Consider the following 288,358-nt stretch of genomic DNA (forward strand, 5'->3'; position numbering starts at 1 on the left):
GTTAGGGTTAGATGTAAAAAATGCTAGATGTAAAAAATTACAAAGGCAAAAAGGATTATGCTTTGTCTACTTCCATACAGTAATAAGGAAAAGTATGAAATTATTGGTTGCAAATGGTCTCTGGTATGAAATTTAAAGTTGTACGTAAGTACATCAAGATTGAAGCTGGAATCTTTGTGCATGAAAATATTATATAGTATAGTACCTATAAACTTGGTTGCAGTTCCATTTAAATAGAAAACAAAAGGTTTTACAATCTTATTGCCTAAAATGTAAGAAAATGAAATATATGTTTAAATGCTATTATAGCAAATATGTAGCATGCTGTAACGAATTAATCTATTGAGACAATCCAACAAAGGAGATCCCTGTAGTTACTGACCAAATTCATTGTGTAAATGGTTGCCAGTGTGGCATTAGGTTATGGGACTTGACTAGACTGTAAACCTATGTTCAAGTCTGCCTTAAACCTTGGACTTAATAATTAATTTTGGGTCATTCTTTTTTTTTTTTACAGCCCAATTGACCTCCCATGAAAACCACACTGAGACTCTGGAGGAAATGAAGATTATATCTGTCACAAATACAACAAAATAGGATGTGTCAGGAATGGGATAAAGATGAAGAAAATAATAATAATAGGTTCACCAAATGAGGGTATTCATGCATTATGGGAACCAAATATTTGGATTTCACTTCTTAGAATGGACAAGATAGTTCACTGCCTGCCATTAGAACTTGGAAAGAAGAAAACTTGGAAAGGCCAGTCTATTGTAAGAGAGAATGAGGGAACTTCTAAACTAATTCTAAACTACAAAACATATTTTTCCTGTTACAAAGATGCACTTCACATTTGTGAATTAGTGATAGGCATACTGATAAGTCTGAAAAGAATTGTTCACAGGTATGGTGGATTTGTTTTAGGTTTCCTATGTTATTTATTTATTTCATTATACTACTTTATTTATAAACATTAACAATGATGTCACTTATTAGGCAGATTATAAATTCAATAAACAAACAAACAGCAAACGTGGAAAATAGAAGATCCCACATTCTGTTCCCTGAAATTTTAAAAGGCGTCTCTGTGAAACCAGATATGCAATTTCCTATTGTCAATTGACAACAGACTATCCTTCCCCTGAGCCACAGTGGTGCAGTACTGCAGGCTATTTCTGCTGATCACCGGCTGCCAGCAGTTTGGCAGTTCAAATCTCACCAGCTCAAGGTTGACTCAGCCTTCCATTCATTCGAGATCGGTAAAATGACAACCCAGATTGTTGGGGCAAATATGCTAACTCTGTAAACCGCTTAATGAGGGCCATGAAGCACTATGAAACAGTATATAAGTCTATTGCTATTGCTTCTTCAACCAGGTCACTCTTGGTGTGTTGGACCTCCTATATGTAGACTTGTCAGTCAGCTTAAAAGACAACAAAGACACTCCTTTGGGCAAGCCAGAGAGCTTGTGGACCAGGACAGGTAACACACCAACCAAGCAATAAAGAGGTTTGCTCCACTCACAAAGAAACCCGAGCAGAGTGTTAAACATGTACTATGACATACTGGAGATTTAACAAGAGATCTTCTAGGTTCATGCACATTTTTATTGAGTAGTAATATAAAATGCTTTTTTTTTTCATTGTTACAAGTGCATGCTTTGATTGCCAACATTTCATAAGTCAAATTACAAAGGCAAGGCTGTAGGCTGTAGTGAATTACTTGGGCACTTATACAATTGATAAAAAATATCAGTGGACTGTTTTGTTGGTTTTTCCTCCTCCTTTAAGACTGAACCAGTTGTAACCCGTAACTGATATATAAAGGGAAAAAAAGTGAAAAAAAAATCACACATTTTGTGGCACATGACAGAACGTAACAAAATGACTAACTCATCATGACGTTAACAGTTCTCATGCATTTAGTTTCACATGTAACTACAAACTTAGTTTAAATTTCACAAGGTTTGCTAAACATGCTAACCATCTATATGTGCACTGACAAGCTTATATTAAAAACTTTTAAGAATACTCTCCCCCTTAGATTTTTTCAAAGCTTTTTTGATTACAAAATTTCAAAGGCATTAGCATTTTCTTTTTAGAGAATATAAAGTACGCCAGTATACATACATTTCCAGTATAAGTCAGACCACTAAGCGCATTACAGTCCCATACAGGCCTATACAGCCAATTTTTTCTCTTAAAAAACATGCATAGGCAGATTTTTTACAGAATATAGATGCTTTCACTGCACTTAATATGGTGTCTTGTTCACTATACTTAAAAATGCACCACTCATAAATATTTAAATTCAGCAAGCCACAACCAAGACTTGATTTACCAAAAAAAGGAAAGAAAAAAAAAGAAAAGAAGAAGAAAATAATCCTAAATATAAGCTGAAACTAGTAAAAGAAAAAAAAGGATATCGTTATTCCAGTTTTTTTTCCTTAAAAACATAAATGAAAAAGATTTCTCACTGCCAAATTAATTAAGGTAAATGTTATAATTAAAGAAGGGTATTCAAGCACACTAAAGAAACCTGAGGTAAGCATAATGTGTACAAAATTAAATTGTCTTTTTTTTTTGGCATTTTTAACAAATTTGCAACATTCTCTTTTTCTTTTATATATCTTTTTAAAGATTGCCTAATTTTTTTTTGTTTCATTTTAGATAGCCGTCGTCTGACAAGAGTAGCAAAACATTATCAATAAATAGTCTCCTTATTTAGTTTGTACATCACTCTGTTAAAAATGGTTTGGATGTTGTCCATGTATAGTGCTGCAACTGTAAACGTACAATAGTTAGTAAGAAATCAGACAAAGTTGTCATGTCCAGTAACATAATAATAAAAGGCCTTTCAGTTAACATATCTAGAGGTTTCCAATGCAATAGGGAAACATGTTCATTCCCCTAACTTTGCAATATAGACCAACAATAGCTTTCATTTATTTCTCTACAAGCATTTTAAAGGCATGTCCAAGGAGGTGTTCCACCTCCACCCCCACCCCACCAAAATAAAGTTTACTATCTCTTCTTAGATGATATTGTAAACTGAATCCAACATCTGGCCCCAGAGCAGGTAAGCTACTGTCAGAGGCAAGAAAATCCAACTGCTGTTGAGCAGCAGTTCCACGGTGCCCTGCTCAAAAACAAAAAAAATATCCCTGCGAGTCAAAATGGGTCACTGGATATTGCTGCTGTTACTGCCATTGCTGTCGGTGCCGTTCGTCTCTGAAGAGATCCCCTTGTTGATGGAATTCAGGTTGGCATCAGAAGGCATGGCATCCCTGCGTGGGGGCATCCTCTCATTGATCCGGTCCAAGCCTTTGGCTTCTTCAAAGCTTGTGATCTTATGCTGTGGCGAGAATCCTTTGATAGCTGAAGAGAAAAAAGGGAAGCGGGGAAGAAAAGAGCAACAACAAAACAAAATGGGAAAGAAAGTCAGTTGGGACGAAGGGCTGGGCTTTTCTATCAGCTTACTGATCAATGAGTGAGAAATTCCTTCAAAGTGAAGAAAAATAATAATAATAATGACAACGCAATTTAAAGCTTCTGGATGTAGTTGGAAACAGCTAAAAGGTGAACAGCCAATGTCTCTTGAATGATTAATATGCTCCCAACAAAATCCAGTTCTGGCATTTTGTTCTGCAGTTTAGGCTAAATGAACAATTTTCAGAACAAGTAGAGTTCAGAAAGAGCGAGCGAGCAAGAAAAAAAAACCCTATAATTGATTTTCTTAAGATCTGGAAGCCAATTCTCACTAGAGTTTTCTTTGGGGGGGTGGGGTGGGGGGTGGCAGGAATTGATGAACACAATTATTTTCTGTAGGAAATTTCATTTCTTTCCATAATGGTAGCTGGAATTATAGCAAGAAATCTGTTTGGTCCTAACACTGAGATTAACTCAGTCTGATATCAACAATAAACTGTGAGTATGAATGGAGACACCAATTTGAAACGAGGATTTTAAGAATATTTTGAATAAAGTGATAGGGTTTTTTTTTTAACTGGATTGCCTTTAATAGATTCTTGAAAGGTCCTCATGGTTTCATTTGTGAAAGAATTGATGCTGATTTCATAGATTATTTTTATTTCTTTAAAATAAAAGGATGGAATTTAGCAATTTTGCTATTCTTAGCAACTTTCAAAGGCTTTAAAACAAATATTAAGATCTCAAAAGATAAGTCTTCCAATCATTTTATAGTCACGCTCCTAAATGAACAAGCTTGCTATGCTGCTCTCTATGGAAAATCCAGAGGGAAAATATAACAAATAGTTATATTTTCAATCGGTATTAAGATAAAGGGTCCAAGCGAGAGGTGGGTTCTAGCGTTACTGCCGGTTTGCTCATGCGCGCCCTTTGCATGCTGGATGCACAGGCATGCGCAGTTCAATGGAAATTTTTCTGTGCATGCGCAGAACTCCCCAAAAAGATGGTGGCAACGGCTACCAGGGAACCTGTTCCAGGGCGTGGCCAGCCTCAGTTGCTGCCGGTTCTGAGACCCAGGCCAGCATATCACTACCGGTTTGAGTGAACTGGTCCGAACCGGTAGGAACCCACCTCTGGTCCAAACTACAAATAGCATCGATTCTTTTGATCTTCTTGCAGGAATTATTCACATCTATTAACTGCTGTGTTAGAGCCAAGATTTTAAAAAATCTTAAGGCTTTTTAAAATTGGGTTTTTTTTATTAAAGATCCTGATTAATCTAGAAGAAAGCCTTTTATTCACATCAATATTATTATGGAAGCCACATTTAACTGTTGTTCAAACAGAATTTCTTTTTTTTTTAAATGAAAAAAAGGGGTTGCTGAGTTGGTGGCATACTACGCAACATCTGGATTTCTTTATTGTGGTACACTGACTGCCCCGTTAAGGAATCTGCGTTGTATCCCTAAGATTTATCACTGAAGGAAATTTTTTTACTATATTGTACGGAAGACTTTCAATGTTTTCAGCATAGCAGAACTGATTGTGTGCTATTCAAAAACAATAAACCTTTGTCAATCCAAGACAATTATAAAGTATGGTGGTTGTTCTATGTGCCATGGACTCTGAATATAATTGTTTTAGCATATTTGTCATTCTTAGCTTTGAAAGTGTAAGAACAGGAGAGAAGGTAACTGAATTTTAAAAAGGGAATGAATCTTCCATTTAGCACTAGCATTGAGTTCCACATTGCTCTCACTAGATACTGCTTACTTTCTGTTCTCTTCAAGGGCTCCATGCAAACAACTTTTCAAAATGAAAATGGGGAGAATTTTGGGAGCCGATCTGTTAATACTGCTTAACTTTTCAATTGCTGCTATTCTCCATGCTGCTTTTTATTTCAATAATATTAAAATAAAATGTTTCATATTAGATTTCAAAAATGCTTGGTTATGTTTATTTCTGTTCAGTTTTTTTTAAAACTGAAGAGTTTAAAAAAGCTAGTCCAAACAAAAACACAGGGGAAAATTATTGGATGGATGTGCATAAAAGAAAGAGTGTAAAGAGATCCAATTTTTGTTGATCTGTTGACTAATCAGATCTATTTTCTATTCGAGGGAACGAAACTTCTTTTCTGAATTTTGAGATGATTTTCAATTTAGGTGTCCCTGGTATTATTAAACTTGGGTAAAATTTTGCAGAGCTCCTCTCATGCTGATGTTTTGCTCACCATGGCCATGAAAATGAGAACAGCAGAAAGATCTGGAAGATTGACACCTCTCTCCCAAATTATGTGGTTATTGTTTTTTTATTCATTGTCAGATGAAATCCACAACATATTATGCCATCTGAAATGGCATTCAGTTTGTGAAAATCCCAACAAATTGCTGATGGATTGGATTTAAAGAACCAAGAGTGAAAAAGAACTTATTGTTTACTTCTACAAAATCTTGTCCAAGAGACATTAATAATTACTGTGTTTCCCCAAAAATAAGACAGGGTCTTATTTTCTTCTGACCCCCCGAAATAAGCATTTGGGCTTATTTTCAGGGAGGTCTTATTATTTTTTAGGTGCAGGAGGCGGCGAGCATGGTCACCTCATGGCTGCTGCTGTGTTGCAATATTTTTAGGGAGGGCTTATTTTCTGGGGAGGGTTTATTTTAGTGCATGCACTCAAAAGTCTTATTATCCAAGGAGGTTTTATTTTTGGGAAAACAGGGTAAGTTGTTATACCTTTACTTGAACAAGAATTTGCAAGCACACACATATATGTATGAATTTGCTTCTAGTTCTCTCAGGGAAGACTTCAGTATGAAGTATAAACTGGAACATATTTTTCACATATGGAATATTATTTCAGTCCAGTACTGGATATCAATCCAATACATTTGAAGTTTGTACACTGGCTTCTTTTAGAGAACATAGTCTTTTGTGGAAACTGTCAAAGGGCTAAAAAATATCCTGTTTTTCCTGGCATTCTCTTTTCCCACATTTCACTCAAGTTTATAATTTCACCCTTTGCCCACCAAATTTCAGAGATGTTTCAGAGCTAAGGGAAGAGTGAACAATAACTCTTCAGAACATTTCCTTTAAACGTTCACCAGACAGCTGCCAGTTATGACCCATTCAGTTATGAACCAGGTGTATGAAGAATGGCAGTGAGGTAGAAGTGATCTATTTCTGTGGCAGTGTATGTTGCTATTGGAGGTGTCCTGTGGCCTGGAGAGGCCACTGGTGAAGCTATATTTATAATCACATTCTCTATTTGATTTCCCAAAGGAGAAAACCATTATAAAATAGCGATGAAGTAAAACTTCCATTACAGTGCAAGCTAATACTAAATAGAAGTTTAATCTGAACAAGATATATTTCCAGAATGGGAAGCATACTTTAAATTAATCTTTATGTCAAGAAGACATATTTATACATCAGTGTTGAAGAATGTGTTCTGCTGCTGGTCAGACAATGATTATTAGCAGTTTACATTGAGAGTAATGCTAGAAACACAACACAGTCACACAAATCACAGGAAAAAAAAACAGCCAAACTGTCAACAAGAATGCACACTGCAGAGTAGAATTTGCCAACAGGAATAGAGAATTCCAATGTAAATAGCAGCTTACTCACTGCTATTTAGAAAGCAGTTGTATTTTCTCTTACTTATTTCTGTGATTCTTTTTCCACCTCTGTAACAAAAACTTTCTTAAAAGCAAAAATAGATAGGAGAAGCCAAAATGGTACTATTACGTCTTGCCAGAAAGCTAATACTTTTTTTTCCTTAAGAAAAACTCACATTTTTATGTGGGCAAGAACAAAATACAACTGAATATGTTTGTTTTGTTTTGTTTTAAAGGGGAATTTTAGAGAGTCTTCTCATCTTGCAAAACAATTTGAAATGTTAATTTTCTCATTGCACAGAACATATGTCATCATAAAAAATTGGAGACCTCTTAACTGCATGACTAACAGAATTTCATAGGTGTTGAAAATGAAAGGTAAGAGAGGCGGCTTAACATTTTGCATTCAAACTGCTCTGAGACAGTAATTCATTTGTGCCAGAAATCCTGTAAAATAATGCTGATGTTAAGGGCGGAATTACAGGAAGTTCCCAAGGCTTGAAAAAAAATACTGTCTTACCATCCTCTCATTGTTTTAATGATTTTTTCCCCTTCCCCCAGAGGGTATTTTAAAATGTGTTGAATTACAGAGAAGACCCATTAACTTTTCTATGGACTTCAATACAGGGGAAATTCCTTTCAATTTTACTTATATACTCTCTTTTGGGAGCTAGCTAAAGAGAACATGAGGAACAGATTGGTCCCCTCAAAGAAACTGCTTGTTTGCCAAATAACTTTAATTGGATTGCAAGCTTTCTTATCCTTCTGTGACACTGATTCAGCATTTGAAGCTTCATGGACACATATCAGAACATTTTTGCAACTTTTAAGAAACAACACCACCAACAAAAGAAATACTTTCCCCTTTAAAGCAAGTAAACTTAGGTTAATACTGAGCCACAATTGTTAGCTCAACACCCACACACTCTATACAAGCTACAGCAAAAAATGAATACACCCAGCAGAGCCCTTATCTGTTGTAAACACAACAGAAAGGGATCTGGCCAATTTACCTTCATCAGCCTCAATAGCCTCAACAGTAGCTGAAGAGAAGAAAGGGGTAGCAAAATGAATGAGAAAAATGAGCAGAGGATTTAACTCTCAGAACAAGTCAGTGAATAGCAAAGGAGCTAGTACACTTAAAGGTTACTGTAAGTGCTGGATTTTGACACAGAAGACAACACAAAAGGCCACATACAGAAACAAACACAGGTATTGTAACTTGCAGGCAATAGATTTCTTGTTTCCTTTTTTGCAGGGGGTGATGAAGAAACATGTGATCAGGTATTTGAAAATGACCACAGTGGCTAAATAGAATATACATTGGAAGTTCCAATGATTCAGTCAATTTAGGACAAGAACAATTGCCGTATTTGATGGGTCAAGTTAAACAGAGGAGCGCCATATAGAGAAAACAAAACTTTTAAGCAGGCAGAAGAAATCACCACCATTGCTGAAACAGCATTTCCTCTCAATTCCACTTCTTGGTAACCTTGAAAATGCCTTGGATTTCATCTCCCATTAGTCTCAGTAATTTGGGAGTTGAATTCCAATGCATTCAAAGGGCATAGGGTTGTGGAAGGTTGGATTTAATAGCAGTTTTTTTAAAAAAAGGAATATGCTATTTGTAAACTTTGGTGAGCATCTTTCCCCCCATTTTCTGTTCATTCTCTATATACTTACACCAGTGTCCAACATTTTGTTTAACGTATTTCTTATTATATTTGAATGCACTGATCATATTTTGACGTAATCCATAAATGGTTGAAGTTCTAACAAATGTTAGAATTCTACATTCTAAATGTATCTATATGCACATTTTTGAATGGAACTAAAATATTGGAAAACAGGCTGTTTCATAGTTGTTGGTAGCGTAAAACAGATTTAAAATTTGCCTTTTTAAAACTGGGCTTAAGAATATACAAGCGGAAATTAAAAATACTCTTTGTTAGCTTGAATTTCCTTGGACAACCAGTTGGGTCTAACATGCCTGAGTCTGACCAAATCAGAATATTGCACTTTTGCAAATGAAATGTTTAAATTAGACATCTGTGATATCTCATTAAATGCCATATTGCATCAAGGGTATGTTCCCCCATAGAATCTACAGCCTTTTGTTGTGGCAGGAAAATCAAATAATAAAAATAAATATGCATAATCAACATGAAAGAGGGAAAATAAAGAACAAAGATGAGCAACTAGATCTAAATTGCATGGAAATGTTGAAAATAATGACTACTAAGAATGAGCACATTTCACAGAATATATTGCCCATATTTTCTGTTAATTGCTCTTAACAGAAATTATGTGAATTTCAGTATATTTGATGGATGGTGCAAGATATTAACTAATGGGTGGGTATAGTAATGTTCTACTAGATTTAATACTGCAGTATTTGCCAGTGCATAGTTTTAATGAGACTTTTGAATGATGTGACAGAAGGAAATTTTACTTCTTTAACTAGGACTGCAGTATTTTTGGTAGACCAAATGATCTGAAAGTCAAATATCCTCCAGGCACTACAAATTGCATCAGTGTATCAAAAATATTCTGTCATACTGCAGCATTTACAAAGCAGAACATTACAATATGTGTAACACACAAGCCACCAAAAAGAAAGTTTACCACAGAATACCTGAATCTTCTAGATAAGAGAAAAAGAGACAAAAAGGGGAAAAGTACAGGGAAGAAACTCCAAGAAGAAATGGGAAAGTTAGAGGCTGAGATTGAGTTACTGGAAAGGCGAATGTCCATGTCTCATGGTTACTAAAAGTTGCATCATAATTACAGTAGGACACTCATGGGTGCATGAAATATATGTTAAAAACAAATAACAAAATAACAATTATATACATTAATGAATTTGATGGTGGCTCCTTACTTCCAGAGGTTTAGCCTACTAGCTATGCTCTATAACATAGTAATTCATACAAAATATGGTTTGATACAGTCATGGGAAAAAGGCTTTCCTGCTGCATTTAGATCAAAATCACAGTCAATTAATGAATGCTTTCTCAAGTTCGTTTTTGACTTCCCCATGTATGAATTCGTGATTTATTAATCGCTAGATTTGCCATTAGATTTGTACCTATGAAGGAAACCTGGGTTCCAATTCAAATGTGCAGATTTTCTTGAAGAAAAATAAAAATAAAGGCACACTGTGGGCTGGGAGGAGGGAAGGCAGCATTTGCTGTGGAAGGAGAAAAGGATGACATGTTCCTGGAAAATACTCAGATCTGTATCGCTGTATTGAGCTTTCTTCCCCCAAAATATCAGTATTCCTGAATCTTTGCTCCCCAATCTGCTCCTTGTGCTTATGAAACCACAATAGGCTCAGCCATTATGCTAAACGTGGGGCTAAAAGAAACCCCAGCCTATTGGGAGGCAGTTAAATGGAACTAGATAATGTGCTCACTACACCAGTCATATAGACTTGACTTTCTGTTTAGCATTGCTGCAAGAAAGAAACATATCAACAGCAGCAAGCCTAAGTGGAATACTAAGTGGAACCACAGAACAGAATACTGTTCTGTGGTTGGCCTTGCTCACATACCCGTTTTAACTTTCTCACAATACAGTGCTTATCACATATGCACTGCAAACACTGTCTGCTGGTAAGCTAACAATGATAGCTAGGCCAGCCAGACAAGCCAATAGGGACAGAACTCCTGTCAGCATCCCACCAGGTCAGGGACTCCATGTGTGTGCTTGCTTACGGGAAGGAAAGTTTTTCAGAATTATGCAAGTTATTAACAATACTACCCAGATGTATTCATGTACAAGGGGAATATCTCTGCATTTATAAATGGAGCACTCAGTCCCACTTTGTACTCTGTCTCTTAAATGGGTGCAGAGTTACATTCTTGCTGCTTAAACCATTACATAGTAGATTAGGGAAAGAGCCTGGTTTGGTTTGAAATGCTCCCCAGGCATTTAACTATACTATACTTAAATGCTCCGCAGGCATTTAGCTATACTATAAGGCAGATGGATTTTAGGAAGCTAGCACAGATATGAATTAGACATACTTTCCCCCAAGATTGTGGTGCTCCTTCTACAAGAGATTCCTTTCCGTAAATTAAGAAATAATCTATTTTTCTTCTAAACAATATCAAGAGGGATAAAACTGGTTTGAAATTTAGACTTGTCCTGTTTGTGTATGTGTGTGTATGTGTGTGCATGTGTACGTGTGTGTGTGAAACCCAATTTTGTGAACTACGTTTCAGCTATGTGGTCTTTCCCTCAATTTTCTCTCTCTTGAAAATAACCATATTGTTATAATGGAAAGAGGATGAAAAATTTAGTTCTATCATAGAATACATGTGCAAAAGCACTTACCACTTTGTAGAGTTTGTTTTCCTCCAGAAAGCACCCCGCTGGGCAGCATTCCTGTTGGGGTCAACCCTTTCAGTGTCAGGACACTCTCACTCTCTTCCCTGATAGGAACAGAATGAGACGTCAGCGGTGGCTAGCAACAGACACAATCAGAGGAAGCAGGTTGTACAGCTGGGCCCCTTCTAACACTTGAAGAACACTTCTGTACTTACACCTTTTTTTATTGCAGCAAGCTGCTTTGGACACCAGTCTTTTGAGTTAAAAAGCAGGACCACGTATAGTAAGCAGAACAAAATCCCCACTAATACAGGCCCAGGAGCTATGACATATTGTATACAACTATACTGTCTGAGTCAGGGGTCTCCAACCTTGGCAACTTTAAGACTTGTGGACTTCAATTCTCAGTATTCCTCAGCCAGCTTGCTGGCTGAGGAATACTGGGAATTGAAGTCCACAAGTCTTAAAATTGCCAAGGTTGAAGACCCCTGGTCTAAGTGATTATAAATCTCAAGTCCATCTTGGTGAGTAGACGATTTCATCTAGAAATGAGGAGAGTTTAGATAGTAAAAGCACTTTTTTTAAAAGAAAGAAGGTAAGAACACCTGACTATTAACCACACCATTATACTGGTGAATGTTCATATCACACTTTTTTTTCCTTCCATTCAATTGTGACCGGTTTTCAGCGACTGCCTGGACAAGTCCCTTCTTGGCAAGGATTTTCAGAGGTGACTTACCACTGCTAGGGCGGAGAAAAAGTGATTGGCCCAAGATCACTCAGGTGGCTTCATGCCTAAAGTGGGACTAAAACTCATGATCTCCCAGTTCATAGCCTAATGTCTTAATAATTCATTCAGTACAGCTTTTGGCCTCCCAAATCCCTGGAGGAAGAAGTGATCTGCATCAGAATGGCCTCTAAACGAAAACATGTTTGCGCACTTATGTGGGTGAATATTTGATTTTGTTTTTGGCTTCAGGCAGCAAAACGTCTTTGAGTAACTTCTGCGGTTCAATCATCTGGCACAGTGGTTAGAGTGCAGTACTGCAGGCTATTTCTGTTGATCACCAGCTGCCAGCAGTTTGGCAGATCGAATCTCACCAGGCTCAAGGTTGACTCAGCCTTCCATCCTTCCGAGATCGGTAAAATGAGGAGCCAGATGGTTGGGGGCAATATGCTGACTCTGTAAACCACTTAGAGAATGCTCTAAAGCATTATGGAGTGGGTATATAAGCCTAAGGGCTATTGCTAATGCTATCTGGATTGTTCTAAAGCTTGCAATATATAAAAATTCTGAGATGGCAAACTATAGTTAGTCTTCCAACTTACAAACACAACTGAGCCCAACATTTATGTTGCTAAGTGAGACAGCTGTTCATATTTGGCCCATTTTATTACATGTCTTGCTATAGTTGTTAAGTGAATCATGGTGGTTGTTACGTTAGGAATATGGTTGTTAAATGAATCTGGCTTCCCCATTGATTTTGCTTGTCAGAAGGTCTCAAAAGGTGATCACATGACCCCAGGACACTGCAATTGTCATAAATGTGAGCCAGTTGCCAAGTACATGAATTTTGATCACATGATCATAGTGAAAAACATTGTGAAAAATAATTTTAAAAAACCAGTGCGAAAAACAGTCATAAGTCACTTTTTTCGTTTTGAAATGCCGTTGTAATTTCAAATGATCACTAGATTGATGGTTGAAAATCAAAGCCTACCTGTAGGTCTATTCAGAGATTGTATGACCTATCCGTATTGTGAACATACAACTAGCAGAAGGCAATTTCCTTTTTTAATGAAGTTGATCGGGTAAAACCCTGAGGGAATGCATGGAAATGTCTTGTTTTGTTTTGGAGCCATGGTGGACTAGTGGTTAGAATGCAGCCAGGATTTCAACCCTGAATAGCTCAAGGTTAACTCAGTCTTTCATCCTTCTGAGGTCGGTAAAAGGAGGACCCAGATTGTTGGGGGCAATATGCTGGCTCTGTAAACAGTTTAAAGAATGCTTCAAATCAAGGGTACACAACTCCTGGTCAGCAGCACACTACCGGGCCATGGCCTATTCGGAACTAGGCCATGTGAGAGGCTGACTGGAGTACGCATGTGGCAGGCTGTTGGACACTCGCTTGCATGCATGCTGGTCCGCACGCACACTTGCGCGCACCAGCCCGCCCATTGTGTGGCCCCGTTCCCATCTCCTCCACCCAACTGGGCTGCCAAATCACAAAGCTTGGGACTGCTGTTGTAAAGCACTATAAAGCAGTGTAATGAGTGCTATTACTATTGTTATTTTGCTAAGGAAGGAATGAACAATAATGTCTAAAATACACAGAAGCCCTACCTCAGTACAGAAAACACTCGAGCCATTTTCCCTATCGCCCGGATCTTGTTCCGTATAACCTCTTTTCGAGCTGCAGCTGTGGCTCCTATAAGGAGAAAAAAAAAGATATAAAAATAATTTTAAAATTATTTTAGAATAATACCTGAACTTCAAGAACCCACAATAAATACATTTCATCTTCCACAAGTCTTTCCCCATAATCCTATAATTTTATTTTAATATAGTTCATGTGTGCATAAATTACCTCAGCTATGCGCTTTCTCTGTTTATTACAACCTGGATTTAGGCTTTGAATTATTTTTATTCTTTTACAAGATACAAATAATTGACCGCAATGGTTCTATGATATAAGCTGTCACTTTTAAATTTTAATTTAAAACTGCAAGTTAGAACACTTTAGAATAGTTATTATCTTTCCACTTGGGTTATATGCAGTTAAATTATATATAATACTCAAACATGTACAGTTCTATTGATTCTCGGAATGCTTTCCCCTGCTTTTTGAAATATTTTCCCATTCCATTTATCAGTCTTTATTTTAATACAAATGTATACTAATCTGCCACTGAGAAAGTATTTTTTATAAAGATTTTTTTTATTTTTGAATAAACACAAACAGACAAAACCTACAAAAAACCCCACAAAACCATCTACCATTACAAATGGTAGAAAGTGTGTTGATTGGTTACAAAAACTTCCGTGCATCCCTTCCACAGTCATCACCTACAATTCATAACAAATCATATATTTTAAATCAAATATATTTATATATGTTACTATCATCAACCTTCATTTGACTATAATTGTTTTTATGTCCTTTTATATAAAATATTCCAGATTTAAAGCAAAACCACATAATGGCATTCCATTAGCTCTTCCCAATATCATCCAGTAACATTACATCTTTATAACACGTTCTAAATAAAAATTGGTTATATTTAATAACAGAGTTTCTAAACCTCCTTTCGTAGTCACTATTTGCAATTTATATCAAATTTCCTCATCAAACCAATACATATATATGCATTATTATCATTATCAATCAATTATTTAAATATATCCATTATCACTTCATTTTATACATAATGCTCTAAATTTAACTAAATTTGACTTAATTTTTTATTATAAGCTTTCATTACATCAACCTGTGTTTTTCCAGTAATAGTGCTGTCTTATGTCTCTTGCCATTTGTGGCATTAGTATTCTGGTTATTTCCTTAGTAAGTTTTGTATGGACTTCTCTTCTCAACTTATTGCTTATTGCATATCTTGTATAAGCTCGAAACCCTCCATCTGCTTCTTCTATCAGCTTATCTTTGGTTATCACTAGTGCTTCTGACAAAATTTCTCTTCTTAGTTCCATCAATTCTTCTCTCTTCTCTTCTTCTATACTTTGAAATCTGGGTAGAGCTCCAGTCCATCTATCTCCCCTTTCCATATTCCACTCTTTCCATTTCCAACCACACTCAGTTCACTGTCAGTATCAACAATTTTCTTGTCTCTTTATTTTTCCCTTCAGTTTTTAGAACTCTGACCTCCACTTTCTTCATTTGATGAACATCCTCAATTTTTCCATCAAATTTTACTGTTCTACGATCTTTGTTCTCCAATCTCTTCTCAATTTTCTCTGTTACTTCTAATAATTTTTGAATTTCAAACATAATCTTTTGCAATGTTAAAGTTTCTTTTTCATTTTCTGCCATTCTTCCAACTTGTAAACATTGTCACTCTGGCATTCAAAACTTTTTATTAAATTTAAAGCAAGTTCATTTAAAATCTTTCAAGACAAGGCTTTGTTTTCACTCCACTCCAGCTGCCAATAAAGCTCCCGAAGAGCACCCGTATAAACAACCCATGGTGTTCTCACTAGCACTCTCTGTAAACAAGCTGAGGAACCTTGAAATGCAAAATCAAATAATCAAAGAGAAAAAAGAAAAGACAATATTTCCAAGGCTTTCAAGCCTCCAGTCTCCAAGTGGCAGTGTTACTTCCTTTCCCTCTGTTATTACAGCCCTCTTTGTATTCCTTTTATATCTTCTTTATATTCCAGGCTTAAAGAAAACAAAATTCTTAACTAGAGCAAAAAAAAACCCCATCCAATCCAGCATTATAAAAATAAGGAAAAAGATTTTAATCCATAGGTATAAAAAAAAAGAATATAAAAAGTAGTAGAAGAAAAACTAATCCATTCAATTTAAAGAATCGGAAACATTTGCAAAAGTTCCATCCGTAAAAGATTTTTTTAAAAAGGATAACACACTGTCTAATGTAGCTTAATTTTGCTGCTTGTTCTCTTCTGTTTTCAAATTTAATTTAGCTTTACTTTTTTTTGGAGTAGTCTCTTTTATAATAATAAGATTTCCTCACCAGGTGGACACACTTTCTCTTTCCGTTTTCCTCCCATTCCGGAGCTGCCCCAACTTCAGCAGCTTCAATGGCTGCACTTCTGTTGCTGGCAAAAAGAGATTCTCCTGGATCAATCAGGGACTTTGCAGTGTCCCTGAGATCAGCAGGACATACTCTTCCCTGTCACCATCTCTTTGGGACAGTTTAGGTCCGAAAGGACCGCCCAGTGGCAAAAGTATCGACTGCGATTTTGGAGCTCCCAGATCGCACGTTGTGTCGTTGCGACATCAGCTCCTCCTTTTCACTGAGAAAGTATTATAGTCTACAATTTATACTGCAAACATCTGTGTCTATGTGGTATATATTTAAGGAACTGACATTAAGGGTTAATTTTAATAGAAGAGAAAAATTGGTAACCTACAAATTATTTTATGAGGCCTACTGCTTCTGTAGGACACCTCTTTATATCTATTTCTAAGGTATCTTGTCAGGTGGCTTCTCAGGAAATGCTTGCATATCAACCGTAAATACTTTGAAAAAGATGTTCTCTAGATCTAACTGGGAAGAAGCATAGAACTAGCTGCTTTGCACATTACATGAATATGTAACGTATAAGGCATCTAGCTTACAGTTTTTAGAAGAGATTGGACATACATTTATATGAAATAATATAGGGTTTCCTGCCTGAGCAGTGGTTTGGATTAGAAGACTTCCAAGATCTCCCATTAGAAGACCTTCAACCTCCAAGACCTTCCAATTTTGTATTTCTATTATTCTAATGTATTCTATGTACCAGTTCCTGATCAAATGATTCTGTCCTCCCTGCATTTTTTTTATCAAAAATGCTCAGAAAAATAATGTTTATTTTTGTCCAGTGTCTCGGACCATACATGAAAATGAATCTATCTAAATGTTTGAACATAGTTCTCAATCACCTGAAAATATATACATAATGAATTATTACAGAGCACTAGTTCAAGATCAGATTTTAATGACTGAAAGAAAAACATGAAAATGTTTGACTTCTGAGTTGGCTATCTTTATGGCAAATGATGCATGTCAACAATGAGAAATTACACGGATAATGTTCAGTCAACTAACTATCAAATTACCTGTGCCTGATTAATTTTAAACAAGATTGCATTTAGAGATGGAAAAAAAATCTCCATGTATAGCATAAAATAGTCTGTAATCTTTAAAATACATGTTTGAAACAAGGTTACTATTGAAAGAAAAAGGAAGTTTTAGAAAAAAGACTAAGCTGTAGAAAACAAAAGGAATTTCACATTATTTGGTAACTTTGGAGTATAAACTATCTTTATGGCCTTTGCAAATGTTACTGCTTTTCTCTCTATCAGAAGAAATAGATTTTGTTAATAGTCCTCTAAAATATAAAATATAGAATATATCCTTTTTTATGCTTGACATTTATACAAGTAACAAGATAACATAAAACAACACAAGAATGGATAGGTAATTATTACTGATTTGTGGCATGCTCTGCAGTTATGTCAAATAACCAGGGACATTTATGGGGATGGGAGAGGATCACAGGTTAGGAGCACTGCAATATCACAAAGAAGCTGCCACATTTTTACATCATTCTAGTGTTGCATTTACAGCTGAAAGGCATAATTCCACCCAGAGTTACTTTGAGGTAAGGTGGACGGCCTATAAATCTGATATATAAAATTAAATAAGATTAGGAAATAACTTGATTGGAGCACTGAAGGTGCCTGCTGCAGTATCTTTGGGGATACACACACACACAAACAGTGATCAAATTAGGCTCTTTCCTAATTTTATGTGGGTGTTTAGGCAACTATGCTGATTTGGACATTATCACATCCTCATCTTTTTTGTATCATGCCAATGGGGGTACATTATAAAAGGAGAAAAAATGGCAGTGTTGCTTTAGGTACAAAATTCTTTTCTATTCAACATAGAAACATGGTTCGTAAAATGGAGAAGTGATCTGTGAAAAAAAAATCCTGGAATAATGGAAATGGTAAAGAAAAACCAGTACGCTACTGTCCAGAGATAAGGATACAGCTACATAAACTTAAGGATTTAAGTCAGAAGTTAAAGAAGGAAGGAAGGATATTTGAAACTAGATTTGTTCTTGAAGAACTGGAGAAGTTAGTAACAAAAGAATTCCTAGACCAATATTAAAAAGTTTGTGAACTAGAATGTGAATGATGTGGCATTTAGAAGAAGATGAGTTTATCCCACTCCTTTCTTGAGCTCCCTTGGAAAGATTTATATGCTTCCCAATAAAAGAAATTGTAAAGGCTTTATAAGCAAAATGAATAGATATAATAATTTATTTTTTAAAAGTGTAATTGTGTAAACCACAGATAAAGCCAAACAATTTGTTATAATTCTGCAATTCACACAAATTAAAATAATGAATAAAATAGTAACTTTTTCATTATATATGGAGATAATATGGTAGCGATGCAATAGAAATAAATCATTCATTTCTTTTCAAATAAAATGTTATCCACGATAATGTGCAGTATTTAAATGGACATGCATGTAATTCATGGAGTCAACCAACAGCCATGTTGAAATATTTCCATTTCAAAAACTGTATACATATTGCATACATTTGAGCAGGAAGGGAATAGAGAGAGAGAGAGAATGAATACTTGAGAAAGGTAAGTAAAACATGCATATAGAATATTAAGGAAAGTTGCTAAAACATGCAAAGTGCATACATCAAAGGAAATGATCCACCACAAAAACCTGTGAGTTAATTTATTTTGTGCGGAAAATGTAAGACTAGCTTCTGAATTCAAGCCGAATTGACCAAGATTTAATTTGATCTGCATATCCTTAAAATACAGTATTTTTTATTCTTAATGTTATCTGTTAGAGGAAGTTTAAACATTCTTAGGGCAAATCAAATTCCTACAATGAACTAGAGATTCACAGGATTTACAAGTGCTTATTGTACTAATAAACTGCTGAACAATTGTATATGTAAATAGTTAACAAAATCCCAGATTCACTTTTATGAAGATATGTTTAGATAACAAAATTATCTCTGTTTTCAAATGCTTTATTAAGTGATATCATACAAAACCGAAATACTGTAGATGGAAAGAAATGAAACAAAAATTATTATCACGGGATGTTATAATCCACATAAGAAATAATTCCACATATCTGTAATCATCCTGAATCAAGACTTAAAAATATGGTCCAAAATTCTTGATATACCTCTAAAATGTATATTGTAAAACTGTATGTTTTCTCTTAATCTCTTGTAGTGAACCACTTACCTTCTGCTCTTTAGAAATTTTATATGGGCAGTAAATTTACCAAATAAATTAAAGTAGGTACAAAATATATACACAATGAGATAGATCTAGACATGAAAATGGAGACCAGAATTTGAAAACGTTTATAGAGGGCCTATTTAGGACTGCCATAAGTAAACACACTTTTAATAATATTTTTAGCAGAAAAAATAAGACTAAAAAAAGAGTCAGAGAGAAAGAAATCTATATGAAAATCATGTATTGTTTATGAACAAACCAGTGAAAATGTTTGGATATTTTGTTAAACAGGGTTAGATAATTTTGACTGGCATCTAGATTTACATTTGGAAAAAGTTGGATTTAGGTCAATTCTATGGAGATTCTCAGTCATCCAGGTCATGGTATTCATGACCACTAATTGAAAAAAAAGTATCTTATACAGTGGGGGGGGGGGGGGGGGGAATGGAATTGCAGCCAAAATTGTTAGTCATTAATTTCAATATGAATAGATAGAATCCCTGTAAAAAAAATATGGTTCACTTTTGATGCATCTAAAATACTCTTTCACAAATGTGACTAGGCTATTATCAAATGCTGTATTATTGAGTAGGTACAGTATGTAATGCATATGATAGTGTTAGGACAGATTTCTCTTTGTTTATATTTTTGCATAGAGAAAAATCTGAGAATAAAGTATACTGTAATGTGTTTTGGATTAGGTTGTTGATTGAAACAGTATAAATAGTATTAGAACAAAGAATAAAAATAAATTGAAATTTCTAAAGAAATCACAACCAAGTATTATTCCAGCTCTGTAGAGATAAAACATTTGTTGGTTAAATAGCTCAGGAAACATGGATTATTTGCAATTATTTTCAAAATTCAAATTGATATTTTTTATCTACTTTTACAAATGAATTGGTGAAATGAAGATGTTTACCAATACATACTAAACAAAGAAATGATTAACAGAAATAAGATTTAATATTTACAAAGCTGGTCTAAAACAACAAATATAAACCAAAGTTTTAAAGACATAAATATATTTAGACGAAGCTAAAACTGATTTTCAGGGTAGGATTGGAAAAACGAATCATAAATACATCAAAATAATTGATGCAATTTTTTGTTAGTCAGAGAATTGGAAAATAGGCAAAGTATTACACAGGAAAGTTGAAAGAAACTAGAAGATGCAGTTAAAAGAAAATTGCAGATATCTCTGAAATATATATTATAGGAAAGATAGACTAAAAACAGGATTATATAAAGGGAAAGAAGGATGCCTTCTAGAATCTAATTTAGACTGAACACTTAAAATTGAAGATAACATTAACTTTTACATCATGTTGACTGATAAAAGCAGGTAGCTTTTCTTGTGCAATATTTCATTTCAATAATTTCATTCTGTAATAAAATCTACAATGATTCCTTAGTGGGTTTTTTTTAAACTCTACTTTCAGTAACATCCAAGAATTACTTTAGCTTCTTAGCAATTTCTCAACAATAACAAAACCTCACTATATCTTTGTCCTACCACTAAGACCTCTATGCAGTTTGGGACAAGAATTCATAAATGGTTTAAAAATTTGGTCTAGGCTCAGATAACACTGTAAACTGGATCTTATATCTTGATACTTCTTATACTGTGGGCAGACTAGAAGAGAAACTTAATATGGAGAAGACATGAATTGGACTATTTATTTGGGGTGGCGTGTAAATAATTACTTTTCTATTAGGGATGTGCAGAAGTCTGGATTTGTGGGGAAAATGGTCATTCTTACATGAATGGGACACATACATCATTCATGTCAGGATCTCCTTAAATCAGGCCACTATGGTCTCAGCATCATCTTTCCTAATCTGCCCAGCTCCTTTCTATAAATCCCATAAGAAATAGATAAATTAATGTCTACAGACTAATTTCCTGAGAAATTTATTTTATTATTTATTTATAAAAAATTATTGGCTGTCCATCTTACCATATGGTAACTTTGGGCAGCTTACAATCGTAAAAATCTATGCTTGAACAATCAAATCATAAATAATTAAAATCAACATTAAAACACAAGGAGAGGGTGAGGGTGGATCTGTTGTCATTTAATCAACTACCTCCACTGTGCTCTTCTCCCACTGGCAGAGCCACATCTTTAGGCCCTGATGAAAGGATAGGAGGGTTGGAGCCAACCTCACACTGGGGGGCAGGGAGATGTTTCAGAGGGAAGGAACGATAACAGAGAAGACCCTCTTCCTGGACACTGCCAGCTGTTAGCACGAGTGGCACAGGCCAATCCCAGTGGGGTGAGATGGTCCCTCAAGTAACCTGGACCCATGCCATGAAGAGCTTTAAAGGTGGACAAAAGTCTTCTCTATTGGTAATTTCCTGAGACTCTTGACTATCCAGTTGGATTTCACAGCCTACGTAAGAATTACAGGAAAGTAGAATATTTAAAGTAGAATATTATTCTACTTTAGAATACTGTAGAATAAAGTAGAATATTTATCTAGTCTTTTTATCAGGGACTGTTTGCAGAGATGGGAGGTTTGGGAGACTTAATGCAATGGGGAATGTTCAGTTGTTCTTTTCCTAGCTTTTTCTTCTCTAGAACAAAGGGAGCAGTGTGGGTTCCAGATCCCGTCGCAACAGGTATGCTGCAATGGGGCCGGGCATCCACCTTGTGCATGTGTGCTGTGCATGCATGCACATCGCACTGCCTGAAATGCTCCAGCTGCTCGGCGGAGGTCGCTCAGGCACCGTACGCAGTGCGCGCATGTGCAAATGGCCTGCTAGCTTAAAAAGAGGTAAGGAACAAGGGCGGGTGGGTGGGCCCAACGGAAACACCATTCCGGTATGGTGGCAGCTGTTCCCAGCGCCACCAGTATGCCCGTACTGGGGTGTACTGCCCAGAACCCACCACTAAAAACCGAGCATATCAATCTGTTGACCCCATTGCCAAGGGAACTGTACTTTAAACGCTACTGAGTAACAGCATTCTGCTGGAAACTCTTCTTCATCGCAGAGGAGGCTCATGGACAGCCTAAGAACTGGATGAAATAAAGCAAATAGTGATGGGAATGGGTGGGTTTTGATTTGATCCTTGTGCCAGAACTACTTTATTCTAGGAAATGTCAAATCTGGCCAATGACAAACAGGTGTTAAGTTAAAGGGTATATTCTGGATCCTGACACCAAAATGGCTCCAGAAGGTCTATGTTGTGCTGCTTAGTGAAAAGCTAGATTTCTATGCTAAGAAATCTTTGTAGCTAGTGCTGTATTGTGTTGTGTTGTAGACTAGTGTAAATTTCAAAAAGGTAAAGTTGCCCTGCATTGCTTAAAGTATTGCAAGTGTATAAAATGTATTACTGAGTACAGCCAAGCAGTATCCAGTACTTCAAGTATTCAATTGTTAAAGCAATTGGCAAATTTGTGTGCGCACTAAAATTTAATACTAAATGATATATATACTGAGCTGGTTTGTCAATGTATTAATTGCTATTAAACAAGAGCTTATTAACATCATAGCAATTGTAAGGTTTTTGGGCTAAAAGTTCTTCCTCAATTATTCAAAAAAATTCAGAAAAATGCCATGCAGTTAAAAACATTTATTCAAGTAGCGGTTTCCCTGGAAACAAATTTAAAATATCATTGTGCAGCCAACTTTTAGATCTCTTTAATTTTTCATAACCTCAACCAAGTTTCCTTCCATACCATTCATGGTGACTTGATAATATCATGACAGATGTAAAGACATCTTCATTTCCTAATGGCGTAAGTTACTATAGATAAGCTGCAGTCAGTAATTGTAATTTTGAGCAATTCATGCACAGAGTGGATAGTGGAAGACCACTTAATCAAGGAAGGCGAATCTTGCTTTAACATCCAATTGGTTAGGAAAAGGTACTATGTGGGGGATTATTTGTATCAAAGCTGTAGGTTTAATACAAATAATCAGCAGCCCCCATGCAGCATTTTTTTCTTTGAAGTGCATTTTCACACACACGCACACACACACACATTTTTAATTTGAATAAGGCAAATTTGTTTTAAGGATGCAAATATACTGCAATCAACTTGACCTTTACAGAATTTGTCAATAGTGATCTACACCAGCCTACTAGAGAATTGAGCAACCTGTTCTTCTCTACTTGATGTGTAACCAAAATTCCCATCAATTATGGACAATAGGGATGCTGTTTTCTTATTGTTTTACAATGTCTGGAGGACTACAGGATCCCCGTGCCTATTCTAAATAGTCATTTGATTATTATGAATTTAGAAAAGTGCACATAATATAGAACACAATTTTGAGAATTTGGCAGGAAGATATGAAATTGAAAATGTCTGAGAGTTAGCATTAGGAAAAGTTATACAACAGCAAATTAAATATAAGCCTTTCTTGACCATTTAATAATACCTTTCTTCTGTGCATAAATAGGATCTTCTTATGAAATTCCAGAGTAGGGGGGGGAAAGAAAACAGATCAGTGAAGATAAGAGATTTTTTTTAAAGAAAGGAGAACGAAGAAGAGTGTAATACAAGACAACATCAATGGGAAAGTAATACTTAAGTAATTCTGAAAAATAGAAAAGAAACAAATTAGACAGGGAACACTGAAAGAGAATAGAAAAAAGAATTATGAGAAGAAAAACACACTTCAGCACAGCTTTGTTAGTAAACTTTGCAATAAATTAAAATGCAGGAAGATAACCATAAGGCTGGTCCACTACTGGCCATGCTGCTTGGATCATGCAATGATTCATTTAGGAGATCAAGTATGACATGTTAACCACAGGAATTCATAGATATTGAGAAATAAGTTTCTCAAGAGGTTTTTTTTTTTTTTGCCATATATATCTCCCAGAGTAATTTATATATAATGTTGGGCCAGGAGCGGAGAGCACAGATTGATTTGTTCATTCACATCTGCATCAAGCCATGGCTTAGCACCAATCCCTGTCTATAACCCTGATCTTGCTCATAACATGATAGCTGAAGGGGAAGAAACAGCAGAAAGAGTGATGGAAAAAGAAACATGAACCTGTCTAAATGCCTTTAAATGAAAAACAGGAAATAAACACAATAATAAGGTTTAAATCCAAATGTATTCCTTTGGAATTAAGCAAACCAACTTCAAGGCAACCTATTCTCAAATAAACATGTTTGAAGATCAGAGTCTAAAACAATTTTTAAAAATGCCACAGCACCTTAGAGACCTCTTTGTGTATTCCTTCAACCCATTTGATTAATTATTGAAGCAGAGTCAAGGTTTTTTTTTCTTTTAATGATGGACTTCATAATACTTTTTCCAAAAGACTTATTCAGCTGTAATATCCATAATGATTTGCATTTTTGTGCTGAAGGACGGTGACTCTTTGGTTACTGAATAAAGTGGCCATCAACACTTTCTGACATCTGCATATTCAGCAAGATTCTGAAAATGAGCTGCAACATGTAGAATCCTGATCAAGTAATTCATTACCATCTAAACAACCATAAATCATATGCATCCTACTCTGGCAGGCATTTCAGGTCATGGCTTTTCTCTATAATTAGGCTCAATGACCTAAGAGAATAAATCTAAACTCTTTGATGATCATTCCTGGATCCTGGGTAAAGTCTCAAGGTAGCAGGAAGGAGATTTAGTTCAAGTATTTACTCAGCCAAAAAAACTCCCTGAATCTCTTCAATCAGTAATTAAGTCTCAGGGTTGTTAAGGGGATAAAATAGTAGAGATGAATACCATGTAAGCTTTCTTAAAATCCCTGGAGAAAAGGCAGGATAAATATACAGCATCGTTATGACAGTAGCTTTGAAATATAACTCTTCTTCCCCATTGTCCTACACCTAACCTAGTTAGGCTCTGTAACAATAGCATTTGGTATATTCAACTCTGAATTTATACTTCAGACTGCAACGTCATATCTATGTTCATTTTTATGGTTGCATTCTGGCTTTCTGATCCCCTTTGATTTCTCCTTAAGTAGTTTCGTTCCTTTCTACTTCAGATAATGTATCTGAATAAAAAAGCCACTAATGATCAAATGAACATTAAAAATTGTAGGCTATGGCCTTTTAAGATCCAATTCAGGATCTAGCTTTGACTTCTGTTTATTAATGCTGTACATTATAAAATACTATTTATATGTTATTTATATATGTCTATCATTGTCCATAGACCCTTTTTGTTCCTTCTTTGTCACATATAAAGTACAATAAGAACAAAATTTGTTTGCAACTTTTAATTTACATTTCCCAATTTACATTTCTTCCTGATTTAACTTCCGTTGACTACATAATCAATGACCAATGACACCATTTTATAGTATAGTGCCATCACTTATTTTGTTACACAACCTTGTGGTAATTTTCTTTAAATATTAATAAACAGATCAGTTAGTAATTTATTCAACTATTTTTCCTCAAATGCAGTTTTCTCCTTTCCGGCAAGTAATGATAGACGTTCAGAGGCATCAATTGATGAAAGCTACATTATGCACCATAACTTTATACAAATGCCATGATATTGCATGTATCTGTTAAAGGGGGAAAGCGTTCACCTTTTGACTTTCACCTTGCGATGCTTCTTCATAAGCTCACACATATCCCAAAGTAATGTTCTACTTTTGATTATTGTATCAGTATCAATAAAAAATAGTGAAGTGGTGTTTTTAACACTCAAGATATCAAACCCTCCAACAGGAATACTCTCTCACTTTCTTTGCTATTATGACAGCAAAATAACTACATTTCTAGCAATGTCATCTGGTGAACATCTGTCACAATTAAGTGTTACAGTTACATTTCAATGAAATTAATCTAAGGAACAAAAAATTAGGCCAGGTAATTAGCAAAATGTGCTTCAGCATTGCCGAGAGTGCAGAGAACAAATCAAGTTCTTTGCTATCAAGTTGTCTATCATGTAAGTGGGTAATTTTAATTAGTATTTAATTATTTCATTCATTTCCACCAAGTCAATATCCCTATTAATTAGAAAAGCAAGTCAAACTGTGAAAGCACTATATAGGCTGGTTTCAGATATCTCGGCAAATATGCGTGCTCTGTATTAATTCATAAACATTATATGCTGAAGAATAAATTAAATGGAATTAGAATCATTGTGTGTCTGCATTTATGTGCATTTGCACGCACACACATGTAATTGAAAATTCTAAAATAAATGCTTGCATTTAATAATATCTACAGTATTTACTTCTAGTCCCCAGTCTTGAATTATTAACATCTAAATCAAATAAGAGATTTCTTCAAATATGTGGCTCTTCTTGCATGGCATGGAATAATATTATTCCATCATTCAGCTACAATGTTGTTTGTAACTCGTTGACATTAAGTATTCTTAGGCTAAGTCAAAAGCTATTTTTTTCTAATGCCAATTAGCAGTTTGTGAAATTATTTCGATCAGAGCTGCATCTCTGCAAGTTTTATCTCTTCCTTATTTTCATGCTTTGTCTCACTTGTCTGTTTATCTGACCAGCTAGCCAAACTGTATGATTTTGCTCATAACATCATGACCTCCAGTGTGATAACCTTACAAGTACCTATAAACCTAATAATAAGGGTGGCCAAGGTCAATTAGATAAAATAATAATAAGAGCAAATGAGTCTGAAGATGATTAAAGCAATAACTAGGAAAACAACAAGATGAAAAACACAATTTCTTCTTTGGCTTGGTTTTGTCAAAAACATATTTGGCAAATCTGAATACAGGTAATTCTCGACTTACAACCACAATTGAGCCAAACATTTCTGTTGCTAAGTGAGACAGTTGGTAAATGAATTTTGCACCATTTTTTGACCTTTCTTGCCACTGTTATTAATTCAACCACTGCAGTGGTTAGTAACACAGCTGTTAAGTGAATATCACTTTCCCCATTGACTTTGATTATCAGAAGATTGCAAAAGGAGATCACATGACCCTGGGGCATTGCAACTGTCTGAAATATGAGTCAGTTGCTAAGCATTTGATCATGTGACCACAGGGATGTTGCAACAGTTATAAGTGGGGGGGGGGGAACCGGCATAAGTCAAGTTTTTCAGTGCTGTTGTGATTCTGAATGGCCACTAAACAAACTATTGCAAGTTGAAGAATATTTGTACTTACAAGGCCAATTCTTTTATCAAAAGGCAGAATTAGGACAAAAACAAATGACTTATTTTTTGACTATAAATGACTACTTAAATTGAGACATTTGCCTTCCTTTGTAGTGGGATAACCAAAAAAATGAGGATAAAAAAAAATTAGTATTCAGGGAATTAAACTTTTTATTAGATTATCAGAAATAGGACAATGAACATTATCTAACTAGACAATGTATAGCATGTGTGTGTGTGTGTGTGTGTGTGTGTGTGTGTGTGTGTCCGTTGTTTGCCTGGTGTGTTTGTGGCCTGCAACCTCAAGCATGCTATGCAAATGGCCAGTGCCAGCGCATTCCTTTTGATGTATATTCCTGTGTACCTTCTTACTCTTGTGTAATCCTTTATATTTTTGTAATCTCTTCCTCTCCAATAAATGTAAATCCAAACGATAATTCCCTTCCTGCTAATTAATCAGAGTAAGCATTTCAAAAGGTAGGGCAGTGAGAAAAAAGGACAGCTGAAAATAAAATTAATAAACCGTCATAGTCATGTGATTTTCCATGTAGCAACTATGTCACTTAGCTTTAAAGTTGTCACTCCCAATTGTGGTAGTTTAAACATGGATCACCTATACTGCATCTTATTTGGCTTTTCTGTATTTCATAGGAAATACAGAATTTGCCATATAACTTATACAAAAGAGTCAGTACAAATGTGCTATTCTCATCAGACTATCCAATATGGTGACCCCCAACTATGGCATTACAGCAAAAAATCTGATTACACTAGACCAGTGATGGCGAACCTTTTTTGGCTCGCGTGCCACAAGTGGGGGGAGAGCAGAGGGGTTCAGTGCGGGCATGCCGCACCCATAATGCAACATGTGACCACCCCAGTGCGCATGCGCGCAAAACGCGCAACCCCCCATTTTTACATGTTTTTTTTGCCCTCCCCAGGCTCCAGGGGCTTTATAGGAGCCTGGGGAGGGCGAAAAGAGCCTCCCCCAACCCCCCGGAGGCCCTCCGGAGGCTTCAGGGACTGTCCAGAGGCTTCCCTGAAGCCTTCGGAGCGCTTAAAACCACCCTCCAAGCAAACCGGTCCCTGAAGCCTCCAGGGGGGCGGGGGAGGCTCTTTTCGCCCTCCCCAGGCTCCTATAAAGCCTCTGGAGCCTGGGGAAGGCGAAAAATAGTGAACTTTAAAAATGTGAACTTAGCTGGCCAGCTGACAGGGCAGCGCCTCGCGTGCTCTGACAAATGGAAGTGGCACACGTGCCATAGGTTCGCCATCACGGCACTAGACAATAAAGATTTTGCTTTCTGAACACTTTGGGAAGTATATCATAGATTAGGCTGCTAATCACGAAAATAACCTGTAATTTAATCTATCACGTATATATATATATGTTTACTAATTATTCTTGTGCTTTGAATAACTAACCATCCTTTCAAAAAGTGTTATTTATTACTTTGGAATGTTTAATTTTAAAAACCTCAAGCAATACACTTTAAATCAAGAAAGCAAACTAAAATTGGTTTCTTGAATATTAGAGGAATAATAATTATCTCAAACTGCTGACTACTCTCTGAAAATGAGAGGCAAAGAAATAGTATCAGCCATTTTTCATTAGGAAAGTACAATATTCAATAACTGAATCATTTTAGAAGGCCTACCAAGCAGTAGATCATGAAACATCAAAAAGCTTTTTTAGGCTAATATGAGGGACCATGAGTATTAAGTAGAAAGGAAAGCATAGCTATGATTGTCATGTCATGGAGATCTATTTTATATTTTATGGTACTTCCACATGTAATATTTGAAACCTTGTTACTCCCATGTGGAAATTACACATTGCTGTTCAACATCTGCATGAAACTATTAGGGGAGGACGTTCAATAGTTCCGAGTAGGGTGTCACCAATATGCTTATGATACCCAGCTTACATCCACCATCTCAGGTAAAACTGGAAAAGGTGTGATAGTCCTGATCCAGTGCCTGAGTGGATAAATCTCTCCAAGATGAAGTTGTCCTACATAGGGAACTGACATGGCTTGATCTCATTTCCTTCCTAAGAACCAATTGTAAGTATGGACACTTGGGGGTCTACTTGAGCAGTCTCTGATCCATAGGTAGTAGGTAGCTGCTGCTCTGGCTGATTTACTACCTATGGACCAAAAGTTTCTCATGATATAAACCATTAGAATTTAGACTATTGCAATGTACTGTATACTGTATGTGATTTTCCTTGAAGGTGTGTTGGTGTAAAATGTAAGTGACTTGGCTACTACTGGAGAGGGATTCGTTTGATAGCATCTTACCAACTGTTGCAGTAGTTTAATGATAGGTTTGTGGGTCCAAGTGTTGTTTTTGAAGCCCTAAGTGACTTGGCTACTACTGGAGAGGGATTCGTTTGATAGCATCTTACCAACTGTTGCACTAGTTTAATGATAGGTTTGTGGGTCCAAGTGTTGTTTTTGAAGCCCTAAATGGCCCAATACCAACATACTAATGGGACTATTTTTCCCGAATTCTCCATCCCTTGTGAAATGAAGTAAGTGAGGCATTGGCAGCATGCCTTCTCAGGAAGACCTTATCTTATAGATCACTATAGTCCATGAAATAGGGAACTCCCATTTTACTTTTCTTTCATATGGAAATAAAAACCATTTTATTTCACTGGTTCCATAGTGCACATGATGGAAGTTGTCTGTCACTATAACTGTTTTGATATCAATGTGTTACCGTATTTTTCGGAGTATAAGACGCACCTTTTTCCTTCAAAAAAGAGCCTGAAAATCTGGGTGTGTCTTATACACTGAATACAGCATTTTTTCCTCCTGAAGCCCTGCCCCCTCCACCAAAATGGAAGTGCAGAGCCTGTAGAAGGCTTTCAGAGAGCTCCTGGAGTCTGGGGAGGGTAGAAATGAGTGGAAAATGTGCTGGTTCTTTTGCTCAATTTTGCCCTCCAGCGCCCAGGAGTACTCTATAAGCCTCCTAAAGGCTATGCATGCAATTTCTTTGACAAAAATAGGCCTGTTTTTACAAAAAACAGGCAGTTTGTTGCTCATTTTGGGGGGGGGACCTTCCAGGAGCACTTTGCAAGCCCATAAGTGCTATTCATGCATTTGTTTGGGGGACAAATGGGCCCATTTTCATGAAAAAACGGGCCGTTTTTTGAGAGGTTTGCAGAGTGCAAAACACTTTTTTAATTTAAGTATAAGGTACGTCTTATACTCTGAAAAATACGGTAGTTAGTTTTTCCTGCAATCGTACTCTATCTTTCAAAATAGGATGTTATACAGATATAAATACAAATATATGAATGCAAATTAATACATTACTTTGCTTGTTGTAATTTGAAGAATTATAGTTGGATTATAGTAGTAGACTGGAACAATTTAATGGGAGCAGAGTAATGTAGACTGTTTTAGCCATTAACCAGAAGCAATAGGAACTGCTTTTTAGACAGGCACCAGGAGCATGTCACCAACATCCTTAGCAAACTAGTATTAAAAAAACCACCCCAAGACCCTGCACTCTTTCTTACCCTTTTTTAAAAAACAAATAGCAGGAAACTATTTTTTTTCCTTAAGAGGACCCAAGGAAAGAAGAAAGAAGAAGCTTAATTTCATAACAGTATCTAAATATATCAATGTGAGTTGGTGGCAATCACAGATGGCTGTCAAAGTAAGGTCTCCCCAGGTCTATTTTTGCCATCTCTAGACAATCCAAAGACTATATTATTTGAATCTGATGACATGGTTTTTTGCATTGGGGGGGGGGGGTAAAAGTTTTAAAGTCAGTATATTTATTCATTGCAAAGTCTAGCAGATTTATTTATTTTTTCATTAAAAGAAACACAATTCCCACTCTTGCCTCTGATAGGTTGCTTATTTCAATTTGCTCCATCCCTTGAGCTACTGTTCATGCCACTTATATTATAGAGGGGTGATTGTGAACCTTTTTGGCACCGGGTGCCCAAACGAGAACACATGTGCATGCGTGCGCCAGAGTGCCAGAAACCCGAAGACCATTTGGCTGGTGCGCGCATGCCTCTTTTTGGCCATTTTCGGGCCATTTAAAGGTTATTTTTAGGGCATTTTCCAGGCTGTTTTCTGAACCATTTTTGGGTTGTTTCCAGGCCGTTTTACGGTGCTCCAGTGCTTGCGAAGACCAGCTGGTCAGCATACATGTGCACACCAGAAATCAGAGGAGCAGCTGCTGATGGTGTGCGTCAGCCTACAGAAAAGGCTCTGTGTGCTACCTCTTGGCATGTGTGCCATAGGTTCGCCGTCATGATTATAGTATATGAAAACTATGTTGGTTAAGGTAGAAGCCCATCACCCAGAAGAAAGCTATTACTCACACCTGAAGTAAGGCAAATCAAACCAAACTTTGAGGATCTCTCTTCGCGATTATATGTGAATTTCTAGGAAGAAGAAATGGTTGAATACTGCCTGAACTCTGTAATTCTATCTTCATAAAGGCTTCAATATTACATTTATTTCAAAGCAGGAATATTGTAACTGTATTTGTGGCCTTAACATAGGATTTCCCGTGTAAAGTATGAATTAATATATCCATTCTATTATCAGTCAAGGAACAGCACTGAGAGAAAAGCAATTGAAAGTGAAGCTGAGCACAAAATGTCTTAAGTTCTGAACAGATATACGCAGTCCTGTGTTCTTTTGCTCCTTTAACTTTAAAGGACATTTTATTGTAGCAATAAGTTTTAAATGTGAAAGAACTGACTGTATTAGAACGAGAAAGGAACATCACAAAACTGATTTGCTGTTTTGGATGATGTAGTCTCTTGAAATTGTTTGACATTTTCTCCCCTCGGAATAAACGTATCATGATAATATGGTCTATTTATTTATTTATTTATTTATTTCTTGGATTTCTAAACCGCCCCCTCTCCCAGAAAGGGACTCGGGGCGGTGTACAGTCAAATGCAGATAAAAATACAATAGTAATATAAAACAATTAAATACATTTGGATGGAGGAGATAAGGCTGTGCAAGAAATAAATAGACTATAAAAAACCCTAAAAACACCCCAATTAAAACCCAAACCCAATTAAGATATATCCCGGGAGGTAAACTAAGAGAGTGCCAGGCCAGCTGATTGAAATAGGTGAGTCTTTAATTTCTGACGGAAGGAACGGAGGTCGGTGGTAGTTCGAATGTCGGGGGGGAGGTCATTCCAGAGGGTTGGGCCCATCACAGAGAAGGACCTACTCCTAGGTGTCGCCCGCTGGCATTGCCTAGCGGACGGCACCAGGAGGAGTCCCTCTCTGTGTGAGCGGATAGGTCGCAGGGACGTGTGTAGAAGGATGCGATCCTGCAGATAACTAGGTCCTATGCCATGGAGCGCTTTAAAGATGGTGATCAGTACCTTGAAACGCACCCGAAAGGCCACAGGTAGCCAGTGCAGCTCGCGCAGGAGAGGTGTTACGTGGGAGTAACGTGTACTCCCCATGATAACCCGCGCGGCTGCGTTCTGAACTAGCTGCAGTCTCCGGATGCGTCCCAAGGGAAGCCCCATGTAGAGGGCATTGCAGTAGTCCAGGCGAGACGTCACCAGCGCATGAGTGACCATGCGCAGGGCACTCCGGTCCAGTAGGGGGCGCAATTGGCGCACCAGGCAAACCTGGTGGAACGCCCCCCTTGCCACGGCTGCCACATGGTCCTCCATTGACAGCCGGGCATCGAGGACGCCCAAATTGCGCACCCGCTCCACAGGGGACAGTTGTTCGCCCCCTATGGCCAGCGATGGTGTCAGCTGGCTGAACCGAGGTGCCGGTACCCACAGCCACGTCTTGGAGGGGTTGAGTTTGAGTCTGTTGTCCCCCATCCAGACCCCGATGGCTTCCAAACACCGGGACATCACTTCGACAGCCTCGTTGGGGTGGTTTGGGGTTGAAATGTACAGCTGAGTGTCATCAGCGTACAGGTGGTACTCAACCCCAAAACCACGGATGATCTCACCCAGCGGCTTCACATATGCGTTGAACAGGAGAGGCGAGAGGACCGACCCCTGTGGCACCCCACAAGTGAGTGGCCTCAGGGACGACCTCTGCCCCCCTGTCAACACACATTGCTTCCGGTCGGAGAGGTAGGAACCGAACCACCGCAAAACGGTGCCTCCGACTCCCATCCCCTCCAACTGGCGCAATAGGATACCATGGTCGATGGTATCAAAAGCCGCCGAGAGGTCTAATAGGACCAGGATAGAGGAACAACCCCTATCTCTGGCCCTCCAGAGATCATCAACCAATGCGACCAAGGCTGTCTCTGTGCTGTGCCCGGGTCGGAAGCCGGACTGGCGTGGGTCTAGATAATCGGATTCGTCCAGGTGTCGTGGAAACTGCTGCGCCACCACATTCTCAACAACCTTCGCCAAAAAGGGGAGGTTGGAGACTGGACGGTAATTAGCTAGCTCCATTGGGTTGAGCGAAGGTCTCTTGAGCAAGGGTCTCACCACCGCCTCTTTCAAGGCGGTTGGTAAGTATCCCTCACCCAATGAGGCGTTCACCAGGCCCAGAAGCCAGCCTCGTGTCACCTCCCATGCTGCCAGTACCAGCCAGGAGGGGCACGGGTCCATTGAACATGTGGTGGGCCGCAGCCGTCCACGTAACCTGTCCAAATCCTCGGGGGCAACAGAGTCAAACTCCTCCCAGAATGGTCTCTCAAGACTCGCTGTTGACGGCTCGTCTGGTCCACTGACGGGGGTCCATCCGCTCCGGATCTGATCAATTTTGTCCTGAAGATATTCCCCAAACTCCTCTGCTCTTCCCTGTAAGGGTGTCTCCCGCGTCCCCTGCGACAAAAGGGAGCGGGTCACCCGAAACAGGGCGGCAGGGCGGTTATCCGCGGACGCAATAAGGGCGGCACAATGTCTACGCTTGGCCGCTCTTATTGCCACAAGGTAAGTCCGCAAGTAGGCTCTTACCTGTGTTCGGTCAGATTCGGAGCGTGAGGACCTCCACCTGCTCTCTAGACGTCTCCTGTGGCGCTTCATCACCCTAAGCTCCTCAGTGAACCAAGGAGCCCGGGAGGGTCGATGCCACAGGAGAGGTCGCAAAGGCGCAACCCGGTCCAAGGCCCCAGTCGTCGCCCTATTCCAGGCAGTCACTAGGTCCTCGGAGCGGGAGCGGGACAGGGCTACAGGTATTGGCCCAAGCTCCGTCTGGAATCTGTCCGATTCCATCAGGTGCCTGGGGCGGTACCAGCTTGTAGGGTCTGGTTCCGCCTCCTCGCGGTGGGGGATAGCGCCAGGGAAGTCCAGCCGGAGAGATGAGTGATCTGACCATGACAGGGGCGTGATGACTAAGTCCCCTATTCCCAGATCACTCGTCCACTGTTCAGATACAAAAATGAGGTCCAGTGTGTGGCCCCCTTCGTGAGTGGGGCCCTGAACTAATTGGGTCAGGTCCATGACCGTCATGGAAGCCATGAACTCCCGAGCCACCTCAGAAGCCGCTCCCGTTGACGGCAAGTTGAAGTCCCCCATGACCAAAAGTCTGGGAGTCTCAACTGCCGTCGCTGAGATTAGCTCGAGGAGCTCGGGCAGGGCTGCTGATGCATAGCGAGGAGCCAAGTATACAATCAGAAAGCCCCACTGCCTCCCTGGGCCCCAGTTCACACCAAGGGACTCACACCCGGGTATCTGAGGGACAGTGAACTCCCTCGGCTCTAGACATTCCCGAATAACCACCGCCACCCCACCACCCTTACCCAGGGCCCGGGGCTGATGGAATGCCCGGAAACCTGGTGGGCACATTTCCACGAGGGGTAAACCACCCTCGTGGCCCAACCAGGTCTCCGTTATCCCTGCAAGGTCTAGCTCCCCCTCTGAGATCAGCTCATTAATGAGGGGGGCCGTGTTGGTAACAGACCTTGCGTTGCAAAGCATCAGCCGCAGGCCCTGGCTCTGTAGTTCCTGTCCACCTAGACTGCAGGGGTTGGTACAAACGACCGGGCGTAACCAGCAGCCACGGTCTCCCAACCGACCTTGGGATCTTGTCCTGTCCTCGCATCCCCTCCTGGTCAAAATATTATAATTAGTTACAAATACTGATCTTGTCCTGTCCTCGCATCCCCTCCTGGTCAAAATATTATAATTAGTTACAAATACTGTATACGTTTAATAGTCACATGATGGCCACATTCATAAATTAACCTGAATCTCATATATGTTAATACTGCTATATAGGTCTAGGAAGAAACCTTTCCTCTAAATTAAGCTAAATAAATCCTCTATGCAGTCTGTGCCATACATTTTCTTCCTCATGAATTGAGATTCGTTGGACTATCCATGTAGTATATAAAAAATGTATGCTGGCCTGATTCACAGAATATGTTAAGCCATACTGTGGTTTGCTTCATAGAATCATGCAGACCTAAAGACCCATAGTGAACATCTAATTCAACCACTTGTTCAGATCCATGAGAGAATCTCTGAGTTTTTGTTTAGTGAGGTTGCAACTTTAACCCATTGGTTCTGGTCCTGCCCTAACTCTAACTAACTCTACACTCTCTTTGTGTTACAATGGTCAGATAGCCGAAGACCAGGATCTACCCTCAGCTAGACTTTCTATTGTCTAAACAAAAATATATTAATTGGCACCCAGGTGTTTTAGTTTTCAGAGTCACTGTTGTATTGGTAGCTCTCTTGCAAACTTGCTTCAATCTGAACTCTCCCTTCTGAACTGTGGTGGACACGGAATCTGCATCAGATGTTATGTTTTTGGACAAATCTGTCTTCTCCAAAATATTTATTACCCTCCCAGTGTTGGCTGATCTACAAACTTTGAAAATGTACCATCATCCAAGTTATTGGTAACCCAATGCTGAAAAGCATATGGCCAAAAACAGAGCTCCACAATATTCCATTTGATACTACCACCAAGTTGAAGCCGAGTCATTCACGAACATTCTTTGGCTGCAATCCTTTTAGCCAATTGTGAAACTATCTAACAGCAATATTATCTAGCCCTTATTTTTTAAAGAATATAATGAAATCCTCTGCTGAAATCTTTAATAAGATCCAGGTACACCACAACTCTGATCTAATAATCTAGTAACCCTAGAAACATGGTTAGCCTGAAATTATTCATTTGGCTTCCATGCTGGCTCCTGTTAATTTTAGACTGATTATCTAACAGCTTATTTGTGCAGATTTTAATAATTTGTCTAAGACTTTATCTAGTAGGTACACCAAGCCTGCAGACCTGCAGTTTCCTAGATCTACCTTTTCCCTTTTAAACATGGGGATAACATTTGTTCTTTAACTTTTAGGGTTCTCCCCAGTCTTCCAGGAGTTTTCAAAGAATACCATTTCTGGAAATCACTTCTAGTCCTTTCAGCACTCTTAGATCTATGAAACCTTGGACTCTTGAATTCATTGAAAAAAATTGCATTCCCTCTTACCATCTCCATCGCTAGTCTAAGTGGCAGTAACTCCTTTTCCCTCTCACATTACTATGATCACCTATGGCTTAGCTTCCCTTCCTAGAGAAGACATGGAATAGAGGAGTAAGGAAACTAAGCTTTCCCATCATCGCACATTAGTACATTATCACTTTCTTCTCCCTATGGATCAACAGTCCTTTTGGCTTTCTTTTTATTTCTAATATATCCAATAATAACCCTTCTTTGTTGTTTGGGGGATTTGCTGAAAGCTTCAGCTCAATCTGACCGGTAGCTTTTCTGACTCAGTTTCAAGGAGACTATTTTCTATTCTTCTCCTTGTTCCATCTTTTTATTTCTTATTATGTCATCTTTTCTCTTCAACATTTTAGATAGTTCTTCATGTATCCATGCTAGCCTCTTTTAATTCATCCTGTTTCTTCTGGAGATTGTTTTCATTGCATTTTCAGGATCTTTTCTGGATGCTTTTCTGTTAAGCATTTGTAGACCCTGCATACAACGTACCTTCCCTCTGAATTCATGAAATATCACATTCTAATTTTAGTGTGCAGGTCTGACTTTATCAGATACTCTCCTCCTGTGGATATTACCTATTCAAGAATAACTTGACAATTTTTCTTTGAGGTACCAGTCACATTCATTTCTTCAACCAATCCCTCACTGTTGACAAGGATAAAGTCCAGTGGATTAAGTTCTTCCACTTTCTGACAACTGATGTCAGGAAGAGAGGACAAGAATTTATAGGCCCTTTGACTCTTGGAAGAATTTGATTTTCAGAAGATAACTGGACATTTGAAATCTCACATTATCAGTATTGCATTAGTCTTTTTGAAAGACTAGTCATCTCACGCAGAAATACCTATCTGTTTTTTCTGTCTACTCAGGCAATCTATAATAAACTCCCACAATAGTATATCTTTTTATTTCTTTCTCCTTTTATTCTTACTCCAATACTTCCAAAATAATTTCCACACTTTGATTCCAGAACTGCTATGCAAGTATTTTCCTTTATACATAATGCTTCTGTCTTAGTATGGTACATGAACCATATTTATTATTTAATCTATTATGTAAACCACCCAATTGAGATTAATGAAACATGGGGAAAAAAGAAAAGCCATAGCTAATGAAATGTGTGAATCAGGTCACCATGTATTTGTAGATGATGCTATTCTGTTCTCATAAGGACATAAATGGATTTTTTTCCCAATTTCAAATGTTCAAAGAGAACTATATTTCTAGCATAACCTTCTCCAATCTAACACTCTCAAGATAATTGTTTCTTTAGTTAGTGTTTCTAATATAAAAGCTTTAGAAAAATATAGTTTTTTGTTACATTTAATTCCTCTCAGAGTTATGGAAGTTATTCAGATGATGGTCATCTTATATTGAGTATTTGAGAAAAAAGAAGCTATACGGATCTACAGGAAATAAACTCTCTCCCCTGTATTTCTTAGTTTAAAACTTGAATTTTGCATAAATGCCAAAATTCACACAATATTATATCAGAAATTTAGTAATGGAATGCAGAATTCCCAGTTAGCATAGCCATGAGTCATATTAGCTGGGAACTGGACTTTTAAGCATCATACTCAAATAGCACTGGAAAGAGACAAGACAGAGAAGGCTGTCCTACATCATTAGTCTGAACATGTCGATTCCGGAAAACCTAAGGATTCTAAACATCAGACTTAACTTCTTGAATGATTCTCTTTATGTTTTGTCCATGTTCCAAAATACCTGTACTAAGTTTGTAATTTCTGCACAACATGATCTTCTGTACTTAGAAATCTTGCAATGCACAGCATAGTCAAGAAAAGGTATTTTAGTATTAAATGCCATTTTGATTTGAAAAGAAGCAAACAGAACATTTTATGTTCATTCTTTCTCTACAAACCATGCATAAAAGCAAACACATTATCCGGCAAGGATATTATTTGGGGAAGCATGGATGAAATGAAATCTAGACTCCTTCTTCTAAAAAGTCACCCTATGACTTTCCTTAAGATTAATAAACATTTTCAAGCACAAACATTAATCAAGGCAAACCACCTGAATAGAAGGCACAAGACACAATGCTTCTTACCATCAAAACCATCTTCCTCTGTCCCAAGTTCATCATCTGAGCAAATGTTCAGCACATTGACCAGCATCTCTGTTACTGTTAAGAAAATCAAGTGGAAGATGTGAGACAATATGAGACAAACTAGGATTCTCAATGTAGAATGGTTGGTTAAAGTCACAGCATAAAGTTACATATGCAACCACAAAGAGTTTAAAGCAAAATTTGTGTGAACATTCAGAAGACAAGGTCCAAATCTTTAGGCGATTAAGGAGAGATTACTGTACAGTTCAATGCTCAACGGAAGGGTTACTGCAAAAATACAACTCCTGTTTTAATAAATACACATTCATTCCTTCTTTTTTGATGTCTGGTTTATAAATAGAGGGAAATTCATGTCTCCTTTTGCTTCTGTCCCAAAAATCTTGATTGATCAGTTTAATTTGAAGCGTTTGTCAAGTTGTATTTCCCCCCCGTAAAGTTGTGCTACTCACTCGTCTCTCTTGCCTTCTCTCTCATGCACTAGGTACAAAGCTGAGGTAACTTAGCATTGCAACTTACACAAAATAAAATATTTTAATTAAGTATCCATAAATATTTAAACAGGGAAAAAAGACATTTTGGTCTACATGAATATGCTATGAAGTTAGCAGACCTGAACTCTAGGTGGCCATAAATGCAAGTTAATTGAATCCTTTAAGTGTTGCATATCGACAATCTTTCACTCTCATGGAAATGTGCTTATACTTCGTGATTTTACTGGACAGATAGGTAAGCCTAAAGGGTATTTATCAAATTATTTCTACTTGGAATAATTGAAAGAGAAGCAAAAACAATTTCTTTAACCCGTAAAAGAGACAATACTTATTTTTCCATAGCAACAAACTTAATTTGCTACTAAATGTACTTTCGGCAGGGAATTCAGCCAGTTACAGTTCTTTTCACAGTGGGTTAGTAGGATGTAACCATATTATTATAATCAGATATTGGTAACTTTTCCATTTCATATTTTTAGATTAAAGTTAGATTAGATTAAAGCAATACTAAACTGCACAATTTAAAAACTGCATGTGCAATAAAGATCATATTTTAGGACAAAGATAAGTGAGAAATTGATAATTTTGTAATTAGGTTTATAGAGAAGTTTTAAAGTTTTTAAATTAATCTTTTTATTGATTAAAATTCGTTTTGCAATAATTACAGTCAATTGAAAAAAATAACAACTAAATAAGGGATTTTTTGGGTGCATGGGTTAAATATTTTAAAAAGCCTAACTGGAAAATACTATGCAAGGTAAAGTTTGGTAGATAAAGAACTTATTAAGTTATAATTTTAAACCAATGAGTGATATTTTCATATGTGATAGCTTTTTGTGTCAGGAATATCAATCAGAATACAAATCAAAACTAGACCTTGATATATCTAGGATTTTACTATTCATTACACAATTTTTTAAATAAGATTTGATGGAAATTTGATACCCTAAAGTGCACAAGCAGAAGTTATTAGGAAAGTTATAATGCTCAAAAGTCATACATTTGTGGAATTAGGCAGAATACAGATAACCCTTGACTTATAAGCACAATTGAGCCCAAATTTCTATTGCTAAACAAGGCAGATGTTGTGAGTTTTGCCTCATTTTATGACTTTTCTTGCCACATTGTTAAGTGAATCATTGCAGTTGTTAAATTAGTAACATGGTTGCTAAGTGAATCTGACTTCTCCATTGACTTTGCTTGTCAGAAAGCTGCAGAAGGTGATCACATCACCATGTGCCATAAATATGAGTCATTTGCCAAGCATCTAAATTCTGATTATTTCACTTTGGGGATCCTGCAACAGTGTAAGTTTAAATAATAGTCATAAGTACATTTTCAGTGCAGTTGTAAATTCAAATAGTCACTAAAAATGGTTGTAAGTCAAGGGCCATCTATGTGGTAATAATATTCCAGTGATTCAAACAAACTAATTGAAATATAACGAAATGATAAAGGAGTGCAACTATATTAAAGAAAGGGGATAATTGATATACAGAATTATACATAGGCCAGGAAGCATATAATGGAACTATTGTACAACTTGCTGTTGTAGTTTGCTTTATTTATTTATTTATTTATTTCTTAGATTTTTAGACCGCCCCTCTCCCAAAAAGGGACTCGCAAACCTTCATCTCATTATCACACAATATCCTTACCACAACTTCTGGTATCTGAAAAAAAAACAGTCTATTCATAGTAGGAATTTAGCATACTCATACCATGTATAAATGCAACAATTTATGACCACCATTGATAGGGCACAAAACCATCTTCCTGGGAACTAAGTGATGTTATCAAATCTCTCAGTCAATATCCTGACGGCAAAGTGAAGATGTGCATGTATAATAACATTATTGGGGGATGTGAATTATTTTTACATTTGTGTTTTATCCTTCTGCTAAAATCAGGGTAAAATGTTGTTGTAGGAGAAAAGTGAAACATTAAATCTATTCTTTTATACATCAAGGTAAAAAAAAAAAATTATCTGGTCGACCTCACTGAAAGCTAACCGGTATAAAGTTACATATAATAAGGTTGCAGATCTACAAGGAAGCTGGAAACAAAAAATAATGGGAAAATGAATTACATTTGTTTTCTTAAGAGGGTAGATAACCTTCATAGCTCAGGAACTAACTGTTTTTCATTCCTGGATCTCATACAAACGTATCTCACACAAACACACATGCCTCCAAATAGAACCAAAGTCATATAGTCCAGATTTTGATCTCTAAAAGGAAATGGACTATATACTGCAATTAGCATAAATGATCCCAGTTTATTGGTTATATTCAGACAACTGCTGTTGACTGGATCTCTGCCTTTAGCCTGATTTTACACAGCCTCAAAGGGCAAAATACAAATGTCAAATGGCCAAAATAAAATGGACACTGCCCCCTCTCTTTTTCCTTTACATAAGCCCACTAAAGAAAGGAGAACCATCTTTTGATTTGCTTCCCAGTGTTTGATTTTTCTAGGCTATTAGGCCTTTAATCTTTTCAGTCTCTTGCCCTCCTGAAGTGAAATTCCCTTACATTTTATTTTTTTTACTACAAAGCCCAATTTGAAAAATTTCCATTTATCTATTCTTGTGCCCACATACATCTGCCATATAATTGTTTCTCTATAGAAATCCAAACTTCTGTTGGAAAATTATCTAGGTAGAAATATAGACTAATACCTCTACCACCCACCTCATAACAAGCATAGCAAAGCAACCTCATCTCACCTTTATCATTTGGCAACATCTGAAAAATGACTATGAAAAATTAAAACAGCAGAGAACATCTACAGTATAAGTGCCTGCCTAATTTCTCCTACCTACTTCCTTGTTTGCCAAATAGCCCTTTTAACTCACACCATCATAGTTTAACTGCGACGCTCCTTAGCAATTCATTGCACCTACTCTTAACATTGCTTCTTTTGTGAAGAAATTTCAGAAGGCCTTTTTTTTTTTTTAGCTTAACTAAGAAGTTTACAAACCTTTCTTCACAAAAGAAGCTTTGTTAAGTGTAGATGAATCGCCCAAATGAATTGGAGGATAAAAATTCTCATAATTGGAGTTGGATGTCAGCTGGGCAAATCCAGCTGAAATGACAGAGAGTTCTACTGATAGAGTTTTAATGGACAATAAACATTGACAACTCCTGCTGCTGCTACTAGCACTGTGGCGGTATCTGAGATCCATTTATGCTTAAGGATGTAGATAGAGTCTGCTGAAATAGAACTCAAATGTATATAGGAACAAAGAACTAAAATTAATAGATGTAATAACTATGTAGCAGTAGCAGCATATTTGCTGGTTAAACACCACCACTGATATTTTTTTTAAAAAAAGAAATAATATCTTTGGTCACAACTAGTTGTCTTTTTTAGAGTCAAATTCTAATCATTCAAGACACCATTACAATCAAAAGCAGCAATTATAATAATCATCTGAACATGCATATAAGACATAGCAGAAATTTTAAAATATCATAAAATATCTAGTGTCAAAATATGAAATATTCTCAAAAATATATTAACATCATGGCAAAAACTAAAAAAGGGAAATAATTTCACAAATACTGCTATGAAACAAATCATTGTACCACTTTAAAAAATAATACAGGTTATGAGAAATGTCAGTAATATGAATCAGGATACTTTAAAAAGTATCCTGATACATATTACTGACATTTCTCATAACCTGTATTATTCAGCATACTTAATCTGTAACAGAAATTTCTCCTTTTGTTTGATCCCAAGGTTTGGGTATTCCATAGTGCATGCTTGCACCACAGCATTCCCGCCCCAGCTTAAAGGCATTCACAGAATATTTGTAACACCTTTCCCCAACCTGCAGGCATTCATGTGGCACCATAACAATCTGTGTTCACCCCTCACGCACTCACTTGCACATCTCCTCCCCTCTCACTCTGTATTATTCATCTGCCCTCCAGCCTGATTGTGAACTCCCTGGACCTGCCAACTTCCATCAAGTTTCCCTATTGACTTTGACTTATGGAAATCAAGCAGGAAATTACCAGTCATGGATGGTTCTTGCTTAAAGACCCAAGAGTTTGGGGTCTTTAAGTTTATGGCAATGGAGACTCCTATTGATAAGCAATGTGGTCACGCTGCACTTTACAAAACCATAGCTAAACAAGGGAAATCCCAATCCTTAATTGCTCACCCCCACACTGTTGCTGGCAGTATTATGCATGGTCCATTGCCTTCACATAGTTTCCCCCTTATTCCTGACTCATTTCCAACATCCCTGAATGTCTTGGGTGGTCAAATGGGCCAAGCCCCTTTTCAGTAAGGAGTTATTCCCTTTTTACTCACCGACAAAACAATGCACATACCTTTTTCTCCCACAAATGGCAAAGACCAAGTGAAAACGTCCATGAAATTTGGAAGCCAGTATGGATGAGGAGAACAATTAAACTGTCTGATATTCATAACATTGTTTTCGTATTTCAATACTGCAGCTGCAAAAGAAAAAAAAATCATTTTGGCCATTTAATAATATTTTTAATGTGATCCAATTAGAAGAAAGTTTAGATGTACTAGTGCTTTTCTCATGCACTATTGCAGCATACATTGCAGTTATATATCCCGTCTTATAGAAAATTCCAGGTAAGGAATGTGATTTCTATGTAATGTTACTTCTTTGGATACAGACTTAAAAGGAAGCTCTCAAGTAATCAAGTTTTGTGCTACCATTTGTGCGATATGCTGCACCATTACTTAGATTTGGAACTTCTTGTAAAGAGTTTTATGTGGATTTATTTTAATCTTTATTCTTAATTATATATATATATATATATATATATATATATATATATATATATATATATATATATATATATATATATATAAAGAAAACAATAAGTGTAATAGAATTACGCATAATGTTTTTCTTTTATTAGAGATAAAAATGGTAATTCTTTACTACATATTTTGTTTGTATCTGGAGTTAAGCCTGTAATAAATTTTATTTGAATTCTCAGGTATATTAGTATATTTGGTATATACCAACTATATATTAGGTATACTATTTATTTCTTATTTCAATTTTAAGGCCACCAAACTCGATGGCACCTTTTTCTGAAACAATGAAAATAAAACAAAATGTAAAAGTAAAAAGTACAATTGAAAACCCCAAACAACAAAACAAAAAAACAATTAAAGTTAAAGTTGTTGAAGTCTTTAAAACAAATTATTATAGCTTCAAAGTTCCTGATAATGGTTTTAAGTCTCCTCCTTTTGCTATTAGTCCCTTACAAGACATCTTTTTTCAGCTCTTTACTTAACACAACTCTAAATTATGCATAAATTAGATTTGTTTTAAGTTAGGGGCAAAAACATGACAGGCTGTACTGCATCATATTGTTTTAACTCTCCATTAATTATCTCAAACTGAAATATTCTGCACTCCATATTTTCTGGAAAAGATACTTATGAAGTACACTTCATCTTTCAATTTTATCCATAAGCAATTTTGCAGAGGGTGGGGGTACCTTGCTTTTTTTCTTAAATAAAAGAGGAGGGAAGGAAGAAAGAAAGAAAGGAAGGAAAGAATGAATTTTTTATATGCATGTTCCTAGTAAGTTGGTACATGGTAGACGATATGCGTAGCCCAGTTGTTCCCCGAGCAACAAAATTTTCATTACCAAACTGGGCATCATCATCAGTTCTTTGACACAATTGTAAAATTCTCACACATAAAAACCATCCCTTTCGACCCTATTGCCACCACCGCTGTTGCTGCCAACCCGTGAAGCTGGAAAGTGACTCATATATATTGGGCTACTTTGGGGAATCATAAACAACCCAGAAGAAGGAATGAAAAATCAGTTTTGAAAACTGCATGGACAAATACTTGTAATCAGCATTCACTGACGGAATAATTAGGAAGACAATCTAAAATCTCAGGAAAAGATCAGTTAATGACAATGTTCCTACAATTTTAGAAAATAAGCGATTAAATGAATAATTCATCTGAGATTCTAAATACTACTAACATACAACACATTAAAAATTTATATTGCTGATACTGCAGTCCAATACTAGTGACTTTAAAACAACAATTTAAACTGTGTTTCAAAAAAGCTTCCTTTCTTATATAAGCCAGGGGCAAAAAGATAAAGCAGTCATTATCCCCCCCCCCCCCAAAAGTAGAAAAGACGCACATTTAATAACCAATTACTGTGAAAATAAACAGTTACAGAGTTGATAACTGAAAGCAACTATACAGGAGGAAAATAATTGAATTCAATATGTTCCTACAGTGTTGTTTTCCATTAAATCCATAATATTTAAGTACTGCCAATTTTCAAATATTATGTAAAAGATTATTAGGCTGTCTAATTAAACTTTAGAGGAAAACGTATCAATCCTTCCCAAATGTAATTCTAATCCAAACTACTGAAATGGACAATTGTGTTATGTGATTGTTTCTAGTATTCTAGAGCAGAAGTAAAATTACAATCATAACGGAAATTTTTCTCAGACCCTAGCATTGTTCACTTCCCCCTTTTAATATGGTGCTAGTGATACAATGTTATTTCAATTCCTTCTTTCTTTCAAATTTTCACATAGAAAGAGAAGTTCAGAGGTAATAAATTTATATGAGAGGAATGAACGTCAGCTGAGGTATTAGCATCTTTTTGTACTAAGGTTTTGAGGCAGGCCATGTGCCTATTCCTGAGGCTCAGTCTGGCTTTCTTATCGGGAATGTGTTTTATCCTGTTAATCCTGATGAAGTAGGCAAGATTCCAGTTGGTGTTGCAGAATGCAGAAACTGACCATTGGCTTACCTGAATGGTCGTTCTCTAGGCTCTGCGGGAGTGTCCAAGCATGGGTTAACTTCAGCTTGCTGCCCAAGGATTGAGTTCAAAGTTTGTGTAGCCATGCCTCCTGCACCCTTTAGAGGCTCAGTTTAAAAAACGAAGGGATTAGACTTTAAAGATGCTGTAAATAATAAAGGTTATGCCCATGGAGGTGATAAGTCACGCATCTGCGGTGACCCCAGTGCGGGGTTGGACACTCCCGCAGCGCCTAGAGAACGACCATTTAGATAAGCCAACAGTAATTCTCCTAGGTGCTGCTTGGAATGTCGAAGCATGGGTCATACCCAAGCTATGTAGTCCCAGGGTGGGAAGAAGGAATGTCCTGGTTAGCAGGAGCCGTGAGGAGCCGCTGTAAAACTCTCCTTCCAAACGGCAGAGACAAAGGAGTCTAGTCTGTAATTTCGAATGAACAAAGATGGTGATGACCAGGTAGCAGCCCTACATATCTCTTCAATAGACGCTTGCGTGGCCCAAGCGGCCATAGTCGTGGCATTCCTCGTGGAGTGTGCTCTTATACGAGGAGGAACAGGTCTATCTTGATGTTTGTAAGCTAGCTTAATGTAAGCACGCAGCCAACGTCCTATGATGGAGGTGGACTGGAATGATATAAAGAACGATTCCGACTTGCGAAAGGAAGCAGTCCTCTTCTTGTATACCCGCACAGCGCGCTGCACAATTTGTGCCAGACACATTCCCTGGGATGTCTGGGATGTGGGCAAAAGTCAGGGAGGATGACCTCTGCGTTCTATGGAATAAGCTATTAATTTTTGGTAGAAAGGCAGGGTCCAATCGCAGAATAACTCTGTCCAAATGTATAACACAAAGGTCCTCCGTAACTGAGAGCGCTGCCAGCTCCGAAATTCTGCGTGCTGAAGTGATGGCTATGAGAAAAGCCATGTTTTGAATGACATGTTTTGAATGACAGATGTAGGCTAATGGAGCGAATTGATTCAAATGGCGCCGATGTTAGGGTCTGCAGGACAATCGATAGATCCCAAGTAGGGTATCGGTGTACCATCGGGGGGCGTAGGTTGGTGTCCCCCTTCAAGAAACTGTGGACCATTGAGTGTCTGCTGAGTGGTTGAGAAGAGTCTCTGAACAAAATGGTGGCTAGAGCATCCGTCTGTCTCTGAGAATGTTGGGGGTGAAGCCCTTGTCCAAACCCTCCTGGAGAAAATCCAGGATTTGTGGAATGGTCGCTGCTGTTGCAACGATGTGATGGGACTGACACCATGAGGAAAACATAGTCCATGTTGCGTCATAGATCCGCACTGTAGAAGGTCGCCTGGACGCCTGGATCATGCGGATGACCTTGTCAGAGAAGTTGTCCTGCCTCAGGAGGTCCCTCTCAAGTGCCAAATGGCCAATTGGAGCCATTGAGGATCCGGATGTGGAATGGCCCCTTGGCTGAGGGAGATTTGCTCCTGAGGTATGCGTCAGTGCTTGGACACTGACAGGCTGACAAGGTCAGCGAACCAGGACCTCCTTGGCCAGTGCGGGTTGACTAGTAGCACTTCGGTGCCCTCCAACAAGATCTTCCTGATCACCTGAGGTATCAGGGAGAGAGGTGGAAAGGCATATAATAGGCCGGGAGGCCAGCGGCATCAAAGATGCCTGCTACATTTAGGGGAGGAAGGACTTGCTTGATTTATGTCTTCAGCTGCGTTGTTGGAAGCCATAGTAGCTGGACCAATCTGGCCAACACCACAGGACAGTTGTGAGGCTGAAATGGCAGTCAGTCAATTAAGTCTCAATGTTCTGGTCTCTGTCCGGGAACGATGGTGATGAGGCTGCAGCAGGTCAAAATGGCACCTTTGACAAGTTCAGTGCGCCCGCAGATCCGTGCTATTGTCAAACAAGGTATGGCCAGTTCAAAAGCCAAAAATCCTGTAGCCACTTGAAACCAGTCCTTTTGGGGAGGGGGAACTTGCCTGGAAACCTAGAACAAGGTCCTCGGTTTAAATAACTCCTCCCAGCAGCAATCTGCAGAAGGAGTCAGTCAGCGGCGATTCAAATGACCAAGAATTTTTCGTGCCCTTTTTAAACTTCAAAATGGCTGCCGTGTGGCTCGGAATGGCACTGGGGACTGCCTGCCATTCAGAAAAAGGCTTTAGGAGCTTCCATAGCTGTTACAAGCTCTCTGACGGCGTTTTGGGGCTCCCTAGCTTCCTACCTGGCCCCAGGTTCGCCAGCAGCCACTGAGCAAGCCCCCGCAGTGGTGCCTCAACCACGTGGTCACGGAAGGCAGCCTGGTTCTGAGCAGCTGGCAAAGAAGCTGACAGGAAAAAACTTTCAAACTGACAGGAAAACCTCTAAGCCTACCACTAGCACAAAAATAATAAAAAAGCTACACTAATCTAACAGTTTGGAGGGTCCAACCTGGTACTCAAGGACTGGAGCTCCCCAACTGCATCCTTTTAGGGTGACTGAGTTTTTTAAACTGAGCCTCTAAAGGGAACAGGAGGCGTGGCTACACAAACTTTGGACTCAGTCCTTGGGCAGCAAGCTGAAGTTAACCCATGCTTGGACACTCCAAGCAGCACCTAGGAGAACGATGGATTCCATGGCGCCTCCTTTGGGGAGTTTCCTCAGGGCTCAACAATCTGACTGATTGAGATCTTGGCATATATAATACACAGCTTTAAATCTCCCTTTCCCCCAACATGAACAACAGAGGTGGTTATTCAGCTGGTTCTGACCAGTTCTAGAGAACCAGTAGCGGAAATTTTGAGTAGTTTGGAGAACGGGGAAATACCACCTCTGACTGGCCCCACCCCCATCTATTCTCTGCATCCCGAGTCCCAGCTGATCGGGAGGGAATGGGGATTTTGCAGTATCTTTATTTATTTATTTATTTATTTATTTATTTATTTATTTATTTATTTATTTCTTAGATTTTTAAACCGCCCCCTCTCCCAAAAAGGGACTCAGGGCGGTGTACAGTCAGTGCATAAAATACAGACATAACAATAAAATACATTTAAAATACATTAGAGGGGGAGATAGACTGTACAAGAAATAAATATCTAAAAACATCCCAATTAAAACCCCAAACCCAATTAAAATAAATCCCCGGGAGGTAAAACTAAGAAAGTGCCAAGCCAGCTGATTGAAATAGGTGAGTCTTTAACTTTTGACGGAAGGAACGGAGGTCAGTGGTAGTTCGAATATCAGGGGGGAGGTCGTTCCAGAGGGTTGGGCCCATCACAGAGAAGGACCTACTCCTAGGTGTCGCCCGCTGGCATTGCCTAGCGGACGGCACCAGGAGGAGCCCCTCCCTGTGTGAGCGGATAGGTCGCAGGGACGAGTGTGGTAGGATGCGATCCTGCAGATAACTAGGTCCTGTGCCCTGGAGTGGGGAGGGAATGGAGATTTTACAGTATCCTTCCCCTGCCATGCCCACCAAGCCATGGCCACAGAACAGGTAGTAAAATTATTTGAATCCCACCCACCACTGATGAACAAGTGATGGAGTGGAAGACATGTTTCTGAGTGCAAATGGGATTCTGAATGGGGAAGAATAGGTTTCAGCTCAATCCTAGCAAGACTAAGAAGCTCTGGGTTGGAGGTTCTCCTGAATCTAGTGATCTTCCATTTTTGATTCTGGATTGTACCTATTAGATCGGGTAATGAAAAGGCACACTCAGGCTTAGGCAACAACAGCTCTTTATTGTAACCGAACAAGTATGTACAATCCAGCGAAGGTTCAGTCTGACAGCAGCCCTTTTATAGGGAGCTGTCAGACCCTTTGACCAATGAGATTAAACCTCTGTTCCCGCCGGAACAGAGGACCTTGGTGGAAACCATTATGACAGTTGCTAGTATCTAACAATACCACTCCAAACAAAACCAATGTTTGAAAGTGTTGATGATTATATATACTGGTAGTCAATTGACTAGTTCCAGTTACTAATATACCCAGATAAAGAATTGGTCAAATGAAATATACTGAAGTCCAAGTTGAAATGTAAGGAAAGTCTTGATCATTCGGCTACTGTGTAGACTAAGATGTGGTTCAATCATATCTGGAGTAATTCCAATTCCCCTTTTCTTCCTTTACCAAATTAATTCATGACCCATATAGTAAAATAAATTACTAAAGCCATACCTAAATAATGGAAATAATCATATTCATTTAAGCAAAAAAAAGCCCAATTTTTCAACATTAATTAATACTTTGTCATTATAAATTATGTCAAACTGTTACTGTCAACAAAGGAAGAGAAATAAAAGTAAAGGACTGAATTATAATGAAATGCATGCTGCGAGAGAGAAATGCTCTTACCTTTGTTATTGTATACATCTAGATAGTTTGGTGCTGAAAAAATTGTAATTAGTGATGGGAAGCCTGTTGTCTGGCTTTTCCTGTACATACGATACCTACAACAAATTGCACAAGACACTTCATTAGCACCGTTAACTAATTATTTAGTAATGTTATTTAGACTAACTGTAATGTATGCATGTCTGTTTCATGGATTTTGGTTAAATGTTTTTCATATTTCATATGCATACTTTGTATGCTGTTTGGATGGAAGTCAGTATATTATAATTTCAGTAAATCTGGGGATGTCTATATAGTTAGGGTCAAATTGAGATACATACATATGGATAAACTAAAATTACATTATTCATTTTAAAGGCATTTCAAGAAAATTCTGAAAACATGATGGAGAACACACAATTAAAGCTTCTTTCCCCTCTAGAACTAGCTATTAAAAAATAAATAGTAATTTAGTCAAGCTAAATGCTAAATTATTTATTTAGTTTGGCTCTCAAAAGTCCAGACCATAGATAAAACTGTTTACTGAAAAAAAAACCTATATCCAAAACCCAAATAAAAGCAAGCAAATTACCTGTAGGAGAATGAAGGTATGACTAGATACAGTTTAACTCACTACATCTACCTGGGTATCTTACATGACTTTCAGGCAGATTTTCAAATCTTGCAAAATAATTTGTGTTACCTTACTGCAGGAGATTATGAGCAGAGAGTTATCTGTTTAAAGTTTGCTTTTCAGGGGAAAACCAATGATTGCATTCAGTCTTGAAGTCTCAGACTGAACATCGCTTTTAATAGGGAGAAGGAAGGCATCCTTAAAAATTGTTCACCCCTCCAAATAAAATAGGAACAAAGGCTTGGATTCAAAGCTTGTGTAAACAGACCCAGGTACAAGAGGTGGGTTCCTACCAGTTCGCACTGGTTCGGTAGAACCGGTTCGTCAAATCTACCGAACCGGTTAGAAGAGGTTCCACTGGTGGACCCAGAAGTAAGTTCCGGAACGCCTGCCCTGGACCTGTCACTCACTCTCTCACCCCCGCCCGTCTGGAAGCCGCTCCATCGCTCGCTCTCCCCACATGTCCGCACTATCCTAGCCCCACCCACCGCTCACTGATTGGCTGGCTCACCAATCGCCCCGCCCGCCTCTAAGAACCCTATCTAAACCCACTTACCTTTTTTCCTGCTTGGCTCTCTATTGCTGCCTGCTGACTCTGAGGAGGTAAGTAAGCTGCAACTAAGCATGGGGCGGGGGGGGCAGCGGCAGGCCATCTGGAGTGGCCTGCCGCGGCCCTGCACTATAAGTGAACCTGGTGACCTTTTCCGGCCTTGCAAGGATCCCGGGCTCGCTTATAGCGCAGGGCCACCAGAAAACATGGGTGCGGGGGTGGGAACGGAGGCAGGAGCTTACACGGCACAGCCGGCGTCTTTGATAAGTTCGGGAACCTCACAAGGCCTTTGCAAGGTCCCCAGACTTGCCTAAGATGCCTGGCCACCAGAAAGCACAGGCGCGGGGATAGGGATGGTGGCAGGAGCTTACGTGGTGTGGACGGTCTCCTAGGACCTCCTAGGTGCCGGCCGCACCGCACTAACTACTGTCCATCTCCCCGTGCTCAAAAAAGCAACTCCCGGAAGGTCCTTTGGTGGTGGCAGGCATCCTAGAACCTGCCTCCTAGCAAAGGACTTAGCTGGGCTTTCTTTTCTGAGCACGGAGAATGGATGGTATTTTGCGCCGTCTGTCTCCCCGTGGTCAGAAAAGCAACTCCAGGAAGGTGCTTTCATAGCGGCAGGCGACCTAGAACCTGCCTACTAGCAAAGGACTTAGCCGGGCTTCCTTTTCTGAGCATAGGGAGACAGATGGCATTTTGCACTGTCCTTCTCCCCGTGCTCAGAAAAGCAACTCCGGGAAGGTGCTTTGGTGGTGGCAGGACTCCTAGAACCTGACTGCTAGCAAAGGACTTCCCGGGCCTTTTCTGAGCATGGGGAGACGGACGGTAGTTTGTAATGAGAGGTCCTGGATGCTCTCTGAGCTTGGTGGTTTTCTTGCAGACGTTTCATTACCAAACTAGGTAGCATCATCAGTGCTAAAAGGGGTTGGGGGGGGAGGAGAAAGATAGGACAAAAAGGAGAAAGAGAGGGAGAAAGAGGAGGTGGTGGATAGTGGGATCCTTGCTGCTTTCTGAGCTTGGTGGTTTTCTTACAGACATTTCATTACCAAACTAGGTAACATCATCAGTGCTAGAAGGGAGTGGGGTTGGGGGGGGGAGGAGAAAGATAGAAGGACAAAAAGGAGAAAGAGAGGGAGAAAGAGGAGGTGGAGAATAGTGGGATCCTTGCTGCTTTCTGAGTTTAGTGGTTTTCTTACAGACATTTCATTACCAAACTAGGTAACATCATCAGTTCTAGAAAGAGTGGGATATATTGAGAGGAGGAAGAGGAGTGTGGGGGGGAGGGAGACGACAGCGGGGTCCTTGGTGTTCCCTGAGCTTGGTGGTTTTCTTGCAGACATTTCATGACCCAGCTAGGTATCTCACACCAATGACAATAAAACATCTGCAAGCAAACCATCGAGACCACAGGACATTTATTTCTTCATTTATTAAATTTATATGCCTCCTGCCTCATGGTCATCACAAACTCCTCATCAGGACCTTGCACAATTAAACCGGCCTCAGAATTACATCTCCACAATCTCAAATTTTATTTGTTGTGTATAGAATATTTTTAATGGTTTTATTTTAATTTATTGTGTATAGAACATTTTAATGGTTTTATTTTAATTTATTATGTATAGAATATTTTTAATGGTTTTATTTTAATTTATTGTGTATAGAACATTTTAATGGTTTTATTTTAATTTATTATGTATAGGATATTTTTAATGGTTTTATTTTAATTTATTGTGTGTAGAATATATTTTTTAAAAATTATTTTTAGGGAATTTTTATTTATTTATTGCTTATAGAATGTTTATTACAAGAAATGTTATTCCTTTTTGCAAATGTTTTATTTGTGATGCAATATGTTGCTTTTAAGTGTACAGGTTGGTGCATGGTTTATGTGTATCAAGGTGGCTGCTTTTCTATGGGCAGGCCAGGTTGGTGCAAGGCAGCTTTGCCAGATTTTGTGTGTTTCTGTGTGATACCTGGTTGTTTAGGTAATTGTGAAGTGGTTGCTGGTTCTGTGAGCTTCCTGGCACTGTCCTTTATAATTTCCCACAATGCCTTGATGGTTTTTATTCCAGTGGCTTTGTCTTTCCTGTCCTTCGGGCTAAGGAAAAAACCTGGTTTCATTTGCAGTCTTTTGGGGGGAAATTGTTATTTTTTGGTGTTTTCCTGGCAGTGTCATACTTTGTGTGTGTGTAATGTTCCGCAGTTATCTACACATTAATAATGATCAAGTACTAATATTTCCTTATACATTTTAGTGACCTTTCCTTACATAATTGGTGTTTTCTTTCATACTTTTAGATTTCTAATTGCTGTTTCTGTTAGTTAGCAATTGATAAAACAAATCCCACATGAAAAAGTATTTGAAGCCTTCTTGATTTTAATTGTCAATTTATTCATTTCTGCACATTCTAATATTTATTCATTTTCATATCTTTGTTTTTTTCCACTGCTGTGCAAACACAATTCCAGCAGCTGTTAACATGTGTAAAATTAAATATGTATTCTATTCCCTTTGAAATACAAGTAGTAAGTAGTAAGCTACTTACCTTTTGTAAGTAGCTCTTTTGTTGTTTTGTGTACTTATTTTAATCTTATTTAAGTAGTAAGTGCACAAAATAATAAATTTCCTTTTTCATATCTTCTTTTTGTAGATCATCAATTGGGACAAAGAATTCAGTGACATCGTCTTGGCCACTCCCATCCGGTCACATGACTGCCAAGCCACTCCCACCCAGTCACATGACTGCCAAGCCACTCCCACTCGGTCACATGGCCAGCAAGCCACTCCCACTCGGTCACATGGCTGGCAAGCCACTCCCATAAAGCAGGCCACACCTACAGAAGAGGTTCCAAAAATTTTTGAAACCCACCATTGCTAGGTATACACAACAATCTTCCCATTCCTTCTTTTTTTTCGGAGCACCAAGATTCTTTAGCTACAGGAAAAAAATTCCTGGATAGAGAAGGCTGTGATAAAGGAATCTACAGGAAGAAGAATAAGTGCCAGAAATAAAATGGAAGGTTTTTGGCAATCAGATTTAGGCCAATGCAGTCCTAGAATTTTTTAAGATGGATTATGAAAATCAATTTTAGATTGTCTCCTTTCTCTGACCATAGGGGAAATATGTAATGTTAAAAGTGAGTTATTTCATGGGCTATATATATCTCAGTATAATTAGATTCATGCTATAGTCAATCTCTAGACTGTTAGATGCACTTATTAATGTCAACAGAAACATTAGTTTACATTGCTGATTATCCTGATTTTGTTTTATGTTTGAGCTGACATTTAAAAAAGAAGAAAACAAGCTTGTTTACAATTATATATGTGTGTGAGAGAAATGTTGTGTTTGTGTGAATATATATATATTTATTTGTGTTTATATACAGACACATGTAGAGATATCTATAAGTTTCCTGGTATGTAGCCTGGTGTCTATACATGTTCTTATGTACAGTACTTGTAACAATTGTTAGGATGCAAGGAGGCAAGGACAGATGAATCTCATAATGTCACAGCAAGTGTGATTATTAATATGCGTTTTTGTTTGTTTGTTTGTTTGTTTGCTGCAGAAGTTCATGAATGCTACTTCTGGGTTGGGGGCAGCATGATTCCAAAAATTATATACTACAGGGAAACAACTGGAAGAGGCTATGTTTCCATTCTTACTTGCAAGCCAGTCAAACTTCTTGTTGACAAAATTTCTTGAGCTGATTTAGAAGGGCTACTCTTATCTTCCTGCACGTTTCCTTTTGAAATATGTGAAAATATATATTTTAAAAAATCATCGGAGAGATGGTTTCATGTCTTTCCAAACTTTTTTCAATAAAGTTTAATAAAGGAATGACACTATGTATTCAAGATCCTTTTAAAGAGATGCCTGCAAGTTTCTTTGGAATTTTCAAAGTCCTCCCTACCGTCATGCCATATTTGCATAGAAGGTAGTAAGGATGAAACTGGGCCATTGGCCTGGCTGATAAATTTAAAATGACTTAGGTCAGAGTTTCCCAATTTTCCCAGCTATGCGGACCGGTGGGGGGAGAGGGGGATGGTTACAAATGAGCAGCCGGCCAGTGGCACAAGCAGCTTCATTTGTGCAAGCAGCATGCACAGCATGTGCAAGTGAGGATGTGTGCACACGCAGGGGTATTCACTGGCCGTTTTCGTGGTTGTAATCCCTTCACACTGCAAGTCACAGTTTGGGAATCCCTGCCTTAGGTGTTCCTTGTAATAAATGGTGGATATCTGAACAAGACAAATCTATATTCTCATCCATAGGTAGGTGTCTGCAATTTGGCATCTATAGGCACAATGCTTTATGCAACATCTCTAAACGGCATTATCCATTGATTCCAAAGTATTTTTTTTAGAAAACTAAAAATGATGGACTTCCATATTTTACAAGCACTCTGTATCCTCACAAAAAAAACCTTGTGGCCTTTTAGCCTTTCTAACATCATCTGAGTAGATTCCCCCCACCCCCGTTTTAATGATATTGAATCAATCATATGTTGTCAGAAAGATCTTTCTGATCTTTGGTATGAAATTAATATTTTACTTTAACTGAATTCAGACTATTCTCAATAGAATTCTCTTTACAAAAGCTTTATTTTATTATTCATAGGGGTGCCATTTTTATTCCTATCCAAAATAAAGCAATGCCCCAACATGTATTATCACAGCAGTTATGGGTATGTCCTTTTTACATATGATAGATAGTTTTTCATCTTGCAAACCTTTCTGTAGAAGAAATGTATGTTAATATGTTAACAGTCTCAAGAATCTTCCAACTGGAAGCACAATAAAGAAGTAGTAGTCCAATCCTAGGTTTACCTCAAACTGCTATTTTATTCCAATATAAATCCTTCCTGCATGAAGTTCTCCCTTTCCGAAATCAGTGAGGGATCTCTTGTAAGGGTTTCCAATATATTCAAAAAGGGGACATCCTCCTTCCCTGAATTATTGAAACAAGCATGTTTCCCAGAAGCTAAGATATGACTGTCTTGAATAATGCTCTTGGTTATCTGCCTGTGTACATATAAATATATCTACTAGGACAGACACATACAAACTTACAGAATATTGGAGACTTTGAAACAGCTACACTAAGACTTCCAGAGGACATGACTACTTTAATGCTTTGGAAACACTTCATTTGTGCAAATATACTTTGTGAAATGCTACTTTGCAAAGCTGTACTCATGTAGGCATTTCATCTTTGTCAGTAGCATTGTGAGAGACTGAGGTAAAACTGGGAGTCAACTGAATATTTATCTCATAGAAAGCAATTAAGTCTGCTGAGAGAGAAGGAAAAAATACTTGAAAGAGCCTCTGACATAAACACATTATAACTGAGACTGGATAAGCCCAATTGCACTTTTCAAGATTCTGTATATATTCTAAATTGGCAGTAAGCTACCTTACTAAAATCTGCACCATTCTTGCTTTCTTGGTCTTGCCAGCTATGTGGGAGTTGGCAGGTAGGTACAATAGGAAAACAGAATACCCACTTTCTCCGTGTCTCTACTAAGTTACTAGAGCTTTGTAGCTCAAAAGATCCATCTGGCATTTCATTTTCTCAAACTCATTTATTTTGAACGGTGTTTTAAACTACATATATTGTTAAATAAACATATAGTCTTGGCAGTTTTATGCCGTCTTGTAAGAAAAGCTGGGATACACATTAATTAAATTAAGTCACATGCTGTAAGTTTGTTTCATCAAAGGAGAAGAAAGAGTTAAATGTGGAAGATCTTATGCAATGATGCAACTCTTTAATTTAGCTTTTGTTTGTCAAAGTGTACTTCTTTTCAGAGGTGAAAAAAAAGATATTTTTCCTCCAAACTGTTTATCTGTAGGTCTGGAAAATTAACAGGCTGTAAAAAGCAATTATATTTTCTACTGCTACTTATCTACTGAACAAGGGAAGCCTCCAACATTACATCCTTATGCTTTTTATGATATTTTGAGTATAAGGCTATTTAAAACAGTTTGAACATCAGGATTTCATTTTGGATTCCTTGAAGTTAAGGAAGGGCACCTGACCTGAGTGTGTTTTGCTCAAAAATACGTAAATATCCACACTGAGAATGTAATTTCAAGACTGATGGACTTGATGGTTTACAAAATTTTGAAAAAGGCTAGGTAGTACTCTTCTTCCCTATTCATCCAAAAAACAAAACAAAACGACAACAATGTTGGCATATTGTTTAGACCAGAGGTCCCCAACCTTTGTGACTTGGCAGCACAGCAGGGGGGAAGAAGGAAACTGGGTCACACAAGTGGGGAGCTACCACACATCAACATGCAGCCCTTGTCTCCAAAAAGACCACCCCCTGGAAAACCTGGCTTTGCTACTTCTGCACCGACATCTGCAACATCCAGCCCTGCCACACAGTCAAAGATTACAGAATTGATGCAACCTAAGAGTACAGAGATGGATTTGCAACAGATGCTCCAGCAACTCATACAGGGCCAGGAAGAAATTAAGAAACAATTAAAAGAAATGAAGGAAGAAATTAAAGAGAACCAAGTTCAAATTTATAAGAACTCACAGAGACTGGACCTGGTGGAGGGTGGGGTGGCGGAGGCGAGAGGGGGGGGTAGAGGCTTTACAGAAGGGAAACAAAGAACTTGACATCCAACAAATGAAAACAGAGTTTGAGAGAATGTCCTTTTATCTTAGATTTCAAAATGTAATAGAAGCAGATGGGGAAAATATAAGGGACATTATGACTAATATTTTAGCTGAATACATACATAAAGATAAACAGCAGATGGAATCGGAGATAGATCTGGTCTATAGAGTGAATTCAGCCTATGCCAGAACACACAATGTACCCAGGGAGGTTCATATTAAATTCCTTAAGAAAAGCACAAGAGATGAAATCCTGGGTGTACAAAGGGGGCAAACATTGACATATCATGACAGGGAGATAACCATCCTGAAGCAGATCCCCCAAAAAATTAGGGAGAAAAGGAAAAATTATTCGCAATTGGCGAATAAACTATACCAGAAGGGGGTGTGGTTTAGATGGTTGATGCCTGAAGGGATGCTGATATTCTGGGAGGAGACAAGAATCAGAATCAATACACCCATAGAGGCTCAGGCCTTTATGGAAAAAAATAAAGCGAACCTAGAAAAAACAGAAGACACCACAATGGTCACACAGGACACGGGAGGGGCCGGAGCTCTGCCAGCGGGGGGTGAAGGGGCAACACCGAGAAAGCTCAGATCACAAAAATGAATAAGAAAACCACAATGTTATAAACAGACCGAAAGTTATAATGAAATTATATCTAGACTTTATATCATAACTACATAAATTGATTGAAAACTATCTTTTCTAGAATTAATATGCTGATTTTTTATGATTATGTATTAATGTTTTATATTTAGATGTATTCTATGAGTTTGGAGGGAGGGGGCGTCTGCCACACTTGCAACTGCCAAAATTTGTAACCATTCCACTTACCCTTTTCCTTATAAATGTTTTAAAAAACCAATAAAACTTTTTGAAAAAAAAAAAAACATGCAGCCCTTGTGTGACTCATGGGCTGGCACGCAGTGTGCAGTTCAACTTGCTTAAGTGGCGGGCCAGCACGTATATTGACTCCACTCACGCGGCCCAGTTCCAAATAGGCCACAGCCCAATAAAGGACTGTGATCCAGGGGTTGGGCACTCCTGCTGTAGATCCCTAAGAAATAGCTCCAAAGGCAGAATCCTACCCTGACACATCTGTATTTATCCAATTGCTTGGAAGACAAAACAAAGCCCAATGGTATGGGAAAGAATATATATAAACCATTTTAAAAAAAAGTGACAGTGTGTTACTACTCACCCAGCATCTTGGGCTTCATGAGCTCGGAGTATAGATAATAAGTTATTGTGCTGTAGGAAGTCACATACAGCAGGGTAACTGTTTGAGATATTAGAAGAAGAAAGATATTAGTTCATTTAAAATTTAAATATTAGATTAAAATACACACACATACACACACACACACACAAACCAGTCACTTTCTTCAAGACTATATAGATATAATCAAAAGTATTTGTGCACTTCCTTTTTTTTTTTACAAAGAGTCTCAGTTTGCCATGAAACAAAACTGAAAGTGACATTAATCAATGCCTCCTACAATTCATTATTCCATTGTCCATAAAGCAGACACTTTGCTTTTGATGTCTTACTCTTGTAAAGTTCTATTAAACATTTTTTTTTTAGTTTATTTACCACTTATGTATAACTTTCATTCATTCATTCCTTTTTTTCCCTACCAAACGCAACTACTTCAATTTTTAAATCCACATTTGTCATCAGGTCATGGCATCCATCTAACATTCACTGCAAATTATTTGAGCTCTCAGCGAACAGTGCAGCATCACCTACATCAAAATGCTTGCACATTCATGTTTCCAGCCAACAAAGGTCTAACATTGCAACACGTACACTTTAAATATTTATGCATAAATACATTATACTGTACTACAAAGTGGACACCCCATATATTATCTTGCTCCCTTTTCATTGTTCAACTATTCATAAAACATTCTCACAAATGTTTTAGTTCCATCATACGCCTGTTTCAGCAGCTAACTTCAACTCCACATTCGGGTAAAACATTCCATAATCAAGATGATATGTTTTATAATATGCTCTAAATTAAACAACATAAATACACTTTCTTTCTCATGTTTCTAATTTCCTTTGTGACCTGATGACAATAAAAACCTTGTCTGCACAGGCCTTCCCTTGCACAAAGTCAGCCTGCAGTTCCAAGGTTTTGTTCATTCTTATCCTTTCTCTTCACTCTTCAAACGCTTTCAACCCGAATTCTGCTAAGCACCTAACCAGATATGATTAATAAGCTTATCTCCCTGGGATAGTTACAGTACTCATTTTTGTTAACTTACCCTTTGTACAGGGGATCAATAATGTCATTTTTCCAATCATCCGACACAACTGAAATCTTCACACACGTTTAAACAAATTATACAGGCAGTCCATAAGCAAACCACAACACTGTTCCTATTACACTGTAAACACCTCATACCCTTGCAATATTTTCATAGCATTTCATTTGCTTTTCATTGGGGGGGGGGGGGAGAAGAGAGACACTATTTACTTATTTATTGAATTTATGGGCAACACAGTCTGTCATGACAAAAGTAAGGGGAAAAAACTATTTAGAAAATCAAAACATCATCCAATTTAGCTCAGGGCCTTAAGAGCTCATTTAAATGGAGCCAAGGTAATATGAATCTCAGAATGATATTCCAATAAAATGTATCTTGCAGCATTTCCTCACTTCAGAGTCATTCTAAATCATTTAAGCACTTTTTAATTCCATTTGTTCTGCTCCCTCTTCACCTACTTCCAAAAACCTTTTTATTCCCATCAAAATTGCTTTCTCTGCTTCTTCTTAATACTAACAAACTTATTACTTTACTACTTTTTTTGCAACTAACCATTTCTCTCAAAACCCCATTATACAATATATTTGTATTATTCTTCTTTTTTTCCAGCAAATATTCTCTCATAACCATTTTTCTGCATCCATTGTCTCTTTAATTTCATCAGTCCACCAAGCATCCTTTTATATAGTTCCAATTACTATAATTCCTCATTGTACACTGTTAGTATTATAGAAAATTAATATTTCCTGATTCATCTTGTTTCTTTGATCTATTCATATCACTTAGAAGAATAAACTCCCATCCCACCTGCAGCAATAATATACACTTTGCATTAATTCAGAATGTTGCACAAATACTTTTCAAACTCAGTCCTGGTTCTTCTCATATCTCTAGTCCCTGGAATGTAATATGTAATTGTCCTTAACTTATAGGATCTTAATTTAATTTATTTTCAACCTAGAAGACACTATATAATGCATATGTCACTCTCAGTGGTGGGTTCCGGATCCCGTTGTAACCGGTACGCTGCAATGGGGTCAGGCATCCGCCATGTGCATGCGCGCATGCGTACCCACTGCCCACGATACTCCCACTGCTTGGTGGAGCGTTGCACAGATGCCGTACATTCCGTGCGTGTGTGTGAATGTCCCGATCGGCTCAAATAGAAGGAGAGCAGGCAGGTGGGTGGGCCCTCCGGAGCACCGTACCGGAACAGTACCTGGTGCTCCCAGCAGGCACCGGTATGCCCCGGTCGTATCCCACCACTGGTCACTCTGCACTTTCATTCAGAATTAAACCTCTTCCTTACTTCCCTGCATGCATCCATCAACTCTACTTTAAGGCCACTTTCATTCATCTCTGTTACTCTTTCTTTTTTACATTTACAGTCATATTACATATCAATCTTTGTTTTTTCACTTCATTTGTTAATTCATGTTTTTCATCACTCATTGGAATTTTGTTCCAATTGTAATCTTTCACATGCCATGGTAATCACTAGATAGATTCACTGATAAAACCTGCTGCCAATCATTGTAGCTTTAGTTAGGTTTTAACATAGCAGTTTTAGTAAGCTAGACAAGATATAGACTATGGTTATTAAACTTAGTAACAGTTGTGCCACATGTAGCATCACTGTTAAAAATAAGGCAGTTATGGTTAGTCTAACTATGTTTTGGCCAGTGTCTCAAACTGAATGAAACCCAATTTTATGTCAAGAATGTTCACATTATTTATGTCAGCTAAGAACTCTTATATAGAACTATTTTGTGAGAAAATTTCACTGCTGGTGTGTACTTAGAATAACTTTATTGTCACTTAGAATGTACACTAATCGACATAGATTAAAATAAAATTTCATTGCATACAGCTCTCAAAGGGTCACCACCTCCAATATACACTACATAAGCATGACTAAATAAATAAATAAATAAATACATACATACATACATACATATACATACATACGCTTATAGCCACATACATTATATGACACAGAGAAACTACACAGTCTAGTTTGAATGCATACCAGAGCTGGGTTGCCAATTTTTTTACTACTGGTTTGGGCACGATCGAGCATGTGATGCTTTTGCGCCCATAATTTTCTGTGCATACGCAGAAGCATCCAGGCAGGTGGGCGGAGCCTCCTGCCGCTACTACCGGTTCGGCCGATCTGGGCCGAACTGGCAGCAACCCACCTCTGATGTATACATGTATCTGGCCCGAAAAATGGAGGAGACATATAAATTATACTCAGACAGACACATCCACACTTCACCAATAAGTGCAGATACAAACATCTAATTACGTGTAAGGCTGAAAAGTCAAATAACAGAAGAAGGAAAAATTGCCTGCCCCGAGTCCTGAATATGCCATGCTTACCATAGGAAAGTTACATTCACATGATGAGCCCCAGTTCAAATCCTGTGTACAATTGTGAAGTAATGTAGATTGAAATTGCCCCCCCCCCGCAATTGTGATACAAGTTGTATTAATTAGAAGGAAGGGCTTATTAGGGACATTCACATACTGTTTACTTCCAATTTTGGAAGAACATTAATAGGGCTTCCAATTAATGGAACATTAATTTAAGAACTTTGGGTTTTTTTCACCAACCCACTTCAAAAAAAAAAAAAAAAGAGAGAGAGAGAGAGAGAGAAAGAAATGGATAAAATCTCAACATGATCACTTTTTACTTTTCTCTCAATGTGCAAAAAAATGGCTAAGAATGGACAGATAAGGATTTAAGGATAAGAATATGTATAAGTATAATCTTTATTGTCATTGTACTTAAATACAATGAAATTGGTGCCAAAGAAGGATCTGCAATCTATCCACAGCATGCAATACTTTCTTACTCTGTTTCACTACAGCGGGATAAATGCTTTTCATGAATCTACCCTTAATACAAGCATTATGCTGAAGTAACTATGGTAACTGTCTCCAGTTATATAACCAAGAAAGCTACAGGTGACATGAAACAGAGAGGAAGAATTTCTTTCTTTCTACTGAAAATGCTTGACATTCACTTTTGTAGCTCTGGGGGCTTATAAGGATAAAATAATAGCAATGCTAAATGTGTAACACAGAAATGCAAACAGTAATCTGAAAATTCTAGGGAAACAAACTGTGTCTTAAAGACAATCCTGATTGTAATAAGAAAATGATCAAGACGGGTCGCAGTATAGAAAAAGCAGAATTTGCTCATGATGTTAATCATATCCATGAAGGAATTGCAAAAGTTGCCTTGGTAAAGACCAGAGAAAGTTATATACCAGAGATAGTACTATACAAGAATAAGAGAGTTGGAAGGAACCTTGGAGATCTTCTAGTCCAACCCCCAGCTGAAGCAAGAAAACCCTATATCATTTCAGACAAATGGCTATCCTAATCTTTTTAAAAGTTGCTTCATTTTTGGATATACTGTACATCTACAGATAATTGAAAAATACTTCATTAATGTACTTCCACTATAAAGAGACAGTCTTTTGAAGTAAACTTAACATATTCAGATATTCAACATTATAAATCATGAAATATAAGGAAAAATGTTCATTCTGGAATCAGTATATGTTTCCTACTTATTATATTTTTTTAAGATAAGGCTCTGACATAATTAAAGTACTGTGACATATCAGGCAACACTGCCCAGAATTAAGTCTGTTCATCTGAGCTGGTCATGAAGGGCTCTTCTTTCCACAAAAGATATGCTTTTTTCTGGGCTTCTGGAAGAACAAGTGGAACTGATGATAGCAGCAAAGAGGCAGCGATTACACTTGCCTTTGAAAACTCTCTGGACAAGGAGAGGGCTTGAGATCACCCAAAGTGCTCCTGACAGCTGCTCCCCATGAGGAGAATGCAAGACAGTGATCTCTGTGGGTTTAGAGCTCTGGGAGATGATGGAATCACAATATTATTCAAACTACAGTCAGTGCCTTTGAAAATATATTAAGGTCACAAACTTCTTTTTCTAATCACTTATGTAAATTGCTTGTTAACTGCTTTTCAGATATTATACAAATTTGTATCAGCAAATTTGTCAGCCTAGGCAAGATTCTCTTAACCCTTAGAAAAGTGTTAACTGCAACTTTAAGAAGTTAAAAAATATTATTTTAATATAAAACAGCAAAAGGAAGATTTAAAAGTTTGATTTTAGTAAGCTACAAATGGGTTTACAGGTCCAGATAGATTTGAAATAAGATTGTGGAATTAATTATAAAGAATCCTTCCTGTGGGAAATGCGCTTGTTTAATTTTTTTTTTTTGAAAGAAATAATGTGAGATTTTAAAAATTGGCATTACTTGCACATTGCAACCAATAAGCTGGGTCCACATTTTACCAACCTTGGAAGGATAGAAGATCTTGATCCCTGTGAGGATTGAACTCCAGGGTGTGGGCAGTTTGCCTACAATACTACATTTTACCCACTGCGGCATCAGGGCTCTTATTACCAAATCCTCTCATATTTCATGCAGAATTAGCCATCATATATACTGTATACAAAAGCACATGTGCTGCATATTATATGTTCTTTGAACATATAATATTCTTTCCTAGACCAAATTCAGGAAAATAGAAAGTGTAGCCTTAATGTAGTTAAGGAACTCATTTTAATCCTGAACCAATCTTCCAACTTTTAATATAAATAAAAAGTTAAATAGGAACATGAATTTTTATTTGAATGTGCATGTCTTTATTACTTTTTATTTTTAAGGAAAACAAAAGCATTGTTGAGGATGAATGGAGTGCAAGATAGTTCAATGTACTGGAACTGTGTTTGCCATCGGCACACCGATGATTGACAGAGGCTAGGCTTGAACTGCAGGAACTTCTGTCAAAAATCTTAGAAATATAGTTCTAAGGCAGTACACCATGGGCCCAGCTTGTTGTGGAATCACAGAGTCTGAAAGAGGCATTTGGGACATTGGATCTAGCCTCTGCTTAAAATAGGAATCCAAATTAAAGCATCTTCAAACTTTGGCTATCTTCCTGCTTGGAGAAAACCAGTGAGAGGATTATCATTACTTCTCTTGGTTCACACTCTTGGTTCCAGTGTAAAAACTGCTTCTACTGACAGGTTGCTTTGAACACTCAGAAGAGTTCAGAAGCAATCCTCTCCTTGTTCTTTAGAGGAGCTCAGCATGTACCCACAGTTTTGAAGCTTTTTCTATCGAATTCCGTTAAAATCAGATGTCAATTAAACAAGCTTGAGAGAATTCACACTTCACTCAAGGAAGTTATTTCAGGTAATGAAGTGTGTGCCTAATGCTCTTCCATGTTTTGAAGGAAGGCTTATAACAACTGAAATAACGGAATATTCTGCACATACTGTAGATATTGCGTGAAAGCTAACTTTCAGCCCCAAAGCCTTGCACATATTATTCTCCCAGAAAAATCCTATTCTTCTTGGAAACTCCAGATAAAAAAAAGTTAAGTGTAAATTGAAGTTCTCCAATGAGATGCCTTTAAACAAAGAATTACTGCCATTGGATTACAAACAGAATACACAAAGATGCCACTTAGAGCTTAATTGCAGATTTAATTTCAAGCCAGCATTATGCCTGATCCAATTTACAAATTAAAAAAAGTACTTCAGAGGACCTCCACACATCCTCCACATACGACTCCAGTCTTTCTTGCTTTCAGCCAGCAAGCCATTATTATCAGCATGTCCATCTTTGCAGCAATTTTATTTCCAATTTCTATTCCTTCTAGACCGGTGCTTTTTACAATATAGTAGGTATGCATGTTTTATACCATCATGCATATGCATGTAAAGGATAACATATACCACTTTGGTACACCCCATCCTCAATTTTGAACCATGGAGTTCCCCCAAATGTTTTTTTTTTAATTACTTTCTGATCATGAGACAATTTTTTTGTGGATTGGTATATGGTTTTAAAGAGCTACCTATACTTTTGTTATGTTCTACATAGTTGAAAGCTTTTGTATAATCAATGAAGCAAAATCAGATATTATTCTGGGATTTGCCTCTTGCATTAATCATCAGATGCTACCAATGTGATCTTAGGCATACTGCTTGTTTTGAATCCATAATATGTTATCAATCAATTATTTTTCTCTATACTGTTGAAATATGGATTGGAAATTCTTCGGCATAATCTTACTAGTATGTGGGATAAATACAGCTATTCAGCAATTTGAACATTATTCAGCATCCTTTTTTTGGGAGGGAGGACATTAGACTATAAATTGATCTTTTACAGTCCCTTGGCAGTGCTTTTCTTTTTTCTATCCCTGCTTGAAAATTGTGCACAGCATTTTAACACCAGTGGCTGTGTTTAGGCTCATTTAGCTCTAGTTCAATAGTCAAAATTTGATGTATATCATCAATTTGGGAAATTTTTTTTAGCACAATAGCAATAGCACTTAGACTTATATACCGCTTCACAGTGTTTTACAGCCCTCTCTAAGCAGTTTACACTGTCCACATATTTCCCCCAACAATCTGGATCCTCATTTTACTGACCTAGGAAGGATGGAAGGCTGAGTCAACCTTGAGCCGGTCAGACTCGAACTGCCAAACTCCAGCAGTCAGCAGAAGTAGTCTGCAATACTGAATTCTAAACACTGCGCCAAGATTTTCCATATTGTTGTTTTTGTTGTTCTTATAATTGTTACTTATTAAATTAGAAACTGCTTGACTCCAAATTCAGTCTGAATATGACACACATATTTTCTGTTTCAGTAGATCTTTTGTCTTCTTTGTATTTTTCTGTACCTATTTCTGCACAAATGGTTTCTGTATTTTTTTTAAAAAAAAACTCTTCCCCTGCCCATTATACTGTCATTATCAGTTATTTTCATTATTTGGAAATAACAACTTGCGTTTTCTACCTCAACTCTAGAACCTTCTGGCAAACTTTCCTCTGTTTTATTTTTTCTGCCTTTCTTCAGCTGCTTCCAGTGTTTCAGTAAATAGATAGTTTGCCTTCTTTTGCTGTTTAGAATATTTTTGTTTGCTTTGTCTTTAATGATGTCATAAATTTCAGGATATAGTTCCTCAGGAAGTCTATGTAACAAGTATAATGCATTAAAGCAATTATTTATTTTCTCAGCATACCCATATAGATTGCTGCTAATCTTGGTTTGCTCATCTATTTTAAGTTGTATATTTTCAAGGAGATAATGCAGACTAGTTTTGTTTCTTCTCGCTCCAGATTATATAATCAGCGTGATTTTGGGGAAATAAAACTGGTATGCCCATGTGTGGATATATCTTTTTGTCAGGTGATTGACAAAGAATCAGGACCATGCATTAAGTTCCAGTTGAATGAGCTGCGGTGGCGCAGTGGTTAGAGTGCAGTACTGCAGGCTACTTCTGCTAACTACCAGCTGCCTGTAATTTGGCAGCTCAAATCTCACCAGGCTCAAGATTGACTCAGCCTTCCATCCTTCCGAGGTCAGTAAAATGAGGACACAGATTATTGGGGGCAATATGCTGACTCTGTAAACCGCTTAGAGAAGACTATAAAGCACTGTAAAGCAGTATATAAGTCCTATTGCTATTATTCCTCATGCCTATGCATGAGGATCTAGTCAATTAATAGTCAGCACTAAATTGGTGCTAGATAAGAGTTAGCGGGATTCAAGTGGGGTTGTACCTGGACTGCTTCTGAGAATGTAAGGACTAGGCTGATTTTTCTTTGGCTTATGTAATGATCTTTATATAACAACTCTATCAATTTGTTTATTTCATATTAACTTTCATTTTATCATTGTATTTATCTGGAATATGTGGTTCTGAAGCCATCTCTCCATCTTGCAGGAGATTACACAAGTGAGGGTGTGAAATTGGTTGACCCATGTAATTTCTTTCTCCACATGTTCTACCTAAAGGTAAAGGTTCCTCGCACTTGCATGCTAGTTGTTTCCAGCTCTAGGGGGAAGTGCTTATCTCCGTTTCTAAGCCGAAGAGCCAGAGCTGTCTGAAGACATCTCCATGGTCAAGTGGCTGGTATGATTAAACAGCAAAGGCGCACGGAGCACTGTTACCTTCCCGCCAAAGTGGTCCCTATTTTTCTACTTGCATTTTTACATGCTTTCGAACTGCTAGGTTGGCAGAAGCTGGAACAAGTAATGGGAGCTCATTCCGTTATGCGGCGCTAGGGATTTGAACTGCCCACCTTCTGATCGACAAGCTCAGAGTCTTAACCACTGTGCCACCATGTCTCAATGTTCTGCCTACTTATGTGTTTTTATCCATTATTGTTTAATTCCTCATGAATTAGGTAATAACTCCATTGCATAGGAGTTAGTAACGATGGGAAAGGAATCCAGTCATTAGGATTATCTTGGGGAGCCTTCCTAGACTAACCTAAAAGCAGGTTGCCAAAATAATAAACTCATGTATACTGGATGTAGAATGACAAATTAGTTTCACTCCCTAACCTAAAAATCTTCTCTTAACAACTCAGCCTCTATGTGGAAACCAGCAGGCTTCCTGAACCGTACAACAATACCTAAATTTAGAAAGTTTCTCACTCTTCTGCTGTGATGCTCTACTTCTTTTCTTGAAAGAAAAATTCAGAAGAGTCTCTTATAATAACCAATTATTTCTTTATGACTTGAACAGAGTGGAATCCTGAAGCCATGTTTCATTATTCTGCCTCTTCTCCATAGAAATTAAGAACAGATACACTGTACCCCTTTTAATGGACTTTCCATGGTGTATGAACCATTTTTTAATACTTAACTATTGCTAGCTGATCTGTACTAAACTTACATCTCTGGCAGTGGACAAATTCTGCATTGTTACCTTTAAAGCCAAAATCCAAATTCTGATCTATTAGAAAAAAATATCTTGCCCCTGGATAAAAAATTCTAACCCCTTCCTATTTTTCACTATTTTTTTGAGCTGACTTTTAAAAAATCACAAAGAAAACATTTTTTCCTTTTGTTTTTCTTTCTCTATTTTAGTATATGACAGTAAAAAGTGCCATTTTCATTTTAATGTTATAAGTTCCTTGAAGTTAGTTTGTTGTAGAATTTCCTCATTTCTGATTTCAATGTTCGAGTGAGATTTTTAGCACTTGTCTATCCATTGCATGTTGTGTGACTTGAAGATTTTCTGCATCTGGTTTTGCAGGTTTCACCCTTCATATCCATAGAGCATTGGTGGAACAACCATAGTGTTGAAGGTGTTTCCTCTTGTCTTGAAGTTCCCAACTTTTCATACACCAAGGCCAAATTTTTCCATTGTTTAGGATGCCATTTTAGTTGTCAACTTTGGCAAACCCCATATTCTACTATTAGTGACTCATCTTTTTCGGAGATCTGATTACAAGCTGTTGCAATCCTTATTAGACCTATTTAATCTATGTTGCAGCACAGATTTGGTCCCTGTGGCCTAGTCAGATTCAAATGAGAACATTCTATCATATCTCTCTCTTTCTCTCACTCCCTTTATCGATATACATTCCATATTTTTATGACTTTCTTCTTTCAGCATAAGATCTGATGGTTCTCTGATGTGAATTGACCCACTCCATTTTATTTGACCTTGCTGATAAACCAGAATGTCAACATTGAAAGACAATAACAATTGTATTTCAGTTTATGGTTGCCTTATCAACAGCGGCATGCTCTTTCAACTTGAATCCCATCACAGCATGAGAAGAGGTGGTAATTGTATTTGTCTTCTGTCTTTCCCAATAGTTTACATTCTGAGATAAAAGACAAATTCCAGTATCATGTGGACATTCTCTTGTTTCTTAATGTCCATTTGCCTTTCTTTCTATATTCGCTCCAGTGGGATTATGTTTAGTCTAGGATCTATGGTTCATGACTGGTCTATTATACAGGATCTTTTGAGCATGTAACCTTCACAGCTGGTTTCTGACATGCATAATCAATGGAGGAAGCCTGATTTGCTTAAAAACTGCATGGTTCACTTAATAGCTGGGACAAAAAGATTGCAAAATAGAATGCAACTCACTTAGCAACTGTCTTGCTTAGCAATGGAAATTTTGGGCTCAATTGTGATTGAGACCAAGTCAAGGACTACCTGTAATTGGGATCGACCCTACACTCTGTTGGTTTTCAGCAGTATTAGAGTAAAACTGAGGAAGTCTAAATTCAAACTAATCCAGAATGAAAGTTATATCATAGAGAAATATCAATCTGTCTCCTTTTCTTTGTTCATTTGTTCCTCTTATTGTATTTTTTAGCATCTTTCATTTCCCCCTTTTTGCTTTATGCTTTTGCAAGATTCACATTAGATTCTGCTATTATACAATTTGTTGTTTTATAATTCTTTTTGTGGAAATTTTCAAATGTGAGTCAATATCTTAAGATGAAATAAAATCTCATTTGACATGCATCTTCTTTACAGCCCCCTCAAAGTGAATTTTTAGCCAGAAATTATACTTTTATATGGAGAAACCAAGATATATGTACATGCTCAAGAAATAATGATGGCTTACAAAACAGCAACTCGTATATTTAAAAAGTAACTATTCTCACCTGTAGAAGTATGAACACCCTCTGACTGTGTTGTGAGTGAAATGTTCCTGAGTCTTCTCATTTCCAAAGTCCTCTAGTGGATCTGACCAGAGGATGTCACACATAGGTCCATATGCAGGTGGTTCCTTGAATCGATCTAACTGAGAGAAAGAGAACATAAAGAGAAAGGCTAAGGGAATGTCTGGATCAAAAGAACCAAAGCAACTTTTGACTAGAATTATATTAGCATTTGTGCTGACATCTTGAATTTATACCTTTCTATCTTAACTACAACTGAGTCTTAAAGCCACAAGAAAGTGGTTGTAATAATATAGCGGTACAATGTTGTAGTGATTCATGATGCTGAAAATTTTAAGACATTATATATAGAGAGTACCTCACTAAGATGTCATAGTTAATGAAGTTGACACAAATCTTTGGGGACTTATATACTACAGTGTTTATATACTACAGATATTGACCTCACAACATTACAATATTCTCTACCTACAAAATTTTGAAGGAAAGCAACAAATTACAAAAAGAAATGTTGACAATATTCACACTGGATTGAATATTTAGAGAGAATGCTTTCTTGACAAAAGGATAGGGACCCCTACTACAAAAACATAATGACAAACTGTCACGGTCATACCATAATTTAAAAAAAAACACCAAAGAAACATATTAATTATAGTACTCCGTGCAACTGTCGACAAATCAGCCTGTCAGTAAGTAGACAGCAGCACCTACACACAACACCATAGTCACCTAGTCATATGTTGCTTCATCCTGTTACAAATAACATATTTGGAAAAACCCTTTGGGAACAACATATCACATACAATGTAAATTGGTCCATGAATTAAAATCCTTTGAATTTCTATTTCCAGGACACTGTATTGAACAGTCGAACATAACCAGAATTTTCCAAAACTCAAATGGATTCATGCATTTTAACCACTACTTTTACTTCAGTTTTTATGCTGCCCTGTTAAGGGTCTGAGCAGTTATATCAACCAGTAGAATTGAAACCAATAATCCATAAAACAGTAGTTATTGTAACATACCAGTAATCTAATTCATCCTCATTTGCAGCAGATAATTCGTCATCCAACTGCAAATGCTCTCCTAAAGACCCATCTCTTTCCAGCTCTTCCAAATGCAAGTAGGAAGGGACAGAATGAATATCTGGACCAAGTTGCTCCATTCCAAAGAGCCCAACAGTGAGATTTCTCTCTGACATTCCCTTAATAGTGGGACTCTCATTAAGCCTTTCCTTCCAAATCTTATTAGACAAGGCAGGTGCAATTGAGAAAAGGTAGTTTGAGAATATAGGTCTGTGCTACCTCAGATTTTCACCTGGATGATCCACCCCAACAACTACATACAGCTTTTTAACAGCAGGATGAAAAGGGCTAACATTATGCCCGAGGATACAACTTTTCTCCCCATGATTGCCACTGGTTATTCAGACAGAAGTGATTCTCAATCCCTGCAGATGACTGAGAAGACTTCATGGTGGATGGGACTGAAGTCTGATGAGATGTCCAGCAAGACCAGGAGGACTAATTTCCCTATCCTGCTCCTAACAAAGATCACCTAAGAAAGTAACCTATGTACTTTCTGTCCCATCCAGGCCGTATTTAAGGCTAAATTCTGACTGATACTTAAATCACTTTGACATAAAATGAAACAATTGATTTTTATAAACAACTGACATCAATAAAATATTTCTAAACCAGAAACATAATTAACTTAATACTAAAAAATAATAAATCAAAGAAGGCAGCCTTAATACCATTTAAATTTTGTTATGAGTTAAACAATGGGAACAACAACCACAACCATAACAAAGTAAAGTGCTGCAATTTATTTTAGGCAATTTATGTGATTTTTAAAGGCCAATTAAGACATAATCGCCAAAACGGTACTTCCCATTCTGAATGAATCCCCATCTAGAGCATATCATGAAATTGTGAACTGTTTCACATAGTGTCAAGAGTGAAAGGCTGTATTGGATGACAATATAGAACACTGAAAAATCAACATTAAGCCAGACCTCTCCACTTTGCAGCCATATTGATTGAGAAATTTGGATACTGCATTGCAAATTCATCTTGGAGAATGTGGCATTTCTATTTCATAACTGATTTCCACATAGCCTTTCTATTCTTTCATTGATCAGGGGAAATATAGAGGAAATCAATTCCATCAACGGAATAACTCCCTAGGTACATATTAATAATAAAGCTCTTTAATTCTATTTAAACCAGAACAACAGTTAAACACTGACGACTTGCTATAAATAAAATCAGATTTGCTTGGCTTAAACAAACTAATGAAGAAATATTTGCATAAAGAGGGCATCCCCTTGCTGAATGAAATATGAAATTATTCTCAGTTTTCTCTCCAATGTAAACCCTTTGCGATTGCAGAGGTTGAGGGCAGCTTTTATCTTTTATGTGCTTTACTTTTGGATATGGGCTGACAGAGGAGATAACAGTTGATACATCCAAAGCAAATAATAGGGAAACTTTTAAAAAATGTTTTATTAGATTTTTATTTTTAAATACACATCAATATCAATACATGAACAGTGTGGCCTCTGTGTATAATTCATTTTTATACAAACAGAAATACTACTACTACTACTACTACTAGTTGTTACAGTAATTAAACTTATATAATCCTTGTATTGAAATACATGTTTGTTTTATAGTAGTTATTCAATATTTCAATGTTCTATTTTAATGTCATTGATATTATTAAGCGTACATAGGAATACCATTTTTCAACCTCTAATCTTTTCATTTAATTAATACTTGTATTCTATTATATAAAAATTATATCTGCTAATATTTCCCCTATTTTTTATTTCTATCTATTCTAGCTTTTAAACAGGCCACCATTACTAATCCTAGTGTTAATACACATGTTTATATTAAGACATAGTCCTTCATTATTTGGTTGTTCAAAGTCATAATACACCATTCAAGAACCAATCATCCTATTATTTAAACATACCTAATAATACCATCTTTCAACCTCCAATCTATCCATCTAACTATTGCTTTATATAAAGGTGTGTATTCTTATTTCTACCTTTATTCTAGTTTTTAATAGGCCCATCATTATATTAGAAAAAAAAGGAAAAAAATCCTTTCTATCCATCATCTCTTGCCCGTTAATATTTCAATTCTTATTAATTTTTTTAATACTCTATACTTCTTGTTTGGATCTTTGTCTCTATCAGCATCTGTGTCTTCACCATTCAGTCTGAGTATTTCTCCCATTTCTATCCTTCTAAGCTGCCAGGTCTCCAGAGTGTCCACCCAAACCCCTATCTCCCTTTCATAAGTATCTTCCAGGTTATCCAATTCCATTTTTAAATTTCTAAAAGTACTTTCCCCTTGGTTTATTTCATCAGTCATTATTATCTTTATCATCTTCTCCTTCTCATCTTGCTTTGTTTGCTGGTTTGTCTGTTCTCTCTTTTCCTCCATTCTTTCTGCTGTCTCCTCTCTTTCCTGGACTCTTTGATCTTCATTTATTATCAGTTGTAGGATATTTTCTATTTTCCCATTTATTGCCTTGCAATAGTTTATTTATCTCTCTGTGATACTTTGTCATAGTATCCCTAATGCTTTGAAACATCAATGCCATTTCTTTTGAAATCTCACTCATTTCCCCCTGATGGAGCATCTTGTCTTATTTTAGTAAGTCCCGCTCTTAATAGTTCAAAAACAATATATTCAAGTCCAATGTTGCTCCTCAGAAAGTTTAACAATCATAGTTCTTTACATCTCAGGATTATTAATTGGTTCCATTTAAGTAGTTCAGGCAGCTTCCACAAATCGAAAGTCACTTTATTTTACTTAAGAATCTTCCTTATTCTCATAATAGAGTCTCCAGTAATCATAAAGTAGATAGTTATAGAATAGTAAGAATCACCACAGTCCTCCACATGAATGTTATTTATTTCTCTTATTAGGAATATTGCCAGGCTTGTAGGTGTATGGTATATTTTCCATTCACCAGTAGATGGTGCCTTATCTTAGGTTTCAGCATTGTTTCAAGTCTAATAAATTGATTAATCCAATTTTAGTTCAATATATGGAAGCAAAGTCGGCTATTCAAGTAGATAGTTCTAGCATTTTATAATGACTTTCCAAAATAACTCCTTCCAAGTTTAAACATCCATTTTTAATGTTTTAAAGGGTCTTTAACTTTTCTCCCCTTAGTTCCTTTCTTTTGGATCTAGAGTTTTTCTCTCTAGTGCTGTTCACTGCTTTAAGAAATAGTTCTAAGAGTCTCTGTTCCTGGATTTTCTTCTTCTTTTTTATTTAGGATCTAAATAAAAAAAGAATCTTCTCAACCAGATCCAGTCACACTTCATCTACACTACTCCTGCACATTTTTTTGTTGCCATGGCTGCCCCAGCCTCTTGACTCTTCTTGTCATGGATGAGAGGGAAGAAACCCTGGGTCAAGCAGGAGAGTTGCTGCTCTCTGCAACCTGGAGGGCACCCCTCTTTTCTTCACCACCCCTACAGGGTGGCTTTAGCTCCTTTCAGAGCCCTTCAATGGGGAGAACTGGCCATGGGAGCACAGAGACCTACTCCTAGCGTACAATGTCACCACGGCATCAGCTGGAAGTCCTAATTGGGAAACTTTAAAGTGACAGATCTTCAATTACATATTTCATCCCCAGCTTTTAGACAACTGGTGTGCTGGAACAGCATGACTTTAATCCTCAAATTCCATTGTAGAAATGGAAGAATTTTCAAAAGAGCAAGTAATTGCTAAAAGACAAAAAGGCCATTGTCTGTAACTCCTAAAATGATTTGTAATAAATCTTGAAACCGTTTAAAATATAGTATAAAGTATACTGGGTTGATTCCTTGCTGCAATCTACCATTCAGGCTGTGATAATATAGTTACTTAGGGGAAAAAATGAACTTTTAATGTAGAATCTAAAATTACATGGCATCCCTTTTAGTAATCTATGTCAACTGGATGTGCTAAATTAGATCATAATATAATATGTCATTGGAAACCTCTTTAGCAATAAACATTTTTACCCTGATCCAGAACAGGCATCCCAGATGTATACAAGGAGTATTTTGGATACTTGCTCTCCAAACTTACTTTTCTGATGTCATCTAAAGTATTGATCTCAGGAGAGAGGCCACCATGCACACATAGAAACTGTTGGTTCATCAGAGCAGCCAAGGGAAGGCAGTCGAAGGCATCCATGCAGGCATCATACACACGTTCTGAATACTTTATTTTACCTTTTGTAATGATAAAAGGAATAAAAAATGAAAATAAAGAAATGGAATATAAAGCTGGCCAAGAATGCTGGTTGTTGCTATCTACAGATATCACCTATGTTGTGATATTAGTATTAGCAAAGAGTCAGTCTTATGACAATATCTGTCTACATAAATAAAACAATTGAAAGCTTTTCTGTACAGGTAGTCCTCAACTTACAACCACAAGTGAGCCCAAAATTTCTGTTAATAAGTGAAACAGTAGTTAAGGGAGTTTTTCTCCATTTTATGACCTTTCTTGTCAGCGTTGTTAAGTTAGGAACACTCTGTCAAACGAATTTTGTCTTTGCTCGTCAGAAGGTTGCAAAAGGTGACCACATGCCCTTGGGACACTGCAATTTTCATAAATATCAGTCAGTTGCCAAGCATCTGAATTTTGATCACATGCCTATGGGCATGCTGTAACGATGCAAGTGTGAAAAATGGTCAAGTCACTTTTTTCAGGTGTAACTTTGAACAGTCACTAAATGAAGTATTGTATTTGAGGACTATCCGTATAAGCAAAAATTTCATCTCAATGAAATTTGAAATATGAATTTAATGTCTTTCTTGATGTCCTTGTCAAGAATCATATGAAATATGTTTTGTTCATGTGAAACATTTGTAGTTCATTTTGGTGACTTAATTGGGATAACTTCTCTGACTAGATTGAACATGATATGTAGCTCAGTTATAGATTTTATTCATTTTATATTTAGGTAAGGTGTATTTTTTGCTTGCTAGTTAACTTCCATAAATTTCCAGCTTTTTAATAAATTTTGCTGAGTTACTTTGAGTTTTGTTGAGTGTCATTCTGCAAAAGCACAATAAATTAAATTTAAAATTATGTAGTAATAGAAATTAATTTTATACACTATAAATAAGTCTTAAAATGTGTTAAAAGCTCCCACTAAAAGCTATTAATATTTTTTTAGTCAATGCAAAAGTTTCTTTCAAAAAACTAAATTTCTTTCCATATTCCATTAAACATTTTTCCACCCTATTTAAGGATAGGTCAGTTTCCAAAATCTCCCCTCTGCGTTTCTTTAATTATCTATACAATCATAGCTATAAATAAGTTAGAACATAAAATTAATCTGAAATGCTAACTTATAAATTATGCATAGTAAAGAAACAATAAATTATGACACAGTCAAGTAAATTAATAGACCTTTCATTCTCTGCTCATAAACTAAATACCACCGTACACATTTCCATAGGTCACAGCTCCCCTAATCTGACCACACCAGATTTTGATGAAACTATCCAATGAGAAAGCAATGAGAAGCAAATAGGAAAAAAGGAGGTAGAAAACAGTAAGGATTAGAGTGGGAAACCAACTCTTTAATGTTCTTTTCTTCAATTTTGGAAAGAACTACAATTTATGGCTAAAGTCAAATGCATCCTTTCAACATTTACTAATTTCTATGACTGCAGTCCCCATATCTTTTATTTGAGATCAATGAAAATGAAATATAACTGCTGTCCTATCTGTAATATTTTTTTTACTGCAGATGTATGCAAGCTTAATTTCGGTTTTAGGCTATTTTATGGATGAATTTGGATAATGGTGGAAATAAGAACAATTTGCTTTCAGAAACTCCATCCCTGTTGCACTCCATCACTGGATAACATAAAAGGATACATTTCTGAAACTTTGAGAACATGGAAAACCAGGAATTCATATGGTGCCAGAAGAAGATGGAACATTAATTCAGTCAAAGTAAACTCACAGGATCTTGATACCATTTCAAGAAGTATAATCACATTTGAAGATCAAGGGATGGATGCTTTTAGATGACAACTATCCATGAGCATTTTTGAAAAAATCTAAATGCATGTTTTAAAAATGGTATTTAGTTTACTTGTTTTATTCCTGAATGAGATTTTTAACACTCTCTCAAAAAAGGAACAGAATCAAAAGAAGACATTCTGAGTCATACTTACATTCTTGTTTAAATGTGAAATACTCTGTTAAATGTCTACATTCATGATTCCCACGCAGTAAAAACAGTGTTTTGGGATAAAGAATTTTCAAGGCCCACAAATAAAGCACGCACTGCAAAGGGGGAAAAAAGGTAGAAAGGTGATCAAGAATGAACATTCAAATTTGCTTTATACAGCACACATATGAAATATTAAATTAATCACTCCTGGCCACAACTAGAAGTTTTTCTAGGCTTTTAGATATTATGCACTTGTTCTATTTGCTTCAGCGAAGTCCAATACCTCATGAATTTTAATACATTTACTAGTGATAGACAAGCCATAATTCTTTCAGAAATGTTGCTTTCATACAAGGAAGAATGACTGAACTTGGTAATGCTATATACATACACAAAGATCAATTCAGTTGGGTGGAATGACATTCATTGAGAAGAAGGGAAGAAATACTCTTCCTCACAAGAGTTGCTTTCTTTGTTTAATGAAACAGACAAACAAACAAACCTTAACATTTTCTACTTTCATGAATAAAAGCCAAGTTATTTTTGTCATTAGCTTCCATTGCCTCTAGACAGGTGAGAATTTGACAAATGAGTCCTTTGATCTAACTGCTTTGATAAGCGTACTGAGCCTCGGTGGCACAGTACAGTACTGCAGGCCACTTCTGCTGACTAGGCTACCCGCAATTTGGCAGTTCAAATCTCACCAGGCTCAAGGTTGACTCAGCCTTCCATCCTTCCGAGGTCAGTAAAATGAGGATCCAGATTGTTGGGGGCAATATGCTGACTCTGTAAACCGCTTAGAAAGGGCTGTAAAAGCACTATAAAGTGGAATATTATTAATTGCTAAGAGCTATTATAGGATTTGCCATACACTAAATAAATAAGAAAATAGTTAATAAGAAAAATAAGAGTTACTTTGGGAAGTTCCTGTTTCTTTCAGCTCATTGATATTACAGAGGACCTGGATTTTCAGTTTTCTTAAAGATTTATAGCTAGTTCATTTTCACAAGGATAAACAGAATGGGTTTCTGTATTTGGGTAGGTTGGGTCATATCTCCTATGGAAATCTTACAATATTAAATGGAGCTTAATCAAAGAGAAGGGCACATTTCAATTAAAAAGAAAAAAATGTGACACTTTTGAACTAATTTTCTTGTAAACAACTCTAAAACAAATCTGTTATTATTTATTTAGCTACTTGAGAATGTGGACAAATACCTCCCCTAAGTTGATAGATGATGCTTGTTAACACTTCTTTCAACAGTTAAGTCAAGTTTAGAAAAATCTCAACAAATAATGAAAATATTCAGAAAAGCAACGTTTTACACATTTTTACAAATACAAAAATGCTAACAAGAAAAGTTTGCAATTTTGCAAAGTAACTTTCTTAGTTTTGAGGAAGGAGAACATAATTTTAAAGCAATACTAACTGCTATGCAAAGCTAATAACTGTTACACAAAATACCTGATGTAAGTTCAGGAAAGATCAGGTCTTAACCTATGGATGGGAATGGGACATTATAACACTAACCTCCAACTGTGATATATTTGGATACAGAAAAGTAGTCTTCAAAGCAGTGGTGGGTTCTGGATCCCGTTGCAACCGGTACGATGCAACGGGGCCCGGCGGCCATCACATGAATGTGTGCAGCGCATGCGCACAAGCACGCAGCATGCGCATGCATCTTTACCTCCTGCAATGCTTGGCGACTCCTCTGCAACGCTTCAGCTGCTTAGCAGAGCGTTGCACAGGCGTCCTATACTCTGTGCACATGCGCGGAAGTTCTGAAAAGCTCAAATACAGGTAAGGATGGCGGGCGGGCGGGCCCTCTAGAGCACCATACCGGAACGGTACCTGGTCCCCCTGGCAGGCACCGATATGCCCGTACCGGGGTGTACCGCCTGCAACCCACCACTGCTTCAAAGCATTGCGGCAAGAAGAAGAATGACTTGGAAAACTGATACTAAAGCAGAAGACAAAATCACTTTAAAAAATGCACATAAGAATCAAAATTATATTGAATAGCAAACAAAGCTAAATATTATTAGACACCCATAATTCCATTCAAGTCAAGTTAAACAAAGTGTGCTTAATTTAGTGCTACAAACTAATAAGTGGTTGAAATTGCTGTATAATCCATCATAAAATAAAAGATGCTACTTAGGCATGGTTATTTCTGTATCTAATACTTTCTATTTAACCCTATATAGTTTATTTACATCAGAGGTAAGAGGCTGTACATGAGTGGTGCAACAAGATACTACTAGGGCAGGGGTGCCAAACTGGCGGCCCACGGGCCGGAAGCATCAAACGCAGGCCACACCCACCCCAGCTATGAGAAGGGGAAAATGTCATGATACATCACATGACGGCAACGTGACCCCGCGAGTTTGACACCTGTGTTCTAGACAGGAAAAAACCAAGACTACATAAATACAAGGTGCTAATGGCCATGGACACTGCTTTGGAAGGGAGAAGAGAAATGGAAAACCTGAAGGAAAGGGGAAATTAAATGCAAGGGAGGACTATAGATGAGGCTAGTCTGGCAAATAAGAATCATTTTTCAGACTGGAATGGGTGGTGTATAAATTTAATCAATAAGTAACTTTTTTTTTTTAAAAAAAAGGCATATATAAAAGGAAGACACTATTTAGCATCTCTATTTTCGCAATCTATCTATTAGCAAAATAGAATGAGGCATTGATAGACCAAGTCCTCCCAAATTCAATTGAATCCAAATGATTTAATTATTAAATGCAAACGCTATCAGATCTTGGAACTCTTGCTAGTTTTAATCCCTCAACCAATCAACTAACTTTACCAATATAATCCAATACATGAAGTCCGGTTTCTTACTTTCAATACATTATTCTGTCACTGAGATATATCCACTGTGTGTGTCTATAAGAACCCATTACTCTTCCATATAAACGTGGTACTTACGGTAGTACCATATGGTATCAACAGCACTGCCATTCTCCAGAATGGATCAGAACCTTCAAAGGAACACAGAGAGCAAGCTGTCTTGTGCTATCCAGTTTGATATTTGATCTATACTTCACTTAGATGGACTATTATCTTCTCATAACCCAAACCTTAATTTAGCAATGGAAAATTGTACCTCAGCCCCATCTGGAAGATCATGGGCTAGCAGAAGTTCTTCATTTACAACAGATGCTAAGCTGAAGATCCTTAGCAATATGCAAATTAATCTTTTAAAAAATATATTTCTTTTATTTTTAACAACAGAATGCGATGCTTCATAATGAAACATCTAAAGTCTGTCAACACGTTCTACATAGGTCAGAGCGGTCTTTCATTGTCTGCTTTCAGACAGAATAATATGGGTGGAAGATGTGAATGAAACCCAAATCTGGAAGTTTTCATTATTTGAAGACATATAAATGTACTGGGAGTGCATAACAAAAAAGATTATTATTTTATAAAAGATTATAACGATGGGCAACTAGGATTTACAATCACAGATTGAGGGAATGTATTTGCTTCCTCTTCTAAACTTTTTTTATAAGTTTACATAATAAATAAAAAGGTTTAGTACATATAATAAAAAGGCTGATTATATTATTCTATGGATCGAGATTTAATTTGCCTTTTTTATGTTTGTCTTTTTTTGGTTTTATCACTTTTTGTTAATTAGTTTAGTTAAACTAAAGCAAAATAAAAAAAAGGAAAAACCCAGCTCCAACCTCAAGAATCCCTTCTCTTTCACAAAAGAAAATCCAACGGCCATAACTTTGAACTCAGAGGGAAAATAGCCTGTGGAGGTGTTAAAGGTATTTTAAAATTATGGTCACACACACAAGCTGGGTTTATGCCTCTCCATGATGAAGGATTTTGATTCTTCTCCTCATTTCCTTTGATCAGCAGACACCAGTTGCTATCTGATACGTTACAAGCTTTTTGTCATGGAAATATGTTCCTTTCTATTCTATTTACAAGACTGCACAATGCACTACACCAGGGGTGGCAAACTCAATTTCATTGAGGGCTGCATCAGCGTTGTGTTTGACCTCGGAAGGCGGGGTCGGGGTGGCCTGCTATACGTCACTCATGTCAAGGGTGCCTGAAAGATTTGCCAGCAAAAATGGGTTGTTTCTAGGGTGGCCCTATGGGTCAGATCTCAGCATCCTGCGGGCCGGATCCAGTCCCCGGGCCTTGAGTTTGACACCCCTACACTACACAACCCAGCAAACATCAAGGAAGTTATAGGTCATTTTTCAGAAAGGTTTCTTATTTGGTTTTTTTCTCTTGCTCACAGGAACCAGAGGCACAATACTTTGCTGTTTTCCTGGTGGGAGGCAAGAGGGACAACAGGGTCATTCACCATCTACCCAACAAAATAGCCATGCCCAGGTGGAGACTTAGAATATTTTGAATCTATTTCTTTGTCAACTTCCCTCTCCCACTTTAACCCCCTTCATTGTGATTAGTTCCTGTAAAGGTGACATTCCCAGGAGTACCTCTGGCTACTCAACAGGAAATTGAAGGTAGGTAGGTGTTCTGACCCCCTCCTCTTGTATACCAAGACACTCCGACACAAAGTCTCTTCAAAGATGTTTATTGACATACAGGTTCCACCTTGGCAGCAATCCAGACTGCCAAGGTCAAGATAGCACTCTGGGCAGCAATCCAGCTACAGCGACACCCCTTGGCAGCAATCCAGCTACCAAGCTCCAGATAATCACCTTAGCAGCCAAGGTCCAGGGAACAGATTGACAGTAATCCAGGTAAAATCTTTAGCAGCAATCCAGCCTGCCAAAGTACGACACAGATCTGAGCTTCTCCAACTCCAATGATCAGTTGATTCCTGCAAAGGGTGTGTCCACAAGCAGTCCCTTTATAGTCTGGAGAGGAGTCTAATGATCAGCAGCTGAGAGCCATTACCTCCGGTAATTGCTCAATTGCTCCTTACGCCGGGTAGCACGTCGGTAACGAGCATCTAATAGCTCACTGCTGTCTGACTCACTGTCCTGTGACTCCTCTCCACTGCTCCAAGGCATGACATCAGGAGCCCCCTTCCTTTGGCTTTCACCACTGCTCCATGCCTCAGGCGCCCCCTGGTGGCCAACCAGCCTCTCTGCGCCCTGCTCAGCGTCGGAACCCTGTCCAGGGTCCCCCACCTCCTCTTGAGCCGACTCAGAGGACACCTCGCTGTCGGAGTCTGGTGGCAGCGGCACCGGCACCGGCTGGGCCACAACAGGTAGGTAGGTAGGTAGGTAGATAGATAGATAGGTAGGTAGGTAGGTAGGTAGATAGATGATAGACAGACAGACAGACAGACATAAAAAACCAACAAATAGGAACGTGGTTTGCTGATCCATGAAGCACATCTATTCAACCTATCTGGCTTCTTTATGGGCAAAATATGTTCCCTTTTAAAGGCATGATACTAACATGGCATTCTGGATTTGTTTTTCAAACCCAATCATAGTTTGTGTTCCATGTTGCATATGATACTAAGATATGGGCTATCCTGAACCAATCCTGTAGTTTGAAAATAGAAATGGTAGGGGGGGGGATGGCAATTTTTCTTTAATCTTTTTATGCTGCTTTTTCTCTTCTCCTTTTGACAAAAGTTTTTTCCATAAGTCACCCTCCCTGATTCCTAGGCCCATTCACTTCTCATTAATGCACTGAATCATTTCCTAACATTCTAGCAGTAAGTTCTCTTTCTTTGTAGTAAGTGACAGCCTAAAATAGCGAAAGACTTTCATCTGGATGTCTTTCTATTTTGAAGTGTTTTTTTTTTCTATTTCCTTTTGCCGACAACTAATTGAGCAGCCTGAAGCAAGGTTGCAACTCTTCTTTGTATTCTAGTTTATACATACAACAAACTATAAATCATAACATTGATTTACTGCAAATAGATGCCATGAGGTTTAATTAAAAAGTTGTGTCTTCCTTTAGGCTATAGCCATGATAACGAACCTATGGCACGCATGCCGGAAGTGGCACGGCGAGTCATCTCTCCGGGCACGCGAGCTGCTGCCCATTGGTCTTCCAGGTTTCAGCGCACCGGCCACCTGGTCTTCACGCGCACGGGAGTGAAACAAAGCGGAAGGCCAGCTACCCGGTGGGCATGCACATGCTGGGCAGCTGCTCTTCTGGTTTCTGGTGCATGCATGTGCACCGGCCACCTGGTCTTCCAGTTTTTAGCGCACCAGCTTTCTGGTCTTTGCATGCGCATGCACACCAGAAACAAGAAGACCAGGTGGCTGGTGCACATGTGCACAGCGAAAACTGGAAGAGCAGCCACCCATCACGCGCATGTGTGCCGGGTGTCTGCTCTTCCAGTTTTTGGCACATGCATGCACGCACCCGTTTCAGCACTCGGTTGCCGAAAAGTTTTGGCAACACTGGGTAATAGAAAGTGCATGTTTTTTTTATATAACAATCATATGATTACTAAACTTTTAACAAATATAGAATGTAAAATATATATGTAAATTGCAATCTGAAATTCAATGACATTGTGACATAATAGAAATTACCAAGTTTTTGGTATTTCATCTAAGATCAAGTCTCAACTCCATGACAGCGTTAAGATACTATCTATTCCTTAGGTTTCAACAATACACTCTTTTCTACTACGCTGATTCTAGGTGGGAATTATGGGAACTGAAAGCCAGAAGCTACTCTGAATAATACTAGGTATTATAAAACTAAGAAAATTAAGCTGTTTCTCTTTTTGACAAAGCATAGCCTAATTTTTTAAAAAATGAAATAATCTTCTATAGTATTTTCTAACTGTTCATCAATCCTAAAACGAGAAGTTCTGGCTTCAATTGAATATTAAACTTCAAAATCCATTGTATCAATGTATGTATTTTAATCCATTTTTAAGATTTTTCACATGTCCACAAGTGGTGGATTTTCATTTTTTTAAACTACCGGTTCACTCATGTACGTGTGCACATGCGCAGAAGCTGCCTCTTTGTTTGATCCGGGTCGAAGTGGGAGCAACCCACCTCTAATGTCCAAACATTATTTTATAATAATTCTCCTTAAAATCGTAACATAATGAAAATTTCAACTCTTTTAAAATCATATTATCCCACGGATCCATCTGCATATTATAATCAAAAATAATCAGCTGACTTGTAACCCATTCTTCCTGTTTCAAGTGTCAGTGAAAATTGATACATTTTAGCAATTATATGTTCCTCGTCAATGCACAACAATACCTCAATTTCTGTCTTACTTTGTTCCGTACCAGAAGTCTTTTTATCCATTTTGAATCTTTCTGATAACTGTAAATGGCAAAACCATTGATAACCATTCTTCTGCTGTTAGTTGCTCTCTCTATAGATTGATTTTATATTCCTTTTAAATTTTTTCCCAATAATTCATGGTATGTTAACTATTTGTTTTTGCTTGCCCTATCGCTTCTATGTACTGTAATCCACAGAAATGTTTTCAGGCATAGCCTGGTTTTCTATATATTTTACACGCTCAATATGGCATATCTAATAAAATTGTATTTAAAATGCATGTTAATTTTAACTTTATCATAACATATATCCATGCCATCCAAACTTCAGGTCATGGTCATCTAACTCTAAAAGACAAAGAATGGGTTTCTCTGCTCAAACATCAAGCTGCAAAATACAATTTCAAATCCAATAAACCCCAGTTTTGTAAAACCCACTGATTATCTATTTTCCTTAATAATAAACAATCAGCATTCTCACTAAGCTCTGGTCTTTTATCTAATTAACTTTACTATTTTCAAAGACACTTTTGTCAGAAAAAAAGGTATTCTATTTTCTACATCTCCCACGTCTGTTTAAAACTTTCTTGAATCACAAACTTGTTAAGATTTTTACTTCTAAATTTAAATCTTTTAAGGAAGGATTTTCTACATCTTCTTAATTTCAAAAATAAGACAACATATTGACTTTGTTCCTTTTTTTGCAGTTCAGAATATCTCCTTTAAGTTGTAAATTGATTATATCCAAAAGGAGTTTAAGGAAGTAATGTTTTCGCTAGCTGTATCTGTAAAGCCTATACTGAGAATTTAGGTGTGCTGATATTCCCTTGTTTCCCAAGCTGCTCAATTCATGATCAACCACAGAAAGCTCAGTTCTTGTTGCATCCTCACAAGAAGCAGTTTTACAGAGATAAGTAGTCAGTCTCTTGATTGATTCTTTTGGCAGGGACATTTTTCTCAGAATCTGCTTCCTGGTTATTGATTTCATTATGGCACTGTCCCTGCTCACAGGGACATCTAACCCACCATAGGTCCTCATCCAGAAGCCTTTTAAACAACCTATTCCAAATATGTGTCTTTTGTCAGATCATAAATTCAGGAATAAATGTAAGAATTTTTTATTTCTCTCTTTTTATCATATTACTTGATATACTGTATGTTAACCATATGCATTCAGAACATTCAACATAGGAAAAGGAAACCGCAGTGGCATCCTTATGTGATTAAGCAGCTTGAGAGAATACAGCAGCAATCTTAAACCAAGCTGGTTGGGAATTTAAATGTTTAAGCATTGCAATCTCTTTTTTTCTGCAGTGCCTTAAGTTGGTGTTACATTATGACTGGTAACATCTGCCTGTTTTCTTTTACTCTCAAAGATCGTATTAACACTAGTTTCTTTTTCCATATGTTGAACATTCTTTGACTTATTTCTTTATGACATCTGGAAGCTCATTCATCAACTTTAGGATGGATAACTAAATTAATAATTCATTAAGATGATGATATGTAAAAAGAAAAATCCTTCTATTTGAAATGCTTCTCATTCTAAGAGATTCAGTACTAATTAACTACCTAGCTTTTAAAATAATATTTACGAGATCTACTGAATGCAAGATTTTTATATCGTCCATTTCATGACGACCTGATTTTAAATGGCAGTAAATACACATCAGTTAAATAAGTAAATAATGCTATGGCTCACTCTTTAACCAAATGAGATGGTATTTGGCCATTTCATAGCATTCTTGTTCTATTAGAGTATAACAATTTGAATACTGGTTTTGTGTACTTCCACTTAAAATAATCAGATCAAGTGTTGTTTAAATATGAAAATTAGAACATCTATAAAATCCACTGAGTATTATCTCATTAGCAAATGCCAAATAGGCAGTTGCTAATCCTAAATATGTGGTATTGTTCAGACAATTATCAGATTGCTACTTAGAGCAAAATTTAGACACACTGCACAAACGTCTCTATACTCCATTCATTAGAACAATTATTTTCAGATGATTGCATGAAGAAAAATCCAAATTCAGAATTATTTTAGGTTTCTTTTGAAAATTGGAGGATGCCCTTGTATCTGAAGTCCCTGTCCAATTTCAAAATTAATCCAGTTCTGCACTACCCAACCAACAGGAAACGTATCCCTCTAACTATACACATGTTCCATCATGCATTTAGAAGAACTTTGGAAACTACACAGGTCACAATTCTGTGTCTTGTCTTCAAATCCCAAAACATTTGAAACACGATACCCAGCATTTTAATTTAGAGTATATGTCAAGGCACAAATTAAGCAGAATGCTATTCTGTGCAAAATATTCAGATAATGGAAGGGGAATCCTTATTGCAGCCAGAAATATATTTTGCTTCCAGAAGATATGCCAATCTCTATTTACAAATCATATGTTGCTTGACCCTTTAATAAAATATGTCACTATGTAAAATTCAAAAGACTTTTCCAAGTGACATTCATCTGAAGGTCAGCTCTAACTTAAATATGCCTGAATTATAAGACTTATAGTATATAGGAGCTATAGTGGAAAAATGCATGAGAACGCTATTACTTCCAATTGGCACAGTCAGTTTTGAACATTTGGATGACTGGAGAAAAGCTAAATCGTGCAAATTTATGGACTTAAAAGATGCTGCACGTTTGGCTTCCATTCTAGCTGCTTTCTCAGCTATAAATCATTTGCCTATTTGAAACTCCTATTTAGATGATTAAAAGGAAAGACTAAGGTACATTTTTAAGGAACAAATAAAGTATGCTTTTAGATTTCTGCAGAAGAGAAGAACTTGAATAAGAGAAGCCAAGAGAAACCTACTGATAATTCCTGGAATGCTTTTCTGAAACAATCATTACTGCTTTTCATTTTTGCAAAGAAGTGAAACGCGACTGTTTAAAGATCCACCTATATCAATAAAGGAGAATATTTGTAGATCAGGATCGTATTTGACGTATTTCAACACTTGGTGCTGTCTGAGCTTGCTTGTTTTCTTCATTACCTTAACTAGATAACACCATCAGTTAGCGCTGATCAGCTAGCACTGATAAGGTTACCTAGTTAGGGTAATGAAATGTTTGGAAGAAAACAATCAAGCTCAGAGAGCACCAAAAACTCCTCACCAACCTGTTTATTCGAAATCAGGTTAAAAGAGGCTAGCATGGCAGAATATACCTCAAGTATAATCAAACCTGGAAGAACTGATATACTCCTCAGTATGATATGTAATATAGGAAAAACTAGTAAGCAGTTTCACACCATCAATGATAATCAGAGAGCTACCCACTCCCTTTCAAGAGGACAGTAACATTATTTTTTAATGTTTTTAAAGAACACTATTGGGGGGGGGGTGTCTAGAAAACACAAAAGGACAACATTTGGGGAAGAAATAGTGAACTGAAGACTGCTGTGCTAAAAGCATATCCTAGTCCATCTTAAAGAGCTGACACATGGTTATAAGATAGCTGCCCAATCATGAACCATTAGATGATCTTTTCCAAGACCATATGTAAATAAAGATTAACGACATTGTTAAATTTAATTCACAATTTCTTTTTTCTTCTTCTGATGTAAAGATATCAGTAACCAAATCAGAGTAGGTACTACTGGTTATGTCAGCTGAAGAACCTGCAAACTCCTAATCTGTCTTCCAGAAATGAGGCAGGAACTTTCTTGAGGTTCAACCTCGCAAGATAGAGAAGGGACAATGTCTACAGTATCCTCAACTCTACTGATCAAAGTGGTCAAAGGACTATGAAGAAATGTCCATGTCTATGGATATGGATATCTGGAAAAGGGTATACGCCTGTGTGCTACTGCTAAGAACCCCTTGAGTAAAGAAGTTAATGCTATACAAGCAGGAAGGACAATATAGATATAATGGACATGGCAGGAAGCTTATGAAAATGAGAGAATTGTAAGATATTGTCATTTCTGGACATAAATGATATTAGAAGAGTCAGGAAGCGTTGACTAGGAATTGCACTGCCATACATGTCAGGGAAGTTAAAATATCAAAGAAATAAGAAATCAGAAGTTTTAGTGGTAACTCCTAGACCAAAACTGATATTGTGATGCATCTAACACCACTGTGTGCAAGAATGTGTAAACTGCATTGTTTACCAGTATGTTTCCAGGTGCAATTCAAAGTGAAATCAGATCTAGCATAATGGGCACAAATGGGAGAAACCTGTCACCAGAGTATTGGCTGGTCAGGAATAAAAGATGGCCTTTTTCCTGAGAGGCCCATGATCAATGAAACATCCTTTCTTTGGAGAGGAGGATGTTATTTTTCACAAGGTCCTAAAAACTGGGCTATGTTCCGGATCCCGTGCTGAATGGTGCTGAATGTGTTAAGAGCCCCATTTCCTGGCTGTATTGCTAACTGGACAAATATTATTATTGCATGGTTAATCTTTGGTAAGATTCACAGCCTTTGAGGCTGGTTGGTATCTCAACAGCTCGAGTCCTAACCAAGGACCTAGGAACTGTTAAGGTAACGTCGAAGGATAAAAGCTGTTCCAAGTAGGGTGGTTTTTGGTAGAATCAGAATGTTCAAATCTGATAAATTTAAAATGTCCAAATAGCGAGGTAGTCCTTTAGGTATTGCTCCAAGGGCTCCAATTCCCCTAAAGGACTATCTCGCTGCTGCTGCTGCTGCTGCTGCTGCTGCTGCTGCTGATGATGATGATGATGATTATTATTATTATTATTTAATTATTATTATAATAATTGTAAGCCTCCCAGGGTCATTGACTGAGATGGGCAGCTAGTGAAATTGAATGAATGAATAAATAATGGAATGAATAAATAAATTAATATGAATCCTTCATACTAGTTCCAGTTGTAACTAGTACCTATAATGTCCTCCATGAAGTTATAATAATAATTATAATTATAATTATTATAATTCAAATAATTCAAATTAACTGTGCATAAAATATTCCGTTCTGCAACCATGCATTCTTCATCAGTCATAAATGAATGATCCTGTATTCTAGAATGAAGAAAAAGAAATAAGTCTTTCCATCAATTTTTTTCCCTGTAATGTTGTCTATTTTGTCTAAAACATGTCTATTTTGTCTCAGATTATTTGAGCATTAAGGATTCTTATAATAATTTATTTTGAAAAAAGTTGTCATGGGGTAACAATCTTCATATGATGATTTAAAGCACTTTGAGAAGATCCAAATAGGTCTTCTATAGGAGACACTTGTTCTCTTGCAGTGTTAGTACGGCAATGCAGAAAAGTGCATCTGGCACGCTCATTTTATTCCTCTTAATTTTTATGCTAAACTGAAGACTTAATTACTAGGCTAAACTGAAGTGTTATCTAACACACTCCCTTCAAAGGAAGAACTTTTTTTTTAAAAAAGAAAAAAGTAATCATACTTATAAAGTAAATGGTAAATTAAAGAAGAATGAACAAAGCCTAGTCCTAACTTATTTCTGGGGTGGAAGAGAAAAAGGACAAATTTATCATTAAAACAAAACACCAGATATTTTATTGAACTTTGCAGTATGTATGTATGTATACATACATACTGCAAAGACAGACACACACGCAAACACACACATATATATATATATTGTATGTGTGTACACACACACACACACACATGTACTATGTGTATGTACACACACACACATACACACACACAGATAATATGCACCCACACACATAGTATATATAAAAGTTTGAAATGCTTCATTTTCCTTTGCAATGCATTATTATATTTCTCCCACCCACCTTGTATAATTTCCAATTCTTGTTCCTAAAAATACAAAGGTTTTCTTCATGCACTGTTGTCTCTATTTGAAACAATTTTCAGGCAGCAGGCAATTCCACCCACCACAAAAAAAGACAGATTCAGAGAACTTAGAAGCTGATGGTCTAAGCCCTTAAAACCTGTTTGACTTTACAATAGATGCTGTCTTTTCCTTAATATGATTAAAAAAATAGAATGGCCTTAAGGAGCAGTATTAACCTACACAAAGTGTAACTTAACAGGGGCAGGAAGAATACATATTGCCCCTTTATTCATATTACTGTATTTTATAAGGAAGGAACATAATTAAATGCAAAATAACTGTTAGTCATCACAATTATCTGATGCTACTGCAAAAAAAAAGGAAGATAGCTTTTAGACTTGGCCCAATTACAAAGAAGTTTAAAATCATTTTAAAACTATCAGGAAGGTGAACATGAGTGATTTAAACTGCAAAGCGTGGAAGTCAGAAGTTTCGGTGAACCTCCCCCGAACTACTCATGACTTGCTTTTGAAGTTCCAACAACTGCTCCCCTAATTAAGATAAAGGTAAAGATTCCCCTCGCACATATATGCTAGTCGTTCCCGACTCTAGGGGACAGTACTCATCTCCATTTCAAAGTTGAACAACCAGTGCTGTTTAAAGACATTTCCGTGGTCATGTGGCCAGCATGAGTAAACGCCAAGGGCACAAGGAGCGCTGTTACCTTCCCACCAAAGGTGGTCCCTATTTTTCTACTTGCATTTTTACATGCTTTCAAACTGCTAGGTTGGCAGAAGCTAGGACAAGTAATGGGAGCTCACTCTGTTATGCAGCGCTAGGGATTTGAACCGCCGAACTGCCAACCTTTCTGATCAACAAACTCAGCGTCTTAGGCACTGAGCCACTGAGTCCCTTACTCTCCTAATTATCTGATGGCATTTATGGCAGTGAGCAACCATCCCACATTTGCAATGTTCATGAACACATGACCGCAAATTATGACATTTCTTTTGCTGCAAACCAATGTTTACTTCCAGTTTAAAGCAAAAATCACCCAATGGGTAAAATGGGCTCACTTAAGGACCACTCCATTCACATAACAACTGCCACTATAATGTTTATAAAACCCTATGTGGTCACATAATGACGAGTCATGAGTTGAGGTCTACCTATAAAATTTTGACCTTTTTGAATATGCAGTATCATTTGGTTTTAATGAATAATTTTTCAATCGAATAGGCTAACATTACATATTAGTTCTCAGTACAGGTAAGCAAAATAATTGGGACCAGAATTTCCATTGCTGAGTGATGTGGCTATAAAGTTTGAGATTATGTAATGTCAAATGATTGCACGCTTAACATTGGCAAGCCTGACAGTCTCTGTTGCCACTGTTAAATGAGGATGATGGGTCATTAAGTAAGTCCAGACAGCTTGCAAGCAAGCTAGCAGGCAGATATGTGGCTGCTGCCAGGTGGGGAGAGTACACAGGTGGTGCATAAGGCATTTGGATGGGAGTAACTGCTGCCAGGTGTGGGAGAATGTGAGTAATTTACCAGAGCTACTTGCAACCTTCCTTGCCAGCTTCCTGGTTGATTTTATTTGTGAGAAGCTAGCAGGTAAATTTATTAAATTGTGATCACTTGATTGTGGGATGCTAAAATTGTCATTAGTGCAAGCCAAGTGTCTAGATTGTGAAGGTATAAAAGCAGGGGTGTTGGACAGCCAGAAACGTCAAAGACAAATTGTAAGTACCATTTGTTCAACACCATTGTAACTTCAGTCACTAAACAAGACTTTTAGTGGACTATCTGTAGGACTATAGTGGACTATCTATCTCAAGGACTATCTGTAACGATTTCAGGACTTAACAAAATAAATTCAACTTGACTGAATTTAATAAATATGAAATATTAACTATTTTTTTAAAAAGTGTAATACTTAAGCTAGAAGGAAAAGACCAAATATGCTTGCAGTAATTCAATGGGATGCTTTCTACAGGACACCATGTTTGCCAAAGTGGCAGCGTGAAAATATACTTTTAGAATTATAATATAGTGAAAGAAAAAGAGAAACCAACATGCATTGCAAATTCATCTCATAACTAAAGAAGGAAACAATGCTTACTTCAATACTGAAGTATCCTCTGTCAACATAGTCCCCTAGAAAAAGGTATCGTGTGTTGGCAGGAGAACCTCCCACTTCAAACAGCTTCATCAAGTCAAAGAATTGTCCATGGATATCCCCACAAACTGAAAGAAAATGATGGATATAATCATTAATTATATTATACATTATAGAACTGTATTTATTTTCTAAATAAGTGAAATGTGACTTAAATCTATAATGTAGGATCTGGACTATTACTTTCTAACATATTACATCACTGACTTGCCACCAGGATGGACAACTATGCCAAAGTTCATGAAGGTGCCATAATTGCCCACTCCTGATAAACACTGATGACCAATAGCCCTCCAGTTTGCCATCCAAGTTTCTTTAACTGCTATGAAACATGGAATAAGGGAAGAACTATGGAACTGATCTACATCGCTATATGCATAGTTGGCCCAAGCATAACTTCAGGTGAAGCATATTGACTGCCTCAAGTTACAGATGTTATTAACTGGTAGCAATGTCTTGTAGAGATGTAACCAAGTTTGGTTTGAAACTAGATTAGAAATTATTTGGAATTGCATATATACCACCTTTAATAATGAAAGAAAGTAAGACTAATAATGCAACAACTATCAATCTGCACATCTGCAATTATATGTAAATATATTCCTTTGCACTTTCCACTGCGTGATATAATTTAAGGCACAGTCTTACCCAAATAAAACTATACTGATATCTCAAGATGTTTCGCCATTTTAAATTTAATATATTTAATAGTTATGGTATCTGAAATAATATAAAATAAGCTGGTTTATTAAAAACAGCTACATTTAATTTACATTAGCACAAGTCATACATCATTCAGGAATAATACTGAAGATAAAGTTTTTGTGTATATAATTCTTTACTTATATCAAAATATAATTCAATGAACTATTTTGTTTTGAATAACTGTATTAAGCTTTAAAAGAAGATAAAATACAAAACAACAAAAAAAGGGCAAAGGAAAAAGTTAAAATATGAAAAAAGGAATGATAGAAGATTATACAAATATGTGTGTGTGTGTGTGTGTGTGTGTGTGTGTGTGTGTGTGTGTGTATGAAAGAGTTCTAACTCAGTACAGGTAATCAGGTAATCTTTTAATCTAAGTTAAGCATAACATAAACTAATTACCAAATCATTAATTAAAAATACTTATTATTAAAAAAAATGTAAAATTAATCCCTAATTTAAAAACAAACCTAAGCAAAATCTTATTAATTTATTTTATCTCTATACATTATATTTACCTCACTAATATAATGCTTTAAAAAATCCTATTCAGAATTTCATTCATTCTATTCACCCATAAGACAAAATTCTTAATCACCACTGCACATCCATCTTTATATTCTTACATAAATCTCATTTAAAAAATCACCATAAAATAATAAAACCCAAATATTAATTCACTTTTTAAAAAATTAACTGTAAAATAACCATTATTAATATGTAAATCTCTACTAAAATCAATATGTAAATCTCTAATAAAAGCTATTTATCTAAACTCTATTATCAAATATATACCCTTAACAAATATATTCTCTCATCAAATATATACCATTAACAAATATTCATAATGAAATACACTCTTGAGCTATGTAAGTAAGCGTAAGAATGCAAGAGTATTAGTTTTTTTTTCTTTTAAGAAAGGTAATTTCATTTTCACTGAAAACTGAATTCAAGAATGTAACAGAATTACAGAATTTATCATGTACCGAAAAAAGTAAAGAAATATGGAAGCTCGATTTGATAATCACACTATCGTACTGTATCAACATCTTGTGTGTAATATTGGTTGATATTAAACTTACTCCCTTGTGTTTTAAAACTATGAAATTTTAATCAACAAGATTTCTACTTGTGCTTTCTGCTGATGTAGCTTGGTTCTTATGCTACATTTTTACATTATTATAGTCTTGTGCATGGACATTTCAATCTTCACCAGTCCCATATTTTCATAGCTTATTTGTGAACATGGAGAAATCTTTACTTGGACAACTATTCCTGCACCCAAACAAATAATAAATTCTCATCAGGTTTATTTACTAAAACCACGTGCTACCCTCCCGTGATAAAAACGTCAATGTATGACTTAGAACAAGAGAAGCCATTTTTATATAGTTGAAATTATGGTGTAGCAGAAGTTCTGTTAATACGATAGCATTAAAATTTATACCATAGTCATATTTTATTTGAGTATTTTTTTCACAGCATGGTGCCATATTATCTTGACTTATTCTCGAAGTGAAAACTGCAAACAAACTCCCTCGTCTTTGTCTTAATTGCTGGGATACTCTTGCTTGACAAATAGGAGAACTCAAGGTACCAACCCTATAGTCTTTATTCACACAGCAGAAAAAGCATGCTCCCTTCAGTAAGAATAGCTTACTTAGGTTCTTTTGCATCTCTACCTAGGAAACTAGTTTAAAGCAGTCTCAAATTAGATATTGCATGTCAACTATGTTCACTTCCTATGTTATAACAATACTTCTTGACTTACAGTCATTCATCTAGCAAGTATTCCAAGTTACAGCAACCGTGAAGAAAGTGATTTACTACTGGTCCACACACTTAGTGTATGTTCTTCACATCATTCCTACAGTCATGTGTTCACTTGGCACTTGGCAACCAGGATGCCTTTAGGACAATTGCACTGTCCTGGGGTCATGTGATCATCATTTGCAACCTTCCCAGCTGTCTTCTGATAAGCAAAGTCAATGGGGGAAGCCAGATTTGCTAAACTAATGTGGGATTCACTTAACAACTGCAATGATTTACTTAACACCATGGCAAAAAGGGTAGTTTAGTATGGTTCACTCAATATCTGTTTTGTTTAGCAATGGAAATTCTGGTCCCAATTGTAATTTTATGTCAAGGACTACCTATAACTCTGATGGCGAACCTATGGCACATGTGCCCGGAATAGCACATTGCCTGGCATGTGTGGCATTGCCCATTCCTCTTCCTGGTTTCTGGCATGCATGCGCACACAATGATCAGCTGACCTTTGTGCATGCAGCAGTGCCAGAAACTGGAAGAACTACTCTTGCATTTTCTAGCATGAGCATGCGCACAGCCACTTGACTGGCGCGTGCACATGTATGGCAGTAACTGGAGGACCAGAAGTTCATTTTACAGCATTCACATGTCTCCTGGGCATCTCCTCTTCCGGATTGTGGCCCAGAGAAGTGTGTGTGCGCGCTCCCTTTTCAGTACTTGGTGCCAAAAAGATTCGCCACCACTGACCTGTAACATTAAAGTTCACATCCATATTATTTTCGGTCGCAATATTTATCTTTAATTACTCATTTCTAAATTTTGATTATAATATAAATTGATTATATAAATACAATCAATGGATGGAATCTACTCATGTATTTCTGTTAATGGAAAGAAGCTTTGCTTCTTTCACAGAATCCCACAGCTGAAGGTACAAAGGTGTGAGAATTATTTATACAAGCCAGTTATAGCAGATGGAATATGTTACTCAAATCTTTATTTACTACAACAATTTTAAAAATGTTTAAAACGGTATGCTTTCCAATATTTATAGAAATATTTATAAACATCATGCTTCTTAAGACAGAAGGAACAAGTATGTACTTCTGGTTTAAATTTAAGTTATAATGGACATAGACCAACATGTACTCTAACATATTAAAACATATATCAGCAGAAAAGTAGTTTGTATACATATAAAGCTTTGGAGGAACAATCTAAATAAGAAAGTACCTGAAAACCCAGTGGAAGATTGTCCCACCTTGCTCTGAGCAATTTTCTAGTGCAGGATTTCTTTTTATTTAAACAAATTTTTTTTCATTGTTGCTATGGAATTTTAGAAATGCTATGCCCCTGTTTTTATCCATATTTTCTAAGGTAGCTTACAACATAAATAAAAATAAACATTTAAATACACCATAATACAAACATAAAAACTGTTGGGACAGTTTTTATAACATCAGAGGTACAATTTTCAAGTTGATCTTGAGAGTCAAGCAAAAATGTCTGAGATTTTGGTGCCAAGAAATGAAAGTTGAGCTGGCAGCTATTGGGGTCTGAAAAGATGTTCATAAAGCAGCTGCACCTTTCAGCATTTCTTAAAGAAGCCATGTTTTTTTCAGGGCTTGTATACAGCAGTAGCCACGGTAACCATTCCTGCTGCATCCTTAACTCAATATATGATTTTCTTAGAGCGTCCTACTAGGAGAGGGTACCATGTTTGACAGCACCAAAAGATATTGTGAGCTCTAGGAAAATCAATGGGCTCATATTCCCCCTAATCCTCTTGGCAAAGACCAATAAGTGACAAATAAGATATAAACAAAATCTAATTGAAATGGATGAAGAAAAAATTGACTGTCTAGATCTGGTCAAACATTTCTTATGAAAGCATCTCGCCATGAGACTCACCATGGGACTTCTATTCTTGGTGGTCATGTGATAATTTTTTCAGGAGTGCTTTCACTGTGGCTTCTCTAATTAAACTGGAAGTACTATTTCTTGAAAATAAGAATTAATATCCTCCTGCACTACCAGAACACCTCTTCCCTACACCATGCAATTAATCACAAGACAAGCTAAAATATATTGTCTCTTTCTCTCCCTTTCTGTCCAGGTTTTGAGGAAAACTCCAAAGGTATAAAATATGAATGGCAGGACACACATTAACCTAAGGAAATATTATAAAAAAGAAATCAAAAGAAATTATTCCTTTTCAACATTGGTTAAATATTAGCTCTGAATGCTTCCACAAAGGAATATTAGACAGAGTCCTGTTTTGGACATCCTTAACCAGAGAACTGGACGCAGTGGCTCAGTGGCTAAGACACTGAGCTTGTCGATCAGAAAGATTGGCATTTGGCGGTTTGAATCCCTAGTGCTGCGTAACGGACTGAGCTCCCATTACTTGTCCCAGCTTCTGCCAACCTAGAAGTTCGAAAGCATGTTAAAATGCAAGTAGAAAAATAGGGCCCACCTTCGGTGGGAAGGTAACAGCCTTTGACAATTAGTCATGCCAGCCACATGACCACGGAGATGTCTTCGGACAGCGCTGGCTCTTTGGCTTTGAAATGGAGATGAGCACCGCCCCCTAGAGTTGGGAACGACTAGCACATACATGCGAGGGGAACCTTTACCTCTACCTAACCAGAGAACATTGATGACATCTACTGATGCAGCAGAATTTTAATTGTACTTTTGTTTCAACTGAAACTGACATTTTTCTTTTGGGACTAATAGACAACTAGAAAAAAAGTAATGGAACAATGTATGTACCAGGGTGGATTTGATTTAAATTGAGTCAATTTAAATCACTAGTTAAAAGGCTTGATTTAAATCAATTTAATTTAAATCATAACTTTTAAAGAGCAACTGTCATCTCTGCCCCACAGCAGCTCCTCTTCTGACCCGCTGTTGATTCACCGACAGTCCTAATATTGCAGAATATACAGCCTTATGCTACATAACAAGCTTCATTTCATGCTGAATAAACTAAATTATTGATGTATCTTAAATAGAAAAGTACCTTTAGATAGATTTTTACTCCAAAAGCATTTTATTAAAATAAATTTGATAAAAAAAACCTGATTTCAATTAAAAAATACAATTTAAATTTTAAAAATGTGGGGTTTTTTGTGTTTTTTTTTAAAAAAAATAATAATCTCTTTTTATCCACCCTGGTATGTACACCCAAACAGACATACACACACACACACATATACAATAACTGCAATGAGGCTATTATATACTCAAAAGCAGAAAGGCTCAATGCTACCCTCAGTGGAGGAAGGGCTGGTGAAGATAGTGGAATTTGCAGAACTGGCTAAATTAACTTATTTTAGAGAAAAAGCAATATCTATATCCATGGTTGATTGGAAACCCCTTTAGACTTTTTGCACGAAACAGGAAAAGATGTGAAAAGACTTCTATTTTCTGCAGAAGAAATCAGAAACTTTTTTCTATTACTTTTCATTCTTTCTGCACATTTGATCTTTTCTTCTTTCTTTTGTTTCTTTCACTCTTTATTAGTTTGTACTGGTTTCTATGATTTTGTTATACAGCTTTTAATAAAATTTATGTATTTTTATATTAAAAAAAAATAACTCTTGGCAGAACCTTCATTTCTACAGTACCAGCATAAATATGAGGCTCCAGAGGCAACAAAGTAAAACATTACTGTCTACACACCATATGTAGAAAAAAGGAAGATGAGCTTGAATGTAACTGTCTGGTTTGGTTCTACAACCCAACAAGGCAGACACAGACTTCGGAGAATAATTAGAACTGCAGAAAAAACAATGACTACCAACCTGTCTTCCATTGAGGACCTGTATACTGCACGAGTCAAAAACAGGGCTATGAAAGCATTTACAGACCCCTTGCATCCTGGACATAAATTGTTTCGACTCCTACCCTCAAAATGACGCTATAGAGCACCGCACACCAAGACAACTAGACACAAGAACAGTTTTTCCCCGAACGCCGTCATTCTGCTAAACAAATAATTCCCTCACCACTGTCAAACTATTCATTAAGGCTGCATTACTATTACTATTAGTCTTCTCATCGTTCCTATCACCCATCTCCTCCCACTTATGACTGCAGGACTGTATTTTTGTTGCTTGTATCCTTACGATCTATATTGATATTGTTTCCTGATTGCTTATTTGTACTCTTATGATTACCATTAAGTGTTGTACCTTATGATTCTTGATGGATGTATCTTGTCTTTTTATGTACACTGAGAGCATATGCACCAAAGACAAATTCCTTGTGTGTCCAATTACACAATAGAATTCTATTCGATTCTATTCTAATTTAAGACAAACAAAGGAAGAATCCAATGGAAAAACAGCATAAACCCAGACCCAAGTACTACACAATGTCCACATCCTTCTCTTGTCATCCTAGGGTTCTCAACTCCAACTGAAAATCACACCATCCCAATGGTATGGATCGTGGCTTACTTATTTATATTTGAACACACACACACACACACACACACACACACACACACACACACACACACACACACACACATATATATATATATATATATATATATATATATATATATATATATATATAATGTGTGTGTGTGTGTGTGTGTGTGTGTGTCTATTTATGCATGTTATGTGATTCTTGTGTAGGCATCTTCCAAAAGCCACACTCTGAAAAAGACCAAAAGAAGGAAAACCCACTATGTAAATATCCTATATCAATTTCCTGAGACCCTAATCTTCAAAGGAACTTTCAGTAGCAATATCTGAATCCACTAGTATCCATTTGCTTTCAACTGCATTCCCCCCGTACCCAATAAATAGCAGGATTGTCAGTTCTTAAGAAATTATTTGGGGATGGGGACTTTATCTTCCAATTGATTTCAGCTAGCAGCTGAGACCATTGTATTACTTCTACAGAAAATTTCAATCTGCAAAGCTTATTTGGAGCTATCCATGGTTCTGGTTTCAACAAGCTCTTGAAACGAGAGCTTCTCTTCTGTTGACTTTCAACAGACCTTACCTACTTAATTTGATTGCATTCTACCTATCTGACTCAATTTCACCAGTTTAGATTATTCTATATAAACTGCATTTTCCAGTTTAAATCCATCTCTGTCAGGTGTCAGTAGCTTCTTTTTGAGCTGAAAATAATTGACAAACTTCAAGTAACTCTAAAATGTATTCTACAAGTTTTTTTTAATATAATCCCTTTTTATTGTGGACAATGTGTTCTATGGTATTTGCCGTAAAATCAAAGCCACTTTATAAGGTAAAGGTAAAGGTTCCCCCCGCATATGTGTGCTAGTCATTCCTGACTCTAGAGGGTGGTGCTCATCTCCATTTCTTAGCTGAAGACCCAGCACTGTATGAAGACATCTCCATGGTCATGTGGCCAGCATGACTAAATGCCAAGGGTGCATGGAGCACTGTTACCGTCCCACCAAAGGTGGTCCCTATTTTTCTATTTGCAATTTTATGTACTTTCGAATTGCTAGGTTGGCAGAAGGTGGGACAAGTAACGGGAGTTCACTCCGTTACATGGTGCTAGGGATTCGAACCTCTGAACTGCTGACCTTCTGATCGACAAGCTCAGCATCTTAGTCACTGAGCCACCACATTCACCTTCTAGATTCTAATATAATTATTGTAAAGCTTCATTAAAATAGGATATAATAATAGTTAATAATTGCATATTAAATTTATTTCTATTTTTCTAAAAAATATGTCAAAGCAATTTTCAGTTATTACCAACGTCCACATTATGCAATTGTCTGTAATAAAACCATTAAGTCCACTTTACCACCTAACCTCTCATTTAATATAATAAAAGTATTATATGGCACAACATTTTAATGGCATAACATATATTTTGAGGAAAAATCTTGTATAGTGGGTAAGTATCTGATTATATTACAGTATATCTATTCATGTTCTGATTCTTCAATGGCTGAAAATAGATCGAATATTATTTATTGACTTTTGAGATGAAAGCTTGCTTTGATCTCTAAAGATATTTATTAAAGGTTTTAATCTGAAAATTGAAAAAGATCCCAAGGGCCTTTTAAAAAGAACTCTCTCTGTTTAGCTTACAGAGAATTCTGTTTTGGGTGTTAAGTTGCACATTCCACCATCCCTGAACCACTAAAATAACACCAAATCAAGTATACCATATAGTTTACTTGAAATGTGGCATTCATAAACAGTCAAAGTAAGTTCTTTTAATGAACTCTCAGTAATCTACATAAAACTTGCAGAACCCTTTTCTGTCTTGAATGCCAGCTTAAAGATCTGTTGTTGGAACTGACAAAATAAGTTTTATATATAAAAAATCTTTAATAGTCCTATTTTACATGTTTCTGTGATTTAAAAAAAGGTTAAAAACCACCAGCTAAGTGGATATAGCTGTTCTATACAGAATCAGACCAGGAATTGAACAGATGGACCAGCTGAATGATTATTAAAAGCCACAGGCAGAACATTAATTTATTTTGAATATGTGCTTCAGCATCCATCTATTCACGCATATGCATGAAAATTTGGAAATACTTGCTTGACTTGATTTATATATGATGAAAAATTGAGTGAATTGGTACAGGATACAGCACTGATAAGAGATTTGTATGTAGAGCACACAATTATTTGCCCGGAGTGGATTTTGGGGTGGAAATAGGGTTGGAAGATAAGGAGTTATAAAAGAAACTAAAGGGAAAATAGAATGACTGCAGAAAGAGAAAATATAAACACTTGTGTTAAAAATATAAAATAGTTTAATTTCTGAAAGAGTGGGAAATGGATGGATGGAAGGAAGATGTAGAACTTGTTTGAAACAGAGGGAAAATATTTACGTTGCAAAGTATCGTAAAAATGCCTGATAATATAATGTAGTGAAGGAAACTGTGTATGAAGTAAAATTGTTCATAAAGATATGGACTGCTGTAACAAGGAAGCACAAGAAAAAGATATAATCCATATAAAAAATTAACATAATCACAGAAGCACAGTCAAAGAGAGCAAGACATAATTAAGACCAAGAGACACAGGAAAAGGCAAAGCTATTCTAAGGAAACACAAAATGTCTATTGGAAGTGGATGACAAAAGTCAAGCTAGGCTTCCAACCAAGAGAATTGATTTTTTTTAAAGTGACAGCGTGATATGGGAATGAAGGGAGGGAATGATTGAAGGGAATATTTCTCACATTCATAAATTTTCAGTAATTTGCTAAAGAACAAAATTCTGGCCTGAAACCAGTACATAAAACTGCTCTGCACTTCCAAATGTCACTCATTACTCTGGTTCTTATCAGAATTGTGCTAAACAATTGCCCTGACAGTAATACTTGTTTATTTTTGTATCACTCTTGCTATCCTTTTCTTTACATTAAGGAACAAAAGCCAAACATGCCAGGGATGTTGGTTCCCAGTCCCAACATGAGAGAAAGTCTGAAGCTTCCCCTCTTGCTCGTGGAGCAGGAAAGAAACTTCTCCAAGCCAAGTGGCCCTTTGTTTCACCATGGCTTAGACCAGCGATGGAGAACCTTTTTTGGCTTGCGTGCCATAAATGGGGAGAGCAGGAGGGTCATTTGCAGGCAGGCTGCACCCATAATGCAATGCGTGTCCCCTGCTTCCTCCGAAGCAGTCAAAACGACCCTCCGAGCAAACCGGAAGTCATGGAGGGTCGTTTTAAGCACTCCGAAAGCTCCAAGGACCTTCAGGGGGCTTCTCTGAATCCTTCGGAGCGCTCAAAACGACCCTCCAAGCAAACCGGAAGTCAGTTCCCGAACTTCCAGTTTGCCATAGGGCCGTTTTTTTGCACTCCAGAGGTTTTAGGGAAGCTCATAAAGCCTCCGGAAGGCCTCCAGGGGGGCGGGGGAGGCTCTTTTCGCCCTCCCCAGGCTCCTATAAAGCCTCTGGAACCTGGGGAGGGCGAAAAATGGCTTTAAAAAAGGGTGAACTCAGCTGGCCAGCGCCTCGCATGCCCTGACAAATGGCTCTGCGTGCCACAGGTGGCACATGTGCCATAGTTTCGCCATCACTGGCTTAGACATACGCTTTACTGCCACATCACTTTTTAATGGCAATTTTATTGTTTGTCACTAAACACTGGGAAGTTTAGTTTTCTGTTTGTTCACTAGTTGCTGTTCCATTTTCCTCCTCCTCTCTTACTAACTTCTACTCTCTTAGATGCAGAGGAAGGAAGCAGCTTCTCTGCATCTCCTCCACGGGCCTGTTGTATGAACATTTATTTATGCATTTTAATATCCATGTGACAAATCAGTATGTGATGAAGATAGAGCTGTGATGGCGAACCTGTGGCACGCAGAGCCTGCTCTGTGGCACGTGCACCATTGCCAGATGCTCTTTTGGTTTCTGGCATGCACATACATGCTGGCCAGCTGGTCTTCATGGGTGCTGGAGTGCCAAAAAACGGCCTGAAAAATAGCCCCCAAAAAGGCCATTTTTCGAGCCTTTTTCAGGTTTGGGGGCCTTTTTCAGGCTGTTATTCAGGCCGCTCTTTGGCTGCTTTTTTGGCCAAGATGGCCTGGAAAATGGCCAAAAACCAGGTCATTTTCAGGCCTTTTCCAGGTCATTTTTGGGGCCAAAAGTGGCCCGAAAAATGGCACGAAAATGGCCTGAAAATAGCTAGAAAATGGCCTGGGAAACACCCTGGAAAAGGTCCAAAAACAGACTTAAAACAGGAATCCGCATGGCAGCCAGCTGGTCTTCCGGGGTGTCTGGTGGCCTGGAGTGTGTGAAGGCCAGCTGGCCGGCTGTTCTGGTTTCAGCACTTGATCCCAAAAAGTTCACCATATTTCAAATGACCCACTATGTTCATCTCTTTTTATGTGAATATACTCATATAGCCCTTTTACTGGGCTTTATGTTTATGGGCATGTGTGAAGAACAGTCTGTAAACATATTCTAGAAATTCTTTCCTCGGATCAACTATAAACAAAGCTTAAGACAGCTGTTTTCTACTCAAAAATGTGGTTTAATAAATTGGAACCTATAGAAGACAAAAGACCTATTTAAAATAGTACAATCCATTTCATTATCTGCTCTAATCAGTTGTAAACAGGGAACATAACATCTTCATCATCAGTTTATGACATCTCTAAGTTGTTTTCCCAGTCTTAAAAATGAACACAATCCACATTTTAGAGTTAATTGCTTGATAATAAGGTACTCACTCTTGCTGTTCCTTTATTTAGCAGTACTGGAATTATAAAAATCTTCATATATAGAACAGATGAATTTTACCCAACTGTTGATATTACTATGCGGCAGCAAACTTGATAATCATAAATGACTATTTGACCTCCAAAATGTTTACTCTGTGCTCAAATGGTTGGGTTAATTCTTTGATCTAACTTTTCCAATACCTTCAAGGCATATTAGTCTAAAATTTTCAACATTTTGCAGTCAACAAAGTTGTTGACCTATGAGATTGTAATTCTAGGTGGCATAATTAAAGTTAGCTGGTCAACATTTGGTTCAGGAAAGTCTCTAAATTTAATTGGCAATATATCTGACAGTTAGGGAATCCAAAAAATGACAATAGACCAAATTATCTGCTATTTGCAAACTTTAAAAAAAGATGGCAGATTTTTTTTCAAAACTAATCCAAGTTCCAAACCTCGTTTTCACTTAATCTATAAAAGAATCATAAATGTGATTTGTTTGCAAGTAGCATAGTATTAATATTACTACGGTATGACCACGAAGTATACTATTTTAATTTACAAATCAAGTTTATACTGAATACAATTTATAGGTTGGGATTGGCAGAATTTGCCTAGAATTTATGTAACAATAATGAGTAAGACAAAGGGCCATAAGAGATGGGCAGAGTTCTCCCATTCATGAAAATATTTTAATATTGTAGATCTGAGAACAGAGCAAGGGTGAGTGACCAAGTATCGGCAAAAATGGCATTAAAATTCAAGGAAATGTGTGTCAGATGCTGATTCTGTTGAAAATAAGCAAAGGAATTTGGATCAAGAGATGCAAGCTTATATAAAATGTTTGACCCTCCTATATGAAAACAACATCGAATCATCAGTGTTCCCTCCTGCAATTCTGGCTTAGTTACACTAATAATACAGCAATATATATCAGCTGAACCTCCTGGCCATTGAGTCTTAGAACTGGATCCTAATTCTGATTTAAGAATTTAACTATCTATATTTTGTCCTCGATAATCGTTTTAAGCTTCAAAATTGAAAAGAAGGGTATAAATCACATTACAAATACATCTTCTATCTAATCTATCTGAAGATCTATCTTTTTCAAATAATGAACAAACACTGGATTTGAAGTTTGTTTGCTGGCGAGCAGCAGTGTTTTGTTCAATTAATTGAACAGTTGTTAAACTAAAAGGCTAGCAAGGGATAGTATGTTTCTGTATCTTCCCTCATAATGTAATCTGATATCCTTTCATTGAGTGAAGAGATGCACAGTGCCCATATAGCAAGACCGTCTTGAAAATGCTATATGGGATATAATTTTATTTGTCCTCTTCTATGACAGGAGAACCATAAACAGACAGCTGTAAAAAGCAGACTTTTGATGTTGCTGGTCTGTCCAATTTATAGAATTGCTCATAATCATCATTTATGTGATGGAATGCAGTAGGCGGTATTCCTAGGAAGGGAGTGGGCGTTTTTCAGAGGAATAAGAGACAGCTCAGTTCAGATAGTTTCTGTGAGAAAAAGAGGGTGAAGAAGACAGGCCTCCCTAATAGTTCTCAGAACATATGGTAGATGCAGAAAGTAGAGTGTTTTAGTTTGAAAAGATTCTGCCAGTGGGGGTGGAACAATGAAGAACTCACGCTTGGAAGCATCACCACATGTCTTTCTCAGTTTTGGGACTTGACAGTTTTCCCAGTGCACTGCCCTCTAGATAAGTTGATCAAATGATCTGGGCATTAGACAGTGGTGGGTTCCTGCTGGATCGCACCGGATCGCGCGCGCTCCCTTTCAGCGCTCCACCTGGCTTGCGCGCTCCCTTTCAGCGCTCCACCTGGCTTGCGCGCTCCCTTTCAGCGCTCCACCTGGCTTGCGCGCTCCCTTTCAGCGCTCCACCTGGCTCTCGCGCTCCCTTCCGGCGCTGAAACCGGAAGTACAGTCTTGCCCCGCCCCTGGCGAAGCAACGACGCCTGCCTGCGCTCCACCAGCTCGGCTGGGAACGGAGATGTTTCCTCAGCGGAGCGGAGCGCCTGAAAAGACTTTTCAGGCGCTCCGCTCCGCTGAGGAAACATCTCCGTTCCCAGCCGAGCTGGTGGAGCGCAGACAGGCGTCGTTGCTTCGCCAGGGCCGGGCAAAACTGTACTTCCGGTTTCAGCGCCGGAAGGGAGCGCGAGAGCCAGGTGGAGCGCTGAAAGGGAGCGCGCAAGCCAGGTGGAGCGCTGAAAGGGAGCGCGCAAGCCAGGTGGAGCGCTGAAAGGGAGCGCGCAAGCCAGGTGGAGCGCTGAAAGGGAGCGCGCGCGATCCGGTGCGATCCGGGAGGAACCCACCACTGGCATTAGAGCAGGTAGTCCAACATTTTCAATCTTCTGAAACAGACTCATTTGGTAAGGAATGCAATTATCATGTAAATACAAATTGAGAAGAAACTGTGAGTTATGCCCAAACACTAAAATCAATGAGTTAATACTAACCCATAAGACTATGTATGCATAACCTAAATCTATTTGATGGTGTGTGTGTGTGTGTGTGTGTGTGTGTGTAACAAGGTGGACCGATGACTTCAGCAAGTATTACATAACTGGTGAAAGAAAGCCATGTTGGTTGGAGACATGCAAAAGAGGCCACATCCTACAGTGGATAGAAAATAAGCTAGAACGATATATTAATCTATTAATCACAACATAGTTTAAGAAAATGTTCTTAAAATATTGATAACTGATCAATGATATTTCAGGTTTTCTCCAGGAATTAAATCCAGCCTGCTTAACACTATCACATCCAATCTTCCCCACAATAATCCTACAAGGCAGTTTACTACTCAAAATTGTCCAGCAAGGTTCCGTGATTCAGGGTGTATTTTAAACTGAATCTCTGCCATGGTCCAATAGTCATAAACATAACAACTCAAATCCTGTATATTAAAGTCACGAAACCCAACTGTATCTTTCTCTCTCTTTATAGAATCACAAAGTTGGAAAGGTCTACTTTAGCTATTGAGTTTCATTCCCTACTCAGCATCAAAATCCAAATTAAAAATCCATCATTCTGGGTTTCAATTACATTTAAATCTAGCAATCGTGAAGGCTGTTCCAAAACAATCATGTTTCTTTCCTGCAAGACCACGCTTGATTAGCAGGTATGTTTCAGATGAGTGTTTTGCTGAAATAACCAATCACTTTCAGCTTTAATTTCTTCACTGACCATGCAACATCATCTTTTAGGACATATTGACACTTGCGTCTTCTACCTGCACTTCGTTTTCTAATCCACTATCTTCCATACAACCAAAATCATAATAAAAACATCCCCATACTTAACAACTGACAAGATGCTATTTTTTCCCAAATAGTTCACCTTTTCAATCCAAATGCATCCTACATAGTTTTTAAACATATATCTGGGTTAAACAAATGTATTTGCAACCTTAGAAAGTTAGAACAGAACAGAATAACAGAGTTGGAAGGGGCCTTGGAGGTCTTCTAGTCCGGTGATGGTGAATCTGTGGCACTCGGAGCCATTTGTTAGGGCACGTGAGGTGTTGCGCTGTCAGCTCCAACGTGTATGTGCGTGCTGGCCAGCAGACTTTGGCCTACATTTTTGGCTATTTTTTGCCTTCCGGAGGCTTCCCTGAAGTCTCCGGAGGGCAAAAAATAATCCAATTCGCAAACCGGAAGTCTGTTCATGACTGTTGGGCCATTTTTCACCCTCCGGAGACTTCGGGAAAGCTTCCTGAAGCCTCCAACTGACTCTGGGGGTGGGGGAGGCTGTTTTTGCCCTCCCCAGGTTTCTAGAAAGCCTTTGGAGCCTGGGGACGGTGAAAAATGGGTCCAATCATGTGGCAAAAGCGGGGGAGTGCAGAGGTCGAGCATTATGCACAGGGGGTCACGCATAGAATTATGGGCGTGGGCACACCCACGCACAACTCTCTGGCGCTCCCCCTGCTTTTGGCATGCAATGGCAAAAAGGTTAGGCATTGCTTTTCTAGTCCAACCCCCTGCTCAGGCAGGAACCCCTACACCATTTCAGACAAATGTTTGTCCAATTGCTACTTAAAAACTTCCAGTGTTGGAGTATTCACAACTTCTGGAGGCAAGTTGTTCCACTCATTAATTGTTCTAACAGGAAATTACTCCTTACTTCTAGGTTGCTTCTCTCCTTGATTAGTTTCTATCCATTGTTTCTTGTCCTATCTTCAGATACTTTGGAGAATAGCGTGACTCACTCTTCTTTGTGGCAACTCGTGAGATATCTTACTTATTATTTTGTTTGATTGTTTCATCGGTGCAAACCCTCTCTTCAAAAATGTTTCTGGCTTATGCAGATTTATACTCTGCCTACAACAGCTTTTTGTGATCAGTCTGAAAGAAAAGATTTCTTCTGACAAATCTCTCATGCAAATCACTGTTGGCTAACTGTGGACAACAACTTACTTTTTCAGCAGGTCACCGTGATCTCTGTTTTTTGTTCTGCAGGACTAACCAGTATGCGAGCAGTTCTAGAAAGATTTTTCTTTGTCTTGCCATTACATCAATGACCCTGTGTTACTTCCATTTTTTTAGCAATGCATCACGCAGTGCAAATTGACAGCTGGTAGTGTTTACATTTTTTTTAGCTTTCCCTGTAATGTAATGTCTTCATTTTCAAATACCCAGACAGCTGTTTAGAAGACCCAACTGTTGTTGAAAGAAGACAGAGCAACAATCACAATCTGACAGGTTAAAAAGGGTCAGGTATTTGTGGAACTGTCTTCTCCTGTGGGTCAACCGACTTTTGCGAGCCTAACAAATTTACTAGACATTTAAAAAAAAAAAGCAGCAGTACTGAATCAAATGGATATCCAAGCTTCTGCATCTTTCACATTCCTCCCTCCACCCCCTTATTCCGGATATAGCTATAGTACATCAAAAGTTTGCAGTCTAATTTGTGGAAATTTGTTTTTAACTTGGTATCATTGAAAGGATGTGCCAGTTTCAATGGTTCAGAGAAACATACAATTGAAACAGGGATTCCTAGACATTTGCATGCCACTGTCTTTTGCAAATAAAATTTGGATGTTACTACTGAATGAATACAAACTATATTCCTATAGTTCAGTGTTCCTCAATTCTGGCAGCTTAATGATGTGTGGACTTCAATTCCCAGAATTCCCCATGTTGGCTGGGGGAATACTAGGCGTTGAAGACCATGCATCTGCGAACTGCCAAGGTTGAGCAAAGTTGTTGTAATTTTTCAGTCTCATAGTTCTGTAAATAATTCTGTACCAGCAGAGACAGACAGTGATAATTAGATTTAATAACTAGTTTCTCATTTTTAACTCCCTTCAGCAACATATTGTATTTAGTTACGTTATTCTTCTGATTAATAACATGCTGTGTGGGGCTTTTCTTGATGTCTGAGGCTTTGCACATTTTACTTTTATTACTAAGACTTCATTTTAGGGCCAAATTCTCCCCAAATGTATTCCCTATCCCAGACAGAAACTGGGCTGCTTAATGAAGTACATATGGACCACTCTTAGAAGGAGGAGGCAAAAATATATATGAATTATCTCCTACGCATGGTAATTAATATGATCATTTTTTAATACTAAAAAATGATAAATGTATAACCAATCTACTTGTGCATCTATGTAGATTTCTATAACAAGAAGGAAATCAAACATAGATTTTCGCCATCCATCTAAGAAGCCAATCAAACTGAAAAAAGGAGGATAAGGAGCAAGGAAATAAAAAGGCAATGGCAATATCAGTATATTTCATGAAAATATCAAATATCATACAATATTTTTTTTTAAAGAAGCCACACATTATGGACACATGTTTCTCAATGAATGCATGATATTGTGTAACAACTTTTGGTTCAGTTTCCCTGCCCAAGACAGACAATATTCTATACATATTGTAATCAGGGGTGGGCTTCAAAAATTTTAGCAACGGGTTCTCTGCCTGGTTGCTGGGTGGGCGTGGCCATGGTGGGCGTGGCCTAGTCGGCCTCCTGCACCACAGTGGTCTTTTTGCCTTCCCCAGGCTGCAGAGGCTTTCCTCGAGTCTCTGGGAGGGTGAAAACTACCTCCCCCGGGGTCCAGAGGTCTTCTGGGAGGCCCATTTTCCTCCTTTCCTGAGCCTCCGCGCGGACTCTGCACTTACCTTGCATCCAAAATGGAGACTCCTGGGAGGGTAGGGCGAACCCGGGCAAACTCATAGCAGTCCAGCCCTGATTGTAATTATACAGTAATGAATAGAAGATTTTCCAGAAATGGAACTTGCATATTTTCTAGAAACTTGCATGTTTTAATGTGGGTCTACTCTTTTTTTTAAAGGTACTATCCTCTCATCTTCAACTTTGAGTCCCTCAGTATTTTACAAATAGAAAGTCAAGTTACACATTGGTATCCAGCTAGCTGTTTAAAGCAATTTGCCTTTTTTTTTCCCAAAAATACAAATAGTCCTCAACGTATGACCAAAATTGAACCCAAGTTTTTTTTTGTTGCTAAGCAAGGTAGTTATTAAGTGCATTATGCCCCATTGTATGACCTTTTTTGTCACAGTTGTTAAGTGAATCACTGAAGTTTTTACGTGAGTCATATTAAACAAATCTGGCTTCCGCCACTGACTATTTATCGCAGGGGTGTCCAAACTTGGGAACTTTAAGACTTGTGGACTTCAACTCCCAGAATTCTGGGAGTTGAAGTCCACAAGTCTTAAAGTTCCCAAGTTTGGACACCCCTGATTTATCGGAATAAATAAAGCTAGCGGGGAAGATCACATGACCCTGGAAGAATGCAACTGCCATAAGTATATGCCAGTTGCCAGGCGACTGAATTTTGATCATGTGACCATGTTTAAGTGTGAAAATGTCATAAATCACTTTTTTCAATGCTTCAAACTGCCACTAAATGAATAAGTTATAAGTCGCTGACTAGCTTTACTATGTGTCTGAAAACCTGAGGCAAAGGCTTTCCGTTTCACCATAAAGTTACTAAATGAGTGAAGTAAATCTAGGGCAGAAGTTTTGGTTTCAACTAGCAGAAGTGGCTTGCCAACATGATCGCCAACATCCGATGATGGATATGGCAGAAGAAGAAGAAGAAGAAGAAGAAGAAGAAGAAGAAGAAGAAGAAGAAGAAGAAGAAGAAGAAGAAGAAGGGAAGAATGGCCCCTTTATGACGTATGGACTTCAACTCCCAGAATTCCTGAGCCAGCATAGTTGGGTCAGGGAATTCTGGAAGTTGAAGTCCACAAGTCTTAAAATGGCTATCATTCCCTACCCCTGGTCTAATGCCTCAAGCATCCCACTATTAGGTTTTTTTTCCTTTAGAAAACTGGGGGAATATCTTTTTTTCACCTTCATTAAAAGCTGCATCACAGTTTGTACAAAGGCCTTCCTGAGCACACTTGTCAGCTTATTTGTCTGCTCTACTGAATGCACGCCTCACTTCTGTTAATTCCCCGAATCACTTAACACAAACACTGGAATGGCGCAGCCTATGTGATACAAGATACCTGCTCACCCACCCTACAAGCCAAAAATCAGGGCACAAATCCAAACAAAGCAGCTTTGGCCAGCTGTTCCCCTAGCAGTGTAAATTCCTGCTTGCCACATTAAACAAAATGTGTTGACAGAGCAACACACATTGATCTAGGAGGCTGCAGGATCAGCTCAGCTTATGCAATGGAAAAGCTGAGTCCTGCTCTTCAGACATCATCAAGGGTGACCCAGATGTTGTCAACAAGAATCCTTCCCAGGTAGACAAGAGAGGGAACATGACCAGATAGAATAGAATAGAGTTGGAAGGGATCTTGGGGGTCTTCTAGTCCAACCCCCTGCTTAGGCAGGAAACCCTACACCACTTCAGACAAATGGTTGTTCAATACCTTCTTCAAAACTTCCAGTGTTGGAGCATTCACAACTTCTGATGTCAAGTTGTTCCCCTGAGTAATTGTTCTAACTATCAGGAAGTTTCTCCTCAGTTCTAAGTTGCTTCTCTCCTTGATTAGTTTCCACCCATTGCTGCTTGTCCTGCCCTCAGGTGCTCTGGAGAATAGCTTGACTCCCTCTTCTTTGTGGCAACCCCTGAAATATTGGAACACTGCTTTGATGTCTCCCCTAGTCCTTCTTTCTCTTAAGCTAAACATACCCAGTTCCTGCAACCGTTCTTCATATGTTTTAGTCTCCAGTCCCCTAATCATCTTTGTTGCTCTTCTCTGCACTCTTTCTAGAGTCTCCACATCTTTTCTACATCGTGGCGACCAAAACTGGATGCAGTATTTCAAGTGTGGCCTTACCAAGGCATTATAAAGTGGTATTAACACTTCACATGATCTTGATTCTATCTTTCTGTTTATGCAACCTAGAACTGTGTTGGATTTTTTGGCAGCTGCTGCACACTGCTGGCTTATATTTAAATGGTTGTCCACTAGGACTCCAAGATCCATCTCACAGTTACTACTATTGAGCAAGGTACCACATATACTGTACCTTATTTGATGATTTATTTCATTGTAAGACTACATTAACTGAATCTTGCCAGTCTGATACCTAGTACAAATCTCCTGCCATGTCTTTTTCATTGTAAGAAATTACGAAGGTTCCTTTCTCTGGTCTCTCCTCTGACCGTGGTGGTGCAGTGGTTAGAATGCAGTACGGCAGGCTACTTCTGATGACTCCCGGCTGCCTGCAATTTTGCAGTTTGAATCTCACCAGGCTCAAGGTTGACTGAGCCTTCCATCCTTCCAAGGTGGATAAAATGAGGGGGCAATATGCTGACTGCTAAGACAGTAAACTGCTTAGAGTGCTGTAATAGCACTGTGAAGCGGTGTATAAGTCTAAGTGCTATCGCAGTGGTAGAATTCAATTTTTTTTACTATCAGTTCTGTGGGTGTTGCTTGGTGGGCATGGCAAGGGGAAGGATACTGCAAAATCTCCATTCCTACCGCACTCTGGGGCCAGTTAGAGGTGGTATTTGCTGAACTACTCAAAATTTCCACTACCGGTTATCCAGAACCCGTCAGAACCTGCTGAATTTCACCCCTGTGCTATTTCTATTATGCAGCTGCAGGCTCTGCCCTCTTTCACTGAACTACTCCCTAGGAATCATCTCTTCTCCCACCTGCCATCTTCCAAATTCAGTCCACATACCACTACAAGATGACCACAAAGATGGAATTCCCAATCGAGATATATTTGCATTGTGTATATACATTCATTCATTCAAACATACATATTTATTTATTTATTTATTTATTTATTTATTTATTTATTTATTTATTTATTTATTTATTTATTTTACCGTGCTTCTAGACCGCCCCCTCTCCCAAAAGGGACTCGGGGCGGTGTACAGTCCATGTAAAGAATATATCAAAATACAATAAATAGAATTGAATATGTACAGTTAGAATGGAGGAGGTTAAAAATAGAATTAAAAGAACTGTACAGAGCCAGTATATATAAATATAATTTTAAACCCTAAAACACACACAAATTAAATTAAAAACAATACCCCTAAAATAACCAGTTGATAGTACATTTACCAGGAGGAACAGTTGTAATTATGCCAGGCCCGCTAATCGGAACAGGTGAGTATGTGTATGTTGTATTAGGTGTGTGTATATGTATATACACACACCTAATACAACATACACATACAAATGTGTGTGTGTGTGTGTGTGTGTCTGTCTGTCTGTCTGTTTGTGTATGCAGGTCTTGGTGTATTCGGGTCTTTTCCCATGTAAGATTGACAATATCATGGCGATGTTTCGACGAGGTCACACTCGTCATCTTCAGGCTGGTGCCTTTGGCTTCGTGCTTGTGTGAGCAAAGTGTGATCGGAGCTGCCGTTTCTCTATAAATATAGGTGTGTGTGTGTGGAAAGTTGGCTTTGTTGCTTTAAATGGATTGGTTGGCTTTGTTTTCACATCTTGATTGGCTGATGGAATTGATGTTTGGTGGGGGTGATTGGTGATAGTGTCCTGTGTTGTTCTGCCAGTAGTTTGATTCTGACCGGCTCAAGGTTGACTCAGCCTTCCATCCTTCCAAGGTCGGTAAAATCAGGACCCAGACTGTTGGGGGCAATAGGCTGACAATTGGGCAATAGGGCAATAAACCACTTAGAGAGGGCTGTAAAGCACTATGAAGCCGTATTTAAGTCTAAATGCCATTGCTATTGAGTGTGGCAACTTTAATAAATTACCCTCCCCCCCAAAAAAAAATACTAAGATTTTTTAAAGAGAAGAAAGACAGAAGGGCAGTATGAAAGGGGAATAAATCTGCATATTGTAATATGGTTTACAGTATTTAGAGTTCATGTAATTTTACGCCTTCCAGATCAGAGATTACGGACACCAACACACCTGGAAGATGCAAAACCCTTTATGCAACCTTTAGACAAATTCTGTTAGAAATTTTGCTATCTGAGGTTTATTTACCCAGTCATGTTTCATTATCTTTACTCCTTGTCCTTGACCCAGTTATCTCCCCCATTCACATATTTGAAGCTGAAAATTTCAGGGGCCTGGGATGACATTTGCTTGTGGCTCTGTAAAAATGTAGCCCGTGAGAGCTGTAGCTTAAAGAAAAAAAAGCATGAATCTGTATTTCTATATTGTGTTTCAAGAATAATTAAAACACTTTTTGTTGCATAATTAGGTAACACGTTGACTAGTAATAAAAAGATCCTTCTTCTGACATAATCATTCTTTCCATGGATGGTTTGCCAGCTGATGACTCAAAAGAGGTAGCATTTCACCCTGGAGACCATCATAGTTGTTTAGATATTTCCATGTTCATCCAACTAATTTTCCAGTATGGTGGAAGTTGGTGGGATAAAACTACATCACAATATGGAGTTGAGATACTTAGCTGCTCCCTTATCAGCAGTTTACAGTAGACAATTCTTTCTTATGCATCACTGTGGAAAATGGGTTGAAATATAACACTCTCCAAACCTGATATTGTTTTCTTCCTCCCCGAGTTAATAAAGTGGCTGCTTACATTTGTAATGCCCAGTCACATTTGTTCCAATTGGTCCAATTTAAGTTATTTTCTCCTCTTAAATATAGTTTGTGAAAATAAATCACATAAATCAATAAGCTCCTTGTTGATCAATTATAGAAATAGTAAGAGAGAAACAAGATTAGAAACTTCTTTAGATATTAAATTGAGCTTACTTTCTCACCCATTTGGCCCCTGAAGCAAACAGGACAAAAAAAGGCAACATAAGTAGTAACATGTTAGAATTCTGATGGGTCCTCCTTCATCATGTATCATCCATAAATTTCATTAATTCCTATTTTTTCCTCCTCTCTGTTACAATGATGTTTATCTAAGGACTGCTATTGACTTCTCTTCCTGTTTCTCATGGAAATGATTTTATATCAGAGCAAACTGTGGAAGATTGAATTTCCTGTTGCAAGACTACATGGTTCTATGATCATAATAAAGATTTTATTCTTGCTGCAAGTACTTAGCTCAGTGGTTCTCAACCTGTGGGTCGAACGGCCCTTTCACAGGGGTCGCCTAAGACCATTGGAAAACACATATTTTCTAAAAAATACGGAAAACATAAAATCATTTTATGGTTGGGGGTAACCACAACATGAGGAACTGTATTAAAGGCTCACCGTATTAGGAAGGTTGAGACCTACAGCTTATATATGTTAAATGCTCAGTGATAACAATGCATGTAAATAGTGAGCAAACTACACTCTGAGGTTTGGAATAAGCATTGTTCATTGGCTCACCATTTCTGTTAATAGAAAAATTTTTTAACAAGGCTCAAATCTCCATATTTGAGTGCTTGTTTAGGATTTCTTTTTAGCCAACATTTCCAAGGTAAATATATTGGCATTGTTGTTATTGTTGTTGCTGTTGCTGTTACGTGGTTAATCTTTGGTAAGATTCTCAGCCTTTGGCGCTGGTTGGTAACTCAACAGCTCGAGTCCTAACCAAGGACCTAGGAACTGTTAAGGTAACGTCGGAGGATAAAAGCTGTTCCAAGTAGGGTGGGTTTTTGTAGAATCAGAATGTTCAAGTCCAATAAATTTAGAATTTCCAAATAGCGAGGTAGCCCTTTAAGTATTTGCTCCAAGGGCTCCAATTACAATCGAAACAATACACAATTTCTTTCTTTTCTTTTCTTTCTTTCTTTCTTTCTTTCTTTCTTTCTTTCTTTCTTTCTTTCTTCTTTCTTTCTTTCTTTCCTCCCTCCCTCCCTCCCTCCTTCCTTCCTTCCTTCACATTATTATTATATACTTTATTCATTAAACATGAAACTCAGCCAACTGAACATTCAAAAATGCATTACAAATACCAGTGACTGGTGTTAATGGTTGATACGGTTTGCTGCCAGCGTCCAAGGTATCAACCAAGTACCTACTTAAAATATAAGATGTTCCGAGTAGCGTAGTTTTTTTGCAGTTCCACTGGTGTTATTGGAGGAAGCTGAAATTTGTTGATGTATCTTATCAAATTCTTGGACATGGCGCCAAGTTGTTGTCATTGTTGTTGTAGTTATCATTATCATTATGTATTATTATTATTATTATTATTATTATTATTATTATTATTATTATTATTATTATTATTATTATTATTATTATTATTATTATTATTATGCCTTCATTTGCATTGAGTTTTTTTCAAGAATAAAAGATATCATAATGTAGTGTCTTAGTATATATGCAAATCTAAGCACCAGGCCCTTTTTAATTGGTTTTATCAATTCATATTTAGTTATATAGATGCTTTTAGGAGAAGAAAGGTGCATAGTCTTGCACCTTTCGTCCCCTAAAAGCATCTATATAACTAAAGGGAATCAAGGGAGGAATATCAATAGTGAACTTGTAATATTTGAACAGTTGTTTTTTCCTTGAACATTGAAGTTAGATATCTTCTTCTTCTTTTTCTTCTTCCTTCTTCTCCTCCTCCTCCTCCCTCCTTCCTCCTTCTCCTCCTCCATCATCATCATCATCATCAGACATGTTTTGGTGAGATGATACCTCCACAATTCAATATCACCTCGCATGTGTATGTTTCAGTGGTGGGTTGCAGGCGGTATGCCCTGGTACGGGCATACCGGAGCCTGCCCAGAGCTCCGAATGCTGTTCTGGTACAGTGCTCCAGAGGGCCCACCCACCGCCCGAGCTCCTTACCTGTATTTTAAGACTTCTGCGCACGCGCATGGTGCATACAGCGCCTGCACGACGCTCCGCAGAACAGCTGGAGCATCGTGGAGGTACTAAGACACATGTGCGCGCTGCGCACGTGTGTGTGCATGCTGCATGCGTCCATGTGGATGCCACCGGGCCCATTCCAGCCATACTGGTTGGAACGGGATCCAGAACCCACCACTGGTATGTTTCCTCTATCACTCTGCTATCACAATGTCTTTGGAAAAATGTACAAAATTACATTTGTTTTATCCAAAACAACATTTTTTCTATTAGCCAGTTTAGTCTAGTGGTTAAGGCACCAGGATAGAAAGTTGGGGACCATGATTTCCAATCCTGCCCTAGCCATGAAAACCAGCTGAGTGACCTTGGGCCAGTTACTCTCACCTCACCTTACCTCATAGAGTAACTAACTGTGGGGGGGAGGAGACAAAGATACATCATGTCAAGTTATTTGTAAAAATAATAAAGGTGGGATACAAATAAATAAATGAAAATAAACTACATAATTACTAAACAATATAAACAAGACTATATCTAGTATTTAAACAGTCATAGTAGATAGCACTGTCTTTAGATAACTTAACTCAGGGGTGATCCGGCCCGCGGAGCCACCCTGGAAACAGCAAAGACTGGCCCGCGGTGCTTCTGCCAGTGAAAACGGGCTCCCAAGCTCCATTTTCACTGGCAGAGTGTTGCAGGAGGCTGTAACACTGTGGCAGATGAAAATGGAGCTTGGGAACATGTTTTCACTGGCATAGCACTCGGGCCGCCATAGGCAACCCCAACAGGAATGACATGGAGCTGGCCACACTCACTCTGGCCACGCCCACCCCAGCCCCTTGAGGTCAAACACAATCCTGATGCGGCCCTCACTGAAATTGAGTTTGAGACCTCTGACTTAGCTGATTTGAAACGAACAAAAAATCTGCATCAGAGGGGAGACCGGGAAATCTCAAAATTGTAAACTAATCTGAAATGAAAGCAGGAACAATCCACTTCCAACAAAACAATATCAGCATGTTCATGAACTCACAAATGTTAAAGGATACAGAAGAATTATTTGTATGATTTACTTCCTTCCTTGCCTTGAACAAAACCCAGTTTTAAAAGAGGAGAAAAACAGCTGTTGCCAAATGTGCTAAATTATAAAGCTAAAAATAGGAACACTATATGCCTATTTCTGAGATGTTTAGGAATCAATATTTTGGATTTGTAATGATTACTACAAAAATCAAAGCAGCAATTTTCACAGATGATGAATAGGGACTTTTACTATTATGCTCCTTTAAAGTCATTTTTAATACCTTCCCCAATATCTGTTCTGCATGGCTTTCAAAGCATGTGAAATGCAAGCCTAAAGTGACATCCTATCATAAAAATGTTATAGTTCATGTCCTGTTTGCAAATATCTTAAGACACTGAAAGTGGCATTACATCACAACTTCAGCGCTATGCTGCTTCATCCTTCCAACAGACTGGAGGAAAAGTGAGAGGAAGTAATATAGAGTGGAGAAATTTGGGGAAGGGAAAGGAGGCTTAACTATCAGCAGCTTCTCAAATGAGATCTGGTAATGCCAGGGGGGGGGGAAACAGCATTTGAACAGGACTACAAAAAGAAAATGCATTTGAAAAAGTTCCTTTTCACGGAGGGAGGGGAGAAATTATGTAGAGCAAACAATTAAACATGATGACTTCAATAGCCATTCAAATTGCATGGTTCTATTTTGTGTGTGTGTGTATCTGTAGTAAATCTTATTAATGGAAATGCATCTTTAGGACTGAACCCAATGTAATATCTACCAGTGGTATTACAACTCTAGTCCTCTAATCCCCTAGTCCCCTTCCATGCTGTTTCCCAGGTCCCATGCACCATGTTTCCCCAAAAATAAGACAGGGTCTTATTTTCTTTTGACCCCTGAAATAAACGCTTGATCTTATTTTTGGGGAGATCTTATTATTTTGGAGGTGCAGGAGGCGGCAAGTGTCATGACTGCTGCTGTGTTGCAATATTTTCAGGGAGGGCTTATTTTAGTGCATGTGCTCAAAAGCCCAATTGGGCTTATTATCTGGGAAGGTCTTATTTTCAGGAAAACAGGGTAGAAGCTGGTAAACAGTTTCAGTATCAAGCACTTTGCCTCTGTTTGCATATGTCAAAAAGAAAAGAAATGTAATGCAGGTTTTCCAATTTTGGCAATTGTAATACACATGGACTTTGGCAATTTTAAGACACGTAGAATTCTCCAGCTATTAATGGGACTAGTATAAATATTCAGCCAATGACACACATATTTCTCAAAAATATAGTGCTTGCTCACTTACAGAATCCACCATTTTCTATCTGAATGTTTTGTCTATCTTACAAGGAGCCTCTTTCTTCCCAATCTGATTTACTTTTGAAGTAGGAGAATTGCCTTGAATTAGCACAACAAGTAAAACATGAAACTAACAAATACGATAAGACAATCCTGTCTAATCTTCTCTTTTGAAGCATGAAGGGATCATCTTAAATTCAGAGTTACCTTGCTGAATATCCCTTATCCAAATTATTTGTAAATCAGTTGGACAGCTTGGAAGCAAAAATGAAGCTTTCTGGTATGCCGCTTGGCATCTCCTTTCAGAATAAAAACTGCGCCATTACAAGAAAAATGACTTAAGGCACATCTGGAATGAATATTTTCATCTTCTACTAGCATATGAGCATAATTAAACCATCTAAAACAAAAAGGTCGGCCATGGGCCTTACTAACATTATGGAAAGATGGAAGAGAGCTTCTTCGAAGGTGACCTTAACAACTGGGTATTTTCATAGGGGACACAACAGAAGCTGTGTTGATTGCAACATTTGCTGTAATTTAAATGCCAGTGCCTTCAGTTCTGGTTTTATATGCATTTGTTCTTAAAGCTTGGTCTTGTGCTGCCAGAAATTAACTCCTCCATCTTTTTTCTTTAACCAGCCTAGATTAGGATGAGTCTGTTGATGGTATTAAAATTGTTGTCACAGGATGTAAGCTGTCCCAAGTAAATCTGCCTTTTTGCAATTGACTGAAGGCGTTTTTTTTCAATTTTGATGGTGTTTGAGTCCTGCTAGTTGTTTGGTGATTATTATTTTCAGTTGCTAGTTTTAATTTGTTGGTGAAGCCCAGCTCATTGGCTTAATTATTAATGTTTCCTATAAAGTCTCCTTTTCATGTTTTTCTTCTGGCTCACAGTCGGACTAAAACAAAAACAAAAAAACCCAGAAAAGCAAATTCCAAATTCTCAACCAGAAAGTCGTCTGCTTCGATAGAATCCCTGCACAAAAATTACCTGTAAAAGTGCTCATTTCCTCAACTTAAAGCACTAGTTTAGAAAAAAAAACAATGGAAGCCACTGTTCTTGAAGGGGTGAAATTCAGTAGGTTCTGACAGGTTCTGGAGAACCAGTGACGGAAATTTTGAGTAGTTGGAGAACTGACAAATACCACCTCTGGCTGGCCCCAGAGTGGGGTGAGAATGGAGATTTTGCGATATCCTTCCCCTGCCACACCCACCAAGCCATGCCCACAGAACCGGTAGTAAAAAAAAATGAATTTCACCACTGAAGCCACACACTAATCATGATAGAACAAAAAATAAAAGCACATATATACAGAGCCACATAAAGAATTAACCAGATTCAGCCTAACTGTAGAGCTACACATTCTATATATCAAACTGGAAGCTTATATATATTCTGAACACTGTCAAAAAAGCCTAGTCAATATTACTTTCCTGCATCTAGGACTTATGGATACTATTTCATTTTGAGAGTTAGGTCAGGAGTTATAAATCGTGTTAGAAAAAAACTCGAAAACATTAAGAAATAGCATTTTGTCCTGTAAAATAATCATGAAAATTCAAATCTTTTTTTAAAAAAAATACTCTTCTTTTGTCCTCTTCCACTCTCTTTTTAAAAAATCCTACAGATTCAATGAATTGTATTTTGGATCTTTACTGAATATAAATAAAACAATTAAAATGAACTGTCGGGTAAGTTAGGGCAACATCTAAACAGTTTTCTGATGAGGAGGCGATGAAGCCTCGCAAAATCAGAACTTGCGGAAAACTGAAGACTCTCAGCTGTCTGTTCGGAGGGAGCCAGAGATCAATGCATCTAGAGAATAAGCAGCTGGAGAGGAACAGCTGTTACTATCTAAGCATCCCCTGGATTAAGGAATGATAGCTAGTAAAGCTTACAGAATTAAGGCACAATGAATGGTTAATGGGCACATGTCTCCTTTGGAGGAACAATGAAGCAGAAGAGGGGAGGGGAGGTGTAATCAAACCCTGAAAATACACTATAAGTGAATTTACTGTTTTTCTCAATATTGTTTGTACCTGTTCTTTATCTACCAGTTTTTTATTATGTGAACTGGTGCCAATTCCTTAGATCCACGAACCTATGGTATGCATGCCAGAGGTGCCACACAGAGCACTCTCTGCTGGCATGCGTGCTGTTACCCCAGGTCAGATCTCTGTGGCATTTCTTTCATGAGCTTCTGTTTCCCTACAAACGACCAAATAGAAGCTCACGAAAGAAAAAGATCTTACCTCTTGCCGCGCTGCTGGGGTTGGGATGCCCTACCTCCTGCCGGACAGCTGGTCTTTGGGTCCCTGCTGCGCATGCGTGCATGTCGGCACGCCGTTTGGGCACTTGGTGTCTAAAAGGTGTCTCACTGCCTTAGACTATCCTATCATTGCCCCACTACCAGAATAACTAAGTTACAAAAATTATGCATTTGTAAGCTTTCATTTCATTAATCTTTTGTATTTGTTGATACATGCTGGCCACATGACCATGGAAGCATCTTCAGACTATGCTGGCTCTTTCAACTAGGAAACAGGGATGAGCACGCACACACACCAGAGTTGGACATGATTGGACAGGAGAAACCTTTACCTTTACTTTTTATCTAGAGCAGCCACCTCTAGTTCTGCCACGTTTACACAACACATTTGCACAACTTTCACTGCTAGCAGCAGCCAGATTCCCCAGCACCTTGCCAGATTCACGTGTATCTTCGTCCATCCCATGCAATCACCCCAGGCACCTCATGGGCCCCTTGCATAATATCCTCCCTTTCTTGGGCACGCTCAGACTGCACGCTTGACTTACTCCCCTGCCAACCTGGTTACAAGCTGCCTTGGTTTCACTTAAGGATCTGTGATCCTCACTTAACAACAACAAGGGGGGGAGTGTGGGGTTGCCATTGCTAAGTGATGCAGTCATGTGACACTGTGTTGTACAACCTTATCATGTAGTGATGGAAACCATCATTAAACAAGGACTACTTCAGTGGTGGGTTGCAAGCGGTACACCCCGGTATGGGTGTACCAGAGCCTGCCCGGAGCACCGGATATCGTTCCAGTATGGTGCTCCGGAGGTCCCACCCGCCCGCCCGAGCTCCTTACCTGTTTTTTAAGGCTTCCATGCTTCCTCACATGCACGACGCTCCGCTGAGCATTGGGAGCGTCACGGAGGCTTGCGGAAGCGTTGCTGACAGGTACAATGCATGCGCGCATTGCGCACGTGTGCACGCGTGCCATGTGCATCCATATGGGTGACGCTGGGCCCGTTCCAACCATACCGGTTGGAACAGGATCCAGAACCCACCACTGGACTACTTGTATGCTACATTACCTTTAATTCTGTAGAAAGCTTGCATATTAATTTGCCTATGAGCACGGCAGAAGCTCTCTGGAATATCCAAAGGTCCGTAGCGATTATAGCTGCATTCTAAGCTGCCCAGCTGATCTTGCTCACCTCCAGGGATACCATTGTAAACAAAGCGGGTGTTTGAATCCCCTTGGTTCAGCATGTCTAAAGAGACTGGGACGCTCTTGTTGATGATTAACTAAGTCTTCCTGGGACAGCTGGGAATTATTAATGTAAAATTCATTTCCCAAACTTACCCTAGTTGCAACATCTTGGGATTACTGAAAATGGTAGGGAGGAGGCATATAACAGGCATAAAGCCAAGGTGCATGAATTCTAGAGCAAGACAAAGCCAGCATTGGGGATACAGTGCATAGGAAGCAATGGAAAGAGCCTGCAGACTTCCACTACAACGATTGGAAGAAAGACACCCATTAAGTTTCCCCTTGACTAAGATGGGAAAAGATGAGATGTCAGAGTAGCAAATAAATCACTTCATTAAATCCTAATTAATTATAGGTCACCATGCTATTCTTTTTTTTTTCAGCATTTCATATCCAAAGAACAGCTTCAATAAGTCTTACATTATTAGATAAATAGAGCAAGCATCGCTTTATTGGGCAAGTTTCATTTATGAGCTCGTGCTGGAAAAAAAAATCCTGACTTAAGATGTACAGGATTCCAATTAATCAATGCCAATATACTAGTGTTCCTTCACCTCTCCATTTATTGTAGAGCAAAGGTTTTTCTGCATGCAACAAAGACCTTTCTGTTCTGCTCAAAATTAGTTAGAAAGCACCAACCTAAAATAGAGAATAAATTGCAGCTATAATGCTGCATGCAGCATTATAGCTGCCCCCACACATGTGCGCGTGTTTCCTGCGCATATATAGTGGAGCCCAGCTCCACCATGCATGTGTGCGTGCCTCCCATTGGCCAATTGGTCTTCAGGTTTCTGCCTTGCATGTGGGGGGCGAGGGTGGGCCTTACCTCACATCTCCGCAATTACCCTTTCCCCAGTGCACCCTACCTTTCTCCTGTATTCCTGCCTCCTATGCCTTCCCCGATCTCCGCAGGTTCCACCCTCTGCAGCTGCCTCTCCATGGCAGGAATGGAGGAGAAAGCTAGGATGCACTGGAGGGGGGGGGGGAGAAACTGCAGAAATCACAAGGGTCCCTCCCCCCCATGCCCCATTTTGGGCCTGAAAAGCCTCCTGCACCAACGTGGAATCCAAAACGGGGTGGGGAGAGGTATGCGCAGGGAATATATGCGCAGGAAACACACACACATGTGTGGGGGCAGCTATAATGCTGCATGCAGCAGATTCACCTGTGGATGTCCAATACTGTCCAACCTAAATTTGGTTAGCAGAATTTTTGATTTTAGGGGAAGCAATTTTAGACCCCACCCTTGGATGGAAAAAGAGCAAGAAAACCTTTTGGTTGCAACTCTTCCCATTTCCATAGACATATGTAATCAAGTCTATTTTACTTCTTAATGATCACATAGGTAGACCTTCTTCAGGTTCATCTGTCTATCCCACAGCCTTTGAGCTTTTCTATCTCAAACCTCGTTAAGCATTTAATAACTTCAGCAGTATTCAGTATGACTTAGGGTTATCATGTGAAGCACCGATACTGCTTTATAAATCCTTAGTAAGACCACACTTGGAATACTCCATCCAGTTTTGGTCATGACATTAAAAAAAAGATGTTCAGATTTTGGGATTTTTCAAAGAAGAGCAACTAAGATGATGAAAGGCCTGGAGACCAAAACATCTGAAGAATGGTTGCAGGAATTGGATATGGCTAGTCTAGAGAAAAGAAGGACTAGGGGGCGACATGAGAGCAGTATTCCAGTATTTGAGAGGCAGCCAACTTATTTTCCAAAGCACCAGAGGGCAGAACAAGAAGCAATGGATGGAAACTGATCAAGGAGAGAAGCAACCTGGAATTAAGAAGAAACTTCTTAACAGTGAGGACAATTTAACGAGTCAAACAGCTTGCATTCAGATATTGTGGGTGCTTCATCACTGGAGGTTTTTATGAAAAGGCTGGATACCTACCTGTCTGAAATGGTATAGGGCAGGGGTGTCAAACTTGATTTCATTGAGGGCTGCATCGGGGTTGTGTTTGACCTCGGGGGGCCAGGGTGGGCATGGATAGGGGTGGGCAGTCCAGCTCAATGTCATTCCTATGGTGGCCGAAATGCTCTGCCAGTGAAAACGGGCTCCTGAGCTCCATTTTCAGCTGCCACGGCCTCCTGCAACCCCTCTGCCAGTGAAGAAGATTGCAGGAGGCTGTGGCAGCCAAAAACAGAGCTCAGGAGCCTGTTTTCGCTGGTAGAAGCACCGCAGGCTGATCCTTCATTGTTTCCAAAGCAACCCCATGGGCCAGATCTAAGTATCCTGTGGGCCGGGTCTGGTCCCTGGGCCTTGAATTTAACACCCTTGGTATAGGGCCATGATGGCAAACCTATGGCATGCGTGCCACAGGTGGCATGCAGAGCCCTCTCAGCAGGTACGCCAGCCATCATCCCAGCCCAGCTCCACCATGCATGTGTGCATGCCTCCCATTGGCCAATTGGTCTTCAGGTTTTTGCCTTGCATGTGGGGGGCGAGGGTGGGCCTTACCTCACATCTCCGCAGTTACCCTCCGCCCAGCGCACCCTACCTTTCTCCGGTATTCCTGCCTCCTATGCCTTCCCCGATCTCCGCAGGTTCCACCCTCTACAGCTGCCTCTCCATGGCAGGAATGGAGGAGAAAGCTAGGACGCATTGGAGGGGAGGGGGAGAAGCTGCAGAAATAACAAGGGTCCCTCCCCATGCCCCATTTTGGGCCTGAAAAGCCTCCTGCACCAACGTGGAATCCAAAAGGGGGGTGGGGAGATGTATGCGCAGGGAACATATGCGCAGGAAACACGCGTACGTGTGGGGGCAGAGCTCATGTGCGGGTGGGGTGCTTGCATTGCATTTTGGGGGTTGCATGCGCGCTGTGGGCACTGACCACCAAAAAGTTTTAACCATCACTGATATAGGGCCTCCGGCTTGAGGAGGGGAACTAGAAGACATCCAAGATCCCTTCCAGCTCTATTCTGACTAGAGATTAAAGTGAAAGTCTCTGTTCTCATCTCTGCTCTTTGGATCCTGCCCCCAAAATCATGAGAAAGGATGCTACCTACCCTTTCTGATAATTTCACTGTGTGGCAGGAATGTCTACTATAGCCTGACCAACAATCAGGACACTGAGGTGCAGACCCCAACCCCTCAAAGACTACTTACCGCTAACATAATATATGAGACATCCTGCTGCAGTTTGTACAATATAACATGTAGTGAAGCAACATTTTAGTAATGGCTTATTATGCCCTAAACCAAACATTTCATAATTATGATAGACAAGATTTCCTGTTACCGCTTCAGTGTTTATTTGTACTTACCAGTAACTGGGGCATCTATATCCAGCAAATTTTTTTCCTGGCGCAGAATCGAAGCACCCTCTGTTATTATTCTCAAAGCAACACTTTCTTCCAGCCTTCCTTCCTTCATAAGGTGTGCCTTTAGGATATCCACTCGGGGTTTTCCATCATTGTCAAACACTTCCTTCGCTGTGAGCCGATGGCTTGGAGGAAATGGGACAGCTGCAAGAACAAAGATAATGGATTCAATGCACCAAGAAAACCCCTTGGTCTCAATAAAAAGCAATGTTTTATCTCCATTACTGATCAGTGCTCTGGCTTCGAAAAAGGCTTTGTACTTACTAGATTGCAATGCAGCAAAGTATTTCCTGATGCTGTTAGCAAGCTTCTTAAGAGCTATGTTGCTATTTCTAGCAATTACTTGTAGCTAGCTAATTTCCCCACCCTAAAAAATATATATATCAAGCAGTATGGATCTTCATTGTTTGTTTGGATTTTTTAAAACGATGAACATTTCATCTGAATATCGTTCTAAAAGAGGAAGAGGAAGAAGAAGAGGAAGAGGAGGAAAAAGAAGAAGAGGAGGAGGAAGAAGAAGAGGAGGAGGAGGAGGAAGAGGAGGAGGAAGAAGAAGAGGAGGAAGAAGATGAAGAGGAGGAGGAGGAGGAGGAGGAGGAGGAGGAGGAGGAGGAGGAGGAGGAGGAGAAGAAGAAGAAGAAGAAGAAGAAGAAGAAGAAGAAGAAGAAGAAGAAGAAGAAGAAGAAGAAGAAGAAGAAGAAGAAGAAGAAGAAGAACTACCAAATACGGTGTTCATAACCAAGAAAACACTTGTAAAGCTATTCTGAATTCTCCATTACAGGCAGGCCTCACTTGTTCTAGAACTGTCTGAAATTGTGATGGTGCTGAACGAATATGTATGCCTGATCCTTGAGGTTATAGGAATTTCAATCCCCCGCAGTCACATGATGAAAATGCAGGTGCTGAGCAGCCTGTCCACATTTACTAATGCGGGATGTTCTTCAACTTCCCTCACGTGGCTACCTTCAACCCCCCTCCCACCCCATTTCTGCCATTTTAGCTGCTTTGGACTCAGCTGTCCCTGCTGCACCCAATGCCCTGCTTTTCTGCACCCCTGCTGCCTCCGGCTGACCTTTGCCATCTTCTTCCTCCCACAGCTGATGAGGCAAGCCTGGTTTGGTCCTTCATGAGGCAGTTGCTGGCCAATGAGGCCTTGGCCACACGCAACTGCCTGAAACCCACACTGCATTTCAGACATTAAAACATTAGAGAGGGTCCAGAAGTATTTTACAAGAAGAGTATCAACCCCTCTGCTCGTAATAAAATTACATATACCACTAGGCTTGGAATTTTAGGCCTGGATAATCTTGAACTACGCCGTCTACATTCCGACCTGAGCTTAGTGCACAAGATAATCTGCCATAACGTCCTACCTGTTAATGACTACTTTTACTTCAACTGCAATAACACAAGAGCTATCAATAGATACAAACTAAATGTAATTTGTTCTAATCTTGATTGCAGGAAAAATGATTTCAGCAATAGAGTAGTAAATGTGTGGAACACTCTACCTGATCCTGTTGTTAGTTCCTCTAACCCCCATACCTTTTATCTTAAGCTGTCTACCTTTGACTTTACGCATTTCTTAAGAGGTCCCTAAGGGGGCGTGCATAAGCGCACCAGCGTGCCTACCATTCCTGTCCTGCTGTCCCATTTATACGCACTCTTTTTATGTGTTTATGGCTATGTTTTGCCTATTTATATCCGTTTATTTGTGCCATTTTTTCATGTGTTTTCATACTTGTTTCCTTGTACTTGTTGACAAATAAAATAAATAAATAAATAAACTTGGGGGGGGCTCATGTAGCCAGCAGCTTCCTCCCAAAGAGCCAGGGCAGGCTTGCCTGATCAATAGCAGAAGGAAGAAAACATAGAAGGTCAATAGGGGGCAGCAATGATGCAAGACAGAGGATAGGGCCGTAGGGTGCAGGGTGGAAGGAGTGCAGGCAGAGTGCAGGACAGTAGAGGGGAATGCAGGATGGCTGAAAGGGCCGAGATGGTGATAAGCAATTGGAGGTGGGGAGTTGAAGTTGAAGCGCAGAAGATTGGACATGTGACGCAACACCCCAGAAAAATATGCCTACTTCATTTAATCCTCCAGGGAAAGATTGAAGACAAATGAGATCCAAGCTGAAGAAGAACATCATGGCTTCAGAATCTAAGGGACTGGTTTGGATAAAACTCAGCAGCATTTTTTTGTACGGCTGTTGATAAAAATAGGATTGCCAACATGATTGGCAACATCCGATGATGGATATGGAAGGAGGAGGAGGAGGAGGAGGAGGAGGAGGAGGAGGAGGAGGAGGAGGAGGAGGAGGAGGAGGAGGAGGAGAAGCAGAAGCAGAAGCAGAAGCAGAAGCAGAAGCAGAAGCAGAAGAAGAAGAAGAAGAAGAAGAAGAAGAAGAAGAAGAAGAAGAAAGGATATGTGTGAGATCCTGAATTAATAATGGTATGGTTGGTAATAGAGTCATATGCATTTCACTAAGCCTCACTGCTTAGCAGTAGAGATTCTGGTCCCAATTAGACAACTACCCATGCTGTTCTTTCCATGCCTATTAGACTTACAACAGGATGTTTCCCCCTGCAGTTGTTATTGGATACACCCTGTCAATCATACAGAGCTACTTTCAAAACGGCACTGATGCATTACAAGTAGGTAAAATCAATCAATCAAACAAATAAACAAAAAAGAAACCAAAACCCGAATCAAAACCAAAATGTTCTACAACTTTGGGAAAGCAGCCTTCTCTCTTCCTTTGCATTCGGGATCAAGTGAAACTAAACATCCTATGAAATAAAGCCGCAGCCTTTTGGCTTTTGGGGCGCTAATCCTAGAGAATCAAAAACAAGAAACATAACAAAACCTCAAACCATGCTTCATCAGCTGATCAGACCTGCAAACTGGGTGTCTAAAACAGCAACCAACAATACAGCATTCACCTTTCAGCATCATTTTCAGGGAAAACTAAAAGGTGAATAGACTTATGGAAGGAGACTGAAGGAGATCTGAGATCGCACCCATGTCATTACCTCCTTAAAGAAGCTGCAGCTTTTTAGAATAACCACCAATTGTCACAAAAATAAATTTGAGGTTAGGATTAGAGACACCACCAGTATACTCATAAGGTAAAGGTAAGGGTTCCCCTCGCAGGTACTATGTGCTAGTCATTGAAAACTAGGCAGTGGTGCTCATCTCTGTTTCAAAGCCAAAGAGCCAGCGTTGTCCAAAGACGTCTCCGTGGTGATATGGCCGTCATGACTAAATGTCGAAGGTGCACAAAATGCTGTTACCTTCCCACCAAAGTGGTCCCTATTTTTCTACTTACATTTTTACATGCTTTCGAACTGCTAAATTGGCAGAAGCTGGGACAAGTAACAGGAGCTCAATCCATTACAGGGCCCTAGGGATTCGAACAGCTGAACTGCCGACCATCTGATTGACAAGCTCAGCGTCTTCGCCACTGAGCCACCACGTCCTCAGTAGACTCATATGTACTACAAAAAAATCGTGTTGACCTCATTTGAAAAATGCATGTTGGATGCCGTCTGAAGCTGTCGTGGATATTTTAAAATAATCTCTTTGACTGATATTTTGACAAATTATTCCATTGGTTACAGCAGGGGTGTCAAACTCATGTCATCACAGCGGTGTCACGTGACATATCAATACTTCCCCTCCCCCCTTCATTAAACCGGGTGTGGGCATGGCCAGCGCATGACACATCCAGCCCGCAGGCCGGGAGTTTGAAAGCCCTGGGTTACAGGGTGCATTAAGCACTATTGCATCTATTCTTTGAGCCATAAGTTGAGAAGGAGAGGAGCAAAGAGCTTGCTCTGAATTTTCATTTTTAAAATATAATTAGAACATTTATAATATTTTGAGTTTTGTTACAATAAAACTGAAATGTCACGTTCTTAACTCAAAAATAAAAATGACTTTTTTGTACACATTCCTAATATGGATATGTGAATGTGCCATCTGAAATTTCAGATGATGCTAAAAAAAAGGTTTAAGGTACTATCACGTAGTAGAGATAAGCTTTGCAAACCTCATTTAATACTATATATTTTTTACTTTCTTGCCTCCAGATTAAAGAGGGAGGATCCGGTCAGTTTCAAGGATCAACAGGAAGGTTATCCCAGCTTAACCCCTTTTCCCCATACTGCTAAATTAGAGTGGCATTAGAAACTATCTTGCCAGCTGCAGGGTAATTAATTATATTGATTCAAACAGCTGCTCCTGTGGATACTTCAGATTATAGAAAAATGAATGAAAATGTCTGAGGAGGACTGAGAATTAGTACATCAACAGTTTACACAGACCTATATAATTTATTCATCTCACAGTATACTGCAATTTCTTAATCAAGGAGTACCTGAATTCGTAAATATTAAAGTATATCTTCTTCCTCCCATTGAAAGCTGAACACTCATTACCTAAACTACAGATGGAGTGGTCTGAATTGTATGGAAAAGACTGTCTGAAGGAGGTATTTCATATGCTATTTTCCTCTTCGTTCACAACAACAAGGAATTTGAACTACAAATACCAGAGAACTTTAAGAGATTCTCTCCAGACGATGCTGATCCGGTCATTCTCTGGGACGTCTAGTGGTTTTCCGTAAGTTATCCACCAAGCCATAATGGGTCATATGAAATTATTCTTGGATGTGGACCTGTCCCCAAGCAGTTCTGGTTTTTGACATATTACACCTTCAATAATATGACCTGCTTCTTGGAGGAAGACTTAACTTCCAAAAATTACTAGACGACTCCCAAAATGACCAGATCAGAAAGGTCTAAAGAAGAAATGGAACATTTCAGGGGTGTTCTGGAACACCACAGTGATACTATCTACTCTGAATAGTATCAGAGGGGTCCTACTCGTTTAACAACTGGAGTTTGTTGTTAACAAACTCACTTCACTTGCACACGTGCCTGACATGAACAGCGCGTGCATGCACAGTTTTGAGAAAAAGTACCTTCGGCATTACTGCTGGGGAAGGAATCAGCTGAGATGCTGCAATCCAATCTGCTGTGCGACTCAACTGAGAAGATATAGGTGAGCAAAGCGCAGGGTCGGGGAGGCCCACTTCATTGTCAGAGGGAACCGGTTCGCTCCCAGCTGATTGTCGGAGCTACCGGTTCACCCAAACCGGTCCGAACCCATAGAACCCCACGCCTGAATGGTATGATCTTTTATATATTTATATATCTATATATTTTTATATATTTTAATATATATTTTTATATATTTATATATCTTATATATTTATGTATCTATCTACTTAATAATTTTACTTGTTTAAATTTTATAGTTATTTATGATGTATTTTGATATGGACTGTACACCGCCCCGAGTCCCTTTCGGGAGAGGGGGCGGTCTATAAGAGCTAAGAAATAAATAATAAAATAAATATACTTACATACCTAACAAATGGTTTTTGATTCAGTTTCATTCTTCCCATAAATGGCATGATCTTAAAAGTATTATATGAAAGAGCTATTAAAATCACTAGATGGGCCAATCAAGAAGTTGTGCAAGAAAGGTATTCCATAAATGTATTCATAAAAATATATGCACATTGAAATATGACATCCAACAAGTAAAAGGGGGAAAAGTCTAATAGTCAGTCTGGTGTCTTCAGTAGGCTGAGCAGTTACACCTCCTTCACTCGTTCTTTCTCATTCAAGGGGGTCTTGTAACTAAACTACTTTCAATCGTTATTAAAATTGTCTCATGTTATCTGTTGATCAGTGGTGGGAGGCAACTGGCTTAACAACTGATTTGGGGAGCACCAATGACTAAAACAGCTGTTGTGAGACAATTCGCTGTGCCACACAAATCAGCTGAGCTAAAAACCCGGGAAATATAGGACACGAAAGGGGCGGGGTGGGTGGGTAGGGCCAACTGCTCACCAGAATTACAGTTCACCCAAATCGGTATAAACCGGCTGAATCCCACCACGATGTTGATCTATGGCTGTGATAAAGATTGACTTGATTTTATTCTCTCATAGTGTAGGGTAGGTGTCTCTCTCTTCAAATGCCAAAATTTCTATCCAGCTGCAGAATGACAGAAATATGTGTAACAAGAAAAACATCACCAATACCCTCTGTCACATTGCAACAATAACCTCAAAAAGCTCAAAGAAATTCTCCAGCATCCTAAAAGTGAAGTTGAAAAAAGTATCATTTGCAGAGGAATAAAAGCGTCAGAAACGGGAAGTCAATCCCCTAAATGTATGTGGTGGTTTTTTTTTTTACAAAGCTGTTTACAAAAGAGTCCATATTATTTGTAAAGTCATGCAATATATAAGCCATAAGTCTAAGTGCTATTGCTATTCTCCTAAAGGTATTAATATAGTGAATAATATGTACTTCGGAATATCTTCCTGTATCCAGAACATTAGTTTGTTTTATTCTGAGAGATTCTTTCTAATCCAAAACCTAAACAGGCAATGTCTATGGGAAATACCAGCTTTTCACAATTCTTATGATCTTGAAGATGATTATGTGTTTATTCTAAGCAATATTTAGGAGGGAAAGGAGGACACAATTTTGGTAGAGAATGGAACTGGGCTTTCAACAAGTTAGGAAACTCGAAAGCAGAAAAAGCAATTTCCAGGCAAAAGGTCACTCTTGTAAATCTTGGCTTGCTTCATAATTTTCTGCTAATAGTTTTCTAAAAACTATTGACAAAGAAGTACAATTGCTCAATGCAAGAGAAATGCTTCATCTTTTGGTTTAGTGCTGATGGTGCCAGCAATATCAATGTTCTCAGCATAGCTTTGGGAATAAAGTTCTTAATTAACCAGCCGCTGCAGTGCCAGCAGAGGCGAACACAGTACCAATCTTGGATCGTGTGCTATTGTACTCTCCAACTTCCTGACATTTTAACAATTATAGTCTAGCTTCTATTAAGCTCCCACTACAAAGAAGGGCAATCCTTTTTCTTTTCATGAATATATATACAAATGATTCAGACGTATATCCGATTATTCACGTACAAGTGCAGTGCTAAATACTGCATTTCATTATTGTCTACTCTGGCCATTTTAAATATGCCAGCGGGGGGTTAAGAGCGCTATCATTCCACAACATCTAGAGGGCACAAATTAGGAAAAGCAGAATTAGCTAAACTATATTGACACAAAGAAAGCTTTAGTCCCGTCATGGCGAACCTATGGCACGTGTGCCACAAGTGGCACACGGAGCCATTTGTTAGGGCACGTGAGGCGTTGCCCTGTCAGCTCCAGCGTGCATGCGTGTGCTGGCCAGCTGACTTCGGTTTTCTCTTGAGTCCATTTTTCACCCTCCGGAGGCTTCCCTGAGGGCGAAAAACTACCCAGTGCACAAATTGGAAGTTCGGGAATGGACTTCCACTTTGTCCATAGGGCCGTTTTTCGCTCTCTGGAGCCTTGAGGGAAGCCTCCTGAAGCCTCCAGAGGGCCTCCGGGGGGGAAGGCTTTTTCTCCCTCCCCAGGCTCCAGAAAGCCTCTGGAGCCTATGGATGGTAAAAATGGGTCCATATCGGGCCAAAAGCAGGGGGGGAGGGTATCACACGTGCATGCGCATGGGAGGTCACACACATAGCATTATGGGTGTGGGCACACCCGCATACAACCCCCGTGTGCTCCTCCCGCTTTTGGCACACGGTCCGAAAAAAGTTAGCCATCACTGCTTTAGTCTCTTTCATCCTCATTCTCATCATGTCCTTTTCTTCACCAATTCGGCCTGCTCCATTTCCTTAATATTTTGCCATAATTAAGAAATTAGTATGAGTTGCACTCCCATTCTCTTCCCAAACATAATATTAGAAGAAATGGCAAAACCCCCATAATCTATTTAACACCAGTTTGGGGCACTTCAGAGACAATTTTTATATAGCCTGAACACAATTAAAAATCATTCTAAAAAAACCAAGGCCAAATAAGTCACGTAACTGGAGCTGAACTAAAAAAACATCAATATCAAAGTCTGGAATCCCTATTGCTCATGAGAACTTTGTTCTTTTAAATTGTTTTCACTTTCTTGATTTGATTTACAAAATATGAAAACTGCAACTACTTTTCCTATTATTTCACCCATATTCTTTTTTTTAAGTGAACTATAAATCAACTATAAATTGTTTTGTTTTTGTTTAAGTGAAGAAATAATTATATTTAATTCTCATTTAATTGTAGAACTGGGGAGAAGAACTGAAGAATATTTAGAATTCAAGCTGAAGAATTCTAACAAGCAATCTGGATTTACGCAGTATGTTTGAGTCCTTAAAAAAAACTAAACATGTTTCATAAACTGAATACAATAGAAATGACTAAATATTCAGACTGGCTATTTAATACACATTTTGCAGCTGCAATTAATTAGCTCAAAGTAAAAAAGAAAGTAAACTAGAGTTGACCATTTCTCACCCATTGCATGATGGTAATACTGTTTATTTTGAACATATGCATGGGGTGTTTAACTGCTTTTTAATTGGTTTTAATAGTGGAAGGGTGTGGTTGTTGTGTTTTAATGATATACAATGACCAGAGTTACATGAAAGTGAAGTGGATAGCCAAAAATTTCCATAGAGCAATAGAAAACTATTTAAACAGAAATTATTACAACGGGTCTCTAATAAAACATGTAATTCATACCATCACCAAAAGAGGGCACTAAGGATTCTTATTAAATGCATAGCCAAAGCCCACTTTTCTAAGTGAAAACTCTTAAAATCTACAATTTCTTGATGGACTGCAACCTTTTCTTAATTACAGAAAGAAAAAGCACCTTGAAGATGTTACTTGTTGCTACTGTTTTCGTAGGCTAGATTCCAGTTTATAAAATGCATATAGTCTCCATCGTTACTTAAAAGGCATTCACAAATCAAGAGCTGTAGAGGGAAAATCAGATGCAAATGACAATGGAATGAAAAAGTTTAATCCTCAATAAAGCAAAAACAAGTACGGAGACCCTTTGATAAGTCAACTGAATTCTGTTATTTGTTCATTTTCTTGTTTAGCCATTTATGTTATTCAGAAGAAATGTGATGCAAATTAAAAGAAGTTTTACTAAAGAACTGTCATAATTCATTAATAGAATCTAGGGTTAATTATAAGCTAAGCAAGAAGAGGATTTAAGAAGATTTAAGAAGAAAGAAAAAATAAAAAATTTTAAAAGAGGAATTTTAAAAAATTAAGGCTATTTATGGTTATTAGTTATTAATTAAGTGATAATACTACCATTTAATTAATAACTAATAACCATAAATAACTTTAGTTTTTACAATTCCTCTTTTAAAAAATTGTTTTTCTTTTCTTTCCTCCTAGATCCCCTTGTTTAGCTCACAGGTTAATTAATTAATAAGTTAATTAAATAACTTAATTAAATGACACTATTATCTCTAAATGGGGCTCAGTAGCTAAGATACTGAGCTTGTTGATCAGAACGGTTGACTGTTTGAATTCCTAGTGCCGCGTAACGGAGTGAGCTCCTGTTACTTGTCCCAGCTTCTGTCAAAGTAGCAGTTCAAAAGCATGTAAAAATGCAAGTAGAAAAATAGGAACCATTTGGTGGGGAAGGTAACAGCTGTGCGCCTTTGGCGTTTAATCATGCCGGCCGCATGACCACAGAGACATCTTTGGACAGCACTGGCTCTTCGGCTTTGAAATGGAGATGAGCACCGCCCCCTAGAGTCGGGAAAGACTAGCACATATGTGCCATGGAAATCTTTTACCTTTACATTTTTTATTATCTCTAATGTCAAAAAATGTGTTTTTGAGTGAGATTTTTTTCAATTATCTTTTGGTTAATCGTTTTTGAATGGCATTCCAGTGTTATACTGTGAATTCCCCCTCATTCCCACCTATAGCTACCAAAGTCATAGGAGATAGGCAACGCCTAAATCAAATACATTACATTTGCAAGATAAATAAGATGTTTTGCTTCCCAAAATCATCTGGTTGGGAAATATTCTGCAATGAATGTGAAAATGTGAAAACAAACTCTTGAGTTAAATAGACCTTTGGTCTGATTCAGAATGTCTTTTCCTAATGTTCTCATATAACAAGAAAAAATTGTGACATAATCTGTTTTTGAAAGTAAATTGATAAGGTCTAAGAATATGGGGAAACAGATAGCTATAGTTTGTTACACCCATAGTCATGCACCCATAATCATGCATTTAAGATAGATGACTGGACAAATTTAATAACTAACTTTTATAACAAATAAAGTGCATCATTTTGTGAAACAAATTCATGGATGATACTGAGTGAACCACATGGATAAGCAATTGAAAGCAAAGGGTCACTATCACAATATATTATTATAAATATTTCTCTGTATGCTCTTATCTGTATCAGCTTTCATTTTTGTAAGGTTTTAACTTTAGTTAAAAGTTAGTTCTTAGAAGTAATTAGATTTTGTTTGAAAATTTATCAGTACCCCAACTCCTAATGGCAAACAATTCAGTTACACACAATTTATACTATACTTTCTACACATGTAAGGAACACCTTATATTTTTATGTAACTTTTGCAAGAAACAGTCACAACAAAATTCTAATTTTTAAAAAATAATGATAATTGGCTTAGAAAAAGTGAGCTGAAGTATTATTTTTTATTATTTTTTAAAATTTCTTTCATGCAATTAAAGTCATTTTTACAGTATATTTATTTTAAAAAATTATATGACCTCCAAACTCACTCCCAGTAAGTATTACACATTGGCTACACAATATTTACAAAACATTCAGCCCATTTTTTTTTAGCTGAAAAAAAAAAAAGCCTGAGTCATAAACTAATCCCAAGGAATGAGTTGGATAATATGCTAATCCGCCAAAATGAACACAAACCAAACATACCAAAACTGTTTTCACCAAAGAAGCACTTGCATATTTTTTAAAAAACTTAAGATGGCACTATGTAGTCACAGACCCGGTCTTAAGTTCTCCGTCTCCAAACTAAGGCTAACCAAGTTTAATGTGTCATATTAATGAGTCTACAAATGTATAACTGATCGAAAGTGGTATAGGGTTTCCTGCTTGAGCAGGGGCAGTGGTGGGATTCGGCCGGTTCAACCGAACTGGTTGTCAAATTGTTGGCTGGCCCCGCCCCTTCCTGCCCCACCCCTTCCAGGAGTCCCCACATGCTTAGATTTCAAAAGTTACCCTAGATACAATATGCCCCACCTCTTTAAACAGGGTTTCCTAGTACCCTAGATGTAGCAAGTACTGAAAATTCAGTTTATAAGTCTATAAGGCATTATGAATCTTTGTTGGCTATTATGAACTGCAGATGTTCCAATTTCCATCTCACTTAAGAGCTCAAAAGTATGCTAAATACAACAAACACACTGGATTCAACATGCTTCAACATGCTTCAACAATACGTGTCCAATCAGAGCAAAATAATGCATACAGGTAGTCCGATTCTCTTTGCACCGGAACCCGGCTTTTTCAATTTTATTGGACTATGGCGTATGACCACACCATCTGCAGCACAGAGCCTAGGCCCTGATGAATTTTTAACAGCATATGTACTCTAGGCTAGACCTAATCCTCCTGCGGGAATCCCCCCTCTCGCAGGTGTGGCCCTCCGCCCTTTCAAGGGCCCACCTTGATGACGGATTCATTAATCCCGAGAGGTGGAGGAAGCGGAGACTTAGGGGGTTTTTAGTTAAATGTTTTTTAAATTCTTTTAGGGGTTTAGGGGTTGGGGGGTGGGTGGGTCAGATCAGGACCGAGGACAGAGCCAGGTCACCAGATGGGGTCTTGAGCAGAAGGAGCAGAGAGGAGGAGGGGGGAGAGGATATCATTCCTATACAGGGCTCCTTGATTCCAACAGTCGTAGGGAGGGGCAGACACGAGGACAGATTAACAACTCGCAGTCGGTTGGGAGACCGTGGGTGCTGGTTACACCCGGTCGCTTGTACCAACCCCCGCGTTCTAGGTGGTCAGGATCTGCAGGCCCAGGGCCTGAGGCTGTTGTTATGCAATGCGAGGTCCGTTGTCAATAAGACCCCCCTCATTCATGATCTAATTTTGGAGGGGGAGCCGGACCTCGCGGGAATAACGGAAACCTGGTTGGGCCACGAGGGAGGGTTACCCCTCGTGGAAATGTGCCCACCAGGTTACCAAGCATTTCACCAGCCCCGGGCCCGGGGAAGGGGCGGTGGGGTAGCAGTGATTATCCGGGAGGACTTAGAGCCGAGGGAGTCCACTGTGCCACAGACGTCCGGATGTGAATCCCTTGTTGTGAAATGGGGCCCTGGGAGGCAGTTGGGCCTGCTGATAGTATACCTGGCTCCCCGCCATACATCAGCGACCCTGCCTGAGCTCCTCGAGCTGATCTCATCGGTGGCGGTTGAGACCCCCAAACTTTTAGTGATGGGGGATTTTAACCTGCCGTCGGTGGGAGAAGCATCAGAGGGGGTTCGGGAGTTCATGGCTTCCATGATAGCCATGGACCTGACTCAAATGATTCAGGGCCCGACACACGAGGGAGGACACACTCTGGACCTTGTTTTTGTCTCTCGCCAGTGGTTGAGTGATCTGGGAGGAGTGAATTTAACCATCACTCCTCTGTCATGGTCAGATCACTCACTCCTCCGACTTGACTTCCCTGGTGCTACCCCTCGCTGCGGGGAGGCGGAACCGGAAAACACTAGATGGTTCCACCCCAGGCGCTTGATGGAACCAGACAGGTTCCAGATGGAGCTTGGGCCACCTCCTGGAGCCCTGACCCGCCCTCGGGTAGAGGACCTGGTGGCCGCGTGGAATAATGCGACTACCGGGGCCTTGAACCGGGTGGCGCCTTTGCGGCCTCTCCGGCGGCAACGATCCACCCTGGCTCCTTGGTTCACCGAGGAGCTAAGGGTGATGAAGCGCCGCAAGAGATGCCTAGAGAGTCGTTGGAGATCCTCCCGATCCGAATTTGACCGAGCACAGGTACGAGCCCATTTAAGGACGTACCTAGTGGCATTGAGAACGGCAAACGTCAATATTGTGCCGCTCTCATTGCATCCGCAGAGAACCGCCCTGCCGCCCTGTTTCGGGTGTCCCGCTCCCTTCTGTTTCAGAGGCCGCGGGAGGCCCCTTTACAGGGTAGGGCAGAGGAGTTTGGGAAATATCTGCAGGATAAAGTCGCTCAAATCCGGAAGGATTGGGTCCCCTTCAGTGGCCCAGTCGAGACGCCAGTGGCGAGTCTTGAGAAACCTTTTTGGGAGGAGTTTGACTTGGTTGTCATCGAGGATTTGGACAGATTGCGTGGACGACTGCGACCTACCACATGTTTGCTGGACCCGTGTCCCTCCTGGCTTGTACTGGCATCCTGGGAGGTTACACTCGACTGGCTCCTGGGCCTAGTGAACGCTTCGTTGGGTGAGGGGTCTCTCCCGGCCGCCTTGAAAGAGGCGGTGGTGAGACCCTTGCTCAAGAAGCCTTCCCTGGACCCTACGGAGCTGGCCAATTATCGTCCTGTCTCCAACCTTCCCTTTTTGGTGAGGTTGTAGAGAGTGTGGTGGCTTCTCAGTTTCCACGACATCTGGAGGAGAATGATTATCTAGACCCGCGCCAGTCCGGCTTTCGCCCTGGGCACAGCACAGAGACGGCCTTGGTCGCGTTGGTAGATGATCTCTGGAGGGCCAGAGATAGGGGCTGTTCCTCTATCATGGTCCTATTAGACCTCTCGGCGGCTTTTGATACCATCGACCATGGTATCCTGTTGCACCGACTGGAGGGGTTGGGGGTCCGGGGCACCGTTTTGCGGTGGTTCGGCTGCTACCTCTCCGGCCGGACACAACGTGTGTTGGCAGGGGAGCAGAGGTCGACCCTAAGCCCCCTTACTTGTGGGGTGCCACAGGGGTCGGTCCTCTCGCCGCTCCTGTTCAACACATACATGAAGCCGCTGGGTGAGATCATCCGTGGTTTGGGGGTGGGATATCATCTGTACGCTGATGATACTCAGCTGTACATTTCCACCCCGAACCACCCCAACGAGGCCGTCGAAGTGATGTCCCGGTGTGTGGAAGCCGTACGGGTCTGGATGGATGACAACCGACTCAGGCTCAACCCTTCCAAGACGGAGTGGCTGTGGGTTCCGGCTCCCCGGTTCAACCAGATAATTCCATCTCTGGCCATTGGGGGCATTCAACTCGCCCCCGTGGAGCAGGCGCGCAATTTGGGCATCCTCCTTGATGCCAGGCTGTCCATGGATGAACATGTGACAGCCCTGGCCAGGGGGGCTTTCCACCAGGTTCGCCTGGTGCGCCAATTGCGCCCCCTATTGGACCGGGACGCCCTACGCACAGTCACCCATGCGCTGGTGACGTCTCGCCTGGACTACTGTAACGCTCTCTACATGGGGCTTCCCTTGAAATGCACTCGGAGACTGCAGTTGGTCCAGAATGCGGCCGCGCGGGTGATTATGGGGAGTACTAAGTACTCCCATGTGACACCTCTCCTGTGCGAGCTGCACTGGCTTCCTGTGGTCTATCGAGTGCGTTTCAAGGTCTTGATTACGATCTTTAAAGCGCTCCATGGCTCAGGACCTAGTTACCTGCGGGATCGTATTCTGCCCCATACATCCCTACGACCCATCCGCTCGCACAGAGAGGGACTTCTCCAGTTGCCGTCCACCAGACAGTGCCATGGGGCGGCGCCTAGGAGCAGAGCCTTCTCTGTGGCAGGCCCAGCCCTGTGGAATGACCTCCCCCCGGATATTAGGACCACTACTGACCTCCGCTCCTTCCGTGTCAAGCTCAAGACCCACCTTTTCCAAATAGCTGGCCTGGCTCAACCATAACTTCGTAACGCTCCTGATGGGTTTTTTAATTTAGTAATTTTATTTAAGGGGATTTTAAATTGTGTTTTTAATTGTGTTTTTTAATTGTGTTTTTAATTGTCCTTCACTTATAAGTCAACTCTCCTCCATGCACACATGTATATGTCTCTGTTCTTTTTGTATATATGTTTGTCTTATGTGTATTTTTATCCGTTTTGATTGTACGCCGCCCCGAGTCCTTCGGGAGAGGGTTGCGGCTAATTAAATAAAATTATTATTATTATTATTATTATTATTATTATTATTATTATTATTATTATTATTATTATTATTATTATTATTATTATTATTATCATCATCATCATTATCATTATTATTATTATTATTATTATTATTATTATTATTATTATTATTATTATTATTGACTTGTGACAATTGAGTCCAAAATGTGTTGCTAAGGAAAACAAATTTGCAAAATTTGAATTTTGCTGCATTTTATGATCTTTGCCACATTAGTTAAAATGAATAACTGCAGTTGTTATGTTAATAACATAGTTGTTAAGTGAATTTAGCTTTGTCTATTGATTTTGCTTGCAAAAGGTCTCAAAAGATGATCACAAGATCCTGGGAAGCCACAACCTTCATAAATATAAGTCAGTTGCCAAGTGTGAATTTTGATCATGTGACGATGGGGATGGTTGTAAGTATGAAAAAAGGGTGATAACTCTCTTTTTTCAGTGTCACTGTAACTTCAAACAGCCACTAAATAAACTGTTGTAAATCGAGGACTATCTGTACTTGAAAGATAAGACAGAGCAAAGTAGAGATTTTTGTTTTGTTTGTGCTAAGGAAGAAAACTGTTATATCACACATACCTAAGAACTGTTAAATTATTTCTCTAAAAATGTATAAGTATCTTGTTTATGCTTATTAATGAACTTAGTGATTTTGCATTAGGTAACAATCTCACTAGTGTCTTAGAGAGTTTGCATAGCAACCCTCAACCATTCTTAAAGCCTCTCCTCATTATTATTATTTGAACCTAACAATGTGTCAGGCCTACAGCCATCTTTTCTTTTGGATCTTTGGCCTGCCACACTTTCTATTATTCTATTATGCATTTTCTATTGTGGGAAAGTGGGAGGAGTTAGATGCTATGTAGCCATTACAAAATTCTTTCTAGAATGGCAGTTGGTCTTACCTGAACTGCTATTTTAGGAGTTGGGACAGGAGGGTCCAGTAGAGGGTATTAACACGCCCAATTGGTCATGAGACTGGGATGAAGCTGAAGCCACGCCTCTGTGCTTCACCCTTGACTTCCAGTTTCATCGAAGTGAGCTCCCCCAAGACCTGAAAACAAGGCACAAAGGAGAACTCCCCCCACCCCTGCTAGGGTAACTAACCTAGGGCGGGAACTGGAGCCTCCTGTCCCAACTCATAAAATAGCAGTTCAGGTAAGACCAACTGCCATTTTCCAGAGTGAGGTACAGGAGGCTTGAGTAGAGGGATCTACCAAAGCTAAGTCCCATGGGCGGGAAAACTACTGATCTGCAATGACCTGCTGTAGCACCCTACACCCGAACGCCGCATCAGCCAATGAGAATGCATCCAACCTGTAATGCCGAATAAACGGCGATGGTGAGGCCCACGTTGCCGCTTTGCAAATGTCGTCTATCGGAGCCTGCGAAGCCCAAGCTGCCGAGGTGCCAGCACTGTTCGTCGAATGTGCCGTAATACCGGCCGGCACATGCAACTTCTGGGCCTCGTATGCCAGGGCAATAGCTAAGCGGATCCACTGACTAATGGTAGAAGACGTAACCCTCTTACCCAGCGACAAAGGTTGGAAAGATAAAAATAGTGCCTCCAACCTCCGGAAGGATGCCGTCTGCTCAAAATATATACGAGGGCCTGTCAGACATCCAACCAGTGCCACTGCTGTTCACGTTCCCTAACCAGATCTGGACAGAAATCCGGAAGCACAACCTCCTGGGAACGATGGAAAATGGAATTTACCTTTGGCGTGAAAACCAGATCTAACCTCAACACAACCCTGTTGCTGTGGAACACACAAAAATCCTCCCTGGAGGAAAGCGCCCCCAACTCTGACACTCATCTAGCCAACGTGATAGCCACTAAAAACACCACTTTAAGAGTTAGGAGTTTCAGGCTAACCATCCTTAACGGCTCAAAGGGTTCAGCCATGAGAGCCCGCAACACAGTAGGGAGATTCCATGTGGGAAACCGATAGACAACTGGAGGCGTAAGTAGGAGACCCCCCTCAAGGAACCTCTTCACAAGGGGTAGCTGGGTGAGGGAAACAGAGCCCTCACCTGGAATCACTGTAGCAAGAGCAGCAAGCTGTTTACGCATAGTGCCCAGGGAAAGCCCCTTATCTAACCCATCCTGGACAAAGTCTAAGACTTGTGGAACGGAGGCCCTGGTGGGCACCACCTGGGCGGCCTGACACAGGCCACGAAGGAAGCCCACGTGGAGTCATAGATCCTCATAGTGGATTGCCTGGGCGAGGCCTCTATGGTCCTAATCACTCGTAGTGATAGGTGAGCCTCCCTCAAGTGCTCCCGCTCAATCTCCACACGACTAGTTGCAGCCAGTGTGGCTCCGGGTATACTAGCCTCCCCTGGTGCAACTCTATCTCCTCCTCCGGAATCTGCCATGGAGGCTGGACCAACAGAGTCATGAGATCCGCAAACCAGGCCCTCCGCGTCCAATGAGGTGCCACCAGGATCAGCTCTGCCTGTTCCCTGACTAGCTTCTGAACTATTCTGGGAATGAGGGGCGTGCAGTCTCGCCCACAGCACTACCTTGATACAGCATATGAGCTTCCCCAACAAGCTGGAGAGAAGGGCTATGGGAAGGCCGTGCGGACCTGCTTAACCATTTTAACCAAACTGGACCTACGGTCCGGGGAGAGAAAAACCTTTCCTGAATGGGAATTTATAACCGCCCGCAAGTGGAGGATTCTAGTGGACGGGGAAAGAGAACTCTTTTCAGAAAAACCTAACCTTTGTAGTGTGTCTATAACTTGCAACAGGGCTACCCTCGTCTGACCTGGGGACACCCCCAGGATGAGGAGGTTATCCAGGTAGCAATGTAACCTAATGGGAAACCTCCTCAGGTACACCGCCACTACCACCAGCACCTTGGTGAAAGTCCTGGGTGCAGAAGACAACCGAAATGGCAGGGCCCTATATTGGTGATGGCACCCCAGGAAGGAGAACCGGAGGAAGCGCCTGTGATCGGGGAGTATGGGGATATGGAGATAATCCTCCGTAAAATCTATAGAAGTCATGTAATCCCCCTCCCAAATACCTGCCAGAATGGACTTAAGGGAGGCCATCTTGAATTTGTGATAAACCAAATACTGGTTCAACAGCTTCAAGTCGAGGATAGCTCTCCAACCCCCCCGAAGGCTGGGTACAAGAAACAGATTTGAATAGAACCCCCGACCCACCTGGTCCGTTGGGACCAGTTCCACTGCAGCGATCTCAAGCAGGTGTTTAATAGCCTGACGCATCAACCTGTGTTTCTCTATGTGTTGGGCTGGGGGAAACAAGCGGAAGAAATTAGGAGGAATGGAAAGGAACTCTAAATGAAGGCCATGGGTGACTGTACTGAGTACCCAGGCATCTGTTGAAATTTCCGCCCAGGCCTCGAAGAGAGCCAGGAAACCACCAACCTATTTGCCCCGGCGGTAAGGGCAACCACCTCCCCTTCGAAAGGGACGCTTACTCTGTTGTTGAAAACGGGGCTTGTCCCTATTGTAGCTGCACTCGGGTTGCCTCTCTGACCTGGGGAAAGAGTACCTGCTCTGCCGAGCTTCCTGTTCCTGAGCCCGGTACAAGAGCTTGCGGTAGAATGGAGTAGACTTTTGCTCCGCCTTCTTCACCGAGGTGGGTAAGACTTTTTTCTTATTCTTGTCTTCCACGAGGAGCGGGTCAAGGGCATCCCTGAACAGAGAACCCCCCGTGTAGTTGGCCGATGTCAGCTGCCACTTTGACTTGTTGTCCGCCTGCCAACTCCAGAGCCAAAAAAGGCAACGAGAGATGACGGACTACGCCATAGCCCTGGAAGCAAATTTCATGGCATTCAACGTGGCATCCGCTGAAAACTGAGCCACCGCCACTAACTTGTTAGGTCCTGGTGCAGCCGCACATCATCCGAGGGGATGAGCTCCTGGATCTTCTCCATCCATAAGATAGCCATGTGATTGAAGAATGAAGCCAATGCTGTAGACTTGATGGCCCAGGCCGCAGACTGGAACATCGTCCTGAGCATCATCTCCGTCTTTCTGTCATCTGCCTTAAGGTTATCAGCCACATCCTTTGCCACCAGAGAAGCAGGAGATGCCAACCCAACCACAGGTGGGTCCACAGTGAGTAGCTGCAAGGCTTGGGAAAAATCTGGCTCAATGTTATAAAAACGCCTATCATTACTGCCAAGGTTGGAGAAAGCTGCAGGTTTTTCCCATTGTTTCTTCACCATTTCCAGGAAGAGGTAGGAGCAGAATCTCCTCAACAGCCTTGGGCTCAGAGAAAATTGGACCCTGAGGCTTCTTTGCTGCAGACCAGTCTGTGGCTCCTTCCTTAGCCCCATCTTTGGCTGCTTCCTTACCCCACTCCCCCTCTTCTACCTGTGCAGTAGCACGTGCCTTGCGCAGAACAGATCAGAATAAATTTGGGGGGGAAAGGCCAGTAAAGGCCGGAGGTTCCGGTTTAGCATCCTCCTCGTCCTCAGACAGTTCAGTATCCCTGATACTGAACCTTCACTAACCAGAGAATGGGAGACGGGGCGGCTCACTGGAGCAGAGGGAGGGCGTGTCTGAGAGGAACTGGCCCTAGGGGTCTTGCCTTGATCCATTACCTGGGCCCTAGCTGCCTGCTGCTGGATGCCAGCCACAATGCCAGAGGAGATAGCCCTTTCAATAAGGCTCTGGGAAGATTATCCACATCCAGGTAATCCCAGCAGGAATTCCCAGGATCCTGAGCTGCCTCAGCCTGGGGAGCCAGAATAGGCCTACGCAAGGCCTGATCCCCTATGGGATCCTCATCAATACAGGAATCCTCCAGATCCATTTCCTGGTCCTCCAGGGAAAGGGGTGGTGATGGGGAGACCTCCCAAAAAAACCTTGCTAGGGAATCCAGAGAACCTGGGGGGGGGAGGCGGAGACCCACCCCCTATGGAGATCTAGAGCGAGGGGGAGAAGTGCCAAGCCTACCCTTCTGGGCCCTCAACTTCTCTGCTCTAGAAAAGGTCCTAGATGGACTGAGATGAAACTGGAAGTCAAGGGTGAAGCACAGAGGCGTGGTTTCCGTTTCATCCCAGTCTCATGGCCAATTGGGCGTGTTCATACCCTCTACTGGAGCCTCATATCCCTCACTATGGAAAAAGTCAAGGTCATCCTTTGTTTTTGTACCTCTGCACCTGACCGGAACTGGATGTGTGGAACTGCCAGCATGGCAGTGGGAGATTGGACCATGTGATGGACTTGTGGGTGTGGGGGGGCAAGATCCTGAACTTTCAACTAGGTGGGGAAAACCGAGAAAGCTTTCAGATTCGGGTTTTCCCAGATGTGCATGGCTCTCTTAATAAATTTGAACTTTGAGCAATACTTTGCCTCAGACTCTGATTTAATTTTGGATGCTATTTGGAACCCTGACACAATGTTCATCTAGGGCAGGGGTGTCAAACTTGTGACAACACATTATCAACATGTGACGTATCACAACTTTTTCTCCCTTCGCTAAACTAAGAGTGGGCATGGTCAGCGCGTGATGTATCTGGCCTGCAGGCCGCAAGTTTGATATCCCTGATGTAGGGGAAATTATTTTAGTTTTACAGTATCTACTCTATTACATAATACTTAACTCATCCTGTAATGTTTTCTTTTTCCATGGATGATCATAGTTTTATGGTCTCTTTTGTAGGGAAAGAAAAAAATCCCAATCATTTTCCATGAAGATTTTGTCCTTGATTAGGAAACTATTCTTACTACTTAGGAAAGCTCCCAACATCTTCACTTCCAATCACTTCAAACTATAATCATACAATGAGTGAGAAAATATTTGTTCATAATTCTTGACTAACGTCTTCACACTCCAGCTAAGGAATTTCTTCAAAGTTACATTTTTAGTCAAAAGAAATCTCCAAGGCAATGCTTTCTTCCTTTTCATTAAACTGAATAAGAACTAATACATTATCCTATGTCTTCCAGCTACCTGTGTGTACATGTGTGTATGTTTTACCAGCTTTAATAATAAAAGTGAAAGATGAAGGGATATTTGCAGACAACTGCTGTGAAGGAATAGCTATTTTAGACTTACTTTGTCAAGTTGCTTGTTACAGGCGACGTACGGTACATCTAAAAAGTGAGTCATTACAATTCGCAGTTGCTGTGAAAATGGCACAGTCACAGCCCCTTAATATAAGAAGAACTGTCAAACCAAGTACTACAATAAATAACTACCTGAGATTTTCACGGGTGTAGGTATGCTGGTTTTGTTGTATTCGGGTCTTTTCCCATGTAAGATTGAGATTGTCTTGGCAACGTTTCTGTGAGGTCCCACTCGCCATCTTCAGGCTGGGTTTTGGACACGGGAAAAGACCCGAATACAACAAGACCAGCATACACACACACACACACACACACACACACACACATACACAGACCTCTTTTTTTTTGCTATTTTACTATAAACCCAATCTCATTTACCTGGCATTTTAAAATAAGAGTTCAAAATGAGAATTTTTTTTCAAACAGTTTCTCACACAAGCAAGAATAAAAATGTATTATCTTTTGCCATTAGCAGCCAAATGTGAATTATATTTACAGGTTTTGTATACTAACTCTATCCTGTTATCCTCCAAATACAATGAAAGAACTCCCCAAATTCACTGGCAGGGAAGACTGAAGCAAATTTATTCCTAACAGCATTTATATCACATAACAATTTCAAGATGCGGAATGAACATCAAAACATATTGCATTATATCACCTAGGAATACCAAAGCAAGAGCTAATTCAGGAGTATACCGGAATTATGACAGGAAAAAAAGTGGTGCCATTGGAAGATTTGCAAAAGTTGACTGCAACTTCCTGACCTCCATCAGTGGAATTTATTTTTAAACATGGCACCCAACCCAAGTTTGTTCCATACGCTTTTAAGCTACATGTGGAACGTTTGCTCTTTATTAGACAGTGAAGATAAAGTAAGCCTAATTTGAAAGACATTTAAAAAACAGTGAAATAAACAACCACAATATTGCGGGGTGGGGTGGGGTTGGAAATCCATCTTTTACCTCAGAACTACAGCTAGACCACAATTGAGCCCAAAATTTTTGTTTGCTAAGTGAAACATTTGTTAAGTGAATTTTGCCCCATTTTACGACCTCTCATGCCACAGTTGTTAAGTAAAATCACTGCAGTTGTTAATTTAGTAACACAGTTGTGAAGTGAATCTGGCTTTTCCATGGATTTTGTTAGAAGGTCACAAAAGGTGATCACATGATCCCAGGACACTGCAACCGTCATAAATATGAGTCAGTTGCCAAGCATCTGAATTTTAATCACATAACTATGGGGATACTGCAATGGTCATAAGTGCGAAAAACAGTCAAAAGTCACTTTTTTCAGTGCCGTTGTGCCTTTGAACAATCACTAAATGAGCTGATGTACTATATGAAGTAAAGGTTTCATCAGAGTTTATGTAAGGTACATACAATACATGGAATGTATCTAGCATAAAAATTCAAGATAATAACTACCTACTCTTATCTAATGCATCCTACCTTATATCCTGCCGGTGTTTCTAAACGAAACAGTCCTGCAGTCATAAATGGGAGGAGATGGGTGATAGGAACAATGAGAAGATTAATAGTAATAGTAATGCAGACTTAGTAAATAGTTTGACAATGTTGAAGGAATTATTTGTTTAGCAGAGTGATGTCATTCGGGAAAAAACTGTCCCTGTGTCTAGTTGTCTTGGTGTGCAGTGCTCTATAGCGTCGTTTCGAGGGTAGGAGTTGAAACAATTTATGTCCAGGATGCAGTTAAACCATGCTAAGCAGTTAAACCATGTACCAATTTTCAGATAGTATTTAGGGATTCAGCAGTTCTGTTAACCAAAGCTTATAAAAAGCATTCTTTTTTCTCAATCTGGGAAAACATATACCCCCAAAGAAGAAAAGAGCAAGTCTTTGAGGAATTGTAGTTCAACCGGATTATTCACATATTCCCTGACCCACTCTGCCATTCTGCAAAACTATTGTCTGCTAAAAGGAGATATTTAAGATTTGAGAATAAAGCCTTCTTGCTTTAAGAAAGCGCCTTTACACTGCAACCCTCCATGTTTAAATGCTTCACATTATCTAGAAATATGATAGTAATATTCCTGGGGAAGAAAGGGAGGGAGGGAGGGAGGGAGGAAGGAAGGAAGGAAGGAAGGAAGGAAGGAAGGAAGGAAGGATGGATCCCACAAAGCAATACATTTTGGATTCAAGAACATTAAATATATTGCGTCTGAGGAAAAAAATTACTGCATTATGAAATGTCCTTCAAAACAATATTCCTTAAGTGCGTTGAGGCTTAGTTCTTTTGAAGTTTGCCGAAAGCTTGTGTTTTTCTTTTTGTTGAGCATAGCTCTAGTGATGTGACATTCAAACCATGTTACAATCATTACCTGTAGCTTAATACAAGTGTTCTATGCACATTTGCTTTGTATCTAAAAGAAAACTATTTCCTGGCTCCTGGTGTTTCAGGCACCATGGTGGCTTCATTTAAAAAGCTAAATGTTTGACATTTTACGGCTCAGAAAAGGTTGGGGGGGGGGAATGTAAGCTAATTACACAGGTCCAACTGTACCTAGTTAAACTCCCACTGAGCGTTCCAGGAGTGTGTGGGCAGTCCTTTGTAGGTAGGAGTAAAGTTGTTGCTGATTTCACCATAGCACAGTGTGAGCTCTGCAACCTTTTTAAAAGCTGTTCAAGCTATTTTATTTGAATATCACAATCAGCAAAGAGGAAATGAATTGGAAGACAACAATATAATTGTTCAGTTCCAGATTACAAAAGAACATGTGACTCTAGCTCTTTACACTAACTTTACAAAACAGCCAACTGTCACTTTTGAGTTATGTTTGATAGCAATATGGCCAATGTTCTTAATCTTTCATTTTTGTACTCATCTACTTGCCAAATCAGGACAACCAAGAATTATTCTGCTGATTAAATGACATTAGCTTCCTCTTCCATATAAAGTGATATATCTCTTTAGCACTTCAATCTTTTGTTACCATATGTTTATTATTCAATACTTGCGTCCCTACTACAAATGTTGAGTTCTAATACGTATTTGGTGATTCCTACCAACTTCCCAGTCCACTTGAACTTCTAAAATGTGTATGTGTACAAGTAAACCGATGTGATGAAACAAGTCCCAGCTGATTAAGAGGTGGTGGAAGAAACTATTTCACTTTTTATAACACAGCAGGCCATGTATACAATAGCAGTCATTCTGTAATTTCTAAAGCTCTATTGAGGCTACCATTTTTTTTTAAAAGCACTTCACTACAAGTTATCAATTTCAGATTCTTGCTCTAGATGGATGGATAGGCAGATGGAAAAACCTCTCAAAATTTATCACATGTCTTATCATTCTGCCTCTTGTATGGAAGCTATTGACAATCATGAAAAATGTTCAGCTTCATTCTTCAGAAGATTTATCTGTATTCTACATAGTTCACAAAATAAACTGATTCTACTTTTTACAAATAACAAGGACATTGGTAAATAGACACATGAAATTATTTGAATTTGAGAGCTAGCAATTTCCCAAACAAAAACTTCAATGTACATAATGACTGTTATTAACATAATCCACACAAAATACACAAAGTCTTTGCTTAGTTAATTACTTAAGCTATGTTTCTACTCTATGAAACATTTGATTTATGGTTTCTTTCAGAGTAGTGAGCATATTATTTTCCTAACTCTTCTTATTCTGGATGAAGAAAGGAAAACAGTAATGTCTCCTGCAAGGAAAGTGCTAATGATAGTATCTTATAAATTAATTGTACAGGACTGTTACAAAGTCTAATCAATTAATGTATTAAGAAATTATTGCAAATAAATTTATTCAGCTACAGTGGTTACACAACATTACCTGTGATAAATGCCTCCTACTTAATTTTCTTTATTTGTGAAAGCACGCACAGCCACTTCACCTCTATCCTACGCAAAAACAGCTGGGAGCTGCTTCTGCACTAGTTGTATGTGCCTTGTAAACAATGCAGCCACTCCCATGCTTTGCGAAGTACCTCTTGAATGTTTTGCATAGTCCTCACTCTCTTTAATTTAACTTTCCCCCATTGTCTTGGAATGGCAGGAGTTGATGAAAAACAAATTGAGGAAGGCTACACTAACTTGTCACTGCTTAACTCCTTCTAAATAAACCTATTTTCAAATGTAAACATTTTTTACAGGCAACAGATTTGAAAACTGAAAATTGAAAAATGACTGACTAATGGAAACTTTTTTTTTCTTATTAAAGTTACTTCTGTTACAATATTATATTCCGAAGCATTAATTTTAATTAATGCATAAGGTAAAGGTTCCACTCGCACATATGTGCTAGTTGTTCCTGACTCTAGGGGGCAGTGCTCATCTCTGTTTCAAAGCCGAAGAGTCAGCACTGTCCGAAGACATCTCCATGGTTGTGTGGTTGGCATAACTAAATGTCGAAGGTGCACGGAATTCTGTTACCTTCCACCAAGGCAGTGGTGGGTTGCAGGCGGTACGCCCTTGTACGGGCGTACCGGAGCCAGCCCGGAGCACCAGATACCGTTCCGCGGAGCAGCTGGAGCGTCGCAGAGGCGCTAAGATGCATGTGCACACTGTGCACGTCCATGAGGACGCCACCAGCCCCATTTCAACCATACCGGTTGGAACGGAATTTGAAACCCACCACTGCACCAAGGAAAGTATCTCACCAAGGTATCCCTATTTTTCTACTTGCATTTTTACATACTTTCGAACTGCTAGATTGGCAGAAGCTATGACAAGTAACGGGAGCTCACTCCATTATGCAGCACATGGGATTCGAACTGCTGAACTGCCGACATTTCTGATCGGCAAGCTCAGCGTCTTAGCCACTGAGCCACCCAATAAGAAACAGCAGCTATCATACTATTGAATGTGGACTTGTACAGACTACCAACAAAATACATGATATTATCTTCCCTTTGTTTCTAGGCAGATTTTTATTATACAAAAATAATCTATTTCTGAACTTAATCACTAAACCTATATAAACCAAATGCAACACTCTACAGGTAGCCCTCGATTTACAACAGTTCATTTAATTCATTCAGTGTAATTCATTCAGAATTACAACGGCCCTGAAAAAAGTGACTTATGTCCGTTTTTCTGAGTTACGACCTTTGCAGCATCTCCACGATCAAGTGATCCAAATTCACATACTTGCTAACTGGTTCATACTTATGGCCGTTGCTGTTTCCCAGGGTGATGGGATCGCTTTTTGCAACCTTCAGACAAGCAAAGTCAATGGGAAATCCAGATTCACCTAGCAACCAGGTTAGTAACTTACCAACTGCAGTGATTCACTTAGCAATTGTGGCAAGAAAGGTCGTAAAATGGTGCAAAACTCATTTAACAAATGGCTCACTTAACAACAGATATTTGGGGCTCAACTGTGGTTGTAAGTTGAGGATTACCTTTATCTGCACTTATAGGGATGTATTTATATAGACAGTCCCAACTCACAATTGTAATTGGGGACAGAAATCCAGTTGCAACTCATTACTGTCAACAAGCTGAGGTACCCACATGACTAGAAATAAATTTCTAGGCTTTTTCACAGCAACTATTAAGAAAATGCCGCAGTCATTAAAAGCAAACCTGTACATTCCTCTGAATGGGTGTTTTTTTGCTGCAAACTGAGGAAAAACATGATGAATCGTGGTCACAAGAGTGCAAAACAACATGGAGGGGGAAGGGAGTGTGACCATTTACAGTCCGCAAAGACCACCCTTTCTATTGTCAGTGTAACGTCCAACTGTTGCACAATGACCACTCATAAATTGTGAACTACCTGTATCTAATCCCAAAGGAACTTTTATTAACAGTTCTTTTCTTGTCGGTCAACTGAGATAGAATAATGCCTTTAGCTATCATTGAACCAATTTGTAGCTTTTCTTATTAAACTGCTGGCTTTCCATCTTGAATGTGTGTGTGAAGAAGGAAGATATCTACCAGCTGCTGGCTAGCTGTCAGCATCTCTCCTGGAATGGAGAAAATGTTGGACTCTGGCTCCTCTTTCAACTTGTTTGTTGTCGGTTTGCAAAAACCATTCTTCCTTCACTCGGCCATCACTATACTGCACTCCATTCTGAAGGTTTCCCATTGCAAACTCTTTCTGTCTGCTCTCCCACAAAACAAGAATCTTTCTCCCACTCATCCCCACACTTGGGGGTTACCAGCATTCTCCATTTGCAATTGGAAGCCAAGTGTAATCCAGTGCTCCTCAGACTGCCTTAAAATCCTAGGGGGTGGGGAAATAAACATCCAAGGAAAGGAAGAGCTCATGTTGGCCACAGCAAGACGCTTTCCTCCTACAATTTTATCAAAGGAACCTTGCAGAGTCTTGCAATTGGGACAGCATGCAAATACAAATAAATTCCAAGAACACATACACACTCTACCAACCTTTGATCCACAATACCACCTCAAACATCAGTGTGAACTTTGCATAAAGAAATGTGTTCTTCTATTTTCCTGCCAGGCTCTGAGTCTGGCTGTTTTGACTAGCAAGGGTTTTATATTTAAATAATAATAATTAGACCTGTGTATCAGTAGACTGTCACCTACAGCAAAAAAATATATGAGAGAGACTCTTAAAAACATAAAGCAAGGGGAAATGCCCTGGGATCCCTGTGTCTAACAAGGTTTCAAATAAACAATTACGTAAATCAGTACTGACTGCTGTGATTTTTACTTCTCTGTAAATATGCATAGGTATATGCATATACAATACAATACATATGTGTGTTTAACACCAAACTACACAATAATAATGGACCTTAAAAGATAGTATCAGTAATATAAGAGTAGTGATCAACATAGGAAGAAACTATGATTAAGTCTGATTTATAATTTGGTTACTGATAAGGGACAGGATGTGGGAAGTTTTTTTTATGGAAATGTTAATTAAATTACAGAATTTGAGGAACTGTTCCCTACATCTTATCTTTTTTCCCCCTATCTCTGCACCTCATCACTTTTTATATTTTTCTTAGTTTTGTATTAGTCTTTTATCTTTGCATTTGTAAACACTAATAAAATTATTATTTATAAAAGAGAGTATGAGAAACAAAAAAGTGATTTCTCTAAATTATGGTTTAGTTGAACAGGTTACAGGCAGACAGGAAAAATCTTCTTCATGCGTCAGAAAGTAGGCCCAAGGAAGAAATAGATTGTAAAACATGGCAAACCGTCCACCTTCAAGAAATAAAAATGATGGGAAAGTAATTTATATAGATAGATTTTTTTAAAAAAAAATCAAATATTATGTAAGAAGAACTAATCCAACCCACATGAAAAGGACCAGCTATAACAGTTCTAGTTGTATATGATTCAATAGTATACCTGATGGATTTCTTTTAGTAAAAGCTGAAATTATAAAAATACGTTTATGTATTCAGCTAAGCAAATTGTTCTCCACTGAACTGCATTTACCTACTATAGAGAAATCTATAAATCGTGGAAGGCATCTAGAAATATTTGGAGAATAATGGGTTTTGGATTTTTAAGGTAACTTCTACCGCATTCATTTGTTCATTCATCAAACCTCAAATCTGCCACAATCAATTTGACTCTTGAGGCCTATGGTATATAGAAAGCAAAAATTAATGTATCCAGAGTCAGGTTAACACCAATCTGAATTACAATTATCACACAACGTTTTAAAAAAAAGAATATAAAGGAAACAGAAAAGTATAGAAAAGAACAAGAAAGCAAGATGGCAGCAAATATAAATTTAAGCAAAAGACTTCAAACTTAATCCAGTTAATGACACCATACTTGTGCTCTTTCAAGAATAAGTCGGTTTCACATTAACTACCAATTAAGTTAATTGACAAGATGCTAATGGGGGAAAAAAAGAATAAAGTAGCAGAGCTTTAGTTAGACAATTTGGTTTAACTGAGAGGTACTTGATCATAGACCATTATGTAGAACAGCATGCTCGCTTTCCCTCCCCAGCTTTAAGTCAATTTGCACTATAAAATGCAGGATGTATATTGTATAAAAACAGAGAAAATGTTCTCCCTCTCCAAGGAGTGGGAGAGAAAATCATGTAAAATAACATCTGTATTTCTGTGCTCTGGAAGCTTCAGGGAAGATGGACTGCATGGAACTTCTATAATACTGACTTATTTTGGAATGGCATCAAGGGGAGAGGAAAGCTGTTCTCCATCTGCCTTGTTCCAAAGCATTTTGCTTCAACCTCTTGAATCTCTAAAAATGTGAATTGGTAAGTACCGTATTTTTCTGTGTATAAGATGCCCCCATGTATAAGAAGCCCCCATGTTTTGTGTAGTTCCTTGTAGTAAGCCATCACTGTGCAGAAGCTATCTTGTTACAGTGAGCAAGACAAGAATAGGAAATACATCACAGGAACAATAGAGATGAAACCTAAAGCGGCAATGTGGTACAGGAAACAACTATAATAGTATAAGCCATCACTGTGCAGAAGTTACACTATATTGCCAAAAGTATTCGCTCACCCATCCACATAAACACACTCAGTTGTGAGGGAATACTTTGGGCAGTATAGTGTATCTTGTTAGAGTGAGCAAGACAAGAACAGGAAATACATCACAGGAACAATAGAAATGAAACCTAGAGCGGCAATGTGATACAGGAAACAACTACAATAGAGAGGAATGATAGAGCTGCATATAAGATAGATCAAGGGTCCCCAAACTTGGCTACTTTAAGACTTGTGGGCTTCAACTCCCAGAAATCCACAAGTCTTAAAGTTGCCAAGTTTGAAGACCTCTGAGATAGAGGCTCATCCGGCATGTGCGGCCTTCTCCTCGGCCTCCTGTATATAAGACTCACCTCAATTTTCAAATAAATATTTTTAAGAAAAGGTAGTGTCTTATATACGGAAAAATACAGTGCTCCCTAGATGTTCTAATAGGTTAGACCAGTGATTCCCAAAGTGTGCGCCGCGGCTCTCTGGGGAGCCGCGCTATCGTCATAAGGGCGCCGCGAAGCCGGGCGCCCGCTTCCCTCCCTCCTCTCGGGCTTTGGAGGGAAGCTTCTGCAAAAGCCCGGGCATGACAAGTCTCCCAGGCTGAAATTTGCCGAGCTGTATGCGCGCGCCTGTTTTCCATGGTGTGGAGCAGCGGCGAGATTCTGGGCGGCGAGTGATGATTCCGGGGGGCATCAGTGGGGGGGGCAGGGTCCCCCTCGCGTTCCTCATCTTCCCGGATGGCCCCTGGAATCATCGCTCGCCGCGCAGAATCTCGCCGCTGCTCCACGCCGTGGAAAACAGGCGCGTGCGCACAGCTCGGCAAATTAAAGCCTGGGAGACTTGTTGCCACTCGCCTTTGCAGAAGCTTCCCTCCGAAGCGTTCCGAGGGAGGGCTGTAAACTTCCCTCCGAAGTCTTGGGAAGTTCTGAGGAGCCCCCCAAGGCAAAACGCCGCTGCCAGGTAGCTAAAAGTACGTCTCTGATTCGTCTCTGTCAGTCTCTCTCTGATTCCCTCTCTCACTCCCTCTCTCTGTCTGTCTGTCTCACTCACACACACACACACACTGTGGTGACCACAGTGTGTGTGTGTGTGTGTGTGAGACAGACAGACAGAGAGAGGAACAGAGAGAGGGAGTGAGGAAGGGAATCGGAGAGAGACTGACAGACAGACAGACAGACACACACACACACACACAGAGAGGGGAGGGAGGGAGAGAAAGATAGACAGACAGAGAGAGAGAGACACACAGAGTGAGTGATTAAGTGAATGAGTGAGAGACAGACACACCCACATACACAGAGTGACAGAGAGAGAGGAAGGGAGGGGAGAGAGACAGAGGGAGACACACACACACACACACACACACACACACACAGAGAGAGAGAGACAGAGGGGGAGGGAGGGAGAGAAAGATAGACAGAGAGACACACACAGAGTGAGTGATTAAGTGAATGAGTGAGAGACAGACACACCCACACACACAGAGTGACAGAGATGGGGGAAGGAGGAGAGAGAGACAGAGATACAGAGAGAGAGAGAGACAGATAGACACCCAGAGAAAATGACAGAGGGAGACAGAGAGGGAGGGAGGGAGAGAGAGACAAAGAGCCAGAGAGAGAGAGAGAAAGAAAAAGAAAAAAAGAAAGAAAGAGGGAGAGAGAGATGAAAGAAAGAAAGAAAAACAACATATGACCACAATTGAGCCCAAAATTTTGGTTGCTAAGCAAGAGCGGCTCTCCAAATAAATTTCAATCGTGGTTTTGGCGAGATTTGGCTCAGTTGAAAAAAAAGGTTGCCCACCACTGGGCTAGTGTGGTGGTTAAGTTACTTTTCAAAAGCTATTTTTCTGATCCAAGATTTGAGAAGTTGTGCAGCGAACAACAAGCCCATCCATCCCATTAATAATTTTAAATCATTAAACGATGTTCAATAAATTGTGAATTTAAAGCTCGTGTTTAATTTATTTTTCAATTAACCTAACCTTAACGAACTAAAAAGTAGATTTCCAAATCCTTAAAAAGTCAAAAATTTAAAAAAATCGGATGTACCTATTAAGGGAGCCGCGGAAAAAATCCGAAGTGTTATGGGAGCCGCAAACCGAAAAAGATTGGGAACCTCTGGGTTAGACCAATGATGTTTGGAGCAGATAAATCCTATTGGTGCCAATCCACGGAGGCTTAAAGAATTAACAATGTTTTAAATCAAAACCAGCACTTTAAATTATACCCATAAACCAATCAGTAAACAGTATAGGACCTGAAGAATTGCAGTGCATAATTGATGCAAGTACATTTGCACCATCCTTTTAAGTTGAAAAGTTGATATAATTCTTCTATACTCAAAGAAGTGCAAGATTAGAAGATGTGGAGAGACCATAGAATCACTAAGAGTCTGATACAACTGAAGAGGTTATCATTTCTTCCATGTTTTTTTAAACAACAAAAGAGAAAAAAGTTCAGATGGTTCAGAGACAAGTAATAATTAAATATTCACTCATTTCAGGTGAAATTAAAGAATCCACATTATCTCCCCACCCCCACCCCCAAATATAGCAACAAAGATAAAAGAACACAGATTGTTTTTAAAAAATGTTCTAACAGAGGCAAAATGAACCGAACGATACGAAATCGTATTGCAGTCATAAGAGATTTAAAGAACATACACTTGAGATTTTTGTGTCATATGTTTATACTACAAATTGACACATCTGACAGAATAATGTTTCATTCTCATAAGTGCCACTCTTTCGTAGTATAATTTACTTACAGCTGGGGACACAGAACCTGTTTTGTAAGGTGGTTTAAGCTTAAGAACATAATTGTTTAACTAAGGCGCTGCTGAGTTGTTGTTTTTTTTTGCATAACAACACAACTCAATTAACTTTACTGTTATTTAATTAGCTAATTAGAAACCAACGTATAGATCAAAGAACGCAAGGAAGCCCTGTATTCTGACTGCAAGACTCAGCTGTTAAAACAGCTGCTAAATCTATCAATTCTTAGATTAGTTACACAGCAAGCAGTGCAACATAACCTATAATCTCCCAAGTTTACTGCTTCAGAAGTTTGCTGCTCTGCTTTCCTAGGTTCAGCCCCAATGACTGAAATTCTTCTCCTTGCTCTCGTTTCAAACAATGCACTCTTCAATCCTTTTTGCAAATGTGGTTTGGGGACCGCCAGCAATGCAGAACCAACAGTTCCCCAATGTACATATCCTAGGAACAGTGTGGACGTGAAAAGTCAAGCTTGAAACAGTTAAATGTTTTTTTTTAAAAAAAAGGTTTATTTTATTACTTTTTATTTTTTATTTATAAAATTTATTGGCTACCTTTCTTTACCACCACAGAGTAATTCTGGACAGCTTACAATCATAGAAAATAAAAAAAACACACACACATAAAATACCAAAAAATGCAACCATCCAATTACAGATGGTAATCTGGGGGGGCGGGGGAATGGGATCTGTTGTTAATGGATCAACCGCATCCACTGTGAAGTTCCCCCCATTGGTGCACCAAGCTAACTGACAAATCCAGATCTTTAGACTCTTACAAAAAGGAGGGTTAGGCCCACCTCACACCAGGGGCTAAGATGCTCCAGAGGCCAGGAGCAACAGCAGAGAAGGCCCTCTTCCTGGCCCTCGCTAATCATAATAATTAGGGCAACAGGGCCCACAGCATGCCACTCTGCCAGCAGGGATGGAACGGGCCAATGCCAGTGAGATGAGATGGCCTCATGCCGTAAAGGGCTTTAAAGGTGATGCCAACACCTTGAATTTGCATCGGGAAACAGACTGGTAGCCAATGTGGCTTGTGTAGCAGTGGTGTTACATGGGCAATATATAGACTGAATAGTCAGATGAAATTCATATTGGGATTTTGAAAATAAATAAATCTTAGCTCCATCTATTTGGGGACTCGTTCTAACATATCATTTTGGCTTAGTTCACATGATATGTCAAGTCATGACTGACTGAATCATGGTTCACTTAATTACTCAGTTGCTTCCAACTCACATGACAAACGGAACCATATACTAGCAATACAGATGGCGTTTGTTAAAATGGGATTCAGGGTATCAGTGTATGGTTCAAAGAGTTTCTCTTAGTGACTCCTACCCAAAAGATTCACTATATAGTCTGACTTCCAACTCTAGTATTTTCCTACCCTGTGACAACAGAGTTCCTCAATAGCTATGTTCAGTTCTATCTTTATTAGAAGAAAGTTGGAATAAAGATTTTTTTTCCACTTGGTTAGTTGGAACTTTTCTCCAGACTCTACATGCACTTGAGTATTAGACTTTGGTCAATACGAAGTCCCTTTAATTCCATAATGTACATGAAATCACTGGGGTTCTACAAGCCATCTAAATCCACACTTAAATAAGCCATGGTATATTTAAACATGAACTGATTGACTATGCTGAGGTGGCGCAGTGGTTTGAGTGCAGTACTGCAGGCTATTTCAGCTGACTGCTAGCTGCAATTTGGCAGTTCAAATCTCAACGGCTCAAGGTTGACTCAGCCTTCCATCTTTCCGAGGTGGGTAAAATGAGGACCCAGATTGTTGGGGAAAATATGCTGACTCTGTAAACCACTTAGAGAGGGCTGTAAAAGCGCTATGAAGTGGTATATAAGTCTAAGTGCTATTGCTATTTCTACGTGACATCTACCTGGGCTCAGACAACACATTAAGCGAAACCAAATAAACCACATTATGGTGCAAAAAAACAAAACCACCAAATGTCTGTACTTAGTCCTAAAGAGTTTTGGACTATCTGTCTTTGGGGTATGTAATTCTTTTTTAAAAAATATATCAGGACTGTCAGAAAAGTGTTAACCTTGTTTATGAACCCTGACTAGTTTGCCATTTTTGAAGAAAAATAAGTAACTCCGTTATCAGAGTTGAACTTTCCAGTTCTTCAGTTGTTTGAAAAGAATCATGGAAGGATGTTTACGACAATGAAGAAAAGTATAAACATGTACATACTCTAACTAAACCAACCCGTGGGTTGCGACCCCTTTGGGGGTCGAATGATCCTTTCACAGGGGTCGCCTAAGACCATTGGAAAATTGGAAAATTACAATTATGAAGTAGCAGCAAAAATAATTTTACGGTTGGGGGTCACCACAACATGAGGAACTGTATTAAAGGGTTGGGGCATTGGGAAGGTTGAGAACCACTGAACTAAACTGTAATTGTTTCAGAAAAGAGTCAGGGAAAAGATCTCTACAGCTTTAGAAGATCATCTTTCCATATTCTAAGAAATCCACCAAAATGTATTTGTGTACGACTGAAAAGCTAAAAGTGTGTGTGTGTGTGTGTGTAAACAAATTTACCTGCTATAATGTTATTTTCAATACAGTATCTAAAAGTTATTTCTCTGATGATAGGATTTTTACTTTTCAGTCTCTGCACTGCTCTTCGTTTTTATAAACAAGTATTTGCTAACCCCAGGTTTAAATAAAACCAGCATGGAGATCACTGGTTCATAAACTTTTTGCCATCATACTTCCCTTTAGTATAATGTAATGCACAAACCTCCACTAAAAATCAAAATTTCAAAATGAATGCAAATGAACAATAAAAACAATACAATGAAAACGTGGGAAAGGTCCATTAGTTGTAACAATGTGCAATGCAAAGTTTTTCATATATGTCACAATCTCTCTACTCCTCAAGGGAGGTACAATTAGTTTTAGAAACCATTAACTAAATATCAAAACATAAAATCGTTTATCATAGATTAATGCTCATCAGCCAGAGTGGATGACCTTAAAAATATTTTTTCAAGTTCTTGTCTAAGAGTTTCAAACTGGATAGTTATGTCTCTAAAGGAACAGGTGTAATTTTCAATTCTAATCTCACTACCATCCAAGCTTGCTATATCTAATGAAAAAAAGTCATTATTTTTGCTGACTTTTAGATGATTCAAGCAAATCAGAATTAGCATCAGTTTAGAGGATGTTGGAAGATGAAATCTGACTCAAATAAGTTTTATTGTATTTGATTATAAAAGATTGCTTGGCACAATGCAGAATTGGGATTGGTTAAGGTCTGATGGAAATTGTCTGGGAATTACACATTTTGTACCTTGAACAACACAAAAGAAAATTGAGATATAATTTCAATACAATTTTCTCTAAATCTAAAACTAACTTTTACAGACATTACTTGGTGACCTTGAGGAATCTTGCTATATAGGTAAAATTATTAATGGAGATCTGGGATATAATTACTGATAGCAGAATTAAAGCACCATAAGAAAAGAGGTTCCAACTACCCTGGGTTATTTTTTAAAATCAACATGAGATTAATAACCTTAGAGGATATAAAATCATATCAATTCTTGTGTAATTTTAATATGTAGCCCAAATGCCAACATATGCATTATGCCAGGACATCAACTGAGGCAAAAAATGTGCCAAATTTGATAGTCTTCAATAGGACTGATTTAGATTTAATCCTGGGACTGCAAATTATTTGAATTGCAGAAGAAATTTCTCTCTCTCTCTCTCTCTCTCTCTCTCTCTCTCTCTCTCTCTCTCTCTCTCTCTCTCTCTCTCTCTCTCTCACACACACACACACACATGTGTGACTCTGCAAGGCACCTTCATTTCTATTCTTGAATGTCGCAAAGCCCTTCTTTCAACTGCACAATATTTCCAGCCATAGAAAATCAGCCTGGGAAGCAAAGAGCATGCCACTCTGCAATGATGGCCATGCCCAATTATGTCTTTATTAAATGCCACACATGCACTTAATTACTGAATGACATTAATAATTATATTGGTAGCAACAAAACCTATTTCCTTAGTACCACCTGGCCCAGATTTTAACTTCCTTGGGGACCTTGGCAAGTCAATAAACTACACATTGCAAGAGAATGAATGGGTACCATCTCTGTTTTTTCTTGGCCTACTTTAATTCATACACTATTGGGAGCAGGATTTTTTTTAAAAAAAAACAAAGGAGGTAGCAAGCTGAGAATCACAAATATGGATGGATATGCTGGAAATTAAACCAATATTTTTAAAAGTTGAGACTCAGAGCTTTCTCCCTGTTCTCTTTTCCCTCTACATTAGAATTCTTTTAATCTCATTCGCTTTTGTCCTACTTAGGAAGAGCCTCATAAATTTTGATAAGTTCTTATTAAAAAAGAAAAAAAAAGCCCTGAACCAACAAAATTCTCACCCAATGCTAGCAATAGCATGATCTGCAGATGAAAGTTTTTGGCACAAAGAATCACTTTTGTGTATGTGGTGTGTGCTAGTGTCCTCATTCTTATGCTCCTGAAACCTCAGTGCCATTCCTTGTACAAACAGCACTTAGCAGCACAGCAAATTTCAGAAGGGCTCTTTCTAAAACTACCACTTCAGCTTATAGCAAATCAACGGCAGAGCATCCTACATAATTCGTAGGCGGGTGAGTGGGGGAATTAGGTAATTGGTGGGTAGGAAAAATGCAGCAATAGTTATCTGTTACAAGAGGGACCCTTTCCAGGAAGGCAGGATTATACTGCCTGTGTAGTAACCCTTTTCTCTATAGAGTGTGTGGGGCTGAGCTGCAATATTAGCATTTGTCAGATTTTTCAAGTAGACTTCGTTGCTTTTTTCCAGTAAAAAGCGCACTGTAGAGAACGAGGAGTTTATGACAAACCTACACATACACACAAAATGTACAGAGGTCTATGAATACTAATTACCGTACCAAGACATCTAAGCAGATTTAAATGTGGGAGTGATCAAATCCAAGCAGAAAAAAGGGTCCATATCTTTTAGCACTTTGAAAATTCATCCATGCAGCAAAAAGGATTATCGCAGCACTTGAACTGGATGTTGGACAACTCCCCAACCATTTATGGTCACTTACAGTAAATTAAGGACATATGCTCATGTCTTTCTAAAAAAATTTAATCTCTTCTATCAGTTGAACTGGAATGAACGGAGATTAAACTTTAGCATGCTAAAAAAGTAAAATGTGTTAAAGACGACTTGTTCATATATAGTCAAAACCATGACACTGGCCACAATCTGTACACAAGCCTCCATATGTGGTATAAAAAACTGTCCTTGGTATCTAAAGCAAGAATTGTGATTTAAAATGTAGCATCATTTCATTTAAGTAATTCAATCTCAAAAGCCATTTGAAGCCCGTGTCCATATGAAAAAAACCAGCAATGTCTGTCTGTCTATTTATTTATTCATTTAAAAACCAGGACTTTATTTTGTTTTTGTATTAAATGTTGAATTCTATTGTTATATTGTGAGACCCCTATAATCATTTTGCATCAGGAGGCATCTAAATGAATAAATTAAAATTGAACTTAATTTTATTTCCATGAAATAAAAACAAATGGATCACTCCATTTTTACTTCTATTTTTTTACATTCATTTAGTAATATTGATTTCTAATGATTAAGAAATATAGATTAAGCTTCATAATCTACAGATACTTAAATCAATTCACTTTAAACTACATCATGTTTTGCTTAAGCACATTTTATTGAATAAGCTACTGGTGCCTGGATTCACACAACATGCTGAGGCAGTGTTGATGAGAAGCTCAGCTTCCTGGTGCATACATGCACACTGGACAGTGGTCTTCCGGTTTCTGGCACTCCCGCGAGTGCAAAGACCAGAAGGCCAGTGTGTGTATGCACCCCGTAACCCGGAAGAGAAACGGGTGACAGCTGTCATGCCCGGAGAGATGGTTGTGTGTGCCACTTCTGGCACGCATGCCATAGGGTCGCCATCACAGTGCTAAGGCAAAACCTAAAAAAAACCACGAGTATGACACAATGTGTGCATTTAGCCCCACAGAGTTTCGAACTGATGAATTACTTTTAGAGAACTAGCAATTAGTTCAACAATTATTCCATCTGTTAACCTTGACTAGCTTACCACTGAAAGGAAAAATGAGAGTGCTCTCTTATCAGAGAGAAACTACCCAGTTTTCAGTTGTTTCACTAAGAAAATTAAGGAACTGATGTTTACATTAACTGATTAATGGTTTTCACACTAAACTGTAACATTTCTTAACCAACAATTAGATTTCAAGCTTTAAAAGAATATGTCATAGAATGGACTGCAAGAAAGCACACAGTGACAAAAATAGTTTTGCACCATATTTAGCAATTTACAAGGACAGATTGCCAGGAGGAGGAGGAGGAGGAGGAGGAGGAGGAGAAGGAGGAGGAGGAGGAGGAGGAGGAGGAGGAGGAGGAGAAGAAGGAAGAAGAAGAAGAAGAAGAAGAAGAAGAAGAAGAAGAAGAAGAAGAAGAAGAAGAAGAAGAAGAAGAAGAAGAAGAAGAAAAGCACAGATCTTTGGCAGTTCTGAAAAGACTTTCAAGCAATCCCAGAGGCAATGTTATATTGGGCTTTAAATGAAAACACTTGCAACAGAGGAGGAACATTGAGCAAAAAAGACATTTCCTTTAGTATAAATACCCAATTTTAAGCATGTCTCTATTCCCAGTCTGAATAATATTGAACAGCCACCATTTCGGCTTTAAATGGGATTGCGAGACTAAGTTAATTGTTTATATTTTCTGCCACAAAACAAGTAACCAAGTACAGCTGGCACTTGTCTATAAGCAACCAAGAGCCACCAATCTGCAAAATACTGCACTCTTAACTCCAAAGGGAGTCTTTAAGTAAGAATTGTCTCTGACAGCCTTTAAAAAAAAACCCAATCATACCATCTAGTACATAGAAGCAAAGCTACATACAAATATTTTGGGATATGGAAGAACATCAAAGTAAGCTACTAAGCTCTTGGGAGTTTGTTCGGCCTTAAGACAAGTATGCTATAATTATTTTTTCAAAAGCAGGAAAATCATTCTTGGCATTTGATATGTGTGAGCTTGTTGGTGTGAAAATGTGCCTGTTTGTTTAAGAGCTCAACAAAAGGTGAAGAAAGATGCAGGTACATTAAGCCTGCTTATCAGGAACAGTCCTGGATCAAGTTATATCTGTCCTTACAGGAATTTCTTATAAACAGGATTCTAATATGCTGAAGGGATGTGGTGGCTCAGTGGCTAAGACTGAGTTTGCCAATCAGAAAGTTTGGGGGTTCGAATCTCTAGCGCTATGTAATGGAGGGAGATCCTGTTAGCTTCTGCCAACCTAGCAGTTCGAAAGCATGTAAAAATGCAAGTAGAAAAATAGGAAGCACCTTTGGTGGGAAGGTAACACCGTTCCATGCGCCTTCCATGTTTAGTTATGCCGGCCACATGACCACAGAGATGTATTTGGACAGCACTGGTACTTCAGCTTTGAAACTGAGATGAGCACCACCCCCTAGAGTCGGGAATGACTAGCACATATGTGCGAGGAGAACTTTTACCTTTACCTTTAATATGCTGAATGAATTTTTATTTCCTATTCATATCTTTTTTATATAATCACCAGTTACTAAAAGGCCTATTTTTTATTGTTTCAACTTTTTGGTATTGTCTTCACAATTAAAAAGTACAATGGAATTCCTAAAATGACAACTGCTACGTCTATAGAAAATAAGGGACGTGACATTGACCAAAATGCATAATTGTTAGCAAGGCAAAAGAGAAATGCAAGTAGAAAAATAGGAAGCACCTTTGGTAGGAAGGTAACAAACATTCTTTAAGGCCTGGGAAATGAACTAATTTTCAGAAGTGGCTCAGGTTGATACATCCCTGCTCATTGGGATGTGAAAATGGGGGAACAACAGCAAATTATAATAGTATAGCCAAAATTCTAATTCTATAGCCAGTTTCCATAAAAGTAGTTTTAATAAAAGGTCATCCTGGCCACATTCTTGCTAATTCATTCAATACAGAAGCATCTGGAAGCAAGGAATAGTTTTCTTGAAGAAACATGTCACTCATCAACAAGTTCACAAATCATGATACACACAGGAATTTTCATTGCTTTTTACAACTAAAATGCATCATCCAACCCAATCCCATATGTCTTCATGTGAGTCTTCTCAAGAAGCAGACATGTGATTTTAAAAAATCCCCAAAACATATCACTTTAACATCATCTTTTCCAGCCTTGAATTCTAGTGCATCTCTTCTGTCTATTTATCTGCTGCAGAGTTTCATGCTTCAAGTTGTCCCACTTAACTTTGAAGGCTAAAATACTTCTCCAGTCAAGTAGCATCTTCTGCTCTTTTCAAATTAGGCTTCTCAGAATTCAAGCATGTTTTTGTTCCACTGTGAGTCAACTTTTAATAGGCAAAGGAAACATGGCATTTGTGATTCCTTGGGCAGAAAGTACTGATGAATTTTCTTCTATAAGTATTGAAGATTTTTTTTTTAAAAAAGTAATATTAGTTCTTTAGACCTAGGATGTCAAACTCAATTTCATTGAGCGTTGCATCAGGGATGTGTTTGACCTCAGGGGGGCAGGGGGGCTAGGGTGGGTATGGCCAGCTTGACATCACTCATGTGGTGGCCTGAGCACTCTTATCAGCGAAAACAGGCTCCCAATCTCCATTTTTGGCTGTGGCAGCCTCCCGCAATCCTCTGCAAGCAAAAATGCAGCTCCGTTTTTGCTGGAAGAGGCACTGCAGGCCGGTCCTTCGCTTTTTCCAGGATGGCCCCACGGGCCAGATCTAAGCACCTCACAGACTGGATCAGGCTCATGGGTCTTGAGTTTGACACCTTTGCTTTAGACATTTAGTTAGAGCTGCTGAGCTTCTTAATTTACACATCACAACAAGCATAATATTGAAATGTGAATCCTTGGTGTTCACTGATCTGAGTTATTTTTCTGCAGATGTTTCATTGCCAAATAGGTAACCAACATTATTAATGCCTAGAAAAGTCAAGTTTGTTGGTTGTTTATAAGTTACTATATATAAACAGATAACAAACTCCAGTCTCCCTCTATTACACTAATAATGCTTTGTAGCATCATAACAAAATGTCTGCAGAAAAAAAAAAAGCCCAAGCTCAGAAAATACCAAGAACCCTATCATAATATCTGTTCTGCTTTCGTTAACATTGTGATTTTCATTGTTTTATTCTAATTGGACACATTGGATCGAAGCTTCATTACATAAAATGAATCCAAGGTACTAAGATTTCTTATACTTCTAGATATTAGATCACTATATGAAACTGATTGCATTTCACTACCTTTAAAAAAATAGATAAACAAAGAGTTTTAACGTCTAATAGCCTATGCTTGGCTTAAAAAAAGCAATAACGAGATATGTGGAAAAATAGTGACTCTAATTTCTTTTTATTTGGCATCTCTAAGTGATAAAAAGCATGAGTCAGAGAACTCTCCAAAAGCAAATTGCAGAATAACCAAAAGGCCCTTTTCAAAGGACAAATTACAAGAATATAAAACAACCAACCTAGAATAGATCACTACTGAAAGTAATATTGAGAACTATTCAGTTAAAAGTCAGTAAATTAAAATGTATATTCAGCATCCCCAATAAAGGAAACAGGATTACTCAGATTAATAAATTAGCAGAATTTTGGTTTGTAGAACATCACTTAGTGTCTGGCCAATTACAAGGGGAAAAAAACAATTAGGGGTCTCCCTAGCAATCCAAAAATGCAGACTAGGCAAAGCACAGAGTAACAAGAAAAGTCATACTGATTTTAGGACAGCCAGCCATCTCTATGCTTTGCTTATTGCTGCTCCACTTACACCAGGGGTGTCCAAACTTGGGAACTTTAAGACTTGTGGAGTTCAACTCCCAGAATTCCCCAGTGGGGAATTCTGGGAGTTGAAGTCCACAAGTCTTAAAGTTCCCAAGTTTGGACACCCCTGACTTACACCAACACCAATTTTAAGAATGAACACAAACAAAACATACATGAAGCAATGGTTATGTGCAGACATTATGATTCACATTTGCAAAGAATAAAGTTCTTTGTTGAGCTGAATTCTAATGAATTCATTTATTCATAGATTAGTAAAGGCTAACTAGATGTTGCTACTTGCTTATTAGCCACAACTGATGTACATCGATGATGTTAATGGGAAAAGCAAGGATATTTAAAGCTAGGTCTGCACCAAACAATTCTCTTTCATACCTTATTATACTGGGGAAAGCAGAATTAATTGCCTTTTATATACTCTAGTAAACAAGTGTCCATTTTCAATTTCAGTGACACATCTGACATAAAGAGCTTTCTAAAATGCTAAAAAGAAAAAAGGACATGAATAAGAAGTGAAAGGAAGACATCTTAGCATAGAAGAATGCAGGAATTGCATTAGAAAAGTTTAGAATTAGCTGAGATTTGCACAAGCCATCCCAAGCATTGAGAAAAAAAAATCAATTTAGGAACACTAGAAATTAAAGGAAAAGCAAGGAGTTCATAAGTCTGTTGCAAGTAGAGAGGAGTGAATTGTTAGCTGGTGATTGCAAGAAGGGAAAAAAATAGCTTAACTTATATTTTACATCTGTCTTCCATCAGAAAGCAAACAAAAACAATCCAGGCTAACTTTACTTCTTTTTTTACTGATTTATATGTAGTCTTTGATTTAAAACCACAACTGGAACCTGAATTTCTAATTGCCAGCACCAAGTGCACTTTTAAGAGTAGAAGTAGAAATGTTTTTTGTTGACTTAATAGTAGGAGGAGGAATGCTTGAACATAATTCACTCAGGAAAACATGTTAGTGTCTTACTATAATCCACTTAATAAAATAATACAAAACACAACTGATTCACATCAGAAATATCACAATTAAAATAAGATATACTATATAGCATAAAATGTAAAATACAAGATTAAAATATGTACAACTAAGCAGATCTTGCCCACTAGCAACATTAATTGCATTCTATCACCCTGCTATGAGGCTGTGGAGTATACACTGATCGGGACACAAAGGACAGGTGTGCATATGTGTTGTTGTCCACATGTCACCACAACTACAAAGGGAAGAAATAACCAGATAGCCCCATTTGTTCAGGGTGTCTTTGGATCTTGTTGTAACTGTGCACAGTCTATTCAACGATTTCCATACTTCCCAGGTTTCACCAAATCCAGGTGCCAGATCATCCATGGATCCCATCCCATGCTGGTTCTTTGTAGCTTTTAATTCTGCTTTCAAATTCTTCAATGTCAACCATTGGCCTTAGAAAGCTTGTCCTGGATTTTAATACTTGATGAACTGACTCAACAGAGAGGGTTGTCTAAATATTGATAATTTGACCCTCTCTCTACTGCTTCTTCTCCGTGAACAGCAAGTAGGGCAATGCCTGCTAGAAGCTAGATGGTAGCTCTTATGTAGAGGGCTTGGTTTAAGGCAGGGGTGTCCAAACTTGGGAACTTTAGTTTGGACACACCTGGTTTAAGGCATCCTCTAATTATTCTGTTAATTTCATTTGGAGCAACATCTACTTTTCCAGCATGTACCGATTTATATCAGACTGAGCAAGCATATTTCCCTGCCAAGTAGCAAAGAATTGTTGTCTTGAGGACCCTTGGTAAAATTCATTTTTTTTTACTGTGTGCATGGCTTGGTAGGCGTGGTGTGGCTTAGTGGGCGTGGCTTGGTAGGCATGGCAAAGGAAGGATACTGCAAAATCTCCATTCCTATCCCATTGCAGGGGAATGATACTGCAAAACTCCATTCCCATCCCACTCTGAGGCCTGCCAGAGGTGACATTTGCTGGTTCTTCAAACTACTCAAAATTTCTATTACTGGTTCTCCACAACCTGTCAGAATCTGCTGGATTTCACCCCTCACTCTTGGTTTGGCACTCCAGGTGAGGTCATTAATTTCCTGAGGATGTTATTTCTTCCACTGACTTTCAGTTTAGTGTTACTACAGTGCTGCTTGTATGTTAGAGCACTGTAGCATGTATCTAGGGTGACCCCTAAATATTTAATGACCCTTAAATATTTAGGACTGTAGTAATGCTCCAATAACGTCCCTTCCCATATAAAGTGCAGCTTTAGTAACCTGCTTATTACGAAGATGGAAGGTACATATCTGAGTTTTTGCTAGATTTGGCCTTAACTGTTTATCACAATAATATCAATCCAGTTCTACTTCATAATAGCTGAATGTCTACATATTAAGCATATAATGGTTACAGAGCAAGACTGAATGTAGTACCACAGAATCTCTGTCTTGGGATTTGTGCATGTTCAAAATTTTTATTAATTGCCTGGATAAAGGGATTGAAGTGTGGATAATCAGATTTGCAGATGACATAAAATTAGAAGGAATAGCTAATATTAAACAAGAACTAGAAAGGTTGAACAGTGTGCTGAAACATACAAAATAAAATTTAACAAGAGAAATATAACGTCTTGTAATGGGAGGAAAAATGAATCAAAAGCACAAGAATAGGATGCAAGAAACCTGCATTTGACAAGTACACAAGAAAAGGACCTGTGTTTCTGGTATACCACAAGTTCAAAATCAGTCAACTGCTGATCATGTGGCCACTGAAAAGTTGAATAGTGCTTTGGAATCAAACAACAAAAGCATAAATTCTAAATGAATAGAAGTTTCTTAATTCTGACATGGTCAAGTAATTCTACTTGGAATAATCTGTCCAGTTCTAGACATTATTATTTTAAAAATAACATCGATAAACAAACACGTTTTTAGTCTACCAAGAAGACAAAACCCAAGTCCTATGAGGAATGGTTAATGGAACTTTGGAAGATTAAGGAATATTGTAATAGTGGGATCCAAAGGTTTGTACATAGATGAGTCTTGTTCACTCTTTCACTAGGCTGCTGAACCAGATCCAATTGGTTGACAACGCAAGAAAGTAAATTTAGAGTTGAAAGTGGGAGGAATTTCCTGATGATTAAAAACAGTCCAGGGTAGAGTAAATTTCCTCCTGAAGTGGTTATTTCCCACCACTGAAAATCTTTACAGGGAGCCTAGGTAGTCATTTTTTAAAAAAATATGTTAACAGAACCTGCAGCAAGCAGATACTAACATAGAATGTTAGAATCTAGAATCAGAGTTAAAAGAGGCCTAAGATATCACTTTGGTTCCATTTAACTATGATTCTCTGTATTATCTCCAGAAAACATGCTAATGGGTTGAATAAATTCTGGCATAACAAAAATGTAGGGAATACATGTTTTTACTATCAATATGGTAGTAATTCAAAAGCTAATTTAAACCAAAATGTCATTATGTTTTTAAAAAGCAAAACCTTTTATTTAATAGTTGATATTAACAAAATGGAAGTCATAAAGTTTATGTAAAATGTATGTGCAACTCAAATGCTTAAAATATTCAGCATAAGAAAGCATGTCAAAAGAATACTGACAACAAATGATTTGTTAATACATGAGTATTTTTCTCATGATGAGATTTTGATTTATCAGGTTTGATTATTTTTTAAACTAGAATGAGGTACTCAATGCTCAAAATATTAGGAAGTTTTATAAAGCCAGTGCTACTGGATCACCAGAGGAAAATAAATGCAGATGCTTTAATTTTGAACCCAAGAACGTGTCTAAAATTCCATCTCCAAGACATGATTTTACCGTTAATTTAGAAATGTGAAGGGTAGAAATCCCAGCTGGACAAAGTTTTTCATTTAGTTTATAGAAAACCCAAATAGTTGTCAAAGCAGCAGGCGTTCTGCATAAGGACTGTAGATATGTAGCAGCTGTCTGACAAGGATCATCCTGGTTTGGTTAAAGAAATTTACAGTACCCTTAAGCAAAACTTAAGGGAAATTGAATTAAAAAGAAACATCTTATCTTCCAAATAAGTTGACACATTTTAACACTTATATGTAATTTTTCTACATAATTGTAACTGGTGAAAATGATGCTTAGTTACTTTTGCAATGTCGATAGCTATTCAGCTGTAATACAACCCTCATTATTCCATACACTAAAAGAAAGAGAACTAATCCAATGGTGTGGTTTGAATACCAGGCTAGTACAGGGAGATCATTAGCCCTTTGTCTGGCAAAAGCTAGCTGGGTGACCTTGGGACAGATTACCTCTCAGCAAGAAAGCAATGGCAAATCCCTTCCCAAATATTCCCAAGAAAACTGCATGGATTTGTCTTGCTTACTCAAAGAGGAAGGAAGGATCCCACAAAGTAATACATTTTGGATTCAAGGACATTAAACGTGTGTGAGAACAAAAATTACTGCAAGCATTATGGTCATCTCTGATATACATGGGAACACTTAGGAATTCTCCTGAGTGAACTACAGATAACTTTCCAGTTATATGGAAATAAAACTGTGGGGTCCTTGGTGCTCTCTGACCTTGGTTATTTTCTTGTAGATGTTTCATTACCCAACTAGAAAACATCAATGCATCGATGTTACCTAGTTGGGTAATGAAACATCTGAAAGAAAACAGCCAAGTTCAGAGAGTACCAAGGACTCCATAGTAAAGATGTCTGAAAATAAATTGAATAGTATTTCAGGTGATTTGAAATGTTAAATGGTCTTGATATTGAGCAGGGACCAAGGCAACAATCTGTGAGTCCCTCTTAACCAGTTTAAGTATTATTACATAAATGTAATATATGGAAAGCTTTGGTTTTACCTTAGAGGGGTGTTGCTTAGGGACATAAATATGCATGTCATTTTCTATGTTGGCTGACAGTCCAAATGATTTATAGCAAGCATTAAAATTACTGCATGTTGGAACAAAGCATATCGAACTGGAAATAAATGTATCAAAAATCAAGATAACCGGGTATGACAGGGAAAATGGGAGTGAACAATTGAAGCTTATACATAAATGAGAACAAACAGAGCAAGTAAATGTGTGCCTCTTGATAGAATGTTTACTAACAATGTAAAAAGGGATGAAGAAATATGACCTATAGGTAAAAAGGCATTCCTGTGACAAGGAATGAATCTTTATCAAAAAGAATCAAGAATAGTTGTGTACAAGAGCATGTTTCAATGGACTTTGTAATATAGCTGGTTAGAGCAGGAGAAATTGAATGCCGTGAGAAAGTGATACTTCAATGTATGTGGTTAAAGAAAAGAAAAAGGTCATGAATGAAAGGGTACTGAACGAGTGTGTATTGAATACAAACATGAGTCACCAGTACAAACTACATTGAGCTTTGTGATAAAGAGAATAAATGTGGCTTCATTAACTAAACAAATATATGAATGAAGAGTGTATAGGTCAAGAGGAAGAGAAGCTGAGAAAGTCCTGTTTGGATGGAGTGATGCCATATTTCTGAATATAAGAATTAAAAACAAAAAACAATTCATGAAATGGTAGAAGAGATTGGGTAGAGAGGTAGAATGAACAGCTAGGTGTGAACTAGAAAAAGGAATATTTCATTCCATTTTATCTTATGCCTTAGCAAGGCAATACATAATACTGTGATTTTAAAATCAGTTTTGGATATGGACAGTAAGATGTTATTACTTTATCATTCCAAGTATTAGTATACTTATGTGGTTTAACATTCGTATTTTATGCTGATATTGACAAAATATGTTTAGTTATTAATTTTTTATGCAGCCCATCTCACTATGCAAAATAGCTTATTGTATGTACATGTTAGCTACAGAACTAGAAGTCTTATGTTTGGAAGTTGTTTAAAACTGAGATATCTTAAATAAATATGTTCCAAATCCTATATATTAGGACACTGAAATAATAAACTCCATATTTTGAAAGTGCAAACCTTTGCCTTTTAAAAAAAAATCAGGATACCAGGAGATCGCCTCACTTCTCTTTTTATTTTGAAATATAATCTTCCACGCTATTTTCAAATTCTTACTCTTGACACTTTAGTCATTGCTTTGATAGAAACTTTAAAAAAGCATTCATATAGATTTCACCCCTACATTTTTCTTTGCCGCTTTTACCTATCATAATTCTCTCAGGTGTACACAACAGGTTTTGTTTTAGAAAACTGGATCCTTTAGAAAACTGGATTCCTGTCAACTCACTGTGGCTGAGAAATATTGACATTGAGGCCCTTCAACACCATTGAAAAACTGAGAAATTATTAGTTCACTGTGATTCACTGTGATTATTACACATACAACTAAGCATAATGTGTCTCCTTTGATTATACTACTTCAGTCAGAGGTGGTATTTAGCAGGTTCTGACCAGTTCTGGAGAACCGGTAGCGGTTCTACTAGTATCCTTCCCCTGCCACCCCCACAAAGCCATGCCATGCTCTCCAAGCCATGCCCACAAAACTGATAGTAAAAAAAATTAAATCCCATCACTGACTTCAGTCCACTAAGCATGCATTCCCTTCTTGAAATTCCAATTCGTTGGATAAGTTTTAAAGATCTGTTTAATCACTGAAAAGAGCTTGATTTGTCTTTTTCACCATACCATATACATCTTAGCACACAGAAGCCATTTACAAAACTGAAAAGGGCTTTTACAAGCCATTTCTGGTATTGGATGGTAGGGGGAAGATATTTGTCAAAGAAAAGATGGCCAAATCCCTGCTAATAACTCTGCTCATTATTTGTCCAGATTTGGTCATGGTAGTAAAATGGAAACTACTTTCCTTTTCCAAAGATAGCAATGTTTTTTTTTTATTTAAAAAAACCACACTGCATGACACACAGTTGGTCAAAATGCCATTTTATGTTCTACAAATTAAAAAGGGTTGGGACACAAATATTAAACTATTTGTAATTAGCTCCAGCGATGGCGAACCTTTTTTGGCTCACGTGCCACAAGTGGGGGGAGCGCAGGGGGGTCATGTGTGGGCGTGCTGCACCCATAATGCAATGCGCGACCCCCCAGTGCGCATGCGCACACAACGCATGACCCCCCCATTTTTACATGCTTTTTTTCTCCCTCCCCAGGCTCCAGAGGCTTTATAGGAGCCTGGGAAGGGCGAAAAGAGTCTCCCCTGCCCCCCCCCCCCCCCCGAGGCCCTCCGGAGGCTTCCCTGAAGCCTTTGGAGCGCTCAAAAGGATCCTCCGAGCAAACCGGAAGTGACTTCCGGGTTGCTCGGAAGGTCGTTTTAAGCACTCCGAAGGTGTCAGGGAAGCCTCCGGATGGTCCCTGAAACCTTCGGAACGCTTACAACTACCCTCCGAGCAAACAGGAAGTGACTTCCGGTTTGCTCGGAGTGTCGTTTTAAGTGCTCCGAAGGCATCAGGGAAGCCTCTGGACGGTCCCTGAAGCCTTCGGAACGCTTAAAACGACCCTCCGAACAAACCGGAAGTCACTTCCGGTTTGCTCGGAGGGTGGTTTTAAGCATTCTGAAGGCTTCAGGGACGCCTCCGGACGGTCCCTGAAGCCTCCGGACGGCCTCCGGGGGGGGCTCTTTTTGCCCTCCCCAGGTTCCTATAAAGCCTCTGGAGCCTGGGGAGGGCGAAAAATGGCTTTTAAAAAGGTGAACTCAGCTGGCCAGTGCGCGCATGCGTGCTGGCCAGCTGACAGGGCAGTGCCTCGTGTGCCCTGACAAAGGCTCCACATGCCACCTGTGGCACACATACCATAGGTTCACCATCACTGATCTAGAAGCTCACATTCCAACAATGGAATCTTTGATCTTGATATGGTGCTGTTCTGATTTGCAATGGGCTACATTAGAATGATACAGAGTCCAAAGTTTAAAGGATTTCTTTTAGAGTTGCCTTCAGAATGCCAACTTCACTATCCATATTGTGATGGGATTAAATAGAGAAAGAGGAAGGAAAAAGACACAAAAGGCTTTCAACTGCATAGGCAAAGATGATGATACAAGCAAAACAATGAGAGATACCTGTGTGGCAACTTTCACGCAAAGCTGTGCAATTGAACCCCATGGGGAAAACACCACCTGGACTAATAAGGATACCCATAACAAAATGCAAGGCAGTTACACTGATTATATCATTGACACAGCATGATGATTACATAACTAAACATAGTGAAAGCAAGTCACAAAACCTGGACACAACCAGAGGAGAAGAAAAATTCCCATTATCAACAGAAAAGTTCTAAGATGTACATGTTTATGCATGTAGCCTGCCCAGATACCTAACCCAACTTCTCTCAATTATTTTAGGATGGAAGACTATATAGGGGCCATAACCTGCCACATTTATAAATCAACTTCATTAAAACATGTATAAAGGTAAAGGTAAAAGTTCCCCTCACACGTACGTGCTAGTCGTTCCCAACTCTAGGGGGTGGTGTTCATCTCCATTTCTAAGCCAAAGAGCCAGGCTGTATGATGACGATTCCGTGGTCATGTGGCCAGCATGACTAAACGCCGAAGGCGCATGGAACACTGTTATCTTCCCACCAAAGTGGTCCCTATTTTTCTATTTGCAATTTTACGTGCTTTTGAACTCCTAGGTTGGCAGTAACGGGAGTTTACTCCATTATGCGGCACTGGGGATTCAAACTACCGAACTGCCAACCTTTCTCATTGACAAGCTCAGTGTCTTAGCCACTGAGCCACCGCATCCCTATACATGTATAAAAGTCCTCTTCTATTTAAGAAGGCACTTTTTTGTTGAAAAACTGCACATAGAGCCTATATTTAAAAGACAGCATGGGCATGCAAACGCTGAAAGAATATCAGCAAAGGTTGGCTTTTAAGTCACCAAAAGTATCTTTACTCTCATATCAGGCTGATCCACCCATCCAAAATATAGTTTATCTCTGCTCACGAGCAATAAGTTATTCTACTACATGCTATACTCAGGACTTGACACTTGGTAGTGTTTAGGATTTAAAAGTCTGACATAAGAAAACAGATGCGTGTCTACCACATAAATATGAATATTTTCATAGTTTGTATAACCACTGATATAGAATTATATCAAACACCAGTGGTTTCTCAAAGGGGCAGAAGCTTGAAAATTATCAGAATTGCAAAAAACTAGATATACATCACTTTCCTTTGCAAATTAGTATTTAATAGATTTTATTGCTTGCCTCAGCCGGTAGAAACCCCTGGCTGACCTTGTTTGGTCTTTGAGACTGAAGTTGGGTTGAGCCAAGTTTGTACCTGGCTGGCATATCAAGAATATCAGGACTATAAGTTAAAATGAAAAGTCAAGAAGCATCCTGAAAACAGAAATAGCAAGCACTATTGTTAAATTCATGAACTTGTCAGGAGTTGAGCTTGACTCAAAGGAAATTGTACTGCCTGATATGTTTCAGCTTCATGAGATACAAAACACTGATATAAAAAAGGAAATGTACCCTTGAATGGAGTCTATTCTTAGTGACCAGAGAGTCTTTGTTGTTTTCTTGGGTACATGGCTTACCAAGGTCATTTTCTGGGATAGTTTTTTTTTAAATCCCAGCTTAGACTCAGAACTTTTTCTGAGTAGCTGTTTTTATGGCACTCAAATATTTCCATCTACCAGAGAGGAGATCAGCAGAGCACAAGATATGCAGAAGTACAAAAATAAATCTACTTATGGGATGGGATGGAGGCAAACAAAAAGCCTGAAAAAGCCCAGGAAGAAGAAAAAGCAACAATGGGCAGGGAGGAGGCATGGCAGAAACGTGGCAGGCAAGAATGCCAACTTGAAAGCTTCTGTGGCAAAGGTTTAAACCAAATACCTTCCTCCAGTTGAGCCAAAAAATAGGGTTTCCAGCTTTCATTGCACTTTATTCTTATAAAACTAAGTTTTATGGTACAAACTAAGCTGAGCATGCTACAGAACCAGCGAGTGTGTGTCCAACAAACCATGGTTAAGGAAATAATGGCCTAGCTGGTATGAACCTAGCTACTAAGAAGCAGACTTTCTGGCATAGCTGGGTGCTATGATCTTCTGTGACAAAATATGGATATATCTCTATGACTGTACTTGACTTACAACTGGTCACTTGGTGACCGTTAGAATGGATCACCCAAAAGGAACTTATCCCAGTTCTGATGGGGCCCCTCATCCATGATTATATGACTGTCTTTTGGGTGCTTGGCACTCAGTCTGCATTTACGGCTGTTTGCAGCATCCTGCAGTGACAGGACTATGATTTATGATATTTTCTCCAAAACTCAGCATACACTTCAGATTTTCAGCAAAAAAGCCCTATAGCAAGAAAATGCTTAAATAACGGTGGCATTTAACCACCACCACAAAAAAGATGTCATAAAAACATGTCCAGTCATGTGATTACTGCTTTACAACTATTATGACTGTTGATTATAATGGGCAGGCTCTATTATGGTCATAAGTCAAGTATCACCTGTATACTGTTTTTGTTTCCCATTTCCCTGAGCACATTGCATTCTTCTGCATGCACACAAATGCACATTGTTTCTTTTCAAGACTTTACAGACCCTTTACAGCTTTATTTCATTAGTCATTGAAATGAGTCATCTGCAGAGCCCTTTCCTGGCTAATGAAGAATATTCATGATTTTTATTCATATTTAAATATTTTATTTCCCAAGGATCTAAGATAGTTTTAATCCCCCGCGGAAACTACAGAAGAATCGCGTATTAACATCAATATTTTACAACGAGAAAGTTTAAAACAGCATTGCCAATCCATTTCTTTCTTTCTTTATTGTATCAAACACATCACCTTTTATAGTTGGTAAAATACAAGGTTTTCTCCCAACTTCATTTATTTATAATAGAATTATGTATTACCTTTTTTTAAATAAAATTGGTCCTTAGAATTTTCCGCAGCAGTTATAATGATAGAAAGGTTTTGAGAACGCAGTCCAGATACAGGAACAATAAGTGGTATCAGTCTAAAATGATTCCCCCCCCCCCCCCCGTTTTTATTAAGAGACCTAATTCAAGTGAATGAGAAACAAGACAGAAAATAAGCAGGAGGAAAAGTTAGGGAAATTTGCCCCCCAAAAGGGTATAAAGTTGCCCTTCTTGAATGCCCTAAGTGTCCATTGTGTATTTTGTAATCCAAACAGTTATTGGAAGTTACTTTAAAATCCAGACAGATGCCTTACGTATTCCATTTATGTTGTGCAAACGTGCCGTGCAGCTGGGCTCATAATCCTCTTCTCCTGTTATTCTCCTGTTATTTACAACGTCAAGATAAACAGCTTAGTTTAAAATATAGTTGTTTTGATAAAGTGAAGCAATTTCCCATTACAATGCTGTAAAGATGGGATGCGCTAGAGAGGCGTTATTTGGCCTATGCTCTAAAGCAGGGGTGTCCAAACTTGGGAACTTTAAGACTTGTGGACTTCAACTCCCAGAATTCTGGGAGTTGAAGTCCACAAGTCTTAAAGTTCCCAAGTTTGGACACCCCTGCTCCAAAGCGAATCATATGTAATTGTGAGTATGCCTCAAACCCATTTCAACTTCATTTAACTTCCAAACTTGAATAACATTATACCTGGCTAGGCTTCACATGAATATAAGCAAAACAGTGTTAGATAAAACTTTAAAAGACATTTAGGGACGTTGTTCAATATCACTGCACATTTTACCCACATTTTCTAAATAATAGAAAATATGGCATGTAAGATCATTTATCTAAAAGCCCCTACACACATGAATATGGTAATGTTTTATGGACATCTAACTATAAGGATAAATAAGCTACTTGTGCAATATGTACACGTATAAGTATATGTCATAAACTAACATATAACAGGATTAAGTGGAATGCTTATATGCATGTTCAGCAAATTTTAAATGTGCTACATTTTATATATTCAGATGAGTCCTATTTTTTAAATACAAGCCTATTCTCTAGGAAGCTAACAATGGCTAACCAGGATGAAAAAAACAAGAGGGGCACAATAGATAAAGTATCATTGTGATTAGAAAGGGATATAGAAAATGTGTGTTCATCCAATAGGTATCTCGGATTCTCTGCCTGTACTGTGCTAATACAGGTAGCCCTTACATTATGACCACAACTGAGCCCAAAATTTCCATGGCTAAGCCAGACAGTTGTTAAGTGAGTTTTGTCCCATTTTATGATCTTTCTTGTCACCGTGAAGTGAATCACTGCAGTTGTTAAGGGAATCGGCTGGTTCCTATGTGAATCTGGCTTCCACCATTTATTTTGCTTGTCGGGAAGATCCCAAATGGTGATCACATGATCCCAGGACACTGCAGCCCTCACGCAACTTGCCAAGTTTTCAAATTTTGATCATGTGACTGTGGGGCTGCTGCAACAGTTGTAAGTATAGAAAACAATCATGTCACTTTTTCCCATGCCATTGTCACTTGCAATAACATAAATCAGGGCCAAACTTGGCAACTTTAAGACTTGTGGACTTCAACTCCCCGCTGGCTGGGGAATTCTGGGAGTTGAAGTCCACAAGTCTTAAAGTTGCCAAGTTTGGACACCCCTGACATAAATGATTGTAAGACAAGGACTACCTGTACATCACAGATTTTGCTTCCTCTGTTCACCCATGAAATTCCTACTAACTTGCCCCAGATTATATACGTATATATTCATTGCAGCAATTTTTCTACAATTAAGGATATCCATTCTGGAGGCAGGATAGGGCTCTGAAAACCCACTTACGCCACCTTCCTTTATCTCAAAGATGCTTTTTTCAAGAGGCAACTGGAGATTTATGGTTTTTCTTTGAAGGTGTTTTGCTTCTCATCCAAGAAGCTTCTTCAGCTCTGACTGGATGGTGGGGAAAGAGCTGAAGAAGCTTCTTGGATGAGGAGTGAAATGTCTTCAAAGAAAAACCAGAAAGTCCAGTTGCCTCTTGAAAAAGCACATTTGGGACAACCATGGCCTGGATGGCTGAGAATCTCAATAGACATTCACCTCCCTTCATGCTTTATCCTGGAAAGGCGTTTGAAAACATTTGTAAACCCTTTTAGAAGACTGCAAGTGATGCTATTCTTACAGAGTAAGGGAAATTATTGCTAAGAGGTCAATATGATATCAATTGTTACAGTTTTATGTCTTGGGGTTTTCATAGTATGGATTTTTTACAGTTACTGTGACCCACCCAGAATCTTGTTTTAAGATGGTCAGCCATGCAAAATCAGACAGACAGACAGACAGACAGACAGACAGACAGACAGACATGCAGAAAGAGAGGGGGGAGGGAGGGGGGAGAGGGAGAGAGACACGGTAGGCAGATACATAGGTAGACAGATAGATATGGTAGGTAGGTACATAAGATAGATAGATAGGTAAGTAGGTAGGTAGGTAGGTAGGTAAGATAGATAGATAGATAGATAGATAGATAGATAGATAGATAGATAGATAGATAGATAGATAGATAGGTAGGTAGGTAGGTAGGTAGGTAGATAGATGATAGATAGATAGATAGATAGATAGATAGATAGATAGATAGATAGATAGATAGATAGATAGATAATAGTAGATAAGAGTGAGTGAGTGAGCAACACTGAGTAAATGTAATACATTTCTGTATTTTGGAGAGCTTTTTTGGCTCTCTTCTAAGCTGAAACTGGGTATGGATGATTAATCTTTAAAACTACGTGAGAGTAAATGTTTGGCTTTTCCATTTCTATCAGCCCCAGATGGCAACAAGTGCCTGTAAGAACTGTCTTCCAAACACCTGAAGATTGAAGAAGGCTGATTGAAGATTATTAATAAAATTAAAGAAGTAGCATCAAGTTGCCCTCTTCCATGACACACTGGCTAAGGTTATCGAAGGTTAGGGAAGTAAAGGATGAAAATGAAAGCAGCAGTAAGCCTGCTGTTGTTTCATTAATGCACAAAGTACTAGTACATGCAGTTCTTCTACTTAACAGGAATGCGTAATTGTATGTATGTATAATGGAGGCTAGGGAAGAAAACCCATTTAGTCCCTCAAAGCCCTGGTGATCTTTCTATGCCCTGCTGTGTTAAATGTTTTAAAGCATTCTAAATGTATTATGACTTATTCATGCGATAAAGCAAAAAGTTGGAAAAAAAGAAGAAACGTACAGCGGAACTCCAAAGGATTGTAATTGCCAGAACCATTTCTGAATGAGAGAGTGAACATGCATGAGCACATTAGCGACCGGTGGCCTGTGGCTCACTTTTTTTGTGAATCTTAAAGCTTCAGAATGAGAGCACTAGATGGAAACAGCTGGCTAGTGTTACAGAGGTATACAGATTCCATTACACCAGAAAAATACAGTGCATCATTCAAATTGCCAAAACATGCATAAGCAAAAGCTACATCATCATCTCCTTTAAACGACTGGAGTGGAATCAGGGCAACTAAAAGGAGCTGAGTGTTTACTGGCCGGATGCCCTTCTTGTCGCCAATGTGGAGTTTTGTGCCACAGATATATTCTCATTGTAGAGAGAGAGAGGGAGAGGGGGAGAGAGAGAGAGAGAGAGATCTGCCTCTACCTAGGATCGAACTCACAGCCTTCTGATTGTGAGGCGAGAGCTCCACCTCTTGGCCACTGCATCACACATAAGAAAAACCTAACTATAACTATGCCATAATGTGCTTTATCTTTGTTTTTCTATTGTCCCACTTGTAATCACTTTGGCTGACTTTCCAGATTCTATGTGATAAACAAAGTATGCATCAACCTTCTCCAATAACCAGGATAGGGGATTCTCGCGGAAAAAAAAGACTTATTCATCATGTTACTGGGTAAGGCTGGCACACCCAGTGGGTCCAAAGCCTACCTGAATAAAGCTAATCCTAGCTCTACTTAGTCCTTGATTTATGACCTGGAAATTGCACCATAAGTCATGACGCTCATAAAGTGGCTTATCATGCAACTGACCCAATTCTAAACTTTTTTTAAAAAAAATTTTTTGCATAAAGTCATTACGTGAACGCTGAAGTTCATTCAGCAAAACCATTTTGTTTCCTATGGGAGATTTTTTTGCAACAAACTGGAAGTCAAGGCCATTTTTGGCCAAAATGCAAGTAGTGGTCACGTGATCGCAGGGCACTACAAACAGTAATAAATACTTCCAGTTGATCACCCCAAAAGGTGACTGGCAGCCATCGTAACTGGGTCACAAATACCTTTTGGACCGTCTATTGTAATTTCAAATGGCGATAACTCAAGAACCCCCTGCATCTTTTTTATACTATCCCAAATGGCATGCCCAGAGGTGGTATTCAGCCAGTTCAGACCAGTTCAGGAGAGCTGGTAGCAGAAATTTTGAGTAGTTCGGAGAACCAGCAAATACCATCCCTGGTTGGCCCTGCCCTCCCACCCCTGTTGTTTCCTGTCCTATATTCCTTTCGGGTTTTTTGCTCAGCTGATTCATGCGGCAGAGCAGATTGCTGCCTCTCAGCTAAGTTAAAAAAAACAGCTCAGCTCCCCAGTGCTGACACTGAGGATGGTCTTTGAGTGGTGCGCATTAGGTGTCCATGCAAAGCGCTCGCTCATAGAACCATAGGAAAAGATCTGGAATCCCACCACTGGGCACGCCCTATTATTCAACTCACAAACCTTCAGGAAAAAAAAGGCCACTGTGTCTTTTCTTAATCATACGCTAGGAATTTTGAAAACTGTCTCCCCCCAAGATTAAAACCCGAGCAAAAGGAGGCTGCTATTTCTTCTAAAACAATTAAATCATGAAGCCATTAATAAAAGTCACTTTGAACATCGGGACATTATTAGAGTTATCGGGACGCTGTTTGGAAGATTTTTATTTTTTTTAAAATCGCTCTTATCCTTGCTTTTAAAATAATCCTTGAAATGGAATCAGGGCCACAAGAATAATGTGCCTCATTTGTGAGCTGACGGCTCTAAAATGCCTTTATAATGTTCACTGCTACCCATTAAGCACCTTTTAAATGATCCCAACCACAAAAATAAAAAGTTCTTCCTGGGTATTAGATGATGTGCCCCCTTTTTTTTCCCCTGAGCCACCTTCTCCCATTACTGACCTGAAGACAGTAAAAGCAGGAGGGGGCGTTTAGGCACCCTGTGTCCTTATGAACTTTGCTCTTCCCCTTCATTAAAAGCTGCTGAAATATTGCCAATTCTCCTTTGACTTGGGAGATGGCCAATTATACTAAAGGCACAGAAGACGTAATGGCAAACTGCTTTGCAGGGACAGACCCTGATAAAGAACACAGTAGCCATTGCATACCACCTTAGTTAAAGGTGCCCAGGGCGTGTAGCACCTTTTAACAAGGTTTTAGTAAATAGGTCACTGTCACCTGTGACAGGGTTCAAGCTACTCACTGGAGGAACATACTATCTGTGGCATCTCAGTATCATTTTTCAGCAGCTGAGACTGGAATCTTCAGTGCTTTCTACACCCCCCCCTGGTATATTTTTCAACTAAGGGCTTCATTTCTTTTTCAGGATCCGGGTGTAGCTGAGGACATGGCACAGAAAAGGCTGGTTTTACAAATACGGTTTAAAAACAAAAATAAAATAAAAATGATTTCCCGCTTTAGATATTTTTCAGTCCTGTGACTTCTGAATTGGTCGGTGTAATTCTTTCTTTCTTTCTTTCTTTTTCTTTCTTTCTTTCTTTCTTTCTTTCTTTCTTTCTTTTTTCAATTAAAAAAAACTTAAAATAGCAGTGGTGGGTTCCTATCGGTTAAGACCAGTTTGGCCAAACCGGTAGTAGCTTGGCGACTTGGGTCACTGGAACCGGCAGCAACCCAGGCCTGCCAGGCCCCCGAACCGGTTCTCCCAGTGGCGCCATAGGCGGCATCATCTTGTTTTTTGCTTCTACGCATGCACAGAGCAATTTTAGTTGTACTGCGCATGTGCATTTACATCGCCACGATGTAAAAAAGGTGTGGAGACTCTAGAAAGAGTGCAGAGAAGAGCAACAAAGATGATTAGGGGACTGGAGACTAAAACATATGAAGAACGGTTGCAGGAACTGGGTATGTTTAGCTTAAGAGAAAGAAGGACTAGGGGAGACATGATAGCAGTGTTCCAATATCTCAGGGGTTGCCACAAAGAAGAGGGAGTCAAACTATTCTCCAAGGCACCTGAGGGTAGAACAAGAAGCAATGGGTGGAAACTAATCAAGGAGAGAAGCAACTTAGAACTGAGGAGAAACTTCCTGACAGTTAGAACAATTAATCAGTGGAACAGCTTCCCTCCAGAGGTTGTGAATGCCCCAACACTGGAAGTCTTTAAGAAGATGTTGGATAGCCATCTGTCTGAAACGGTATAGGGTTTCCTGCCTAGGCGGGGGGTTGGACTAGAAGACCTCCAAGGTCCCTTCCAACTCTACTATTGTATTATATTGTATTGCATTGCATCGCGTCCCTGCGTGAACTGGCAGTTGTCTCTGCTGGAACCCACCCCTGTAAAATAGGCTGGGTTGTCGAAATATTCAATCTTGAATATTGGTTAAGTGCTTGCCTTTAATCTCAATGAGGTGGTGTCCAATATCAATATTTCCACCAGAACCATCTGAATCATACACTCACAAATCATCAAACTACTTCATAAAATGCTGTTTTCTCAATTCGACTACCGTTTTTGTGAATAATTAATTAAACTAAAAAGAAAATCCTCTGCACTTTTTCTAACAGTAGCGAGAACTCAGCAACCTAAGTCAGCAAAAGCAGTAAAAATATTGTTTGGCCATTGGTACTTGCTGAACAATTGTATATGGAACAGCTAATGCTCTTATGTATTATTTACTGAAGATATTTGCACACTGCTTGCTGCCTTTGAGAACTACCACAAAGAGGTTTGCAAAATACAAAGCACAGTAATAAAAAGTGTAATTTATGAATGAGGGAAGAGAAAAACAAAAGCTAAGGATCCATTCATCTAAACAGTTCTACAGAAAAGGCCTAGATTAAAAAAATGTACGCCTTCAATAACCATCTAATCACCACTAAAAGATATAGGTTCTTGACAAAGGAGCCACTCTGGTTGAGGTAGGCCTTGACTTATGGCCACAAATGGAACCAGAACTTCCATTCCTAAGCAAGGCAATTTTAAGTGGTTCACACCCAATTTTAGGACATTTTTGCAACACTTCTTGAGCAAATCATGGAAATTAAGTGACTCCCCCACTGACTTTCTGGTCACACGTTTGTTGGGCAGGTTGCAAACGGTGATCACATAACCCAGGATGCTGTGACCATTATACAAGTATATTATATAATATACAAATAGTAAAGGTGTATAATATATATAGTATAAATAGCGTGCATTGCGTTACGTCATAAATTAATGTCTAAATATAGACATTATAGAAATATATATTTAAGAATATTCAAGTTTTTAGCATTCACTTCAGTGAGGAAACTAAAAAAGCTGTAATATATGGAAAAATAAAACTAATATACGAGATTCATCTCTTAAAAACTTTCCTTGTGCTAGCTATTTCTTTCTAGAAACCTATAAGATCAGGGCACTCAGGGCCTTTTTATGATTAGGTGCACTTCTTCTTTTTTTTTTAAGAAATGGACAGCCTGAACTTTTAATGGCTTGAAAATAGAATGTATTTCTGTCAAATAAGGAGGAGTAGAAACATCTGGCAATAAAATCAACCTGTTTGTGAACCAGCAGCCAAATGGGGTAATGGCAGTCCGAGATGACTTGTTGTTCACTAGGTGATATCACCTTCAGGAATCCCCAGGGCTCTGCCAGCTAAGCCTCTTTGCTTAAGTAGGGGCACAAGCTAAAAATAGGCATCTCAGAAAAAAGTTAAGGAACTTTTGGATGGGGAAGAAGAGCGGGGAGGGTGAGAGGGACAGATTGGAGATAGGAAACTGAATCTTGCTTATTTCCACTTGCAAAAAAATACAAAATCATATGCAAAACAGACAAAACATGTACTATTGACAGGCTAACTCTGATCTGAAATGAATGGTAAAGGTAAAGGTTTCCCTCGCACATATGTGGTAGTAGTTTCCGACTCTAGGGGGCAGTGCTCATCTCCATTTCAAAGCCGAAGAGCCAGTGCTGTCTGATGACGTCTCCATGGTCATGTGGCCAGCATGACTACATGCCAAAGGCGCACAGAAAGTTGTTATCTTCCCACCAAAGATGGTCCCTAGTTTTCTACTTACATTTTCTTTCGAACTCCTAGGTTGGCAGAAGCTGAGACAAGTAATGGGAGCTCACCCCATTACGCAGCGCTGGGGAGTTGAACCACTGAACTGCCGACCTTTCTGATCAACAGGCTCAGCATCTTAACCACTGAGCCACCGCATCCCCTGAAATGAATGGTACTTATTGCTGATATTTTTATAAAGAATGAAAAATTGGCCCTTTGCTCCATTTTTAGTCAACTGACAAAAATGGAAATGAATAGAGTGTTATTTTGAATGGCCACAAGGACATACCTGCTGTTTTCCATTTCTGAATAACTTCATTCACCTACAGTGTGATGAACAAGGAATCAATGATCCTCCACAGGATATGAACTACAGTCTGGACAAGTGCTCTTTTTCTCATTCGAAACAATATGGAGGCAAAAAAAACAAACAAACCTGCACCTGCCTAATATATTAATACTTGTACTTTTAACATTTTGGAAAGCAGCAAACAAGAACTAATTTATAAAAATGGAACAGAAGGGTAAAAACTGGTGTTATTTGTTAATGCCTACATAAGTTTGAACTCTTGATTTAACAGATTCATAATGTTCCTTAAATCAGAGTGCCTGCTAGATGGCAAATAGAATTTTTGAGCATCAAAAACACACATGAAAAAATTATTTTGCTGAAAAACTATTTTGAAGAGAAACGGCACTGTTTATCTGATTGCATCCATTATTGCCTGAAAATTGTACACAACTTGGTTGCAGGACATTTTGTCTGAAATGTGAAGTCTGCTAATTTAAGATCCATTAAATAGAAAGTTTACTATATTTTCAAAGATGAATATCCAAGAAGCAGTCTCACTTTAATTTAAAATGCTATTTATGCAAATCATTTTTTAGACTATCCCAGATTGTTGGTTTACTTCACATATTTGTCACAAATTGCATGAAAAAGAAAGAGTTAAGCAGCATTTATAATGCTTTATGAGTCTGTATATTTCTCTAGGTTTGCACTAAATATTGGTGCCAAAAATCAGTGTCTTCACCTGCTCTTCAAACTGAAGTTTCTTTCTTCTCTGCCCAGTCAAGATTAGCCTACCCCTAATCACATCTACCCTTCCCATTAGGTCCCGCAGAAGAGCATATTGTTCTGTTTATCTGCTAACCGATTCCATTTGACAGGGCCTAGTGCATGACTGTAAAACTTGTGCTGTCACATTTTGGAACGTTTTCCCTATTTGTGGAACTAAAGTGGGCGTGGACTGCATGTGACACTTCCTGTCTGCGGGCTGTCAAATTGGCCTAGCCTAGGGAATGAGCCTTTTCTGCTGTGGTAGCCACCCTTTGGAACATCATCAGGTGAAGTTCATCCCATTCCTTGGGACCTTCCCCAAAATCCCCTAAAACAGGTTTTCCTCTCCCACACAAACCTGATGATCCCTTGCCAACAGGGATCCCAATTGTTGGCAATATCGTTTCCAATATTCTCAGGTGTTCCCTTTCATCACCTCTGTTGCTTATATGTGTTTTCATTGTTTTTTGTATACATTTTAACTGCCAGTTTTAGTGTAAGCTGCCCAGAGTCTCACCTTATGTGAAATGGGTGGCCATATAAATTTGAAAAATAAATACCATATTTTTTGCACTATAAGATGCACATTAGCTTTAGAGGAGGAAAACATCCATTGGTATTCATCCGTCTAGCATCTATACAGCAAACAGCCTGGTCAGCTTCAAAAATGTTATCGCAGCCCCAGCACGTGGCTCATTAGGGTTCTACTCCGTTGCGTCCATCACTGGTCAACTGAGCTGAGCTGAGCTGCTGCCGCCACCAGGAAACTCTGGCTCCTTCACAGCTGATTGGTGGTATTCAGGGAGGACGATCCAACCGCTGATCAGCTGCTTGGCAGCGAAGGCTCCAGTGTTCCCCAGCAGCAGCGAATGGTGGCAGCAGGCAACGGCGGTGACAGGTGGCGGTGAACACTGCCGCCGCACCAACCTCCCTCCTCCCTGCCACAATATTCGCTCTATAAGACACTTTTTTGGGGGGTGGAAGTGTGTCTTATAGTGCAAAAATAAGGTAATGGAAAGAAAATGGAAAGAACTGGACTTCAACTGGAATGGACCACTGATATAATAATTGCGAGAGTTTCTGGGTGAAGGAAACTTGCTAGCTGGATTCTTCATTGTTGCTTCATTACCACACAGGTCTGCAAACAGTTGGAAGGTTGAGTACAGGTGAACCAAGGAATTTGAGGATACAGCAATGGTCCTGCTGGCCTCCCACAATGGATTCCTGAAATTTGGATAATTCTTTTCATAACCGCCTCCACAACCGTACTAACGTCTCTCAGAACACACTCATTTGTTTTTCTCTAATGAATGATATTCTTCTTTTGACATCACCTTGGTTAGCATCATTGAAATGTCAATCATACCCAATCTTAATCATGCAAGTTACTTCCGACTTTCACAAAGATTGAAAGTCATAAGTCAACTGTTAGTTTGAAAGGGATAGTCTACACACACATACATAAACACACACACATTATAAAGAACCCAACCTTATGTAGACATAAAACAGATTATCTCAACATACATAACTTCACACTGCGTTGTATCTGGCACAGACTTTTATATACTTCAGTTTTTATAGGATTGTTCTGCAACTTTTCACCATCTGCTTTGGATGAAACAATCTTGGATAATTGTGTATCATCTGCTAAATGTCACTGAAAGTCAATCTCAATTTTTCCTTGGCAATCTCTGATTTGGAGGTAATATGTTGTTAAAGACAATAAGATGCTTAAAAGTTAGTTCATTCTAGTCCAAAAGCATGCTGCTGATGTTTTATTTTTCATTAACAAGAATTTTCATAAAATACAGAATTAAAGAACTATTTGTTTTTAAATAAGTTAATTATATTAATGTCAATGCCTTAAACAGAGACATGATTCTCTCCTTTGGAAAATGTATGCCAAGGTCTTTTATTTATATGCACTATAATTATATAACTTTTAATAACTGTGTATTTCCTTTGATAATACAAGAACTAAAGTTAAACTTCTCTAATTTAAGCATTACAATCATTTCATAAGTGTTCAGAAGTTCATTCCTTGCATTCAAAAAGATGTATTGTCTTTCAATCGCATTTAGGAATCTAACCTAAGTTTGGGGAAATTTGACTATACAGATGCAAAGATAATTTGCATCTACTCATCCTGTTATTTAAAAGTATACATTTATATTATAGCTTTGCAATGCTTTCTATATTGCATTATTCTATACACCTTCCTGCTATGAAGAATGAAGGCAATTTAGAAATGCTTTGTTCTTAAAAAAAATGTTTCCTATTTTCAAATTTAAATGAAATGAATTAAATTAGGACAGTGATTTAAGTTATTTTGCTACACAATAGATGCTAATAGATTTACTATACTGATGAGCAAAATTAGTTCTCCAGAGGTGAGCAGGCAAGTCTGAGGAACAGCCAACTCAGAGGCAATCTAAAATATATTTCAATCCAACCGGGCCTTTAAAACCAAAATGTATCCTATTGATCTGCAGTTAATTGCCTACAAAACAGCACATTATCTGAGAGCAGCAGAGATCAAATTAGCAGCTCCTTCCTTGTCATTTCCTTCCAATAGTATGTGTATTTCATTGCCATTTGCAACCTGCAAGCATACACACACACACACACACACACATATATATTTACTTTGAATGTATATATTTTGAATGAAACTTTGAATGGAGTTATGAAAGTCTGCATTCTGAAGCCAAAGACCAGCGTTATTACTTGGATTATACTAGCCGATTTCTACAAGATTACTGAAGCAATTCTCAAGGACAGCAGGCAACACACATTTCAGTTTGTGCCCAGTAAAATATTTGGCAATTATTTTTTCTGTGCAGGAACAATTAAACTGCCACTCGCTTGTTCTTAGGTAACTATGTCCAGTTTTGCACCATGGATAGCTTTGTTTTCCCAATAGTTACATTAGAATTCCGAACTGCTGTTAATATGATGAATATTTACAATGTTCTTTGTTTCCTCTGATTCCTCTACAGGAAGTTGTAAGTAGAATAATATTTGATGTGAGCTTCATGATTTTTCAGGAAATCTTTTATGGTAATGCATGTGACTAAACCAGCAATATTATATAGTAGAATATCCTGCTATTTCCGTTCTCCCCCACCCCCACCCCCAAATCCTTATTTATTCATTTCATATCATGCCCTAGCAAACATTTTCCTGCTTGCCCATTTAATTTCCTTTCCATCATCTAATGTAATCAGGCAACCATTAAACAAAAAATATCAGGAAGCCTGTTACTTTTCTTCCTGTCTCTTTGCATACTTATGCCTGATGATGATTATATGGTATAAAATTTTGCAATATCTTTTGATCATTGTTTTGATTCGGAGAAAGCAAGAATAGCCCTGCTGGGACCAACATAAAAAACTGGGATCCCCAACTTCTGAGAAAAGTCACAAAACTACTTACAAAACTACAAAACTACTTCCATGAGATATATAAATAACTAGTCGGTTGGATACCCTTGCTTTGCTACGGAACTATGTGATCAGGCTTGATAAATTGACCGTTAAAGCTCAAACATTAATGAGTAGTTACGATCAGCCTCTCCCTCTCTCCTCAGGCTTGCCCCACAGAAGCCTTTCCTATCTTCTCCCCTTCTCTCCCTCAGGCATGCCCCACAGAAACCTTTCCTCTCCTATTCCCCTTCTCTCCCTCAGGCTGGCTCCATTGATCCTCTCCTATCCCCTTCTCTCCCTCAGGCTTGCCCCACAGAAGCCTCTCCTATCTTCTCCCCTTCTCTCCCTCAGGTTTGCCCCACAGAAGCCTCTCCTATCTTATCCCTTTTTTTCCCTCAGGCTGGTCCCATTGATCCTCTTCAAACTCGCAGCTCGCAGACCGGATGAGACATGTGCTGGCCACGCCCATGCCCGAGTGGCAGTTGGAACAGAGTTCTTTTCAGGTTGGAAGGGAGAGTAGGACGTCTAACTCCTTAGCATCAGAGCGTGTTAATAATAATATAAGAAATACTAATGCTCTGATGGTCATTTTGAAAAATATTTTCTAAGCAAGCTTTTATATATATATATATATATATATATTACAAAACATTGATTTACCAGATTGCTAGCTGTCACTTGCCTTATCTTCCAATAAATCTTTCATTTTCTGTCTTTATTTCTGCTCTGCCACAATCAAAAGGTGGCTACTGGTGGCTTATATATATATATATTACAAAACATTGATTTACCAGATTGCTAGCTGTCACTTGCCTTATCTTCCAATAAATCTTTCATTTTCTGTCTTTATTTCTGCTCTGCCACAATCAAAAGGTGGCTACTGGTGGCTTATATAGGATAGCTGCAGATTAAATAATAGCTGCATTAACAACAGAAAATTAAAAACCTAACAATGTAAAGAACAAATAAAACATATAAAAATAAAGGTGGCTACAGTCACATCAGGAAGAAGCTCCCTTAAACAATTTGATTTTCAGGAACTTCTAGTGAAAAAAATTAAGAGCAAACCAAATTGTCATTTACAGAGAAGCTGTAACTTTCTCCTATAATTACAAAATCTCCCATCTCAACTCTCACAGCCTACAGGATCAGGCAAGAGTAGTGATCACTCTCTTCCATGGATTGGGGTGACATGAACTTTGATTGTAACACACTCTGAGTTGTTAGATGACTTCTGCCAGTGGCTTCTTATAGATATTAAAAAGCGGGGGAGATTATCCCAGGTTACTCCAAAATAAGCAGAGGCCATTCATATCTACAGAAGGTAAGGAAGAAATAGACCAGATAAAAAGCTTTTTCTCTTGGGACCCCTGAAAAACCTTTGCCTTTAGAGTTTCAAACATGTTCCTTTGCCTTAACATTTAATGAAGCTGTTGGGTGGGGGGGATAATTCAACCATGCTTTGAATCTGGTTGAATGTTTCTCATGTTCATATGAGGAATTTCCATCAACTCCTTGGTTTTCAGGTACAGGTAAAGGTCTTTTATATATTTTTAAACAAGTTGGCAGGTTACAAAACCTGTGAAATAAATAAGTTCTCCAAAGAAGCTTGTGAGATATTTGTGGAATGAAGCTGTATTCTCAGGAAAAAAAATGATTTTGCTGGAATCTGGCACTTTGTTTTACATCTTGCCAGTTTCAAAGTGAGATGGGACAGGAGCTATCTTTGGGCAAGGAAAATATTTGTCTATCCATTATGTTGGGCCCCAGGTACAAAACTATGCTGCAACTGAAATTCAAAATTAGCATCCCTGAAACTTCCAAAAACCAGAAGGCCAGCATAGGAACCAGTAAATGAAAAACAAGTAAACAAAGTTAATATTAGAAATCTTGCAGATGTGAAATGTGAACAACTCACAACCCAAGTACTTTTCTGAGCAATTATGAAACCTGTCTTTCAAAAAAGGATTTCAAGTCTTTATTTCTTGCTTGAAAAGTTTTTAAAGTGAGACAAAAAAGTCTGTTTCACTTTTGGGCAAGATGATTTGCAAATGTTGTATTTAAAATATTTTGTCCACCTTCTAAAAACTGGGTATTAGCATTATCAATCAAAGCATAGTGAGATATCTTTTCTCAGTTTATATTCTGGGGGGAGAAGGGACCTGTGGAGAGAGGGATTTAAGAGGATAAACCCTAAATTACCATCTATACATTCTTCTAGAATCCGATCCCACTTGGTACACAGATGACTTACTCTCTGGAAACAAATACTGTGGGGCAAGACACCTTTAACACCCCTTGGAGTGTGTGTTCTGTTAAGATACAGCCTGTTGTGCCTTAAATTGGATTCTACTGTACTGCCATAAAATGGCTTCCACTGTACAGAGCAGTGGAGTTGCCATGGTAATGGCTTCACAGTACTCTGCAAGGGGGCTCCCTCTGGTAAGGGGGAAAATCCAACATTAGAAATTATGTTTGGTCCGGACATTTTTCCCCTATAAATAAATAACTGGACAATGACAGGTCATCAGTTAGTTAATAATAAAAATTTAAAAACACATAACCCCTAAAGTCTACATGTTCTAAGACCTCTTAGAACATGACTGTACACCGCCCCGAGTCCTGCCTAGGAAAGGGTGCGGTCTAGAAATAAAAGTTATTATTATTATTATTATTATTATTATTAGTTGTCAATGAAGCAGTCCAATGAGGAAACTGAATAAATAAAATCTAAAAAACTATTGTGCATCTAATCCACAATATTTATAGCGCCCTTCACTCCAAACAGAATACTATCCTGCCTTTTCATTCAGTTTTGTTTCTTTGTTTCTTTTCTTCTTTTTTCTCATCCTTTTCCTCCTCTTCCTCCCCCTTCCCTTGGAGGTAGATGTTTTATTCTGCATGCTGCAAACTGGGAGTTTAGAATAAAGAGGAAATCTCATGTAACTAAAAGATAAATAAAATACAGGTTTGAAGTCCTGGATGAAAATTGTGTGACATTTTTCTAAATTCCATGTGTAAATATAGTGTATTACACAAACTAAGCCAATACCGTTTACATAAATATTTGTCTTTATGTACTGCATTAGGACAAAAGAAGCAAATCACAATATGGGTGTGTGGTATTTACAAACCATTGAAGGCTTACATTTTTACCTTGTTATTCTACTATCCCTTCATCACATACATATATGCAGACAGAATTAATTTGCATTGCAAAATTGTCACATGAACCAAGTTGAAACATTAGTATACGAAACTCTTGTATGGACCCGCAGGGTTAAAATTTAAAAATATCTTTTAAAACAGGAAACACATGTTAGTTTTCTTCCTCTTCCAAATCTCTTATCTGTTTCTTACTTGATCTGGGTGGCAAGATTAAGATGCACAGAGCCTACATGAACTTACCCTTCAACAAACGTGAGACTTCCAACACTTCCCCGCCGTCTTCGCTTTTAAAATAACCCATATCTCAACAACTCTGTTCCTTAGGAATAAGGTGTATCGGAGTATCGGATGACAACTCTGTATGCCATCTGAGTGTCTCTCATGTATATTAGAGAATATTATTCTACAAGAGAAGAAGCAGCAGGATACAATGCCATGTTTGCCACTGATTAAAGTTTGATGCCTATAGGAAGAAGGATGCACTGATTTAGGATCTATTCCATCTGTGGGTTGCAGAGCTTTCTGTTGGATTATTTGCAATTCCTACCCTGTTATCCAACTGCCAACCACAATGCATGCAATATTCCACAAAATTGTAATATCCAAATCTGCTAATTCAAAATTCCATTAAGATATAAACATATGATATCCAGTGTCTTTTTTCCCATTTCTGTAGTTATTTTATTATAACCTGCCTTTCTTCTGGGAACACCTAACAGTATACACTCTTCATTCTATCTATATAACAAACACCTGCTGTGCTAGGTTACAGGTAAAGGTCTTCCCTGTCCAGTTGTGTTTGACTCTAGGGTTCAGTGCTCATCTTTGTTTCTTAGCCAAGGGAGCCAGCACTGTGCAAAGACATTTCTGTGATCATGTGGCCAACATGACTATACGCCGAGGTGCACGGAATGCTTTTACTTTCTCAACAAAATGATACCTATTTATCTATTTGCATTTGCATGCTTTCAAACTGCTAGGTGGCCAGGAGCTGGGTCAAGTAACGGGAGCTCACCCTGTTACGTGGTGCTCAAGTCTCAAAGGTGGCTGTTGACTTTCCAGCCAACAAGCCCAGCATCTTAAACGCTAAGCCATCATGCCCCTTAGGTTACAGTGCACCAGTGATGGGTTCTGGATCCCGTTCCAACCGGTACGGTTGGAATGGGCCTGGCAGTGTCCACATGGACGTGCACAGTGTGCACATGCATCTTAGCGCCTCCGTGATGCTCCAGCTGCTCAGCAGAGCGTCACGCAGGCGCTGTACGCATCGTGCGCAGAAGCGCTGAAGACTTAAAAGACCGGAGCTTGGGTGGGCCCTCCAGAGCACTGTACCGGAATGGTATTCAGTGCTCCGGGCAGGCTCCGGTAGGCCTGTATCGAGGCGTACTGCCTGCAACCCACCACTGCAGTGTGCTAACCTTACTGTCTCAGCATGTTTGTGTGAGTCTAGTAAATTGTGGCTTATTCAGCTCACCGTAACCAAAGTATATGTTATATTAATCTGTGGACCAAATTAGTTCAAAGATAAAGCAGTCCAGCACAATCTGCATACTGTACAAAATATTGGCCCTACAAAGTAGCCCACACTAAGATATTAATGCCTTGTAGGTCATTCGTGCTTTTAATGTAACAGATGAAGGAACAGAATCTTCTAAGTCCATGTGTGCTTTTGCCTTCTTCTCTTCTATTTTTGTATTAACTAGGAAGGAGCTTGTTTGAGATGTTTTCTCATGTTACTTTTGTTGGCCTGGGCTCAGGTTCCTCTTCTGTGACTGCCATCTTCAGCAACTCTTTCTCCTGTCTCTCATGGTCATTTTCTCTGCCCTCCACAAATAACAAATAATTATTCACATAAGTGCATACAGGAACACGTATTATCTGCCCGTATAATAAACAATACTACTCTGTGTCTGCATGTATTTAAGAACATGAAACAAAAAACATAACTTGAAAATTTAGGTGGCAACATATGGTAATATATATTTATATTACACTTTAATAATGCCACCTGGCATTATTTGTACACAGCCAATTAATGTTCAGCTCACTTCATACATATTTGCATTATTTCTTCAAACACCCTATTATAGTTAGGTTATTTTTAAGCTCTTCATATTTAATAATTGTTGTTTGCCAAAGGTGACTTGATTTCATGCCGCTACTTCCTGTGTGTGCTATCCCATACTGTATTTTTAAAAGTTATTCTGTGTTTTTCAATCAGTTTCGTGTAATTTAATAGAGAAGATACAGCTTTAATTCCCACACCCCCAAGAGAAAAAATTCAGGCCAAATCATTGTATAATAACTCTGGCAATTTCCAGATTCTGCCTTCCCCACTCTTCCATTGAATCCTAGGAAAATATATTGTGGTAACTTATCTCATAATCAGTTCAGGAAGAGGAGATTTCAGATGACCATGTATAAAAAACATTCTCTGTAGCAATGATATAGGTTCAAATGCACAATAAAAGACAATAAAAGTATCCCAAAACAAAACAGGAAAACAAAAGCTTCTTTGTTTAACGTTTTGAAACTATCTATTAACACTCACTAACAGGATAATTGACTGAAAACCATACATTTCATCCGATTAAAATCTTCCACACACTCGTGAAATATGTCTCTGTTGCAATTAAATTATAGGAAATTCTAAATTGGCATCTACACATATAAATTAGCACATCAATATCGTGCCAGTGAAGCATTTTGTTCCCTTTTCGTTGATACATTTTTGGAGTGGTGTTTAAGCACTCATCCTAGTAAACTTTATCCCTAAATGCAGATTTGAATCAGGTCTTTCAAGGCACGATCTGGCATTCTGCCTCAAATCTTGTCTATGGATATTTGTGGTCTGCAGAAATCCACTGCAGCCTCTCCACAATTAGAAGCCAGAATCTCTTGCTTGCTTCAGCTACATTTCATCCATTGTTAGCTGGCAAAAGCCATCTCAACCCATGACTCCCTCACATGAACAACTGCCAATTGACAGTCTTGCCACTACACATACCCTCCCTATATGCACTGACTGTCTTCCTCAATCTTTTCCTCCTTATATGCATTGACATAAGGCAGTTGTCAATATGGGGCAGGCCTAATTTTTTGTCACATGATCGTGGGGATACTACAACAGCTGGAAGTTTGAGGATCAGTTGTAAGTCCATGTTTTCAGGGGCTGTCAGGTTTCCAAGTGATGAAACCCATTCAAAGAAGAAATGTGCAAAGCCCATCTTCGAAAACAAATTTATTTTATTTAGGTAGACATCAAATGAGTAAAGTCTGTTGTAATTCTGGGTCTGACACAAACACCACATAATATTATAAGTTAGAGACATCCCTCAAAAATCACATTCTCCAATAAACACTCAATCCACATTGCCTGGTGCCTTCAAACTCCACCTTCCATTCTCACCAGGAGCAGCCTCTGCTCCCAGGGGAAAGAAGGCCACCTAACCAAAACAATCCTCACTATCTATTCACTCCTTCCCCCCACACCACCTTAAGAATGTGGCGAGCCCGAAAAAAACCCCATACATAGTAAAGAGAAAGAAAAAGAATTTATGAGTATAATAGAGAGCTAAATAAAATGGCTACACATATGTCAAATTCGGGCTCGACAGTGGCACTGTAACCCTGAACGGTCACCAAACCAATGGACATAACTCAAGAGCTACCTGACTATGCTAAAATGTTTGCTTCTACTCTCTTAAAAATAAAAATATCGGAATTTGAATGTTGCTTAATTGAATGGTCAATGACTGCCAAAGTTTCATCATTCTGACCTATAGTTTAAAAAAATGACATCCAAATTATTAGGTGCTAGAAAAACTTCCCTAGCAGCAAAGACTGCATCGAGAGGAGAAGAGGACACTATGGAAGATATTGTACTGTTAAACAAAATCATGCATTGTACAGAAAACACAAATAGTGACCTTTTCTCACAAATGTAAAATGAAGGATTTGGTTATCAAAGTCTACTGGCCTGGATGGTTCCAGTGTATCTTTAAGGCAAGATACCTTAAATATTAATTGTTAAGGAGCAACAATGAAAGAGATGGTGTTGCCGTGATTGTACAGTGGTTAGAATGTGTATTGCAGGCTAACTCTACTCACTGCCAGCAGTTCGATCCTGACCGGCTCAAAGTTGACTTAAGCTTCCATCCTTCCGAGGTTGGTAAAATGAAGCCCCAGATTGTTTCGGGGGGATTATGCTGATTCTGTAAACTGCTTAGAGAGGGCTATAAAGCACTATGAAGTGGTATGTAAGTGCTATTGCTACTGCCATCCTGTCCTTTTTAATTTCCTGAATGCAGATGGATATAACCATATTATTATAAGCATTGCTGGAGAAGAGGGACTGTTGGCCTGATTTAATAATCTCTTTTATCTTTGCAAGTCCATTTAGCGATTCTAGTCTTGGGACTCTCACAGCTGCCTCCCTATTTACCACTGAAAATCCAATGTTCTTGGCAACCTACTTGGAAAACCTCTCTCTCGTGTTTGGAAATAGGATCATAAAAAGTAGTAGTAAACAAATGAGAAACAAGCTGGATGTATGAGTTTAAGTACTAGTTATACAGTATATTAAAGTATACGTCAGGAATACTTAGGAATACTTTTACTCATTTAGGTTTTAAATGGCATCTTTTCATCTCTTTAAATGCCCTACTTCATGAGAAAGATTGGATCTGGGTGAAAAGAAATATACAGACATAGATAGTTTTGGAGATCTGAACTTCAATTTAAAAAAAGAAAAAATTGGAAACTTATTAAGGTAAAGGTTCCCCTCGGACATATGTGATAGTCATTCCCGACTCTAGGGGGCAGTGCTTAAGATCTGAAGAGCCAGTGCTGTCTGATGCTACCTCCGTAGTCATGTGGCCGGCATGACTAAATGCCAAACGTGCACGGAACGCTGTTACCTTCCCACCAAAGTGGTCCCTATTTTTCTACTTGCATTTTTACATGATTTCGAACTGCTAGGTTGGCAGAAGCTGGGACAAGTAACAGGAGCTCACTCCATTACATGGCACTAAGGATTCGAACTGCTGAACTACCGATCTTTCTGATGGACAAGCTCAGCATCTTAGCCACTTAGCTACTGTGTCCCTTTGGAGACTTATTAGTCCATCTATTAAGTCTTCCATAACTTTCCATAACTTTCCACTTAGAAAGAAAATTACTGGCCTTTGTTGAAGGAGTTTAGTTTCCAAGGCAACCCTCTGATTGGTTTTACTCACTTTTCTGACTGTGCCCATACTTGCTATGGGTTTGTAAGACAAAAACAGAGGTTTTGAACCCCTAAAAGATTGTCCACTGTTGTTCTAAGGGGCTGACCCTCTTTGAGGGGGGGGAGGCTGGAGATCTTTCCATCTGCTTGCAAGATTTTACTAGCATTAACTGCTGAAATTGGCACCATGACATCCATAAAAGCCTTAGTATAAGCTTAAAATAGGTTGAGCACAATTAAGCATTAAAAATACCTTCAAATTCACTTAAAATGATGCTGTGGATTGTAATAGTACCCTCTCAAGAAGCACTTGAGGTATCCTGATTCTGAAACATACTACAAACTTTTAGCAACTTCCATGAAATAAATGCACTCTATCCTCTTCCTGACATCTGCATTCTTGAAGCAGGAGTGAAACAAAACTGGGTTGCAGTTTGGACTGATATTTCATGCTTATACTGTACAAACGTTTTTAGAAAATAAGCGGTTTAAGAACTCACGTTCACAAAAGGAAGGACTGCACTTTTCATCAGCTTCTCAAATAAATATCCATGCTGTACAATTTATATTATATATAAACTAACATGTAACTGTCTATACATCCTGGTAACATTATTGTACATTCTTATGGAGTACCCATAAAAGTTTCACAGTGTTTCCATAAACTAAATATCTCAGACTGAAAAAAGGTTACTCCAAGAATAGTTTTTTAACTACAGTGTGTAGCTTTTATCTTAGTTCTAATTTCCATGAATAGGTTTAATTTATCTTAAAGAACCATTTCACCATGGCCTAATCAAACAGAAAAGACTGTCATGTGGTTAAAAACGTGCTCTTTAGAAACATCAATGTGTCTCTATGTTTTCCCCAAAGGGTTAATGTAAATAAGGAGACACTAACTTAGCAATAGAAAATGAATTAAATTATTTCCTCAGGATTTAAAAATAAGTGTCTCATGAATTAACTCATTCCAGATGGATGTTGGGAATTCTGTAACAAAATAATGACGTTTGCAAGCTTTAAACTAATTGTCAGGGGAATACATCTTCAACATTCTCCAGACAGCTGTTTATTGTTGGGTTGCCATATCAAACCCTGTTGCACAAGCCATATTAATGGTTGAAAATCAGATCATTATTGGGAAGAATTTAAGTATTCTCCCTTCTGCTTTTTGTCTCTTGCTTAAAAACAGTATACTGTGTATAACATCTCAACATTATTTAATCTCATACTGAAATACTCCTTTATAAACTTTATTGAAGTTTGTCCCAGAATGAGGAGTTCAAGATTTCAAAGCAAAACATTCTTGCTACTTCAAATGCATACTTATACTAAAATCCGTTCCAAAATGATTAGAAAAGAGCATGCAAGATTTATGTTCAAACCAAATCACCTCTAGATTCATTTTATAAAATCTGGGGATTTGGTTTTGTTTCGCAGACAGAAAATCTTGCAGCACCTTAAATTTTTTTGTGGCCTGTATTTATCCAAGGGAATTCACTCTCAGGAACAAGTTTACTATTTTAAATGCTTTGGGTACTTCAAAATTCTTTGATAGTTTTACTGCACAGGGAAATGCTATAAATATTCCTGAAGATGAGTAATTTTAAAAAATTATTAAATGTTTCTACTGTTTTGGATATCAGAAAAACATGTTTCTTTTTCTTCCTTACTGAATAAGCTTATATTAACTTATCTAAAGAGAGTAGTGTTAAGAAAAAAAAAAGCACAAATTTCAAATTTATCTCTCAATATTGATACAAAAAACATCCCATGAATAATATACATGTGACATATATAAAAATGCTCTTAATAAAAAAGAACAAAGATAAGAGGAAAGCCTTATTTGGAAATTTAGAGCATGGCTACAAGAACTTAAAGAATTGGTCAGAAACAAAAACAAAGAAATTAAGAAAAAAAATATTAGCTAATAGAAAATAGCAATAATCCAAATCAGATTGATCAAATATAGATTTATACTTCTGATGTTATGCAATAATTTTATTTGGAGTGATTTAAAAAAATCACTCTTTTTTCATCTCCAAAGGTTTCAGCCAAAATCAAAATATCCTCCTTGTTAACAGTTGTACAGGCTTCATTCTAGCTGATCAGCGTGAAAAAATAGGCTGGGCTTCCCAATTCACAAAACGAGAGCAAATATCACCTATATCAGTGGGGGCGAAACTTTTCAGCACCGAGTGCCAAAACTGAAATGTACATGCGCACCGGAGCACCAGAAACCCGAAGACCAACTGGCCAGTGCGCATGTGCACGCCGGCCACCTGGTCCTTGGGTTTCCGGTGCGCGCATGTGCACCACTTCAGACAAATGGTTATCCAACATCTTCTTTAAAACTTCCAGTGTTGGCACGCCGTCCAACTGGAGACCCAAAGATCAGCTGGCCATCGTGCCAACACTGGAAGTTTTAAAGAAGATGTTGGATAACCATTTGTCTGAAGTGATGTAGGGTTTCCTGCCTAAGCAGGGGGTTGGACTAGACGACCTCCAAGGTCCTTTCCAACTCTGTTATTCTAGCATGCGTGCACCTGAAACCACAAGAGCAGCTAGCGACGGCACATGTACCCACAGAGAAGGCTTTGCATGCCACCACTGGCACATGTGCCATCATGGACCTATATGTTGCCCACACATGCTGTTAAAAGTTGCTGTGAATATTCACACAGTGTATCATAGTGCCCACAATGTATTCCACCTTGCAATCAAATAAAAGTGCTAATCACCAGTTCCTGGGTCCGCATCTTCCAATTGGCAATTTTACTGGCACGGTAGCTGAACTCTGTTCTGCCACACCAAGTGCAGCAAATTATCCCATTTTTAATTATTAATGGCAAACTAAGTAAAGGACAGCCACTTAGCTCAGTGGCTAAGGCGCTGATCTTGTCGATCAGAAAGGTCAGCAGTTCAGCGTTTCGAATCCATAGTGCCCCGTAACGGAGTGAGCTTCTGTTACTTGTCCCAGCTTCTACCAACCTAGCAGTTCGAAAGCATATAAAAATGCAAATAGAAAAAAAAAGGGACCACAATTTGGGCAATGGAAAACAAAATTCTCACAAATATCTCTATAATCAAATTCACTGAAAGAGAAAAAGACTATGTTACAGAAAACTCAGTAACTACGTAGGTTCAATTTTAGAACCCCATTTATCTGCGAGTTGCTGGGGACCACCTTTCTTAAACACCCCAGGAGGACAGGAAAGTTTGTTCTCCATTTCTCTGAAAAAGAAGGAATAAGCAGATCTTCAGAATATGGTTTGTTTCCTAACTACCTATTAGCCTTGTAAGATACAACAGACTAAGAAACAGACACTACATAGACCTACAGCTACTTTTATTGCAACTGTTATTGTCATAGAATCCTATAAGTCTGAATATGCTTCATTCCTCTCTCTTTTATCTTCATGTGACGTGTGGGGCAGGATCCTGAGACATTTCCATAAACTACTTTCTTGGTCTGGGCTCAAGCATCCTTTATCTGACTGTTGCCTTGATAATACAGCTTCCCTCTGCCCTCTGAGACGCTCCTCGGTAGCCATTGCACCACTTTCTCATTTGCCAGTTTCTGAGAATGTGGTAACAGGATATTTATTCAGATGAAATTTAGACTATGAAGAGAATTGTACTGTATTTGTAAATCCCTAGTTGCTAGATTATACAACAAGTATGTGTCTACAGTCATTTACGCTAACCGAAAGTTGCCTTTCACAGAGATTAGTGAAAGCCAATGAAATTATATATAATTAATCTGAAGTGAACACAAGAGCAATTCATTTTCCTTCTCTGATTCTCTAATGAAAATGTTATTCTAATCCCTACAAAGCAGCATTGTTTACTTGAGAGACTGCTACACCTGAGGTTCACAACCTTAGGGAAATCACAGCGCAAGTGCTGGAGATTTCTGCTCCCCAATGTGTGCCTTTTCTTCAGGGAGAGATTAACTTTTGCTTGTCCCTTTTGCATTTCAAATGAAAACAACATAAGAGTATCTTTTCGAACTTCAAGTAAATAACTTGATCAAAAAAACAAGTAAGGCCATAAAGATAGTCATGCTGCTGCTTCAAATTATACTTAGAATGACATAAGAACCGGAATTGTACCAATTGTATGGGATGGAGATTTTAATCACACTTGCATGTTCCCTGTACCACTGCTTACACCCAAGTCAGGTTCTCTGAAAGAGTAATGTTCATTTTAAAATTGCAAATCATAATTGTCTTCCCAAACTAGTAGTCTTCATAAACTGTGAAGCCCATCCTAAGAAGCTTAGCAAAGAAATTCCCAGGAGCAAAATCAGTAATGCCAAACGAGCTTTCCTGAAAGACCACATTATTAGTTTTCCTCCCAAATATACAACTCTAGAAGAAGACTGAAGTGTTTTAATGCAAATGGCACAACTGTTTATCAATTGCTGTCTCTCTCTTGGATACTTTTCAAAACCCCAAAGCAATTGCAGATATCTATCGGCTCCAAACTGTTTTGTGAGACAGTATTAGCATTTGTCAAATGCTTTTGTTCTTATTTTTTTATCTTGCTCTTTTCTGCAAGATCAAGATAGGCTACGTATTTTCATTTTCTATTGTATATTTGTGAATATACTGAAAACTGCTATGCAATTGTAATCCAGGGATATGTGAATGGCCCAAGACTGGCTCATGTAAGGATTTGGATCTCTAATCACTGGTTACAGCTCAGTTTTTCACAGGTTAGGAAAGAGTTTCTTGCACTCTCTTTTCAATATGCCTTCAATTATAGTTAGCAAATGGGTACAAAGCATTGCCTGTGTGAGGTTATATCCTGGATGTCAAATAGCCCGCTCTTTCACAACCAAGTAAACCACATTACACTGGTTTTCAATGTACAGTGTAGTTTATTAGGTGCAGTTTTAAAACATTTACCATCAAATAAAAGGAGTGATCAATTGATATACTTGAAGAGTTCACTGATTAACATGCTTATCCTGCAGTAGATTACTAAGAGTGTAAAAACTGAAAAAAAGATTGTCCCTTCTGTTGAACATCTACCCTGGCAGTAAAACATTAGAGAACTGCAGGAAAATTTAAATGCCCCAATAATAAGAATGTACATTGTAATACTGGGAGAAATTTATTATTCCTAGAGTCCAAATATAACCAAAAAGTTAAAAGAAGGCAAGAGTTATTATAAAATGAAGAAAAACCGCTTGAGCAGGATTCTTGGACAATTCATGAAAAATCTTTACCCAGTAAAACTGAACAAAAAAGGTAGTTCTGAGGAAAGGAAAGGAATCTCTGTAGTATTATAATATTGACTATACACTAAGAAGCTACTTATCTTTAATATTGTGGCATTCTTGTTACTATCCATCTCTATCCATCTATTCCACAGGTGCTGTTTTCATATAAACAAATATTGGGAACATAAAGAGAATGTCTATGGAGATTTTCAAATCATCTAAGATAATGGTTGTCCCCCAGGTGCTTTTTTCCAAAGGCAACTGGACTTTCTTGGTTACCATTGCCATTTCTTGGTTATGTTGTTCACCTTTGGAACAACATAAAGAGAATTACCCTGCTTTTATTACCACCAGACTATCCAGGAATAAACATAATCTCTGTACAACGTGCATACATACATACATACATACATACATACATACATACATACATACGAATGAATGAAATGGAAATATGTAAAATGTAGCTCAATAGGTGTCCCTTTTAGGCTTACTTATTATTATAAGCTTGCCTTGGGAGCAGGAATCCGCTGTTTGTAACCTTAAATTAATGGCTCTCCTTAGCCAATTTTACAATGATTTCCAAAGCTAACACTTTATTTGTTGATTTATGGCTGTTGCTTTTTGTCGCTTTATGGCTGTTCCAATCATGGCTCCCTGCATGGGCTTCACCACATCTGACCTCAGATACAGAATACTTAAGGGAATAGAATATCAAGGAAAGGGTCTTCCAGGATCAGCATGCTATCAACATGGCAAATGATGCTAGTTTTAGATTAAAGTTTCCTTTAATAGTTATTAGTGGTTGAGCTGAGTGCAGCAAGCTGGAGTACAAATTTCAATTTTATTTATTAAATTAATTAATTAATATAAATAAATATTAAAACCAATCAATTGCCAGAGATTCTGGGCAGTTATCTGGAAGGTGTCCAATTGGGGAAATTTCTTCTAACTTCTAACTATATTAAATAGGGAATTCCTTTCAGCTGCAAACTTCTAGGGGGAAAACCCACCAACCTTATTCTTATGACATAAGACTAAGGACTATGTTGTGGCTTGCAGGATAAGTAACAGCTGTTCTGGGTTTTTTTCAATCTCTAAGCTGGAAACAGAAATAGATGGCCCACCATCTGGTTTTATGACAAGATATTGCATGGATGATGGACTATATTCAGCTACAAGGGTCACAAGTTATAAAGGGCTACACTAAAGTAATGGGCTGATGAAATGATTTGGTATATCTCACAAACATGACATCAGCAAATATCCCAGTGAAATATTTATTGTTTGCAGAGGACTATCATGTTATGACAATGTTATCCTCAATTAAGAGATACAGAATTCCAACATCGTAAGTGTCTAAAGATCTAAATGCAAACTGAAAGTAGATAATTTTTTTCAAAATGACCTTGCAGTAAACTGTTAGTAGGATTTAAATGGATTTTTAGTTCTGTGGAAAACTGCCTGCAAAAAAAGCAAGCAGGACTGTGCTGATCCAGCTGTGAAACATAGCAATCCTATTGATACACCCGTTATTCTAGGCCACCAATTCCACAATCTGGGAGAATACATGATCTATCTAGAGTTTATATGGCTACATAATTTTGAGGAATAAAAATCAATCTGTGATATTTCAGATGCGTACAAGAAGGAAGTCAGAAAGATAATTTAAATAGAACCAAGGTTGTTGGGCAAGCCAAAGATGAAATAAGTGGGAAAGAGAAGAAGATTTCCTACTCTTTTGGACAATACATAAAAAGACTGCAGTTACACAGGACAAAATACAGGACCTGTATTTTGCCTTCTGGTTTCCTTGGCTTGCTTGTATCGCAAAGCAGTTTACAGGACCATATCAAGCTACAATTGGCATTTCACTCTCATAACTCACATAAACAAAGTTATAAATCAGCAATATAATTTGTGTTACTGTCTTCTGGCATCTTAACCTCAGGGTTTTGCATAAACAAGTTAACTTGGACTCGGAGTTGGCAGCCTTGTAAAAATCCTTAGCAAAATAATAAGATAGCCCATGTTGACTTCCAAACAGCAGAGTTGCTATGCCAACAGCAGCATGCTTTGCTTATATGTAGGTATTGCAGAGGCCTTTCCAAGGTTATGCTGGTCACACATGTCTACTTTTTTTAAAAAAAAAGTGGCTCAAATGGGATACCATTTAAATGACCCAGGCATATAGGTCATGATCACAGAATTGTCATCCTTCAGGAGGGAGGGATTCTCAGTCATGCCCTTATATGGCTGGCCCTTTCGAAGCTTATCCTACAACATGAATGGGCAACCTGTTGGAGACTGAGGGCTGCACTTGCTGAGGGACACAGTGAGCAAAGCAACGCAATATAATTCAGAGGGATGTAGAATGAGCAAAAATTTCTGCTTGTAAAGGGCTGGTAGCTTCTTTGCATTTTATGACCCTGCGCATAATTTTTCATACGATTCTTACCTTAAAATGTCATAAAACCATTCTATTTTTTTGGGGTCAACTTTAGCACTGAACGTTTTGTGTTAATTAGAGGAAACTCTGGGGGCAACAGAAAGGGAATTTGAGGATCCAGAAGTTTTTCTGCACTCAGACTTGCAAATGTCAGAGTATGCAACTAAATATGTTGCTTCAGAGCTATCAGTTTCAGGAGGAAGATATGGAACATGAACCACAAGCCCTTTGAATAAGCAAGATTAACAAGGATGGTATTTATTTTTGCTCCTGTGTACAGAGTTTTTATCATATGGATGATTCCTAGAACCTCAGAGTTTCTCAAGAACATAATAGGGATCGGTGAAAGACTATTTTCTAGCTAGACCATTTTCTATCTGTGAAGTTTCATCCTGGAACCTGGAATTCTTTTTAACGAGTTATGAGGACTGAAAATGTTTGAAAACCAATTATAGACCACAAATAGAGTTTTGTGTGAATGAAAAATGCTTTGACCACATGAACTCAATGTATTCTGATCATTGTTTGCCATCTAATGCATGTCACTCCAATGGTGCATGAAAATAAAGAAACATAACAGTTATAGCAGACTGACTGGCCTGATGTTCCGCCATTAATATATCCAAAGAAAGACAATTTTCAACAGACACTTCAAATTTTACATAATATATTGCCAAGTGACAAATAGTAGATCTCCTTCTTTTTGTGTTTTAATAAATAGATTTTATTGGACTGGTTACTTTTGGGAGAGACTATAATCATTTAATAAAGTTAATATGGGAAATGTTATTTCAGTGTATCCATGAATAATATTTTATGTCATATCTTGTGCCATGCAGATATAACTAGTTCACAAAGTGTGTGTGTGTGTGTGTGCGTGTGTGTGTGTGAATGTTTTGATATATAAATATGTACACACATACACACACACACATTATTCTCTTCCTTCCTAGCACCAATCTCTTCCCACTTATGACTATAACCATATTGCTTATATCTTTAAAATTTATATTGCTTTATTTGTTTCCTAGTATAATTTAATTGCTTATTAGAAACCTTTGACTATCACTAAGTGTTGTATCTTATGATTCTTGCTGAATGTATTCTATTTTACTTTTCTTTATGTACACTGAGAGCATATGCACCAAAGGCAATTTCCTTGTGTGTCCAATCACACTTGGCCAATAAAGAATTCTCATATATATAATTCTTCATGCATATATAATGCATGAATATACATATACATATGCATATACACATACATTTTAGGTATATATATATATATATATATATATATATATATATATATATATATATATATATATATATATATATATATATATATATATATATATATATATATATATATATATATATATATATATATACATATACATACATACATACATACATACATACATATACATATACATACATACATACATACATACATATATACACATACATACATACATACATACATACATACATACTCACATACTCATTCTGAGGGTAGAACAAGAAGCAATGGGTGGAAACTAATCAAGGAGAGAAGCAACTTAAAATGGAGGAGAAATGCCTAGGCAGAGGGTTGGACTAGAAGACCTCCAGGTCCCTTCCAACTCTGCTATTGTATTGTATTTTATTGTATATCTGTAGAATGTAAAGTACATACATACATACATGTGTGTGTATCCATGTATGTATATATTTTACATTTTACAAATTAAAATACCTAAAACATGCATGAAAAAAATATAAACCAGTATCTATGAATAATCTGGAGTACCATCGTGATATGTCAAAGGGAACAAAAATGCTTTCAAACATGAACCTAAATTGAAATAAGGTTATCAGATTTAAAACAACTGATTGTCGGTTCTTCTGTTTGAAGTTCTGTTGTTATTTGCATTTTCTGCTCATTTCTGGAAGCAGTCTTGAAAAACTGATTTAAAGAAAAACCTAAAACCAACTTACCTATTTGAAATGAAGCAAAAACAATGCTGACATTAAACAAAAATAAATGACAGGTGGGAGGTAAATTATAACAAAACATTTCCAAAGGAGTAACTGAAATAGTTATTTGGCAAAATGTAAATATATGTAAACAAAGGCAGTACAATGCTCAAGTGTACCTTCTTCACCCAGAAATATATTTTTAAAAATGTGTTAATTAAGGATATAAGATTTAATCAAAAGACAGTTGCATGCAAGGTTTTTAAGGCTTCAAATCAAGCATCCACAATGTTGACTGACCTCCAATAATGCAGTACAACCATTCAATATTTCTCAGTAAATATATTTTATTTATTTGTAGCCTGCCTTTTTACTTTTACAAATAACTCATAGCAGCAAATATATCCAACAGTTCTTCTTCCTTCTATTTTTTCACGACAACAACCCTATCAGGTGAGTTGGATTGAAAGAGAGTGACAGGTTCAAAGTCACGATATTTCTTCCGGTGAACCTGAGAGGGCAAAAACTCTGCATGGAGATGTAGAAAGCATTCATCTATAGCAGCACTTTTATTCTACTATTACTACTTCTTCATTTGTACTTCCTCTTTTACCACTTCAGGGAGATTTATTCTACTACACTTAGGAGAAAGTAGAAAGTAGAAGCGAATGTATCAGCTAGTCCAATGCTTCATCTTGTTTCTTGCATATAATGATTTAGATCCCAGCCATTACTAATAAAACACAAGCTAAAAGTAATGTAAATATCATACATTATGTCCAGTGATAACGTAGCCTTAATTAAATATTTTGTTGGTAAAAGCATATCATTTTCATTCTTCCCTCTTAGACACTTATTCGATTTTTAAATCCAGATCTACTTCTTTTCTGCAACAGGCTTTCTGTTTTCCAGACAAACTGCCTCTTTTTCAAATATGCCAGCAACGATTTAGAATCAAAGAATAACAGAGTTGGAAGGGGTCTTAAAGGTCTTCTAGTCCAACCCCTGCTGCAACATTTCAGACAAACTGTTGTCCAATCTCCTCTTTAAAAAGTTGAGTGTCGGAGCATTCACAACTTCTGGAGGCAAATTGTTCCACTGATTAATGGTTCTGTCAGTAAATTTCTCCTTAGTTTTAAATTGCTTCTCTCCCTGATTAGTTTCCATTTCTTCTTGGTCTGCCTTCTAGTGCTTTGGAGAATAAGTTGACCACCTCTTTTGGCAACTCCTTAGATATTGGAACTCCTAGTCATTCTTTTCATTAAACTCAACATATATCCTCCTCTTGATGACCAAAATCATGCCCCATCAAACAGCATTCAATGTAGAACGTAAGTTATGAGTAGACGGAGGAATGAGTCACAAAATATTATGCAAATATACTAATGCAAAGTAGCTATCAGAATCCCCTTACATCAGTGCTTCTCAAATAGTGGGGCGGGCCCCCCAGGGGGGACGCGAGGCTCCGTAAAGGGGGGCTCAGCTCAAATTATTTTATATATTTTTGTTTTGCAGGTTAAAGTTTTTTTTAATATTGTGTTCCTTTAAATCCTGTGCTCCTTTAAATCTTTTCTGCTACAGTTAAAAAAGCTATTCTTTGTTGTAAATTGATCCACATTTCTTTCTTTTTTTATTCTCTTATACGTTAATAAGGATACAGTGTTATGCAGAGGTGTACTTATAACAATTTTATAGACAAATGATACTATTTAGTCGCGCGGGGGGCGCGAAATGTTTTCTTCTTCCTAGGGGGGGGCATGACAGAAAATAATTGAGAAGCACTGCCTTACATAGACAAGCAGCAGCATAATAATAGAAATAATTAAGTTTTTTTTTAAAAAAAATCATTAAAATAGTATTACAGATCGAACATCATTAAAAAAAAATCTCTTTTTACAAACAAGGAATCCTTTGTTTTCTAACTAAATTATTTAAAAATTATTTAGCAACAGCACAAAAATTAAATATCAAGTTAGGCTGCATAATTAAACAAAAAGCAGTTCAGCAAATATGTTAGGTCCTTTCATTTACTATTCATCCAAATCAGGAAAACCCCGTGTGAGGGAGATGGGTGGTTCTTAAATATGATAAATAAATAAATAACCTGAGATGAGGCATCATCACCCCAATTATATATCTCCACCCCTTGGGAATTAAATAATGTTGTGGAAGTCATATCCAATGTCAACAGCTAAACTCTGAGCGGCTTGAGTTTGGGGGGCTGCCAGGCCTATGTTTATTTTTCAGAAATCCCTCAAGACCAGGCTATGGCATCAGGCCTGGGCCTTCAGGGATCTGGTGAGATCTTGAAGTGGCTCCCTTGTTGATCTAATTCCCTGTTTGTGTGTGTGTGTGTGTGTGTGTGTGTGTGTGTGTGTGCACATGTATGTTACTTTTTTAAAGTGACTGTTTTTGACCTCTTTATCATTTGATGTTTTTTTGCTATATACCAGGCTGACTGCTTGTGAAATGAGCAGTCATATAAATTAGTAATAAATGAATCAACTACACCAGCAACTTCTAACACTAGGACTCCAACTGAAAGAAAACTCCACATATGCTAATGATTTAAAAATTACTTTTACATGGAAAAGAAGGAAGCCTCTTCATTTTTGAAGGATGTTCCAAATACAGGTTTTGTTTAGCTGCAACATCAAATGATAATATTTCATTATAGAAAAGCAGAGGCAAAAGGCATTCCTATTGCTGAAAATTCTGACAGTTGAAATCCCTGAGCTGGTGATGGGTCAACCTTGAAGATACGACCTCATTAAATGATTATACAGACATTATAAACTCTTGAAGTGAACATCTTATGTTTTTAGGTTTAATTAAAGATCCCAGGCCTGAATAAAGCAAGCTTTTCAAGCTGCAGCCCTCTGAATATTCTATTTACACTATAATTCTCAGTACCCACAGCCTCAACAATAAATCTCACCTATCTAGGGAAATCTGGATTAGCATCCATTATCAAACCAGGAAAGCAAGTCATAAACCAAGTCAGTGATTTCCATCACTTTCAAAAGTCAACGACTAAAAAAGCATAATGCACACAGAGTTTTCACATTGTTCTTCTTTTCAATAGGCTGGGGTACTTTCCATCAAAAAAATTAAGTAACACTGGATCCTTTTCACTATTTCAAAGACAAAGAAATGTGGAAGACAAGATAGTTAAAATCCATACTCAAAGCTATTTCTTGTTCAGAGTTTGAAGAAAACATGGAACACAGATTGACAGTATTGGTAAAAAGAATAGAGACCTCTAGAGTGGCTTACATAAGCCACGATATAACAATGGTATCCTCAAACTGCTATTCAGATAGTGCCTTGTTCAGGACAAAGTGCAAAACGAAACACAATGATGACAACTTATTCTATCGTCTGGATCCAAGTTATGTTATATAAGTATGTCTCTTTTATGTGGCTTAGCAATAGCACTCAGACAGACTACAGATGCATATTTAATGCTAAAAACTAAGCCTGCTCAACTTCTAGCAACTTGTACATTCTAGGCTCAGGAAGGACAGAAAAATTGTCTTCCTCAGCTGATTTTTGAGACTGGGTTGGAAGTTCTAGACATGAAGATAATGGCAAATTCAAGGTTCAGTATACTCAAAATGATATAGCATATTACAATGCAAAAGCCAAGGGTACAGGTAGTCCTCAACTTACAACCACAATTGAGCCCCTGACTTTGGGACACAGCAATGGTCATAAGTATGAAACATAATTACGTCTTTGCCTCATATGAGTTCACTTAGTGATTAGTTACAATGGCACTGGAAAATGTGACTTATGACCATTTTTCACAGTTACAATATTTTCAACTCCCCCCAATTGTGGGATCAAATTTCTGATTGCTTGGCAACTGGTTCATACTTATGACTGTTGCTGTGTCCAAAGTCACGGGCTCAATTGTGGTTATAAGTTGAGGACTACCTGTGCCCTTGGCTTTTGCCTCAAGTTGTTTTTTATACTCTGGAAATGTTTAGACAGCACTCACACTCAATTCCTAATCATGGTTATAGCCTCAATATCATTTTATGAAGCACTAGCCGATAACCTGGCGTTGCCCCAGTATTTATTTATAGGGGGGGGGGGGGAATGTCCGGACAAAACGTAATTTCTAATGTTGGATTTTCCCCCTTACCAGAGGAAGCCCCCTTATGGAGTACAGTGAAGCCGTTACCATGGCAACTCTACTGCTTTGCACAGTAGAAGCCATTTTACAGCAGTACAGTACATTTTAAGGCACAATAGGCTGTATCTTAACAGAACACCCACCCCGAGAGGTTTTAGGAGTGTCTTACTCCCACAGTATTTGTTTTCAGAGAGTAAGTCATCTGTGTATCAAGTTTGGTTGAAATTTCTTGAGGCGTTATGCTGGAACATAAATATACAAAGCCATTTATATATTTATTTATTTTATAGATGTATGTATGTATGTATAATACAATACATACATACATATATTGAAATGAAGTTCAATTTAATGGAAATCCTTTCAAAAAGTGGAAGTCTCAGAAGCCTCTGATACAGCAGAAACCAAAGAGACGTCTTTAAATCATAGCTCATTTAACCACATAAAATACCACGCCTGTGAAAGTCTGCCTTGAAGTGGCATCCACTTTTTTTTTTTAGCTGTGGCTTCCTCCATTTGTCTTTAAGAGGCTTCTCTAAGGATGTAAAAGAATAAATATAGATAGTCCTCGACTTACGGCTACAATCGAACCCAGAGTTTCTTTTGCTAAGGGAGACTATTGTTAAAATGAATTTCATTTTACAACCTCTCTTGCCACCGTTGTTAGGTAAATCTGGCTTCCCCATTGACTCTGCTTGTCAGAAGGTCGCAAAAGGTGATCACGTGATTCCAGGACACTGCAACAGTCATAGGTATGAATCAGTTGCCACCTGAATTTTGATCGGGTGACCATGGGGATGCTGCAACTGTCACAAGCATGAAAAATGATTGTAAGTTATTTTTTTCAGTGTAGTTGTAACTTCCAACGGTCACTAAATGAACTGTTGTAAATCAATCATTACCATTCAACATTATTTATAAGAAATCTCGACCTCAGCTTTAAAGTTTATTTAAATATGGCAAAATAAAGTTTATTTTAGCCTGTACAATTCAGGCTAAAATGAAGATTAAAAATACTACGTATTAAAAGTGCATTCCCAATCTAATACTTAACTTTTAGTAAGTTATCAAAATACTTCTAAGGGTTAATGGGTAGACAGGTCCAAAAGTCAGGAACCTCCAATTCTCATTATTTTTAATTAACTCTGCTAAAGGATACTTTGACAATAAGTACATTTAACCAAATGTACATTTTGCTCACAATGAGGACAATTTAAATAATATAGAAGTGGAAAGAGTTCAGAAGAAGACTGCCCCAAAGCTGTTCCAAAAGTCCTTAAGTGGGAATTATTTACAAGTCTTCCTCCTAGTCCCTTCATGAAGCTAAGGACCTTATAAAGAAACAGAGAATGTCTTTACATGTGATAACTATTTTCTTTTTGCACACGTCATGCAATAAAGGAAATGGGCAAAGCTTCATGTATGGTGTTGGTGCTTAGAAATATCTCTTCCAACAGAAAGAGAGGGGGTGGGAGAGAGAGAGACAAATCAAGTACCTTTCTGCCAAACTTTGCCACTATGAACAGGTTAGCTGCTATTATAACCTCACAAAAGAGTTATGGCCTTTCCTACAAGCTTAGTACCGATGATTCTGTACTAATTGGAAGCATAAAAAATAGAGAACAGGACAGAACAAAGTGAACTATATGGAAAGGTCTGCATAGCGGTATCTGCAAAGGTTTTTTTTTTCTCTCCAAATACTTTTTTTTAAAAAAAATTATTACACAGAAAATAGCAGTACTTGGCAGTGGAAGTCAGGGTTCATCAGGGAACCAAAGGTGAAGAAGCTGGAGGTGAGAGATAAGGAAAACAGTCAAGTAATAATGTGGAATACTTTTTGAAAATATCCCTCATTAAGAAAACTGTTCCATAATTATGAAACAGTTTGTCCAATCTTGAAGCAATCATCCCCCAAATGATGGTAGGAATAAATCTGCAAAAATCATATAATTATCACACTTCCATTATCTTGTGAAATCCAGAGACTTTCCCAGATTGTCCAATAATTCTTTAATTATAGTGTTTGTTTAGGTAATGTAAACTTTTGATTCTTGGTAAAAGACGACCAAGAAAACAGTAAAACAATATCTTATGCGGTTTCTGTATAGCTCCTATTGCTGTTCTGATACCAGTAGGTCGAAATCCAACTTCTCAAAAACAATACATTCGTCTCCAACTCAGGATAGTAATTAGTTCAAAACTAATACAATTAGTTTTTCTCTTCTTCCTTATTCATGAGTCAGTGCGTTCCAGATTTAAGATTATTCTAATTTCAAAATGATAATTAAAACTCTTCCCATTCAATGCAAAAGTATTTCAATATGTTTAATTTGGCTCAATTGCATGATTAATTAAGCTCAGTCTTCCTTTAACCAGCATTCCTTCTTCTTGCCCAATCAAGAACACAATGGTTGGGGCCAGACACCAAGCTAAAGCAAAAGATATCATACTTTACATCATTTGCAGCTGTTTTAACTGAAGTTTTAGAATTACTAAAATATCTATATGCTACTAAAACTCTCATCTCTGTAACTGTTCACTGGGTAAAATAGTGCATCATAGGGCAATAATTTTGAACCAACACATCTCAAATGGGCTAATTTACAGAATGCATCCAAAATCTGACACCCATGACTTCCATGGGATTGAAATTTGGCAAATTCGTGGTTGCTTCAGTGATGATGTGCTGCTGCACTGCCAACTGAAGGATCAGTAGACTGGTCCCACCATAGCTCTCTAGAGGCCAAGCAGATTAGTCCTGCCATCACTTGCCAGAAGTTAGCACAGTCAAGCCAGCAGGAAATTCCTTCTATTCTTTCCGCTTTTTTGCCCTTGGTCTTTGTTTTTGTTTTAGGAAAGAAAATATCTCTGAAACAATGATCCAACAGTCACGGGTGGTAGACTATTGTCAACCTATTTGGGCAGCTGCCATTTGGGCTCTACAGAAATTGCCAATTATAATCGAGTGTAGTCCTACAATTCCAGATGTGATTCTGTAAAGCTGAGATGGTGCTTACTCTGAATTTAAGTGATATAATAAGCCTAAGACTTCATTCAAGAATCAGATATGTAAGGAGTAAGATAAGAGTCCATACTAATTAAACAGTATTTTGATTTAGCTTCATCTCAGAATACACCAAAGGTTAGATTAAAAGGTTAGATTAAAAAAATGAAATTAGTATTCCTCCATAAATGACCAGGTATTTCACAAGAAAATACATGATAATTTTAAGATAAATTGTTATCTATCGTTATCAGAAACAAGACTGTTATTTCTCTGCAACCCCAAATGGTTTGGAGTCCTATTTCAGAACCTAAATGGTAAATAAAAAAACTTTGAAAGACTAACAGTACGAGTGGGACTGCCATTCTCTCTGTAGCATTTACACAATACAGTACTCCATAGCACAACAATAAGGAAAAAGCTTCTTGAAATAAATGTTGCGAGTGGAAAAAAATGATACACATTTTCAGATCTATAATTTCATTCAAAATGAGTACAACTACTTAAAAGATAGCATTACTGTAGGAAGCTTGGCAATTTTAACAACTATACTACTTTGTATTCTATTTGTGATACAAAATGTCTTAACACAGTGTTTCTAGATCAAAGCTAGCAAAAGGTTCTCTTAGCCATCCACACTCCAGATTTAATAGTGGAATGAGCCATGGTATGTTGTTTAAACATAGTTTACAGAATGAACTACAGCTGGCTGCATTCACGCAATGCACATAGCCATAAACTATGTGAACAAACTACATTGGTTTAATTCACTGTACATGCTTGTACACTGTACATGTTTGGTTTACCAAACTACAGATTAACATAATACAGAAAGCTAATCAAAAATTAAGGTGGCACTTCCAACACACCACACAAGGAAATTTCTCTCACAACATAAAGGATTTATGCATCTACTCAGACAGTTCATAAAGATGAATAAGCTGGTAACATATTTTTTAATACAAGATAAACTGATTATGTGCAACAATAAAGTGGGGTATGAAGATTTTTTTGGGGTCCCATTCAAGCCAAGTAGATGGGCCACATATTCTAGAACAATACTGCAAGTTAAATTATGGTGCTAAAGATGATCAGTTCTTTTCCTCATCTTCTTCTTCTTGGATAGAGGGGAAAGTTTGCTTTTATCCTCATTATTCTGAAAGTACTTTTTGTAATTACCCAGCTTTGTAGGAAAAACACAGCATGCCACTTTGACAAGCATGATCACAGGCAAATCACACTTCTTTTATTCCTGGGGAAAGCAACAGAGGCTTTATTAGCATGCAAAAGCTGATATTAAACATAACCAACATGTCCTTGCTGCCTGTAGGATCCCAATATTTTGTATCATGCACGAAATCTCTTGATTCAGTCTAATTATTTCATAAAGATTTGGTTTCAGCTAGTTAAGTCATAAAGATATCTCTTATTTGTACAACTTTGATCCAAATGTACCATTTTTGGAATTAAACCAAATGCAACATTCATCTTGTATTTAAGATATGCATAGGTAGGTATTAATATTCAAGAGATAAAAAAGACAGTCCCCAAAGAATGCCAGAATTGTCAAGAATTTGGTCTTTTCAACTTTCTACTTTGTATCCCCTAGCATTTTGCCATCGCTGACATTGGGGAACAGCAATAGAGTGCCATTTACTGCACTGCCTCAATCTTATTGTGGCAGACAGTGTAGGAGTTAATTTGAAGAAGATAAAAGCAGAAAAGTATTAAGGATATTTATATTTTCTTTAAAAAAATTATTAAAGGACAAGAGTTATTTGAGCATTTAACAAATTATGGACTCATTGTATCCCCGACAAGAAAAAAAAATGCTTGCAAAATCTGCGTAAGTGCCTGTTGATGTTGGCTGAATAAACTGTAGTTACCTTTTAAACAGGCTTTATACACTGAGAAACGATATATCAAAATCGCCTTTTAAATGACAATTCATTTGGTCTAAATGAGAAAATAAACGTGAAAATTCCGGAAAGTTAATTATCTCACTTGGAATCGAATCCTATACTAAGAATGCCTTAGTGAATTAACAGTGGGGTTTTTTGCCCCCAGATAGATGTATATTAGAATTTCTCCTTAGTATTTCAATGTTGCTGTTTTAGTCAACAGAACGTGATGTCCACAAACACAGCACATTTAGGCATAGCTAATAAATGCAATTTTAAAAAAATCTGCCAGAGAATGCCTATCAAATTTCCTCCTAAAACTGCAGGGAATCTTCCGCAACACTTAAGATAGCTCTCCATTTTCAAACCCCAGGGTTTCTAGATTTTGATAAGATGAAAGGATGTAACATTCATACAATGCTCTGATTCAGACCTTTGAAAATGGAAGACTTAGTTGATGTTAAAGATCAGAAAGCAAGCGGCTTTAGCTCAATGGATTTGCTCAGTTTAAATACAGCTTCTGATACTATCTCATGAATGTTTATTCAGCCCACTCCGGCTGAGCTTAAGGAAACTTGGTTTCCCCTAAATAAAAAGGCTTTGATTTAAAAAAAACCTAGAGCTTTAAAGGACAAATTATTTTTCTTTGGAATGCTGGCATAATCATATATTACAATTAAGATGCAGGGGAACCAATAATATTATATCAATATTCACACCAGCTCACATAGATGCCTTCTAGCTGGCCATTATTATTCTTGAGGCTTGCCAATTCCATTGATTCCAACCCTTTTGAGGAAAATGGGAGAAAATACATTCTAAAAGAACTTCAATTGTTGCGCAATAAGCCACAGCATGTTCAACCCATCACAACAATGGGTTTGTCTAACATTATATTACAACACAGTGTTTACAAGATGGATTAATTCAAGAAACCAAGCCTTTCTTCTTCAACCTGCTCACCATTCAGATGTTAAAACTTTTCTCAGTCATGGTTATTGAAGAATGCTGACCGAGAGTTCATATCTGGAAGATGTTCACATTGGGAAGCTATACTAAGTGAAATAAGTCACATTTTATTTAAATGAGATCTCAGCTAACACAGTCCAGTCATATGCATATCCCTTTGACATGTTTAACGGTTTTCACCACCCAGGCATATTCCCTACCTAACCAAAAACAAGAAATGTTGATATTTGTTTTATTGGGGAATAGACAACCCACTTGCTACAATTCCTAAGTTCTCATTTGGGGGAAAAATAAATTTAAAATCAGATAACAAGGCTAGAATCCTAGATATACTGAAGATAAAATGCCCCTTGGGTTAAGTTAAACTCCTGATGACTCCATTTAAATTTTCTGACAACATGAACATAGTTTACCATTACCTACTTCTAGTGTTCATTCCCAGCCCACCTTTGTTCCTTCTGTTTTGATTTCCTAGTCTAACAAACTATGGTAGATTACTGCCCAGAATCTTCTGGTAGTCTCCCATGCTACTCTACTGAAATAAGCTAAAGTTGGGAAGGAGTAGCCTTGGAGAATTTAAAAGTCCACCCAATCAATTCTGGGAGCTGTGTGTGTATTTAGGGTACAGAAAAGAAGAATGCAAAATAAAAAAAAATACGTGGGATTACTTTCTATTCTGTTTCCTTTGGACCAGAACATTTCCGTTTACCACCTAAACTGCAGCAGTCGGAGATTCATGGATGAAAAATGCATATTTTTTTTCACCAGGACAGGATGGATCTAGCTGTGATAAAATGGTACCACTCTATGATTTCTTTTGTTGATACTGCAGCATAAGCTTTCCTGTTACCATATCAGCATTTCCTGGTTGGGGTGGGGGGAGAGGCTAAAAAGGAAAAGAGGAGGAAAGGAAGGGAATTGCATTTGCACAGGTGAATTCTTGCACCTCTGCAAATCACACAATGGGCCAAAACGGGCAGGGAACAGAGGGGAAGTAGCTCCCCTCCCTCGTGTTCCCTTCTTCCTCCCACTCCCAGCACCTTCCGTCCATGGCTTTTCAGTCACTACCTCCAGCTTGTCATACACATCAAGCAACACGTTAATGGTAGGGAAGTAATGGGGGAGAAGCAGATAGGTTGGGAAAAGAGATCCGGCTGTCAAATCCTAGCTGCATAACACACACAGACACAGAGGCCTATTTGCACAGGCAGCGCACCTAAATAGACTTCTGGAAGTGCTCGGCGTTCAAGAGAGCGACCCGCCCCAAAGGTGGGCGGGGAGAAGATGGAAATGCCCCGAGGAACTGGGAGGGGGCGATGAATAGGGAGGGAGTTTTGGTGCGAATTCCCTCCTCCTCCTCCTCCTCCTCCGGATCTTCCAGGCGCAAAGAAAGCAACGGAGGGTTTTCCTTTCCCCCACCCCCCCAACCCCACCCCCGCCCGCCTCATCCAGCGCAACCATGCCGAGGCTGGGAAATTGCTGCAACGCGAGAAAAGCATAGGCTGTGCGTGTGTGTGTGTGCGCGCGTTTCAAGCCGTAGGCAGACCACAACCCCAGAAAAGGGGGGGGCGGTCCAGAAGCAGCAGCACCCCCGCGAACTCTTGCCGATCGAGCCCGTCCCTGAGGTGTTCCCTCTGCACCTAAAACCGTTCTCCGCCTACGTTGGTAGTGTAGCGCGCCCCATCTATTGGTCATTCCCCCCCTTCTTCCTCCTCCTCCTTCCCCCCTGACAGAGTCCTAACCAGTCACCCACTTCCTATTTCGAACAGACCTCCTCCTTTCTTCTTTTCTCCCTCGCTCTCCCCCCCTCCCGCCTCCATACGCCTTACTCATTTTGCAACCGCAGCCACAGTAAATAAACACGCCGCCCGGGCTATGCCAGCCTCTTACACACACACACACACAGACAGACACACTTCCTCCCCTGCCGTCTCCCCCTCCCCCCATTTATAGCGCAAAGGAGGAAAGGGAGATCGGGGAACGAGTCTGCCCGTCTAGCAGGCGGCCAAAAACGGATCTGGCCCTCCCTCCCCCACTCCTCACGGTTCCTTCCCCCAAGGCCGGCTGGGCGTCCGCGGGCGCCGAGCTCACCTCTTACCTTTCACCACCCTGTCCGTCGTGGATATCTTCGGATCTAGCGCCTTGTGTTCAGACATTTCCAGGCAACCTGAGAGAGAGAAGAGGAAGGTGGCGGAGGCTCGCTTCTCTTCTCCCTCGCCAGACACAAAGCTTCGTGAAGGCGGCGGCGGCGGCTGCAGCAGCCAAACCACGGCCAAGCAATCGATGTTCTCGCCCCCGACTTCAGCACCGGTTCAACTTCCACGCCTTGCCCGCCGCTGCTCTCGCTTGGCCGCCTTCTCTCCTTGCTTTCTCCTGCTTTTCGCTGCCACCGCCACCACCACCGCTCCTCCTCCTCCGGATTTTTTTCTCTCTCTCTCGCTCTCCCTTTGCCCCCTCGAGATGTCAATCACGCCTCTCTCCCTCTCTAGCTCTTATTAGAAATGTGGGCCGAGGAGAGTAATTGCAATCAAGGGAAGGCGAGAGCTGGTAGAGCGAAGATCGGAAGGTTATTAAGCAGGCTGCGCGAACGGGAAGGGAAAATGCATCAGTCCAACAACAGCATAGAGGAGACGAGCTGCCGCTGCCGCCACTGTACAAGCTCCGGGCTGCGCCCTGCCCTCCTCCTCCTTCGCCGCCGCCTCCTCCTCCTCTTCGGCGTCGTCTCCCTCGTTCGCTGCCGCCACCCCTTTCGCAGGGTCTCTCCTTTCACTCACGCAACCCCAGCCACTAGAGCGCCGCTCAGTCCAAGGCGCACCCTACCCTCGCCTCCCTTAGCTTCCCTCTCGCGCCGCCCGCCCGCCTTGCCAAAAGCGCCAGCTTCGCCACGATTGGCCGGAGCCCGACCTGCCAATCACTGTCAAAATCAAAATCCCGCCCCTTCGAGCGCCTCTGCCCTTCTTCCCAGGTGTTCGCTTGCCACCAGGCGTAGCAGCGCCGGTCCGTCCACCTTTCGGAACGGGCGCGGCGAGGAAGGGAAGGGAAAGGGAGGAGGGCTCCTGCTGGCGGGAGAAGCGAGACCCGACCGCCACACCAATGGCAAGGGAGGTGGGAGGGCGGCTGGTACCAGTGGGAGGCGGGGAGGGGGGGTGGCATCCTTCATGGAGGGTTTGGTTGAGCGGCAGCCGAGAGAGAGCGAGGCGTCCTTTTTGCGCTACGCCTCCGGCGAAGGGGAAGGGGGGGCAGAAAAACGCAAAGGGGCTTGCTGCAGGCGGCAACTCGCAGTTGTTGCGGTTCCCGAGAGAGGCGCCTCTCTGCGGAAGCGAGAGGTGGCCGGGTCTTTGCTGAGAAACACCCCTTGGCGCCTCAATGCCCCCCCCCCGCCAGGCTAGCTCCAAGGCCGCTGCTGTCGCCGAGCGAAAGCTGTACAGTACTGTATAGAATGTGCGTATCATTAGCGAGGGGGGCGGTCTCGAGTCACCTGTCAGTCACTTCACCGCTTTTGCTTGAGAAAGACGGAGGGAGGGAGGGAGAGAGGAGAGGAAGCACCGGGGCGAGAATCGCGCCCGCGTGTCCTTTGTAGCCGTTCCAGACACGTCTCTCCACGCGGCGTTGCGGCCAACCTGAGCGAAAGCAAAGAAAGAAAAAGGCTGGCGGGACGGCGTTTGGCAGGGTTCCCTCGGGGGCTGGACGACTTCCTGCATCTCGCCCCCTGCCGCCCCTTGCTTTGGTCTCGCCCAGCACCGCCTTTGCTTTGCTCTTCTGGAAAAGGCGCTTTAGCTATGGAAGGATGAAAGAGCGAACTGTTGTTGATGATTTCTCTCTCTCGCTCGCTCGCTCTCTCTTTTCTCCCCTCCTCCCACCTTTTCTTCTTTCTCCTTCCCCGGCTTTTTTGTAATAATAATTGCAAAACTTGATCGATGGGTGCTCTGTCAGGAGAGCTTCCCCTTCGTGCGAGCGTCAAAGACCACGTGCTGGCGGTGACGCCAACGATGTCTTTTAATCTGGAATCTTAGACTCGGTGCGCACGCACGGCGGTGTGGATTTCGAAGGAGACTCCTTTCGAATCCGAGCGTCTATGTTCCAGCCAGTTTATTTTAGAACCGCTGCTTTGGGGAAAGCGCGAAGTTTACCTCACGTGAAGCACATACTGAACGTGGCCCTCATCCCCGAAGCCGCTTCTCCCCACTGCCGAATTTGGGAAGTGCCATTTCCCCACTCTTGACTCAGCAGAAATCTAAGTCTGACAAAGTGAAATGTCTTTTCTCCGTTGTGGTTCCTATTCTGCCCCTTTATTTCCCGTTCTGACCATTGCCAGTCCTCAGGTAAGGGCTGATCAAGCTAACAGATTTTGCCCTGATGAAAGTGTTTCTAAGATGGTATCAAAATAAAGGGGCAAGCAACGTCGGTAAAGGAGACCCTGTTTATGTAGTGGTTAAGGCATCAGGCTAAAGACTTGAATTCTAGTCCTGTCTTAGGCAGAAAGCCTAAGATTGGGTGACTTTGGGCATGTTACTGCAGGATGGAATTAATGGCAAGCCACTTCTGAAAATCCTTGCCAAGAAAACTGCAGGGATTTGCCCAGGCACTTGCTAGGAATCGACACTGACACAAAGGCAATAATAATAATAATAATAATAATAATAATAATAATAATAATAATAATAATAATAATAATAATAATAATAATAATAATAATAATAATAATTAGTAATTAGTAATAAATAGTAATAGTAATAGTAATAATCAATAACATAAATAATATAAATATAAATAATATAATATTAATAAAAATAATAAAAATAATAAAAATAACAGCAACCCCTCTGAGGAGCTTTACCTTGTCGTGGTGGAGGGGCTTGCACACTCTAGTGATCCTAAGGGCTATGCTGAACAGGTGAAACCATATCAGACAGGTCTTAGGTGAAGAGCCAGACAAAATTTGCTCCACAACCCATTCAAACATGGTGAATACTAGAAAAATGAAATTTATGCTGGCTGAACTGTCGCCCGGATTAACAAGGGTTCCGTTGGATGCTATGGCTCCTGGGCATTCTGCGCAAAATGAGTTACAGGGCTCAGCTCCCTCTGCTAGGCTGACAAGCTACTGGAAGAAAAAGCAAAACGAAAAATCTGGACTAGGGAAGAAAACATCTCTTATTATGGAAGCTTACTATCAGTCTGAGCCAGAAAAATGTGGATTTCAAAAACGAATGTATCAGATTTGGAAGGTGAACCACACGGACTGTGATATCAGTAAACAAAGACTAATGGACCAATGACGTGTAATTCTGAGCCACAAATTTTTCACTACAGCAGAATTAACAGGAATCAAAGAGAAAGCAACGAATGGTCTGAGTATACCAACAAAGAGGAGTAACATCAGGAATGATTTGCAGACTCAAAAGCAAACTGAGGAAGAAAGGGAGGAAGAGGCTGCTGAAATGGATGAAGATAAAGAACAAGGAAGCACTGAAGAGCAAGCACCAACAGATAGTGCTCAATTAGCTGAGAAAATAAAGCATCAAATGGAAGATGCTGAAAGAACATGTTTGCCAAAGCTGAACCAAGTGAACCGGAAAGAATTGAGAAATGTAATTAAAAAGGTCAATGAGCCTGTGCAAACCATTCAAACCACTACATTAGCTGAAACAAACCAGCTGATGTATGCAACAGCCTTCATAACCACCAAAGAATTGGGTTTGAAAATACAAAGAAACCGAAGAGGCAAGAAGGGGAAGCCTTAGTGGAAAATTCAGTTGGAATTGAAGATCAAAAATTTTTGTGGAGACTTGAGCAACTTGAAGAACTCAGGGCAAGGTCAGCTAAAGAACAAGCAGGTCAAAAGCAGCCTGGAAGCAAGATACGATTGGAGAATAAGGAGATTGCGGTAGTAATTGAAGAGCTGAAGCAGAGGGTTTCTGCCATTGCTGAAAAGATTAAACGGTATGAAAATCAAGTAACTCAGTTCAAGGAAAACTCACAGTTCAGAGCAAATCAGCACCAGTTTTATAAGAGCTTAGAAAGTGGAGATGGAGTAACAACAAATGAAAAGCCTGATAAAGAGAAAGCTCTGAAATTCTGGAAGAATTTGTGGGAAAACAACAAGAAGCACAACAGAAATGCAACATGGATCAAGCAGGTTGAGGATTCTATGAAAGTGCATAAAATGGAAGATGTGAAAATAACAAAAGAAATGGTGCAAAGGCAGTCAAGAAAAGTGAAGAACTGGTGGCAGATCACTTCCGGTTCCTGTAGGTGATGGACGTGTTGTCCGCTGCTCGTCTCCCTGGTGGGCTCCGTTCAGGAGCACAGGGGGGCCTGGAGGGGCCTTTTTGATCCAAAAAGATAAAGAAAAAGGAAAAGACCCTGGAAACTATAGGCCAATCACCTGTTTGCCAACAACATACAAGCTCCTTACTGGTATCATTGCAAACCAAATTTACGGATACTTGGAAAGAAATATCCTGCTTCCTGTAGAACAGAAAGAATGCTGCAAAAATTCAAGAGGAACAAAGGACCAACTGCTGATTGACAAGCTAATCCTAAAGAATTCAAAGAAAAGACGAACCAAGCTGTTCATGGCTTGGATAGACTATAAGAAAGCATTTGATTCAGTTCCCCACAGCTGGATCAAGAAATGCCTGAAAATCTTTGGCATCAGCAGCAACATTCAAAAATTCATGAAAACTTCAATGAACCTCTGGAAAACAAAGCTTATGGCTAATGGAGAAGAACTGGGTGAAGTTGAAATTAAACGAGGCATTTTCCAGGGTGATTCCCTTTCACCCCTACTTTTTATACTCTCAATGCTACAACTGACAACCATTTTGAAGAAGGTGAACTGTGGATACGAACTTGCAAAGAAAGGACTGAAAATGTCACACTTGGGGTACATGGATGATTTGAAGCTGTTTGGTAAACAAAAGCTGAACTGAATTTATTAATTGAAAGCACAAAAGAATTTAGCCAAGACATTGGTATGCAGTTTGGAATTGACAAATGTGCAACAATGGCAACCAAGGCAGGCAAGGTCCTAGAAGATGATGGAATACAACTTGAGAATGAAGAAATGATAAAGGCAGTAAAACCAGAAGAAGGCTACAAGTACTTGGGGAATTTAGAAGCCTCTGACTTAATGCATAATAAAGTCAAGGAATTAACCTCATCCAAGTACATTTGACAAATTCGCAAGATATTAAAGTCCAAACTGAGTGGAGGAAACCTGATAAAAGCCATAAATACCTGAGCTATACCTGCAATTCAATACTCTGCGGGAATAATTGACTGGACGCAGATGGAGTTGGACAATTTGGACAGAAAAACAAGGAAGCTTATGACAATGAATCATGCTTTGCATCCTAAAAGTGATGTTGACCGATTGTATTTACCAAGAGCAGAGGGGGGTTGAGGACTCCTACAAGTAAAGCAGAGTGTGGAAGAAGAAAGACACAGCTTGAATGATTACATCCAGAAAAGTGAAGAACCAATGATTAAGGAAGTAAAAAAGGAGGCCTTTTAAAGACAACTAAGTTAAAAGCTGAATATAAGAAAGAAGTAATTGAGAAGCGGGCTGAAAATTGGAAAAGCAAAGCTATGCATGGCCAATACTTGAAAAGTATTGAAGGCAAAGCTGACCAAAAACTAACTTGGAACTGGTTAAGATCAGGAGTACTGAAAAAAGAAACAGAAGGCTTTATTTTGGCAGCTCAAGAACAAGCCTTAGCCACAAACTGCATGAAGGCAAAAATTCAACATGTAACCACCAACAGCAAATGTTGCCTCTAATTAGAAAGATGAGACAGTCGACCACCTAATCAGTGGGTGAAGCAAAATTTCACAAACTGGCTACCTACAATGCCATGACCGCGTTGCTAAGATTATTCACTGGAAATTGTGCCAAAAGTTTGGATTTCAGTACAGCAAAAACCACTGGGACCATCAGGTTGAGAAGGTTTTAGAGAATGAGAAAGTCAAGATCTTGTGGGACTTCAGAATCCAGACTGACAGGCACTTGGCCTACAACACATCTGACATAACAATAATTGAAAAGAAAAAAGTTGCAATACCTGGTGATGCACGAATTGAAGATAAACAGCAAGAAAAAATCACAAAATACCGGGACTTGCAAATTGAGGTTGAGCTACTGTGGAAAAAGAAATCATGTGTTGTCCCAATTGTAATTGGAACCCTTGGAGCAATACCTAAAGGGCTACCTCGCTATTTGAAAATTCTAAATTTACCTGACTTGAACATTCTGACTCTACAAAAAACCACCCTACTTGGAAAAACTATATCCTCCGACGTTACCTTAACAGTTCCTAGATCCTTGGTTAGGACTTGAGCTGTTAGACTACCAACCAGCCCCAAAGGCTGTGAATCTCACCGATGATGATGATGATGATATTATTATTATTATTATTATTATTATTATTATTATTATTATTATTATTATTATTATTATTATTATTATTATTATTAATTGTATCACAGTGGCCAGTTGTTTCACCGGATTTGGCATTGATTACTAATTGGGCCCAACCCAGGGGCCTAGGACGTCGTAACGTATTTTCATAATATACATGCAGATCCAAGCAGTGCAGCTTTTTGCATTTGACTGATGGTGATTTTGTCAAGTTTTAACTGTTTCAAATGTAATTCCAGTGCTTTTGGAATAGCACCCAGTGCGCCGATTACCACTGGAATTACCACTTCTGGTTTGTGCCATAATCGTTGAATTTCAATTTTTAGGTCCTGGTATTTTGCGATTTTTTCATGTTCCTTTTCATCGACCCTGCTATCACCTGGTATTGTGATGTCTATGATTGTAACCTTATTTTTCTGTGATGTCTGGTGTGTTATGTGATGTTTGGTGTGTTATGCACGAGTATTTTGCCGTTTGTATACGAAAATCCCATAGGATCTTAACCATCTGATTTTCGGTGACTTTTTCAGGCTTATGTTCCCACCAGTTTGTTGTTGTTGTTGCTGCTGCTGCTGCTGCTGATGATGATGATCATCATCATCATCATCATCATATGTAAAAAATATGAATTACCTGTATCCAGAAAGTCATGGGAACATAAAGTGGAGAAAGTTATCGAAAATGAGAAGGTGAAGATCTTGTGGGACTTTTGAATACAAACGGATCGTTATTTGGCACACAACACGCCAGATATCACGGTTGTAGAGGGCCAGTGTACAGTTTATTGATATCGCTGTTCCTGGAGATGCCAGAGTCGAAGAAAAAGAACTAGAAAAAATAATGAAATATTACGACCTGGCCATTGAAACTACACAGCTATGGATAAAGCATGTAACAGTGATACCCATTGTCATCAGGGCACTTGGCACCATGTCCAAGAATTTTACGAGATAGATCAACAAATTGCAGCTTCCTGTAATAACACCAGCAGAACTGCAAAAAACTGTGCTACTCAGAACATCTTATATTTTAAGAAGGTACTTGGTTGATGCCTAGGACGCTGGCAGCAAACTGTATCAACCATTAGCACCAGTCACTGTTATTTGTAATGCATTTTTGAATGTTCAATTGGCTGAGTTTCATGTTTAATGAATAAAGTATATAATAATAATAGTACACTGGTAGAACTAAGGATGATCTAAGCCTCTTTAAAGTATAGGCTGAGGCCAGGTAAGAGCAAGGTCTTCATGGAACACTGCTGCAGAAAGAAAAATTGCTTGGTTAGGTATAAGTGGAGAAAGACATCTAAATTGTCCTGTATTGTGAATGCAAAACCTAGGGGGAAAAGGGAATTTTAGATACTTAGCGTTTAGATTTCTATACCGATTCACTGTGCTTTACAGCCCCTTTCCAAGCAGTGTATAGAGTCAGAATATTGCCCCCAACATTCTGGGTTGCCATTTTACCCACCTCGGAAGGATGGCTGGCTGAATCAACCTTGAGCCTGGTGAGATTCGAACTGCCAAATTGCAGGTAGCAGTCAGTCAGCAGAAGTAGCCTGCAGTATTGCATTCTAACCACTGTGCCACCACAGCTCTACATTATAAATACAGAAAATCTTGATAAAAGTTTTTTATTAGAGATGTACACAAGTGTTTTAAAATCACATCCACCCACAAAGAATGAATTGTTGCAGCCATTGATTTCATAATTTTTGATTAAAAATTATAAAAATGGTACAATAATCTTCATCATGCATCCCTTTCTTTCTGCGCCAACTCAGAAAGCTCAGCCCAAGGAGCTGCTGATACAGTTCTGCAGAGGAATTATTGAGTCTGTCATCTACACCTCTATAACTCTGGTTTGGTTCTGCAACCCAACAAGACAGACACAGACTTCAGAGGATAATTAGAACTGCAGAAAAAACAATTGCTACCAATCTGCCTTCCATTGAGGACCTGTATACTGCACAAGTCAAAGAGGGCTGTGAAAATATTTACAGACCCCTCACATCCTGGACATAAATTGTTTCAACCCTACCCTTAAAATGACACTTATAGAGAATTGCACACCAGAACAACTAGACACAATAACATTTTTTTTCTGGAACGCCATCTCTCTGCTAAACAAATAATTCCCTCAACATTGTCAAACTTACTAAGCCTGCATTACTATTACCCTGTTTCCATGAAAATAAGATCTTCCCGGATAATAAGCCCAATTGGGCTTTTGAGCACATGCGCTAAAATAAGTCCTCCCCGAAAATAAGCCCTCCTCAAAAATATTGCAGCATAGCAGCAGCCATGAGCTGACCATGCTCGCCACCTCCTGCACCTCAAAAATAATAAGACCTCCCCAAAAATAAGGCCAAGTGCTTATTTCTGGGGTCAAAAGAAAATAGACCCTGTCTTGTTTTCAGGGAAACACAGTACTATTAATCTTCTCATCGTTCCTATCACCCATCTCCTCCCACTTATGACTGCAGGACTGTAACTTTGTTGCTTGTATCCTTACGGTTTATATTGATAGTTCCTAGTATGATTTGATTGCTTATTTGTACCCTATGACTATCATTAAGTGTTGCACCTTATGATTCATGACAAAGAAAAATTGCATTTGTGTCCAAACACACTTGGCCAATAAAGAATTTTATATTCTATTCTGTTCTTTGATTTCACAGGGGTTTTATATGGTTTCATCAGAATCAGTGGTGGGTTGCAGGAGGTATGTCCTGGTATGCATGTACTGATGCCTGCTGGAAGCAGCAACCACCGTACCGGAACAGTGCTTTGGAGGGTCCGCCCGCCCTCATTCCTTACCTGTATTTAAAGGAAACGGGCCATCTGGGCATGCACACGCCACGTACATCGCCTTTGCGACGCTCTGCTGAGCAGCTGGAGCATCACAGGTGGTGGGTGTGCATGTATGCGCAGCACGCGTGCCCGTGGTGCACACCCAGCACCCGTTGCAGTGTACCAGTTGCAACAGGAGCCGAAACTCACCACTGATCCGAATCCATTGTTAAGTCATGGATTTTATCTTATTTTTTTAAAATCCCGTGTCTACTACTTTATAAAAGTAATTCAAGGTGTGAACATACCTAATGCTTCTTCCTCCTCCTATTTTACCCATAATAGTTACCCTGAGAGGTGGGTTGGGCTGAGCGACAGTAACTGGCAGTAACAGTCACTGAGCTGCCTTTCATGCTTAAGGCAGGACTAGAACTAACATTCCCCTGATTTCTAGGCAGCACCTTAACCATTAGGCAAAACTGGCTCTCAGATCACATATTCATAATGGAAGGAGCATAAAATATGTATTATTTTGAGTGCCGCTGCTATTTAAATGTTATGGGAAAATATATTGTCTGAAATACAGATCCTCTTATTTCTCAGGATTCTTACATGGAATTCACTTGGCACCAAGAATTCTCTTGGCACTAAGCACATCATGAATCTGCCTTCACCAATAAATAATCATGACTGCAATGGTTTGTGCTATCATCTTTTCACAAAATACGAATACAAGGAAAGTTTGCATGATTTCCTATAAGGAAAGATAAAAAAAGAGCCATTAATTACAGAATCAAACATATTTCCATGGACTAAATCAGCAAAATCATAATGAAGAATGATAAAATGCATTCTGATAAAAGTTTAGTTGGTTTCATTTATGGTTCTCTCTTATACAGTATGTATTTTTTGTGTCAGGTTTCCAAACGATGCCCTAATTAACTTAGGAGCCTCGAGCCAAGTTTCAAAAGAAATCCAGTCATTTATTAGGAACATCTTGGCATGGATTCCGCATGGAGTCAGATCTAACCTCAGTTTAATTATGGCTGAACTTTACCCTTGTTTCTTCCCTCCCCTCAGTCTGTGTCATAAATAATATTCGCCAACGAGGTGGTGCAGCAGGTTGTAAAATTTTGCACCTCACAAGTATGGAATTCTCTCCCCCCTTTCCTCCAATGTTAATTTGATAACAGACATGGAAATGCTTTACATTCGGCTCCCCTCACTTCCCGAAGATGACCTGTGTGGTTTTGTTAGTTTATTTTGTGCCTTGGAGTCAGGATTGATTCCTGAGGTATTTCTGAATAGCAGCTTATTTTGGGTGGAGGGGGGAGATTTTCAGAAGTGATTTGTTATTGCCTTCTATCTACTGATAAGAATGAATAATTGGCTCAAGGTCACCCATCTGGCTTTATGCCTAAGATTGGACTGGTACTCGTAGTCTCCTTGTTTCTAGCTTGGTGCCTTAAGTGTTATACCAAACTGGCCTTTGTATATCATATTTATGATCACTTAAATAATTAAAGACTGTATTTCATGGCTCCTTCATAATGCAAAATTTGCAGCAACTAATATCAGAGAGCAAAAGTAAAAAAAAATCAGTGCAAATCACTCTTCATTGTGAATTCACTGGATTTCTTCAGGGTATTACACTAAACTAACTTCCAAACACATATCTGAGCTCATAAATTGCTCACTTTTGAATTATGGACCTCCAGCTTAAAGACATTACCATGACCCAAAAACAAGGAACTGAGTTGTTGTTTTTTAATCCTATGGATTTTTATAGGTCATTCTTCCCGCTCCCACATTCATCAGTTTGTACAGAACATCTGTACTGATGGATTATTAATAATAAAATATGTACTTTTTAGTTTTTAGATCCATGTCACAGACATATACCAGTAACACAACCAGCATATACAGATAAAACTCAAAAAATTAGAATATCGTGCAAAAGTTCATTTATTTCAGTAATGCAACTTAAAAGGTGAAACTAATATATGACATAGACTCATTACATGCAAAGCAAGATAGTTCAAGCCGTGATTTGTCATAATTGTGATGATTATGGCTTACAGCTCATGAAAACCCCAAATCCACAATCTCAGAAAATTAGAATATTACATGCAATCAATAAAACAAGGATTGTACATAGAACAATATTGGACCTCTAAAAGTATAAGCATGCATTGGTTTGAGCCCTTTTGCAGCAATTACTGCCTCAATGCAGTGTGGTATGGAAACTATCAGCCTGTAGCACTGCTGAGGTGTTATGGAAGACCAGGATGCTTCAATAGCAGCCTTCAGCTCTTCTGCATTGTCTCATGTCTCTCATCTTTCTCTTGGCAATGCCCCATAGATTTTCTATGGGGTTCAGGTCAGGTGAGTTTGCTGGCCAATCAAGCATAGTAATCCCACGGTCATTGAACCAGGTTTTGGTGCTTTTGGCAGTGTGGGCAGGTGCCAAGTCCTGCTGGAAAATGAAGTCAGCATCCCCATAAAGCTCATCTGCGGAAGAAAGCATGAAGTGCTCCAAAATCTCCTGGTAGACGGCTGCGTTGACCCTGGACTTAATGAAGCACAGTGGACCAACACCAGCAGATGACATGGCTCCCCAAATCAACACAGACTTTGTAAACTTCACACTGGACTTCAAGCATCTTGCAGTGTGTGCCTCTCCATTCTTCCTCCATACTCTGGGTCCTTGGTTTCCAAATGAGGTGCAAAGGTTGCTCTCATCAGAAAAGAGGACTTGGACCACTGAGCAACAGGCCAGGTCTGTTTTTCCTTAGGCTAGGTAAGATGCTTCTGACATTGTTTGTTGTTCAGGAGCGGCTTGACAAAAGGAATACTACATTTGAAGCCCATGTCCAGGATCCGTCTGTGTGTGGTGGCTCTTGATGCACTGACTCCAGCCTCAATCCACTCCTTGTGAAAGTCCCCAGCACTTTTGAATGGCCTTTTCCTGACAATCCTCTCCAGGCTGCGGTCATCCCTGCTGCTTGTGCACCTTTTTCTTCCACACTTTCCCCTTCCACATAACTTTCTATTAATGTGCTTTGATGCAGCACTTTGGGAACATCCAACTTTTTTTGCAATTACCTTTTGAGGCTTTCCCTCCTTATGGAGGGTGTCAATGATGGTTTTCTGTATAGCTAGCCATCTCACATATTTCTAGACAAGTAGACAATAGTTAAAATACCAACAATAACATAAAGATAAAAATAAAAGCACATAACGCTAGTTTAAAACCTGTATTCAAATCACAGCACATAATCAACCAGTGTTAGAAACCATTCACATTATCAATGCTGAACAGATTCTACATCACAATCAGATCCCAAAGTCTGGTGGTGAAACCATATCTTCTGTGCCTTCTGAAAGGCCAGCAAAGTCAGATCTCTGGGGATGAGATAATCCATAGGGTGGGTGCTACAATAAAAATAGCTATATTTTTGTAATGATTCAGGTGGCACTCCCTAGTACCAGGAGGGCGAACCTATGGCACACGTGCCTGAAGTGACATGTGGAGCCATTTCGTATGGGATGCGCGGCGTTGCCTGTTCCTTTTCCAGGTTACTGCCGTGCATGTGTGAATGACGATCAATTGGCCTTTGTGCATGTGGCAGTGCCGGAAACTGGAGGAGCTGGTCTTCCGGTTTCTGGCATGCGCTGGCTGGTGCGCATGCGTGTGCCGGAAACTGGAAATTCATTTCCCAGCATGCACATGTCCCCTGGGCAGCTCCTCTTCTGGGTTGCGTTCCCTGATGAGTGTGCACACAGGCATGCTCCCTTTTCAGCACTTGGTTTGCCATCGCTGCCCTAGTAGATTGGAATCAGACTACGCCTCTCCTGACATACATAATGGGATCGCTATAGAGTATGAAAGTAGAGAGATGGTCTCTCAGGTAATCTGATCCCATGGCATATAAGGCTTTATAAGTCATTAGCAGCACCTTGAAGTGGACTCAGAAACATACTGGAAACCAATAAGTGCTAATCAAAGAGCAAAGTCGCCCATAGTGCTGCATTTTGGACCAGCTGCACCTCCCAGGTGTTCCTTTAGGGCTGCCACATATAGAGCACGTTACAATAATCCATTTGGGAAGTGACTTGGGAATAATTGAATGATACAAGAACCTCTTGGTCTAAAAACAGGCAGAACTGGTGTACAATATAAGGTTGTGAAAATGCCCTTCTGGCAATGGCTGCCACCTGCTCTTTGAATAGGAATTGTGAGTCAAAGGCAATCTCCAGATTGTGTGCAAAGTCTGTTTGGGGCAGTGCCATGTTATCCAGAACAAAAGGTGGTAAATCTCTGGAATCAGATCTTCTAAAAATCCAAAGTCATCAGGTATTTGTTTCCAAATACGAGCAGTTTCCAGGCAATAAGACAGGTATCAACAGCATCACTTAATTTTCCCCAGACAGAAATGTAATGCTGATTATCATTAACATATGATGGTACTCCCTATGTAACAAAAATATCAAAAAAATACTCAGTATTGTAACAAAAAAACAAAAAATAATGGTTACTTTGCTAAACCATTATTTTATTTTTCTACTATATGAAGGTCATTTTAAGGGTTTTTCTTTAAAGTTCTTGCAACACAGTGCTGGAGATTTACAGCTGATGTCATTTATTAAAGCAAAATATGCAATTAAAATATCTGTTGATCTTTTAATATAGACGGAAGGTACTAACAGCCTTTGAAACTCTTAAATTATTGGAGCATATAGAAACAGTGGGACTTTAAACTACAACTCCAATATATAAAAAAACTGAACAGTTGTTCAGCTGTTCTTATCTTTCATTAAGATAATGAAAAATTGCAATAACTTAGGAATAAAAAGTTATAATATCATTAGTTTATAATTTTGAGCTCTGAAGTACAAAATAATTGCTTCCAAATAGCCTAATTCTTAATGCTTCTGATTTTGTAATACTGACACTATGGAGTTAAATTGTATTTGTTCCCAATATGAAGGTGCAGAACCATATGTGAGAACTTATTTGAATGTTATTTCTTTATTCTGTACATTGCAACTCCATTGGTATGTAATATAGTTTATAGCAAGACATCGCACGCCTGCAAAGAGTCATATCTTTCAGATAGGTGGTCATATAAATTGAATAAGTAAACAAAGTTTTCCCAAAAAAATTATGATGCTAATTTTGGAAAGATCAAGATATACTTTGAAAATATTTAAGACTGTTATACTGTTCTCGAAAGGTAAATTATAGTTCCTTCAAGTTGGCAGAATCTTGGCAGAAAGTGGAATACTGCTTTCTTTTTAATTGAAGAATTGTATCAGGCACTAATAGATTAAGCTGGTTCCATGGTATTCAGGCAAGTTAATGAAAATAATGGATTAACTACAATTATTTCTGAAAGCTCATGTGTAACTCTGAAAAATATCTTTTTCTCCAGCCGATTTAGCTCTCAATATAAGGAAGAAATACAGATTCGCCTTTTCTGAAAAAGGAATTTTCCTGCCAAACATCCAGGATGTATTTTTACTACTATAAATGTATAAGAAATCTTATGAAATAAGAAACAAGCAAAGAAATAAAAATCCTAAACAGAATTATTGTGTGAAAAAGTTAATTTCAGAAAGACCTGATATCTAGCATTGGATTCATTATAGATAGCTGGCTATATCCAATTTGATAATGGCTCCATTTAGATGTCATGTAAAAAAAAAAAAAGTGCAGTTTTCGCCCTCCCAGAGTCTTGAAGAAAGGAAGCCGACTAGGCCACACCCCCAAGACCACGCCCACCCAGCAACCCGCCAGAGAACCAGCTGCTAAAAAATTTCAATCCCACCCCTGCGGGAGACCCCTCGCATCCTGGACATAACTCCTCCTCTCAGGATGGGGCTACAGGGTATTGTATGCCAAAACAACTAAACACAGGGACAGTTTTTCCATCACACCTTCAACCTGCTGAACACAATGTCTAATGTCTGTGTGTATTTTCCCATATAATATAGCTGTAGTGTTATTATTTTCTTTCTTATTATCTTTCTTAGTCCAGCATCTTCATAGTATTATTAGGATGATAATTATCCTTATTTTTTGCTTTGAATGTACACTGAGAGCTTCTGCCAATTCCTTATGTTTCTAATTTCATACTGCCAAATACAATTCAAATTCCCCAATCTGCACTTTCCCATTGCGACAGGCAAAGCCGTTCTAAGAATGAAGAATACTATTTGCTTACCTGCTACACATTTCTACAATAAACTGTTGCAAGGGGAAAGGATGGTAACCCTGCTTCAGCATTACAAATCTATCTGAAACTATAGACGTTTATATTTAGATGTTTAAGAGCTTAGCATTGAAAATAACTGGATGTGAACAAACGTCAATTTTATTTTGCTTGCATGGTTGCATTTGTTTAAATATAGTCATTCCCTGTGAAAAAAGAAAGGCATGAATATTGGCACCATTCTATAAAAAAATAAAATAAAAGTAATTCAGCATCACTAAGTGGTAGCAAAAAGGAATAGGTCTTAGGTATAGAAAGTCAGTTAGAGTGGCTAGGAAACAAATCTGATTAAATACCCCATATGTTTTTGTAGGTTACTAATGATTGATTTTTCATTTTCTTTTTAAAGAAAATTAAGAGAAAAATTAAATAAAAACTAAGAAAAATAATAAAGAGCCAGTTTGGTGTATTGCTTAAAGCTAAAAACCAGAATGAATTGTAGTCCCGTCCTAGGCATGAAGCCAGCTGGATAACCTTGGGCTACTCACTTTTTCTCAGCTGTAGGAAGTGGCAAACCACTTCTGAAAAACCTTGCTGAGAAAACAGGGTCTTAATCAGGAAGTGTCCAAGAACTGGACACGATTGAACAGATGGGGGGGGAGGGAGAAATCTATTAATTTAAAAGCTGCTTTATACATTATGTTATAAATTTTGATATTTTGGAATTATATCTCCCATGATACTAATGCCAAGGCTATGAGCACCGTGTTTCTTATCCTTGACATTTTTGAACTGGAAGAAACTTAACCCATAAATATTGTGAATATACAGCTACCTACATTGTACATGCAAACATGTTTGCTCTAGCAGTTACCACAAGTGATAATAATAATAATAATAATAATATTTGAAACAGAGGAGAATATCTGTAGCTCAGGATGGAACACATTTACTAGCACTGATGAAATTACTTGGTCAGCAGGCAGTGAAACTCAGAGAGCACCCAGTGTTTTATTTGTTGATACCTTTATCTATTATTCTTAAAAAATTGAAATATATGGTTGGAAGAAATGTCGTTCTGTGTTCAGTTCCAAGTGGGAAAAAAGACACTGGAAACATGGAAGCTACTTGGAAAGATTATTTTAATGGTGGACAGGACCAAATGGTTTGAGATCCTGGAGAAAAAGGTGATTACATGCTTCAAGATGTTGAGTGAAGAAGAAAAATAAAGAAAAGGACTTGCTGAGAGTTCCTGAGTTTTTTTATACTCTCTGTTTGGCCCCCACCTCTCTGTTTCCTGTTCCTGTGTAAAAATGTATTCTGATTGGTTGTCAGACTCCTGTGGGGCCATGCAGGGGCAACTCTCTAGGCTGTGTTTTGAGTCCAGGTTTGGTTGAGCATTGCTTCTTCCCAAGTGTCCTGTGGTGAGATGGGTAAAGGGCAGTGGTGGGTTCCTGCGGGATCACACCAGATCGCGGGCTCCCTTTCGGCGCTAAACCCGGAAGTATGTTCTTGCCCCGCCCTGGCGACGGGACGACGCTTGCCTGCGCTCCACCAGCTCGGCTGGGACCGGAGACGTTTCTCTGCTCAGCAATGTCTTCAGTGGAGCGGTGGCAGCCTGGCAGGCTGAGCCTGCGTCCCTTTCAGGCGCTCCGCTCCGCTGAGGAAACGTCTCCGGTCCCAGCCGAGCTGGTGGAGCGCAGGCAAGCATCGTCCTGTCACCAGGGGCGGGGCAAGACCGTACTTCCGGGTTTAGCGCCGAAAGGGAGCCCGCGATCCGGTGCGATCCGGCAGGAACCCACCACTGGTAAAGGGCTAATACTATCATGCCTTAATCCCATCACTCTAGAGCTGAAGGGAGGAGAGATCTGTGTTATGTAGAATAGACTGGCTCAGGCATTTTAATGGCCCATTGATAAAAGTGGGGGCTATTAAGTGTGAGTCCATTTTCTGCCTAAAAACATGTTTCTCCATTTCTTATCCAGGGAAATAGAATATTCTGTTGTTTCAATATTTCCTAGGATATTTCATTCTTCTAGGAGAGGGGTGGGTGGTAACTTCCTACAATAATAATAATAATAATAATAATAATAATAATAATAATAATAATAATAATAATAATAATAATAATAATAATAATAATAATAATAATAATAATAATAATAATAAATAATATTTATTTCTTAGCCGCACCCTCTCCCGAAGGACTCGGGGCGGCGTACAACAAAACATAGGAAATAAATATATCGACATACATATAACAAAACATATACCAAGACATATATACGACATATACAAGGAGGAGGTGAACTGATAGATAAAAACAAGTAAAAACACAATGTTTAAAAACCCCTAAATAAATTGAATGCAATTAAAATACCCCAAATAAAAAACCCGTCAGGAGCGATATAGTTGGATCAAAGTTGAGCCAGGCCAGCAACTTGAAAAAGGTGGGTCTTGAGCTTTACACGAAAGGAGCGGAGGTCAGAGGTATTCCTAATATCCGGGGGGAGGTCATTCCACAGGGCTGGGCCCGCCACAGAGAAGGCTCTACTCCTAGGCGCCGCCCCTCGACACTGTCTGGTGGACGGCACCTGGAGGAGGCCCTCTCTGTGCGAGCGGATTGGTCGCAGGGATGTATGGGGCAGAATACGATCCCGCAAGTAACTAGGTCCTAAGCCATGGAGCGCTTTAAAGATTGTTATCAAAACCTTGAAACAATACCATACCATTTTGCAACAGAAACGTGCAATCAGCCAGCGAGTAAATGCTCAGCTCTCTCCAGTCCAGGGGTGGGTTCCTGCCAATTCTAACCTCTTCTATAGAAGACGTTCCACAAATCTTCAGTGCCGTTTAGAACCGGTTCCAGCCTCCCCCCTCCCACCCATCTGCACGTCATCAAGATGAAGAGTGAGAGGAGGAATTCTGGGAGTTGAAATCCATAAGTCTTAAAGCTGTCAAGTTTGAACACTCCTGGGGTTTTTTTCTGAAGGGTTAGGGGTGCAAGGGTCTTGTAACTTGACAGCTTTAAGACTTGGGTGCTTCAAATGCCAGAGTTTCTGAGCCAACATTTTGGTTGCTAAGCAAGAGCGTTGTTAAGTGAGTTTCACCACATTTTACAAGTTAGCCACACCCACCCAGTCACATGGCTGGCAAGCCACTCCAACCCAGTCACATGGCTGGCAAGCCACTCCCACAAAGCAGGCCACACCTACAGAAGAGGTTCTAAAAAAATTTGAAAGCCACCACTGCTCCAGTTGCCCCGACTCCACCCTGAATTAAGGGATCACAGAATTGTAAAAAGGGATTCTTAAAGGATTAGAAAGTAGACATTTCAACTTCTCCAGTTTTTGTTTGTAGGAGTGGAGAGGAAAGTTTGAAAAGAGGATCAGAGAGATGCAGGAAATTACACACCCTTTAGCTTAATGTTGGTAACATGTAAAAAAGTATTAAAAATAAATAAATAAACACATAGGAGAATAAGCTTTGGTCAAATAGAACCAGCAGGGTTCCTACAAAAGTATATCTTGACTGACTAACCTTTTAGACTATGTTTTTTGAAGCTGTAAACAAACATGTACTGGACCTTGAAAAGCCTTTAGCAAAATTTCTTACTAAAATCATCTGAGCAAACTGACAGATGAGAGAAGGTGTCGGTCATAGATAGGGAAGTGGTTAAAGAACAAAGAACAGAAAAATAAGAATAAATGGGCAATGTTCATTTCAAAGTTGGATTTTGAGAGCAGTATTTTTAAATTTGCTTATGAACTATCTGGGGATTAAGCAGTCAGGTATCCAGATTTGCTTTTGAAAGCCAGACTGGCAGATTGTTCATTGATCATTAAATAATGTTTGCTGCTGACATTAAACCACTTGGTATAGTAAGTTGAAAAGAGTATTTTTAATAGCATTACAAATATTTATTCATCCAATCCTACTCTATGGACCTTAAAATATCAAATTTCAGTGAAACCACTGCGAGCGATGCGTGTTGATACAAAAGATTTCAGCCTTCACATCAGAGGTGGGTTGATCCTGGTTCGGCCTGGATCGGCCTGGATCGGGCGAACCAGTAATAGCAGCAGTGGGAGGCTCCGCCCATCCACCCGGATGCTTCCGTGCATGCGCAGAAGCTTCTGTGCATGTGTAAGAGCATTGCGTAAGCAGGCGCACACGGGAGCATCCAAACTGAAAGTAGAAAAATTGGCAACCCATCTCTGCTTCACATTTATTGTGCAGTGGTATGACTTGTACCCACCACTGATTGATTGGAAAGGGGAACTTGGCGGATAGCTCAGTGATATCAATATCTCTCTCCCCCCCCCCATCAAATATTTCTGGAGTGATTGGTTGCTATGTTTGCTTTGCATATATAATCACGACAGAATTTATTTACCGTACTGCACTATTTGTTTATTATGTATCTACCAACTGATAATGACAAATCAGGCTTCTAATCAAAGTGGACTTTAGACCATAGAAGTTCCATAATAAATTTAGTTTTGGTTCACAAAATCCTATATTATCTATGCAGAGGTTCTCACGCTTACATGTATACATACTCTGGCGGAGTAGTCCTTATTCAGATTTTTCTTCTTCTTTTTTAAAAAATACATCTAGTTATACCTTTAGTATAGCAGGATTTTCGGAACTCATATTTTCAGAACGCAACAAGACCTAGAACTATATCATTGCCATAATTTTATATAAGCAGAACTAAGCCCGATAAAAATGATTTGCATATTTTCCCCTTCTCAGAACAAGAATTTAAGCGAGGAACCAACAACCTGATAAATTAGGTTCAGACAACTCAACGGCTAGCCTACCAGACCCACACTATGGTGTCATGTGACCATAAATCTAATATAAATCAGATTAGAACTTGTATTTCTGCTGCATTCTACACCATTGTAATAGACAACACAAACACTACACATGACTGAGTTCATTTTGATTTGCTGATTATTTCAAGGACAAGAAGTCATATCTCCATATTTCCTGAACAACCCTTATTAATTTGAAAATAGAATATCTCTCATTAAGTTAGTTTTCTTTCTGGCCATATCCCAACTAGGGACTTTTGGCATATTTTAGTATCATCCAACCATTTTCAAAACTATTTAAAGCTTGTGTTTTTCTTTATTAATTTGCTTAAATTTGTACATCACTCAACTTTCAGCAGAGCCAAAGGATGGCTGGATGACTAGAAGATGTTACAAGCCACTGGGAGGGATTTTGCCTCTCTTGAGAACAAGGGATGAAAACAAAGTACGCCTTTGATGTGGAAGGAAAAACAGTTGTATCTGTCAAAAAAGTGTATATAATCTTAGAAAAAGGGTGGTGTACAAATGCACTGCTAAAGGTATGTCCTGTAGTTGTGCAGTTGTCCCGACAAAGATCTCTTATCTTTATTATTTATTTGTTTGTTTATTCTGCCTTTATTATTTTATAAGGAACTGAAGGCATATCGAATAGTCTTTCTTCTATTTTCCCCACAATAACAATCCTGGGGAGGGGGCTTGGGCTGAGAGAGTGACTGGCCTAAGGTCACCCAGCTGGCTTTCGTGCCTAAAGTGGGACTAGAACTCCCAGTCTCCTGGTGTCTTGCCTGATACCTTAGCTTCCAGAGGGCTCCTTTGGGTTCCATCTTGCATTGGTTTCATAATCCTACAGCAAGAAAAGATACACAATTGAAATAGATAAAAATATTGAACTATAAAATGAAGCAAACATTGTCATCCAAATCAACAGCCTGACAGTTTGCAGGCAGGCACTGTCATCTAAGAATTCAAGGAGGAAAGGGACAGACCTGTTATCAATTTGACCTGTTCCTCTTGTCTGGATTAAGGTATTCTTCAACGCAGACCACAATTGAGCCTAAAATTCCCATTTCTAAGTGAGATAGTGGTTAAGTGAATTTTGCCCCGTTTTACAACCTTTTGTGCCACGGTTGTTAAGTGAATCACCGCAATTGTTAAGTCAGTAACATGATGGTTAAGTGAATCTGACTTCTCCATTGACTTTGTCAGAAGGTCACAGAAAGGTGATCCCATGACTGTGGGATACTATCATCAATATGAAGCAGTTGCCAAGCACCTGAATCCTAATCTAGTGACCATGGGAAGCTGCAATGGTCGTAAATGTGAAAAATGATCATAAATCACTTTTTCAGTGCCATTGTAACTTCAAATGGTCACTAAGTGAACTTTTATAAATCAAAGGCTATCTGTATTATGCAGGGGTGGGTTTGAAAATTGTTTACCACCGTTTTGGTGGGTGTGGCTAGATGGGGGGCATGTGACTGAGTGGGCGTGGCCAACTTGACGTCACTCACGAAATGGTAGGAAAAAGTTTTGATGGGGTGGGGGGTGGGCTCTAGCCTCACCGCAGCTAAGGGAGCGCCTGCAAACTACCCAGTAAGAAAAAAAAAGTTTTTATCCTCCCAGCAGCACTCTACACACCATTAAAAAAGGGGGGAAATACCTTTTTTTTCTATGAAGATTGTTTCTGGCATGTGCAGAACAGAAAATAAAGATGGCAGCTCCCAGGGTAGAACCGGTACGGTCACGTGTCCAGCTGAGTGACTACCTATTCAGCCGAACCGGTCCAAACCACTAGGAACACACACCTCTGATATTGTGCCTATAGGAGGAGTTGTAAATAGCCTGGATCTCGATCTCAGCTGCATTTTAAAATGAATATTTTGGATTCTGTCTATTAGTTTAAGACTCTTCTTCTTTTCCTCTCTCCAGCCACTATAGCGGAAGGCCACTTTGGTTTGAAATATTAGAAACTGCAACTAGTAGTAGTTATAGAGGCAAAAGTGCAAAGATGATATTAGACCTTCAGCTCACAGGTGGTATTCAGCCAGTTCTGACAGGTTCTAGAGAACCGGTAGCAGAAATTTTGAGTAGTTCGGAGGACTGGCAAATAGGCTGGCCCCGCCCCTGCTGCCTCCCAGCCTCCCAGTTGATCTTCTTTTGTTGCCCTGAACAGGAGAACGGAGCTGGAAAGCAGATTAGTGGGGTGGGGAGGGAATGGGGATTTTGCAGTATCCTTCCCCTGCTGTGCCCATAAAGCCACGCCCACAAAATCATGCCACAACCACCTCTGCTTCAACTGCTTTTATGCACAGTATGATGATGGTAGTCCAGAGCTTAAATGCTTTTGGTGTGTTTATTTTTTTTTAACAGGGCACCCTCATACAGCTTTTCATGGGGGTTAGCAATTTATTTCCATTCTTGGGTTGAAAAGCTGAATGAAGAAGGGGATTTTCACTTCCTCAGGAACTGCAACAACAGGGCAGGACACTGATTGAGCCCCTTCCCCCCTCCCCCACCTTTGTACTGGTCAACTGGACGGAGCAAAGATTGGCCAGTGATTTTCCCAGCATGTCCCCTGCATTTGAAGGCAGCATCCGAAAAAGCAATTGCTGGTCATTTTCAAACTGCTTTTGGAGGATTCGGTACGTAAAAGCTGCACAGAACAAAAGCGGTGGCATGAAAGGGCCCATTGTTTCCAAAAGAAGTTCACATAATTTTTTTTTTAAAAAAAAGAAAGCTAGGAGCTTTTCCTATGCTCATAATCTTAAAGTGGCAAGACATGTAAAAGGTAGGGAATGAAGGGAAAAGATCTGTCCGTACAGAGGAAAGAAGCAGTAATTGAAAAGCTGGATTGTTTTTTTTTTTATTCTAGATGCAATCTTTCCTATTGTTTGACTTGTACTGGTGATTAGATTTGGCAGATGGCAGAAACAGCTCCCTGGATTTGGTTGGTCATTTCTTGCTGTGATGTTCTTCCCAAGAGCATGGATGCAGCATCCCAGTGGGTTAGTATCCAAGACAAATGTGTTCGAAGTGTTCTAGCTTTCAGATCTATACCTTGGGGATAGCAGTAAATGAGTGCTATGTGTTCTGTTGGCGGAGAGAAAAATAAGATTATTAATTATTATTTTTTACTATTTGCAATGTGTGGTCTTCAGCTACTAATTAATCCTTTAAAAAAAGCAGAACAGCAGCAAGTGTAGGATTACAAAAGCAGTTTTTTTAACGTGACATTCCAGAAATGTCAAGATATTACAGACTTCTTCAGTCCCCAGTAAACCTGGAAGATTGGTTTTAGATGTGTACGTGCATAGGTGCATGTATATCTACAGTATATACCAGGGGTGAAATCCAGCAGGTTCTGGAGAAATATTGAGTAGTTCTGAGAACTGGTAACGGAAATTTTGAGTAGTTTGGAGAACCAGCAAATGCCACTTCTGGCTGGCCCCAGAATGGGGTGGAAATGGAGATTTTGCAGTATCCTTCCTCAGCCACACCCACCAAGCCACGCCCACCAAGCCACACCCACAGAACCAGTAATAAAAAAATTTTAAACCTCATCACTGGTAATATACACATCAAATCCCATCTCAAGTTTAAGGTTACAAACATAAGGTTTCTAAAATACATGTGCTGTTTAATGTTTCAATCGATTTTTTTTTCAATTATTTATTATTTCCCCATGCAACTGCCCCTGAAATTGTTTCTTGGATCCAACTCTCTTCACATTAATCTGTATTTCTGTGCTTTGGTGGCCGTCCATGAATAGTGTTTTCTGGCTTGGAAACCAGACAAGTTGAAGTGTTTCACCAAGTCTATCAGAGAAGCAAGAGATAATTTCTCTCTTTTAAGATCTTTTCTGAATTCACATAGGAATTCTATGATTCTGGAAGTCAGATTATCAACCCACAATGAACTCAATGGTTTTCAATTCAAAAGATCAAGGTCATCCTGGTACTAAGTGACAAAGGATCATCAGTACTTATATCTATCTGGGGAAAAAAGGTGATTTCTACTAGTAGTCATTAAATTCTACATAATTTTTAGATGTTTCCCTTTGGCAAGAAATCTTGCCTTATGTTCTGGATTTGAAGTGCCTGTTGATTTAGCATTTTGTTCAAAGGTAAAAAAAAAACTGTGGCTTCATCATTTTGTAGAATCCCTTTACTGTAACTTTTGTATATGATCCGATTTCTTTTGCATATGGCCTGGCAAATACACACTTCTGGTCTGATTCACTACATAAAATACAGTTGTTACAGATTCTTAAAATTGTTCCTACATGCATAGTAGATCAGGGAAGAAAGCTGGGGTAAAATTTGATAATAACTCACCTATGATTATATTGAGTTATTCCAATTAATAAAAACTAACTTTATTAGCTCTTTTCTTTAAAAAAAAACTCAATAGAATTAACCAGTATCTGCAGCAAAGTACTCCACCAAACATTTTTTTGAAAAGTTTTTTTTATTTTTATTTGTCATACATACATTCACAAATACACAATTTCATAACTATTATTAATAATATGTTATGAGATTGTATATTATGTTATAAGTATGTTATCTTATAGCATTTATAACAATTTCTTCCCCCTTCTAAAATTAAAAATATAATCAGATTGCTTTTCTACCATCCTGTCCACTCATCTTGTTTGCAACAACCCTACTTCTCCTCTCTTCCCCTTTTCTCCTTCCCACCCTTCTTCTCTTCTTCTCTACTTTATTTTTTCCTCCTTTCCTTTCCCTTCTCTACTTCCCCTTCCTCTCTCCCACTCCTGCCTTCTTCTTCCCTTTCCTACCCTCTCTCCTACTCTTACTTCCCCTCCATTTCTTCCTCTCCTTTTCCCTTTCTACTTTCCCTCTCCTTTCTCCTCCCTTCTTCCTACCTTTCCCTCTATTCCTCTCTCCATTCCCTCTTTCCATTTTTCAAACTACTCCACCAAAACGATGGGTCACAATGGTGTAGGTCATCACATAAATACCACCATTATATATTAGCATCCTAACATCAGATCTACCGTAAGTATGTAAATTGGTCACTTGTGTGATGACATCAGCAAATGTATAATTTGCTGCTTATTGTTTCTTCTTGAGAGTGTCCATGCTATTTGATGTGGGTTTGGAGGGGGGAAGGAACCCTCAACTGATCTGGGTGGATTCTTCCACACTGCAATGCTTTCACTTCCAAATTCCTTAAAAGCAGCTTGCCTTCACTTCTGCAATATTGCCATTCTGGGAAAAAGAAGCAGAAAGAATTGTCTACCACTGATGCATCACAGCTGCTGCAGCAAAGAAAATCTTCCTATACTACTGCATGCAAAAGGGAGGTTTTTTTTAAAAAAATCCATCCACTGCCATCCTTACTTCAAATTGCATTTATTTATCTGACCTTTAGCAGTTTCTATGAAGGTGGCACTGAATCACCATCAAACAGCACTGTGAAATAGCGACTAGACTCAAGAAGCAGGGAAGCATGGTGGGATCAAGATTTTCTGCCAATGGAGACATTCGTCAGATCTATAACATCTCATCCTTTATCTAAGTGTATTTCCAGAGATTTCAAGTAGACCCCCTATGAGCTGGAAATAAATTAGCGTCATTGTGTTAGGATAATGAATTTAGTAGCTGGAACAGAAAAGTGTACAATAGGCCAGAATACAAAGTTGTACTTGATTAGTTAAGAGAGTGCTGACTCATGCATGAGGCAATCTATGCTACAATTGGTTGTTGTAAGTATAAAGGGGGGGGGTTCACTCCCCTCTTCCTTTTTTCCTGTGTGTTTTATATACTGTTTGGGATTTACCTCTTGACATTCCTGTGCTCCTACCTTATGTTTTTTTGGATGATGACAAAGAATGCTATAAATTTGAATATTAAATATATTTATAAAAAAGACTACAAGTTTCTGCCAACGTCTCTGATTTCATCTGGATGGCTGCTGTGCAATTCAGTGACACATTCCCCCCCAAGTTTTTTTAATTTTATAACATATAAAAAATCCATTTTCAATTAAACAGTGTGTTCTCTGGGTACAAATAGTTTTAGGAAATAGTAATCAAAATATTTACAACAGTGTTCATTACATTAGTAATGATGATGATGCTAATAATAATAATAATAAATAATAATAATAATAATAATAATAATAATAATAATAATAATAATAATAATAATAATAATAATAATAATAATAATAATAATAATTAATGATGTTTACCTAACCATTTTAACATACCTCCCTTATATCATTGATCCTTTCCTTATCTTTCCCTGTTTCTAACTCCCGTTTCTGTCATCTAACCATTTATAAAATAAGTCCCAGGTCATAAAGTATTCAGTTGTTTTCTTTTCCTTAATTCTAAGTGTTAGCCTATCCGTTTCTGCACATTCTTATATTTTAATGACACGTTGTTAAACGGGAGTGATGGTAAGGGATTCTGCGTTTCAAAATTCCCTGCGAGTCTTGCCTTCTGTGGTTTGGTTTACAGTACAGAAGTGCAACATGGAACCAGATAAAGAAAGATTGTTGCGCTCCAGAGAGGCATGCTAAGAACATGGAACAGCATGACCTAGATAGATAAACAAAGCTCTGTGAGATGGGATTCCTTTCCATGCAACTCTTGTAAATGAACGTTATGCTCCATTAGGCGCACAGTCAGCTCTTGCATTATATATTATCTTTGCTTTGCAGATTTGTGACAGCTCTGAAAGTTTTGAGTTTTACTGCCCAAACAAACGTCTGTTATTTTTATAATGTCTCTCTTATATAGCAAGTCCAGTTAACTGACTTGCTAGCTAGTTTTATCCTTGCCTTATTGTCCCATTTACTTCTACAGATGACCAGCAATTATTTTTCTAACAGACTGCTTCTGTTGGTGCATTACCTAACAAGGCACATAAGAGTTCTAAGCTTCATAATGTTTTGAGTAATAACGATTTAGGTTGTGTGTAGGAGTTTTGTGTGTTGATATTTGTTTTGTTTCTTTTGAATATTGAGTCAGTAGGGGAAAGCTGGATAGATGCCAATGAATCACTTGTGAAATAATCATGTTCAGGATAGCTAAATAAGTGTAATATGGAAGGTAGTATCAGCTGAGTTCAGTCAAAATGCCAGCTGTAGTTTGCTAATCATGGTTTCTTTTTAGTGTGTTCAGAAGTCACACTGAGCTCGATTCTCAGTAACCATAATGGGTAAATCAATCCATTCTAGAGCAGGGGTGTCAAACTTGATTTCATTGAGGGCCGCATTAGGGTTGTAATGACCTCGAGGGGGGCAGGGGTTAGGTGGGAGTGGCCTGGATGGGCATGGCCAGCTTGACGTGACTCATGTCGGGGGCACCTGTGGTGGCCCGAGTGCTCTGCCAGTGAAAACGGGCTCCCGAGCTCCATTTTCGGCTGCGATGGCCTCCTGTAACCCTGGCAGAGGCACCAAATCATTGTCAGATAAGAAACACTTCTCTACAGTATAACTTATAATAGAAGCTCAAGTAGACAAACAAAATAACGTAGTGACAGGCCAGTCCTTCACTGTTCCCAGAGTGGCCCCGTGGGCCATATCTAGGCCTTTGACACCCCTTGTCTAGGGAACACTATGCTGGCAAACCACATTGCTGAATTCAAACAAAAAGAGGATTGTTTTATCTTTAGTTAATTAATCAAGCCTTGATAAACTGATTTGTGTTTAACAACAAACCATAACCAATAGATTCAGACATCATGCAAAGCTCAAACCAACCAGGTCATTACATGCAAATGTACATCAGATGTATGTAAAGACAAAGCTACCTTACAAGGACGAGTTCATTCAAGAAAGAATTACAGCCAATTATGGGAAATTGAAAGTAATGCTGTATGACATGTTTATTTTGCATATTGAATTATACATACCTAAATAATCCATTTTGAATGTCTGCTAAAATAAAATAGTATAGCCTTCGGAATATGTCTGTGCATAGGTATTCATAATCAAGTAACATTACATAGTTAGCAAAGTAGTGTGCCAGTTTTATGATCACTCAAGATTTAAAAAAGTGAACCTTATTTAAATTATAAGAGTATTAATGAATTACTGTATATATTCTAATAAATGACTTCTCCTCCTCCCCACACCATCCCAGGCAGACTTTTCATAGTACCTTGTAATGGAAAATAAATGCTGGAACAGCCAGATCTCAATCTGTTCCCATAAAAGTCAAATATTTACAAAGCAACCGCTGAACCTTGAAGGTTATTGTCAAGTCTAAAAGGTTTTAATGAATATAATTGATTTGAAACATGCCTATTACAATGTTCTTTGTCAGGCTCAACTATCTTCTGAATATGTTCTACTAAAAGAAGCTTTGATACCCAGCTACACAGATTGGAGACAAGCTGTCCCTCCCTTGATGTGCCCTTTTCCCCAAAGCCATACTCAAAAAGGTAATGGAATCCATGCTCCGACTTCATGCAATGTCTTTTTGAGCCTCGGAATGCTGGCCAGGCCAAGTCACACTTACAAATCATGCTCCTTCGATTGATGGCTCAGTACCAAAAAAAACCACTCTTCTATGCACTTGCTAACCATTTCTCCATATAAATGCAAATGGTGTGTAATAATATGAATTGTGCACTGATAAAGTGTGTAAAAAATCTAAACACTGTGAATCTTTGAAGAATCATCCCCAGAGAGAAGTCTTCCAGATGCCCCAAGCTCTATGGCCTCCCCAAGATACACAAAGAAGGGATACCACTCAGACCCACAGTCAGCTCCATAGGCTCATCTCTACAGAATCTTGCCAAATTCCTCGCCAAACAACTCCAACCCTATGCAGAATCCATCACCTCACACGTACAAAACTCACTCCACTTCATAGAAACAATAAAGAAACAAAACCTACAACCCAGCGACCTACTCGTGAGTTTCGATGTCATATCTCTCTTCACCCAAGTGCCTATAAAAGAAGCCTTGACAGCTATCCAGAACAAACACAACCCCCCTAAACACATCCTGGACCTGACCAACCACTGCGTAACCAACACATACTTCATCCATAATGGACAAAGATACAGGTAGAAGGAGCACCCATGGGATCACCCCTCTCACCTGTCATTGCAAACTTATACATGGAACATTTTGAAACCAACATCTTAGACAAATCTGAACACAAACCCAAACTCTGGCTTAGATATGTTGATGACACTTTTGTGATTTGGCCACACGGGAAAGAAAAACTGGACAACTTCCTCACACATCTCAACAGCCTAAACCCCAAAATACAATTCACCATGGAAATAGAAGCAAACAACCAACTTCCCTTTCTGGATGTCCTAATCTACAAATAACCCAATGGCTCCTTAGGACACACCATCTACCAGAAAAAAAACACACACCAACCGCTACTTAAATGCACAATCCCATCACCACCCTGCACAGATCAACTCTGTAGCCAAGACCCTCATCTCCAGAACCAAACGCCTAGCCGACAAAGACCACCTGAAAACTGAATTACAGAAACTCACAAATGTATTAATCTCCAATGGATTCCAAAGAAAAACAATCACCAACCTAATCCAAAAGGAGACTCCCCCCAAAAACCAAGACACAGAACAGGACAATGGCATCGCCCTCCACCCTTACATCAAAGGCACCACAGATAAAATCAGCAAAATTCTGCACAAGCACAATATCAAGACAGCCTTCACCACTGACCAAAAAATAGCCAACATCTTAAGAAACCCCAAAGACAAAATCCAGCTAGAAAACCAAGGAGTCTACAAAATACCATGCAAAATCTGTCCGGCAACATATATAGAACAAACAAACATGAGAATAAATGCACGCATCACAGAACACAAGAACACAGTAAGAAAAAAAGAAAAAACTTCCTCCCTTTTCCAGCACCTTACAGCTACAGGACATGAAATCAATTTTGAAGGAGCCAGGTTAATCTCCAAAACAGAACACCTCAACAAGAGAATAATTATGGAAGCCATCGAAATAGAGAAACACCCCCACAACATGAATAAACATGATGATACCTCCCTCCTACCAAACATCTGGAAACCAGCCCTAATCAACAAACGAACACCACCCACCACCCAGGCAGTTACAATACAAAACAACAATGCACACACAGCCAGCACCAATCGGCATCAATCTACCAATCATGATACAACCACACAACCAATCATTCCACTTACTGAAACAAAGCCAGCATCCCCTCCCCTCCCACCAAGATTTACAGAAAGACGGCAGCTCCGATCGCATTTTAAGCCAAAGACAGCAGCCTGAAGATGGCAAGTGAGATCTATTTTATAAATAAAATCTGGTGGGATTTGTACTGTGGGATTTGTACTGTGGTTAGCAGTTCCTTGCTTTATGTAGTAATTTTTTTTTAAGTTTAAAAATACAAAGATAAATATTTAAAAAATGCAGACAGAAAAAAGGGGGAAAGGAAAAAATATAAAGAAAAATGTAAGTAAAGAAATTGCTTCCCCCTTCATCAAGACATGAACAAACAAATTTAGAAGCTTAGCCCCTTCTCTCAGATTTCAACCAAATATCTCTTCATATTACATCTAGCCACATATATTCTCTTCTTCTTACTCAGAACAGCTTACTTCCTGTGACCATATGTTTAACATCATCAGGCATCAACATCTTCCTATCCCAGGTCCATGGGAAGGACTTGATAGGTGGATAAAAATGCCAAATTCAGTCTCAACATCTGGCTGACTGTGTGATGAATCATCATAATAATTATTAACATTATATTATATTACTGACTAAATTAATTCATTACTAATTAAATTATATCCTTACGTATGCACATACCTAGATATTTAATGAATTTGGTATACCTATGGAATTAATATTCCTTAGTGATTCATCCACCGGCATCAATTTCATTTTAGACCAATTAACACAATATCCAGCTATTTTACTTAAGGTAGTTGTCATTTGCTAACAGTGGAATACTAGTGTGGAATTTAGAAATGAAGAAGATCATTTGCAAATAAAATCGATTTGTATTCAACTGAATTAGATACAAGTCCACAAATGTTCCTAGACTGCCTGGTACCATAAACCATGCAGATATTAAAAAATAGGCTGAAAATGGACGTAATTGTTCCATAATGGGAAAGTAGCAGAGAATATTACATTAACCTTTACCCTCTACATAAACAGCTCATATCTTGGTCCATTTTATGAATTGCAAAGGAAGTCCTAACCTATTTAATTCAGCCAACATGTACTTTTTATATACTGCATTTTGTCAAAGGTTTTTCCAGCATCTAATGATAAAATTACAAATTGATCTTTTTTCAAGTGCTCTATTAAGTGTACAATTAATCTAATTTATCTGCTGTTTGCCTAATTTTTACAAAACTGCTTGATTATTCTTAATAACAATACTACTTTCTGTAATCTATTTGCTAACACTACTCTTCAGTTCTTTTTATCAACATTAAGCAGAGATTGGACGATAATTAGCACAATGTATGACTGGAACATACTTAGTACAATATCTTTACCTGCTCTGGTGTAATAATAATATGAATTGATTAAATGCCACTGATAAAATTCCCTTATCAAATATCTCATCATTCAATTGACAAAGTTTTGGTACCAAAAGATCTATAAAATATTTTATATGGCTCTATAGAGAATCCATCCAATCTTGGTGTTTCACCACTTGCTATTTTTAAATGTCTTCCTCAGGTAATTTTATGTAGAAAGGCCTCTTTATCTTCTCTGTATATTCTTTGGTTTGCTATATAATTCTGAATATAATTCAGGTCTTCCCCATTTTGTGCATTTCATCTCTTTCCCCTGTAATAATTGGAATCATTGCCCTACTTTTCTTTTAAGTGATTTTAAGTGATTAATGATTCTCCTGTTCTCTCAAGAGTCTCTGTTATAACCACATTAGATGAATTATGTCTGGTGTGATATTGTAGTATTTAGTTCATAGTTCTTTTTTGTGTTTTTCCGTACAAAGTAATAGATGGGCATGTAACCATCTGTGCCCATAACATTTCAGTTCACCTTTCAAATTATTTCCCCTTTTATTTTTAATCTTACTTTTTCATGATTCATGAGCAATAATTTGATTTTGATGTAGGTTTTATATGCTTCCCATCCAAAAATGTGAGCACTTGATATTCCAATCAAACTGTTGTAAGATCTCTATCTACATTTGTTGTACATTTTTAAAATTATTCAATAAGGAGACATTGAAATACCAATTTCTCTGTACCTTGACCAGTTTCAGAAGTGAACATTTCAAAATAATTACACTATGGTCAGATGCATAAGAAATATTTGGTGATATAAAGTCAGTGGTGTTAAAAATGTATGCTCTATTTTAGTTGCATATATCAAAGGTCTATCAGAGATGTATTCAATTCTTCCCTATAATTATTTCCCCCACTAATGATTGGTGTCATGCTGGTGAATTTCTATCAAGCTCAGGATCCAGTGTTTCATTAAAATCTTCTCATATTATCACTTTGTCATAAATACACTCATCCAAGTATCAAAAACATGCTTAAACTATAACAGGAGAATCTAAATTTGGTCCACAAACATTAATCAAAACTATTGCAGTCCTTGATATTTTGGCACATACAATTAAATAAGAAATAATGTCAATAATAATAATCTGCTCTACATCAATTGAAAATCGCTTTTGAACCAAAATGACCAAGCCTTTTGCTTTTGTCAAAGTATCTGTGAGATTAAACCTGTCCACCCAATCCAATTATACCAATTAACAGAATATCCTGCTATTTTAGTAAAAGTATTTGTCATTTACTAAGTTTGGAATACTAGTGCGAGATTTAGAAAGAAACTGAAGAAGGTCATTAATAAAGATTTATTCTGTTCCATATGTGTCTCTTGTAGATAAACAATGTCTGCCCTTAATAATTTTAAAGGTTACATTTTGTTTCTTAGATTCCCACAACCCTTTCACATTAATTCATCCATACACAAAGATGCTTGTACATACTAACCTCTGACTATCACAAAGTGTTGTATCTTATTATTCTTGATGAATGTATCTTATTTTTCTTTATGTACACTGAGAGCATATGCATCAAAGACAAATTCCTTGTGTGTCCAATCACACTTGGCCAATAAAGAATTCTATTCTATTCTATTCTATTCTATTCTATTCCATTCATTCCATTCCATTCTATTAATTCTTCCTGAATTCCTGCTGTCACATAAGTGACAGTTCTCCAATTTCCCCAAAAGCAGCATATGTCCAACAACACCAATCTTCAGGATTTTTTCAGAACTCTTCAGATTGGGGAAACAATGTCACTCTAGAATAATATTTAGCCTTCCATTGCCTGACTCCTTATGACCTCTTTGGTATTAAGGTAAAATACACTATTATGTTTCTTCCAAAATTCTAAAATTTGCACCTTGCTTCCTCTGTACACTGTGGCTCCAATTTCTATTTCATGCATTCTAGTTACATATTTCTTTTCTGTAGGATGCTACTGCCAAATATTTAGCATTGGGAAGCTTCTATTATATTTCTGATTTTAAAAAAATCTGTGAAATTATTGAAGACTGCTAGAACATGTTGCTTGCATTCCCAAACTTTGTTTATTTCCCTTAAGATCATTCCATCTGTTGTACTCAGCTGCTCAACAAATTTTTTCGTATTTTACAGTTTTAACTTTGGCAAGGATTATTTTTCCCCCCTCTGCCTTTCCAGCCTTAAAGCAATGGCTACAGTTCCAACAGCATTTGGTTCAAATGGAAAAGTAAAATCCATTTATTAACTGTTTTAGTGAAACTTAGTCTCCTTTCTTTGTGCATTGTACTTCTGTAATAGAATTAATGTTGCTTCTTGGCTTCCTGTTTTGGAATCAAGAATTCCAAGATTAAAATGTTCCTTAAGTCTTGTTTAGCATTAAGTGCCCAATATAACTAAGTGGTATTCTTAGTTAAGTCTCATTCCCTTGGATCTATCAAGAGATACTGTTGTGGCCCGCCAGTGGCCAGCAAAGCTGGCAGCAGAGTCAGACAGTCAGGAGGTTGGGGAGGAACATGGGCCAGTCCTGGGGGCTGAGGAAAGTTCAGACGAAGGGTCTGCATCAGACGCAGAGAGGGAACTAGACAGCAGTGCGGTAGAGGAACAGCTGGAGCCTGTTCTCAGGGTGCGCATGTGCTGAGCTACCAGAAGACAAGAACAACTAAGTAAACAGGGTCGATTTAGGAATAAAGCCACACCTTGGACGTGATTGGTCCCTCCCATAGGAAACAAAAGAGGAGCGAATGGGGAGTGGGCTTTTACAGGAAACAATTTGTTCATTCGGTTGTTTCAAGAGTAGAAAGTTCTGTTTGTGACTATAAGAGACTCTATGCCAAGTTTGGCCTTGCCCTGCATTTGGAAACTAGTTACCTGGCAGCTCTCGAGATAAGGATCATGTTGATAAATATTCCTCGGAAAGACTGTGTGCTAAGCCTTGCTGACTGTGAATGAAAGGAATTCATAGTCATGTAAATAAAAGGGCTTTTGCTAGGACAAAGACTCTGCTTCTTGCTTTTTAAGGAAGCCTGGACCAGAACAGATATAAAAGTAATCTGAATGTGATTGTTAAGTGTGCATGATAAAAGAAGAGATAACTCAAGCATGAATGAATGCTGAGTGAATATGGATTGAATACAAAAGTAGGTGGCTCTTATGAAAGTCTTGCTTTTAAATAGTTTAATCATATAGAGAGAATGAGTGAGGGAAACCAAATTTATGAGGGAAGAGTGAACAATTTGAGAGGAAGAAGAAGAAGAAGACCAAGAAACCAGAGGAACAAAACATCCATTAACAATTTATATAACCCTGACGCAGAGAGCCCACATCTGAATCCCAGCAAAGGACTGGCAGAAAGAGTCAGATCTTTAAGATACATTTAATAAAACCAATGTCAATGTCCAAGACAGTGCACTGTTTAAATGCGCTGTTTAAGAGTTGCCACACACACGTGGGGGGAGGGGGATGCATGGGGCCCACAGATGGGTGTCAGGTGATGGGACTCATGCTGGGAGAGGAGCCAGGAAGGCAAGCCAACTGTGGTCAATTCAGAAGCTATCCAGGCCTGAAGAGTACTTGCTGGTGCCAGCAAGCAAGCAACTGGGCTCAAAGAGTGCTTGCTGGAGCTGCGCCAAAAAAGTACTTGCTGGAACAGGCCAGGGAGCAACCAGGAACAGGGGGGAGGAGCGTGCTGAGTCCATATAGCTCAGGGCTGGGGAATTCTGGGAGTTGAAGTCCACAAGTCTTAAAGTTCCCAAGTTTGGACACCCCTGATATAGCCAGTTGGCTAGCAGAAGCCAGTAATGCTGGCTAGAAATCCTTTAACTCTATTGTTCACCACGTGCCAAGCTGAGCCTCCAGTAAAGAGACCTGTTCTACTTACAGTGTGGCCTCTTGTTTTGCTGGCTTGGTTTGAAACCGTGACAAACAAAGTCATCCCTTGGGGGGGATGCTATTCCAGAAGGCAGGTGCTATGATAGGGAAGGCATCCATTCCATTTCCCCTTAAATAGTTAGGACCTGAGCAAGCCAGTTCTGTATGATCTTACTGAATGTAGCAGAATGTAGGACAAATAGAAGGGAATATTTGTAGCTGTGGGATCCTTGCTGCTCTCTGAGCTTAGTGTTTTTCTTGCAGATGCTTCATTACCAAACTAGGTAACATCATCTGTCAAGAAAAGCACCATGCTAAGTGAGCACCAAGAACCCCATGGAAACAGTGGGAGAAAGACAACTTCTCAAATAATTATGTCCTACGTCAGCTAAGGCTTTGTAAGTGATAACTAGTACTTAGAAGCATATTGCAACCCAGGTAACCTACATAGCAAATGTGTTACTTAGATACTGAAGCAATAATATGTTGTCACCCAATTTTGGTCCCCCTGAAACTTCCTAGTGGTTTTCAAGCGGAGTTCCATCTTGAGAGCATTGCAGTACTATAGAGCACATGCAAGGTGACCAGGGGATGAGTGACTTCTAAGGGCCTCCCAATCCAGGAATGAGCACATATTTGGTACATTGGACTAATCTGTGGAAGGATTATGTTTAGATACAGCTACCATCTGCTCTTTGAGCAGGAGCTGAAAGTCCAAAAAATAAATAAATCCCTGAATTGCACATTGATTCTATCTGGAGCAGTGTGAACTTTCTTAAAATTAAAGATGGAGATTCCCATTATCTCGATAGTCTCATGTATCAGGAGCCACTTGCTGTTGTAGTAGTGGTGGAGAGGGCAGGAAGAGGCAGGTTACTTCTTGATTTGCTCATCTTCCTTGACTGCTCGTCCTCTTATGCATTGTTAGTTCCTTCCCGTTAGTTATTCCAAGGCTCATTTTGTGACATTTTGATGTCTTAGTGTTACTATCAGTTAGTTAGGCTTTTTGTTGTTGTTATTCTTGTCTTTGTTTGTGTTCTTGTTGTCTTTTTCTCTGTACAAATATATATTTGTTCATTTATATCAATATTGGTCTTATTTTCTTTTGACCCCCGAAATAAGCGCTTGGCCTTATTTTTGGGGAGGTCTTATTATTTTTGAGGTGCAGGAGGCGGCGAGGGTGGTCACCTCGTGGCTGCTGCTGTGTTGCAATATTTTTGGGGAAGGCTTATTTTTGGGGGAAGGGTTATTTTAGCGCATGTGCTCAAAAGCCCGATTGGGCTTATTATCCAGGGAGGTCTTATTTTCAGGGAAACAGGGTATCAAAAAAAGAGAACCCAGCATTAATTTATTTTATCATCATTTTCAAATGAGTATTCTGGACATAGAATTGAGCTTTTAGTTTAAGAATTGATAGGGCCCCAAGATCTATGAAGAGATACACTGCAGATTCCTTCTACTACATTTGTTTAGTGGTACAGTTTTAACTTCAGTTATTATGAGGGCTAAAAGGGAGAACTACTGAGTGTAACTGATATTCAGCGAGAGAGAAAAGAAGTGTTGAGACAAGTGGGAATTGAATAAGAGAAACAGGATCTACCAGTATGATTAGCCTGCTTGCTTAGCTGGTTTGACTTCTCTGGAAAAAAAACACTGCCAGATTATCTGGAAAGAATTATTGGGTAGTTTTGCCTGGTTAACCCATCTCAAAGGGAATGAATCATCAAATTGCAACTGTGGTTTGATTGTGTAAAAGTGCTTTGTTTCCTTTGACATTCCATTTTTCTTTCTTAAAAGGGATTATTCTCCCCAAATAATGAATGGAAAGTAGATTAAGGAAAACGGATGTGGAAGCTGTTTGGAACAGAGTGATAAGAAGGATGTAACAACATCCTAAAGGTTCTGCTAATGGCAATAATCAAAAGGATGCAGTGGGAATAAATTGTTTTGGAAACAGATGATGGGAACTAACAAGGGACTCAAAGAGTATTGAAAATAAAGAAACAATATATAAATTCTAGAATTTATAAGTGGCTAGAAAATAGATGCCAAAACAAGAAATAGAAGTCTTTGTTTTTTTTTTTCAAACTACCGTATTTTTCAGAGTATAAGACGCACTGGAGTATAAGATGCACCAAGGTTTTGAAGAGGCAATTTTTTTTAAAAAGTAGGTAGGTAGATAGAGGGGGAGGGAGAGAGAGAGAGAGAGAGAGAGAGAGAGAGAGAGAGAGAGAGAGAGAGAGAAATACAGTAGGTAGGGAGAGAGAGAGAGTAGTTAGGTAGGTAGTTAGGTAGATAAAAGGATAGAGAGAGAGAGAAAAAGAGAGATAAATAAATACAGTAGGTAAGTAGGGAGAGAGAGAGTAGATAGGTAGGTAGGTAGGTAGGTAGGTAGGTAGGTAGGTAGGTAGGTAGAGGGATAGAGAGAGAGAAAGAAAAAGAGAGAGTGTGTGTGAAATACAGTAGATAGGTAGGGAGAGAGAGAGTAGGTAGGTAGGTAGGTAGATAGAGGGAGAGAGAGGGAGAGAGAAGAGAGAGAAATACAGTAGATAGGTAGAGAGAGAGAGAGAGAGTAGGTAGGTAGGTAGATGTTTCCAGGTGTATTTATCTATGTGCTGGAGAAGGAAATTGCTGACAATCTGCAGCACCTAAGACTTTGTTTCTGCTGGTACAGCACTTGATCAATGTAATTCTTATCAATTACTTTAACTAAAGAGCTTTCCCAAGGTTCGCACTCTGCAAACCTCCACAAAACGGCCCATTTTTCATGAAAACGGTCCCTTGTTTTTTTTTTTTTAAAGGCATGAATAGCCTTTAGGGGGCTTGCAGAGTGCTCCTGAGGGTGGGGCCCCCCAAATAAGCAAAAAATGGCCGTTTTTCACAAAAACTGGCCTGTTTTTGTCAAGAAAATTACATACATAGCCTTATGGAGGCTTATAGAGTGTTCCTGGGGGCTGGGGGGGGGCAAAATTGAGTAAAAAATGGCCCTTTTTTTCTCATTTCTGCACTCCCCACCCCCCAGGAGCTCTCTGAAAGTCTCTCTAAGGCTATGCATGGCCATTTTGGTGAAGGGGCGGGGCTTCGGGTGGCAAAAAATGCTGTATTCAGTGTATAAGACGCACCCAGATTTTCAGCCTCTTTTTTGAGGAAAAAAGGTGCATCTTATACTCCGAAAAATACGGTAGTATTGAATAAAAATTAACTAAAGTTACTAATTACTATCAAACTTAAAGTACTGACCACAATGTAAATATAATGACGATATTAACAATTAATAGTATTACAATTAGTACAACTGTTATTACATGATTATAAAAGTTAAAACCGATAGGAAGGCAATATAGAATGGTGAACTACAAAGGCTAAACATGAATGCCAATACAGAAGGTTGTATATCTATTTTATATGGTTCAGTTTGTCTTGTTTTTTCTTTGCTCATTGTCTCTCTCTTTTTGTTCCTAAAGGTAAAAATGTTTGATAAAAAAATGTTTGATTTAAAAAAATAAAAAAATAAAAGAAACACCGTAAACATGAAATTATGAAGCATTCTGAAGAAAGAAAATGTTGGAAAGAGCATTTTAGATATAGTTATGACAATAAGAGTCTTATGCAAAGAGTAGAAATTGAAGCACATTTTATAAATATTAATGTCCGTGGGAAAAATGGAATATTAACACAATATTGAAAAATAGTAACTCTGTACATGTAACTGTGGAAATATAAAAGTGTGAATTTAGTTTGTTACAGAGTAGCTGGGAAACTTGTTTAATCTGTTCATCAAACATAGACTGCATCTATGTTTGATGACTAGAAGTGTGTCCGTGTTTTTCCATTATTTTCCCACTATTTTCCACCCATAAAATGGAAAGGTAGTAAGCTGGAATGCAAAAACTACAGAGTGATTCTTAAGGGTGTCTTTGAAAGTGTTGGGCAGAGTTCTGATTGAGGGAATGCAGGAAATGACAGTTTGTAGAACCAGGCCATGCAATTTTTCAGCAGGTCATCAAGAAATGTATGAATGTGAAAAGAGAATTCATTATACATTTATTCATTGAGAGAAAGCATCTCATAAAAATGAATAAGCTAGAATGATAGAATATTTTGTTTGAATGTGAGCTGAAATTTTATACTTGCTAAATAGTATTAGAGCATAATATGGTGAAAGAAAATATGCATGAAAATATGCATGAAAATAAGTGGAAGGCTTAGCAAGTGATTCAGTCCTGAAAAGGGAGTAAGATAAAGAAGGTCATGGCCCTTGATTGCATAAAAGTATAAGGAGCATTAGTAGTGATGTTAGAGGTTGGTTGACTGGAAATGATAATATGCATGTACTTCTGCTGTATTGTTGGCAAAGAACCCGAGTGAATCGGACTGAATGTCAGATAGATTGTATAATCCAACAAGGAGTATGGATTTGAAAACTAATGCAATTCTCTTTGACAGAGAAAATGGAGTAGATAATTGCAAGTTACATATAAGTGGCAAAATTAACCCCTGGAGCATCTAGATCAAGGGGTGTCAAACTCAATTCCACTGAGGGACACATCAGGGTTATGTTTGACCTCAGGGTGCTAGGGTGCCGTGGGCAGGTGGGCATGGCCAGCTCAATGTGCTACATGTCAGGAGTGCCTGTGGTTGCCCAAGCATTCTGCCAGCAAAAAACAGGGTCCCAAGCTCCATTTTCGACTGTGATGGCCTCCTGCAACCCTCTGTAAGCAAAAGCAGAGCTTGGGAGTGCTGTGGGTAGCCCTCCTGAGCTCTGTTTTCACTGGCAGAGGCACCACGAGCCAGTCCGCTGTTTTCAGGGTGGCCCCGCTGGCCAGATCTAAGCCTCTCGTGGGCCAGATCCAGCCCCCAGGCCTTGAGTTTGACACCCCTGATCTAGATGAACTTGGCAGAATGGTTACTAAAGATGGGAAGATGAGTGCAATCTGTGAATATTAAAGGAAAGATAGGAGATACCATCTATGGACCATTCAAAAGACATGCCCACAGATCAAACAGAAGGAAACCACAGCCCAGATGATACAACATTTCCTCTTTACCTTCCAACTATTCTTTAACACTCCGATAAGCAGGAGTATAAAAAGAAACTGATAACAATGTGACAGTCACATAGGGAACCACACCCAACAGCATAGTCATCCAATTACATACAAAACTGGGTACGACAGACAATTATATATTGTATATTATATATATATTTTCATTTCTTCAACAGCACAACACTGAAGATGATATCCTTGGTAGTTAACGAAATGTCTACAAATGAAAACTAATCTAAAAGAAACTCCACAAACCAATATGTCAATCCTGGGCTGTTTATATTACCTATCTTGAAAATCCTCATCTGTTCTTTAAACTGAGATTATTCAGTGGCAAATTTCTTTCCTTTAGAGGTGGTGATAATTAAACTATTACGCTTGTTAAAATATCAGAAATTCATATCTTTCTGGTGACTGGAATCCTCTTACGGACTTTTTGTTTAAATTTTTTTTAAAATGAACTTGTGGTTTATAGTTTGACAATAACATAGGATAGATTATAGTCAGTGGTGGGGTTAAATTTTTTTTTTTTACTAACGGTTCTGTTGCCGTGGCTTGGTGGGCATGGCTTGGTGGGCATGATAGAGGAAGGATACTGCAAAATCCCCATTCCCTCCCAATCAGGTGGTACTTGGGAGGCAGAGAATAGATGGGGGAGGGGCCAGTCAGAGGTGGCATTTACCGGTTGTCTAAACTACTCAGAATTTCTGCTACCGGTTCTCCAGAACTGGTCAGAACCTGCTGAATACCACCTCTGGTTATAGTATGAAGAGAAACATGATGTCACTTTAGAGAGAGAGGGGGGTTAAAATACATTTGTAACAACTGCTGTGAAGAATTTCAAAAGTTATTTATATCTTTTTTTGTTTTCTATTTTTCAACTTTTTTCTTTTCTTGTACTTTTTATTTTTTCTTTCATTTTTTTCTTCCTTACTTTTTGCTAGTTTGTATCAGTTTGTATTCTTCTTGTTTAAAAGTTTTAATAAAAATTATACAGAAAAATGAAATTGACATCTTTTTAAAAAGTTTCTTACTGTTTCTTTGGTAATAAAAGCAGAATAATTTTATAAAGTTAGTAAATGGGCATTTAAGGATAGTCATTAATTTGGAATATCAATTATATTTGTTGTAAAATTATGATTAATGCAGAATCATGTCTTTCCTAATGCAAAATTATTCAGTTCTAATTATTTTTATCGCTTTTAATAACTTACACAATATTTCTTTGCATATATATGAACCTTAATCAAGCTAAGCCACTAGATAGAAATGTACACTATATCCATTATTTTATTTAACCTGGAAAACTAACATTAAACTTTATTCTTTCATTAGAGATGTAATTATCCAATTTCTCCTTATAGCTGGTTGCAATTTTTTTTAATGAAATTCTGGTAGCTTTCTACATTGACTACTCTTGATGTTTCAATTCTACCCTTTAAACAGAAAATCCTTAAATGTCATGTCAGTTGTGTTGATTCAAGATGATCTGGCTTTTTGGGCAACAAACACACAATTTTTCCTTATCACGTTAAACTTTTCTGAAATGTCTTCATATCACATTATGTAGTGTTGACCAACCTCTTGACACTTGCTTTAGTTTTGTCAAGTTCTGTTTGCAAATTTAAACGAGCCTGAGATAAATAGCTGTCAACGCTTACTTATTACAGCAAAACACCCCAACACGAGCATTTGGTTATATACAGTACATGGAAAGTACTATAGTCTTATCACCTAACTATTTTGTTCTTTCATCGTTTCCTGGTTAGTTAACAAAATGTAAACATATCACTCTAAATATCATTACTAGGTTGCCAGAAGAGAACAGCTGGGGAATGATACCACCCCCCAATTTATTTTATGGCCTTGACATAATAAAGTAAACTAAATGGAATAATTAAAGAGTTCATTTTTATACTGTACTCTTTACCTATCTTAAAAGGTAAAACACTTTCTATAAATCTAACAAGCAGATTATGAATCAAGAGAAACAAATGATAACAGATTATGGTATGAAAAAGTGTATTTATTATAGGATAGAAATGCAGAATATGTTCAATTATATCCTAAACCAAAATTAATATTAACTGTAGGTAAGCCACTTACCCATGTTAGATAACAAGTCCAAACACAAACATTAATGGTTTGCTGATTAACTGTTATACAACTGTTATTTTGACCATCTATTCCAACCACCTTTATGATGACTGGATGTCAACCCTATTTGATGAATCAGACCAGACAGAAGCCTAACGTAACTTATCTCAACTCAACTCAGCTCAAGTTTATTGTTGTTATTAACCAGCATTAACCAGGCTATAGCGACATTTATTGAGATTGGCTATCTTCCAAGTGTAATTATGCTCTACCTCCTTCACCTTCTTATAGTTCAGTAATTTTAGAATGTGTCTGCCCAAGCCACTTCTGAATGTTATCTAACTGTTCTGAATTAAATAATGCTTCAGACCCTTTTGTCTAGGCTATGGGTGTCAAACTTGCGGTGTCACATTGCTGTCATGTTGTATCATGACATTTCCCCCCTTCACGAAGCTGGGGTAGGCATGGCCTGTGAGTCATGCATCTGGTCCATGGGTCTCAAGTTTGGCAATGATTCCTGCATATCTCCAGCATAGATATACATACTAGTATATCAATACTTCTTTTCCTTTAAAAAGGTTATAACAATAACAGTAATAAAATGTTTGGGGGTCCAAATGTTTCAAAGGTACAATAGACAGTTTAAAGGAATGCTGAAACTTCCATTCAGTGTATTGAATATATGGATTTTACACACTGGATTGCCTTTATCCAATAGCTTGATTTTCATCTGTATTGGGACTCTTGTCCCCTTTAAGGGGAGGCAATCTTGAAGCCTCTAGCATGAGTCCAGACAAATTAAAACCAAGAAACTCTCTAGAATAAACATATATAGACAAAATAAAAGAATGCTTTTACTTACACCCTGGCAGAAGATGATAAGGAAACAAATTACATTTGGCAATATCATTGAAATGGGGAGCTTGCATTCAGGAAAAAAAAGTGATATCATAATAGGTGATGCAAATTAGGGTTTGGTTAAAGGTACTATACCAGAACTAATGATTATTCATGCTAATACAATCATCATAAATGTTTAGTCAATCAATAATCTCTTCACTTTTATTCTATAAAAAAGCAACTACTCTATGGCATTTAAAGGTTAATGAATACATTGCAACACGATCTTTTATACAGTATGACAGTGTGCTTCATGAGATGGACAATTACAGCTTTTTGTAATGTGAAAGTTAATATATGTTAATGGAGAATCAAGAAAGATACTACAGAGGGTGGAGAGCACAGCACAAAACATTGTAGGCTGTCCCCTGACACCCCTAGACGACATCGCTAGGGCCCATTGCCTTAGAAGAGTGAGGAAAATCCTCAGGGATGTCTCACACCCTGGTCAGCCCTTCTTTATTCTTCTATCATCTGAAGGAGATAGAGAAGCAGAAGCAGCTGCATAAACAGGCTGAAGAACAGTTTTTATCATGGGCTGTCAGACTCCTGAATGAAAAATAACCCTACAACAACATAGCATACGATTGACTTGCGGGACTGGCCCAACATGCAATAAGTTTACATGGTGAAATAGGACTGGGTGTTTGTTAGTAGGATCCACTGGGTTAGGGATTTTTTTGTCTTTCACTGTGAGTTGTATTGTGTTGTATGGGGTGCACAAAGGAGGCTCAGCCAATCTCATTGTATACACGCTGTACTCTGACAATAAAGGTTTGAATTGAATTTCAAACAAAAATTTCAGGCAAGAAAAACGAAATGCACAGGTACAGTATAGGTGGTACCTTGCTCAATAGTAGTAACTGTGAAAGGGATCTTGGAGTCCTAGTGGACAACCATTTAAATATGAGCCAGCAGTGTGCAGCAGCTGCCAAAAAAGCCAACACAGTTCTAGGCTACATAAACAGAGGGATAGAATCAAGATCACGTGAAGTGTTAATACCACTTTATAATGCCACACTTGGAATACTCCATTCAGTTTTGGTTGCCATGATGTAGAAAAGATGTGGAGACTCTAGAAAGAGTGCAGAGAAGAGCAACCAAGATGATTAAGGGCAGTGGTGGGATTCAAAAGATATTGCTACCGGTTCTATGGGCGTGGCTTGGTGAGCATGGCAGGGGAAAGTTACTGCAAAATCCCCATTCCCTCCCGATCAGCTGGGACTTAGGAGGCAGAGAATAGACGAGGGCGGGGCCAGTCAGAGGAGGTATTTACCAGTTCTCCAAAGTACTCAAAATTTCCGCTACCGGTTCTCCAGAACTGGTCAGAATTTGCTGAATGCCACCTCTGATTAGGGGACTGGAGACTAAAACATATGAAGAACGGTTGCAGGAACTGGTTATGTCTAGTTTAATGAAAAGAAGGACTAAGGGAGACATGATAGCAATGTTCCAATATCTCAGGGGTTGCCACAAAGAAGAGGGAGTCAAGCTATTCTCCAAGGCACCTGAGGGTAGAATAAGAAGCAATGGGTGGAAACTAATCAAGGAGAGAAGCAACTTAGAACTGAGGAGAAATTTCCTGACAGTGAGAACAATTAATCAGTGGAACAATTTGCCTCCAGAAGTTGTGAATGCCCCAACACTGGAAGTCTTTAAGAAGATGTTGGATAGCCATTTGTGTGAAACAGTATAGGATTTCCTGCCTAGGCAGGGGGTTGGACTAGAAGACCTCCAAGGTCCCTTCCAATTCTGCTATTGTATTGTATTATTGTATTATTGAATTGAATTGAGAAAGTCTTCACTCATCATATCTTTTTCCATTTTATTCTCTCCGCATCAGTGGTGGGTTCCTATCAGTAGTAGCTTGGCGGCCTAGGTGCCTGGAACCGGCAGTGACCCAGGCTTGCCATGCCCCCGAACCGGTTCTCCTGGTGGTGCCATAAGCTCTGCCATCTAGTTTCTTTGCTTCTGCGCATGCGCAAAGCAATTTTAGTTATACTGTGCATGTACACACAGCGTGCATCAAGAGCACATGCAAAGCGCACCCCAGAGCAAACCGGCAGTAGTCTCTGCCGGAACCCACCACTGCTCCACATTAACTAAGAATATCTGATAGAAAATAGTAAATAACCACAATTTGGGATAGCAGTTAGCTCCAGTGGACTCCAAGTCCACTGAACTTTATCACAATCTCCCTAAAATCTTATTTGTTTATGGTGCTATAGAGCAGGGGTCTCTAACCTTGGCAACTTGAAGCATGGCAGACTTCAACTCCCAGAATTCCTCAGCCAGCAAAGCTGACTGGGGAATTCTGGAAGTTGAAGTCCCCTTGCTGGCTGGTGAATTCTGGGAGTTGAAGTCCTCTTTGCTGGCTGGTGAATTCTGGGAGTTGAAGTCCTCTTTGTTGGCTGCGGAATTCTGGGAGTTGAAGTCCTCCAGGCTTAAAGTTGCCAAGAACACATGGCTGAAGCAGCACTCCAGGTATATAATAAGAACTTTTGACCAAGAGTTTAAAAAGGTCAGAGTTATTCTCTTTGGAATTTATCCTCAAACAAGAAAGCACTATTGTTCTAATGAAGAATTGAAGGCAATTTAAAATGTTGCCAGTAAAACACACCCAGAAGATAAGAAATGACTCCAGTATCCTTTAGGATGCTATGAAAATTTCATCCATATGGTGCAAAAAAATATGTGATGCTGCTTGAATAGCTCTTGCTAGATTTTAATGATACTTATTTTTCCCACATGAAAGGCAGCCTACAAATATTGGCTCAGAGGCCAGAGACAATGAGTACTGTAGGTTAAGCCCAGGACACATAAGAGGCGGCAGCTTGCTTCCTTCTGCTTGCAACTGGCAGGCCATTGTTAGACTGAAAGTACACTTGATTTATTTACTGGAAAATGAATTGAAGAGTTACATTCCTAAACCAGTTAACTATCTCAGTTTTCTGGAAATGGAGAAATCTGCTAAAAGCAGATTTAAAACAAAAAGATTGTGCTGATAAAAAGAAGAGCAATCGTTACCACTTACTCTTTCTTGGGAGGGCATGTGTACTTCAAAAGATTGTCATCAGAGAAACCCTAAAATGGGCCTGTTAGCGAAGGTCATTCAATGATTAGTGTTCTCTTTCTTGTACCATATGCCACTTCCAGTGGTGAAATCTAATTTTTTTTTGGTACCAGTTCTGTGGGTGTGGCTTGGTGGGCATGGCTTGGTGGGGTCATGGGACTGGGTGGCTATGTAATCATGTAAATGGCGGATCAAAAGACAGAAACTCTCTTTAACAATCTCCTGCTGCAGCAGGGTTGGACTAGATGACCTCCAGGTCCCTTCCAGTCTTGGAGTATCCTCTGAAGCTGTGTCTAGTACCAGGTTTGTAGCCCTTCCTTCCTCTCCTTTTTCCTTCCCTCCCCCCCTCTCTTTCTTTCTTTCTTTCTTTCTTTCTTTCTTTCTTTCTTCCTCAGCATCCTCCCCCCCCCCCATTTTTGGCTTTGCAGGCTTTAGGGAAGCCTGCTAGCAGCAAAAATGGACCCCCCCCCCCAATCCCCGCGTTTCCGGAGAACCTGTAATAAAAAAAAATGCTTAAAAAGTAAAAAAAAAAGAAGATCCGAAGATCAGCTGTGTGACGTGAGATCGTCGGACCTTTTTTTTAATACTTTTTTTTAGTATTTTTTTATCACCGGTTCTGTAAACCAGTAGCAGTTTTTACTACCAGTTTAGATGAACCAGCCCGAACCGGTAGCATTTAACCCCTGGTCACTGCCCTTGCTCACTGGTCTAGAGGCAGCTGGAGAAGGATTTCAGATGGACATTGCAGTCATAAAAAACAATGTTACACGATTGCGGCCTTAGCCACAGTTGTTCCAGCAAGTCCCCCCCTTACTATTGTTAAGTGAATCATCACAAATCATTAAGAGAGGACTTCCTCTGGCCACCATTCCCAACATCCTGCCATCTTCTCCATTGACTTTGCTTAGGGCAGGGATGTCAAATTGGCGTTCTGCAGGCCGGATGTGTCACATGCAGACCACTCCCACCCCAGCTGTGCAATACGTCACGTGACGGCAACATGACGCGGCAAGTTTGACACCCGTGGCTTATGGGAAATTAGCAGGAATTGTTGTAATTCTTGATCACATGACCATGGGATGCTGTGATGCCTGGAACTCTGAGGTGTAGTCGTAAAACCTCCTTGTTCAGCACCATTGCGAGTTCAAATGATTGACATGAATGGATAGAAACTACGGAGTTAAGAAGGATCTCCAAACCTCTAAAGCAGGGGTGTCAAACTCAAGGCCCACAGGAGTGCTTAGATCTGCCCCACGGGACCACCCTAGAAACAATGAAGGGCTGGCCGGCAGTATCTCTGCCAGAAAAAAAAAACAGAATTTGGGAGGGCTGCGTGCAGGCCTCCCAGGCTCTGTTTTCAGCTGTGACGTCCTCCTGCATCCCTCTGATTTATTTATTTAACAAATTTATATAGCTGCTATCTAACAAAAAGAATTCTGAGTATATCAACAATATTCAATAACTTTTATGAGTTCTCATCTCATCTCATTCTTCTTCCAAGCTATACATCAAATCACTCTTCCAAACTATACACAGTCATAATAAATGACATCACCCTCATTGTACCTTTATATGACAAGGTAGCTAAATAAAATTCAGGATCTCTGCAACTATCTAAAATCCATGATATGAGTAAGGTGTTTCAGATTATTAAATATAATTGCATCCTTCAAATAAGCTATTGGATATTTCCTTTAGTGCCATGACATTTTTTTTATACTGAGGTTTTTTTTTATTACAGCTAAAATTTTATTAAGAAATAGCTACTTCTGAAATATCTAATTTCAAAACCGTTGTACAAAAATAAATATCACTTGCATTCAATTTCTTCATGGAAGTTTCAAATGTAACTTTTGATTGTTATGCCCTGCACTATTGTATCAGCTGCAGGTATGATCTCTTATGTGAAATTTAGGAATATGATTCAGAACCGAAAACCCAAACTCTGAAGTTCTTAATGGTCTTAGGTTAATAAGCAAACGTTTACTGGGGATGGGTAGAAGCAGTACTCTAGTAGTCTTAAAATAAAAAGGAAATACTATTTAGGTTCAAGTACCACAATTGATGATGTTCACAACTTACGAAGCTGAGACTAGAAATATTTGGGTACCTATGCTGTTCTGCTTCCCAAATTAAATTGGTAGGTGCGAAGACACATTCTGAGAGTCATTGAGGCCACTTGGAGGTTTATCAGTGCCCTAAGGATAACCTGAATAGTGCAAATAGCACTCAGAAAGAATACTAGAAAAAACAATTACTGCCAACCTGCCTTCCATTGAGGGCCTGTGTACACTTTATAATGCTTTGGTAAGGCCACACTTGGAATACTGCATTCAGTTCTGGTCGCCACAATGTAAAAAAGATGTGGAGACTCTAGAAAGAGTGCAGAGAAGAGCAACAAAGATGATTAGGGGACTGGAGACTAAAACATATGAAGAACGGTTGCAGGAACTGGGTATGTCTAGTTTAATAGAAAGAAGGACTAGGGGAGACATGATAGCATTGTTCCAATATCTCAGAGGTTGCCACAAAGAAGAGGAAATCAAACTATTCTCCAAGGCACCTGAGGGTAGAACAAGAAGCAATGGGTGAAAACTAATCAAGGAGAGAAGCAACTTGGAACTGAGGAGAAACTTCCTGACAGTTAGAACAATTAATCAGTGGAACAGATTGCCTCCAGAAGTTGTGAATGCCCCAACACTGGAAGTCTTTAAGAAGATGTTGGATAGCCATCTGTCTGAAACAGTATAGGGTTTCCTGCCTAGGCAGGGGTTTGGACTAGAAAACCTCCAAGGTCCCTTCCAACTCTACTATTGTATTGTATTGTACTGCATGATTCAAAAAGTGGGTCGTGAAAATATTTACAGACCCCTCGCATCCTGGCCATAAATTATTTCAACTCCTACCCTCAAAATGACACTATAGAGCCCTGCACACCAAGATAACTAGACACAAGAACAGTTTTTTGCCTGAACGCATCGCTCTGCTAAACAAATAATTCCCTCACCACTGTCAAACTATTCACTAAGGCTGCATTACTATTACTATTAGTCTTCTCATCATTCCTATCACCCATCTCCTCCCGCTTATGACTGCATGACTGTAACTTTGTTGCTTGTATCCTTACGATTTAGATTGATTGTTTTCTGATTGCTTATTTCTACCCTAGGACTATGTTCTTGACGAATGTATCTTGTCTTTTTATGTACACTGAGAGCATATGCACCAAAGACAAATTCCTTGTGTGTGCAATCATACTTGGCCAATAAAGAATTCTATTCTATTCTGTTCTACTAACAACCAGATGATTGCAAGGAATATAAATCCTTCCAATCTCCACCATTCAGTCAGCACTGAAGAAGCTTCTTGGATGAGAAGCAAAATGTCTTCAAGCAAAACCAAAAAAAGTCCAGTTGCCTTTTGGAAAAGCACCTTTGGGTGGGTGTATTGCAGCTTGCTATGTTAAGCCTCTAGCTTTCCACAGTGTCCATGTCTACATTCTCCTTCTGCTATGTTTTCAAGGGTGCAAGAGGACATACCAAAGAAGTGGAAATAGAAAACATTCCCAGGAGATATTTTCCCACAAGTTTGTTTCTGAATGGATTTTAATGAAGAGTCTAACTTGGGGTGTAAAATATAAATCACAGTGAAATATCTGGAAAGCATCTGATGAATAATTAACACCAACATTTTCAGAGAATTACTTTGAAGAGCCCTTTATTGAAGTAAGGTAAAATTGGTTTTTTAGAAGAGGATAGGAGTCATTGTCTTTGTCTGCATACTGTTTCCCTGGCACCCTTAAATATATTGTTGCCCTAAGCAACTGCTCGGGTTGTCTGTGAAGCCAGGCCTGCCAAATTCTATTCCTTGGGTGCTGATACATGAATGTCACAATGACACTCTGCAGGGAAGATCTCTGGGATGTGTAGGTGGTATTTTACCAAGACTTTGATTAAAAATATGGCTATATGGTATGCAGTGGCAAGCTTATCAACAACTGTTTCCAACAACTCAGTCACAAAGTAGAATGCAAACTATGTAGAATGTGTCCAGAGAAAAGGCCATTCAAACATTTTGAATGGACCTCAATTGCATCTTTTGTAACAATTCCAGTTAACAACATATTTTGAAATCTGAACTATGGCCGAGAAGTGGACGAAAGAGAGCTTTTATATCACTTTGGGTGATGTCTTAAAAAATAGATTATTTATGACTAAGTAAGAATGCCAAAATAGTATGTTAACATGATTTTCACAATACAGTACTATCCAAGGTGTTAAGGACATCCAATATATGTCATGAAATTCTGTGGCTAAATTCATATTCCAAAATATTATGAGCTTTGATTGGTTGGATTTTCAATTGTGCAGAGCCATGTTTTTAAATTACATTTTGTTAAATTAGCCACTATGGCTTGGTTCACATAACCTGGTGATAATTTGGGCTTGGCAAAGCACAGAATATCTGGGTTTATTCCACAGGTTTTGCTAGTACCAAACAAACCATGCTTACTGTCATGGGTTACTCCAGTCAGTATTGCAGTCTTTTAGTATATCTTACCACGTAATTGTATATTAATAATCCTGTGTATGTCCAGATGCGTACATCAAGAGAACTGGGATATGTAGAAACATATGCTCCGTGATTACCTTGTTCCTCATGCTATGAGATATAAAATGCTAAAAAGAAGTGGAACCTGTAACCTATTATTTAGCAATAGCGCTTAGACTTATATACTGCTTAATAATGCTTTTACAGCCTTCTCTAAGATTTTACAGAGTCGGCATATTGCCCCCAACAATCTTGGTACTCATTTTACCCACCTCGGAAGGATGGAAGGCTGAGTCAACCTTGAGCCTGGTGAGATTCGATCTGCCAAATTGCTGGCAGCTGACAGTCAGCAGAAGTAGCCTGCAGTATTGCACTCTAACCACTGCACCAACCATGGCTCTTAAGAATGCATTCCTTATCAAGTTCAGAAATTGCATCATCTGCTTCCTGAGTATTAAAGGAAAGCTGCCCTTAGATGATTCTCTGAGCAGACCAACATGTTTGACTTTATGGGTGAATATCTGAAGGGTATTGGGAATATGATGGTGCAGTTCTTCAAATTTCTAGCATAATTGATTGAAGTTTAGTGCCCTGAGATATGTCAAGAAGATTAGGAAGAATAGGGAGTGGAGGATGATGCATAAATAAATACAGAGGTAGTAACTATCATGGGAAGATACAATAAATCAGAACAGATCTGGAAGAAACCTTGGAGGTATTCTAGTCCAATTTCCTGGTCAAGCCGGAGAACCTGTACCAGTGGTGGGTTCCAGATCCCGTCGCAACTGGGACGCTACGATGGGGCTGGATGTCCACCTTGGGCATGCACGCTGCACACGCATGCGCATACCACTGCCCTGCAACGCCCCAGCTGCTCAGCGAGGTCACGCAGGTGCCATACGCTATGCGTGAGGGTGCAATTGGCTCATTTCCCTCAAAAAGAGGTAAGGAAAGAGGACGGGCAGGTGGGCCCAATGAAACACCATTCCAGTACAGTGGCTGCTCCTCCCAGCTGCCACTGGTATGCCCGTACCAGGCCAAACCGCCCAGAACCCACCACTGTCCTACACCATTTCGGGCAAGTGGCTGCCAGTCTTTTCTTTAAAAGTTCCAGTGATGAAGCATCCACAACTTCTGAAGGCAAGCTGTTCCACGAGTTAATTGTTCTCCTTAATTCCAGGTTGCCCTCCTTGATTAATTTCCATCTATTGTTTCTTACCGTATATACAAACATTGTTATGGTAGGTGTGAGATTTAGGTCAAGGGCCATGAAAGATATGTCAGTAATGTAAACAATCAATAACCACTCAATTTCAATGCCATGAATCACCCAGCTAAAATTCTTTGAAATGTAGCAGGAAGAAAAAGAAAGAAAAAGAAATACATTTACAATATAACTTTCATTTTTTCCTAACATCTGCTATTTTTTTCGAATCATTAATCCATACATCATGATTTTTTTTCGTGTTTCATATAAAAAGTCCAGAAGGGACTTCCAATCAGCCTTCAAATTAATCAATGTCATTTCTCTAATTAAAGCTGTCAGCTTTGCCATTTTGGGCAGCTCCATCAAGTTCACCATTCTTCCATTTTAGGCAAAGTCAATCTCTTTCCCCTATTATGCATATAAAAGTTTCACTGCTGTAAATGTATAAAAACAATGTACCAAGAGTTATTCTTCCGTCTCCTTGTCCATCAATCCCAAAAGAATATCTCTAGTTTCAATTGCATATGAATCTTTAAGATATTCTGAATTAATGTATGTATCAGAATCCAATGACGTGCGGTGAGGTTTATGGCTGGTGAGGCTGGTGATGTCATCAGGAAGGCAGAGAATTCTTAGCAAGGCGTCGGCCACGACTTGGTTTCCAGGGTCCTTTCACGAGCGAGCTGGCAGGGAAACGGTAGCTGACGGTCAGAAAAGTCCATCCTTTCGCAAGCAACTTCCCGTAAACCTGCCGTTGCTCAGTGCGAGGAAGGGAGCCGCTCGTACATGCGCATTCGCCCTGGAACCAGGAGCTCCGGCGTCAGAACCCAACAGATGGCGGGGAATGGGACCACGTGTGCAGGAGGGAGGCTGAGGCTAGAGGAGCCTCCTGCACCTCCCTCTGTCCTGCACACGTGGTCCCATTCCCCGCCTTCCTGAGTCAACATGAAGGGGACCACGGCTCGCGCAGTCACATTCCCCGAGACTTCTCAGTGCTTTTTCCCTTTTTTTTCATGATGAGAGCGGTGAGGCTCTGCCTCCCCTGCCTCCCCTGACCGCACGTCCCTGTCAGAATCATTTTTAAAGCTTTTTTACCTATCCATTAAGCAAGCCAAGGCCATCTCTGTGGATACCAGCAATGCCTGGAAGGGAGTGACTTCTGCAACCCACAAAATTACCTTGTTGGAGAATGTGATCTGGTGACACACTTTGTGGGGAGGGAGAAACAGGGTCAAAGGCAAGGCATGAAGGAGGTGAAGACAGAGTTGGCTTCACATAGGTAATGTTGACATGGTGCTCCTAATAAAAAAAACTGGATGTTTATTGCCGGTTGGCTTGAGACTCTTGATTCTGTTAGGGCATTGGTCGGAACTCTGACACTTGAAGCTTCTGAGTAAGATTATCCATCACCACACACTGAGTTATCAATATGCTGAAGTTGCCAAACTGTATATCTCAGCCCATGAGGATTTAAGCTGTGACCTCCCTCTCTCTGTGTCTGGAGCAGAGGTGGTATGCAGTTGGTTCGGACCAGTTCACCTGAACTGTTAGTGGAAATCATGGGTGTTCCATGGTTAATTGTATCTATGGTCTTGGATGGGGTTGCACTGTCCCAGATAGACCAGGTGGATAATCTGAGGGTTTTCCTGGATTCATGACTTCCACCATGGTGGCAGCTATGGAGAAGGGATTTTATGCAATTGAAGGTTGTGCATCAGTTACTCTCTTTCTTGGAGCACAAACCTTGTTCACAATCACCCATACCCTAATCATCTCCTGTCTTGACTACGCAATGGACTAGTACATGGAACTGCCTTTGAAAAGTATCTGGAAGCTGCCATTTGTTCAAAATGCAGTGGTCCGCATGGTTATATGCAAGTATAGATTTATACACATGTCATCTCTGTTGCAGGAGCTGAATTGGTTGTCAATTTGCTTTGGAGCCCAAATCAAGATGCTGGTCATCACCTTAAAAGCCCTACATAGCCAGGTTATTTTATTTTCCTAATTACATTTCCCTGACCCACCGAGGGTCCGAGGAGGCAATGTTAGAGGTCCTCTCTCTTAAAGAGGTCCATCTAGTGGGACCAAGGTGGCTCCCTCCCAGTGAAATATCATCCCTATAGAGATATGATTGAACTCCACCTTGATACTCTTTCAAAAGTCCCTGAAGACATGGTTTTACAACTGGCCCGGGGACTCCAGGGTGATATGGAACCCATTAAGTAGTCCAGGATGGGCCCGCTGGGATTTTGCAGGGATTTGGGAGAACATCTAGCTAAGATTCTGTGCAGGTTGGAGAACCCCCAAATCCCACTCCTGGCTGGCCCCACCCACCCTGCCCCACCCCTCCCAGGAGTTCCTACACGGTACTTTTTGGATGCAGGTAATTGCAGGGCGCGCATAGAGGGAGGGCAAAAAACAGGCATACAGGAAGTTCAGGAAGAGGGCCTCTGGAGCCCGGGGAGGGCCCCCGCCATGGTGCAGTAAGCCGACTAGGCCATGGCTACCATTGTCACACCCACCCAGAACCCAGGCAGAGAACTCATTGCTTAAATTTTTGAAGTGCCCCCCCCCCCGAATAGTACGTTTCATTTTTGTTGCTTTTTGTACTTGGGGTTTTACTTCTATAAGCCTCCCAAAGTCACCATGAATTGAGCAGCCCTATAATTTTTTTAAACAAATAAATAAAATATATTTGGGGAAAGTGAGGATCACCATCTACTTACCTGGCCCTTTCCCTTCCTACCTGTTTATTCCCATTGATTTGCAGGCCCTGAGAAGATAGGACTTTGCAATCATTATCTACAGTTCACTTTTGTTATACCTGTCCATGCAGTTAGTTTATTGGGAGCTACTCTTGAAAAATATATCAAAATTATAGTTGATGCAAAACGTAGCAGCAAAGCCGCTAACAGGTTTAAGGTACAGTGCAATCCTAGATGTTGCAGAAAGCTGATAATTCTTGTGTGAAATATTTAATGCCATTGGGAATTTTTTCTTCATAAAGATGAGTCAGAATTCTCTGCTTATAATTGAAATTTTATTTGAAGTTCTCTTAGCTATAAAACAGCTTTGTCCATTATCTATGCATGAACTCTGCACATCTTTACAGAGGCTATTATATCATCACTTAAGGATTCCTTATCCAGGCTAAGCTTACTCTGCTCTTTGAAACTTCTTACAGGATTATAATGTGATTTCTTCTTTGCTCTGCACTTAATGAAAGTCAACAACTAGTTTCCAGTTAGGGAAGTGAACATATCGGTGCATTGATCAGATGAGCCTTGAACCTTATTAGAAAACATTTGACAAATGGTAACATGATCCAACGTACCACTGTATAATTGGAGCAAAGAGGATTTTTTTTTAAAAAAACAAAGCTTAATTCAGATGCCAATATGGAAGCCTACAGAGCATCAATATGTCCAATGACATACATGAGTTGCATCAGCTGATGATTCGACATCATACTTTGGCACCAAATATCCATTTATATATAATCCAGAGGGTTATAGGTACTGTAGGGAAGTTAATTATTCTTCTTCTGTCACATTTCTGACAGCTTAATTTGTAAGAATGATGAATTTTCTTAGCATAGCATTACTTTTGTCACATCATTTTTGTAACCTGTTTTTGTAAACTGTTTCACATTCTGATAGCTCTGTTTAGCACTTCAGCATTTAATTGATTTGATGGATGAATACATTTTAAAATACACATTTGTCCAAATAATTGGTCATCTAGAAATATTTGATACAGATTAGAGAAATTCTGCATATGACAAGCCACAAAGGAATGTCTCTCTAATCTCACTTAGAATGGGATGCTCCTTCTAAAAAGGAGGTTTCCGTGATCCATTATTAGGGAAACAAAGACAAATATTTCAGAGAGAAAAAAATAGATATATACAAACATTAGAGTTCTTAATTTATAAAATTTGTAACTGATAAAGTATTTTTAACTTTTCAAAGTATTATATTCTCCATTTCAAAGGTTTCAAGCATTTTGATCCTTGACCTGTTCGCTGTAATCCACCCACTCGTTAGACTACAAATATATTTATTCCTAAATATGCATTTAGACAGATAAATTAGTTTATGTATATTTGTGTTCCAGTGAAGGATTGCAAATATTTTTACTACAGGTTTGGGTGCGCTCCCGTGTGCATGGGTGGGCGGAGTCTCCTGCCACCATTACTACTGATTCAGCCAAACTGGGGCAAATCAGGAGGAAGCCCACCTCTGTTGTGTTCCTTTTATGAATTAAGTGGCAATTCTAAGCAAGGCTGAAACTTTAAGATATGTATCTGCCCTTCTAAATGTGTATTTCTACATCCATGCATCTATGTACAAATTTAAGAACCTCAAATCATGGTCTACAACACCCTTCTCTTCCCGTTCAGTGAGTCTAACAGGAAACCTGCAATGCTACAGCAGACTTCCACAGAGAAAGTGATGTGTAGCAGATTGATTGATTGATTTAAAACCCTTACCCTCTAAATGGTGGAATGGGAATATTTTCAGGCTTCAGTTGTCTGTTGGGCAAGATTGATTTCATGTGTTTGAGTCATCAGACTTATTTAGGTGTTCGACCCAGCTGAAATCAAATTCATTCATATGTCATTGGCCTCTTGAAGACACAGATAGGTTTCGTGTGAATGCTTGCAGGAAAGAAGTCAAGTGGGGTGGAAATGGACACTTGGGAATAAGCTCTCTGTTAGCATCAAGATAAAATAATGCTAAAGCAAAATTCAAGACTTGACTCCAGACTTGATATTATTCTAAAGGTGAAAAATCAATAATCAATGTGCATTATTGCAATATACAGCATTCCCAAAGGATTTCAGAAATGATTTTCCATTGCCTTCTTTCTAGAGCTGAGAGAGAGAGTAATGGCTCAAGATCACCCAACTGCCTTTGCGAATCAGGTAGGACTAGAACTCACAGTGTCCTAGTTTCTAGCCTTATGCTACAAGAGACATGATGGTGTAGTGGTTACAATGCAGTATTGGAGGCTAATACAGCTAATTATGCTGACTAGCGACTGCCAGCAGTTTGACAATTGGAGTCTAACCGGCTCAAGGTTGACAAAACCTTCCATCCTTCCGAGGTGGCTAAAATGAGGACCCAGATAGTTGGGGGCAATAGGCTGACTCTGTAAACACCTTACAGAGGGCTGAAAAGCACTGTGAAGCAGTACATACTGTGTTTACCTGAAAAGAAGACAGGGTCTTATTTTTTTGACCTCCTAAGGTGCTTGACCTTATTTTTGGGGAAGTCTTGTTATTTTTGAGGAGGCAGTAAGCATAGTCACCTCATGGCTGCTGCTGTGTTGCAATATTTTTGGGGAGGGCTTATTTTCGAGGGAGGGCCTTTTTTAGCTTATGCGCTCAAAAACCCGATTGGGCTTATTATCCAGGGAGGTCTTATTTTCAGGGAAACAGGGTAAGTCTAAGTGCTATCTCTAAGTGCTATTCCTTATCACAAACTGGCTCCCTTTAAGGGCCATATGATAATACCGTAACATCATTTCACTAATAACTTACAATACTATTTAAGAACTGCTAAACAATATTTTATCCCAATGGACCCTTTCAGTGATTCAAAGTAACAATCAACAATGCATTCCAAGATCTTTTCAGGTAAGGATTTCAAACACTTGGAGCAACCTGCAGCAAGACAGGGATTAAAATTTAAAGAGAAAAAGAATCCCGATCGATCTAGGATAAGCAAAATACCAGTTCTATCAAAATACCCTTCAGCATTGTTATAACAGCTTGCCTTGCCAATGGGAGAGAAGAGAGTTTTTAGAGATAGCTAACTATCATGTATAAACCATCCACCAGTTAGCTGACGACAATTATTGTTTAGTCTTCATTATTTAGTTTTATTCATAAGATAAACAACACAAGTTTATTCTTTTAAATAAATGCATTTCATTAAATATGAGAACCCTGTTTTAGGAAGCTGATTACCCATTACTGAAATATATGGGCAGCAACTATGAATGTTGGCGAGAAGTATAAAGAGAACTGTATGTTTACCAAACACAGTGTCTGATTTTTAAATCAGTCAGAGACGATTTAAATCAGAATTATTTACAATAAAGCAGTCCCTAGATGACTTTATAATGAAGTACTGTATTTTACACTACATTTCTAGTTCCCAAATAAACTGAAGAAATGTATAGCTGATGCTATTACTAATATGTCATATGACTAGGTATTTTAGATATTTGTCCTCCTGCAGGCAGCAATTAGAAAGACATTGCTGGATTGTATGCCATTACCATTTTCATTTTACTTTTATTTTTCTTGCATTCAATCCTTACCATGTTGATTATGAACTCCCCAGAAAATCAGTCTATTTTAAGAAGATGTTATATGTAAGACATGCTACATTTTTTTAAAGGGGACAAATGGCTAAAAAAAGAGCCATATGCTAGAGCAATTTGAATTACAAGAATGGAATCCTTGATTCCATATTGTTGTCATCAGATAAAAGTTGAAAAGCTCTGTGTCATTAAAATCTTGCTCGGTGATGCACTTAGTTACGCAAATGAGCAATAGAAATGATGATGATGATGTGTTTTGCAGGAATTGGCTTAATATGTTGCATGAACCTAGCTATTACTATATGTGAACTAAGGTTTATTCTTTTGGGAATTCAACCAATTGTACCTTACTTAATAAACCATAGCTTACAGCAATGAGTAAGTGCAACCATTTTAAAAAAAACCTTGATTCTCAAGGGGAGTGATGGTTAGTTGATTGTTCTGCCTATTTGCAAATGATTTCATCTGCAGAATGTAAAATGTATATCATTAGAATACACCTATATAAAACTGTACCACTCCTAGGTCAATCTAATAAAGAAACAAGATGGAAAAAATATAATGTTGCCTAAAATGAGTATCTGAACAAAACTGATGCATCAATGCTCAGTTTTATATTATGTCTTTTATATCTGACTTTTCACTCAGATTTTAAAATGCTGGGCCTTGATTTCTTAGTTCATTGCATACAGTGACGTGCGGTGAGGTTTATGACTGGTGAGGCACTGACACAGTGCTGGGTTTCAAATATTTTTAGACTTGTGGACTTCAACTCCCAGAATTCCACAGCCAGGCATGCTCAGTTCCAATTTAAAGCGACAGCATTTGTTTTTCTCCTTTGCTCCTTCTTTCTTTTTCTTTTTCTTCTCCTTCCCCTCCTTCCTCCCTCTCTCCCTTCCTCCCCCTCTCTCAAACACACACACACACACACACACACACACACAGAGAGAGAAGTTGGATTGGACTATCTCTCCTACCCCTTCCTCTCTCACTCACTCTCAAACAAACCCCCCCCACACACACAAAAGTTGGATTGGATATCTTTTCCAGTGGCTTGAAAGCAGCTCCTCTGCCATCCCCCCCATTCCCCTGCTGCCTTTCCCAAACTCCTCCACCATTGCAAATGCAGCCTGCTGTCTGGGTGGGAAATGCCTGGAACACAATAAAGCCCACCCACCACCTCCTGCTGGCAGGCAGGGGTGAGAGGAGAGGCAGAGAAGCCGGAGGGGAGCCGATCCAAGCCTTCCAAAAGAAAGAGGCTGGGGGGAAGTGTGTGTACTACAGCATGGCTCTTTGCCTGGCTTCCTGCCTCCTCCTGTGGTCTCCTCAGTGCTCGCTTGTGCTCTCCCTCCCCAAGTGTAGTTTGATTGTAGGCGGAGCCACGTTGCCTTTTCAAACTTGTAATCAGTGAAGCTGGGCTAGATTTTTATATAGTTTTATCCAGCTGTGTGTGTGTGAGAGAGAAATGAATGGGGGCCTGGGGAGGAAGTCACTACACTTGGGGAGGGAGAGCACCAGTGAGGAGACCATAGGAGGAGGCAGGAAGCCAGGCAAAGAGCCATGCTGTAGCACACACACCGGCCCCACAACGTGGCTCTGCCTGCAATCAAACTACTCTTGGGGAGGGAGAGCACAAGCGAGCCAGGGTCCTTCCCTCCAGCCTTTGCCCAAAGCCCTGCACAGCACCAGGACGATGAAGTTTGAATTCCTCCCCCTCCCTCCAACCCACACATACCTTTTCCAGCTTTTTTTAACAGTTAAGCAGAGTCATCCACGGTGAGGCAGTAACTAGCTCAGCTTTTTCCTTTTACTTTTTTTTTTCATGATGAGAGTGGTGAGGCTGTGCCTCACTTGCCTCACCTGACTGCACATCACTGATTGCATATGTCAGTCATTTTGATTGGATGCTTCTAGTATGACTAACAACTTGATATAAGTTTTCAGTCCATTATTTCTCCCCTTTTGCAACTTCTGTAGAGTCTGAATTAAATTTGGGGTTTTTTAAATTATTATTCCTTACTTTAGGGCTCTGAACTTGATTTTCCAAATCTAATGCATGTTTCAGTTTTAAGAGTAACAATAAATATCTTGTTTTACTACTATAGGAAGATTGCTAAATATTTTCAGAAGTACACATATCCCAGTATTTATATTCAGTCAGGTGTGTGGGCATTAATACCATTAAGAAATTCCATGATCTGATTTTCCTGCAAGAAAACTTTTTTTTAATTAAACACTTCGCTTCCTATCTTTAAAATATTTTATGACTAGGAGAGCTAGATTGGTAAGCCAACATTTTCTTATTACTCAGCCATGTGACTTCTGGAAAAAAAGAGGAAGGGGTTGAACATTATTTTAGCACCAGTGAAATAAATGTAAAACACTATGAGCTGCAGGTTTTTTTTTCTTAAATACTAATTAAGCCATTTTCTTCAAGTGTTTCCATTCTATCATACTTGCAAATCAATCAAAAATATATTATAGGGACATTGGATATTATTCATCCCCATTTAATTGGTAGTCCTTTCTTTCATTCTCATATTTGACAAGGATAAGGGATGTCCAAGCTCTGTTAAGATAAATACAGTACAATTCTAGAAGTGCATGTGATATATGAAAGTCGCTCTTCAAGCAGTTAAAACTTTCCTGTTATGAGTTAAATACTAAAGCCAGGAAATTATAATGCATTGCTAAAATCTGTTCTAGTAACCTCCCGAAATTCTGACTTCTATTTTGCTACCTTAGAGCATTTAAAACATTTCCTTACACTTTATTTTCACATTTTCAGCTTACTGTTCATTGCTTCAAAAAGAGTAAAGGCTATTACACATAACATACCTAGTTTGATCTAGTGGTTAAGGCACAGGGTAGAAAATGCGAGACTGTGAATTCTAGTCTCAACTTAGAAACAGAGGTGGGTATTCAGTAGGTTCTGACCAGTTCTGGAGAACCGGTAGTGGAAATTTGGAGTAGTTTGGAGAACCAGTAAATATCACCTCTCACTGGACCAGCCCCAATCTATTCTCTGCCCCCTGAGTCCCAGCTGATCAGGAGGAAATGGGGATTTTGCGGTAACCTTCCCCTGCCATGCCCACCAAGTCACGCTCACCAAACCATGCCCACCAGGCCATGTCACGTCCATCAAGCCATACCCACACAACTGGTAGTAAAAAAAATTTGAATCCCACCACTGCTTAGAAAGCTGGCCTGGTGAGTTTGGGCAGCCACTCTCACAGGGTTGTTGTGGGAAAAATAGGAGGAGGAAGGTGTGTTGGTGTTGGATATATTCACTGCCATGAGTTATTTGTTAAAATAATAAAGGCAGGATACACGCACACCATACTTGGTTATTGCTGTTTTTGTAGTATGTTTCATCCATCTCCCCATCAAGCTGAAGTTGCCACTATTTTGCTTCCTGATCAAAAACAGTTTTTCTTACTGACCCTAGAAATTCCCAGGGGAGGAATTTCTCCATAACTTTCTCCCCCTCTCCCCATAACTTACCTTAAACCACATTTGTGAGTTAACTGCTTCCATGTCACAGTAAATACTAAAATAATTAATTATTTTATCGTCATACAAAGGGTCTCTTAATATCCAGAGAGCAGTTTTGGACTGTATCTAACCAAACCAGCAAAGGAATGATTCAAGTTGATCAAAATCACACACTTCTTTTTCAATTTAAAGTAAAACCCACTTTAAACAATGGCAGTCTCCTAGATCTCACCTATTTCAATATGTTTAAGGGACAATTCACAGATTATCAAATCTCAGTTGTAATAAATAACAAATAGTGAATCTGATCAGGAAAGAGGCATCAAGGAATTTGGAAGACACGGTGAGAAATAAACGCTACACGGACTGAAACAGAAATCAATTGTGTTGCAACTGATCTTTTCAGCAGCTATTTAGTGTTGATTGCAAGAGACATTAGTTGAATACTGACAGAGACCTTTTCTCTTTAAAATGCACAAGCATAAGAGATCGAGCAAGAAAGAGACAGCCAGGGGCATTGATGGGGTTAGGAGAAGCTGAAGAAGTAATGTGCCTCATTCCTTAGGAATGCTGTTTGGCTCCAAAGGAATCTGCCCTTTCGCAAAGTGTATGAGCTGACCTGATGAAATCAAAAACTAAAAACTAGCTCTCTGGATTATGATGTAAATGGCAAATGGATTTAAGAAGACAAAGATCAGCTTGAGTTGAGCCTGCAGGTGTCTCTGGCTTCCAACCTTTCTTTTGGCACAATATGTTTGATAAGAGGGAAACTAAACTAGCAACACAGTGACTTGATGTTCAGCAAGGTCTCTCTGAGTAATTAGAGATGGACAGGAACTGTTCTCCTGCTGAGCAGGTCATTGCAGTTCAAAATAGTATACTATGCTGTTGAAGTGTCACAGATATATGAACTTGGCTCCAGAAATAAAGTCCTCACTTCACCCGTTTCCTGTTTAACGGTTCCTTGTCCATGAACTCTTCCCATCTTAAAAGGCAGCTAAAAGTTTTCTTGTGGGTGTTTTGAAACATTTTCTAAGAGGTGTGTTTTATATTGGCTTTACTGAGTATTCAATTTTGTAAACCGCCCCAGACATTTTTATTGAAGGGAGAAATGTACTGCACTTCTCCAATCATGTCATATAATCCACCCGTCATTATATAATGCAAATGAAACCTGGCATGGATGGACAGAATTGGGGTAAAAGGTCACTTTTCACAGATTCACATGGAAGCTAACAACACCAGGGTGTTGGCACAATGTCCCTCTCCCTTTGAAAGCTCCACTGATTTACAAAAATGACACCTAGTGTTCTGACCTAGGCTTCCCAAGAGCATGAAGCAAACTCTTTGTCCCAACAAAAAAATCATTTTATTAATTTACTGTGAATTCTGCTCATTCCCATATAGCAAAGTGTTTCAAGGGAGGATTTACAGTCACATACCTTATCTGGCTTGGATTGCTGCCAGGCTGATATCTGCAAAATCTGGCAAGGAATATCAGAGAGTTACGAGCCAATTAAGCCAACTAACTGCAAACTCCACTCCTCTTTCGCTCCTGTTTTATTTCCTCTGGGAGGGGCCATTCATTGACCACCTGTGGCCTTACTCCTAAGTTGGCCCCTGTTCTTTAGCTGTACTCTTCATCTGGCAACTCTGCGCATGTGCACATCATGAACAGATTCCAGCTGTTCATCTGCATCAGTGATCTCTGACTCTGAAGGCAGCTGATAACTGGCATATGGCTCTGGCCCCATCTCTGCCTCCGATACAGAGCCCTCATCAGAGCCTTCCCCAGACTCCAAGACTGGCCCACGTTCCGCCCCAACCTCCTCACTGTCTGAATCTGCTGCCAGTTTTGCTGGCCGCTGGCAGGCCACAACACCCAGCCCATTCAGTCTCGGATTTGAACTGCTGGAGAAAATATTGTAAACAAGCAATTAAAACTTCAAGTAGATTTTTGGGGGCGGCGAGGGAGAGAGATGCATTTATCATTTTGTAATGGAAAATAATAATGAAATGATTATTGCTTATTATAGAGATGCCCAGCCACCTGCTTTGTGTCTAGATCACTGTTGTCTTGTAAACAGCCTCTGGGAGAAGTATAATATAAAAAGGCAATGAACTATGAAATGCTATGGTAAAGACTGGATCATGCTAACATCATTTCTCTTGGGATTCAATACTCAAGAGGTGTATGTTGATGATGGTCCTGTTTATCATCATCCAATTCACTTCCAGTTATTGGACATTTCTTTTTCTGTGAATTCTGGGAGTCCACATATCTTAAAGTTGCTGAGATTGAAAAACACCGTCTTGGGGTGACATCCAAACTTATAGACTTTCCTGTCAGCTAGTGTTAACTTTTTGACGTAGTTCAGACAAGAAGCACCAGCCATGAGTTTATTGCACCAACTCCCTTTATTGTAAGGTTACAGTTATAGAATCTTGAAAGGCTTCTCCCTCATCATCTTTACAGTTCAAGAAACTAGGGAGGGTCCTTTCTAAGACCTTTACTAATTCCCCATTGCTTCTGTAGGCTTAACTGAATTTATG

At 38.9% G+C, this 288,358-nt stretch overlaps 1 protein-coding gene across 2 annotated transcripts; it reads right to left on the reverse strand.

The window, feature by feature from the left end:
• Positions 1-1,586: 1,586 nt before the first annotated feature.
• PPP3CA (protein phosphatase 3 catalytic subunit alpha) lies at positions 1,587-224,273 on the reverse strand. Of its 2 annotated transcripts, XM_081959078.1 has the most exons (14): positions 223,542-224,273; positions 127,506-127,706; positions 93,507-93,631; positions 78,387-78,498; positions 76,276-76,421; positions 71,147-71,286; positions 59,583-59,660; positions 50,574-50,668; positions 43,799-43,924; positions 38,941-39,015; positions 13,722-13,806; positions 11,384-11,481; positions 8,059-8,088; positions 1,587-3,377 (listed from the first exon to the last, which is right to left on the reverse strand). In XM_081959078.1, exons 1-14 carry the CDS (start codon positions 223,597-223,599, stop codon positions 3,181-3,183), a joined length of 1,566 nt encoding a protein of 521 aa, XP_081815204.1. In that variant the 5' UTR covers positions 223,600-224,273; the 3' UTR covers positions 1,587-3,180. The 2 variants fall into 2 exon arrangements, with proteins under 2 accessions (XP_081815204.1, XP_081815205.1); XM_081959079.1 differs by lacking the exon at positions 8,059-8,088 and having other exon boundaries at positions 223,542-224,267.
• Positions 224,274-288,358: the final 64,085 nt, after the last annotated feature.

The sequence above is a fragment of the Natrix helvetica genome (genome assembly GCF_964273705.1).
Source record: "Natrix helvetica genome assembly, chromosome: 7".
NCBI classification, from domain to species: Eukaryota; Metazoa; Chordata; class Lepidosauria; order Squamata; family Natricidae; genus Natrix; species Natrix helvetica.

What these genes read in the sequence shown, in the direction of transcription:
- PPP3CA (XM_081959078.1), bottom strand. Translation starts at nt 223,599, where the DNA reads ATGTCTGAACACAAGGCGCTAGATCCGAAGATATCCACGACGGACAGG. An exon ending in TATAGATGCCCCAGTTACTG is followed by an intron (nt 93,632 to 127,505) that starts GTAAGTACAAAT and finishes ATTTTCTTTCAG; the next exon opens with TTTGTGGGGATATCCATGGA. An exon ending in AAAACAAACTCTACAAAGTG is followed by an intron (nt 8,089 to 11,383) that starts GTAAGTGCTTTT and finishes TCTTCTCTTCAG; the next exon opens with CTACTGTTGAGGCTATTGAG.